The sequence below is a fragment of the Lonchura striata genome, chromosome 11 (assembly GCF_050655825.1).
Source record: "Lonchura striata isolate lonStrDom1 chromosome 11, ASM5065582v1, whole genome shotgun sequence".
Lineage (NCBI taxonomy): Eukaryota > Metazoa > Chordata > Aves > Passeriformes > Estrildidae > Lonchura > Lonchura striata.
Window position 1 is genome coordinate 18388852 of NC_140713.1, and position 274022 is coordinate 18662873.

General features: G+C 51.4%; 20 protein-coding genes, 1 long non-coding RNA gene and 1 other non-coding gene across 53 annotated transcripts in view; 10 read left to right on the plus strand and 12 right to left on the minus strand.

Moving 5' to 3' along the window:
- Positions 1–6151: 6151 nt before the first annotated feature.
- On the minus strand, positions 6152–37368 carry RIPOR1 (RHO family interacting cell polarization regulator 1). 12 transcript variants are annotated; one of them, XM_085589758.1, is made up of 24 exons: positions 28288–28675; positions 17448–17574; positions 15579–15728; positions 15178–15256; positions 14851–14874; positions 14335–14388; positions 14103–14255; positions 13951–14014; positions 13825–13868; positions 13490–13615; positions 13051–13199; positions 12722–12851; positions 12375–12515; positions 10833–11645; positions 10480–10619; positions 9997–10171; positions 9712–9847; positions 9396–9557; positions 9100–9258; positions 8567–8763; positions 8378–8461; positions 8095–8185; positions 7812–7875; positions 6152–7100 (listed from the first exon to the last, which is right to left on the minus strand). In XM_085589758.1, the coding sequence occupies exons 1-23, from the start codon at positions 28658–28660 to the stop codon at positions 7853–7855; spliced, it is 3594 nt and encodes a 1197-aa protein (XP_085445884.1). In that variant the 5' UTR covers positions 28661–28675; the 3' UTR covers positions 6152–7100; positions 7812–7852. The 12 variants fall into 12 exon arrangements, with proteins under 12 accessions (XP_085445884.1, XP_085445888.1, XP_085445887.1 ...); XM_085589762.1 differs by lacking the exons at positions 7812–7875; positions 12375–12515; positions 28288–28675 and adding exons at positions 36010–36436; positions 37179–37368; XM_085589761.1 differs by lacking the exons at positions 7812–7875; positions 28288–28675 and adding an exon at positions 36010–36151.
- Positions 37369–40502: 3134 nt separating this feature from the next.
- LOC110476296 (uncharacterized) lies at positions 40503–45620 on the minus strand. Its single transcript, XM_021541147.3, has 6 exons — positions 45460–45620; positions 43312–43363; positions 42364–42554; positions 41886–42044; positions 41502–41612; positions 40503–40801 (listed from the first exon to the last, which is right to left on the minus strand). Exons 1-6 carry the CDS (start codon positions 45598–45600, stop codon positions 40688–40690), a joined length of 768 nt encoding a protein of 255 aa, XP_021396822.2. The 5' UTR covers positions 45601–45620; the 3' UTR covers positions 40503–40687.
- Positions 45621–52579: 6959 nt separating this feature from the next.
- LOC110476222 (uncharacterized) lies at positions 52580–54834 on the plus strand. The gene is made up of 6 exons (XM_077786233.2): positions 52580–52868; positions 53240–53291; positions 53456–53643; positions 53959–54117; positions 54217–54336; positions 54629–54834. Exons 1-6 carry the CDS (start codon positions 52722–52724, stop codon positions 54740–54742), a joined length of 780 nt encoding a protein of 259 aa, XP_077642359.1. The 5' UTR covers positions 52580–52721; the 3' UTR covers positions 54743–54834.
- Positions 54835–56409: 1575 nt separating this feature from the next.
- On the plus strand, positions 56410–58874 carry LOC110476223 (uncharacterized). The gene is made up of 6 exons (XM_077786231.2): positions 56410–56699; positions 57057–57108; positions 57314–57501; positions 57817–57975; positions 58333–58452; positions 58671–58874. The coding sequence occupies exons 1-6, from the start codon at positions 56553–56555 to the stop codon at positions 58782–58784; spliced, it is 780 nt and encodes a 259-aa protein (XP_077642357.1). The 5' UTR covers positions 56410–56552; the 3' UTR covers positions 58785–58874.
- A 3326-nt stretch (positions 58875–62200) lies between these two features.
- On the minus strand, positions 62201–62273 carry TRNAK-UUU (transfer RNA lysine (anticodon UUU)). Its single transcript has one exon. It is a non-coding gene; the product is annotated as a tRNA-Lys (tRNA).
- A 1395-nt stretch (positions 62274–63668) lies between these two features.
- On the plus strand, positions 63669–69641 carry LCAT (lecithin-cholesterol acyltransferase). Its single transcript, XM_021541067.3, has 6 exons — positions 63669–63839; positions 66255–66411; positions 66879–66994; positions 67335–67430; positions 67518–67742; positions 68500–69641. Exons 1-6 carry the CDS (start codon positions 63692–63694, stop codon positions 69120–69122), a joined length of 1365 nt encoding a protein of 454 aa, XP_021396742.1. The 5' UTR covers positions 63669–63691; the 3' UTR covers positions 69123–69641.
- A 1152-nt stretch (positions 69642–70793) lies between these two features.
- MATCAP1 (microtubule associated tyrosine carboxypeptidase 1) lies at positions 70794–81852 on the plus strand. The gene is made up of 6 exons (XM_021541030.3): positions 70794–71274; positions 75159–75302; positions 79191–79323; positions 79392–79697; positions 80448–80545; positions 81050–81852. The coding sequence occupies exons 1-6, from the start codon at positions 70867–70869 to the stop codon at positions 81212–81214; spliced, it is 1254 nt and encodes a 417-aa protein (XP_021396705.3). The 5' UTR covers positions 70794–70866; the 3' UTR covers positions 81215–81852.
- On the plus strand, positions 77126–77719 carry LOC146766436 (uncharacterized). The gene is made up of 3 exons (XR_014957945.1): positions 77126–77249; positions 77350–77431; positions 77668–77719. It is a non-coding gene; the product is annotated as an uncharacterized LOC146766436 (long non-coding RNA).
- A 586-nt stretch (positions 81853–82438) lies between the features above and the next one.
- On the minus strand, positions 82439–87493 carry TMEM208 (transmembrane protein 208). Its single transcript, XM_021541148.3, has 6 exons — positions 87452–87493; positions 87286–87381; positions 87150–87209; positions 86900–87036; positions 83874–83958; positions 82439–82890 (listed from the first exon to the last, which is right to left on the minus strand). Exons 1-6 carry the CDS (start codon positions 87455–87457, stop codon positions 82753–82755), a joined length of 522 nt encoding a protein of 173 aa, XP_021396823.1. The 5' UTR covers positions 87458–87493; the 3' UTR covers positions 82439–82752.
- A 969-nt stretch (positions 87494–88462) lies between these two features.
- Positions 88463–96319, minus strand: ELMO3 (engulfment and cell motility 3). 3 transcript variants are annotated; one of them, XM_085589793.1, is made up of 20 exons: positions 96168–96318; positions 96058–96098; positions 95878–95950; positions 95755–95805; positions 95123–95292; positions 94230–94329; positions 93970–94121; positions 93810–93888; positions 93374–93424; positions 92889–93011; positions 92607–92738; positions 92240–92344; positions 91641–91749; positions 91291–91427; positions 91035–91198; positions 90805–90917; positions 90480–90584; positions 90053–90135; positions 89765–89845; positions 88463–89586 (listed from the first exon to the last, which is right to left on the minus strand). In XM_085589793.1, exons 1-20 carry the CDS (start codon positions 96243–96245, stop codon positions 89374–89376), a joined length of 2160 nt encoding a protein of 719 aa, XP_085445919.1. In that variant the 5' UTR covers positions 96246–96318; the 3' UTR covers positions 88463–89373. The 3 variants fall into 3 exon arrangements, with proteins under 3 accessions (XP_085445919.1, XP_085445922.1, XP_085445920.1); XM_085589794.1 differs by lacking the exon at positions 88463–89586 and having other exon boundaries at positions 89837–89898; positions 96168–96319; XM_085589796.1 differs by lacking the exons at positions 95755–95805; positions 95878–95950; positions 96058–96098; positions 96168–96318 and having other exon boundaries at positions 94230–94412; positions 95123–95263.
- A 115-nt stretch (positions 96320–96434) lies between these two features.
- On the minus strand, positions 96435–108769 carry E2F4 (E2F transcription factor 4). Of its 3 annotated transcripts, XM_077786366.2 has the most exons (10): positions 108578–108769; positions 106660–106769; positions 106030–106193; positions 105502–105543; positions 102798–102859; positions 102381–102660; positions 101797–101961; positions 100595–100642; positions 99022–99066; positions 96435–98710 (listed from the first exon to the last, which is right to left on the minus strand). In XM_077786366.2, the coding sequence occupies exons 1-10, from the start codon at positions 108758–108760 to the stop codon at positions 98595–98597; spliced, it is 1215 nt and encodes a 404-aa protein (XP_077642492.1). In that variant the 5' UTR covers positions 108761–108769; the 3' UTR covers positions 96435–98594. The 3 variants fall into 3 exon arrangements, with proteins under 3 accessions (XP_077642492.1, XP_077642493.1, XP_085445923.1); XM_077786367.2 differs by lacking the exon at positions 100595–100642; XM_085589797.1 differs by lacking the exons at positions 99022–99066; positions 100595–100642.
- Positions 108770–108809: 40 nt separating this feature from the next.
- Positions 108810–119432, plus strand: EXOC3L1 (exocyst complex component 3 like 1). 8 transcript variants are annotated; one of them, XM_085589789.1, is made up of 15 exons: positions 108810–109274; positions 109623–109851; positions 110819–110979; positions 111920–112139; positions 112424–113084; positions 113269–113386; positions 113560–113685; positions 113802–113902; positions 114209–114319; positions 114435–114564; positions 115528–115650; positions 115944–116099; positions 116423–116547; positions 116983–117202; positions 119329–119432. In XM_085589789.1, exons 2-14 carry the CDS (start codon positions 109809–109811, stop codon positions 117167–117169), a joined length of 2262 nt encoding a protein of 753 aa, XP_085445915.1. In that variant the 5' UTR covers positions 108810–109274; positions 109623–109808; the 3' UTR covers positions 117170–117202; positions 119329–119432. The 8 variants fall into 8 exon arrangements, with proteins under 8 accessions (XP_085445915.1, XP_085445914.1, XP_085445913.1 ...); XM_085589788.1 differs by lacking the exon at positions 119329–119432 and adding an exon at positions 118063–118236; XM_085589787.1 differs by lacking the exon at positions 119329–119432 and adding an exon at positions 117977–118114.
- On the plus strand, positions 119261–121333 carry CTRL (chymotrypsin like). Its single transcript, XM_021541155.4, is given in 7 exon segments — positions 119261–119304; positions 119306–119432; positions 119586–119665; positions 119890–119971; positions 120073–120253; positions 120669–120802; positions 121038–121333. Coding segments are annotated over 7 exon segments (792 nt in total). The 5' UTR covers positions 119261–119278; the 3' UTR covers positions 121200–121333.
- Positions 121334–128243: 6910 nt separating this feature from the next.
- On the minus strand, positions 128244–153174 carry PSKH1 (protein serine kinase H1). The gene is made up of 4 exons (XM_021541154.4): positions 153143–153174; positions 151657–151818; positions 149541–150566; positions 128244–128997 (listed from the first exon to the last, which is right to left on the minus strand). The coding sequence occupies exons 3-4, from the start codon at positions 150477–150479 to the stop codon at positions 128680–128682; spliced, it is 1257 nt and encodes a 418-aa protein (XP_021396829.3). The 5' UTR covers positions 150480–150566; positions 151657–151818; positions 153143–153174; the 3' UTR covers positions 128244–128679.
- A 7692-nt stretch (positions 153175–160866) lies between these two features.
- NRN1L (neuritin 1 like) lies at positions 160867–163905 on the minus strand. Its single transcript, XM_021541156.3, has 3 exons — positions 163757–163905; positions 161381–161546; positions 160867–161300 (listed from the first exon to the last, which is right to left on the minus strand). Exons 1-3 carry the CDS (start codon positions 163812–163814, stop codon positions 161027–161029), a joined length of 498 nt encoding a protein of 165 aa, XP_021396831.3. The 5' UTR covers positions 163815–163905; the 3' UTR covers positions 160867–161026.
- Positions 163906–164558: 653 nt separating this feature from the next.
- Positions 164559–197932, minus strand: EDC4 (enhancer of mRNA decapping 4). The gene is made up of 29 exons (XM_021541157.4): positions 197775–197932; positions 193688–193844; positions 192709–192820; positions 191963–192062; positions 190289–190478; positions 189172–189319; positions 188565–188669; positions 188017–188126; positions 187407–187490; positions 186795–186890; positions 185735–185837; positions 185114–185294; positions 183785–183857; positions 183265–183356; positions 182439–182635; positions 181632–181720; positions 180739–180892; positions 179128–179591; positions 177462–177563; positions 176344–176496; positions 175055–175091; positions 174112–174292; positions 172079–172234; positions 171269–171384; positions 170440–170605; positions 169073–169259; positions 167696–167915; positions 166867–167030; positions 164559–165605 (listed from the first exon to the last, which is right to left on the minus strand). The coding sequence occupies exons 1-29, from the start codon at positions 197851–197853 to the stop codon at positions 165413–165415; spliced, it is 4209 nt and encodes a 1402-aa protein (XP_021396832.1). The 5' UTR covers positions 197854–197932; the 3' UTR covers positions 164559–165412.
- A 532-nt stretch (positions 197933–198464) lies between these two features.
- NUTF2 (nuclear transport factor 2) lies at positions 198465–220038 on the minus strand. Of its 5 annotated transcripts, XM_085589809.1 has the most exons (7): positions 219672–220038; positions 217835–217954; positions 217501–217613; positions 211768–211892; positions 209765–209836; positions 206010–206108; positions 198465–199039 (listed from the first exon to the last, which is right to left on the minus strand). In XM_085589809.1, the coding sequence occupies exons 4-7, from the start codon at positions 211864–211866 to the stop codon at positions 198926–198928; spliced, it is 384 nt and encodes a 127-aa protein (XP_085445935.1). In that variant the 5' UTR covers positions 211867–211892; positions 217501–217613; positions 217835–217954; positions 219672–220038; the 3' UTR covers positions 198465–198925. The 5 variants fall into 5 exon arrangements, with proteins under 5 accessions (XP_085445935.1, XP_085445933.1, XP_085445936.1 ...); XM_085589807.1 differs by lacking the exon at positions 217835–217954 and having other exon boundaries at positions 219957–220038; XM_085589810.1 differs by lacking the exon at positions 217835–217954.
- Positions 220039–222290: 2252 nt separating this feature from the next.
- LOC146766437 (axonemal central pair apparatus protein HYDIN-like) lies at positions 222291–229285 on the minus strand. 2 transcript variants are annotated; one of them, XM_085589805.1, is made up of 5 exons: positions 228655–229285; positions 226157–226280; positions 225784–225902; positions 225521–225650; positions 222291–225321 (listed from the first exon to the last, which is right to left on the minus strand). In XM_085589805.1, exons 1-5 carry the CDS (start codon positions 228712–228714, stop codon positions 225290–225292), a joined length of 465 nt encoding a protein of 154 aa, XP_085445931.1. In that variant the 5' UTR covers positions 228715–229285; the 3' UTR covers positions 222291–225289. The 2 variants fall into 2 exon arrangements, with proteins under 2 accessions (XP_085445931.1, XP_085445930.1); XM_085589804.1 differs by having other exon boundaries at positions 222291–225650.
- Positions 228253–243829, plus strand: LOC110476305 (uncharacterized). 2 transcript variants are annotated; one of them, XM_085589803.1, is made up of 5 exons: positions 228253–228486; positions 234215–234337; positions 236529–236750; positions 239378–239498; positions 240124–243829. In XM_085589803.1, the coding sequence occupies exons 3-5, from the start codon at positions 236687–236689 to the stop codon at positions 241223–241225; spliced, it is 1287 nt and encodes a 428-aa protein (XP_085445929.1). In that variant the 5' UTR covers positions 228253–228486; positions 234215–234337; positions 236529–236686; the 3' UTR covers positions 241226–243829. The 2 variants fall into 2 exon arrangements, with proteins under 2 accessions (XP_085445929.1, XP_085445928.1); XM_085589802.1 differs by lacking the exon at positions 228253–228486 and adding an exon at positions 229821–234096 and having other exon boundaries at positions 234470–236750.
- Positions 243830–243968: 139 nt separating this feature from the next.
- On the plus strand, positions 243969–253317 carry LOC110476227 (C-C motif chemokine 3). Of its 2 annotated transcripts, none has more exons than XM_031505885.3 (3): positions 243969–249455; positions 249798–249909; positions 250272–253317. In XM_031505885.3, the coding sequence occupies exons 1-3, from the start codon at positions 249389–249391 to the stop codon at positions 250375–250377; spliced, it is 285 nt and encodes a 94-aa protein (XP_031361745.3). In that variant the 5' UTR covers positions 243969–249388; the 3' UTR covers positions 250378–253317. The 2 variants fall into 2 exon arrangements, with proteins under 2 accessions (XP_031361745.3, XP_085445938.1); XM_085589812.1 differs by having other exon boundaries at positions 243969–249155.
- Positions 253318–253593: 276 nt separating this feature from the next.
- Positions 253594–255352, plus strand: LOC110476262 (C-C motif chemokine 3). The gene is made up of 3 exons (XM_021541069.3): positions 253594–253945; positions 254564–254669; positions 255018–255352. The coding sequence occupies exons 1-3, from the start codon at positions 253879–253881 to the stop codon at positions 255124–255126; spliced, it is 282 nt and encodes a 93-aa protein (XP_021396744.1). The 5' UTR covers positions 253594–253878; the 3' UTR covers positions 255127–255352.
- An 855-nt stretch (positions 255353–256207) lies between these two features.
- The window catches only part of RANBP10 (RAN binding protein 10), a 66067-nt gene continuing 48252 nt past the window's right edge, over positions 256208–274022 (minus strand). For 2 of the 3 annotated variants that reach the window (XM_021541172.3, XM_085589800.1), the window contains exons 7-14: positions 273317–273429; positions 270958–271066; positions 269537–269685; positions 267419–267614; positions 265958–266082; positions 264961–265106; positions 264374–264485; positions 256208–263158 (exon numbers count right to left, since the gene is read on the minus strand). In XM_021541172.3, the coding sequence (XP_021396847.1) occupies positions 263028–263158; positions 264374–264485; positions 264961–265106; positions 265958–266082; positions 267419–267614; positions 269537–269685; positions 270958–271066; positions 273317–273429 (1081 nt within the window). In that variant the 3' untranslated portion in view covers positions 256208–263027. The remainder of the gene's footprint in view (positions 263159–264373; positions 264486–264960; positions 265107–265957; positions 266083–267418; positions 267615–269536; positions 269686–270957; positions 271067–273316; positions 273430–274022) is intronic. The other variant, XM_085589799.1, reaches the window with a different exon arrangement.

A 274022-nucleotide genomic window follows, 5' to 3' on the forward strand; every position in this document is an offset into this window, starting at 1 on the left:
ACCTCCAGTCAGCTTCAGCACAGCAGGAATGGGAGATGTGCTGCCAGGTGTTTAGTAGGGAGCTTCTGGGAAAGTCAGCAAGGTTGATTTCCATCAGAAGTTAGACACCATGGTGTTTTCTGTCCACAACTTATCCCCAAAAGGTGAAAAGAGCTATGGCACCCTTGGTGAGATGCGTGAATTTATGTGAGAATACACAAGGGCTTGACTGTCTTTCATTTTCTGCAGTTCCCTGAATTGCTAAATCTTCTGGGTTTAACATATTTTCTCATCTCCAGCAGTGTTGTAGCAGCCCCAGAGCTGATTGACAGGCAAGCTAAGGAGAGGAGAATTCTATGAGCTCATGCTGCATCCTCTTGGTATTTTCTTACCATAAATCCATGTGAAATGGAGCAAGAGTGATGGGTTAAAGTATTAACAGTTCAAAAATCAGACGCATTGGAAGGAAACTGCATTTTATTTTCTGTCTTACTCCATCAGTTGCTGGAGGACAATAAGGCCAGGACTTCAGAGAGAAATCTAAATGTAAAGAAACCCCAACACAAACCTGTGGTGGGAGTTTTAAGGCTGTTAGAGTTGAAATCCGTGTAAAAAAAAAAAAAAAAACAAAAACAAAAAAACCTTTCCTCCAATTTGTGCCTCTTGAGATATCACTGCATGTTGGGGTAAAAGCTGTTCAACAGCCCAGGCTTTACCACAACCTGCTTAACAAGTGACAAACCCATCAGAAAAACATTAACATACATTAGCATGTGTAAACTGTGCCCTTAAATCATGCTATGAATAATGGTGATGACTTGCTGAGCTGTGCTGTGGAGAGAAGGGTCCCTCTGCCAGGGGAGTTGGGCTGAGAGTGAGATCAGGCCCTGACCCGGCTTTACGGGTTTCTCCTGCCTCAGCCTAAGCTCTCCCAAGTCCTTGCAAAGCAGCAGAGCGCCGTGGGCTGTGTTCTGAGTACCAACCTTGGGGGTTGTTGACAACCCAGAACAAGTTTCCTTCTCAGGATCATGACAGCAAGAAAAGTCCATTAGTCTGTTTCAGTGGGGCATTGGCAGCTTACCGAGGGGCCAGAGGGGATGAGCTGTGTGGGTTCAGCCTTGGCTGAAGGAGAACTAAATTATCTACAAAGCAAAGGTAAAAAGTGGCCATTAATTATGAGAGGTGATGGTGTAGCCCATAACCATGAGCTCCTGGATCTTTATTGCACGAGAAATTTGAATCATCAAAACAATATCCTGAATTTGAAGTAACCTCAGAAGAATCTTTGAGTCCAATGTTGGACAATCAAAAGCTTTGCTAAAAGAAAAAAAATCCCCACATCCATGGCCTTCTGTTTAGCCACTGGATGAGTTGGTGTAGAAAGAAATTAAGCCAGCACAGCACAAAGAATCTGCTCGGAACATTTCTGTAGTGTGAGTTTTTAAAAAAATCACTTTCATTCTAAGCTGTCAAGCCATCAATTCTCACGCTGCAATTTTTGGGAGAATGGCATATCTTTCGTCTGTAGCCATGCATCCTGCTTTAAGCTCAAAATTTAGCTCAGGCACGAATCAAAATGGAGAGGAGCAGTGGCTGTGTGTAATACTGTCTCTTACTCTGCTTTAAATACTCACCCAGGGCAGGGTGTAAATGGTTGCTAATGATCCCTCTGCCTTTTGTTTGAGCCATTCCATGGCAGACGGTCGCATCTTTCTAGTAGGAATGTCGCTGCTGAGGAAGCTGAAGTTTTTTTTCCTAGCCAGCACCTATTTGTGGCCTTCTCCTGCCAGGAGTGTCCCAGGCCATCCACCAGCGAGTGCTGGGGGTCTGCCCTACTGATCCTGGGTTTCCTCACTTGGAGGCGCTTTTGAGCTGATTTGCAGGGAATTCAAATCCCCAGCTTCAGTCCTAGCTGTGGCTGCTCCCGAGTATCAGTCTCGGAGCCTGTCCAAATTAGACACCCAGAGGCAGATGCTCCTTCTAGAAAAGTTGCCTGAGACTTTTCCCAGAGACATCTTGCCCACGAGCAGACTGGAAAGAATTGAAGCCAAGGAGCTCCTGCCCACCTTGCTGAGGCCCGGGGTGGACTCACCCTCCTCATTCCAGCTCTGCGCTTCCATCAGCTTCACAATCCCTCAGGAGTCACCACTCTAAGTCAGCTCTAAGGAAGGCAGCAGTCGAGCTTGAGAACATTAAATTAAATTTTGAAGGCTGTCTAGAGCACCATTTGGTCTCTCTATGAAACAAGGCCCCAGCTGTTGCCCTAGGAGTGGTCCTTGGGGAACAAGCCCATACAGATGTGCCTGACAGCCCTGCAAGGAACACGCGTCAGTGCTCACGAGGAGGCTGTTGCTTTGCTGTGGTTCAGCTCAGGCTGCTTAGCTGTTCCAATCATCTCTAAGTGTCCCAGCGAGTGCCTTGGAAACATGATTTCCCACAAGCCTTGGAAAAGGTGGGAGGTCCAACTAAGATTGCTCAGACCAGAGATTCATAAACTGCAACCTCCAAAAATGACTTTGCATCAAGATTTAAGTGATTTCTAACAGAAGGGCTGATTGGAGCTTGTGGCGCCTCAAAGTGGCAGTGTCTCCTTGTGGTCATTCTGGCTGGTGGCTGCTCTTGATGTGAATCCCAGGCAGCTGCACCAGCCCAGATGCTGTGCAAGAGGAGGGCACATTGTGCTAATGATCTTCAGGGGTTCCTCAGGACATTTTCCCAAGACTAGCAGGTAAAAAGCTCCAGAATCCATATGAACCTTTCCAATTAAAAGAAAAAAAAAAAAAAAAGAAAAACCAGCAGTAAAGGAGGAAAAGGAACATCTTCCCCAAGCCAGAGCACATGGATAATGTAACTGTGACACAGACACCCTCCCACGGGCTGCAGCTCCTACAAGAAAAGCAAGTAGCTGCTGAGCACAAGCACGTCCATATGGGAGGGGGATGTTTTAAGTGCTGACACAGATTTGGCTGACAAACGTGGTGCTGGCACACTGTCTCCTTTGAAATAACAAATGCTGCCGCAAAACGTGCTCTGCACTGCTGTGTCTGTCCCTGTGCACTGTGAAAGTGGCTCCCAGGGAGTTCACCCATGAAGCTGAGAGTTCCAAAAATCAAGACCTTTTGTTTGAAGTTTGGTCCTTTGGAAACGGCAGTCCTGCCATTCCAGGTGACCTGGTGGTGTCCATAGGGCAATGCCAGCACAGACCCATTCACAGCAAGAGGACAATAGATTCTTAAATTAATCTGATTTTTTTCCCACATGTTCTTACAGACACATAAATAATGGGATTATTCCTTGCAATTCCAGGAGAAGAGTAATTTTGTCCTGTGCTGCAGCTCCCTGCCTACCTTGACAGAAGTCTGCTTTCCTGCTCTGATCTCTATGGTCAAGGTGTAGCTTATCTTGGAAAGTGGAATTGTGCTGCAGGGAGGGAACAAGGTTTTGGCAGGGCAAGGAGAACACCCAGGTAGGTGAGTGAATTATGGCTCAAATGGCTTTGGACACTGGGGCACTGGGCTGGGTTTTTTTCTGCAATTATTGAAAAGGGAAAAGTAACCAAACAAACGTGTGAGAGGGCTCGGCCGCTTTTCACCTCTCAGGTGCTCTTGTCTGCAGTTGCATGTGCCAGCTGGGACCTACATCCCTGATCTCCTGCTACTTAAGCTGATAGTGTGATGCAGTGCTCTGGGAAAAGCACTGTGCTTCCCTTCTGGAGCTTGTCCACCCCCCAGAGCAGGTGGAAGAAGGCAAAGGGATGAGTGATGCAGCAGTGTCCCCTGGTTAACTCTCCCTGCAATCCCATCTGCAGATAAAACTGCAGTGGTCACGCTGAGAGGGTGTCCCAGATGGGACCACATGCACCACGGCATGCTACATTCTGCCTGAGCCAGCCCCAAAAAGCTCTGCTACAGTGAGGAAGAATGAAGTAAAGGCTGTAACTTCTTGGGATCTACTTAGAAACCCTGTGAAGCCCTGATGGATGGGCCTTGCTTGGCTTGGGGACTATAAATCCCCAGCTCTGCTGGTGATGACAGTGCCTCTGCTCTGGCATGGGTGGCTGGCAGGACTGGGGGGATGTCCCTGCTGCCTTTGGGGGCATTTTTGCTGCTCTGAACTACTCCCCTCCCAGGACCATACGGGCCACTAAGATGATTAAGGGATTGGAGCAGCTGCCATGAGAGCTGCCATGAGGCTTGGGACAGGAGTTCTTGTCCATGCCTGGCAGGGGGTAAAGAATCACAGAATAGTAAGGTTGGAAGGAACTACTATGGCTCATCTGATCCAACCTCTCTGCTCAAGTGGGGTCATCCTAGAGGGCATTGGACAGGATTGTGTCCAGATGGTTCTTTAATACCTCCAGTGAGGGCGACTTCACACCCTCTCTGGGCAACCTGTTCCTTTGTGTGGTCACCCACACAGTAAAGTTGTTCTTCCTCATTTTTATATGGAACTTCCTGTGCATTAGTTTCTGCCCATTGCTGCTTGTCCTGTTGCTGGGCATCACTGAGCAGAGCCCTGATCCAACCTCTGGCACCCTCCCTGCAGATACTGGCAGACATTGATGAGGACCCCTCTCAGTCATAACTTCTCAAGGCTGAACAGCTCCAGCTCCCTCAGTCTTCCCTTGTGAGAGAGATGTTCCGATTCCTTTATCATCTTTGTATCCCTCTGTTGGATCTGCTCCAAGAACTCCATGTTTCTCTTGTACTGAGGAGCCCAGAACTGGACACAGCATTCCAGATATGGCCGCACTAGAGGTGGAGGGGCAGGATTTTGCCCTGCTGCCAATGCTCTTCCTAATGCATCTCAGGATACCAGTGGCCTTCTTGGTTCCCATGGCACACTGCTGGCTAAGGGACAGTGTCTTGTTCACCAAGACTCCCTGGTCCTTCTCTGCAGAGCTGCTTCCCAGCAGGTTGACCCCCAGCAGGTTGGCCCCCATCAGGTACTGGTGCATGGAGTTATTCTTCCCCAGGTGCACCATCATGGTAGATGTTCAGGGATTTAAACCACCAGACGGTGATGGGCAGGATTTGAGAAGAGAAAGGCAAATAACACAAGCTTTAAAAAATCACCAGTGAAACCACAGAGACATATCACAGAGAGGGGGGGAGCAGTTCTGGAGGCCCCCAGCCCCACAGTGACACCATGCAGAGTATAGGAGCAAGTGCCCCAGCAGCCCTACTTCATGCTGCAGACAGAAATATCCAGGATCCCCCCTTTCTGCCCAGCCCAATCAGGAGGTGGCACAAGACCCAACGCTCTGCCATGCACTTTGTAGTCTGATGCCACCTCCTCCTTGGTGGGGCAAAAGGCTCTGTGTCACCAGCCTCATGCTGCCAAGGCCACTGAACTCAGGAAATTTAATAAAAGCAGTGAGAACCAATTGTGTTGCGAGTGTCAGGGAGGTGGCCCCCACCATGCTGCTGCACCATGTTGTCACAGCCACCAAGAGGGCAGAGTTCCTAGGAGAGCCAGAGGACACAGTGCTTCCTTCCCAGCAAGCTTCCGAAAATCCAGCAGCTTGTTGGTGCTGAGGAGCTGCATAGGAGGGGCACGAAAACCTCCAAAAAACCACCAGCCTCAGGGAATGTGGTGAGGGATGAGCAGGAAGAGGGGATGCAGAGAGCAGCCTCCCTCCCAGCCCAGTGATGTGTCCCTCACACAGTGAGGTGGGGACAGCGGAAATCCTGGGACAAGGCACAGCCAGTTAGGCAGAGCAACTCACAGGGTGGTTTAGCATTCCCTGTCACACCCATCCGGTGTGGGAACATTTGGGAACATGGCCTGGTCACCACAGCTGCTGCAATCTGCTTCCAGTGCTGGACATGGGTCCTTACTGGTCCAAACTGGAAGTCAGGGCCTAGATAACCAACAGCAGCTAGAGATGGGAAATGTGTGGATTTACACACGCACACACACACACACAGGGTTGTTTCCATTCCCAGGGCAGCCCCGGTTTTGGTGGCCCGCATCATGTGTGGCCACCTCCTGCTACCTTGGGTGATGCATCCCATGCCCAGCAGCCAAATTTTGGCAACATTTGGCTGAGTTGCAGGGCCAGAAATCACAATTATTTCCCATTACATCCCCTGTCACCCTCCATGCAATTATGCTGACACCCAACACCCAGGGCACTGGGGCCCAATAAACACCCTTACAGCAACACAGATGCTCTTTAAAGATTTTTATTTCTGCTTTAAAATCAAAATTAGTCATTCTCTGTAATTACATTATATATAGATTTATAGAGACAATATAGAAAAGAATTTTTTGCTTTTGTTTTTCTGCAAAAATCTGTAAATAAAAAATAAAATAAAATAAAACAAACAAACAAACAAAAGGTGGCAGCTTCTGTCCATCCGTCTGTTCATCCCTCTATCGCTCCTCCTGCCCCTGCCCTCCACAGCACTTTCCAACAGGCCAGGAAAGGCTCTGGGCTGAGGCCACATCTCACTACACTCCCTAAAGCCACAAGCCAGGGAGGGACAGGAGCACGTGGAGCTGGAAAGAAGAAACGCCAGCAGAATATATTAATATCTTATATTTCATTTTATTTAAGTCCTGGGGAATCCAGGTGGCAGAGGGCAGCAGTCCCCATGGCCCTGGCAGCTCCCGGAAAGAAACAGCGAGGTTTCCAAAGTGCAGGTCCTTCTGGGACAGGGCGCATGCCCTCGAGCAAGAGGAAGGCAAGAGGAGGCAGAGAAATCGGTACCTCTCCCTGCCACCCCAGTCCTGGCAGCTGTAGTGGAGGGGGGCAGGAAGGGTGGACTCCCTGGGTACTTTAAATAGCGATCAGAGGGTGGGATGTGCAGCGAGCCCCCTGCCCAGTGGTGTGGAGGTGGCACCGTGGGGCCGGTGGCCGGGGACAGGGAAGCGGTGCTCCGTAAGGCAGTGTGCGGCCATGGCGAGCTGCTGGCGGGGGTAATACTGCGGTGTGCTGCCGGGTCCCCAGTCCGTGCAAGCCCGGGTGGCCCAGCAGTGCCTTTGCCCTCAGGGATGGCAGGTGGGTGTGCGTGGGTCTCAGAAAGCTGTACTGGCCATGCTGGCTGGTGCAAAGATCCGCGGGAGGTTATCCAGGGTCTCCTCCAGTCGCCGGTGAGCTGATTTACCGTCTTCCCCTGCAAGTACATGCCATGGTCAGTGATACAAACTGCAGAAGTTCTGTCCTCTGCCAATCCTGGCCACCTACCCTGGCCTTTCCAGGGAAACATGCCTGGTAGAGCTGAGCCTGTGTGCTATGGCTACAGCATGGAAACCTCTCTTGTTCTCTACAGAACACCCCTGGGCAGGTCCCAGCTGGGTTCTGGATCTAAAAGTCCCCATAGCTCCTGATTCAGAGGTTGTAAATCCCATTCTCAGCTGCCCATGCAGGACAGGGTTAACCCAAGTTTTGGCTGCAGAACTGTTTACTTGTGGAGAGCCTCACTTGGGGCCAAGATACCAAGGTATCAGGGCTGTGCCAGCTCCGGTGGCTACAACAGCTGTGCACATCTGCATGCACTGGCATGAGGGTTGCAAGGGCTCCCCCAGAACCCCCAGGCACACACAGAGATGCACACATCCATGCTACAGGCTCACTCTGAGTTCTGCCTGCAAATCTGCCCGCAGCGGCCATCCCCAGCAAGAGATGGTGACGTGGACAATCTGCTGGGATGTAGGACAAAAGGTATCTACATGTGTCAGGGTGGCAGTGGGATGTGCACTATCAACAACCAAGACACACAGACTCCAAAATGTGACACAGCTGACAGGCTCTAAGACAGAGACATTCGTGAGCAAAGCAGCTGGAGCAGGGACAAGGGGTACAAGGACAGCTCACGTGTCCCAACCTGTGCAGCAGCTGCCACGATCTGGAGGCCTAGAAACACACTCAGATGGTTCTCTCAGGGCCATCTAGCAAATAATAAATAACAACCAGGCTTAGTGCTGTGACTACAGGATGCCTGGCCCTCGCTGCCAGCTTGCTCTTGGCTGGCAGAGTTCAGGGCGGGATGAACCAGAGTGTGTGGGGTAGCCATGGAGCCCCATTTCCTGTGGGCACTGTTGGCACCAGGAGACGCCACTTGGGATGCTATGGGTGGGGAGCAAGCAGAGAAGCAGACAGACACTCACCGCACAGCATCAGACTCTGCTTGGCTGCCTCCCGCACAGGCTCTTTGTCGGTTTGGCACAGGTAAACCAGCTGCTCGATGCTCTCCTTGGCCTGCAGGAGAAAGAATAAGGAAATGAGTTTTGGCTGTCAGGCCTGGAGCAGGAACACAGCCATATGGGGAAGGTAGCAGAGGGCGCTGCAGTCCCATGGTGTAGAAAAGCCCCTCATCCTCTTTTCCTCCTCATTGTGTTTCCTCTTCCCCTGGAACATGCAGCCCTGCTGTCTCCTCCCCACATCTCTCACCTTCAAGCAGCCCAGCGCCGCACACCCTGCCACACGTGTCTGCACCTCCTCATCCTCCAACTGCTCCAGGAAACACACGAGGGCCTGGGGGAGATGGGGGAATCAATGCCACCATCTGTAGCAGAGTAGGGGCAGCACCCCAGGGCTGTGGCACCAGCCCACGTCACCCCTGGCTTGCCCAGCACGTACCCGTTGGCGGAAGCGGGGGTTTTCTGCCAGGCTGCGGAGCTGGGCTGACACAGCGCTCACCACCTTGCTGTTGCCCTCCACGAGGAGCAGGCTCAGTGCCTTCAGCCCCTCCTTCTTCAGGCGGCCCTCGGGCATGCGCTTCAGGGCACGCAGCACCACGTCCTGGTCGTCCGAGTTGAGGTTCTGTGCCAACAGTGCTGCAGGAAGCCATCCAAGGTGTGGGGAGTCGCACAGCACAGCTCCCACACCCCTGCTGTCCCTCCCTGGGCACCTTGTATCCATGCTGGGCCCCACACAAGGTGCCAATGCATAGAATTGCTCCCCAAGACACTGAGGGACCTACAGCAAGGATATAGAAAGGCAGCATGGGACTGGGCTGCACTCTGGATCAGACTGACTTGCCCAACCCAAGGATGGCTGAGCCTCTTGGTGATGCCCCAGAATGGTCATGGCACTGCTGCAGAATGATCAATCACTATGGTGATACTCTGGCACCCCATCCCAGGACTTAAGGAGGGTGGAAGGACACCTACCTTCCTCTGCCAGCTCCATCATGTAGGTGTCAAGCACCAGGGCACCGAGCGACTCAAAGTGGCTCCAGTACTGGAAGATGGTGACCTGCTCACTCTGGGTGCTGCCAGGCCGCCGGGGCAGCCGCCGATTCAGCACCTCCTCCACCAGTTTCACACACACTGTGGGAAAGAATCAGGAACACAGTGTGCAGCAGCCATGGTCATCCCTCTGTGGAGCTCCTGGCACACACATCCTCCCACTCATGGTCACAGAGTGAGTCTGGTAACTCCCCGAACACCCCTGGGCACCCACTCACCAGTATCAACCAAACCAGAGTGCTGCTCGCTGATGGGAGCTGCATACTGGGCACAGAGCACCTGCAGGAACCGCTCCACGGGGCAGGTGTAGACGTTGGGCACTTCCACACAGAGATCCCAAAGGGGCAGCACGCCCTCCTTCCGTGTTGAGAACTGCACCACTGTGGGGACAGGCACTGTCAGACCTCCCCGAGGCCATGGCAGCAGGCAGTTGACTCCTGCCCTCTGTCTGGCATGGTCCATTGCTGCCCAGCCATGCCCACGAGGGGACACAGCCTCCAGGATGGCACAGAGGGTCCCCTCGGCTTTCTTTACCATCAGCGGCCGAGCTGGCTGCTCCTGCGCGCTCCTCCGTCAGCTGGCACACGATCTCCAGCACCTGGGACTCCCGCAGCAGCCTGTCCAGGGCATACATCTCCTGGCACCGCAGGGGACCAAAGGTGCCCAGCTTCTGCAAGGCACAGCCAAACCAGGGACTTCAGGGACAGAGCTCACTGCCCACATCACAGCCTCCAGGCTGCAGCAAAGCCCCCTTCAAGGGGATACATACAGCCCACCCCAGGGTGTCCCCCTGCTGCCATATCCCACCCTGCTCCTCACCAGCAGCAGCCGGTTGCAGTTGTTGAGGTGAAGCACCAGAGCCTTATCCAGGAACTCATTGCCAGTGCTCATGGGGTCAGTGCTGGCCTCAGAACCACTGCACATTCCGGTGTCATCTGCCCCCATCTCGCCAGCGCTGGGGGCTCTGGTGCTGCGCAGGGGTCTGCCAGCCCTCCTGCAAGCCACGGAGAGATCAAGGCAGTGGATCAGCACTGGACACCTGGATCTGGCCTTTCCCCACCCACAGGGCAGAGGACAAATCCCAGGGACACAAGGACTGCCTCCAGCCCACACCTCATGGAGAGCTGCTGGCTGACATTATGCCACCAAAAGGACCAGGTACTGCTGGTTCTTGACCTAGACCTTCCCTAAGCTGTGATGAACAGGTCTAAATATGCTTGGGCACCCCTGAACATCCCCCATTCCAACTGCCCCAAAGCCATCTCCTGCCCTGTGCCCCATGCCATGAGCCCCACTGTGCACCTCTCATCTTGGAGAGGCTCCTCCTCAGAGCCCTCTGAGTCTTCCATGTCAGAGGTGTTGAGGAAGCTGAAGCTCTCCAGCGCGTGCTCCACTGTCAGGCTGATGCTGGAGGCCCGGCTGAGGAAGACGCCTTGCTTCTGCTGTGGAGGAAGGCATGGTGGATTTGGATCCTGGCTCACCAGCCAAGACAGCCCTGCCACCTGCACTACCAGGCTATGCCATCATGGATGGCCACATCCCCATCACCCATGGGAACTGCCAGCAGGGTTGACCCCATCCCCATCATCCCCAGGCACTGCCAGCCAGAATGACCCTGTCACCCTCACCCCATGCCACCCCTGGGAGTCCCTCACCAGCAGCATCTCCTCCAGACGTTTGAGCTCCCGTTCGAGGGGCTGCAGCTCCGGGAACTGTCCCCGATAGTCATCCAGAGCTGAGCCCAGGAGGCCAATTGCCTCCTCCAGACCTGAATCCACCATCTTCCCCCGTGGCACCTCAGGGATGCTGGTTGGCAGTGGTGGGGTTGGGATGGGCCTCTCTTCTGCAGAGGCTTGTGCCAGTGCTGTGGGAATCCCAGTGCCAAAGTCACTCTGTGCTGGCGCCTGGCTCTGCACTGGCTCTGCACTGCCAGCCCCCTCCTCGCAGGAGGTGGCCCATGCCACGGAGGCACGAGGCTTGGCCTCAGTGGCCCTGTCCTGCACTGCCACAGCAGCTGCCACTGCAGCACCAGGCAGAGGGTGTGCATCTTCCTTGCCCATCCCTGTGTCCTCTGTGCTGGGCGCAGGCTCCCAAGGGCTCTCCACAGTCTTGACCTCCATTGTGGCATCCACACTGGCCTCGCTGATGTGGCTCAGAGTCCGGGAGTAGGGCACATGCCCATTGGCCACTGTCTCCTTCTTACGGCTGCTTGGCTCCTCCGGCTGGCTCCCAGCAGAGGGGACACTGCTGCCACTGGCCCCAAGCACGGCGTCAGCCTCCTCTGGTTGCTGGGAGAAGGAGATCTCGATGGCAGGGGCGGAGGCCTGCACCTCAGGCTGCACGATGGGCTTGTGTGTGGCATGGCGGGCACTGCTGGACAGCTGGGGGCTGGAGGAGTCGTCTGAGGACTCAGAGGAGATGGACCAGGCTGTGCCATTCTCCAGCTCCTCTTGGCGCCGCAGCATGTTCTGGAGAGGGGGAGAATGGTACCAGCTGAGACCCTGCTCCTGCTGCCCCATCTCCTCCAGCTGTCTGTGTGTCAAGCAGGGGCAGGATCGATCTGAGCTGGAAGGCACTGAGGCTCCATGGCTCTGCTGACACAGCAGGATGGCCAGCAAACACGTGGCAGGTTCCTGCTCTGGATGCCAGCAGGCAATCCAGCTCCCCGTGAACAGCCCCATATATCCTGGAGCCTTGGGGTGACAGCAGTCCCTCGGCACAGTGGGATGCAACACATGGAGTCAAGGACACCAACCACCACGGCTGCAAGGACAGCAACAGCTCCAGCACCAGCTGGCAGGGACAGCACTGGCCACCACACCAATTTTGTGGCTCACCATCACTGAACCGATGCCACGCCAATTCCATGTTAGTTACACCAGCACCATGACACCATCACACCAGTGCCACACCAGCACCATTTCACCAGCACCATCACCAGTACCACACCGATGCCACCAGCACAGGGACACGGAGAAGCTGTCTACTCACTAGTGCCCAGCTCTTGCACAGGGGTGAACCCAGGCTCACCTAGCTTGGGGACTAGCTCTGCAGGACCAGCCAGACCCAGCCTGGCAGAATCAGGCCTTTGGGCATCAGCGAGGGATAGTGAGTAGGAGACAAGGAGTGGCTACAGCTACAGCAGGATGGCCACAGCGCTGGGCTAAGCTACTGGCCTGCTCCAGCCCCGCACTTACACGGCCCTGCTGCGGCCATCTCCCGAGCTCGGCCGAGGAGACATCGCCGCAGGAGCAGCTCTGAGACAGCTTCTCGAAGAGTGTCTCCCGAAAGATGTCCAGCAAGGACCAACAACGCTTGTCAGCCGCCCACTCCGGGCTCTTGGGCAGAGAGAAGAGGAGCTGTGAACGTGGGAGGGAGGAGCAGGCGCCGGTACTGGGGAGTCCTGGTGGGATGGCTGGAGAGGAAGGAGCTGCCTACCCACCCCTGAGCTGTGCCACCCTCTCAGATGTTGCCTAGGCACATCCCTGTGTGGACCCCTCCACTGGCCATGTCTCCTGAGCAGCCCTGCCTGGGGCACACTTACATAGAATGCCTGTTCCCGCAGGGACGGCGTGTCAGGCGGACTCTGGTTGTAGGTGGAGAACCTCTTGTTCACCGTGGAAGCCTTGTTGACAGTGCTGGCCGCCGAGGGCTGGTCATCCTTGTCGAAGGGACTGGGGAGGACAGCAGGGAGGTGAGAGGTATGCACCAGCCTGGAGGGTCTCAGGACACCAGGACCCCTCCAGACCAGCTCTAGTTTTCTGGTATAATTACAGCCTGGTTTTTACAGGAGACAGCCTGGGACAGGTCATCTCTTGCTGGGCATCCCCTGTACTGTCATCTGCCACCAGCAATGCCTGCTGAGGTACTCACTTCCAGGTCACCTCCAGGCTGAGTTTGAGGGTGCCCAGGTCGTTGATATCCACAGCCACTACCTGGGGCAGAGCTGCAAAGAGGTCCTTGGTCTCACAGGATACATTGCCCACCACAACGTGGTTGGCCAGGCTCTTTAGCTCTGTCACCTGGAGAAGGAGGAGAGGAAGGAGAGGAGGAAATTAAACCATGGGCCAGTGAGGGTGATGTTTAGGTGAGGTGCTGGAAGAAAGCCCTGGGAAGTGGCGGAATCACCATCCCTGAAAATGTTCAAAAAACATGTGGATGTGACACCTGGGGACACAGTTTAATGGTGGGATTGGCAGCTCAGGGTTAACAGTTAGACTTGATGATCACAGAAGTCTTTTCTGACCTAAATGACTCTATGATGCAGGGGGATAGCTGGCCCACCCCATTCCTGTCCTTTTATATACTATACCTTGATGGAGAGGAATTCAGTGACGAGGGGCAAGAAAACCATTTCCTCGCTGTCCCACACCTGCTTGCTGTTCACCTCGATGCGCCCTCGCAGCTTCCACCGCTGCCGTCCGTACTTCATGAAGATCTGGGGATGCAGAGGTATGGGTATGGGGGAGACACCACCCCAAGGTGATGGGTGCTCTCTGTGTGTCCCTAGGCATGGCCATGGACTCATGCCACCCACCACCACCCTGCAACATGCCCTCCACGCCAGCACCCACCTACACCCCTCAGACACCCCAAGGACAACAGGGCAGAGGAAGAGCAGAACCCAACCCATATGGCCCCACCAACCTCATACTGGTCACCAGCACAAAGCCGGGCAAAGCCTGCCAATCCTGCAAGAGAAGGCAGAGAGGCGTCAGCAGGCAGCAGGCAGGCAGGCAGGCAGCGGGACAGGGATGGAGCAGGGCATGGTACCTTTCATCCGGACGTGGAACTCGCCCAGCTGGCTCTCCAGCTCATTCTCCAACAGACACATGTTCTGGGAACAGACAGACGGATGGACAGGACCCATGAGCAGCCACCCATGGAGTCAGCACCCTGCCAGCCCAGCCAGCCAGCTGCCTCACCTCTGTGTACTCCTTGTAGCCCTTGCTGGCCTCGGCCAGGCTCTCGCGTGCCTCCCGGCTGCCTGGCGAGCCTGTGCTGTAAGCCTTGACCATGTTGTGGGCTCCATCACGGAGCCGCCGCTGGATGCAGTAAGCCTCATACAGCTCATCTATCTGCAAGGACAGGCCCGAGCTGCGGTGAGGTGCAGGGCTGGGGACAGCACGGCCACCCCAGCACTGCCCCAGCGCTCACCTTGCTGGCATGAAACTCCAGGCGACGCAGGAAGCGCTCGATTGACTTCACTTGCTGGAAAAGCAGAGGAGACGGTGTGAGCGGCAGCACAGCCCCTCCGTGCAGGAGCCACAGGTCAGGATGTGGCCTCTGCTGAGGCTGGGGTGGGTCCTGCCTGGGAGCTGCAGGCTGGCAGCCAGTGGGAAGCACCCATGTGCTGGAGCCTCCTCCAGACTCCCATGCACCAGAAAGTCCTCCAGGAGCCAAGCCAGGCTCCAAGGTGCTTTTTTTCCCAGTCTGTGAGCTAACCATACCCTGCATTCACTAATAATAGCTTCTGTTTGCCTGAAAGGGGTTTCAAGATCATCTCTGCTTCATCCCCTGCCCGCCTGGGCTACCCTGCCTATGGAGCCCCAGACCCTCTCCTTCCCAGGGGACAAGGTAGCAGGGCAGTGCTAGCGGAGCGGGACTGGCAGTAGCACATCCCAGGCACAAGGAAGGGGAATACAAGGGGGATGAGACATTGATCCCGCTTACCTTATCCAGATCGTAGAGAAAGCCCTGGAGGAAAGATGAGAGGGATAAGACGTAGCACAAAGCCAGCTCTGCCCACCCAAAGAAGACCCAGCATATGGCACCCACCACCCACAGCACGGCAGTGGGACAACTCCCAGCCAGGGCTGGAGAATGCATGACAGAGAGATGGGAGCCCCAACACCAGAGCCTGGGCTGGCCCCTACAACCACACAGAAACAGGCTCTGCCCCAGGCATAGATGGACCACGAGTTGTCCAGCTGTGCCCACAACCCCAGCTGTTTACCCAAAGCACCACTCCCCATAAGGCTCTTCCCAAGTGGCACTCACCAAGCGTGAATTCCTCTTGGACTCACGGATCTGTGTGCTGAGCTTCTCCAGTTCCAGCTGGTGCACCTCCAGGTAGGCTCTGGGGGCAACCACACCATGGGGGTCAGGTTGGGATGTTGTGTCCAGGGCTCCTGCTCCCCACAGCCCACACCAACCCAGCACATGTGGCAACACATTCCCACTCCCTGTTCCAGCACGCAGGTGTGGGAACCCAGACATGCCTCTACATGGGATGTGGTGGGATGTGGGACCCCACATAATCTGGGACATCAAGGCAACGTACCCAAGAGACCTGGCATGTCCCTGCCTGCTGGGAGCAGAGAGCTGCCAATCCCAAGCCATGTCACAAGCTGTCCCTAAGCCCCTCAGGAGCTCTCTGCCTCCACCCACCCAGCACTTACGTCAGGCCCTTCTTGAGAGCTTCGTACACCTCGTCCAGGCGGTTGGGCTGAGGCACCTTGGGTGGTGGGGACTTGTGGGACATTGAGAACATCCTACTGACCCTGGAGCCAGTCTTGCGGGAAACAGTGGGGGTGAAAGGTGAGAGATTCCTGGGGAGAGAGTCTGGGATCAGCACACAGCACCAGGGTCCTTCTGGGTGCCCCAGCCAGGCACCCATCTCTAGAAAAGGGTGATCTCTGCAAAGGAGGCCAGGTCCACTGGGCCAGGTCCACCATGTCCCTGCTGCCAGCTGAGGGAGAGACAAGGCAAAGCAAGATGGCACAAGTTGGGAGTCAAACTGAATTCCTGGAGGGTCCATGGGGACATCTCCAGCCCTGGTTGCCCTCTAAAGGGGGCATGTTCAGCTCCATCCCAGCACCCAGGTTGCCAGGGGCATAGAGGTGCTCTCTCTGGGAGGTGAAATATGCCACCCTGTGCTTGCAGGCAAGGATCCAAATCCAGCACAGGAGCATCCTGGGGACCAGCAATCCTGTCACCTCATCACCCAGCACAGCGACATGGAGCAGGGACACGCTCGCTGATGCTGTGCCTCTCCAGGTGTCACCAAACCTGCTGGATGGAGCTGCCTCCCCCAGCCGACCCGCGGGGTGCCGAGCCAGCACTGGGACCTGAACACCACCCTTCCTGCCTTGTGCAATGGAGTCACTCCCCAGCCAGCAACGCCTCACTCACACCGGCTCTTCCCTTCCTCCTTCCAAAGCATCGTCGCGCCACCAGTGCCCAGGAGACACCATGGGCATTTCCCAGCCTCAGGCTGTACCTCCCATCCTGTGCTGCTCTTCACAGAAGTGACCAAAAGACTTCCCCGAATCATTGGTGGGGAAATGAATGTCTTGGCCTCCTCCCAAGAGAGGGTAAGCACCTAATTTCCACCATTCCTTCTCCTTCCCATCCTCCAAGGTCCCTGGAGGCATCTCCCACAAACATCTTCCCAGCAACCACCTGGTTGCAGGCATCTAAAAGTCCTCCCTCTTCACTGTCTCTAAGGGGCCCCCTCTGGTATACCCACAAATCACCAGAGGTATGCTGGTGACCTGGAAAGTGTCACTTGGCCCAGAGGCTGGACAGGACTTGGGGACAGAGCTGAGCAGGGTGGGAGGTCAGAGCACAGGCAGGCTCTGCCTGCTACCCAAGAACTACCTGCAAGAGAATAGCCAGGAGCTAGGGATGGTGCAGAGAGGATTGGTGGGGAAGTGCAGCATGTGGGGATGCTCAGCAGAGAGGAGGAGGAAGGGCATGAAGGGACCATAACATCAGCAGTGGATGGAGCAGGGAACAGCTGCTCCTCACATGGCAAGCTGGTAAAACCTTTCAAACAATAGGTTTGAGGTGACCCTGAGGAAACCCTGATTCACACCAGCACTCAACCCCGAAACTGGCTGCCGCAAGGCCATCAAGACACTTCAAAGCCACCCCAGCTCTACCGCACCCATTAAACATTATGAGATGGTCACAGGGAAGGTCTTAAGAGCTGGCTGAAGAATGAGGTGAGCTGGTTGAAGAATGAGGTGAGCTACACCTGTCCCCTCTCCCATGCTCTCGTGGCAGTGGCCACAGGGCTGCAGGGTCCTCACCCCACATGGGACACGGCATGGCAGAAGGTTGGGATGATGGACTCTGTCTCCTACATGGCCTCAGTGTTCCCTGCAGCCCCCTGTGCAACAGTTTCTGGCTACCAAAAAGATCCCTGAGGGAGATGCTGGGACAGCTGGATGGAAAAGAGCCTCAGGATGCACAGCAGGTCCCACCACACAGCCCAGGCCTGTCCCCACTCCCCGTGGCAGGCAGCATGAGCAGCCATCTCCTACCTGAAGGGCCGGTCGGCCGATGAGTTCACTCCGGCGAAGGACTGGCTCCTATTGATCTTGGTGACGAGGACTCGGCGCTGCGGGCGCACAGACAGTGACATCGTTGAGTGTGACCTGGAGGGCCGCCCTGGGGACAATGACACATCAGGGTCACCAGCAGCAGGGTGAGGACACACATGCAGGCAGGACTGCCACCGGCACAAGAATAGCACCCACGGACCATGGGCTGGGAGACTTCCCACTCTCTCGGTCCAAGAACACTGCTGGTGGCACTGGGACACAGATCCCATGCTGCCCCCAGAGATACTGCCCTTGGTGAAGTGGGGCTCTGGACACTGTGAGCTCTCAGTGGGCACACCCAGACAGACATGTCCCAGGTTGGCCCTATGGGAGTTACAGAAAGGGGCTGATGCCCCGTGCCTACCATGGCCTTTCCCAGATGCATCCACAGCAAACTCTACATGGTGCCCAAGCCCAGACACCTCCTCCTGAACCCCACCTTCCCCTGTGTCCGTTGTCACCCGTGCCACCCTGCTGCAGGGGCAGGAAAGACACAGGGCTGGACCCGGCTGTCCAGCCCTTTGCTGTCTCCTCACTTGCTTCCGCTCACTCCAGCAACCAGGAGAGAAACCCAAGGACAACAAAACACTTTGGAAAGTTCCCAGCTTTTCCAGGAGCTCTGTGTGGAAGAAAAGGCCTAGCCATTCCCTGCCAGACCCTGGAAAGTCTGTGCAGGCCACACGTATCCAGCCCCATGGCTGCTGCACCCTGTCCTCTGCTCCTGCCAGTAGCAGTGTCAGGAACCTCTAAACCACTGCCATGAGCTGCCTGTCCCCACCACAGCCGGTGCAGTTGATGCCATAGAGCAGTTTTCTGAGTCTCAGGGCCTGCACCTGGCTGACACTCTGTGTCACAGGAACCATCCCTGTAGCCCTGGCCAGGGCTGGGGCTTGGGGAGGGCAGCCCAAAGGACAAGGCAAGAGCAGGGCTCCTGGCCCTGCCACCCCCAGCAATGCCAGCTGTGCACACGAAGGAGCCCAGCCCACAGGGCAGCCACAGAGGAGCAGGATGCAGGATGCTCCACCTCATTCTGGCCACCAGTGACTGCAGGTCAATCCCTCTGTCCCAGCCAGCCCCGAGCAGAGCTGTGGCAGCTGCTGGGGATGAGCCCACATGGTGCCCAGCAGTCACACACCCCACCAGGGATGCACAGCTTCCCTGGCTGACAGACTGAGCCAGATCACCTCCCTCCATCCTAAGGAGCTCACTTTGCCTTTCCTCCTGTCTCCAGCATGGCTGACAGTGAACAGCACAGGGACACAGGTACTGCTGGGCCTTCTGCTGCCATCCCCACTCCTTCCCCAAGCCCAGGACGCCCTGGTGTCACACCCACTCAGCCACTGGTGGGCATCCCCCTGGCACTGTGTCCCTCAGCACCCCACGTGCCAAGCTGGGGCCAGGGATTTGCAGTACTCAGGATGTGCCGGAGCCATTTGCAGTCAAAGCTAGCCACCACCACCACCACTCACCTCTATCCCAGTGGAGCCAGGAGGCAGCAGGTCCATCTGGTTCCCCCCTGGGACTCGTGTCCCAGCCCACACCACGGAGCCACTCGGCAGGTCCCACGGACACAGCGTTATCGGGGTGCCAGTCCCTCCATTTTCCAGGACAACACTGTCCCAATTAAGCTCATTACAAATAGCTGTAATCCCTGGCAGCCCATCTGACCTGAAGCCTGGGCAGATTACCCTCTGCAGGGCTCTTTAATCTGCTCCACACTGAGCGAGGAGAGCCTGTGGCACCCATGCTACAGTGGCTCAGCCATAGGGGAGCACCTACCACCCACAGGACAAGGCTCTCGTGTGGGGCAGGTCACAGTTCAGGGTGAGGATGGTCCTGCCAACCCATCCTTCTCCAGCCCATATTGCCATTTTGGAGTATAGAAGGACCTCTAAGGAGGGTTTCCCAGGCAGAAGCCCACACTGGGGAAGGATGCTGAGGCTGTCAGAGGAGAGATGCTGAGAGCATCAAGGGGAGAAGGATGCTGTAAGGGGAGAAGGATGCTGGGCATGCTGGAGGGGACTGATGCCCAGCACAACTTCCCAGCACTCAGAACAATCTGCAGCCAGCTGCCCAGGCACCTCAGAGGCTCCAGCAGACACTTGTGCCATGCTAGGTCCTGCTCCAAAGCACTGGAGGCTCCTTCACTGGCACAGGGAGCAGAGGCTGCTGACAGGACCACATCCCTGCGCTCCAGCCCTGGACCTGGCTCTCCCCCAAACATCCACCACGATGCACCATGGCACCCTGCATCCCCAGACCTGGCACCCCGCAACCAAGATCCTGTGCCAGGACCCCAGGCCCCCTCGGAGGAGGGGGACACCACAGCCCTGCTCTGCAGGAGTGATGCTCCAGGAGCCCCAAGGATGCTCCAGCCCAGCACCAGCAGCCAGCCAAGTGCAGAAGGGAAGCACTGCCTGCATGAGCATGATGTGGGGTCTCTGTTCCTGGCACTCTTGGGCTTGGCTCACAGAGGAGGAAAAATCCCCAGTATAGTGCATTCCTGACATTACCGAGATAAGAGGTACCTGGTACCAGCAGCACAGCCAGCCCCCGCAGGGAGCAGAGCCTGGGCCATGCTTGGAAGAGACCACTGGGCACCGTATCTCACCCAGGCTGGTGAGCCCCGTGCCAGGCTTACCATGAGGCTGGCACCAACAGAGCACCAGCACGCTCATGTCCCTGCCATGGGCTAAAGCCCCAAGCACATCCTTTCTCTCTCCTGAGCAGAAAAGGTCCTGCCCCAAAGGTTCAGCCCCAGCAAGCCCCAGCCCCCTGCCCTCAGTTAGGGCTCAGTGCTAACAAACCTGCCTCCCGACCAAGCTTTTCACCTTTCTCGTGCCACAGACTGCCTCCAGATCTGCCAGCGCAGGAAATGCAATCCTGGGAATGTGTCCCTCTGTCCGTCCTTGGCCAGCACTGCCCGTGGGCAGCGGCCAAAAGGGCAGCAAGCAGTTGAACAGGCAGCACAGCACGGGGTGCTGGAGCCCACCCCGGGGCTCTCCAGCCCGGCTGCCGGCTCCTCTCTCGACGCCCGGTGCTCTGGAGATGATTGGGATCCCAAGAATGCTGGTCTGAGCAGCGGAGGGGGCAGTCCGACCGGCTGGGTTGGTCCCAGCTGGTTTCTGTTTCCGACACTCAGACACCAGCCTCAGGTCGCTCCGGCGGGTTTATCAACACTGCCCTGGTCGGAGACGCCCCAAACTGGCTCCCCCTGAGTCCCCAGCCCTGCAGCCCTGGGAAATGGGGGTGTCTGACCAGCACTTCCAGGGATGTCACTCACTGAAGGCCACCAATGCCCAGGGCGGCCAAGCCAGCAGACTCCAGCACCTCGGGGAAGACACCCAGCACCAAGGAGCAGCACCTAGGGCACCCAAGGGGGGTGGGCTGTGGTCCCTGCACTGACGGCACTGCGGCCATCCCCGGGGCACAGCGGGGCACAGTGTGCTTCAGCGGGGGAGGCCACGATGGCCCCAGGACCATCCCTCCCGCCCGTGGTGTCTGGGACAAGTGGGGGGTCCTGCCATGCCCCAGCCCAGCACCTCTGGGAGAACCTGGGGCGCACGGCGGGGATGACCTCGGGAGCCTGTGAACTCGGCCCGCTGCCCGGGCTCCCCCGGGAGCAGCCGCCGCATCCGTGTTTGCACAGCTGCGGCCCCGCTGCCCCAACCCAGGCACGTACCCCGGCCCCCGCCGGCCCCTTCCGGCCCCGGGACGGCCTTGGCCGGCTCCCAGCGTGGCTTGGAGCAGTTCTTCCCTCCCATCACTCCTCATCCCCCTCGGCACAGAGGCTCGGAGCATCCGGGGACCGAAGCCATGCCGCCTTGCTCACAAGGAGCCTGGGAGCCGCCCCTTCCCTGACCTCTCCACGCTCTGCCTCTCCTCCGGGAAGGCAGGACACCCCCGGCTCCTCCTCGTGCTGGGCAAGGAGAGGGACTGGGGGCTTTTGGAAGTCAGATGAGTCAGTGAATGGCATCCCGGCTCCCGTGACTCACCCGGAGAAAGTCTCAGCCATAAAGTCACAGCCCCACAGCCCCCACCAGAACAGCGAATGGTGATTTGGTTGTTTGGGCGCTGGCTGCTCTCGGCAGTTTGGGTTGGATGGGTGCTGGGTGCTCTCAGCCCCATGGCAGTAGGGATATGGGGCTGATATCCGCCCCTGCGGCCAGGGGAGGCTGCTGACTCCTTAGGCCAAGTGGGAGGGCGGCAGGAAAGGGAAGGAGCTGCGAATGGGAAGAATTGGAGGAAGTGCTTATTTACCCCGCGGAGTATCCCTGCGGAAGGGCAGGGCACGGCACAGGCGGACACTCACAGCCAGTTCCTCGGGGGGGCTCAGAGCCCTCGACCCTGCCACTCATCCCATGGATTCCCTGTCTCCAGCCAGGAGATGCAAACCCAAACTGTAATGCAGGGCAGCGGCCACCACTGGGGCAGGGGGCTTCCCAGGGGCTAGCAAAGCTCAAGCCCAGTGTGTTTTCTAGGATGGCTCCTGGGAATCAGCCCAGGACTACTTCACTGGTGAAGTGAGTCCCCCCCCCACCAAAGGGACAAGCTGATCACCCACCCAGTCAGGATCCCCACAGACACCCCCATCCTCATCCCTGTACCCTGTGAGATGGGGCTGCATCCTGGCCATGGGCACCAGACTCTGCTCCTGAGTGGGCTGTGATCCCTCTCAGAAGTGCTGGGAACCTCTGGAAGGATCCTCCTGGGACTGGCATAACCTTGTGGAGGTCCCACATACGACCTTCTCCCTGACATCCTCATCTCCAGAGTGCTCTGCTGGGTACCAGTAGCTGCCCCCACAAATCCTGCCCAGACAACTTCGTTTAAGTGCACAAAAGCAACCCCAAGGCCCTCTGTTCTGCCCAGGTCCCCTGGGGCCACCATGCCAGGGATGCTTGACATGGAGATGGGCTCTGTTTGTCCTTATCAGATATGGGGACACGAGCAGGGAAGAAACGGTTTGCCGAGGAAAACTGCTGCCCTGGCATCAGGGGTGCATCACCCCGGAGCAGCTGGCATCTGTGGCCCCTCTCCTGCCTTGAGACACAGCGGATCTCAGTGGAGGCAACAGCAAGATCAGGCAGCCAGGGGGTCCTATCCTGCACGGACACCCTGTCCTGACACCCCGTCACCGCAACCCGCGGTGACAACTGCGTCCCTTGCAGGTGGCGGGTGCCTATGTCCTTGGCGTCCCTGTCAGGGAGAGCTTTCCCCTCAAGAAAACTCCTCACCCCAAAAACCCCGCCTGAGCCCAGCCACGTCACCCCGGGAGCCTCAAACAGCTGGGGGTCCCCAAACGATCGCCGCTCGCTGGGGAGCCCTGGTGCTGCCGGTGCTCGGTACCTTTCGCTTTGCCATTCATGGCGTGCTGCGGCAGCACATCCCCCTCGGGCTGGGCTCAGCGTCCCGGGTGGTTGTTGCTCTCTCATGCCGTCGGTCCGCCCGAGTGCGGGGGCCGTGGCCGGAGCCCCCCCGGGCAGCAGTCTCCTCCCCCGCTTCCCCTGCCCGCGGGCTGACATCACTGCCCAGCGCCGCAGCCCCGCCGTGACTCAAGGGGACGGAGGATGGGAGGACACGGGACGATGCTGACGCCCCTGCAGGAAAGGGGCTCCACCAGCACCGGCTACACCCGAGCACAGCACACTTCGGTCCTTACCCTTCCCTCCCCACCGCTCCCTCCTAGGGCAACTGAGGCACGGGTGGAAGGGAGGGGAACACACTGCAAATCCCCCCTCCAGCCCCTCTCGGATCGCTTCCCTTGGAGACCCCCGCTCCCGCCGGGACCCAGGGCCGAGCACACGGCAGGGAGCACACACGGCCGGGCCGAACCAGCACCGCTGGCCCCGAGCTGCAGCCGGGGCTGGGCGGGGGATGCACAGCCCCTCGTCCCCATCCCTGCCGGCTCCACTGCGGGCAGGCACAAAGCCGTGGGCAGCTGATGCTCACACCACTGCCGCTTGCTTCTGCATTGCTTGGGTTTAAATATAAGTATATACAAATATAATAAATATATATAGTTATATTTATGTATATATGAAACGACCGTGGCTTTGCTGTAGGCTTCCCACAGTATGCAATCCCGTGGCATGCCTGTGGGCATCCTCCAAGACCCAGGAGCCACTGGGAAAAGGGTTTCCTTGCTCAAAAGACCCTACTTTGTATCTGAGTACCCAAAGCCTTGGAGGAGCTCACTTCAGCCAGGGCTTCCTCACAGGGCTCTGCAAAGATGCTGGGGTGCATTTTCCATGTGGGAATGTCTGTCCTGCTTTCCATGGGGGTCCAGCTTCCACAGTGCAGTGTGGCAGGCCCACCTGCCCTCCATGCTAATCTCAGCAGCCAGCAGCACCTCTCTCAGGCCCACAACTCCCTGTTTAGTGCCCTAAACAACCAGGAGACTGTGTGGCACAGATGTCACCATGCTGCAGCCTGGTCCTGGGAATACCCAAGACTGGCACCCCCCTCCAGGTTGGACAAAGGCTGGAGCAGCCAGCTCTGTCCAGGCTGGAATCAGCTGCCTCTCACCACGTCAGTGGAGCAGGAAGAAACACCTCCCTCCCAGGCTCCTTTCCTGTTTGCTGCTGATTTTAGAGCAAGGTCAGGACAGGTTCAGAAGGAAAAGCACTGGGACAGAGTCTTGGGGGTCCTTGCAGATATGAGGTCCTCCCACAAAGTTAACCCCTTTCCCAGACAGTGAGCCTGTTGTGGGATTGCTTCCCCAGCCCAGAGCAGGTCCCCTCCCTGGAGGTCCTGCAGGGGACAAGAAGCATCAGGGGTTCCATATATGGTGGCACAGCTGCCCCACTGTGGGCACCCACATGTGGCTCTGGAGCCAGCCACAGTCAGGCCTGCAGAGCTGAGGTTGCAGCAGTGTCACCAGAGAGTGCTGTGACCCAGGGCACCCTAAGATCCCAGTGCCCAGGTGGGTGCCTGGGTGTGTGCACAGCATCAGCCACATTGGGAGAGCAGCTGGAGCAGGTGAGGCTGGGCTGGCTCTGAGAAGCACCCGGTGAAAAACCATCCACCAGCCTCCATGGCAGTACCACGGGCCGTGGGGAGCCAGCAGCCCAGCACGCAGCAAAGCCCATCTCCACCCCAGCCTTCCAGAACCTGCATGAAGATCACGTCTCCTACCTTGCCTGGACACGATGCATCCCCCCCAGCTCTCCCCGCCTACCAGCACAGTCCCATCCTGGCGGCTGCCGTGGGCAGTGGCCACCACCCGGCTTTTCACCCCCTGCTGCTTCTCCCCAGGGAATGGCATCACTGCGGGCACCGCCCCGGCTCTGGCCATCCCTGTGCAAAGCCTGGCAGCCGTGCGGAGCCAGTGCCCGGCACAGGGCCAGGCAGCGCGCCCGCAGCGCCGGCCATGCCAGCTTGTTTGTTCTCATTAAAGGTTAATGAGAAAGCCACGCTAAAGCTGCCCCAGCTTCGGGAGGGGCTTTCCCTGGTGTCACACAAGAGGGAGGCACTTCCAGGCTTCCCTTGCAGAGGGGTGACAGCCAGGCTGCGCTGCTTGCCTGCAGTCCCAGGGGGATCTGTGTGGCAGCTGACACATGGGTGAGGCGCCTGGCATGGCACCATCCCCAGGCATCACCCCTGGGGAGACCGCCAGGAGCAGGCAGGAGACGGGGTCAGGCATTCCAAAAGTGGCAGAGGGTACCAGAGAAGGACACATCCCATCAGCCATGCCCTCTGAGCACCTCACAGCACCCTGCACGACACTTGGCAGGGCTTGACAGCTCAGGATACCTTGCCAATGGAGGGCAGAGGAAGGGCACGAGCCACGCCAGCAGCACCAGGGTGGTAATTGAGTTAAATGAGTCCCTGTTCCTGGCTTGGCTGGGAATAGGGAGTGGGTGCAAGGAAGGGAACATCTCCATGTGACTCTTAAACTCAGGAGGTTTCCCTGCATATTCACCACTCTGGCTCAGCTCAACCTGCCAGGGTGGCTTCCTCAATCCCTCCTCTGCAGCAGGAATGTGGGTGTAATGCCCCAGGTGCTCCCTTTTTGGCAGTGTCCCTTTATGCCTTCCTTGTACCAGGCCTGGGGAGCCGCCCCAGGCATCCCCACCCCAACCACAACAGCTGAACATGCAAACACTCCCTGGGCAGCCCTGCTTGGACAACACATACAGCCACAGCCAGTGTGTGCACAGGCAGAAAAATCCAGCCGGTTATGCCCACCTCCCTGCCCTGCATGGGATAGAAGACTAGCTTCCCATAGATCCCACATCCTGCCAGCAGAGTCCTAGGGAAATTCTCCAGCTTCTCCCTGCTGGCCCGGGGACCACCAGCACTGAGCCCGCCTAGGCCTTGGAGAAGCCACCAGCCCCAATACGACGCTGCCTTGGTGGCACCAGCACCAAAGGCCAAGGTGATGAAGAAGATATTTCAGGCTGTTTTGGACAAGTACTCCCCAGTTACAGACATCCTTGAGTCGCTGGGAATGTCACCACAGCTGGAAACCTGACAGGAAAGGGCATAGGCCAGCTTCAGTCAGTGTCAGAAGTCATGGCTGCCCAAAAAGGTTTGTGGAGATGGAATCAGCCTGGTGAGGGGCCAGAAAGCCCTTGGCCATGGGGGAGTCCTGGGAGAAGGCAGGAGATGACAATTTTGTCAAAAAGACAGACAACCTTCAGCATCAGCCACATTGGGAGAGCAGCTGGAGCTGGTGAGGCTGGGCTGGCCATTTGAAGGAGAAGCACAGTAAGTGACCTGCCCTGGGCTGGGACAGCTGGTCCTAGAGCTGCAGGTGGTCACCCCCACCACAGTGCTACAGCTGACTTCTCAGACTTTACTTTCTGCTAAAATTGGCAAAGCCAACTCCCAAAAATCCTGGGAGCCCAACACAGAGTTTTTTCCAGAAGTGGATGCCCTGAGGGCTGGAGAAGGACCAGCCCTCGTGCCAAGGCAGGCTCTACCCCCAACCAGGCTGGCCCTAATTCTGTCGCAGCATCCCTTCCTGGAGGGGCTGAGCACGGGGCGGTGGCAGACTCGAGCCCTCCCCCCTTGCTTCCTCGCAGAGTCCCAACACGGCAGCAGAAATAGAAGCGATATAAATGGCAGCCCTATAAATAACCCCAAAGCACGCGGCGGGGAGCTCGTCCCAGCCCAGCACTGGCCTCAGCCCACGCAAAGCCAGGGCTTGGGCTGCCTTCACGGTGCCCTGGGGATCTCAAATGCCAGCTGCTCCCTGCCTGCCATGGGTTTCCCAGGGTCCTGTCCTTTAGGTCAGTGTCATGGCAGGAGCTCCAATGCATCCGCTGAGCCTCAGCCACGGGCATGCTCTGGATCCCAGCCTGATGGCATTCCTGGGGGATACCCTATGCTCATCCAGCTCCTCCCATCCAGCCAGCACTGGACAATGCCCATCGCAGGTAACCCTGCTGCAACCCAGCCAGCAGATCCCTGGGCAAAGCAGCAGCTCTGACCAGGAGCCTCAGCAAGGCTTGGGAAGAGATATCACTGTCCTCACCACTGTCCTCACTGCAGATCAACAGTTATCCCCTGGTTGCACCCCAACACCTCTCAGCTGCTCTCTTCAACATCCCCCATCCCTGCCATGTCCATTGCTGCCCCCATTTCCATGCTCAACCTCATCATGACATGTCCTCCATGGGGACTCAGCCACCAGCGCGCCAGGGATACCACCACACCACCAAAGCTCCTCTCCACCCAGGGGACAGTGGCAAGGGACTGGGGACCCCCACAAGCCAAGAGGAGGCAAGGCTGCTGCTGACAAGCTGGTGACAAGCCCTGCATTTGCGTGGCATCACAGCCTCATGTCCCAGCCCTGCCCGGGGGACGCAGTGAGGCCACCAGCCAGGAGACAAGAGACATGGGGTTTATAGGATACCCAGGACTTCCCAGTGCCCTCGGGAGTCTCCTCTGGGAATGTGGCAAAGGTAAAACCCTCTGAGGCTGTTTGCATGCCCTGGGATGGTCAGAGGTGAGGCAGGGGAAGGGTTAATGGTGCGAGGCCTTCCCGAGCACTTCTTGGCAGGCTGGGAAGGGCTGGGAGACAGGAGGATCGGGCCAGCAACAAAGCGAGATCTGTCTCATTAATTCCTGCGAGCATTCCTCCCCCTCGTCACCCTGGAGGGGAGGAGGAGGCAGCACCCAGCTGACATGGTGCGCCCAGGTCCCTCGGGAGCCCACCGGGTCCGCCCTGCCATGGGGGGAGATGGCCGCAGCCTCTCCCAAGGGATCCAGGCTCCGGCGTCCCGCAGGCGCTGGGGCACGGCCCTATATGGGCACGGGCGGCTTCTCTGCCCGCCGTACCCCTGCCCGTACCCTGCCTGGACTCCCAAGGGATTCGGGGCAGGGCACGGTTCATGCCACCAGCGTCATTCCAAACCCCGGGGCGAAAGCGTGGCCGGAGAAGCTGATATATCCCAGACAGGGTCTGGGGGCACCGGGTGACATTGGGGGTGCTCGCCCTGCTATCCCACTGTCAGGCGGCTCCTTCTCCGGGCGCCTCCGGCCACGGTCCCGGCCGGAGTGCGGAGGATCCCTCGGAGCCGCAGTGGGGCGGAGGAGCGGAGCCCCGTGTCCGTGTCCGTGTCCGTGTCCGTGTCCCCGTCCCCACCCTCCCGCCGTGCCCCGACACCCAGCGCGGCGTGGGGCGCCCGCCGGGGTGGCGGCAGAGGGGACGCGGGCGGGCGGTGGCTTGCGGCGACGTGGCCCCCCAAGGGTGTAGCCCTGCTAAGGCCACCGACCCCGCTCCCCCCGACCCCCCGTGACCGCGGGGTGCGGAGGTGCGGGTGGCACTCACATGTCCCAGGAGAGGCGGGGGACGAGGCGCGGGGCGAAAGCGGGCCTGGCTCGGTGCATCCCCTTTGTTCCACTCCCATGGACGGGAGCAAGCGGGGAGTTCGTGCAGGCTCTTGGCAGCGCCCACCCCGGCTCTCTCCATGGAAACGCGGGAGCCATGTGATTTCGGCAGGAAACCACGGCCCAGCCAGCGCCAATGGCAGCTGCATGGACGGGAGCACCTCCCTCCCCGAGGCGACCGCCACCGCTGCCGACACCGCCATCGCCACTGCCGCCACCGCCGCCACCGCCGCCACCGCCACAGCCACGGCCCTGCGGGGGTTCCAGCCCCGCCGGCCCACCAGCATTCCCCGGGGGTCCACAAGCCCCACCATGAGCCGGAGCAGGATCCCACCTCCCCCGAGGCGAAGGGAGTGGGGGCAGCCCGGCTTGCTCGGCCCCGGGCTGCTGGCCTTCCTGCCGCACACAGCACCCACAGCCTCTCCTTGCCAGGGAAGCAATGGCTGGAGCCATCCTCCATCGCCACCCCCGTCTCCCCCCACAAGGGCCACCACAGACCCCGGGCGTGTTTCACATTCCAGCAGTGAAGTGACATGACCAAGTCTGTGCAGTCAGTCAGTCGGTGGCAGAGGGAACACCCAAACATCCTTGCTCCCAGCTCTGTGACACCCAGCACCCCACTCTGCCTTCACCCACCAGCTCCTGCACCCAACTGACCCATGTTCAGACCTCTGCAAATCAAAAAGTGTACTCTGGGGGAGCAGAGCATTGACACTGATCCACATTTCCCGTCCCACCAGCTTCCAGCATCCTAGGGAAGCAGCAGAAGAGCACTCCCATCTTCCCTAACTAAGGCACAGGCAGCCGCAGTGTAAATGCAGGCTGTCACCCGAGGGACACCACAGTCATACAGCGCTGTTTCCACAACTGCTGGTCCACTTCCTAAACCCTGAAACCTCTGAGCATCTCTGAAGGTGGAGGGGTGAGGGAGCCACATCTCCTACCTGTCCTAGATCCTACTAAGTCGACCCAGTTTTAAATGGAACTGAAGCCTTTGCAGCCCTGGTGAGACATCCTCCATGCAAGGACAAGGCTGCACAGTGCTCCCACCAGCCCTGTGAGGCAGAAACACTAATTAGACCATCATCAGGTCATGGAACCCAGTGGAGCAGGGCAATATCAGTGACAAGGAAATCATTGCACCACTCTCACTCTCCTGGGGCCACACCAAGGAGCACAGCATTTGCTGCTGAGGTTGCTCAGTGAGAACCAGAGTGTCCCAGCTCCCAGCCCAGTTCTCCAGGCTGGCCTGGTTACACGGAAGGAGAAGTGATGCAAAGATGGGAGAGGAGAAAGGAGGTCCTGAGGCCACCAGGGAAAAGCCAAGCCCAAAGGTCAGCAGGGAGAGGCTGCCAGGGTGGATCCACCAAGCCATGTGCTTGATGAATCCCAGAATGGTTTGGGTTGAAAGAGACCTTAAAGACCACCTGGCTCCAGCCCCCTGCCATGAGCAGGGACTCCTTTCACTAGACCAAGTTACTCCAAACCTCATTCAACCTGGCCTTGAACACTTCCAGGAACAGGGCAGCCACAGCTTCTCCCCACCCTCACATGGAAGAATATCTTTCAATTATCCAGTCTAATCCTGCCCTCTTTTACTTAGAAGACATCCTCCCTTGTCCTGGCACTCTGTGCTCTTGTCTAAAGTCCCTCTTCAAGTCTTTTGGAGCCCTCTTAGTTATTGGAAGGGAGTTCAAGGTCTCCCTGGAGCCTTCTCATCTACAGGCTGAACAGCCCCTACTCCCTGAGCCTGTCTCCACAGCAGAGATGCTTCAGACCTCTGAGCACCTTTGTGGCCTCCTCTGGACTTGCTCAAATAGGTCCACATCCTTCTTATTTTGAGGCCCCAGACTGGATGCAGTGCTGCGGATAGAATCTCACCAGAGCAGAGCAGAGCAGAGCAGAGCAGAGCAGAGCAGAGGGGCAGGATCTCCTCTCTCAGCCAGTTGCCCACTCTGCTGAGGTTGGACCCCAGCGTACATTTGGCTTTCTGGGCTGCCAGCGCACATGGCCAGGTCATGTTGAGCTTCTTGCACGGCCAACACCCCTAAGCCCTTCTCCTCAGGGTTCCTCTCAATCCATTGTGATCCCAGGTCCCAGTGCCACACTGTCCCTGTGCCACCAGGGTGACCCACTTGTGCTTGGTGTGGTCAGCACCACTGTGCCACTCTGTCATCACTTGATCCAGCATCCCACTTAGATCAAGTGGGGGTCTGGATCCCACCCACACCCTGTACGTGGTGTCACCACCAAAAATTTTCAGTTGAAAGTGACATCCAAGGATTATTTGGGCCAACTGTCTGAGCACTTCAGGCCTGACACAAAGGTAAAGCATGTTGTTAAGGGCACTGTTCAAATGCCTCTTAAGCACTGACATGCTTGGGACATTGACCACCTGTCCAGGAAGTCTGTTCCAGGGTTTGACCACCTTCTCGGTAAAAACTTGGGGTGCCTAGAGGTAGACTGACCCACACCACCACATTCCACTTACCTATGCACCACCATCCCAAGCTAAAGCCCCATTCCTGGCTGCTGCTGGGGAGCAGCTGTATCTCTGCAGACAGCAGGAGAGGGGACTGCACCCTCCCCTCGGCCACAGGCCTGCCTGCCCTGCCAGGCTGGGTTGTGGAGCCAAGCACTCCTGTGCCAAGGCCAGGGCTGGAACACCGCACTGGCTGCTCTGGGAGCTTGCTCAGCACCGACCAGCTTGGCAAACGAAAACAAGGACATGATCCTTCCTGAGTTCTGGCAGAACCCCTAGCTTGCCTGCCCTCCAAAACTCCCTCCTGGATTTTTGGAGGTATGGTGCCTGCTGGCAGGAAGGAGTTAAACCTCCCAGCATGGATTTGGATACTCCTGGGTTAACCTTCCCAGCATGGATGCAGATAATCTTGGTTTAACCCTTTAATTATGGATATGGATACCCCTGGGCTAAGCTTGCCAGCATGGATATGGATGGGTACTCCTGGTTTAATCCTTTCATAATGGATACAGATACTCCTGGGCTAACCCTCCCAGCATGGATATGGATACTCCTGGACTCCTGTCAGTGAAGGAGCCTTCCCAGCAGCCCAGTTGGGAAGCTGGGCATTGGTGCAGGAAAGAGTCCCTGAGCCCAAGGGCACTTTGTCTGAGAACCTGCTGGCATTAATGAGCTCCTCCCAGCACAGGATTGAACCTTTCCAGAGCCTGGTGACCCGAGACCACTCCAAGCACATTCCCTTCCTCCTGGCAGCTTCAGCAACAGCCGTGCCAGCTGCCTGCAGCCTCCTGCCGCGGTGCAGAGAAAGGTCTGAGCCGTCGGCGGAGCCCCGCACCACAGGTCTCTGCCCAAATTGCTCTTCTCACTGCAGGCTGGGCCTACAGCCACGTCTTCCTCTCCCCGCTCTCTGGAGGGCTGGAGGCCAGCCCTTGGCTCCAGGCTGGAGCTGCTGCATGCTCAGCATTCCTGCTCAGCGCTGGAGCAAGGCACACGCAAGCCGGGGCTCCAAGCCTTGCACCAGGACAGCCACAGCACATTCAGAGCCCAGCCAACACCCCCGTGAGCAGCTGAGGTACCTCCACAGAGCCTGCCACCATCCCTGCCACCATCCCTTGGAGGTGAGCATCCAGCATCCCAGCACTGAGCTCCGCATCCCTCCAGCTGCGCATTTTTGGAAAACACACCCTGGTAAAAAGCTAAGGGGGTCAGGGCGGCGCTGATGCAGCATGAGCAATGTGAGCTGCTGCTCCAGCTGACTCACTGGAGCCCTGGCCATGCTCGGGAACTGGCCAGCAGCACAGAAAGGCTGTGCCAGCAGGTCCTCTGAGCTCTGCTGGAAAACCTTCCCCAACACACTCGGGGCCAGCTCACAGCAGCAGCAGGCTGGGACACAGCCCTGACCCAGACTGTCCTTTTCCATGGGGCAGAACTGCATGTCCTAGCACTTTGCTTGCCCATGGGGCCAGGAAAAGGGAATATAGGATATCCCTGAAGTGGCCACAAACCTACTCGGTGTTGGCCAGCACTGGGTGCTGGTCAGCTCTGGCCAGCAATCTGGAATCCCAGTCAGGGATTTGCAGCAAAGCCAGGACATCCAGACTGTGACTGCATCAGGTCCAGCTCCAGCACAGGCCAGGAGGGTAAGGAGCTGCAGAACAGCACGGGTCCAGACCCTCTGGCTACCAGCCAGCTGTCCACACTCCTGACTCCCTTCTCTATCCTGGGAAAGTTGCTGGCAGCATCTCCAACTGCTATCCCAGCTCAGCCTGGGATGCTGAACATCCCCTGGGACCATTCCATCTACTGCAAGCAGGCAGCCATGCCCACCTCAGCACAGCAGGAACCAGCTCACCAACACACCCACAGGATCACCCCAAAACTATCCATGATTCACAAGATTCCTACAGACCCTTGCTGTTGTCCAACACTGAGCAGGAAGACTGAGGCTGTGGGCAAGCCCAAAAACCAGCCCAGGCCATCAGACGTAGCCAGTGGCAGGGCAACTGGCACAGCTGGACAGTGGCACAGCTGGAGTACAGCTGAGGTGTCGCAGCCTTGAGGATTCAGCATCACACCAGGTGAAGCAAAGCTTAGCCAATCCAGCTGGCTGAGGTAGGAATACATTGCCCCAAAGCTGGTGCTGTAAAGATGTGAGAGCAAAAGGCCATTCGGAGCACGAGGTGTTTTGGCAGGGTTGAGTCTGCAAATTTAGCAGAGCTGTATGCAAATGCATGTAAATATAGTCCTCCCAAGCAGGGCAGGGGATCCCACACACACCCTGATCTGCTCCACTGCTGAGGTGGGACCCCTGTTCCCCCGTGAGCAGCACCTGCTACACCCAAGAGCAGAATGAGTCCACCTGGGAACAGGGCAGTCCACGCTGGTCTCCCAGAGCGTGAAAGTGCTTCCTTCACTGCAGGGAGCACCAGCCTCCAGCAAAGCTCCCTCCTCTCCAAAAAAAACAACAAAGAAAATGCTGGGATGGGGATTAAGGAAATTAAACCGGCCGTGCAGGATAAGCAAGGATAGGAAGTGGCTGCGATATCTCCTCTCCCCACTGGCCTACAGCTCTCCCAGGCTGGAGCCCACAGCATGGCACATCTAAACCCAAGGGAAATCACGTGTTGGAGAGAGTATTGAATAACTGGGAGGTTTCTGAGTGATCCCTGCTCCTGAGATGGAGCAGGCACTTGGGGAGCCTCTGTGCTCCCAGACTGGCATTTCCATGCTCTCTCCATCCCAGCACAACATGCAGGGAGACCACCTGACACCACAAGCTGCACTCTGCTTCTGAAGCTGGTACTGTGGGGGTGGCATCTCAGGAGTTTTGCTCTCATAGAAAAATTAACCCCACAAAGGAAAAAACCTTTAAGATCACCGAGTCCATTAACCCTGCACCATCAAGCCCACCATTAAACCACATCTCCCAGATGTCCCATCTGCACATTTTTTTTAATACTTCCAGAGGTGGTGAGGCCATCATTACCCTGGTCATCCTGCAGCTATTCTACCTCTCCTAAGCTGTTGGCCCAATGGATTTGTGCTGGGAAGGGTGTCCCTGGAGGAAAGCAGTGGCAGTCAGACAAAAAGACCAGGACTAAAACCACCTGCTAAAAGTTGCCAGTGGGGTAGGGATAGCAGAGGGGGGGACATGTTGATAGCAGGGATCCTGCCACATCCGACCCACCCAAGTGATGCTCCTGAGCAGGGCCCATTCCAGCTCTTGTTCATGCCTCCAGCACATGTGTGAATGCCACCAGCCCCAGGCTGTGGCTCCAGCAGGTCTCTCCTGTATCTGTCACATGTGCGAGGGCCAGCTCTGTTTACATGTGCAAGGCTCAGATTCTCCTGCTGGGGATGAGTCAAGCTTCCCTCAACACCCCGCTGAGGTGGCGGTGTCAGGGCCCCAGCTGGCGTTTGCCTCCTGAACGGCTCCGAGCCAGTGGATGCCAGGCTGGGAGAGGCTGCAAAGGGCTCGCACAGCCCCCTGCCTGCTCTCCATCCCACTCAGAGCCATCTGCAGCAGCACGGAAGGCACTGGAGACTGCAGCTCCCTGCCAGGAAGCTCTCCCTGGCTCAGCTTCCTTCCCCTCCACCCCACAGGCACGTCATGGCTCAGCATGGGGCAGTCAAACCCTCAGCAAGCCCCCAGACACCTCCAGAGGTGTGGGCAGGATGGCCAGGCTGCTGCTAAGAAAACCCCATGTCTTGCAAAGCCTTGGGGTGCTGGGGTGTCTCCTGGGGATCCAGCTCACAGGAGAGGAGTCCCCTGGATTTGGGACCCCCAGGGAAAAAGGCTGGAGCTCAAAGGAGAAGCCAGCCCTCTTCCCATCTGTACATTGCCTGAAGATGCCGAGCTGCCACTGGACTTGTGGGGTGATGAGATGGGTGCCAGCTGCACGCCACTGCCCAACATGCACACAGTGGCAACCAGCAGGCTGCCCTATCCAGAGGGTCCCCAGCTGAGCCAGAGTGAGCATCCCAGGAGATAGGAGAAACCCCAAAACAACCCAACAACATCCAGCTCCCCCTTCCCTTTCACTGCTCCCAGCCCTTGCTTTCTGCTCTTCTTTTCCACACATCCCAGAGTCAGAAAAGCTCTTCTCTCCAGATAGAGGCCTTTTCCCTATGCTCCCAAACTTCCCAGGGTGGGAAAACAGCCTGGAAGCTCCTTTTTGGATCCCCCCACCTGCGTCCCCCTTGCTGTGACCAGGGCTGGGCTGGCTCCATGCAAGCACAATAACCAGAAGTGTGTGGAGCCGCTGGAAGGAGCGATGTTCCCGGATGGTATGCAGCCCTGACAGCACTGGCTCTGCTTTAAAGGGTAATTTTATCCTGTAATAACAAACAAGAGGAGCCAAGTTCCTCCCCAGCGTCACTTCCCTGGCTCCAAGGAGAGGGACATGGGGGAGAGAACTCATTAGAATGAGCTCGGATCCTTGTTCTTGCTATCACAGGGTTATAACTCCACTCCCTTGAGACAGCACGCGGGGGAAGATGCTCCAGGGCAGCAGGTCTGGGTCGAAAGTTGGAACAGATACATTTGTGTGTTGACATTCTGGGGCCTGAGGAGATGACCCCACTAGCAACTCCTGTCCTGCAGACAGCAGCTGGAAGCCTGTCCCAGGCAATGGCATGCCTGGCTGGACCCCATCACCATTCCCACAGCCCCCCTGCAAGCTCACAGCAGTGGACAGGCACACTGGCATCTCAGCTCAGTGCCAGCTCCAAGTGCAGCCACCCGGGAACTTGTTCTACAAAAGCTGGAAATTCAGGCCCAGCTGGTGCTGTGGGATGGGCAGGGAGAGGCTGACCTGCTCCAAACCCCTGGCAGGACCCTGCAGAGCAGGACTGGGTGCTCTGGCCAAGGATCATCCCTTTTGTGGGCATCCCTGGGGGCAAATGCATGGGCAGAGCCCAGCTGTGGGAGGAAGGGTGAGCACCTCTCCGTGACCCATGGGTGCACCCTCCTGTGCCCCCAAACGGGTTTTTTGTTTTGAAGATCCATGGGTGTGGCAGTGTCAGGGCCCCAGGGCACAGAGCAGGCAGACCTCTGGTTTATTACTGGGGTACACAGGGGGCACTAGGGCATGTGATGGGCTCATCAACATCTGTGGTATGTTCACAGGGGACAGGGAGCATCTCTGCTCACCCCATCAGGCTCAGCAGTGGCTGACCTACCTCTGCTCCTGCAGGGACACTGATGCTCAGGAAAGGAGTCCCTCGGTGGTCATCACCAAAGAGGGCACAGCCCAGCCTGTGCTGATGGGACACTGATCCCCTCCTTGCCGGCTGAGAAGTGGGGGGCAATTTGGCAGAGCTCAGTTGTGTGAGAAGATGACAATCTGGAGAAGGCTGCTGAGATGTTCTGTCTGATTTCCACTTCCCCAAGGAGAACTTCTGGACATCCCAGGGTTTGATTAAATCCCAGCCTGTCAAACGAAGCTGGTGAAGTGCTGCAGTTTTCTTCCCCAAGATGGATTTCCTCCAAAGCCCTTATTAGGGGTTTGGGTTAAGTCTGTGTGAAGCTGGTAAAGCTGCTGTCTCCATGGTGCTCCCCAGAAGACATGGGGGCTTCCAGAGGAAGCACAAGACAGGATCCAACCAGCTAAAAAGCGGAAGAGAGAGGAAGGAGGGAATCATAGGCATCTTAATCTTTCAGGGCTTAGAGGTGGCAATGCCAGTGTCTGCCCTCTGCAAAAGGGGTTGTGAGAAACCTGTGGGAGACAACATGGCTTGGGGGAGATGAGACAAGGGGTGCTTCTGGTTGCCAGGGATGTAAAGCCTGAAGCAAGCTCCCAGTACCAAACCATCCTCCCAGGGCAGATGTGGAGCCTACCCAGCTCTGGCTGATGGGAGTGGGGAGTATCAGGGCAGGCATCAGTGGGTTAAAAGCTAGAGCTGGGACTTGGGTGAGCTGCTTCCTCCCAGCAAACAATAATAAGGGAGGGAGAAGGGATGCATGGGTTCTGCAGGGGCTGATAGCAATGGAGCAACCCCAGCCCTGCAGCTGCAGCTGTGCAGGAGGAAGCCTCAGCACATTATCTGCTGGTCCCACTTGGCTTCCTCAGCAGCCATGGTGCTGCAGGGACCAGGCTGTTCCTCCTCCAGAGCCTCGTTTCTCATGGACACAAGTTGGGTCCCTGTGCTGTGATGGCAGCCCTGGACCCCAACACCCCCCAAGCCCTGCACTCCCAGACAGTCCAGCCTTCCCAGCATTGGTGTTCCCCACTGCTGGGGGCTCTGGTCACCCAGACCTCAGAACCCCAGGACCACGGTGCCACCCAGCACATGGTCCCCACAGCGACCATCCTGCTGCCCCATCCCCCCATCCCAGACTGTGCCCACACCTTGGCAGAAGGAAGTTTTGGCTGGAAGACGACTCCTGCAAATGGGATCTCCAGATCCTGGCTGAGGTCCCTGCAGTCCTGGTTGCCTCTGCTCCTAGTCCTTCTCAACAAAGATCTGCTGCACCTGGAGCTGCTGCAGCCCGGCCACGCTGGCTGGTGTCCCAGCACTTCCTCGTACGCGGCTGATTGTGACCTGCCCGCTGCTCCACCTCCGCAGCTGCATCGCTCTCACAGGAGCAGCCCTTTTCCGTTTCGTTTCCGTTTTTTGACCTTTTCCTCCTGTAGCAGCCTTTGCCTTTCATGGACGCTCTGCCTGCTGCTATTTGCCCCACTCAGGTCTGGGAGGGTGTCTCTCAAAATGGGTCTTACCCTGATCCTGGCAAGTCAGGTCCGGACTCCCGATGTCCTCACGGCTCCCACCCCAACCCACAGACCTGCTTGACTCCAGCTCCTGGTGCAACAAGTCTTTGCCAGTGGATACTGGTCTGGGGTTGGAAGACCCTGGGAAATGTGGGCCTTTCCCACCACTGAGGTTAATCCCTGGAGCCTGGAGAGCTGCAGGGCTCCCTGAAGCAGAGAGATGTTTGCCCCTAGATGTTACTATGGCTCCAGAGAGGGTGGGAGAGGCTGTCTGAGCTGCCTGAGCTCTCATGGGTGACAGCTTCCTCACCCGTGGTCTCTGGAAGTCCCCAGACATGTTTCCATGACCCTGTGCAGCCTCAGGATGAGTAGTGTCCTCAAGGAGTTGTCCAGCTTTCCCCAGTGCTGGAACCAATGCTGGCACCTGTGCCCCAGCTTCAGAACAGAGACGGATTAGCTGGTAAAAGCAGATGGATCCTAAATCACACTTACTCTGTCCAAACCTGCCTGTGCTCCCAGGGAGCAGCTTGCTGGTCAGGGGGATTTCAAGGGTCTCCCCCAAGGAGAGTGCACCCAGTGAAAGGACACAGGGCTATGTGCTCCCATCCCAGTGGGCAGGGGGACACTGAGGTCTGATACTTCCCAGAGCCAGGAAATAAGCTTGACACAAAGGGCAAAACCAGCAAAAGGGAGGGAGGGAGGCAGGAAACATCAGGCAGGAGAGGAAACAGGGAGATAATCAGCTCCATGAGCACAAACACCCGGAACTTGTGCAAAGGAAAAGCCGACACCACTTGGCAAGCATTTGAGCAGGGAGACCTGCCCATCTGGCCTTTTACTGAGACTTCCTGAAGAACACGTGCCCTGCAGCACCTTAAGGTTCTCAGGGGTGCCTGGCCTCCAAGTTACCATGGAGGGCAGTCCCCGGTGGCTTACCTCCAGCATGTGCTCCCTGGGATGAGCCTTGTCTCAGAGGGTGGAAGAATGGAGAACACCTGGCTGCACTTGTAAAGGCAAAGCACTCACCAGGGGTGAATCCCAGTTGCAGAGAGCTCCAAGCTGGGTCATCCTGCCTCAGTCTTGTGTTGGCTTGAAAAATGGGATCAGCTGACCTGTTTCCACTTGGCTCTGCACAGCAATTGGTCTGCTCTCCCAGCATCCAAAGGAAGACCACTGCACTGGGATTCCTACAGGCTGATGGTCCAGGTGCTTCAATGCCCAGCAGTGTCCCTGGGGTTAGTTCTTCTCCCCAGGAGCTGTGTCCAGCACTGCCAGACTGGACTGGCAGAGCTTTCCACTCCTCCTCCTATCCCCTTCAGAACACAGGGCTGCCCATGCCCCGGGTGACCTGACCCCATCCCAGGTGATGCCCCAGGCTGATGGAGCTTGTCCCAGCTGCCAGCAGTCCTGTCTCCTGCTGTGTTCCCAAGGGAGCAGTGACACACATCTCATGGGGTTGGCAATGACCACAACAGGGACGATAACTGTAAATTGTCAGCAATCCATGGTGGGATTCCTGGCACTGCTCATCTCCCAGGATGTAGCACGTGGCGTGGGACAGAAGGGAGAAACATGGAGAGAGATGGGCATGGAGCCAGCCTGTGGTGACTGGCCAGGCTCCAGCTGGCTTCTGTGGATTAACTGGGGAAGGAGAACCTCTGCCAAGGGGCAGGGAGGGCACTCGAGAGAGGCTTGGCCGTGTCTCTGAGCCAGCACTGGGCTGAGCATGGCAATGCACTGGCAGGATCAGGCTCCTCACCCACACTCCTGTCCCTCAGCAATTCCTTCCCAGGGATTCCCCTCCTCCTGCTGCCATTGCAGCACTGATAGGGAGTAGCCCAAGTGGGCACTGACCTCTCTAGCCAGAGATATGAGCTGGGAAAGAAAAGAGCAAGCATTTACATGGGCAATCAGGTGGCTGGATCATGTGGAAGAGCCCAGATGATTTGGAGCTCCTGAGGCTGAGGTCAGTGTCTCCCTGGCAGGGTACACCCATGCAGCAGTGGGTGCTCTGCTGGCAGTGCTGGCTTCTGAGGGCCTTGAAAGCACAGCACAGGCTTGGAAAAAAGCATGTCAGCCTGGGCATGGGGACACAGCTCCTCTGGCACAGCCATGGCCTCAAGATTCCCAGGAAAGCTCCTGGTGCAGGCAAGCTCCCACTCCAGGAAGAGGTACAACCCCAGAAAAGTCCAGACCTAGAGGGACCTGGATGCTTCAACTGGTGCTCCAGAGAAAGAGAAGGTGGTAGCCTCTAAGGGAAGGAGCAGGGGGTTGCCTGTCCTGCAGTCCAGGTTGCTCTGTCCACCAGAGACCAGGCTTGGTTTTGCAGGAGTCCTGGCTCCTTTTGGCCATGTCGCTTTAAGAGAAGCTCTTTCCAGAAGGGGTAAAACCCTCCTGAGTAACCCCAATACCACCCCAAAATACCACATCATTTCTTTGGAGCTGTTACCACTTCTTGGTCAAATTCATGCAGTTGAGGGCTGCCCAGTCCACCTTATTAAGGTTCTCAGCTTCTCCATGCCATAGAAGTGCTGTTCCCATGCTGTGATTCCCAATGGGACCAGATTTCCCCCACCCAGGGGTACCGGCTGGGGCACCACTGTGGCAAGAGCTGTCTGCCTGGGATTGCAGAACTGGACTGCAGTACCCAGTCTTCCCATTCCAACCATGAGGCTGCTCCCAAAGACACCATGTCAGCACAAAGTCATCCCAAGAAATCTACGGCAAATACACCATGCTTTGGTGGAAGCATGGCAGAGACCTGGCAGACCAGGCAGGACAGCAGGAGCTTTGGGTGAGTTACACATCCCCTTCAGCTCAGAGCAGCTGAAGACAAGGCAGGCAGACTGCTCGGATCACAGGATCATTTAGGTTTGAAAAACATCTCCAAGATCATCAAGTTCAGCCATCAATGCCAGGCTATTTTTTGCAGGGGCAAGTCAGTCTGAGTGGAGACTCTGCAGCTGGGAGAAGGCACAAGTACTAACTGACTTTATTTATTAGGAAGGTGACTGCAGGGATCACACCCTGCCTACCCACTGGACTCCCAAGTAGGTCCCTTGCAGACCACAGAGGGCTGAGCACCCTGGTGGACCTGTGCAACCAGGAAGTCCTGTGGCACCGTGGAGTCCCTCACAGGGACAGAGCAGTCACCAGGGGATAGCTTTCCCTTCCCAGTTGAGCAGAGTCCCACTGTGTTTCTCAGAAAGGATTGGCAGCACAGACAACAACCCCCGTACACTTGTTTCCACTGTCAGGTCAGCCTGCAAAGGGAGAAATGAGACACCACCATCACTCCACGCTATCCAGCAGCACCCATTTGGCTAGTGTGCAGTGACAGCAAGGCTCCTTCCACCCAAAGCAAGCAGAGAGCCACAGGAGCTGGGAAAAATCCACAATGTGGGAGTATGGTTGGGTATCTGTACTGCTGGTTTAGATGGAGGTGGCTTGGGCTGGGAAGCCAGCCACAGGTTTAACCCAAACAGGAAGAGATCCCTGCTGCAAATGAGATGCTTTGTGCAGCCTTCTCAAAACTCCAGTGCTGCAGGGACCACCCCCACTGCAAAACATGGATCCTACAGGATGAATGGAAACCTCATGGATCTGCAGTTCTTCAGGAATGGGGCACAGGATGGGATGGTGTTGCTCCTCTTCTCCCTGTTCTGTTGGATTCAGGTTCTCTGCATATCTTCCAGGCTGCCCAAAGTCCCTTTTTTTTGCCCTGAACAAGCAGCCTGATATGTGCTAATGCTATTTCCCAGATATCCCAGTATCCACATGTTCTGCAGGGGCCCAACACCAGCACATACACAGGCAACTTGGAGCCTGAGAGGTAGCTCATTTCCACGACGTGGATCCTCCCTCCCAAGAGCCATCTTGTCCACCTGGGCCACCTCCTGTGCGGGTTTGTAGCCTTGGGTGGCACCCATGGACTCCCTGTTGACCTGCTTGGCCAGAACTCACCTCCTGGCTGCCCATGTCTGTTTTCACCCAGCCAGGGTGCAGTGCCACGCACAGGATCCCAGCTTCCTTGTAGGTCAGAGCCTGGCACATGGTCAGCATGTTGAGGGCAGCCTGGATGAGGAAGGAAGCATCATCCATGGGCAGCAAAAAGCTCCATGAACCAGGTTCCCTACCCATTGCTGCCTCTTGCTGAGGGAGAAAAAGCAATGCCAGGTCTTCAAGAGAGAGTGTGTGTGTTTCCCCTGGGTGGGCATGGAGATGCCCTGGGAGCTTGGGAACTCCCTCCATCTGTTGATCCCAGGTGTTTCCCTGAGACCCAGCCTGGCAAAGGCAGTTCTGAGCCCATGGAGCTCAGGAGCTGGGGCAGGTCACCACTCTCCATACCTTGCTGCAGCGGTAGGAGATGACAGGGCGGAAGAAGGAATCAGCCGTTTTCTTGATGGACCCTAAGATGGTGGACATGTTGATGATGGCTGCCTTGCTGCAACTCAGGCCCTTTTCTTTGCTGTCCTGTGCAGCCTTCTTCAGCAGAGGCAGGAAAGCCTGGGGAGAAACAACCTAGTGGGACATCTATACCCTCAAGTCAGTCTCACTTATGGAAACTGCAACCCAGGGAGGGTGAGGAAGAACAGCAGGATGTCAGGAGAGCACAGATGTTGCTGCAGTGGCCCTGCCCACTCCCAATTAGACTTGCACAATTCAGAGAGGCTGCAGAAGGCTTAGGCTTGAAGAGCAGCCTTAGCACTACCTTGCACAGCCCCAAGAAATTTGGTAAAGCCCTCCAAGATTTCTATCATGACCATGGACAGCCTGGGTCACCCTCAAATTGGGCCAAATTTCATTCCCAGAGCTTCACCCGTACCTGGGCCATCAGCATTGGCCCCACTGCATTGGTCTTGTACGTCCTGACCATGTCCTCAGTGTCGACCGTCTCCAGCGAGGCCGTGGGGGTGTAGATGCCGGCGTTGTTTATCAGCAGGTTCAGCCCCATTCCGTTCAGCTTCCCTTCCACCACCTTCGCCGCATCGGTGATAGCCGAGGGGTTTTCCACATCTGCAGAAGGAGAGAACGGTCTGAGAGCCACGGGGGTGCTGGGGAGAAGAGGGAGGGAAGGAGGCTGAGGAAATCTGCGCGTTCTGACCCGCGCAGTCCTTCCATCCACGGGCACCAGATGGTGCTGCGAAACCAGCTCCAACCCATCCCCATCATCCCAACGCGCCTCCTCCGCCGGCAGCCGACAGCTCTCGCCAGGAAAAGCCCACCGTGGGGACAAACCGCTGCTCTGACTCCCGTGCTGCGTGCCTCAGCAGCCACGGCCTCCAAAGTCTACATCTGAACAATTTCTGGAGAACCCAGGGCAGCCTCCGAGGGGACAAGTCCCCAGGGGAAATGTGCTGGGACCTGCTGTGGGATGGCTCTGCAAGGTCCTTCAACTGCTCAAGCTCTGAGCTAATCTTACAGCATTTCTACAGGAGCTGCCTTCCTCCCAGGGCCCTCCTGGTCTTGCCTAGGACTTGGGATCAAGGCACAGCAAGGATATGGTCACTCAGCTGGGGGAGCCAGAGGCCTGCCCAGGATGGGTCTCAAGAACATTCTGGTCCTGTGGCCATGGAGCAAGGAGTTTCCAAGGAATAGGGTACTTGAGGTCTGGAGAAGCTGGGGTATTAGCAGAAGGCCTTGAAGAAGCTCTGAAGAAGTGGATCCCCATGTATAGCCTGAAGGGAGGGAGGGAGGGAGGGAGGGAAGGAGAAATGGGGCACACATGACTGGCAGTCACAAATTTACCAGCTCAGAGGCAGAGCACACGTACCCAGCTTTACAAGAACCAGGTTTGGGTGTTTGGATGCCAGATCTCTCAGCTCCTACAAAAAGAGATATGGAAATCAGCATGAGGCAAAGGCAATGCCAAGCATCACGCTGGGGTGCCAGCAGTGGCCCACCCTGAGGGAAGCATCTTCCAGATGTTACTCACTGCTTGTGAACAGCTGGGCTGGGGACCAGCTTTGGCTCTCGGGCTTCTCCCAGGCTCCACAAGGCAATGTGCACATGCTCAGTGCATGACATGGCCATGACTGCAAGATGCTGTGGTCACTTTCCCAAAGGGTCATCCACAGCCCAGCCAGAGCCACAGCAAATGATGGGAGCAAACTGAAGGACCAGTTTACCAGGGAAATTATGTGAACTGGCCGGGGATACAGCCAGAAGTGTCTCCCAGAGGCTGCCAGAAATGAGGTGGAAGAGGAACACCCGTGAGTGCCAATATCAGATTTGACCTGTGAGGAAACCACATCTGGATAGGCCAGTCCCAGAGCCACTCGCTCTGGGCTTTATTAATGATTAGTGAATTTAACCACTTTGCACATTTTTATTGGTTGTTTTCACCTCGTGTGGATATTGGGCGGAGTGGGTTAAAAGCTGAACTCCCGGGAGAAGGACTGTAAATCATTCAAATGACCTTACAGCTGGGAATAACACTTGATAAACAATGTAAACAGCAGCCAGTGATCCACTAGCATGGATCTTAATAGTACATGTGTCTCCTTTATCTCTTTACCTCCCTGTACCTTTGTCTGGTGTTGCTTCAGGGATCCCCTGGTTATCAAGATAACAGAAATAAATTCTTGTGTTTTAGCCATTGATTGCCCTGCCTGCCTGTGCCAACTCACACAGTGGAGGATTCAGCTCTTTTCAGCAAGGAAACTTTCTTCTTCACAGTTCCTAGCAGCTCTGTGCTCTGAGTGCTCTGTGTCTGAAACCATGGCAGATTTCAGATACCAGAAACGGAATCACCTTATTTAATGTGCCCAGAAGGAGTGCTTCTAGAATTAAAAACCTCTTCCAAACAGGAGAAATACAAATTGATGGTTTCTTTTGAGAAGAACATGGAGCAGGAGATCTGCTGGCACTGGCCGTGGTTCACTGTCAGTTATCTCTGGGCTCCTTCATCTTCCCACATCAGCCCTGGGCACAGGAAATCATGTAAAACCCATTAATTTGTTTGTGGTCACCAACAGCTATTTCTCCTCTCCTGTTTTTCCCAATTGCCTGCCTCAACAGCCTCATACCATCCCAGCAGGAGCTTCCCTCAGTCCAACAGCTGGTCCAGGCACAAAAGGGCAGGAGAAGTGATGTGGTTCTGCTCTTTGTGTCCTGTGGTCACGGAGTTCAGCAGCACCCTGCCGACACTGCCCTCACCCTACACAGCTGGACAAGGCTAAGGGAAGTACCCCTTGGCTGGGAGAGTTGCATGAGGACCACCTTGTAGGAACATTGGCTCCAGTCCTGCCCTGAAAAAAGTCCCTCATCTCATCGCTGCCCTGCAAGAGTCCGGCAAGTTGTGGGGTGGAAGAATGGGGCAAAAATAAAAGACCTATCTTTGACCCAGACAGCTCGGGCACCAGCCACAGCAGGAGCTGGGCACCCCTGGGCTGGCAGTAGGGTGGGTTCTATCAGAGACGGGATCTATCAGAGAGCAAGTTTCTCCCTATTAGTATTTCAGTGGGACACAGCAAGCAGAGGAACACAAGCTGGATGTAAAGACAGCTGGAAGAACAGGAAGCTCTGCGATTGCCTGCACAAGCAATATGTGTGAGTCTCTCCCATTTAGGCAAAGTGGAAAGCAGGGACAGGGCGATCCCACAGCTCCAATGGCCATCACTTTTGGAAACCGCATGTTCTGAACCTCCAGATTTTGCAGAGAGCGGAGTGACGCAGCGGAACCAGCCCGGGCAGCACCGCGGCCGCTCGCACCGCCTCAGGCGCTGAGGCCGGCCCGGCTCGGCCCGTGCCGCGGCAGAGCGGGTTCGGGCACATCCAGCACGGCCCCGAACTGCCCCGGGGTGACACTGCAGGCGACTTCCACACGGGGCAGGGCGCGGTGCGGGCACCGCGCCGGCACCGACCGCTCGGGCCCGTGGCGGGGCCGAGCGTGTGCCCGCCGCCCCCCGGCCGCACTGACCTGTGCCCGCGGCCCCTCGGGGTCCCGGCAGGTGGCGAAGATCCAGGCCGGGGGTCGCGGCGAGCCCAGCAGCTGCTTCACCAGCTCCAGGCCGATGCCGCGGTTGGAGCCGGTCAGCAGCACCGTGCGCGCCGCCGCCATGGCCGCCGCGGCCCGGCCCTGGCGCCGCCCCCGGCCCGAGCCGCGGGGAGTGCCTGCGGGGCGGATCGCGCTTGTGTCCGTGTGTCCGTGTGTCCGTGTGTCTGTCTGTGTCTGTCCGTGTGTGTCCGTGCGCCTGCCCACCTAATGGTCCGTGCAAACACCACAGCTGCGTCCCAGCCCTGGCGTCCCCCAGAGGGGATCGAGGGGTGTCGGAGCGAGCGGCGGGGGCTGAGGGGACTCTTGCCCAGGGCGGTGGGTGAGGGAGAAAGCTTGCAGCAGGTCTGGGGCGGTGTCTGCAGCACCCTTAGCACACTAATCTTCACCGTAGATAAGAGTTAAAAAAAAAAAAAAAAAAAAAAAAAAAAAAAAAAAAGCCCAACCCAAACGAAGCCCGTTTAGCGTGAGAAAGCACCAGCCCCTTTACAAGCTGTTTTTATTGCCTGCCCAGAAATGCACGTGATTTGCCTCTTTCCCAGGCCATCAGATGCAATTAATCTGATAAACAAATAGATCCACGAAGACACTCCGAGGCTGTAGCACCCCTCCTACGGAGATGGAGCTGTAGTTGTTCAGCCTGGAGGTGAGAAGGTCCCGTGGAGCCTTTAGAGCCCCTTCAGCGCCTCAAGGGACTCAAAGAGCTGGAGAGGGACTTTGGACAACGGCCTGCAGTGACAGGAAAAGGGGGAATAGCTTCCAAATCACAGAGGGCAGGGTTAGATTAGGTATTTGGAAGAAATTCTTCCCTGGAAGAGTGGTGAGGCCCTTCCACAGGTTGCCCAGAGAAGCTGTGGCTGCCCCATCCTTGGAAGTGCTCAAGGCCAGGTTGGACAGGGTTTGGGGCAACCTGAAGGCGTCCCTGCTCATGGCAGAGGGGTTGAACGAGATGGTCTTTATGGTTCCTTACGACCCAAATGATTCTGTGATTTAAGCAGTTTGGGCTTGCAGGTGTTTTGAGGGATGTTTTCTCCTCATTTTTGTTGCTGAGCATCAGGTACCTGGTTAAACAGCTGCACCAAAGGGGTGGTATAGAGTAAAGCAAGGAAAAGGTTTCCTGGCATCTAGGGATGGGAAAACAGGGCTGGAGTGAAAAGGGAGAACAGAAAAGGGATAATCAGCATCAGCTGGAGGATGGTGTCTGGAGGGGATCTGCATTTACCAGCCCTGCTGCCAGCCTGGAGGTGGATGTTATTTTTTTATTTTTAGCTGTTCCATGGTCAGCCAGATACTCACTAAAATCCCATTACAGTGAGTACACAACTGGGATCTCAACAGTGAAGTAATGACTGAGCAACTCTGATGTATGGAAGGGTTTCTATTTATGTTGCTTATTTTCATCCTTGTTTGACAAACACCACACAAAACATCTCTGATACTGATAAATACATCAGAAACTAAATATTTATATAGATCGGTGATAGCATCAAGTAATTTGACCTAACTCTATTCTGCTCCATGGTGGTTCAAGTACATGGAAGCCTCTGCTCCCCAGTGTACTTCAAGATATTGAAATGCTTTTAGACTTTTCTTTTACAGAAGTTGAAATGTAATAAAAATAAATGTTTGATTATACTTCTAAATGCTAAGAAAATGAACCCCTTCTTTGTAGCAGATATTTGGATTGAAGGTCCCCTTCTCCTTTTCCTACCTCTTTCTGTGCTCAGGCCATTAATTCAGTGACTTCTCAGCAGAAGTGCTGCTCCATCTATGGCAAAGTTTAGCAAATAATGACCGAGGGGTACCAACACTCAGGGTGAGCCACAGCCAGGGTTTGGCCACCTGTTCCACACAGATCCTGCATGCTGCAGGCAAATGACATTGATGAGCCCTTCCTGAAAAGTGCTTGTTTGAAAAACGCTTGGAGACAAGGATCCCCGGCAATCTCCTGTGCAGAAACAGTTAAAGTGCAGCCACACTGAGGGCAGGAGGAGCCTGTTCTGAATGGGAATGTGAACCGTGACAGAAAGGCAGCTCCAATATCAGTAAATTAGTACTTTCCGGGCGGGTGCGGGCATTGCACAACCTGCTTTTTTTCCTCTGTTCCCCATGAATGAAATAGAGGATTATCCATGCTTTGAAAATCTTGTTAGTTAAGTGTTGGGAAGCTTCCAGCAGATAATAATGGGAAATGCAACCAAAAAGAATACCAAGAAATGATAATAGAATAAAAAAGCCCCAAGGCTTATCCAGGTGCCCTAGTTTCACTACAACAGGCATTGGGAAAACTCGTGCTGCTTGGTAAAGCACGAGTCTGACATTGGTGAATTTTGGAGCATTTAAGGGTATAAGTCATAGAATCTTAGAATGTTTTGGGTTGAATGGAACCTTAAAGATCACCTAGTTCCATCCCCTCTGCCATGGACAGGGACATTTTCCACTAGATCTCCCTAAGAATACAAGGAAGTATTTGAGTTCACTTAGCTAAAAATCAAATCTGGTAATTCCTGTTATCAGCTCATTGATGCTGTAATTTGGTTGAAGTTTCTGCACTGTAAACAACAAAATGCATGTGGGCACATGTCCTTTGTACTGAGCTGATGGGTTCATTGTAAGTGCTGCTTTAAGTTACTGGATTTAAAAAACAATGCAGCTAGAGAAGAGGAGGAAACATCTTAATTAAATAAAAAATGGTAAGTGGGTTGTTTTCCCCCTTATTTTTACAAATATGGTTTGAAACCATAATGAACAACTATGTTAAGTTTTAATTTCTACTGATAAAATACCAATGCAGCCCATTTTACTCTAACAGTGTCCACAGAATAATACTATGTTTTGCTGTTCACAGACTGCATTTTTTCTGCTCACCTGTGTGGGCAATGGGTCACATCATTTAGGCTGGCATGGCATTTTTGGAGTAACATGGTGCTTAGCTTTTAACTTCTTTACAAGGAGTAAATTTTCCATAGTCCTTTAAACACTTTTTAATTTAAAGATTATACTAACTCTTTCCTGCTTAAATGTCTTTCCTTAATAAGACTTAATGATTCTTTTCAACTGGATTCCTAAATTAACATCTACATTATCATTATCTATTCCTAAACTTTAATGTGCCTCCTTTTCTCGCTTCAATATTTGGGTGTCAAACCAAGGCAGTCACAAGCTGATCATTTAGCCTGTGCCTCAGTGTTCCTGAGATGGAGCATATCTGCCATGTGTGGCAGCCCATTCTCAGCTGTCCCTGTTAGCAAATCTAATAGTGGGAAAGAAATTTTGTCTTGCTTGGTGGTTCTGAGGTCCCTCTTCATGGCACTATGCTGGAGCATGAAGGATAACCCAGCCACCTGCCCTTTGAGGATTGGAGAAAAGAAGGTCAGTGAGAATCTGTGCTGTCCCCATGGGTCCTGGCAAAGCAGTTCTGCCCCTGTGCTGCCAGCCCTGCTGCACCAGGTAGCTGAGACATCTTGGCTGCTATCACAAGGGGAATATCCCCAGAAAGTTTCTGAACCTGGTGTGAGGCCCCAGGCTGGCACAAGGTCAAAACACGGTGGCCCAAGGGAGGTTGTATGGACAGTGTGAGCATTTTAAATCCTCAGTCACAGAATCACAGAATGGTTTGGGTTGCATGGAACCTTAAAGATCATCTTGTTCCAACCCCTGCCATGGGCAGGGACACTTTCCACTAGATCAGGTTGCTCAGAGTGTCCCCCAACCTGGCCTTGAACACTTCCAGGGATGGGGCAGCCACAGTTTCTCTGTGTAATCTCTGCTAGGGCCTTCCTACCCTCACAGGGAAGAATTTCTTCCCAATCTAGAATACCCAATCTAACCATGCCTTCTTGTCAGTGTGAAGCCATTCCCCTTGTTCTGTCACTCTATGCCCTTGTCCAAAATCCCTCTCCAGCTCTGATACAATGCAGGTGTCACCTGGATTAGCCTGCTTGGAAAACAGCAGAGCTAAGACAAAAGTGTCATGGGAACTTCACTTGGGAGCTGCAGGTAAGCTCAGGCTCCCGCCCCCAGTCCCTGCATCCTTTCACAAAGGGGTGTCACTACTCATAGAATCATATCATGGAATCACAGAATGGTTTCTGTTGGAAGAGACTTTACACATTACATTGTTCCAATGGTCCTGCCATGGGTTTCCAACCCCCACCAGATCAGCCCAAAAGAAAATTAATCAGGAAGGGTGAGTACTGCCCAGATTCAGTTACAGTGCTAGGTTGGTCTCACTCCACCTCTCCATGGGTGGCTCACTTTCCACTATCTATTGATTCTGTAGAAAATGACTAATAGGTGATGACAGACCTGAATGCATTGTGGAGCAAATAAAAAAGGACAAAATCAGCCTGATAAATAGCAGCGAGCTTATTTCTTATTTATAGTAGATTAAATGTACTAAAACTAGTTGTACCACACCCCTGTTCCCCTGGCAGGCAGAGAAAAGCATGTTCCTCCATGTTTCTGTCTGCAGCACTGTCATTGTGCAATCACCTCGGTGACTGAGAGCACACTTGAGCCTCCAGCAACTGAGGGTGGAAAAGGTGTGACTGCATCTTGGAAAACTGGCTGAGTCTTCCCAGTGTGGTGATGTGAAAACAATCCATGGTAAAATGCATCAGCCTGGGGGGTCGTGGGAGAAGAGCTACAGTGCCCCTGAGCTTGGTGTTTGTGAGGCTGCACCTTGAATCCTGTGTTCAGTTTTGGGCCACTCACAGCAAGAAAGACATTGAGATGCTGGAGTGTGTCCAGGAAAGAGCAATGGAGCTGGGGAAGGTCTGAAGCACAAGTTTAACGAGGAGCTGATGATGAGGAGCTGATGGGGAGCTGGGAGGGCTCAACCTGGAAAAAAGGAGACTCCAGACCCTTATCACTGTACAGCTCCTCGACAATGAGGGTGGAGCCAGCTGAGGTCGGGCTCTGTTCCCAAGTAACGATTTACAGGATGAGAGGAAACAACCTCAGGTTGTGTCAAGGGAGGTTTCAATTGGATATTAGGAAAAATTTCTTCACAGATAGGACTTTCAAGCACTGGTACACAGACTGCCCAGGAAAGTGGTGAAGTCACCATGCCAGAAGTGTTTCAAAAATTCATGGTTGTGGCATCTGGGGATGTGTTTAGTGGTGGAAATGGCATTGTTAGTCTAATTGTTGAAATCAATTATCTTAGAGGCCTTTTCCAACATAAATGATTCCATAAGTCCAAGGACTTTAATGCTCAGCTTAAGATTTAGACCATGCAAGAACATTTCAGAGCAAAGGAAGTGTCTGAATCCCCTCTTAGGAGCTGGACCAAGATCCTTTCCAGAGGCTTGGGGACAGCAGGAGCCCTTGTGATGAGGCTAGGCTGCAAGGCAGTGAGACTGGTTTCTTTCCCTTCATGCCAGGCTGGACTTAGACTCCTGGTGAAGCAGTGCTTGTTTAAAGTCTAATAATCAATAATGCAGTGTGTGGCCCCAGAGCAAAGTCAACATTATAAAGTTACAGCTCCAAAACAGTGGAAGGCTACACGAATGAGGTGACACAGCAAAAATAGGAGATTGAAAATATTAATTATTTGTTTTCTGATGCTATCTGCTTCTAAGTCACTGTGGAGGTTTCAAACTGGCTGTGGGTGATGGCCTCATTGTTCACCTAGAGGAAGAAAACCATGGAAGTCTGTTTGGAGGATTTGAGCTCTCGTGTGTCTGTTGGCAAGTATAATTGAGATCTGTGGTAATTGAAAAGGAAATACTGAAATTGTCTGTGAAGCCTGAATGCCAGTCCAGCCATGCGGGAGATCCTCAGTGAGAGATCAGTCTGAGACAGAAGCTGAAAGGCCCAAAGCTTTGTACTGCTGGTTAGTGGTAGGAATTCACAAGGGCAAAGAAGTTTCTCAACCCAATATGGAAATTCAAAAAGTAGACAGAGATCCAATTGACCAAGGAAACAGAGTGGGAAAAAAAGTTAATTACGTGAAACTTAAGGGAGAGGCTCAGACTTGAGAGAGAAGATATGGGATCGTCTCAGCATGGAAGCTGCCAGTGTGCACCTTCCCAAACGGGTTTGCACCCTGTGCAGGTGGTCCCAGGTCAGAGCAGGAAAGGACCTGCTTATCTCACAGTGTCTGCCAGCTGAGCCCTAGAAAACAGCTGGAGTGGGCAGGAGGAAATCAGCTGCTGCCGGAGCATGGAGACACACTTGGCATTGCCACTGGGAGGAAGCTGTTCTGGTTAATGCTGCTGCCAACATATCCTGGGACAGAAGGTGGCATGTGGGGGCAGTGTCACCTCTATTGCTGCCCGGCAGCCTGTGAAATGGCTCTGGGACTCAATGGAGGAGGACAAGGGTTTGCAAGAGGTTTCTGGGGTTGGGTCTTCACTTACAGTGGGGCAGGAGCACATGATGTACACATGCACCTGATCCAGCCTTGCAAACCTGTCATGCATCACTTGAGGTGCCAAACAGCACTGGGTTCCACTGGCAGTAGCACAGAACAGTCAGTGCCTTGTGGCAACAGGTGAGGTGGAAAATAGGCTTTGAGCAGGGAATTTCCTTTGCAGGTAAATGTCCCAGGTGCCTGAATCCTCTGTGGCTCTGAACAAAGGGACAGCTCAGCTTAGGACTGCATCCCAAGGGATGGGGCGCATGACCTGCAGCATGGTGCTGTGCCAGCCATGCACGTTCCCCACCCTTCTGCCAGGAGACCACGCTGCGTTTGCTCTCCCACTCCACAGGTCTTTTGCTCCACAATGAGGGAGAGGTTATTGTCTTGGAAGAGGCAGGCACAAGGCAGAGAACGTTTGCTCAGGGCCACCTGAGGCACAGCCTGGTACAACGTGCAAAGAAGATCAAGCCCACAGGATGCTCGTGAACGTGTCAAACCCACCTGAGCCATGGAACTTTCCACATCAACCCACATGTTGCTCCCTCCCTTTTCACCCTCAACAGCCCAACCTGTCTTATGGCAGGTTGCCCGAAGAATGCATAATTTACCTGGAAAAGCCAAGTGAATTTTGGTGTTAGGTAACTAGGATTGGTTCCCAGCCAGGACATATGTCCTGGAGCAAAAAGAGCTAGAGCAGTTGCTCCTCCCAGAGAAAAGCCAGCTCCAGTGCAAGCTGTCAGTAAGTGGGTTTGGGACATGCTATAAGGAAATATTAGAGAGCTGGGTAAACAGTGCCAGCTGGAGTGAAGAGGCAAGCAGCATGGCAGAGCTTTGTGTCTGCTCCGTTCTGGTGACTGGGGCCAACCGGGGCCTTGGCCTGGGGCTCGTCCAGCATTTCCTGAGGTTGCCAAACCCACCTCAGTGGATTTTTGCGACCTGTCGGGACCCCAATGGACAGAGAGCACAGGTGAGGTCAGACTGGGAGGCAGGGACTGTGCTGGGGGATGGGAGAACTCGGTGTCAGGTGGAGATTGGAATAGGGATGGTGTTTGCAAGGGCAGGAGCTTCAGCTGGGCACCTGTGGCCCAGGGCAGCTGGGCTGGTACAGCTACGTGAGCAGTTGTGCATGGGATGTGTGGAGGGGACAGGGATACGTGGTGAGTGCAGGAGCTGTGGAATGTTCCCCCTGTATCAGGATCAGGGCAGCAGGAGCAGGGTGCTGGCACTCGGTGGTGCAGGGATAGAGCTGGAGGGACATGGGCATTGGCTGACTTTGCTGGGTGAGCCTTGGCAAAGCTGTTCCAGTCTGTTGGTACCAATATTGTGAACTCTCTGCAGGAGCTGCAGACTTTGGCCTCCAAACATCCCAACCTGGTCATCATCGGTCTTGGTAGGTTTCCTCCTGCCCCTGTTCCTCTGGGGAATGCCTGGGCACTCATCACAGCCCTGGGAGTTCCAAAGAGAAGGCAGCCTTGGCGGGGCACCTCCTCTGGGGGACACAGGGGACCCCAGACCACCACAGGGTCACTGAGCTCCCCTGTGTTGGCCCTGCAGAAGTTGCCAATCCTGCCAGCATCAAGGCAGCTGCAGCCAAGGTTGGGGAGCACTTGGGGGGCTCTGGGCTGAACCTCCTCATCAACAATGCTGGAATTGTGAAGCCAAACTCCCTTGATAATGAGACACCAGAGGATATGATCCAGGTTTACACCACCAACACGGTTGGACCCCTGCTGATGGGCCAGGTGAGTCCCCAGCACTCCAGCACAGCTGCAGAATAATCCCTTCCCATGTCATCAAACTGGACATTACAGAGGGATGGAAGGACCAGTAGAGGGGCTCCTGTCAGTGCTCTGGTGCCCCGATGTGCTCTCAGTTGATGAGAAGCTCAGGGAGCCATGGGCTGGAGCTCAGGAACTGGAGCCAGCCAGGCTGGGGCACTGGGAAAGAGGAGGGAGGATGCCTCTATGCTGGTGTCAGTGCTGCCCAGTGTGGAAGGAGCTTCTCCCCTGCCCTGTGCCATGTCCATGTGTGCTCCTGTCCCCCCTGTCTCCTCGCAGGTGTTTCTGCCCTTGCTGAAGAAGGCTGCCCAGGGGAGCCCAGGCTCAGAGCTGAGCTGCAGCAAGGCTGCCATCATCAACATGTCCAGCATTGGCGGCTCCATCGCTTCTTCCTATGGTTGGGAGTTGATGCAGATCACCTCGTACCGCTGCAGCAAGGTACTGCCACACCTTTGCTTCCCCTGCCCTGGCCAGCTGCAGGTCCCCTTGCAGCCCCCCTTCCCCTCCCACCACCGTCCCCACACTGTCTCCCCACAGGCTGCTCTGAACATGCTGAGCAGGTGCCAGTCCCTGGCGTACAAGGAGCACGGCATCCTCTGCGTGGCTCTCCACCCTGGCTGGGTGCAAACTGACATGGGCAGCTGTGCCGGACACACGGTAGGGATTGCACCGGAGCGGGTCCATCAGAGCTCTGCTGCTGACTTCACGTGGGTGGGAGCTGCTGTCCTGAGCCCCTGCCCATGACTTCCCTGCCTGCCCAATCCCTGCTGGGGCATTTCCCCCTGTCCTAGTGCTGGGTGTCCCCATTCCCTCAGTTCTTGTCTCAGTCCCTCCCTCTGGGGTTGTCAGCTTTCCCTTTGCCCTGAAGCAGCTTTCCCCTGACTCCAGCTGCTCCAGGGCCCCCAGCCAGGCCTTGGGCATGGGCTGCATCTCCTCTTCTGCCCCACAGCCCCCTGTGACAGTGGATGACAGCGTGCAAGGGATGCTGAAGGTCCTCTCCTCCCTCTCTGAGAAGGACACTGGCGCCTTCCTGGACTGGGAAGGGAACGTCTTACCCTGGTGAGACACCACTTCAGGATCCTGGCAGCCAAGAGCTACCTTTGGCACTGCTCCCACCTCCCCCACATCCTCAATAAACTCCTGCTGAGACCCCCAGCTCTGTTGTGCAGTGCCAGCTCATGGGGTGGCCGTTTCCAGATATCCCACTCCTCCACTGGGGATTGGTGGTGCCCACAGCTGCCCCCAGCCCACGGCTGTCCCTGGCATCCCCATGAGTTAGAGCCAGCAGGTCCCATGGCACTGTGACTGCCCTCTGGAGACCTCCCCTGCAGGAGGCACTGGAGAAGCTGGAGCAGCCCCTCTCCTGAGAGGAGAGAGATCTTCTGAGCCCCTGCAGGACTGGCTTTCCCCTGCCCAGGCTGAGCTGCCTGAGGGGCTGGGGGTCACAGGGAGCAGCTGCCCTCTCCCCTCAGCTGTGGGGGTGCCTGGTCACAGGTGGGACAGAAGGACACACAGAGCTTGGGCAGAGCACAGGGATCCTGCCTCGGCTCTGCCAGGGCTCGGACAGGGGGTTTGAGACTGGGTGGAGACAGAGCAGAAGGGCATCACATCAGCTGCCAGAGTTTACAGAGATGAGGGGTACAGGGGGACCACAGGAAGGTAGGGGAAGGAGAGAGAAGTTGCTTCCCAAGTCCTTCTCTTCTTGAAGCTGTAAAGCCAAGTACCTCATCCCCATGTTCTGGGCAGCCTGGAAGAGGCACAGCCCTGCCAGCACAACTCAGGGAGTGGGCAGGCAGGAGAGGAGACATTTCATAACCACAAAATGTCTGTGCAGGTGGGAAATGGGACTTGGTCCTGTGACAAAGCATCCACATGACCTGCTGGGAAGGCTCAGTCCTGCCTGCTGCTGTCCCAGTCTTTGTGCTTCTGCCTGGGAGAACCAGGCAGGGGGTGGGTGGCTGGGGCTGGGGGTGAACCATGGGCTCCCTCCCCTCCATGGGCACCGTGCCTGGGACAGCATCTCCAGCTCCTCCCCTGGCACCTCACCTTGCTGGCCCAGTACGGGTACATGGGAGCCTCTGGGACGTGGAGGCACAGCCCGATGGAGCCCAGTTTGGAGGAGATGTTGATGACAGCAGCCCTGCTGCAGCTCAGACCCTCCTTTCCTGCCTTTGCTGCCTGCTCCAGGAGTGGCAGAAATTCCTGATGCAAGGACACAGATGCTGCATGAAGATGTGCCAAGCCTGCAGTTTGTGTCTTGCTGGAGTGCAAGGCCAGCAGCTGGTGTTGTGCTGGCCATGCAGGTGCCCATCCTTCTGCCAGGAGTCTGAATCCTCTGGGTTTGCTTCCCTCCATGGGAGCCTTGTTTCACTTGGCAATCAGGGAATGGGCATTGGCTTGGAGGAGGTCAGACCAAGGCAGAGTGTCTGCTTGTGGCCATGTGAGGAATGTCCTGGCCAAGGGGACCAGGGCAGGGGGATGAGATCAGTCTGTTCCCAGTCTTGTGTAGGTCTGATGCAGAAAGTCCTTGTGAAGGTGTCAAGCCCAAGTGAGCCCTGGAGCTTCCCACATCCTTTCCATATGCTGCTCCTTCCCTCCTCACCCACAACATCCTCTCCTGGCTTATGACACTAGGTTTTCCAAGGACAGCAGAATTTGTCTGAAACCACCAAGGGGTTTTGCCCTTTGGAAGCAAAGACTGGCTCCCAGCCAGGATCAATGTCCAGGAGTTTGAAAGGCAGGTACAGTTGCTCCTCCTGGATCCAAGGGTTGGTGTAAACCCTAAGTGGGTGGGGTGCCAGTGGAAAATGCTAAAAGGAAATATTAGGGAGCAGAGCAAACAGTGAGAGCTGGAGCAGGGGAGGACAAGCAGCATGGCAGGGCTCCACGTCCGCTCACTTCTGGTGACTGGGGCCAACCGGGGACTCGGCCTGGGGCTCGTCCAGCATTTCCTGAGGATGCCAAACCCACCTCAGTGGATCTTTGCGACCTGTCGGGACCCCAATGGACAGAGAGCACAGGTGAGGTCAGACTGGGAGGCAGTGACTGTGCTGGGGGATGGGAGCACTCGGTGTCAGGGGGAGATTGGAATAGGGATGGTGTTTGCAAGGGCAGGAGCTTCAGCTGGGCACCTGGGGCACAGGGCACCTGGGCTGAGACAACGTGGGAGCAGTTGTGCATGGGACGTGTGGAGGGGACAGTGGTACTTGGTCATGGAGTCCTCCCAATCCGTCGGGTTCAGGGCAGCTGGAGCAAAGCATGGGGTCCATGGTAGTGCAGGGATAGAGCCAGATCAATGTGGGCTTTGCCTGGGGAAGGCTGAGCCTCTGCACAGCCCCTCCAGCCTCTCCATGCCTACACAGTGCCCTCTCTTTCAGGAGCTACAGAATTTGGCTTCCAAGCACCCCAACATCATCATCATCCCGCTCGGTAGGTGCCCCGAGGTGAGGATCCTTTGCCCCAGTTCCTCTGGCAAGTGCCCAGGCTGGGCACACCCCGGGAGCCCCGTGCTGGGCGGGAGCTGTGCCAACGGGCCGGTGCCGGCGGCGCCATCGGGCACTGCCACCTCCGGAGGAACAGAGGGGACTCCACCATGGGAACGCAGGCTCTGACCTCCCCTGTGTTGGCTCTGCAGAGGTCAGCGACCCCACCAGCATCAAGGCAGCTGCAGCCAAGGTTGGGGAGCACTTGGGGGGCTCTGGGCTGAACCTCCTCATCAACAATGCTGGAATTGCAAAGCCAAACTCCCTTGATAATGAGACACCAGAGGATATGATCCAGGTTTACACCACCAACACGGTTGGACCCCTGCTGATGGGCCAGGTGAGTCCCCAGCACTCCAGCACAGCTCCAGAATAATCCCTTCCCATGTCATCAAACTGGACATTACAGAGGGATGGAAGGACCAGTAGAGGGGCTCCTGTCAGTGCTCTGGTGCCCCGATGTGCTCTCAGTCGATGAGAAGCTCAGGGAGCCATGGGCTGGAGCTCAGGAACTGGAGCCAGCCAGGCTGGGGCACTGGGAAAGAGGAGGGAGGATGCCTCAGTGCTGGTGTCAGTGCTGCCCAGTGTGGAAGGAGCTTCTCCCCTGCCCTGTGCCATGTCCATGTGTGCTTCTGTCCCCTCTGTCTCCTCGCAGGCGTTTCTGCCCTTGCTGAAGAAGGCTGCCCAGGGGAGCCCAGGCTCAGAGCTGAGCTGCAGCAAGGCTGCCATCATCAACATGTCCAGCTATGCAGGCTCCATTGAGGACATGTATGTGTGGGATTTTGGACAAATTGTCTCGTACCGCTGCAGCAAGGTACTGCCAGATTTTACTGGGGGTGAGCCCAGACATTTTTCCTTGCAAATGATCACGCTGCCTTCCAGCCTCCCACTCAGGCTGTGCCCCTCTCTATGCTGTGGCTGATCTCCTGTCAGTCCCTGAGTGCCCATCACAGTTCAGTTTTGTGCCTGGCCCTGGGTCCTACCTCAGAGGGACACGATACAATGGGACTTCATCTAGGCTGGGCATCCACACAGGGATGGTGAGGGGGCATCGTGTACCCCAGGACGTGGCCCCCTCTGCCCAATTCCTGCCCCAGCTGTGGGGTCTGCACATGTTCCCTGGCAGCCCCCTTTCCCCTTCCACTGCTGTCTCCTCCCTGTCTCCCTACAGGCTGCTCTGAACATGCTGAGCAGGTGCCAGTCTCTGGCGTACAAGGAGCACGGCATCCTCTGCGTGGCTCTCCACCCCGGCTGGGTGCAAACTGACATGGGGGCCGGAGGCTCATATAAGGTGAGACATCTCCTGTCCATGGTCTGGGAGAACCTCATCCTTTAGGAATGGAGAATTTGCTGGGGTCTCATGCTGGGCTGTGTGAGAGCTCCTGGGCAGATACCCTGGAGGCACAGGAGGGAGGGAGATGACTGACTGGGAATGCTTCTTGCCCAGAGCAATGATGTGTTTCAGGGTAGGCCCCTGAGCACAGAATTGTTTCTCTCTCTGCCCCACAGCCTCCCCTGACAGTGGAAGACAGCGTGCAAGGGATGCTGAAGGTGCTGTCCTCCATCTCTGAGAAGGAGACTGGGGCTTTTCTGGACTGGGAAGGGAAGGTCATGCCCTGGTGAGGCGCTGATCCAGGATTCTGACTGTGAGGACTTTTGCTGCTGCACCATGTTCTACCTGTCCCTTAGTAAATGACTGTCCACAAACAATAAGTAGCACTGTGTGAGCCTCCTTCCCTTGATCTTCTACTGACTATCACTGAGAGAGTCCTCACTGGTGCTTTGAGAGTTCTCAGTTATTTCTGCATATCATTGAGCTAGGTTGGTCTGAACATTTGTTCTTGTTTAACTGGGGACCTGGACACCATCCTGATAGGAATTTGTCCCTGGGCTCACCCCAGAGGTGTCTCTCAGAATGGCAGCACCACCCTACAATGCCTCAGGCACTCCTCCCAGCGAATCCTTTCTCGTTTGTCAGTTCAAAGTCCAAGCAGAGCACTGCTCATCATTAGCTCCTCTACCACACAGGTAAGGAAGCAAAACCTGACATGATCTTTCTGGCTTGCTTATGCCCTGCTGTGTTCCTCCAGCACAGATCAAGATAGCCAAAAACACCCATGAAGACAAGGTCCTCAAATGGGAAATCTGTAAGTGTATGCTTGAGCCCTCTCAGGGATGGGAACCTATTCTGTGTTCCTGTTAAATCCTGTCTGTACCTCTCTTCTTGGCAGCTCTGCTCCCTGTTCCAAGCTGGTCTGTGGAGGCAGGACAGGCTCTTGGTGTTGTATAAATTCCATGGGGCACACGTGGCACTGGAGGCTCTGTGATGAGCAGAGGTGCCCACAGGTCCTCTGGGACTCACCATGGGGCTGATGGGGTCCAAGGGGACACCAGGGATCCCCCACTGTATGTCCTGTGGTGCATGGAGGGATGGGGAGGAGGCAGCAGTGGGATGGTCCCCAGGGGACTCTGGGCTGCCTTGGATGTGGAGCAGGGAGCTCTCACCCCCACTGAGCCCAACCTGCACCAGGGCCAGGAGCAGCAAATGCACCTCTGGAGTTACCAAAGTGCAGTTCTGAAGGCATGAAGCTGGGGAGGAAACACGAAGGATCATCATCAGGCAGGGGAGTGGCAGTGGAACCCTGGGGATGCTGGATAACAGGCCAGGGACATTCTGGATTACACAGACCTCCCTTCTGTTATCCTTCCCACAGCACCACTCAGCTCCCCATGGAGATCTTTGTGCCATTTGTTGCATTTTTAGCTGAATTCCCTCAAATTTGTTGTATCGCACAGGACGCTAAAATTAATTAATTAATTCCTCACCTCTTGTACCACTTAGATTTAGCTGAAATTATTCTAACCCCGACTTTGCTGTACTGTAGGATGATGGCCCCACTGCACGAGGCTGTCCTTTGCAGCAGTCTCATTTCCTGGGTGCCATGCCAGCACTGCCAGTGATTTGCACAATTTAGGGCCCCACTCCAGATTGCCAAGGCTCTGAGCAGCAGCACCCGAGTCCATCTGTAGCCTCCTTAATTAAACTGATTTGTCGGCCAGGCTGTGCTGGGTGTCCCTGCCGTGGGAGGGGACAGCGTGGGGACTTTGCTGGCAGCAGGAGCTGCTCTGCTGTGATCATACAGGGCTCAGTACTCTGCGCTGTGGCCGCAGCAACCTCGGTTTGAATCCGAGTCACAGCAGCTTTTGTCCAGAGCCGGTGGTCCGAGAGGGACCAGACTCACACCGACAATGATTTCCTGACCTGCAGTCACTGTGCAGGGTCTTCCCAGTGAGGCTGCAATGACATTTCTGGGAAAGCGCTCCAGCTTCTCCATTTTCTAGGCAAACTTGAGAATTTAGAGGAATTTGCTCAGCCTTGCACGTTCTGCTTCATCACAGTTTTGCAGAAAGAGGACCAGAAGTAGCTGTGGGGGCCCTGCAGAGTGAGAGGAGGGGGAGGCAGCAGCTTGCTCAGCTCCCGGCTCCCAGGTATGAAGGGTCTGCCACAGCAGAAGAAGGAAGATTACCAGATGAAAGTCCTACTGCTAGCACTCCCTGCTCCAGGAGAGCAGGATTTTGGTTGCAGGACCTCCAGGGATGGAGCAGAAGCAAAACCCACCCAGAAGTGAGGGATGACCCTGACAAAATGTAGGTCTGGGAACCCGAGGTCTCACGGGCACCAAGAAGCAGATGGAGATCTCTGGGTGCACCAAGAGATGCTTCAGCCTGGGGAAGCCTCTTAAACTGCTGCCTTTACCCTTCTGGAGCCTTAATGGAGTTCCCCCGTTTGCTTGGACTTGGTGCCCTCTCCTGACAGCCGCCAGAACTCACTCTGGTGGCAGCTTTCCAAGGAGGATTTACACGAGGTGCGGCGCAGGCTGCTGGCGGCGGAGGCACCGCCCAAGCAGAGGGTCTCAGCCCACCGCCCCGGGGCTCCTGCGAGCAGCAGGACGCTGCAGAACTCAGGCAGATGGGTTCATGCGTCTGCAGGGCTGCTGCTTGGGAAAAGGAGAGGGTGGGTTTCTTTTTTTCCTAGCACAAAATAGATTTATTTTCTTTCGTATCTTATCGAGAGTAAGAAATTTAAGGAAAAAAAAAAATCATTACACATTTACTTTTAGGATTTGCAGTTTATAGGTCACTTACTTGTGTGACTTCACACTCCTCCAACATCCATTTACTGAAAATATATATCTCTTTACTTAGGGAAAGCTCAAAAAGCATGTCCCTTCTAAAGATAAAATAGGAGGAAGAGAAGGCAAACATCTGGAGAAGTCGCTCATTAGCAGCAGCAGTGCCTGCCCCACTTTTACCCAAGGAAATACATAACTTCTCATTCCTCTTTTATTTTTTTTTTTCCACAGAAAGTCAGTGTGATGTGTAAGGCCACTAAACTTACCTGAAAAATAATTTACTGTGCTTGAACAACTGATGTATGCTCAAGTTGAAAAACATTTTAAAAATTTGCTAAGGACAGGGAGTATTTTTCATCCAAAATTGCTTGAATTTCTGTTAAAAGAGTTTCTATTTTGCAAAAATTTCCTGAAGTGTCTATACACCTACAGCACTGTCCAGGGTTTGACTGAGACAGTGTGGTTGCCCCACAGGTCACTGCAGCCTCTTCTCTCACAGGAGCTGTATTCCCTTAAAGTGGCGCAGGGCTCTGCTGGGAAATTTCTGCTCATCATGCTCCCAGTGAAAAAAGGGTGTCCTGATGTTCAGCTGGAGCCTCCTGTGCTCCAGTGTGTGCCCATGGCCCCGGCCCTGAGCACCATGAACAGAGCCTGGCTTCCCTCCCACGAGAGATGCTCCAGTGCCTTCAGTATCTTCATGGAGATTGTCAAGCAGAAAAAAAAACAGCTGCCAGCAGGAACCCAAACGTTAACAACACTGCCTGACGTCGCTTGGGGAAGGAACCCGAGCACTGAGGGAGGGAGCAGCGGAAAGCAAAATTCCCTGCACCAGTTGCCCCGGGAAGGACCGACCTGGGCAGGACGCGATGCCGCCCCTGCCCATGGGCTCCTAAAGGATAAAGCCACCGCCTGAACAGGGGCTTGAACCCTGGACCCTCAGATTAAAAGTCTGATGCTCTCCCAGCTGAGCTATCCAGGCTCACATTTGGGCAGGGGGTGCAGGTCTGTCATAGGTGGGGCACCCCGCTCTCCTCAGCTTGCAGGGACAATGCGGGCACCCTCTCTGCTATTCCCCGCTCCCCCAACGAGGCTCCCAGCGCAGGCCAGACTGAACCCGGGCTCTGGGAATGTCCCTGGGCGCTGAGCGGGCACAGGGATGCGCCCTGGGAAGATGCCGCTGCCGCAGGGATGCGGGGCAGGGAGAGGAGCAGGAGCTGCGGGAGCGGCTGTGAAACCTCCCCGCTCCCCGAGGGAGGCAGGAGGGCCCCGCGGGGACGGGAGAGCGGCGGCTGCGGCCGGTCGGGCTCCGAGCTCTGCTCTGGGGCTGCGGCAGCCTCGGCTCCATCGAGCCCCAGCGGCGCTTTGCAGGAGCCGCGTTAGAGCGGAGCGAGGGAGGCTGCGGGAGCCGGGCCACCGGGACACGGAGCCGTGGGGCACCTACAGCTGCCACCCACATACTCCACTGCCCTTCCTCCCCATTCCTCAGGAAGGGCCCTTTTGCTCTATAGGGAGCCCACCCTGTCAGCCAGCCCACCCACCAGTGCCCTATAGCATCCCTGTCCCACGTCACACTTCCTGGGAGAAGAAGACAATCTTCCCTTCAGCAGGACAATATGATTTTGCCCCATCCTTTCAAGTGTTCAAGGCCACACTGGATAGGGCTTGGAGCATCCTGGTCTAGTGGGAGGTGTTCAAATCCCATGGCAGGGGTTTGAAATGAGATGATCTTTAAGGTCCCTTCCAGCCAGAGCATGAACCCAGTGCAGGCTGGAGCTGCAGGGACTTCCCCCAGCTGGGACTGTCACTGGGGCCTTCCAGTGGATACTGGGAGGATGCTGCACGGGGTAGGGGCAGTGCCCAGGATGGCACTGGGGAACGTGGCACTGCCATGTGTCACAAAGAGCTGCCCAGATGTGTTCTTTTCCTATCCCAACCCCTCCATCTTCTCCCAGATACCTGGGGCCACCTGGCCATGCTGGCAGCACCATCATCCTCGGCCAGGGGCAGGAGGAGTGGAGAGAGGCTGTGTTCACCAAGGCAGGGAGTGAGCATTACCCCTAGAGAACCATAGAGGGGCAAGAACGTGGCAGCCACCTCCCCAGAACATGGCAAAGGGACACTGAGGCACTGGGAAGCTGCTCAAGCTGAGTGCAGCACCCCTGAGCAGGGTTCTCGGGGCCCTAAGAACCCCCTGGCGCTGCTGCACTGGTTTTGACAGGCCATGGTTTGTCCATAAGGCCAGTCCTTCGTCCCTCCCCGTCCCTCCTCCTCCTCGTGGCCAGCCCCTTGCAGCTCTCCCCTCCCCTGCAGCCCGGGTGCCTCTTGGCCGGACCTGTGTAGAAATTATAAAAGGCTGCTTGGCTCGGAGCCGTGCGGAGGAGCCCGGCCGAGCCTGCCATGGGGAGCAGCGGCGCCGGGGCTGCGCTGCTGACGCTGTCGCTGCTCCTGCAGCCCACGTCCCAGTTCTGGCTCTTCAATGTCCTCTTCCCACCCACCACCACGCCAGAAGCTCCCCCGACGAACAGCACGCCGCCCGTGGTGCTGGGTAAGGTCGCGCAGCGCGGGCACCGTGCGGGCCGTGGGTGGCAGCTCTGGCTGCCATGCAGCCCCCAGGACACACAGGGAGCCGGGGCTCCCGTGCCACTGGTGGCTCAGTGGGGTCTGGCTGAGATGGGTTTTACCTGTCTGGGTTGGAGCCACCAAGTGAGGGTGTCACACAGCTCCTCATCCCACACCATCCACTGGGATAGGGACACAGGGCTGGCCATGCCCAGGTAGAGCTTTTTGGAGCTGAGGGGATAGACTGGGCGCCCCAGAAAGCAAATGGGTCTCTGGTATCTCACAGCTGGCCCATGGAATGTTTTAGGGCTTGTTTGTGTCTGGGGAACTCAGAGGGACAGGGGCTGCAGCACAACCTCTTCTGCCGCTTCCCAAACAAGCTGCCATTGGTGCTGGGGATGGACCCACCATCTCTCACTTTCCTGAAGCCCACCCCGTCCTGTGTCTTTTTCCACTCCTGGGAGACAGCAGTCGTCCTCTGCTGCTGCAGAAAAGGAGCCATCTCACATCCCATCCAATACGAACTCTGACCTGGGGCAAGCCAGCAGGAGAGGGGCACAGGGAGATTAATGGAGATGTGGGGGCATCATCTCAAGAAGGAAGCAGCCACCATCAGCAGGTGCCTCCGTGCTGCATGGTTCTGCCTTCCTTTGCCCCTGTGCCATCACCAGGCACTTGAGCTCAGGTTTTGCCAAGAAAACTGCTGAGCAGTTGGGGTTTTCCTCCCTTTTCTTGAATCATGATGAGTTTCCCCTTAAAAAAAGAGAAGAGAAAAAGCAGAAGATCCCTCCCTGCTGCAATGCCAAGGGCTGACCCTGTAAACTCCCTTCCCAGAGGCATCAGGGGGCACGGGCCTCCATGTCCTGGGGTGGTCAGAAGACCCGGCTCACTGTCACCACGTGCCTCTATTCAGGATTACCTGTGACAGTCTGGGCATCTCCTTTTGTCCCTGGTGCCAGCCTCAGGCCGTGTCCCACGCCCGGGTGCCCCTTGTGCCACTTGGCTGTGCTTCATTCCACTCAGCATCCACAGTCAACCCATCCCCCTGGGCCGGGCGTCCCGGAAACCCCCAGTGCCCTTGGGACCACTGATAACCCCTCTGCCCTCACAGAACTCCCTTAATAATTACCTAATGTCCTCTGGGAGGGGAGGCAGAGCTCAGAGTTGTGTGCCAGGGGCTGGGGGGTGCTGGCTGTGCACCTTCAGGAGCCTCCAGAGCAGCTCTTGATCCTGTTCCTCTTGCTGACCATCCCTTTGCCTACTCCCTATCAGGGCTCCCCTACATCTGTCTGATCCCCACCCAGGTGCTTTGAAGACAGGATTAGACCCTCCCTGCACCCCTAGGGATGTGCCACAGCATGAAGGAGCTGTGAGGCAGGTTGAGGAAGGTAACTGCTACATCTTCCCCTCTTGCATGGCACAGGGCATTGAAGGTCCACACCAGCCCCAGCCATGTATTGCAGGCAAGTCCTTGGACCTGCTGGGGCCTTGGGATTTGTCACCTGGTGCTCCCATTCCACCAGGTTCAGTGTCCTCTGCAGTCATTCACCTCTTGTCCTCACCGTCACAGTCAGTGCTGGCACCAGCAGCTGGCTCTTGGCTCGGGCACTCGGCTGGGGAAGCTCTCCTTAGTGTCTGAGCCCAGCACAGGCACATCCCTCAGGGCAGCAGCAGGACGGGTGTCCCATCCCTGCTGGGGCCACACTGATGCTCCCACAGGCAGATCAAACGCCCTGGTGTCTGTCACCTTCCACTGAGGCTGGCCAGGGCACAAAAATGAACTTGCTTAAAGCTGTGCTGTGTTTCCTGCACACACCATTTCCAGTGAATTTCTGCTGAGTTGAGTTCCACTCAGCACTGAACCACTTCAGAGACCTTGTTCAGGCTGTATGGAGGGTTTAAAGTTCAGGAAACTCTCCCTGGGAGCTCTGAATCCCTGAACTGACCACTACCCCCAGACAAGCTGTCAGGACTGCATTAGGAATGGGCAGCCCCAAGCAGCACCAATTTCTTCCCCCAGGTTGCAGCAAGGAGAGGAAGGTGAGAACCCATCCAGGGAGGGGGAGCAGTCTAGGATGCTTTGTGCTGCTGGGGACTCACATGTTTGAGCCAAAGGTGACAGCTCTGGGGGTCATCCCATGGAAATGCAGCTCTAGGGGTTCCCAAGGATGCATTTTAGCACTTTTCATGCTCACCCAGCATCTCAGCTCCAAGCATCCTCTCTCCTGTGAGGAGCAGGTGGTTCTCCAGGGATGCTGCTCCAGCAGGTGCCCTGCCATCCCCAGGCAACCCCAGGGGAGCACTGCCTGGGGGGTGGGGTAAGCACCAGGTTGGGCAGCTCCACAGGGTCAGTGGGAGAGGGTTTGTAACTGGCTCTGCTCTCCCTCTGTGGTGCCTCCAGTGCCGGGGTGTCTGGGGAACCAGCTGGAAGCAAAGCTGGACAAGCCAGATGTGGTGAACTGGATGTGCTACCGAAAAACAGAGGATTATTTCACCATCTGGCTCAACCTCAACACCTTCCTGCCAGTGGGAGTTGACTGCTGGATCGATAACACCAGGTACCATCCAACTCTACCCTGGGAGCTCCCTGGGGAAACGACCTACCAAGGATCTCCCTCCCCTCTCCTCCCCCTGGCTATTATCTAGCACACAGGGAAAAAAAATGGGAGGACCATGGGATTGTTTGGGAACACAAGTGACTGGCTACTGCTCTGAGCATCTGTCCCTTTCCCAAATCCTTGCCATGTGCTCAAGCCCAGCCAGAGCACCCTGAGCACTCACTGGAGATGCTGCCACCCTGCCTGGGGCTGTAGGGTGAGGGGGCTGTGGCAGCTGGTTCCATCAGAGCGTCCTGTCCCAGGATGTCAGGAGAGCAGAAGGGACTCTGGCTGGGCTCCAGTGCACCTCACATCCACACAAGGCTTGGGAACAGCCAGGTCCAAGCCACTGCCAGTGATCTCCATCCCAGCCCTGTGTTCTCCATGGGGACATGGCTCTTCTGCCACTTCCTGTCCTGTCCCCACAGGGTGGTGTACAACCGAACCTCTCGGAAGATGTCCAATGCCCCAGGGGTGCACATCCGTGTTCCTGGCTTTGGCAAGACCTATTCTGTGGAATACCTGGATCAGAGCAAGCTGGCAGGTGAGAGGAGGAGAGGCCAGGGTGTCTGGGGATCCCATGTGCTCCCTGCAAATGGGGAGGTGTCCCCATGTCTCCAGCAGGGACGGGTTCTGCAGAGAGCTCAGGGCACTGGGGATTAAGGACATTAGCCTGGGGGACACACTCCAGCTGAGTGCTGGCAGGGAGCACCCCATCCTTGACCCAGGACTCCGTGCGATGCGCAGAGTCACGACATCTGGCTGGAGCCACTGAGCCACAGGGCTTACCAGGGAACATTTTGACCCTGACCAGGACCAGAATGGAAAAAGCTTCATGAGAGAAGACCACAGACCTAATTCCCACTTGTTCCCTCTGCCCACAGGCTACCTGCACACCATGGTGCAGAACCTGGTGAACAACGGCTACGTGAGGGACAAGACGGTCCGGGCAGCCCCCTACGACTGGAGGGTTGGACCCCGTAAGTCTGGGGGTTGTGGCCAGGCTCCCCATGCACAGAGGGAAGCAGGATGACCCTCATGCCATCATGCTCCCCTCTTGTCCGCAGAGGAGCAGCCCGAATACTTCCAGAACCTGAAGGCGCTGATCGAGGAGATGCACGATGAGTACCAGAGACCCGTCTTCCTCATTGCACACAGCATGGGCAACCTGCACATCCTCTACTTCCTGCTGCAGCAGACACAGGCCTGGAAGGATCAGTACATTGGGGGGTTCATTTCCCTGGCTGCCCCCTGGGGAGGCTCTGTCAAGCCCCTGCGTATCCTGGCATCCGGTGGGTGACTCCTCGTGTGCAGCCACCTCTTTGTTTTCTTTCCCTCCTGTAGAAATGGGAGGGTGGTAGTGGGCAGGGAAAGGGCACAGTGGTGAAAGAGGTGGGGGACCCAGTTCCTGTTTAGGCTCTTTGCAGCCCAGAAAGCCACAATCACTTGCCTAATGCTGACAGCCCAGAATATCTACAAGTCACAAGTCCAAAAACACATGAGATTAAAAATCATGTGCTTGAATGTTTTAACATCTGGCCCCTTGCATCACCCTTAAGTCACCTGCTAATATTTTTCTCTGTTGCCACAAGAGCCAGAGATATATTTAAGGTCATCTGTGGTCATTCCATGGTCTTAGGACTCCAGACATACCAAAAACTATCAAGGCTTGAAGGAAACGTGCAAGTTGGCCACTTATTACTGCTTACTCCTGTCCCTGCAGGCAGGTGAGGCAGTGCCAGGGTTGCAGGGAATGTTCAGGGCTGGGTTGGTCTGTGCCATCACACATCCGGGCTTGTCTCCACTCAGGCCCTTTGAGCAGATAGAGATGTGGAGAGAAGTGTTTGGAAGGCTGTTCTTGATACCTGCAGACAGCGGGGTAAGGAGAGGACGTAAGGTTATGGGCAGGGGAAGAGCTGAGCTGGAGCAGGCCAGGGCACAGTGGTGAGTCACTGTGGGGAGCGCTGATCCCAGCCCAGCTGCCCAAAGGCTCTGTCTGTGTGGGGACATGGCGGTGCCATTTGTGATGAGCCCTTGCGTGTCCCGCAGGTGACGAGCAGGGCATCCCTCTCATGTCCAACATCAAGCTCCGTGAAGAGCAGCGCATGACCACCACCAGCCCCTGGATGTTCCCCACCACCCTGGCCTGGCCCGAGAGCCACGTTTTCATCTCCACACCCTCCTACAACTACACCTACCGCGACTACCAGCGTTTCTTCACTGACGTCAACCTGGAGGATGGCTGGTACATGTGGGAGGACATGAAGGATTTGTTGAAGGATTTGCCCCCGCCTGGGGTGGACATGTATTGCCTCTATGGCACAGGCTTTCCCACCGCAGAGACTTACATTTATGATGAGCGTTTCCCTTATGAGGACCCCGTGAAAATAATTTATGGCGATGGGGACAACAGTGTCAACACGCGCAGCTTGGAGCTGTGCAAGCGATGGCGTGACCAGCAAAAGCAGAAGGTGTTTGTCCAGGAGCTGCGAGGTGCCCACCACTTCAACATGGTCTTCAGCAACCTGACACTCAGTTATATCAACGAAATCCTGCTGGGGAGCAAAGAGGAGCAGGGGGAGCCAGGGCAGGCGAGATCCAGCCTAGAGGCTGGGAAGTTGGGGAAGATCCTACGTGAACACAGGGTCCATAAGGAGCCGAAAAAGAACTGAAAGGAGGGAGGGCCAGCTTCCCTCCATGATGGTAGGCACCACAAAGTGCCATGCAGGGGAGCAAAGGACTTGGAGCTGAGTTTGGAAGGAAAGTGAGCAAGACCAACAGCTCGGGTGGATGGGCTGGCACCCACTTCCACACTGATTGGTTCTTCTTTTGGGAATGGTGATTAATTTTACTTGAGAGGCTTGTCACTTCCCACCAGCGGGTGGATAATTAACCATGCTGCCAGCTCATTAACATTACACTTGTGAATTCCAGTGTACACACAAGCCCTTGTCGTTAGCAAGCCATTTTTAGGTACTGTAGAGGCTGTGGACCTGTGGTGCTGTAGCTTCTGCTCACCTGGGACAGAGCAACTCACATAAGAAGAGCAGGCTCTGACTTACCAGGTGGTCACAGAGGTAGCATGGGGGTAGCACAGTAGATATGGCTTACAGAGCAACGAGCTAGGCTCCTTGGGCAGGACCAACTCAAAATCAGCAGATTTACAAAATAATAAACACATTTTGCTTCTATATTCTGAGCCTGCCTTGTCCTTCAGAGCCGGATGGTGAAGCCAGCCATGACCAGAAAGTGAGGTGCTTGCTGCCTGCAGGCACTCCAGAAGACAGGGCTTTGGGGAAAACACAAGGCAGCTGGGGTTGGTGATGCAACCAGGACTGGCAACATGATGCAGGTGACAATGTGGTTGGGGTTGGTGACATAACCAGGGTTGGTGGTGCTGCTGGAGCATGATGCAACTGCTGCTGCCAGAGCAACTGGGATGGAAATATAACTGGCCTTGGAAATGCAACTGGGATAGGGGACACAAGCAGGGGTGGCGATGCAGCCAAGGCTGGAGATGCAAACAGGGTGGGGATGCAGCTGGAGACTGGCGATGAAGCCGGGGTGGCAATACAAATGTGGTGACACAGCTGGGGTTGGCCAAGCACCCGAGGCAGCGATGCAACTGGGACATGCAATGCAACCGGGACCGGCTGTGCCTCGGGCCTGGCGGTACTGCCGGGGCTGCTCCTGGGGCTGGCGGGGCTGCCGTGCCCAGAGATCCGTGCCCCGTGCTCCGAGCCCCGTGCCCCGAGCCCCGTTCCCCGTGCCCCGAGCCCCGAGCCCCGAGCACCGAGCCCCGTGCCCCGAGCCCCGAGCACCGAGCCCCGTGCCCCGAGCCCCGAGCCCCGTGCCCCGAGCCCCGAGCCCCGTGCCCCGAGCCCCGTTCCCCGTGCCCCGAGCCCCGAGCCCCGAGCACCGAGCCCCGTGCCCCGAGCCCCGAGCACCGAGCCCCGTGCCCCGAGCCCCGAGCCCCGAGCCCCGTGCCCCGAGCACCGAGCACCGAGCCCCGAGCCCCGAGCCCCGTGCCCCGAGCCCCGAGCCCCGAGCCCCGAGCACCGAGCCCCGAGCCCGCCTTGCGGAGCGCAGCGCTCGGGGCCGGGCCCGGCTCCGCGGCCGCGGGGCGGGGCGGGGCGGGGCTCTCCCTCTGCGCTCCTCTCCCATTGGCTGCGGCGCGCCGGGCGCGGCGCCGATTGGCGGGCGGCGGCGCGTGCTCGGGGCGGGGCGGGGCGCGGAGCCGGCGCAGCCCCGGAGCCGGCGCAGCCCCGGAGCCGGCGCAGCCCCGGAGCCGGCGCAGCCCCGGAGCCGGCGCAGCCCCGGAGCCGGCGCAGCCCCGGAGCCGGCGCAGCCCCGGAGCCGGCGCAGCCCCGGAGCCGGCGCGGTGCCGCCGTGCTGGAGGCCGCGGGCTCGGGGCCGATGGGCTCGGGGGCCATGGGCTCGGGGGCGGCCGGCGGGCCGGGCCATGGAGCGCCGCTCTGCCCCTGCCCGTCGCCGCCGCCGCCCCCCGCGCCGCGCTGCCCGCGGGGAGCCCGCCGCCTCTCCGAAACGGGGGCCGGGCCGCGGCGGAGCGAGGGCGCGGCGGGGCGCGGGGGGCTGCGGGCCGCCGCCTCGCTGCCGCACATCGCGCGGGGCCGCGCGGAGGAGGGCGGCGGGCGGCGCAGCCCCTGCCTGCTCGTGGCGCTGCGGCCGCGCAACGTGGAGGCGGAGCGGGAGCGCTTCTTCCGCGCCAGCTTCGCCTACGACCCGCAGTTCGAGTACGCGGAGCCGGTGCCCGCCGCCGTCCTGGACAAGTACGGGGCCGCCTCCGACCGCTTCGTGGCTCAGGTGAGGCGGGGCCGGGGAAGGATGCTCGGCCTGGGAGGAGAAGGAGGAGGAGAAAGGAGGGAGCCGGCTCGCCCGTGGGCCGGGGCGAGGGTGTGGGATGTGTCCTGGTGGGGCTGGCCAGGAGATGGCCCATGGTTATAGAATTCAGGAATGGTTTGGGTTAGAAGGGTTTTAAAGACCATCCATTATCCCACACACCTGCCATGACAGTGATATCTTTCACCAGATCGGTTGCTCCAAGTCCCATCCAACCTGGCCTTGAACATCTCCTGGCATGGGGCAGCCACAGCTTCTCTGGGCAACCTGTGCTAGTGCCTCATCACCTTCACAGGGAAGAATTTATTCCTAATGTTCAGCTTAAAACCACCCTCAGTCAACACCATTCTCCCTGGTCCGTGTTACACTGTCACCTTGCCTTCTTTCCTTCCCAGCTGGCACCTGATTACTCTTTCCTTAACACCTTTTGTGTCCTGCCTTCATTACACTCACCCTGTGCTTTCTTAAACCTCAGGTTTTAGTAGCCTCACCTACTGCAGGAATGGTACGTGCTCCACGGTGACATGGGTCATGCTGGTGCTCGGTGGTGCCAGGTTGGATGGGGCTTTGGGCAACCTGGTCTAGTGGAAGGTGTTGCATCCCGTGGAGGAGGATTGGAACTAAATGATCTTAAATGTCCCTTTCCACCCAAGCCAGTCTGTCTTTCTGTGATCAAACTGGCGACTGCCTATGCTGGGAGCTGTGCTTTATCAGGGGCACCTTGCTGGTATGATTTTGCACTTGTTGCTGTAGAACTAAAGCAGAGGAGCTGGAGCCCATGGGTGACAGCATGGGAAATGGTCCTTAGCCTGAATTATCTGGTGGTTAAGTCTGGCTTATTTTCTGGCCTAAAGGTTGTCCAGTGCAGCAGCATCCTTAAGGCATCAGCAAACATGGTCAGTAATGATATTAGTTGGTGAAGATTCCACTTAAGGAGTCTGTATTATTTTGCTCAACGGTTTTTCCATGGCTTAGACACTACTAAAACATTTCTGAGTCGCTCTCTGCCATGGGGATGGCAGTGAGAAAACAGCTCCTGGTCATTCAACAGGTGAGAAGAGGCAGGAGTGTGCTTCCAGGGTGCTGTGCCCACAAATAAGCCTTTGGTGGATGCAGGAGTAGAATTGCTCTGTCCTTCACCCTGTGCTTGGAGCTGAGAGCCTGGCTGTGTCCCAAAACCAGTTTGCACCTGGGAGTGAGCATCCTGCCTCTAAGAAGAGCATCCTTTCTGCCACGTGAACAAGTGAGCAGATAAAAACGCCCTCTTATCCCAGATTCAGGCTGCCACACCAGAGGTGTGCACCTGTCAGTCAGGAGTTACTTATTCTAATAACAACATCTTCACTGATTATTTATTGTTTTTGGAATATTTAGCTTTTCCCGCATCTCTGCCTGGATTATTGTCCAGATGATTCAGGCCCTTTCTGTCAGCAGCTTTCTAAGCAGTTTGTCATTCCCAGTGTGTGCCATACCTCTGTCCCAGATAAACTGGTGCCAGGAGGCTCTTGCAGGGGAGACACTCTGACGCCTGCGAGGACCTCACCAGTGTTGGCATTTCCCTCCTGTATTTTATCCCCTGAGTCGTGCAGTAAAATGAGTTGCTCAGAGCTCTTTCACCCCGTGCTTTTTCCTTTGGTTGCTGCAGTTGGCTTGCAGCAGAGTAAAAGATGAATAATTGAGATTATTTTTCTCCAGGCAGTGCTTGGAATGAATGGAATTAAAGTTTGTAACCACTGTGGATCCTGGAAGCTCTTGCAAGAGATACTAAGTGTTGAGTGTTTCTGCCAATGTTTCTCCAGGTTTTCTGGTGGAGCTGGGATGGGACAGCATTCATGGCACTGTTCCTCTGCTCTTACCCTGCAGTAACCTCCTTCCAGTCTCTTTTATTTTGAGAAGCATTTTTCATTGGCAGCTAACTCTTAGTTATAAACTGCTTTTATTTTCAAAGACTTTCATTAATCATGGAGATTAAATAAATAAGACATTTTGCAAAGTCAGGATCCTTGGACATGAGCAGACAAACCAACACCAGCTCCCTGCTTCCAGCTGCTCTGAATGTGTTTGGGGGTTTATTTTATTTTCTTAATAGAAAACTTAAATAAGCCAAGAGGATTCTTCCAGCCCTGTGGAGGCTGATCACCCTGGAGATCACATCCCTGGTTTTCCACGTGAATTTGAGTGGCAAACCAGCACAGAGCTGGAGGATTTGTTGTCCTACTGTATATCTTGGGTACATGATCTGGGGATGCTCAGAGCATTGGAATCTCAGGAATTTTGCTCACCAGGATGTGCTCTGAAGGTCAGGAAAGAGCTCTCTGATTGTCTTACTCCTGGGCACCAGCTGTGCTGGGTTTTTCTTGGCTCAGTGATTTGGGTCCCCTGGGAGGAGAAAGAGCAAGCGGCTGAGCAGAGGTGGGAGGATGAAAGGTTGTTTTTCTGCAGTGGTCAGCTGAAGGTACCTTGCAGGGCTGTAAAAATTAGTCTGATTGTTCAGCAAACAAAGCAAAAAACCCAAATATTTCCACCCCAACACCCCAGAAAACAAAACTGACAGCAGAAAAACTGTGCACAGCTTCTCCTGGGAAGACACAGTAAGTGACTCGAGAATAAAAACCAGCTGTGAAAACTGCCCAGGGAAAGAAAATCAGGAACTTCTGCAGGGATAGAGGAGGTTGCTCACCAGATGGAGACCTAAAGCCCCTCTTAGGAACACAGAATTGTTTAGGTGGGATAAGACTTTTAAGATCAAGTCTAGCAGTTACTTAAGCACTGCCAATCCCACCACTAAACCACGTCCCCAAGTGCCACATCTACATCTTTTAAATACTTCCATGGATGGTGATTCCACCTCTGCCCTGGGCAGCCTGGTTCAATGCTTGACAACCCTTTCCATGAAGAAATTTTTTCTACTATCCAACCTAAACCTCCAGTGGCACAACTTGAGCCATTTCCTCTTGTCTTATGTGGTGTTGGATGATTTGAGCACCAGTACTGGTGGTGAGCACCCATCTCCTGATCCTGGGTAACCTCAGGGACTAGGGAGGGACAACAAGTGGTCTGGGACTGGGAAGCTTGGCAGCAGCCCAGCCAGGTTTGCAGATGCAATAAAACTGCTGGAAAAACTCCAGAAATGGTTGAAAGTCATCTGCTTTGGAATATGTACTAATACAATATTAATATATATTCCAATGACTGGAGAAAAAAAATTGCTTGAAAATGTCTGCAATGGAAGCACATTTTTTGGGGAGGAAATTTGCTAATAAATGTTCATATTTTATAGATGCTCTATAAATGTTAATGTGAATAATGGAGCACGTGATGCTTTTATTAGAAGGCTGCTGGGTGTACAGCAGGCTGGTGGTGCTGAGACACTGTTTGAAGCAGCATCACTGCAGAGGGTGATGCACAGCCTCACTGCTGAGCTTGGAATTCAGCCCTGTTGTAAGAAACTCTGGGAGTAAAAAGCAAGTTCAGAAGGTGGAGATCTTTGTGCAAGCACCGGAGTTTGCAAGGAGAACTGAAAACTGAAAAGATTGTAAATAATCATAGATTTAACCATGCAACGACGATGTAGTTTCACTTCTGCTTTGCCCCATTTCTGCAAGAGATGCCTGCAAGGGTGACAAAAAGCAGAAAGAATATGCTGTGGGTCATGCTGATTGTGTGAAGTGTCTGTCTGCCCTGGTAGCCACCTCCAGCCAGCTCAGTCTCCTTGGTTTTTTAGATCACGCAAAACCACATCGTATTTTATCGGCATTAATCGGGGGTTTGTTGCACGTGGGATTTTAGGCTGTATTTGTAAGCAGGGAGGTGTTTGTGCTTATGTTTGTGCTCTCTGTGTGCCACAGGCCATCAGGATCATCCGTGCTGTCCTGGAGAAGTATGGCACCTACGAGAGCTTCGAGGTGGCCACGGGCGGGAGGCTGCTGAGCAAGTGCCAGATCTGGTCCGTGATCCGAAAGTACATGCAGAAGGAAGGCTGTGTGGGAGAGGTAACCCGTGTCCCTGCTTTATCACTTGTAAAAGACAGCAAAAGAGTTATTTTCTGATTGGTTACAAAGAAAAAACTTTTCTGCTCTGAGCAGTGGTGTCCTTTCACCTCCAGCTTCATCCATACCCTGGCTTTAGGACTTGGGTGATGGTTCCCCACAAACTTCCTGTGATGTTTTCCATGTGTATCTCCCTTCTGTGCTTGAGAGAGAGGGAGCAGCTGCTGCTTGTCTGCATGGCCATGCCAGAAGCCATTTGCTGCGTGCATGAGGCATCAGTTACTGTTGGGAAGCTGTCTCTTGCTGTTGGCAGTGGGAGGGCAGACTTCTCTGACAGCTGCCTTAAACCCACATGTCCAAAAGCAAAGCCAGGGGAAGAGATTTCCTGCTGTCCTGCAGGACATGCAGGTTATGGTGCTTTGAAACCCCAGGCTTGGTTTTTAAGGCTGGGAAATACGTGGTTAAGATACAACAGTAGCCATGTGGGATGAAGCCAGGGGAGAAGTTCAGCATCTCCTAACCTGGTTTCTCTGCACTCCCTGCAGCACCAGCATGGAGCATCCCACAGCTGCCATTAAGGAGCTTTTTTTATCCCTTCTGCCAGCAAGGTGTGGGCAGAACAATTCCACCATCCTGGGTTCAAGGTGTGAGAAGGATTTCTGGACCTGGCTTTGTGTGGGTTGGCTTGCAGGGCTCCCAGGGGCTGTTGGCTGCAGGGCAGAGACTGTGTAGTGCTGGCTGGTGTGGGGCTTCTTCACTACTGCTTCTTGGCCAGACTCTATTTCCGACCTCTGATTTTTCACCTCTGTCTCCAAAGAGGATTGGTGACCATTTCTCTAAAGTATCACCTGGCCCAGTGGTATCCAGTGCATTCCATGCAGGCAGAGCAGGAATGAGTGGTCCCCTGAGGTACCTCCTGCCCAAGGACATTTCATTTCCTCCTCAAACGCCCTTGGTTTGCCCTGATGCCTCCTGAGGGTGTTCCTGGGATGTAGATTTGGCACCTTGGTCCTCCTAAGCCTGTTCTTCGGACAGAACAGATTTCTGCAGATGTTTCTCTGTAATTCATCTGCCTTTGAGTGCCCAGAGCCAGTCCCAATACCAGCCAAGCAGCTGCCAGTCTTACAGACCTGCACTTACAACTTGCTAGTTAAGCTCTATCTCTCAGGTTTATTAATTGATTAAATTCAGCTACTCTCTTCTCCATTAATTGAGCCCTGTCTGGGCAGAAAGCCATTGATTTTCTTACCTGTTGGCATACAGCTGGCTTCCTTCCAACCCTGTGTAATTGTCCCTGTGCTCAGAGCTATTGGGTGCTGGGCTCAATGAACCCTGTGTGTCCCTTCCAGCTCAGGACATTCTGTGATTCACGGCAATGCAGAGTTCAGTCACTGTTTGCATATCAGTGTGGCTGTGTTATCCAGGACTTTTGATAAGTGCTTTGGAAACAATGAAAGCATTGGTTTGTTCCTTTCTGTCCAATGGAAATTTTGCTGGATGTGTCTGGGGTAGGGAAGAGAAAAAAAAGGGTTTCACCTGCTCTCAATGCAGCAATGTTGGCAGAACTTGCTCTCTGTACAAGACCAAAACTTGTTGAAACTTCTGCATCACTGATAATCTCACACCCTGTCGGGGAACTGGGCAGTTTCAGGTGTGTGTCTCCCTCCCTGCACCTGTATCTCTGACTTTCACCATCTGTGCCCTGTCTGTTCTGCCGTGCCCTTTGCTTCCCTGATACGTACTAATCGTGATGGCTTGCTTGAAAGAGAAGAAACTCGTGTTGGGGTAGCATTAGCCCAGAGCAGGAGCAGCTGGTGTGCCCCTGGCCACGGGCAGGCCTGGCAGGCAGCATGGCCAGGCTGGTGGCAGCTCTGCAGCTGCCCTTTGTCCCAGCACCGACCAGCACAGGCAGGATCCTGCTTTCCAGCACCGCAGGCAGCGCGCTCCTGGGTAAGTGTTCATGCTGTGATTAAATTTGTGCCCTCAAAAGCTGCTTTGTTGGGGTCCAAGCTGCAGATCCTGAAGCTCTTCTGCTTTTCTTCTGACTTAGGACAGACGTGATGCTGCCAGAGGTTTCCATATGGATTTCAGTGGGCTCACAGCGTGCAGCAGAGAAACACTTGGCCCCACTGGTAAGTGCTCCATGGCAATCCTTAGGGTTGTGGAGTGTTGTCAGCCTAAACAGTGCTGGCTGGTGTCTCTTGGGATCCCATCAATGGCCTCCCTCTACCTCTGAGCTGCTTGCTCAGTGTCAGAGGTCCTGAGCAGTGCCAGGTTGCTGGGGAGAGACAGGAACCCAAACCCCGGTGCCATGGGGACCACCAGAAGCCTTCCCTTGATTCCTTGAGATGAGCTCTTTCTCCATCAGTGCATTCACAAAAGCTGAATAAAACCATGGACCACAAGGATGCACTGGGGATGCTGCTCAGAATGAGAGAGGTCACAGACGTGGAGAGCTGGTCCTGCTGCTCTTTGGCTGGAGTTGCAGCCCTGGTTGTATCTGCCAAGCTGGAGGGTCCCAAAACAAGGCAAGTGGTGCTGCTCAGCAGGATGAGGTTTTGCAGCAGGAGAAGACCTGCAGTGGGCAGCATAAGAAGCTGTAGTCTCTGGCACTGCCCAAAGTTCCTTTCCATTGCTCCTGGATGCCTGGTTCTGCAAGAGGAGTCAGAAGTGAACTGACAAGGCTCAGCATTGGAAGGATTCCTTTTCACACTGTATGTTTTAACCCAGGTAAGCAGTTGCACTGTAAGTATTTTATGCTGTTTGTTTGCCCAGTGGTGGACTCTGTTAGGCTGCACTTTTCGCTTTCATAATAATAAATCTGACTTAAAGCAACCAATTCAGTCTCCTCTCTTTTTTTTTTAATATGAGAATTGTCATGTAGTAAAATAGGCATGTTTTCATCCTGAAAAGTGTCAGTTAGGAAATAACAGTGGTTTATAGTTAATAGGTATGTAGGATTGCTATCCTGAGGTTTGCCACTGTCAAACCTTGGATGCAAGTGCTCCCAGGGACCATCCTCCTTTGGTGGTGCTGCAGCTTTGAGTTGCTGCAGATCTGAAATCAGGTGGTCAGAAAATGCTGTTGGCTGGCAAGTTAACTTCTGGTGAGCAGCTCTCTTGGCTCCAGCACCTGTGATAGACAGCTTTCTCAAAATACCATTTTTTCTGTATAAAGATACTGAATAGTCCTACACCTGCAATGCCCATCCCTGCTGTGAATTGTGGCCAACACACGTGGTTCCTCCTGTGAGGGTACGCTGGCATGGAGCCATCCTTCCTGCTCATGTCTTGAAGCCTCAAATGGGAGAATCCATGGAGGGGTCCATGAAAAGTGAACCAGAGCCTTGGATCCCTCAGGAGATGTTTCTTGCAGGGGTGCAGAGCCATTACAAAGCTGGTGCTGTTGGGTGCTCAGGGTGGGGTTGTTTTGATGGCCAAGGTTACTGCCCTGTCCCATTGCCAGTGGGGATGCAGAAGGGGGACCAGGCAGGTCTCCAGAGGATGTCCATCCTGTGTGGCCACAAAAGCGTGGGGAGCCCACGGGAGCAAGCTGGGGAGGTGATGCTGGAGCCAGAGGGATGCTGCAGGAGGCTGCCCAGGAGCTGCCTGCTCCTCCACAGTGCCTGCTCAGCTTTGTTGGCTGTAAAGAGATTAAAGGTGCTACTTCATCCCTGCATGAGGTCATCTCCTCTCATTATTCCCCCCACCCCAGTGGCTCTTGCTGTCTGTCATTCTTTCGGGGAGCTGCAGCACAACCCAGCGATGGTGCAGCAGTGCCAAACGGTGCCGCCATGGCGTCAGTGGATTTTTCTGACCATCTGCCACCATCTCATCCTCTGCCGAGAGCCAAGCCCCTGCTCATGGCCATTGCCTCCTCCTCCTCCTGCAGGTGGTGGTGCAGCTCACGGATGACCTCCTGTCCCAGGCAGTGATGATGGTGGAGGACAGCCGGCCCACGCTGGCCATCAACCTGGCGGGAGCACGGCAGCACTGGCTGGAGGGGATGCTGCGCCACGAGATAGGTCAGCGGGGGGCTGGGGGGGCAGAGCCGGGGGGTACTCTGGGCATTCATCCTGTCCCCTCTCCCCAGGCACCCACTACATCCGGGGCGTCAACAACACGCGCCAGCCCTGGCACAGCTCCGAGGGCCGCAAGCAGTACAGCCTGAAGCCCGCCAACCCCACGGAGGAAGGCCTGGCCAGCCTGCACAGCGTCCTGTTCCGCAAGCAGCCCTTCCTGTGGCGGGCAGCCCTGCTCTACTACACCATCGAGCGGGCCAGCCGCCTCTCCTTCTCTGCCCTCTTCCAGGACCTGGAGCAGTACGTCCAGGATGCTGGGGTCCGGTGGGAGTACTGTGTGCGGGCAAAGCGGGGCCAGACAGACACCTCGCAGCCAGGTACCATTGGGGGGTGTCAACTGAGTTTTGAGAAGAATTCTGTTTATTTGTTTTATATATTTCTTCTTCGTTTTTTTAAGGAAAAACAGTGTGTGGTGTGTTCTGCTGGTATGTATGTTGAGCATCACCAGTCCTGTAGAGTGCGAGTTGGCACAGGCAGCCAGAACAGGCACAAACTTAGGCTAGAACACAAAAAGTAAATTTATTCGCATTACCTCACTAACCGGGGGATCCCCAGAGCAACACCCAACACCTGGGAAGAGGAACACAAGATCAGAGGGTCACCAGCTTGCTGTTCACAAGCTTATCAAGGGTTACACCCAGGTGCAAGGTCACTTGAGCAATTTACAATCCTTCAGATCAGTGTTTTGCTTTTAACCCTTTCCTCCCAACATAGCCACAGCACCCAGTCCCTGCATCCCTCCCCATCCTGAGCACCACTCTCCCTGTTCTTAGGGAAGCAGCAGGCAAAGGAGAGAAAACATTTGGATACATTTGGATGCTTGCAGTGCTTTACTCTTTAAAAAATTACTTGGGGATTACTTGCAAGGGAAGTATCCCAGTGGGGTTGTGGCTCTGGCTGCACCCAGCTGCCTCCCCAGTGCCCGGCCCTTGGCACCCAGCGGTCCTGAGCCCTGGCACGCTTGTGGGCAGTGCCCTCATTCTGGTTACTGTGGTCAGCAAACGTTCAGGCAAGTGGAGGGTGGTGGGAAGCCAGGAGCCCTCTCTGAGGTTTTTCTGCTGTTCCAGGCTGTTTCAGTAAGGACCAGGTGTACCTGGACGGGATTCTCCGCATCCTGCGCCATCGGCAGACCATCGACTTCCCACTGCTGGCTGCGCTTGGAAAGGTAACAGCCAGGGGGAGGGTGGGGCAGGGAGTGGCTGATCCCACAAACCCGTCCCATCCCGAAGCTCACACAGGCTCCCCTCAACCTCATGGCTTCCCAAAAACCAGCCCTTGCCTGGCAGCCCTTTAGCTCTTTGTCTTTCCCTGTGCTCATGGATCTCTGTGCCAGGGAAAGGCTGTTCTGAGTAGGATGCAAGGAAGGACAGGACAATCCATAATCCTCTGTGGGAGACCTCTGGGAAGAGGCTTAACCCAGCAGGTTAAGCCTTTCTGGCCCTTGGCCACAGCAGTCCTGCTGTCATCTGTCCTTGCAGTGACCGAAAATTACCAAACCCACAAACCCTTGCAAATCCCACAGCCCCAGCAGCTCTCCTGCTGCCTCCCCACGAGCAGCAGGGATGTTTTGACTGATCCAAGGGGGCTGCAAGGGCACTGGGAGCCCCTCATGGCACCTGCCAGGGTTTGGGATGGAGGGGCTGACCCTCATCTCCGTGCTTCCTGCCAGGTGTCCTATGAAGATGTGAACCGGCTGAAGAAATTTGGGGTGCTGGAGAAGGCCCGCATCCCCCACTTCATGCAGGATCTGGAGCGGTACATGAAGCAGCTGGATCACATTGTCACCACCAATGGCCTGAACGAGGAAGAGCTGGAGCAGCTGCTGCCTGACTGAGGGGCACCCCCTGAACCAGCACCCCAGGGTGTAACTGGTGCTGTTTTTGGGTATTTATTGGGGCTGGAGCAGGGGCAGAGCCTGAGGCAGGCGCTGTGCATGTAGCTCTGTGTAGGGTAGCGCGGCCAAGGGCCCGTGTGGTTGTGTTGATGTGTCCCCTGCATCGTCCCTGTGTATTTTGGGGATGCCTGTGCTGCTCCACGTGGCTTTAGGGAGCCAGAGAAGAGGGTTCAGGGGGAGTGAGGGTGGAGCTGGGACAATGTGCTGGTCCCCGAGTGCAGAAGACTCTGCTGGGGGAGTTGCAGTGGGGGGATTGCTGTAGGGTACCAGGAGTGCTCCCAGCACTGTGGTGGCATCTACTTGGGGCTAGAGACAGGGCTGATGGCTCTGGGCTGAGCCTGGCAGGGAATAAGGGCTGGACTGCACCCACAGATCACTCCATGGATGCCTTTTCCACTCCCTACCCCTCCCCTGATGTCCCCCCACCAGCAGCAGGAAGGAGTTCATTCCCCAGTACCAATCTTTGCCCAGCTCTGCACCCCAATTACAGCCACCCTGCCTGGCTTTGAGGACTCAGGGTGGGGACTGGGCTTGATGTTAGGAAAAAAAGCGTGTAATAAAGGTGATGTAATGGAAAAGATGTGTGGGCAAAAGGTTGTGGATAGCATCAAAACCCAGGCTGGCACCACTGTTAACACCCACTGTGCCCCTTGCTGGCACAGGCAAAGCTGCATGGTCTGAGCTGCTGCGTCAGGGGCTGGAAGGGGTCATGGACTGTGACATACAACACACTGGACAGGACATCAGTAAATCAAAGCAGGCAAAAGTAAATACTGCCAATCATGGCACCCCTGGGAGTACCCTCTTAGGAGAAAACAAAACCCAAACCAAACAAACCCCACAGCTTCTTGTCTTACATCCCACTGAGCTCCTGCAAAGGTAGCACAGGCCAATCTGTGGCTCCAGAGAGCTCAGGCTCAATCCCAAAAGCTCCAAGTTTGGCTGCAAGCCCTGTTCGCAACATCCCCAGCTGCCCCTCACTCCTCATCCTGCAGGGCAGCTGCAAATTCTTCACAGGGTGCCTGGAGCAGGCAGGGCAGCACAAACCAAGCTTGGGAAAGGAAAGCACTTATCTCTGGGGATTCTGCTCCCTTCTAGTCCAGCTCTCCAAGGACATGCTGGCACTTTTCACAGCTGCCCTGCACAAACCCACTGGCAGCATGGTCAATTAAGACTCCACTCTTTAATGTACTATTTCCTCCAACATTGCACTCCCCAACGCTGAATGCGATACAGCGCTGCTTTAAAAAGGTATTTACACACATCCCAGCATCACCCCCTTGTCAGCCCAAGGAGCAGGGCCTCAGCCCATGCTAAGACCCAACCAGGGGAAGTCTCTTGCAGCCTTTCTGTCAGAATGGCAGCAGTGACAAAGGGCAACAGAGCTACTGCGGCGGTTTTGGATTGGTTTTGGTCGCATTCCTGATGAAATAACAGCATGGAGATGGGAGAGGGTGTTGATCTATCCCCAGCCAGGGCTAGAAGCGCTTCATCTGTCGGCGTTCCTGCCGCCGCTGCTTCTTCTCGTTCGGCTCCTGAGCGGCGGGCGAGGACTCGGCTGTAAACCAGGGCCCCAGGATGTTCACCCACAGCAGGTACAGAGCACGCCCCGGAGCCTGCAAAACACACGTGGCACAAGCTCAGTCACTGGGGGACAGCGCTGGCTGCTACGGGCGGGAGGGCTGGTCCTTCTGAGGGAGACAAAGCAGCTGGATCAGAGGCATCAGAGGCACGGAAATCAACGGTGGTGGCAGGCGCCCAAAATAAACAGCCTGATTTCATTCCATGGCTGAGGAACGCATACAGCGATCAGACTTCATGCACGGAAATCCCAGCATCAGGTCTGAATTACCCAGAGGGATCCAACTGTCCAGACATTCTGCCTCTCCCTCCTTTGGAAAACACACCCACATTTCTTTGAATTTGTGAAAAAAGCAATCCAGATGGTCTCCAGGGAACAGCCGAGCCTAGGCTGCCCTCTGCCAGGCCAGCTAGAGAGGAATTTGTGAGTGAGGACTGGTATGAGATCAAGGACTGAACTGGGATAACTTTCCATGCTCCCACAATTGCCTTCTGTAACTTTGTGGGATATCCTCAAAGCAAATGTGGGATTTTATCTGGAGACACGTGACAAATATTTCACGAGCAGAAAGAGCTTGGTATTAAGGGGAATGAAAGCTTGTAGCATGTTATCTACCCCAAAGCACAGTGTCCAGCAGATCCCAGCCTTGATCCATGCTGAATGGCTCAAAAAGCCAAACATGATGAAACACCATTTGTTACAGACACAGACTCTGTGCACCAAGACAACTTTGATCTGCCTCATGTTGCTTGTTGCCCATTCATGGGACCAGAGGGAAAGACAAAGGCCAGCCTAGTTTTTGCATGGTTGACCCAGAGAGATCAGGCCTTCTTTGCCTTGTGCAGCCTGAATTTTAAACAAGATGTGACAAGGAGATTAAAAAACACATCAGGAAATAGTTCGGGCCTGAAACATGACACTGAAACGAAATGGATAAATAATGTCCTGCATCCTGAAGACAGGGAAAGAAAGCAACAATGCAGAGCAAGATGGAAAACAGCAGGAGCTGGGGCTTACCAAGAGCCAGAAGTACCAGACGTAGAGCGAGAAGCAGCTCAGCACTTGGACTATAGCTGTCAGCAGGATCACATCCTTGAGGTGCCTGAGGGAACAAAAGCAAAGCATTAAGCTTTCATTCCAACCCCTGCCAAACACAGCAGCTCCTCTGCCAGCACAGTCTGCTCTGCCTCAGGGGAGAGACCCTGCCCAACCCGGGCTCTGTCCCTGCAGCCCTGCTTTGCCACACAGTTACTGAGAGAATCAAAGCAGTAAACAAACAGCAAAATACTCTGATGAATTAAAGAGGTGATCTCCCTCTGAAAAAACAACACTGAGAAAGCTGAGGAGCTGCTAGGGTTTGGAAATCAGCAACAAAATCACCCCCCACCCCCACAGCTGAAGCAGCAGCTGCCGATTTGACACCTAAATGACATAAAGTGTAACTCCTGATGACTGGCTGTGCTGAAGGGAGCCATGAATCTTCCCCATGCCATTTCACAGGCTGACAGACACTTGGGGTCACTGAAGGACAAGCACACCACAAGCTGAGCTACAGCAACAGACAGCTCCTCCTCCCCTCCTGCTTATCTGACTCCAGCTCTTCCATGCCAGCCTGCGGCAGAGCTGAGAGCAGCTAAGGAGAGGAATAAGCTGCCCACACATCAACCACCACCCTCGGGGGATCTGACACCCAGGGGAGGTAAACAGGTATTCTGTTTCTCAACACAAGCCGCAGGGAGTGCCATGACGGTTTAGAAAAGAGGCCAGCTTTCACTCTGGTTAAATCATCATCTGCTGGAGTAAAAAACCCGTGTCACATACAAGAATGGAGACAAGAAAACAAAGGCATAAACAACATTGACTCAAGATACTGCAGAATCCACCATCAACAGCTCTAGCACAAGACACTAAGGGTTCAGTGACCTCTGACATTACCAAAGGCCACAGAGGGGTGAAAGCAGAGCTCCCACCAAACTCAGCTCTCCTAAACCACGAAGATGGGCCTTCCCCAACCCCAGAGCAACACAAAGCATCCATTTCAGTGACAGCATGAGAGAAATACCATAAAATCCACAGTGTTCCAGAAGCAGCTCCAAAGGAGCAGTATTAATCAGCTGCAGCACATTTAGCTAAGGGGCTGGAAATATCCACTGCTTTCTGAAATACCTGATAGCCTAGGGTGGTTCCCTGATCCCCAGAGAGGTAATTTAGAGGTACAGAGTAAAGATGGGAACTTCAGCTTTGAAGGTTTTGTTTATAGAGCTCTGCCTCCCCTGTGTTTTGCATAGCCCATGACTCAGATAAGCATTAATTAATTTTAATGTGTGATAAAACCCACCCCAAATGCTCAGGCAGAAAAAACCTCTGTGCCTCAGTAGCAAGGGAAGTACATCTGCATGCAGGACTGCAGCAGTGCTATGGTTGTGCCTGTCCCCTTTCCACAGCAGGTACTGGGATCCCTGTGCTGCCTCCTGTCAGTCATTTTGCCTGACAGCACCATCACACACAGAGGGCAGTTATCAGGCACTCTGCCTCAGTGCCTTGCACAACTCCAAGAGACACCTCCCACAATCAGGAGCACACCCCAAACATCAAAGTTTTGTATTTTCCCTCTTTGACTATCCCACATTGTTTCACTAAAAAGGTATTAAAAATATTTTGCAAGTCCACTCTAGAGAGCCAAACCAGTGTAAAATGGGAGCAAAACACTTGGCTGACCAGCAGGGAAATGAAGTCACTATAGGATGAAGAGGGAGTAAAGCACCCAGCTCATAGGTCACATCCCCTCTCCTCCTGGCCACTTTGTCCCTTGTCCGAGTCTCTTATACCAGACATCTGAGTCCCACCTGCTGAGGCAGAAAAGGTACCATTCCACCAACCCAAACACAAGATGAAGCTCATTCTGTGCAGAGACAGCAGGTTCTCTTCCCTGCTGCCTGCTGATAACATCCCCAGGCAAAAACCAAAACTTTCATTAATAAAACTATATACATCTCTATATGATCCTGACAGCCTGAGAACACAGAGGGCTCAGATGGAAGCAAGGCCCCACTGTGCTTCTTCCAAAACCTGGCAGCAAGGGAAGGACAGAGGTAAACATGGAACTGTAGCCCAAAGACATGGGAGGAAGGAGCCAAGGACCCCAGCACCTTGCTGAGCACACGCTGAAGATTCCCAGCAGAGGCTCGACCAACAGGCAGGGGCTGAGTGCAGGGAAGACAAAGAGCAAAGCCTGACGTGTCCACAACTACCTGGCAATTTTCTGAAACTAATTTGAGGCTCACTGTTAGAAAACATGTAAATCTAGAAGATATTTCTGCTGTACCAGCACTGCTGCCTTCTTATTTTATTTAGCAGTGCTTTGCAAGAATTACTGCTGTGTTTCCTGTAATCCTGTGGCATTCCTTCACCAAGGAAAAGAGTTACAGCAGTGCCAAGAACAGTGGACAGGCAGAGACTCAGTGCTGCCTGCAGAGGAACATGAAGAATGCACAAATATGGGGGACAGAAATGGCTGCAGAGGTGACAGGAACTGGCTGAGGCAGAGGCAGGAATTTTTAGTGTGTGGAGGATTTCAAGACATGGCCAGTTTGCAACCAGGAAGGCGTAACTGGCAGCATGTGCCCTTCTGCTCTGCCAAGCATTACCTGCAGTGCTGGTTTGAAAGGAAAATACCAATCACTGTGTGCTGCAGCAGTGTTTGTTAACTGAAAGATCATTGTAAACTACCCCTGCTGCACTCTTTGTGATCTCTTACCTCTACAGCTCAGCCCTATGGACAGTGACCGTGCCAGGCTGACACACCCATGTCGTGGCTCCTGACTGGGGCACACCACGCCAAGTGTTCAGGTAATAAGGACAGTTAAGGTACACTCTGAGGAAAAATGGCTCCAAACTTCCAGCTGCCCTCATGCCCATGCCAGTGGGCAAGCTGAGGAGGGAGCTGAGGCCCAGCCTTCTCCTCGGGAGCCTCTCCTGGCTCCGTGTGCACGCTCAGGCAGCAGGTCCTGCTCACCTGGACTCGTGCGGGTGTGGACACTCACTCTGCCATCCCCTGCTCCATATTCAGGTCAATTCCCCCGTCGGCAAGGCTGCCATCGTCTGTGAAAGACGGCTTTGCCATGGAGTTCATGGAGCGGTAGCTGGTGCCATAGACCACCAAGCTGAAGATGAAGGCGACCTGCAGCAGGGGAGCCGCTGTCAGCTGCGATGGCCACGACCCCGGGGCCGGGGGCCGCGGCCGAGCCCAGCCCAGGTGCCCCCGCCGGGGCAGAAGCGGTGCCTGGCGCTTACCCACGTCCAGGCGGAGGCGGCGGAGTAGAAGATGCCCAGGTTCACTACGGCGTACACGGCCTGCGGAAAGAGCACGGCACAGCTTTCCTCGTCCGCCCGCTCCCGCCCGGCCCGCGCCCCGCCCGGCCGCACTCACGGACGCGCCCAGGATGATGCGGAGGTAGAAGCGCAGCGTCTCCCGGTTCTCCTCGAAGATCTGCTTCTTGCCCTTGGTGCCCGCCTTGCCCTTGGGCTGCGGAGCCAAGAGAGGCGGTCAGCGTCTCCCCGGAGTCCCGGACCCGCAACCCCGGCCCCGCACTCACCGCCATGGCCGCGCCGGCTCCGGCTTCGCTTCCCGCGGACGTGACGAGACGGAAGCGGCGGGACAGGAACCGGGATGGGCGGGACAGGGGCCGGGATGGGCGGGACAGGGACCGGGCGGGGCGGGACAGAGACCGGGATGGGCGGGACAGGGACCGGGATGGGCGGGACAGGGGCCTGGATGGGCGGGACAGGGGCCGGGATGGGCGGGACAGGGACCGGGATGGGCGGGACAGGGGCCGGGATGGGCGGGACAGAGCCCGGGATGGGCGGGACAGGGACCGGGATGGGCGGGACAGCGCCCGGGATGCGCGGGACAGGGGCCAGGATGGGCGGGACAGGGACCGGGACAGGGACCGGGATGGGCGGGACAGAGACCGGGACAGGGACCGGGATGGGCGGGACAGAGCCCGGGATGGACGGGACAGAGCCCGGGATGGACGGGACAGAGACCGGGATGGGCGGGACAGGGGCCGGGATGGACGGGACAGGGACCGGGATGGGCGGGACAGGGGCCGGGATGGACGGGACAGGGACCGGGGCGGGAGGGAACGGCCCTGCCCGGAGTCCTCCCACGGAATCGCAGAATAGCGAGGCTGCAAAGGGTCAGTTGGTTCAACGTCCCTGCTCAAGTTGGGTCTTTTGAGAAGTGGCTTTTTAATATCCCCAGCGAGGGAGACTCCACACCCTTTCTGGACAAGCGAACTGGGGAGAACTTCACTGTGCGAGTAACAATGCAAAGGAATAGAAAGATTGCCCCAGCATGGGACTGGGACTATCCACAGTGCTCCCAGCCATCTCGGGCTGGCAATGGCCTTAGCTGTAGTCTTAGCTATAGGGAGCTTGACTCTGAGCCTGCACCTCAACACCAGGAACAAGATCTTGCCAGCCATCCTCCCAGCTCCTTCAAGCACAGCTCCCACAGTGCTGCCATCCCAGCCTTACCCACTCTGGCCCCTTTTGGCCCTCATCCATCTCAGCCCTTTCCCAAACCTTTGGAAAGGACACGTCTCCGAGTTCTCCACAAGTGTTTATTGTCCCAATACACAGGAGACAGAGGCACGGCTGGATCCCCACCGACCTGTGGCTGTTAGCACAACAGCCCTGGGAGAAGCTGAGGCACGAGGAGTGCAGGGCACTGAGCAGGGGCTGTGGGGCCGGGGAGGAGGTAGCTTGTCGTGGTGCAGTAGTGCAGCAGCATGGCTGAAGTGTGCAAGTATCTGCCCCAGGTGGGGAAGGCACTGGAATTGGCACAACAGGCATACCAGGGTGTCCTCCTCACACCAGACTCAGCTGAACGGTGCTGGGAAAAAAGGGACTTGTACCTAATCACCCCCATTCCAGGACAGTGCAGAGGGCTCAGCAAAAACACCTTTCAGTGCAGGAGGGACCTGGCAGGGCAGGCACATCATGCCCTGGAGATGCCATCTGCTTGACAAACTTAATGGAAAGGTGTGTTCCATCCTTTTTCTAACCACTTTGTTGTCCAGAAAGGATTCCCTACATTAATGGCGAAAGTGAGGCAGTGCAGATTCGTACCTTTGTAGTGTTACTCCCCCTTCAGCTATCCCAGGGCTGGCTGTACCTTTATTCCAGTACACATCCTTGCCCACTGTGCCCAAAGCCTGGCTGCAGTGTGAGGGAATCAGGGCCACCACAGAGGGGTTTGACTGTATTTTATCTCACCTTCCCATGGCAGGGGGGCAGAGCAGCCAGGTCACCCCCCTTGAACAGGAGGCTAATGCTTGGTGGCTCATTCCCATGTTTTTGCAGGAGGCAGGACACAGGCAGGGAAGGGTAGGACACCCAAGTCCCCAGCCAGCACCTGGCCTGTCCCTTTGGGCCAGAGATGAGGGACAGAGCCTGGAGGGAGTGTTTTGATTTTGAGGGGCATAGAGAGTGGGGACAGAGCACAGGGAGGAACTCACTGCTCTGCATGGCTAAAGTCATAGCAGAAGTTTAAGTTGCTGGGAGGCTTTGGTATGGGAGGGGGTTCGTCGGGAATGCTGATGTTCTCCAGGTCCAGGAGCCGCAGCTTGAGCTCCATGGACAGCAGGACATCGAGGTCTGTCTGTGTTCGCTCACTTGTCATCTCCTTGCCCAGAAGCACATTCAGCCCATCTGTCCAGAGGCAGAACTGGGGAAGCAGAGCATGGGCATCTCTTGCACCAGCCCTGGGCAGATGGAGAGCCCATCTCTCCCCTGCTGTGGCTTCCACCCCCCAGGGACACACACAGCTCACTCCCCTGACTCCTGTGCCATGGCAGAGACATCTTGGGCACTGTGTGCCTCCCCAGCAGGCCCCTGGAGCTCACCTCGTAGCGGGTGGGGGCAATGAAGTTGAGGCAGTATTCCTCCACATCATGCACAATAGAGAAGGCCAGCTCCAGAACATCCTGCAGGGACAGCACAGGGGCTAGCTGGCTTCTCAGCTGGACTCCTCCCAGCCCTGGCAATGTTCAGAGCAGGAGCTGCACCCAGCCTCCTCCTCTGCACTCCAGGAGACCCAAGAGGTCTCTCTATCCATGAAACCACACATCCTGCCACCCGCTCACTTCCAAAACCCATCCCCAGCTGGACAGGATAGGGTGTGAGGTGCTGACCTTGTTCTGCTTCCCAGAGCTCTTCTCTTTTGTGTGTGGACACTCCTTCCCCACCAGAAGCATCTTCATGTCTGCCACAGGAACTGTAGCAAGTGGAGGAGCTATGAATTCCTTCTCCCTCTTCCCATCCCTCTCCCCCTCCTTCAGGTCCCACACGTGCAGAGCCCAGTACAACCCAAATGTGGGGACTCACAGCCATCCACAGCTTGGGGTCGGGGGCTCAAGACACTTTGTAGCACCCTTTGGGAAGCCAGTCTGCCCCAGTCTGAACTTCCACAGGTCCCAGTCCCACAATACCAGCAGACACTGGGCAGCCATCCAGCAGCCAAGCAGAGGGACAATTCCCACCTTAAGGCAGTCTTAACCTGGAGGTTATCAGAGGGCTGCCCTCCCTCCTTCCCAGCCTCTCTTTCTCTCCATCACCTACTTTTCTCTGTCAGGCTCTCGATGGGGGGAGACTGCACCCCCTCCTCCACGTCCCCATAGTGCAGCACCTTGTGGTTGGGGGACAGCCGGCAGTACCACAGCTTGTCTGCAGCAGAAGAACCATGAGAAACTCTCAGCCACTCCCAAGGGGCATGGAGCTGCCCCTTATCAGCACCCCTCATTTCTCCCAGCCCATAGGTTTAGCCCATACCAGCTGTCTAGGGAGTTGGGCATTCTACTCCCACAGATAACTGGGACTTCCCCAGTGGCAGGGGACATGTCCCCCTGCCAGGCCCCCCACCCTGGAGCAGGGTTCTGGCACCCACCCTGCCTGCGGCGGCTGCTGATCTTGCGGAAGAGGGTTCCCTCGCAGAGGTGCAGCAGGCGCTGCTGTCGGATCAGCTCCAGGAGCTCCGGCTTCAGCTTCTCCCGCAGCTCCCTGGGATGAGAGCCAGCAGAAGAGGAGCACAGCTTCAACAGGCACTCGCTGACCCAATAGTGTTGTCCCTGCCTCAGGCCCCATCACAGCCCCACTCCCTGCCCACAGCCCACTCACAGCACAGGCACAGCCAGCGTCTCCTCCTGGTGCAGCCGCTCCGTCTGCCGCAGCTTCAGGATCTCGCTGTAGTTCAGTGCGTTCACTCTGGTCTTGAATAGCTCCAGGGACGTGGGCTTGAGGGACAGGGTCCTGGTGATCTGCTCCCGCACCACCTGCATCACCTGCCAGGCCCGAGATGTCAACTCCAGTTTGGCAACACTCCCCAAATCCATGAATTTGTATTCCCATCCAGAGAAAAAGCATCCCCCTATACCTTGTCAAAGTCCTCCTGGGTTGCTCTCATCTCCTTCCAGGTCTTGTTCACCAGCTGGATGCAGATGCAGAATAGCTCTTCAAAGAAATGATCCTGCCCGAAGAACATAGGGTAAAAGGCCTGAGCCGTCTCCGAGCCTGTGGTGAGAAGGACAGATGAAGCCAGACTCCCCAGTTTTTCCAGGGGATTTCAGTGTCCAGGGAAATGTGGGTATTTCCCAGCCCTACATCCCCCTTCCCATGCTGCCAGCCATGCCAGAGCCTGGTAGCCACATGGATGCAGTCCCCTGCCCTGGCAGCTTGTTCCCCACGCAGCAGGGCAGGGAGAAGGATGAGCTTGGGCACACGTACACGGCTCTCCAATGTGCAGGATCTCACAGAGGATCAGCGTGAGCTGGATGCTGCTTCGAGCAAAGGGACATTCGTGTTTGTCTTCCCGGCTGCTGTTCTCGAGGATAAACTGGAGAAGAGAGCCATGACCTCATGTTACATGGACTTGGAGGGCTGCTCCAACAGTGGATGTCAGACATACCATGCTTCTCTTGCACTCCTAGTCATGCTGTCCCCTCAACAGGTGAAGCCATCTCTAACTCAAGTGACCCACTCTTCAAAAAATCCAACCCCAGCCTCCTTTTCCCTTGTGGCAGTGTGGGAGCTAGTCACAGGCACTGCAGGTTGGAGCATAACTCATGCCCTGCTGGTTTTGCCCAAACTGCCCCAGTTTGCTCAAGGCTTGGAAACCAAGCTGTGAGCAAACCCTTAAAAATTATGGGGACCCTTCAGAGGCACTAGCCTCAAATGGCTTCCCCTACCCAGAGGAAGGACTAATTTCCATCTGAAACAGAGCAACAGTAGGACAACTGCCTGGGTGTGGCCAAGGACAGATCACAAGGAAAGGAAAAGAAGGTGCAGCTCTACCAGGGAGTTCCCCGGGACAGCACAGCACCTACCCTGCCATAGGCATTAGGGGTGTTCCTGGAGAAATACACCATGTTGTCCAGGGCAAGGAGTCCTGGTGGGGCACGGCGGAGATCCTCTGCTGGGTTGCTGTTGTTCTAGGAGGACACAAAGGATGTGATTTAGCAGCTGCTGCTTTGTTCTTCAAGCAGCAGTGTCTTCCCAACACAGCCATGGGGTTTGCCAGCGGCTCCACAGCACTTGCTGTTCACAGTGCTGAGGGAGCAGAAGGGAGGTATTGCATGGTGGTCCCTCAGCATCAACAGGGACACCTGGCTTAAGGGAGCCATCAGAAGGTGCCACCAAGGCCCTGTGGTGGAGCCAGCACAGGGCTCAGAAGGGGAGGCAGGGGGAACGCACCATGAAGCCCAGCTTGCGGAATTCCTTGGCACACAGGGATCGCCGGCGCTCCGTGCTGAAGGCGCCAGCCGGCACCTCGCCCTCCGACTCAAAAGCAGTTTGGCGCAGGGACTGGAGGAGATCCCGCTGTTCCTGGAGGGCAGCAGAGAGGAGGGGATGCCAGTGAACCACACAGAATCAGGTTCTCCCTGGGCAAACCCAAATGTGTTTGGTTCATCCAAACGTGAGTTTCCACAGGTGGAAGAGACCAAGTCCAGATTTGCAAGGAGAGTACTCCCAGACCTGTGAGTAGGGATCCATGGACATTTTCATGCGATGCTCGCACAAGTTGAGGCTGACAGACTGCAGCACGTAAAGATAATGGGCCATCTCATCCCCCAGTGGCTCGGAGCTGTGGATAATGTTCTACAGGAGATCATGAAACAGAAAGTTCCCCCATGCTGCTGCTTCCAGTCCAAGCACAGGAGACCCAACAGCCAAATCCCAGCAGGTGCTGCTGCTCAAAGGGGTGTTGGGAAGTGGGACACTCCCCTTGGGGTTGGGCAAGACCTGTATGCACTGAACTGCAGGCAGATGGGGCTGCAACCCTGGGCACGTGGGTGCCAGCAGAGCAGCACCCATAGGTGTTCTCTGGGAAGGGGTGTGGGGCATACAAGCAACCCAGCCAAGAATGGACACCAAAGGTTGGAGCTCAGGGGACAGGGCCTGGGGAGAAAGGACAGAGAATGAAGCACAGAGCAGACCCTTGCACAACCCCAGCTCCTCACCTTGTGGATAAACTGCCTGATGTTCTTCTGCCTCAGGTAGTCCATCATGTCCTAGGAAAAAAAAATAGGCTGTGAGACATTCCTCAGTTCAGCACACCACCATTTCCCCCCCTAAAAAGGAGGAGGCAGCGTGAGGACATAGACTTTAACCATTTCTGGGCACTTCTTGCAGCCCTGCCATCCCAAAGAGCACAAACCCCACAGCAGAGAACCCAGCTGCCCAAGGCCCCATCACAGGGGGGGCCCACTCTGAGAGCTCAGATGTGCCAGGGATTGGGTCATCACAATCACTGTGCCGCCACCACCAACTGTGATACTTCTGTCATTTGAGACAAAAAGTCCTGACAACCGAGGGCTCTCAGCAGGCCACCCCGCTGACAGAGGCACTGCGGTGCCTGACTCTGCAATGCCACCACCCTGCCACGGTGCCCCTCACCCGCCGCTCAGCGTCGGTCGTGCTCAGCAGCAGCGCAATGAGCAGAGCCATCGCTTTCAGCTGCAGCTGGGCATTTGTCCTGTGGGAGGAAGAGCAGGAGGATGTGAGAATCCCCAGCTCGGAGGGTGGGGGTGAACGGTGCTCTGGCCTCTCCACTTACGCCTGCAGGTGGGTGAGAAGGCGGTCCAATGTCACTTCTTTTTTGACCACCTCAAAGAGGAGGCGACTGGTAGGCACCATATTCTCCAAGATAGACAAGGAGAGCTGCTGGATAGATGCATCCACTGCATTCATGTTCACATAACTCACTATCTATGAGACACAAAACCATCTGTCTGTCAATGGTAGGCTGAGCCTGGAGCACAAGGATAACAAGGGATCCCACAGGCACAAACTGTGGGCATTGTAGAAAACTCTTACCTTTTTGATGAAGACTGTACTAAGATTTTCCCAGGAAACAAAATCATGCTCCATCAGCTCTGTGAAGGCTTTGAGGGTATGAGCCAGCATCTCCCCTGTACTGGAGGGACGGATGAACAAATACAGTGAGGATGGCTCCAGATCCCATCCGCAGCTGAATATTGGTGGGCATGTTAGAAACAGCTAGAGAAGAGAGCAGTGAGCAGGAGAAAGGAAAGAGACTGTTAGGCAAGAAAACAGACTCTCACTTAGTCATCCCAGGAAGTCAACTTGCCCAGGAAGTCAAGGCAGGAGAAGTTCAGTAATTGGAAAGCTACATCACCATGGTACAAAGATCGCTGCAGACAAGCCCTCGAGAAAGCTGAACCACCCCATATCCCTCCCTCTACTTCCAAGAAACATGTGGTGCATTGCTTGGTTCCACATTTTCTGTGTGACAGGAGCTCAGAGGAGCTGCACCATCATCACATCCTGAAAGAGTCATACAGGCAGTAGTATTTGGCAACCAGGGTTTTCTCAAGCTCCCTGCAGAACTCTTGAAGCTAAAACCTCAGGGCAGAGGGATCATTCAGGGTGGCAGGAATGAGGAGCAGCACTGGAGGCCAAGATGATCACAGTAGGTTTCCTGGTAGCAAGCCCCATGAGGCTACAGATAACTCAGCCAGAGAAGGGATGGAAGGTTCAAGTCTGGACACATTCACAAGGAGTCAGGACTGCATATCTGTGGGGACCTTCCCCTGGCTGCCAGCGTGCAGGGACACAGCCACAGTACAGGCATCAACAAGTCAGGAACGCAAAGAGTCCACTCCAACACCCAGCTTGGAGCTCATGCAGCATTAGCAAGGGAGAAGAAAAGCCAAGGACTGCAAGGAAAGTCCTGTCCTGATACTAACTCATTCCCTTCTTCCACAATAGAGTAGATTTGCTTCAAGCCATTCCTGCTGATGAACTCTTGAGCAAAGGTAACATCCTGGGAGAGGCTTGCAAGCTTTTTCAGTGAGTCAGTCTTCACATCCGCATTCTTGCTCTGGATCCCGATATACAACTGCTCTGCTTCTTGGTCCTAGCAGGAAGGAAAGAATCAACCCAAAGGGGCTCATCGAAAGACAGCGAGAAGCTTGAAGGTGGCTGTAAGAGCTGAAGTGCAAGTTTTGGAAGGAGCCTCAGGCTAGAGGAGCCCCACTAAGGAGCTGGACAAAGAAACAAAGCCACCAGAGCAGAGACCAGGTGGAGCTGAGGATAGAGGTCAAACTGGCATGCCACCAAGAACCCTTGATGAGTTGGCCTCCACGTCCAAAGCGTTTCAAGATGATTTAATTTCTCTTCAAACTCCCCCAGGCTCTGCCGAGGGAAAATGAAGGCTGAGACATGTCTCCTGCCTGTGTTTTCTGTTGGGTCTGAGGCACAGAGAAGGGCCATCATGAGCTCAAGTCACGGAGGCAGGCAGAGGGCTCGGAGCACCCCACTGCAGGGGCACGGAGCACCAGAGCACGCAGCGGAGGAGATGGGGGCCAGAGGGATGTACCGGGGAGGTGGTCAGCCGCAAAATGCTCCCGTTCTTAATGTCCCTGCGGTTCTGTAAGGAGAAAGGCAGCCGGTGAGGCGGCGCGCGCGGCAGCGGCGGGGCCGGGGCCGGGCGGTGTCTCACCGACTCGGTGATGTAGGTCTGCCGCCCGTCCGCGTACTGCAGCGCGTACCGCTCGGCGTTGGGCAGGCTCCACCTGCGGCCACGGGCGGCCGGTCACAGCCCCGTTCGGCCGTGCCGGCAGCCCCCGGGGCACCGCCGCCCGGGCACGGGCTGCCCCGGCTGGCGGCAGCGGGTACTCACGCGTCGCAGACGTCCTTGAGCACTGAGGCGAGCGGCTTGGTCTGCGGGAGGGAGGCCGGCGTGAGCCGCGGCGGGGGCGCGGGGAGGGGCGCGGGGGTGCCGGGCGGTACCTGCTGGAGCTCGATCAGCTGCGGAATGGCTCCCACCATCTGGATGGCGATCTTCACCACGTCCTTGGGCGGCGGCATGGCTCCCGCGGCGGCCCCGCACCGGCGGCAGTTCCGGGCTGTGCCGCCGCCTCCCCTCACCCAGGGCCCGGCCCCCTCACCTGAGCTGACGCGGGTGTGGCAGCACCCACCTCCGGCAGGACACGGCCTCCTGCCGGGAAAGCAACCCCATCCCCCGGGCTAGGGCACAGAGGAGGCACAGGCTGCGGCAAGGTGAGAAACTCTGGAAAGATTTTTGTTTATTCACGTCGGAGAACACTCTGTACAAATATGACAGGCAATTTTCTTTTCCTTGCAAAAAAAAAAAAAAAGTATAAAAATAATCTTTATATATGAATCAAAAGTTCATTTTGCAACTGTAAATTTTTCTCTAGGTATCCTTTTCGGAAGGTCTAACTGGTGGTGGACGTGAACACTGGGAAGGAGGGCAAGAGCCAGGCAGTGGATGAAGAGCTCGAGCTGCACCAAAGCCACGGAGCTTTAACAGGCAGGACCAAGGGATTCCAGTCAGCTTCCATGTGGAAGGGGGAAAGGCTCAGGGACTGGCAGCACGCAGGCTGGAAGTTCACCCCTCGGAGAGGTCTCACACCTCAGCTGTCCTGCCAGCAGCAGCTGCCTGCTGCCAAACCAGCGTCCCATTGCTCCTCCCGAGTTCTTCATGCTTTCCCCAAAGAGGCTGCCAGTGCTTTGTTACTGCAGAAATGAACAGTCCTTGTGGAGGAGTCCCATGCAGAATGAGGGTCTGAGGAGCCACTCCAGGGACACAGGTCCCAAGCACATGCTCTTCTCACCTCTGCAGGCTCTTCACACTTTACATCCCTTAGTGCTGGTGCTGTAGCTGGTTGTGTGGGTCACAGGCAGTGAGCAGCTACACAAAGTAATTAAACATCAGCTGTTTAAGTGGATGGCAGCAGTCAGCCATGGCCTGGCCTGGCTCTCTGTTCAGCAATTTGCGGAGCAAGAAAAGCAGGACAGATGCTTCCACTGTGGTGGCAGGAAGATGTGCAAAAAACTAAAGACACTCACAGGATCTGACCAAAATCCAAAGCTGGGGCTTGCAAAATACAATACAAATTCAATCAGGACATTTTTATGCCAAATAAACTGCACAAGGTCCCAGCCTGGTACCAGCTGATGATCCTAAAGAAGCTAACAGCAGACCTTTAGTTACAAAGCAATGAACAAAATCTTGCAGAAAAATGATGCAGAGAAAGCATTGCAGTAGGTAAAGACCTGCCACAGGATCAGGAACTGGAAGTGTGGGTATGGGCACTAAGGGAACAAATTCAAATATACAGAAAACCTGATCCTGAGAGAAAAAGGGGTAACGAAAAGCTAACTATTTTGACAACACCTACATAACCTGTCACAGCAAAATACTATTGAATTGTAACTGCTTGGTCACCTTTCAGACAGTTGCAAGTTCAAGTGCAATGGTTGGAAAAACCCAGCTATCTGCAAGCATGAGTAGGCTCTGATGTCACTGGAGTACCTTACAGGCACCAGCTGGAGCACTCTTATCCTTTGAAACATCTCTTCAGTCAGGCAAAACCAAAAATTAAAAATAAAACCATACTGGCACCTCTGCTTTAGCCCTGTAGAAACAGCACAGCTGCTGGACAAGGAGCTGGAGCCCCTTGGGTTGTGCATCAGAAGGCTGGTGAAAGCAGACCCAACATTCCTGCTGATGCACCAACAGGGAAAGGCTCAATGCTCCTGGGTCCTATAAGGAGCACTCAGCTCCTGAATCCCACTAGGAGGCACAGCTGGCTAAAAAAAGTGCTTTTTGTAAAACATACTAGCTTGGTCTGAAGTTGCTGAAAGAAATAGACACTTTGGTGCCTTTTTTTTTTTTTTTTTTTTCCTCTTGATGCCTTTTAGAAATAAAACTACCCCAATCTGAAGCACTAACACAAAGAAATCTAACTAGCTACCTCCGGGCTTGCAAACTGACCATGGTATTGGGGCTCCTTGTAGCAGCTGGTACCTAGGAGGTGCAAAGTGCCTCTGGGAGTGCAGGAAAAACCAAGGCATGCAGATTGGAGGAAGCTCAGAGAGGCACATGGGCAAATTCTGCAGGTGAACTGGGAACACTCAAAACACAGACCCTTTGAAGTGAGGCCCAGGATCCAGTGGAGAGATGCAGGGGGAAAGCTCCACGTGCGTCTTGCACGTGCACCAGAGGAAGAAGCAAACTATGGGGAGGGCTCCCAGCCTGCAAGTCCACATCTCTTGGTTCTGAGTCCATTTGAGAGCATCTCTGAATTACTCGGCCATCGAGCTCTAGCACAAAAGGAATCCAAAAATAGACACTTTCCAAAGAGTTACAAAACAGTCCGTGTTTGCAGGGCTCACAGCCGCACTGAGAAGTCAGAGGTTGAGGACAGGCACATCAAAGAGGTCGCAAACACCTTCACTCTCATCCAGGTTATAGATGTAGTCGTGATCTCCAGGTGGAGGGGAGAGGCGGAGCAAGGGAGCAAACACTGGGGAAAGAGAAGCCCAGGGTTGGTTACAAAACTCAGCACTCCCACCCCAGCTGTGAGCTGCCAATGGCACTGAGCAGCGCAGCCACCTCACGGGAACAGTCTTTGAGGTTGCTTCAGTCAGCCTCCCAGAAATGAAGAGACTCTTGGCTCCCACACCTCTCTCAGGAACTGGCAGGACAGCAAGAACTGAGTCTGTGTCCAGAGCCCAGAAAAGATGAGGGTGAGTCTGCAGTTACAAGGCTGCCAGCTGGGTAAAGTCACACAGCATAGTCTTCCTCCCGGGAAGGCCACACCATGACAAGACTCACCTTCAGATGACATCAGCTCTTCCAGCAGCTCAGAGTTCACACATTCTGGGGAAGAGACAAGCATGGTAGCTAAACAGTCTGCTCTCCTGGTCTGCTCCTGAGTAGTTCCCCACTTCCCCACCCTTGTTATCCCTTCTCTGGCTAAGGCACAGCATGTGCAACAGGCAGTGAAAGGAAGCTTGTGCGTAAAAGAGATAAAACCATGTAGTAAAAGTAATTCCAGCACAAAACACTATGAGAGCATGCCAGCTTCTGTGGCTTAAATTGCACAGCCTTGAAGCAGCTGCCCGTGCCAGGGCAACATTAGTGGGATCACACAGAGGATGAGAGGCTGCATGGAGTGTGCTGCAAGGACTGTTCCTCTGAGCTCTGCAGTGCTGCTCTCTTCCAGTCCTGAGTGTTGCCTCTGTAACTGTTGACTCTGTTTTGTCCTTTGCTCCTGGATTTTTTATCTTCCCTCTCCAAACTGGGAAGAATACTCCATAAAACCACATACTTTACCACAGACAGTAAACATCTCCTTTACAACAGCACCCACACAGTGACACAGTAGAGTTACTTTGGGTAAGTTAGATCTCCTACACGGCTGGGGCTTTGCAGCAGGTTATATCTCACATTGTGAACTTAAACTTACTCTTCAGATGTACTTAGACATCATCAAGACTTCATCCACTACCTGCAGCAGAGGTGCTGGGCAAGGAGGAAGGATGTTCTCCAGAATGACTGTGGAGCCCAGGGCTAAGAGCATACGGATTGGAGACTCACATGTCTCTGTGTTTGGGTCTGTGGGGATTTTTACCCAAAGGCAGCACCTTCACAAAGCATCTGTGGGAACTAGGGACAGCTGTTGTACATCTCCTGTGGCCACCACTGAAGTGCTTGGGTGTACTTGGCCCTGCCTGGCTGTGGAGCTACAAAGTATTTGGCTGTGAAGAGAAATAAATGTACTGATAAGGTCTCCCAGTTTAGGTTTATGTCAGACCAAATTCCTCCACCTTTTCTGCTCTTAAGCCAGGGTCTGTCCCACCATTAGGCAGAAACCCACAGATATTCCTTGGGCAGAGTTAGAATTCCAAACACAAGTAACAGCATCTCCCTCCCCTACTGCTCCAAAATTACCAGCTCCTCCACCACCACCACTGAGAAGTATTTTGAAGAGAGAACACTATCTCCTCAGATTATTTGCTTGGATTAGCCTTAGGCAGCTAAAGCTGAAACAAGACTTAGCAGGGATTTTTCTTTCCCATACTGCTGACAAGCTGAAGGAGGAGCATGGAAAGGCTGAACATGGATTAGTGTCGGCATGGGGACAGGAAAGCCCTTGCTGCTGCACTGCAGGCAAGATCTAACAGATGTTGCTGGAAACATGGAGACAGAAAAATACATACAGAAACCAGTAATTTTAAGAATGTCTAACTACTCTTTAGTAGAAGGCCAGCAGCCACCAATGACCACAAGCACCTTACAAAACCACATCCACAAAATAATCCAAAAGGGAGAAAGTCAAACAAATTGTCCCTTTTCTGTGGATAAATGGGCACAGAAAAAAGCTGTGGTCAGGGAATGAACGTACCTCTCATTGGATCAAACATCTCTGACAGCTCTTTGGGAAGTTCCAGTACTGCAAATACAACAAACCAGATGGTTTGGATCATTACATGCATTTTGTATGTATCAATACATACAAAAATGGTTTGGATCATTACATGAAGAGTCTGAAATGCTTTACAGCAGAATCAACCACAAACCTACTGTGCTCCTTACACACCCAAATCATCCAGAAATTCTGTTCACACGCTCCATGTCAAATATTTCTGCTGCAATGACAAGCAACAAAACACTTGAGCGCCACTACTTTAAAATAAATTTGTAGGAGCCCTGGGACATGAACACGTTATCACAGTCAGCAGCTGTGTCTGTAAACCTCACCCAGTACACTGCCTTGATTACCTTGTGTAGGATGAGGACCTGCCTTTGGAGAGGCAGAGTGATAAGATATATGCACATCCAAGGCCTAATTCCATAACCAAGATGACTCCACAGCTCATGCTTCTCTGAGATATGCCAGCAGCAGAGGTGAAAAAAGCACTGGGTGAGCTGCATTTGAATAAGATTTCTTCTTCTAACCATAACCCAACGTCAAGTGTTTCTGCAGGGAAGTTGGGCTTCAAAACATTCCAGCAGTGTGGCTTACCTAGAGGATGCTTTTCTCTCCTTGGGCCAGGCTGCCATTTCCTGGCATAAAGCGCCAGGGTTCCTTTTTTAAAGCACATCAAGGAGCTCCCCAAATATATACTGCAGGGTCACTAAGAACACAAGATCACTAAAGACAGATGAAGTATTCCTGAGCAAAGGAGGAAAAGGGAGACAAGAGCTCTCCTAAGACAGAAAACTCCCTGAGTTACAAAGGTGCTCTCAGTGGTGGCTGAAAATTCTGTAGCTTCATGCAGTCTCAAAAATAGGACCTTACTCTACAGAAAGGGTTGAAAAGGAATAACCCTACATGCAACAGCAGAGACATGTGTCATGAGGGTGTCCCTTGCAGATTTTCTAGTACTGATGTCACAGAAAGCAGCAGGACACTAGACAAGACACAGTCACCTTGTCACCATGTTTCTGGCAGCCTCACAGGGCAATGCCCACTCATCCTTTGCAAACTCTGTCTGACAGCAAAGGCAGAATGGAGTTCAGCTCCTTCCTCCTGGCCCAGCAGCCTTTCCCTCTCTCCCAGCAGCAGGATTTTGGAGAAACACATGAAACAAGCAGCACACTCACCTCCTGTGGGGTCGGGCTTGATGGGCTCAAAGGAGGTAGAGGTGCTGGGCAGGACAGAGCTGCTGTCCAGCGAGGCTGAGGACTGCAGCAGCTGCGTGTCCAACGCTGCCGGCTGGGCCTCGAAGTCACCACTGCCCTTGGACTCTGCTGCCGGGGCATCGCACTCTGGGAACAGCCACAGACACACCCAGGAATGTCATCTCCCACCAGCCCAAAGGCAGCTGCAGCACGGACTCAGCCCTCGCTGGCAGTGCTGGCCAGGCAACTGCACAGGGAGAAGCTTTCCTGCTTTCCTCCAGGTCCATATTTGGACATTCCTGCTGATCAATGAACCTGCATGACCAGCTTCTCCCCTACGTGTGCTCCTACAGGTTGGCACTACCCACTGAAGCCAAGTGCCCGATCTCCCTGAGCACAGCCAGTCCCACTGACCAAGGCCAAAGGAAGGGCAGCAAAGGCAGTGATGCCCCTTTGCTAGGAGCTCTCAACACTGCACATCCAGGGCCCAGCCCCAACAGGGCCAAGAAATGGACCCTGCTCTACCAGCCACCAGCCCGTTTCTGCCTTCTGTAGCTCCCTCTCACCTGCATTTTTCTGTGTGGGAGGCCCCTGGTCCTGAGTGCTGGTGGGTGTTGGTGTGGAGGGCTGGGTGCTGCTGGGAACGGAGGCCTCCTGGAACTGGGTGAGTGGTGGGATTTGCAGCTTTGAGGGTGCAGCTGCCTGGCACTGAATGAGGTCTTCAGGGGGAGGGACAGGGAGTACGACAGGAGGAGAGCTCCAAGTATCTTTGTTTACTAGGAGAACATCAATAGGACCACTTGTGCTCTTCAGGTGGATCTGGTATTTCTTCTGCCCATTTAAGCCCTGAAAGAAATCAAAAGCAAAACACAGACTTACATTAAAAACCATTTTCAAATAGCATATCAATTTTCCACAGGCAAAACATACATGTACATGCACACACACACAGCCCCTGCACTCTGCCCATAAATTTCTCTCACCTCAGGGACAGGAACCTCCAAACGTGTGCCAGATGGTGCTCGAATCACAAGGAGGGTGTCTCCTGTGAAAACAGAAGCAGTCAGGGCTCCTGGGCACAAGCTGTTGTAATGTTAATTAAGCATGGATGAAGAGCCCCTCCTCAACACCCCCTCTCCTGGCAATCCTCCATGGAAGGAAGACATCTACACCCCAAGCACATCATACAGTTCCTAATGTGCCAACGGCCCAGGGCACAAAGAACTTGCAAAGCTTCTCCCTGTGCAACCCTGAAGTCTTTCAGCAGTGTCCTTATCAAGACTAATTTCTCTTTTCCTCGGAAGAACTGTCTTAAATTCACTCTTAAGAACACCTGATTCCTAAGGGAAGTATCCTTCATTCTGCTGTCACAAGCTTTTAGATATGAATTAGAAACAAAAGAGCTGCACTGCCAGCAGAGAGATGGGGTTGAACCAGGCTCAGAGCCAGGCTGCCAACCTCAGGCTGATGTCCCAACACCTGAAACCAACACTCCCCAGTCTCTACTGGCCAGAGCTGCTTTAGTTGGACTGGATCCTCCACACAGCCCAGCACATGTGGGGCTGGAAGCCAGGCTGACAGCATCCTTCCTTTCCAAATTCTGCAGCTCCTTAAGACCTGCACCCTAATAACTCAACAATCACAGGTAAGCAGTTCCCAGCCCATATCTGGGTTTAGAGAAACATGAACAGAGAAATACGAGAGCTATGAATATCTGACATATTTAGATCAAGCAGCTTGCAGCTTTCACTTTGAATGTTTAAGCTTTAGTGGGGTTAATATTCACAATTCCCCAGTATTCTGATTAAGCTTCACGTGGTAATTAACACAGAAGATCCCCAGAGCAATGAGAATGGACAGCAGAAAAGCACATCCCTTAACTTCAGGTTGGCAATCAAAAGTCAGATCAGCAAAAGGTAAGGGGATTAAAAACAACATGGGATTTGTCAACTGGATGGGACTTTGTTAAACAAACCTACACTTAAGAAAAATGTGAAAAACATGTAAAATGCATAATAAAGCTCAAAGACACCAGCCACCAGCTCAAGCTGTAAGACCTGTCTGTTTCAAAGACAGGTGCTAGGTTTGTATCTCCTTTGATAAGTATGTCCCAAATACTTGTACAAAACAGCACCCAGTAAGTTTCCACTTCCTTTTTGAATCTGCAAGTGCAAAATGTATCACAGCAACAGATGCAGAAATTAGGTTTCCCAGTCACTAAAAACTGACATATTCTTACTTCTTTCTTTTTTAAATTGATCTCTATTTGACGAGAGTCCAAGAGTGTGGAGCAAGCAAATTCAATAGCAGTCAATTAAAAAACCAACAGCTGAAATTCAGCCTGCACCACAGTTTGAGAACACAAGAGATCCACCAAACAACCTCTGTAAGGCTCAGGTGTTCAGGAGAAGAAAAAGAGCTATATAAGGCATATTCATACAGAAAAACTGGACAGGCAATGGAAAATCATGGATGAAAGCCTCTATTCTAGAGGAAACTGACACCTACCCTCAGTAAGATCTAATCTCTGCATGCTTTGGTGAGGTCTGACCTCAAACACCAAGTGGCTTACAAAAACCAGGTGCAATGAAATGCAAAACACTCAACCAGCCAAGCAATGAGCTGTCTGCTGGTCTCCAGTAAACTCTTCCAGACTGTTACAAGTGATCTGGCCACAGCACTGTCAAACAGAAAACACAATCCCTGCCCCCAAAAGTGCAGCTTCAACCAAAAGAGACAGTAAAGCCAAGGGGGTGGTGATGCAGCCGTTACACCAGCAGGAACTTGGTGAACAAGGAAAGCACAAAGGCAGCGACAGCAAACAGAGGAGCTGATGAAGTGCAGGCTGAGAGAAGTGCTTGGAGGAGATGAGGAGAGCCAGACACAGGTGAGATTATGCACGGCTGGGGGCAGCCAGGATAAACAGCTCCAATCTCTGCAGCAACCAAGCAGAAGCAGGAGAGGTCAGGCACCCACTGAAGCAGAAAGGAGCTGCGACTCAACACCACTACAGATGGGAAGAGCAGTTTATGTACTGAGGCTGCCTCACTGCCTGCTGGCCACCAGCCATTAATCTGGTCTTACATCTGTCATTAGAACTGGCAGCAGAAGAAACAAAAACTCCTGTGGGTTTTCTTCACTTTTGCCCAGAGACAGAACACAGGACTTTTGATACAGGCCCCTCCAACTTCAGGAATAAAGGGAGTGAGGGCAGAGCAAGTGGTGCATTCCCTTCTGTTCTCTTCTGTCTCCTTCCTGCATTCTTGTTGGCAGGGGAGATGATGTAGCTGAGGGACCACCTTTAATACTATTTCCCTGCTTACACCATGGTTTCTACTGTGAAATAAAATTTGTTTCCTGTCATTAGAACATTGTCCACCCAAGCCCTTAAAATTAAGGGCTTCTAACATAACTCACATACACACACACAGTGAAAACCAGCAAGAAGACTTCCTTAGGAGCAGCACCTCTATTCCTTCAAGCACAATTAAAATATATGGCCTGTCCCCTCTAATGGAGACAATGAAGCTACAACTCAGTGGTACACAAACCCAGGACAGCATCACAGCTGACATTACATTTCACTTGATGCTGTTGGAGAAAGCAAAGCAGCTGGGACAGACTGACAGGCCTGCAGCATCACATCTTTACAGTGGAGCACCTCATTGAAAATGAGCATTTCCTCACCTGTGAAGCACTTGCAGATATCTTCATGTGTCACATATGCTAATGTTCTCAAGGTTAAGGAGAAAGGCTGCAGCTTCCTGCACAGAGAGCTCAAAGGGTACCTGGTGTTTCCTTCCTGAGCACAAGGAGCCTTCCCAGAAAGCTCTCCATGCCACACTCTGAAGTGGTCTGCAGGTGAGGTCTGCAAGCTCTGTGCCCATCAGATCTGACATCCTGAGATAGTTAAGCCACAAGAGCAGCTCTGCACTAAATAAAGTGGCACCTGTGACTCAGAAAAAACCACTTTTCTCACTGTGGTAAACATTACTATGTTTTTACTTCCAAAAGCCAGAGGAGAAGCTGGATGCAGAGAAAAGCAGGTCTCCAGGCTGGACAGTTACCCTAATTTCAAACCAAGGTGCTGCCTTTTGATCCTTTCAGTGCAGCTTCTCCAGCAGCAACAGGCCAGCACCCACCAAGCTGTCATGTCTCTGCTTCCCAGCCCAGCAAGTGAACATGGAGACAGAGCCATCAGTTCACACAAAGGATATCGACTGTTCTGCATGTCTTCTGTAACATTTTTGATGCTCTGCTGAACCCACATCTTCTGCTGCTCCAGCTCCTGCTCCCGCTGCTCCAAGTCCTCAATGTCTGCCTTCAGCTCAATCAGTTTGTGAGCTATTTCACGTGTGTTGCAGCCAGGACCCACCCCCCTGGGTAAAACAAAAATGGGTGAGATATATCAGCCTCTGGAGGCACCCAGACCAACATCAATCTCTCTGCCAGCCTCTTATTCCCACCCGTGTCAAACATCAATGCCAGATTGCCTGGAAAGCTGTGTCTGTACCCACTCTAGACCCCCACTTCCCACCATAGCAATGTTTGGTACACCTTTCTACTTCCCACAGTCTCCCCCACCTCCAGTGCCATGACAGGTATCTTTCCTAGACCAAGGCAGTGCAAATATTTAGTTTGTATCAAAATAACACCTTTGCTGTAAGAGAGACACCATACGTACTTCAGCTTTCCTCACTGTGCCATCAGCACAGCACAGCTGGGGGAGGCAAGAGCATGGACCACTCAGGAACCTCCCTCTGCACACAGCATTTTAATCCCCCTGTCACTTAAATCTGCATTAGAAGGGACCTGTGAATGATTTAGACCATCTCTACCACTCACTTCCACTGGATACTGTTCTTGGACTTCTTCTCAATCAACCCGATGCCTTCCAGGACATTCGTGATATCGTAGATCCGTCGCTTCTGTCGCACAGCCAAGGTATCTGCAGCCTGAAAAAGGTTAAGACACTTAATTCCAAACTCTCAGTCATGTTTAGCTCCTTCCTGCCTGGCAGATTAACTCCTGGCCAAATACTTTGCTCCCTGTTTCATACCTCTCCCATTCCAGCGTTTCAAGTTACACAGCCATCTTCTTGATCTCACATGACCATGAGAAGAAGTCACTCATTTTTCTTTTTTTCTTACCCCACAGCCTCCCCACTAAACACAAATCAAATTCCAGCACTCCTACTCACAGTGGATCCAAAAATCACCATTCTCCAGTAGCAAAGCAGTGCTAGAACATAGTAGTTCAGCAGCCTAAAAATTTAGTGCTCCCTTGGGGTAGAGATGGAGATGGGAAGGGGAATGCTGAGAGCTGTCTGTGCAACACTTCAGTGAAATCAACATTCACAAGGTCTTTTCTAAAGCTGATCTGACACTACTTGATAAAGAATCAATACCTTTTCAAGAGATTCCTCTGTTTGAATGACATGACTCCAGGTGGAGAGTAACCATGAGCATGCCTGGGGCTTCCCTGCCTTGCTCAAATAACCCTTTTCCCTCAGGTTTCAGGACTCAAGGAATGGCACTGTTTCCACTACCACACGGCAACCTGGCACCAGCAAGAGTTAATGTGTGCACAGAAGGACCAACAATGTCAGTGGCAGTGCAGACACAGCAGGTCAGCACAGGAGCTATGTCTCTGTCACCTACCAGTGACAGGCCAGGACCTCAGAGATCCTACACCACACAACTACATAAATCACACTGACTAACACAAATTGCCTTAATGGACATTTGAAGAAGAAAAATATTGTCAAATCAAATGAGAAAACAATTTGGCACAGGCATGGAGCCAGGAAACTCCTCCAGTCCATTACTGGGGCTTTCTGGCACTTGTCTGTCTCACACACGTGCCCACATAAGAGATGCTTATATAAACCACAGCAAAAGAACTTCCCCTACAGGAAAGGCCAGAGATTAAATACTATACATTGACAGTGTTACTTCCTCTAGGTGAAGATCTTAAAATGCAGAAGCAAGATGATTTCACACAGCACTTCTCCACTGCCTAAAGGCATGGGGACAACCTCTGGCAGGTGACTCTGACCACCCTCCCCATCCTGGTGTGTGCCAGGAGGGTTAAGTGCTGTATGGATAGTTTCTATAGGTATGTGTTTCTGAGGCTTTGGTGCCAGTGATCAAGTACGGGGCAAGAACGCATAAGAGAAGAAGGTGGTCAAACGTTTCTGCAACTGAAGCACACATACACCTCCAATGCATGGCCAAGTCCTGGCGAAAAGAAGAGTCGCCGGGACAACCCGACGGGGTGGGGACAAGGGCTGGGAAGGAGGAGCAGGCGGGGGTGTAAGGTCGGCCAATGCAGAGCCCTCTGTGTACGGCCGGCAGCCCGGCCGCAGCCCCAGAACCCCGCTTTCCGCTCGCCTAGAAACAGCATCAGTACGGCTGGAAAAGCTCTCACGGCTCATCGATCCCAGTCCCTAAACCCCACCACTGAACCATGTTCCTAAGCACCGCACCCACAAACCTTTTGAGCGGGGACAGTGCCTCCACCGCTGCCCTGGGCAGCCCATCCCACCAGTGCCTCAGCACTCTTGCCGTGAAGAAATTTTTCCTGGAATCCAAACTAAACCACCTGCTGCACCGGGCGCTGCCATGCCCCCTTTCTCCCCCTGCAGACCTGCTCCAGCCGCCGGAGGACCGGTCCCGCCGGAGCATCGCTCTCCCGGCGGCCGCTCCCTCCGAGCCCTCCCCCGGGGCGGCGGAGCCCTCCACCCCCCCGGCTGCCCCCGCACCAGCTTGAGGTCGAGCACGCCGTCCTTGGCCTCCTGCAGCAGCGACACGAACTTGGTGGTCAGCAGCCCCAGGCTCTTCTCGTGCCGGCTGGGCGCGCCCGCAGCCCCGCTGCCACCGCCGGCGGGCTGCGCCCCGCACTCCGCCATCTGCCCGCCGCCGCCGCCGGCTCCGGGGCCGCGCATCCGCTTCCGGGCCGCGGGGCTCCCCGGGAACCTCCGGGGCGGGGACGGCGGCGGGGCGGGGACCGGGGACTCCCCGCCGCCGCCTCCCGGGGGCCCGGAGCCGTTCCGCTCTGCTCCCGGTGTTCCGTCAGCCCCGTCGGTTTGGGGGTCCCCCGGGCAAAGCCAGGGGTGCGTCCATCCCCTCGCCGTTCTGCGGTGCCAAAGTCAAGCCCCACCCTGTGGTAGCGAAGCCAAACCTCAGCCGTGTACTCGGCTCTCACCGCCCGGGTGTCAGGGGCGGTTTGCTGCTCCAGCACACCCAGCGCCGGGGGAATCCTCCAGCCTGTGCCCGGGGAAGGCGGCCTGTGGCAGGGACACATCTGCAGGTCCATCTGCAGCCATGGAGGGTGCATCCCCGCGTTCTCGCCTCCGGGTCACGCTGGCACAGCACACCCTTCATGGTGATCCACACTCGAGTGGGCTCGCACTGTGGATGGGCTGGGGTCTGGGACCCCGCTGGCCTCTCCGAGCCAGGGTGGGTGCGAGAGAACAGCGCTGCGGGCACGGACAGGGCTGAGTGTCCGGAGAACGGGGTGCCGGTGTGGGTGGACAGGACGAGAGGAAATGGCCTCAAGTTGAGTCAGGAGAGGGCTAGATTGGATATTAGGGGAAATTTCTTCATTAAAGGATGGTCAGGCACTGTAAAATGTTGCCTGGGGCAGTGGTGAAGTTACCATCCCCGGACACGTTAAAAAGCCGTGTGGATGTATCACTTAGGATATGGTTTAGTGGTGGGCTCGGCAGTTACCGGTTGGTACTCGATGATTTTAGAGGGCTTTTCCGATCTAAACGATCCTTTGATTCCGTGACTTGTATTCCCCAGACCTCCGGCTGTCGCCGTGCCTTCCCGTGTCCCCCCTCCCCTCCGCCCCCCGTTCCTGACGTCCTGAGCGCGGCTGCGGGAACACAATGAGGCCCTGAGGAGCGCGGCTGCTCCGGCTGAGGAAACGGCAGCCGGCTTCCTCCGCAGCCCTGCCCTGGCCCCGCAGCTCCGCGCAGCCTGGACACCATGGGCATGTCTGCGGAGGACGAGCGCGCCGCCAGCCCCAGAGGTAACGCGCATGATGCTCCCCTGGAGCCGGCGAGCTGGGCAGGGAAGGGATGCTGCTGCTTTGCAGCACGTTTTGGGGATTCCCCTGCTCTTTGCCTCACCACCCCCTCCACCCTCCTGGATCTTTTCCCTGTGCCGTGGCTGGTGCTTTGTTGTCCTTGCGGGGTGGCAGCCTGGCTGTGCTTCCTGATGGCGATACCTGCGCGGGGGCAGTTCTGCTCACCGCTCATCTTATCCTCAAAGCTGCTGTCCTCCTCCCTAATCCCCTGGTCCCAAGGCTGCCAGCGGCTCCCCAGCAGAGCAGGAGCCTGGCTTGGCACTGGGTGATAGCCCCGCGGGGCTGCAGGGAGTGGCTGGGGATGGGGTGGCGTGGGGGAATGATGAAACCAGGCATGAGGGGACTGGGAATGGTGTGTGATAACTGTGCTGGTTCTCAGACCTCCACTGTGGCCAGGAGCTCTTTGGCATGGCTTTGGACCCTGTGTCAAGGGGGACACAGCTGCATGGGTGCTTTGGGGAGACCAGGAGTCTCCAATCCTCACTTTAGCCTGTCTCTCCTTCCTGCGAGAACTGCTGTGTCCCCATCCCTCCTGCTGACTCACTGCTGGAGTCTCAACCCTGCTGACAGCTGCCCAAGTGGCATCAAACCCCCTCAGACAACCCAGCATTTTGTTTTGGGGAGTAGCCGGGATGTACACTCAGCCTGGGGACAATCTGAACTGGCAGGCTGAGTCACAGCACCCCAGGACAGCTTTATTTCTTGCTGCCACAGCTGCTATGACAACCCCGGGCCGTGGTGGTGGCATCTTAGGGGGCCCTTTGGAAGGACCCTCTTGGGGCCACGCTGCCCAGCTTCCCACGTCGGTGTGTGCTTGGAAGTCCACTAGCGGCGAGCTTCCTGCCTCTGGCCTCAGGGGCCCTTCCTGCCCCACTTGGTTGTGCTCACTGACCCCTGGCTTCGTCCCCAGACGAGGAGTGGCCGGAAGCGGAGAAGGCTGAGAAGCTGGCGAGAGGAGCTGCTCTGAAATGGGCTTCAGGGGTGTTTTACCGCCCCGAGAAACTGGAGGGGCTCGGGCATTACCGGAGGCGAGAGACGCAGAGGAACAACTCCATCCAGTCCCGGCTGAAGGTGTGTGTTTGCCCATCCCGCGGACACTTGCAGCCACACCCCCTCCTCAGGCAGGGACCCCAGCCAGGTCCCCTCTTGCGCCATCAATTCTCTGTATGTCCTCTTTTGACAAAATCTTTTCCTTTGGCTGGCGTTTGGTGGGTGAAGTGTAATTGTTGGGGAGAGAAGACCCCCTTCACGTTCTGCCTTACCCCCAGGCAGTGTCTGAAGTGTTAAAAGGAGTCTTCTGTGTCTCTGACAATGCGGCAAAATAAAACACCAAGGGGGCTCAGCACATTCCATGTGCAGGACTCAGTGCACCCCATCACTGCCCCGTCCCAGCCCCAAAGGCTGCCCTGCCCCACAGCTGGGAGGAAGCACAGAGCTCCAACCTGTCCCTGCCTGTGCATCTCCACAGGGAAAACTCCATCTCTCCACATTTGTAAGGGTTGTCCCAGTCCCCCTGCACACTTGCCTCCTCACCCACATCCTCTTTTGCATGACCCAAGGAATCAGTCTGAGCACCACAACTTTCTCCTAATAATTTTAGAAATGGTTTCTCCTATCCTGACTCTGGATGAATTGTCTGGGAGGCCTCCGTGAAAGCAACTTTTCCTGGTGATTCTTGGCATCAGGAGCAGGGAGTTAAATGAGTGGATAGGGCACGGAGATGTGCCAGTGCAGGGCTGGAAACAATGGCACTCCATTTGGGAGGAGGGTTTATATGGCCACTGAGGTCCTTCATACCTTGGGGGCACATAGGGACCCTATGACCCACTGCTCTTTTGCAGAAGCAAAGTAATCTTTTAAAACTGAGAGAGGCATCTGCTTGCTGTTTACCATGGGCCTTGTGGGGCTGGGAGAGTGCCTGCAACACATATTGTGCAGGGCTGGGGCAAGTGGTGTGGAGTCCTCCTGCCTTCTGGAGCTGCTCCACTGCCCATCCTTTTCTGCTCCCCAGTCAACTGTCCAGTCCTACCTGGAGGGGGTAAGTGCAGGGCTGGAGCAGCTGCGGTCGGCGGCCCAGGAGGTGCAGGGCGTGTGCCAGGACCTGGGGGCTGCACGGTGGGCCCTGCTCGACAGCGCAGACAACTTCCAGGGCCTCCAGCAGATGAGGAAGCTGATGGAGGAACATGTGCAGCTGGCCTCGGTGGTCCAGGTGCTGCCCCAGATCTTCTCGGGTAAGGCACTGGCCCAATCCTGGTCAATTTGGGCTGAAAAGCACTGGGGGAAACCTCAGTGCAACCACAGGCTCTGTGTAGGGTTGGTGGTAAAGCAGGTCACTCAGGCTTTGCCAGCTGGGTGAATGGAGATATCCCTACTTCCTCAGGGCCTGATCCAATGGTGTTCCCAGAGCCCCAGACCTTTCCCCTCACCATCTCCTTGATAACCTGCATCTATGTCCCTGGTGCAAACCCCTTCATCTCCACACTCAGTGCTGGCATCTCTCCTCCCTCTCCCACAGTCCACGAGGTTTTTTCCCATATCCTGCAGCTGCTCCATGGGCAGCATCTCTTGGAGGCCCACGTGGAACTCATGATGGTAGAGCAACTCCGGGATGACATCCTCTCCCAGCTGCACCTCCGCGGGCTCTCCGATGCCCAGGCAACTGTGCTGTCCTACTTCAGTGGCCTGCAGGACCTCAACGAGAGCCTGGCCAAACAGCTGTGGGACATTGTGGGCAGCAGCCTGCAGCTGGTGCGCGAGGACCCCGTTCTCTTTGTCACTGCTGTGAGGATCATCGAGCGGGAGGAGAAAATAGATGATACTCTGCTCTTGGAGGCCACCTTCCTTCCCCCTGGCCGCCCAAAGGGCTGGAGGCAGAAGTTCTACCAGGTCCTCCAGGACACCATCACAGGAGCCCGTTTCCATGCTCCCCGCATGGATGCTGAGGGGCCAGGGCTGGCCAAGCACCTGGCGGCGCTGCAGAAGGACATCGTGTCGGAGCTGCGTGTGGTGAAGGACCTGATGGTCCAGTGTGTCCCAGCCCACTACAACATCCTCAGCCTCTGCACTGCCACCTACCACCAGGCCCTCACCAGCCACCTCCAGGAGATCCTGCGGGAGGACCTGGACAAACAGGGACTCTTCCTTCTCCTTGAGTGGGCGCTCCGTGTATACCACAGGTCAGCAGCAACCCCGGCACAACCAAGTGGGGGATGTTGTGGAGAGCAGGGTTGTTCACCAGCTCATGGATGGGTTAGGAGAGTGTCTCTAGCTGCCAGGGGATGATGACCAGGAGGGCAGAGGGACAGGTAGGAACTCCTGGAAAACAGGCCTTCCCAGCCCTGCCCCACCTCTGCCCTCCAGCCCAGAGATGATGGGTCACCCTGACCTCCTCCCAGAAGTGGATGTTTCTGCTCTGGATCCCTTGATGTCTTCTGAGCTTGTGGATCAGACAGAGAGGAGATACGTGATGAAAGTCAAGGTGAGTGAGCGGGACAGGGACCCAGTGACTCCCACTGAGCCAAGCATCTGCTCTGACAGCAGCTGCAGACCATGAGCCTGGCATGAGGCCCAGGACTTGCTGTGCTATGTTTGGTCTCAAGGAAGTCCGTATGTGGCTTCTTGGGCTGCCTATGGTGAGTGTCCGTTCTGCAGGCTAGCATGTTCGAGTGGATGCAGAGGACCCTGGAGGTGGAGTTCAAGGAGTGGTTCAAGGAAGAGGAACCTGAGACAGACCATCAGGGCTTCTTCCAGTCAGCCTTGCCTGCCATTGTCATGCAGGTGGGACCCCAATACATGGGTACAGATGGGGCTTGGCCATGCTGAGACCTCCCAGAAAGGAGGCCATGGCCTGCAGGCTCTCCTTGAATCGCCCCCACTTTCCTCTTCTGCTGCAGATGCTGAATGAGAACATCCAGGTGGCTTCCTTGATCACCAACTCTCTGCAGCAGAAGATCTACAACATGGCCTTGGAGGAGCTTGAGGCATTCCTGGGCCGGTCAGTGGAGCCACTCACACCCCTGTCCACCCTCACAGACCCTGGGGCCATGGCTGAGCATCACAGGCTGGTGGTGGAAATCTGCTGCCCCAAATGCTTGTCAGGGGATTCAGAATGGGTCCCACTGTCCCGCCCTGCCCAACAACCTGTCACTCTCCAACCTGGTGGCAGGATCTGAAAGGAGCCAAGTGAGCTGGGAGGGTTGTGGGAGGTCCATGTGTCCCCAGGAGCATCCCAGAGCCCTGTCCCCGTGGTGGGATGCCTGGGGCTCTGGCTGCCTGTCACGGCTGCCTCGCTGTGTTGCAGCCTGCGGGAAGCCCTGGCGCAGTGTGGGAAGGAGCACCAGCAGGACCGGGCCGTCCCCAAGTACTACATCTCCCACCTGCTGGCCGTGCTCAACAACAACCTGGCTCTCAGGTAACCTGCACCAGCACCTTGGAGCTCCTGTAGCAACACCCACCCCCATCCTCCCTGGAGCCAGTGTTCCCACGATGCTTCCCAGGCTACCTGTACCCTCTCTTCTCTCTCCTAGCAATTTTGTCTCATCCTTGCACCCTGACACTGCCTGCAGAGAAGTTCCTGGATCCCTGCAGGCTGCTCTAGACAGGATGCAGAAGAAAGCCACCCAGCTGCTGCTGGAGGAACTGCTCCTGGACCTGCAGGTACGTTGGTCCAGCACCTGAGGCCAACAGGGCTGCAACGAAGCTGAACCCAGCAATAACAGCCCTACTGCAACATGAGTTTATTCCTGCCCAGGGTCCCTGCTCTGTACTCTGTACCCTGCTATCACCCTGCAGACATCTCTGCCAGCCTGTCCCCCAGACCTTGATAAACCACCCGATGTCTGTCGCCAGCAGCACCACCCCGTATCGCTGGGGCAGATGGCTCATGGCCCCCAAATCACTAACGGACAGAGACCAGGAGCCTTAGGGCCCCAGCTGCCTCATGCTCTTTCTGGCTCTTCCATGGCAGAAAACCAGCTGGAGAGCAGTAAAGTCTGTGTGGAGGATACAAATCTATGTGCAACTGCCCGAGTAGTTTCCTGCTAGTGTAGTCAAATTTAGCTTTCCTGGAGTCTGGACCAAAAACCTGGAATAATTAACGACATTACTATTTAGGGCTTGAATGCCATGAAAACAAAGGAAGAGCCAAAGGGTGAGGAGATTGCAGGCAGCAGTGGTCCCAGCAGAGACAGAAGGAGTGTGTGCCTGCAAGCAGGAAGACAGGCAAGGACAGCAGGGCGGGAGTAGGAAATCAAAAAAACATGTTATGTTTACACAAGGGAAGTGGAGAGAAGTGGAAATTAAAAATAGGCAGGACAGGCCAAAAGCAGGTGTGTGAGAAGCAGCTCGCTGCCCACACCTCAGGTGTGCATCATGATCCAAATAAAGCCCCAAAATGAGGCTCTCAGGGTGTCAGGGAGGGACAGCCCCAGCGTTTCCATAATTTCCTAACCTTAACCACTCTGCTGTTTTCACACTGAGTTTTGGCTGGCAGCAGGTGCTGGGGGCTTTGCAAGGCAAAGTGGCCGTGGTGCCAGGCAGCAGCTGTGGGTGTTGTGCTGCCCTGAGCTGGCAGCTCTGCGATGATGCAGGGCACAGACGCTGCTCCTCTGCTCCCTTCAGCCCCTCTGCCTGCAGCTGCTTTCCCGCAAGTGGCTCTCCGGGTCCCAGCTCGTCGGCAGCATGTGTGAAGTGATTGACAAGTATGCAAAGGACTTCTCCCGCGTCAGGAAACCCGTGTTCACGGTACCTCCTTCGAGCGGCTGCCTGTGGGACAGGGCGCTGGGCAGCGGGCACCGTGCTGGGCTGCAGGGAATGCTGGAGAGTCTGTGTCCTCCGAGAGCACCGCCACACGGAGATGTTCAGGGCTTCCCCCAAATCCAGCTGTTTTCTCTGTCCCTTTGGTCAGGGGGCTTCTCAGGAGATTGTTCCCATGGCTTGGTGTTGTATCAATCCTTTTTGCCTTCGCCTTTTCCCTGGGGAACTGGGTCTGGACACCCAGGCAATGCCAGCAGCGCTAACAGCTGTCCCCTGCCCAGCTCCTGCTGGCGGAGAGTGAGCTCCTGGTGGTGAACCAGTACCTGCGGGCACTCCTGCAGAGGAAGATGGTGTGCAAGAGCCGGGAGGAGCGGGGCCAGCTGTGCCACCGCCTGCTGCAGGACGCCACGCAGCTCCGGGAGCTCTTCTGTGGCCTGGTGAGAGGAGCCCGGGTGTGGTGGGGAGCCAGGGCTGTGCCACGGAAAGGGAGCATCACCTCACCCTCCTGCACCCCTCCAGCCCACAGCCCACGAGCAATGGGGCTGTTCCACCGGGGTGGTTGTGAGGCCAATATGGGAGGAACTGGCTGGAACTGGGGACTGTCACCTGCCCAGCAGCCCCTGATGGGTGGGACATGATGAGTGGGAAGGCAGCAGCTGCAGGGGCTTAGGTGCCCACGTGGGCACTGAGGATGCAGCTGTCTCCTCAGCCACTGCAGTGACATCCTCTGGGTCTCACACCTGGCTGCTTTCCCTCCCAGGGCCTGGACCGGGGCCAGCAGAGCCTGGAGGCTGTTTTTGCCCTGCGGGAGCTGATCTACCTCAAAGACCCAGCACTACTCAGCCTGGAGGTGCTGGGCTTCATCACCAAGTACCCCGATGTCAGGTAAGCTGCTCCCTGCAGGATAGGTGTGAGCCTGCCCAGGAGAGCCAGTCTTGGGCTGCACCCTCTGAGGTGACAGAGCAGAACAGGCAGAAACCTGAGCCTTTACCCTCTTCTCCCTGAGGTTTCTTTTTCCCATGCTCCAGATTTGACGGGTTCTTGAAAGTCCCAAGGGCAAAGGTGTACAGAAAACAGCAGTTCTGCTGTGGCATTTGCATATCTGTATTTGGTGGCCAAACAAACTGTGAAAATAACAAAACACCAAATTGGAAATGTCAAAACCAAATTCAGAAGGTTTGGGGGGATTGTTTTCAAGAAAATTCTACTTGGCCTGGTGCAAAGCACCAGTTTTCCCCTGGCCCTGGCTTGGCTTCTCTGGATGGGGGAGGTTTGCAGGACACGAGCAGTGCTCGGGCTCACCCCTGGCTCTCTGCCCAGCGATGAGCACATCTCCACCTTGCTGGATATCCGCGGGGACGTCTCCAAGGAAGTGCGGCACGTGGTGCTGGAAATGATGGCTCAGCACCCCCAGGCTCTGCCCGAGGGCTACCGGCCCATCTTCAGCACCATCTTGGTCCCTGTGCAGGAGCAGCCCTTCTGCCTTCGTAAGGGCAAGTGTGCCTGAGCCCGCCTGGCACTGGTGCCCCGCTGGTCCCAGGTAGGGGTCATGCAGGGCAGTTCTGTGGTTGTGCGTGGTGAGAATGGAGGTGAATGTGGCATCCCCTACACACAGCACCTTGTCCTGTGTTGGGGACAGTCTGGATAAAGGCTCTTCTCCTCTGGTCTTGCCCCATGAGAAGACTGTCCCCTGCAAGCACCAGTCCTGGGATACCTGGACTGGGGGAAATCCAACCTGTAGCTATTTTGGTGGCCTGCTGGGACAGTGACTGAGGGCTGCTTAGGCTCAGACCCATTGCCTGCAGGAGGAAGAACACTTGCAGAATGGACAGGAATCTGCAGCTGGGAAAAAATCACATCTCCATGGGGCAGAGATGCTTGAGTTTCCCCAAGTCTTCAGACAACCCCCCGAGCCAGTGTGTCCCAGCCATGGAGGCTGTTACCATTCCAACTCTGGGGCAGACTGAAGCCTTGCTGGGACCAGGCTGGCAGGAAGGTTTCAGCCATGGGAGCTCCTCTGGGCTCAGCCCTGGGGTTGGGTGCTGCTGCTCCACCAGGCTGGGCCCCGCATGGCCAGTGGGGAGCAGCTGAGCCAGCTCATCATGGCTCATGCATCCTGAGGAGATGAGCACAAGGTGGTCACCTCACCCTCAACAGTGCCACCAGCCCTATCCCTGCTGGCACAAAGGGACAGCTCTGAGTTCCTGCTGACCTGCCAGACTTCTGGCTCATTTGCCAGGAGGAACACTGGAGTTGGAGGCTCTCAAGCTGCATGGAGAGTGTGGTTGTGCCTGGTGTGTTGTCCTGCTCCAAGGTTCCTCCGTGATGGGCAGCACCACCCTGAGCACTGGCCCTCCCTCCATCCTCTGCTGCTGCCCAGGCCTTGGCATCTCCTCCCAGGTGCCATATGAAGATCAGGAGCAGTCTGTTTCTACCTACACCGTTGTGCCTAGCCCCTGCAGCACTCCAGGAGACCTCCATGCTCTGCCATGCTTCCCACCCTGGGATGGGCCACATCCCACTGTCCTTGCATGGTACCACTGCTGGAAATAAAGGCCTAAGCTCTGAACTCGTTCCCCAGTGTCCAGGCTCTGTCCCCTGGAGGGTTGGGGCAGGGATCAGGGTATGTGGGTGGCACAGAGAGGGAGGGATCCATCCCCATGTCCAGCATCACCCCAGACCTGGCTCCCTGCACCCTGTGCCAGCCCAGAAGATCACCCAGGACACGGGGGATGATGCAGACAGTACATACCCCATTGTCCAGGACAGAGGGGGCCGAGTGCTCCCCCGCCTTGGGTCAAGTGGTGGCAATGCTTGGGGGATGCTCAGTGAAGGGCTCAACCTCAGCTTGGGGAGGTGCCCACTGTTCTCCCTGGGGGCTCATGGTGTGCTTGCACAGCTGGCTACAGCTCCCAGCTGCCTGGGAAGGTATCTGCTCTCCCCACCTGCCCCTGCTGGCTAGGGGACTGCACCATGGACATGGTTCAAAAGGTTCAACCCTGAGCCCTGGGAACATCCAGGTGGGTCCAGACCACGACTTTATGGCCATGTGGAAAAACAGCTCTAGTCCCAATAGATCTGAAAGAAGTCTAAGTATGGGATGACCTCTCACCCCAGGAACTGGTGCCCATCCCAGCATGTCCAGCCTCACTGCTACCCTAGCTGTGTGCCCACAACCAGCCTCTTGTGCCCTCCATCACAGCCCTGTGGTTCTCTCCAGCTCCACAGGCTGCAGTCAGAACTAACACAACCCATGACAGCAAAAGCCCAAGCCCCCCAGGTGTCTTTTGACAGTACCTTCCCACGTCCCTGTTTGTGTGTGTGCTAGGCTTGGCCTGTCACTGCTGCCCATGTATTTGTCACAAGGCCACAGGGGGACCTTAACCTGGCCAGCTATGAGCCACGTGGCTCCCTGGCTGCTATAAAGCTCATGGTCCCCAGGGGTTCAACTTATCTCCTTTCAACATGGCATTCCTGTGGGTAGTTGCCTGCCTGGCCCTTGCCAGCGCCGTCTCAGGTAAATGCTGCCCATGGGTGTGGGGGAGTCCTTGGGGTGCAGCAGATGCAGCAGGGAGGGTGACACACAGACACCCACCAGCACAGGCAGCCCCCAGATATGAGTCCTGAGCTTTTGGGTCACCCTAGTCCCCTGTGCCTCTCCTGCAGGCTGCGGGGTGCCCGCCATCAGTCCCTCGATTGCCTACAGCGAAAGGATTGTCAATGGGCAGAACGCTGTGCCTGGCTCCTGGCCCTGGCAGGTGTCCCTGCAGGTACAGCACCGTCCCGCTCCCTGGGCACTGCCCTAGGCCCTGGCATGGCCAGCTGGCTGCCATGGTTGTGCACCAAGGGCACATCTGCCTGTCCCCAGCTTGGGGGTATTCAGCCCCCCCAGCCCCAGCTCCTGTTCCTTCTTCCCTCCCCAGACCACCACAGGATCCCACTTCTGCGGCGGCTCCTTGATCAACGAGAACTGGGTCGTCACAGCTGCCCACTGCAATTTCAAGTAAGGAGTGATGCCCGGCCAGCCCACGCCGGTGCTGCTGGCATGGGGGCATCTCTGAGTGGCACTTGGGTCAGCCCCAAAGGCCCGAGCAGCCCGGGGCTTCCTCCCCAATGGTCCCCATGGTGGCTTCCCTTGGGTTCCTTGTGCCGGTGGCTGCCCCAGTGCTGCTCCCACCCGGGGTGCTGGCTGGACTCGTGGCCCTGACTCCCTCTTACCTCTCGCAGCCCGCGCAGCCACGTTGTCGTCCTGGGGGAATACAACCTTGCTTCCAGCGCCGAGGCCGTTCAAGTGAAGACCGTGTCCAGGGTGAGCCAGGCGGACGCGGTCCTGGCACAGGGCTGCAGCTCCGCGCTGCTGCTGCTCCCACAGGGCAGGCGTGAAGGTCTGTGGTGTTCCTCTCTCTGCAGGCCATCACCAACCCCAGCTGGAACCCCAACACCATGAACAATGACATCACCCTGCTGAGGCTGTCCACACCCGCCAAGCTGGGATCCCATGTGTCCACCATCTGCCTGGCCCCTGCCAACCTGGTTCTGCCCTCCAATGCCCGGGCTGTCACCACTGGCTGGGGACGCACCAACCCCAACTGTACGTGAGCTGCAGCTTCAGGGAGGGCTGTGTGTAGCTGTTCTTCTTCCTCAGGGTTCTGAAGGTCCAGGAGTGCTTGTGGGGGTGACATCTCCTGTACATGTGGGAAGGGGGGAGCTGGGCAGTGGAGTAACCCTGTCTGAGCATGTACCAGTGTGCACATAGGCGTAGGTGTGTGCTATGGGGCTGGCTGTGTGTGTAACCCAGGGATGGCTGTGCACAGGCACAAGCCTGCCCTTTCTCAGGGCTGCCTACACGAGGTGATCCTGGAGAAGAAAGGGTTTGTTGGCATGGAGGAGGAAGGTGCTTTGTATGGTAACACCCATGCACCAGTGGAAGCTTGCCCAGGGCACCTGTGTGCACTCCAGGAGACCCACAGACACTGAGGTGATCTAATGGTGCTTCTTTCCCCTAGCCCAAGCCTTGGCAGCAACTCTGCAGCAGGTGACCTTGCCCCTGATCCCCCAGAACAAGTGCATGCAGTACTGGGGCAATCGCATCACCAACGCCATGATCTGTGCCGGTGGGGCTGGTGCCACCTCCTGCCAGGTAAGGAGCCAAGCTCCTGCTGCACAGGGTGGGTGGAGGAGGATATGCAGGGTCCTGCTGAGCTCCCATTGCATCACAGGGAGGGTGGAGGAGCAGGGTACGTGGGCTCTTGCATTTCTGGAGCCAGATATTTAAGCTACACCACCTGGCTGTGCAGAGGGGTTCAGGTGGCTGGGGTGGCAGGGACCAGTTTGGAGCATGTGCCAGGAGAACTAAACTTGAATCTTCTCCACAGGGTGACTCTGGTGGACCTCTGGTGTACCAGACTGGGAATGGCTGGACCTTGATTGGCATTGTCTCCTGGGGAACGTCCAACTGCAACATCAACACGCCGGCCATCTACACTCGTGTCAGCCAGTTCCGTAACTGGATCGACACCATCGTTGCTCGGGGGTAAAGCTGCTGCCAGCGTGGTCCCTGCACTGGGACTAATAAAGTATCAGTTTTTCTTGTGCCAAGCACTGTCTCTGGCTCCTTTCTTCTCATGATGCAGAGTGGGGTGGAAAATACATGGAGGAGCCTGGGGCACCCCATGCTCCTCTCCTTCCCAGAGCTGGAGCTTGATGCCCAGCTGGGATCCAGAGGGAATTGATAAACGAGGACAGGATGCTCAGGAATAGGGGGAGCAGGGCTGGCTGTGGCTCAAGGGCTGCTCAGGGGGTCTTCAAGCCTGGCACCAAGCCAGGCAATGCTGAAGGTTGGGACAATGGTCCTCCCACTGACCCAGGTGCGAGGTGCCACCAGAGAAGGGACTGTGGAGCTGCAGCTCAGCACCGGAAAGGACTGCTCAGCTTGCAGTGGAAGGTGGGTGTTGGTGGGTGCACAGGATCCTAAAGAATCCTTGCCTGCAGTCTAAAGCCATGGCTTGTGTAGCAGCTGAGAACACAGCTGAAAGGGACAAGTGCCATGGGCAGCTCCTGAGGAAGGGGACAGCTGGAGAACAGCACACTGCTACACCCCTGCAGATCTGCCAGGTAACAGCAGGAAACTGAAGGCCATTGCAAAGGAAAATCTGAAGCTAAAACAAATTTCAAGGCCAGGTGACAGGCTTTCACTCAAAGGGGTTCTTGAGACAATGGCTGGTGGATAAAAAAAAGAGTCTCAAGACACATGCTCAATGAACTACAATCCAATTCCCAGCAGCTCCAAAGAGAGCTGGTGATAAGGCACTATGGAGAAAAGCAGGATCAGACTGTCCCAACATGAGGTGTGAGGTGTTTTCTTTACCCATGACGTGAAGGTGATACAACACCTTTGCTGTGTGAATCACAGCTCCCAAAATGTAATCACTCTATTAAGCAGAGAGTGTGACACTACACAGGGTCACACTGATGGGAAAGGGTATGGAACATCAATGGAGTGCAAACACAAACAGTCTGGCCCATACGATTGAGTTAAAACAAATACAAATCTATTCAAGTAAAGCCTAGGGCTAACAAATTTTAGTTTTCTTTAGTGGTCTGCTCTGCAGGGAGCATCTAACTGACCTTAAAGGTAAGTGAACAGATGGACCACGCAGGCAGAGAGAACTGGTGGCTACAGGGAACTTCAAACAGAAATAACCAACTGAAGCACTATGGGTCATCTGGTTTGTGTGCTGAGCTCTCTGTCAGCTCTGCCACCACTGGGATAGGGTCTCCTGCCCCCAGAAAATCCTGGAGAGGAGGTGTCTCAAGAGGGGTGTGCATTGTTCACTTGACATTACAAGTTTTCCTGTTGGTCCATAGAAGCTACTCAGACTAAAACTGGAGAGGTGATTGAGTGGCTGTGGACAAACCAGAGCATTCCTCTGGTCCACCTACCATCTTGCAGCCAATGATGTTCCAAAGTGGCTGTTCAGCCTCCCAGCTGCACTTCCAGCAACAGACAGAGTGCCTGCCACATCCAGGTCATCCCACAGACATCCCAGTCCCACACGAGATCTCCCTTGGGCAGCTCCTGGCCTGGCAGCTGCATTAGAGAAACCAGCAAATCCTCTGATGGGCACTTTGGTACCTCTTGCTGTGATCTATGAATGTAAGAGAAGGGTGAGCACCTCCTGGCTCTCCGTGTATTTACTGACCATCGTTCCCAGCCTGGAAATCATCGCCTTCCAGCAGCCAGCCCACGGGTGATCCACCAGGCAGAAGTAAGGACAGCAGAGCCGTGGGGTACACAGAATACATGGACATGTTTTAGCAGAACGAGTACAACAAATAAATAATTCTGTACACTCTAACTTGAACATTACAGACTAATTACAATGGATCCCAGCTCCTCTGACAGGATGGGCCTTAGAGTAAAGCCAGGACTCGAAAGGCAAGGCACAGCATGGGACACTGGATGGGACACAGACCGACTGGATGAGACCGGAGTCGCTTCCAAACCGTTCCAGCCCAGCACCGGAAACCGGACCGAAAATAACACCAAGTGCCGGAAGATCTGCGATCCCGAGGGCTTCCCGGGAGGTTCCTTCCGTAGGGAAAGGCAACAGGAAAGCTCACGGCACCTGGGCTCTGTACCACACCCCGCGGGGCCACGGATCTGCCCCAGGAATCGCTTCCACATCCAGCAAACAGCGCCACGGCCTCTGCAACAGCAGCCAGAGCTCGCCCGTCGCCCACGAGGCATCTGCAGTGTCACCAGGCAAGGGGGACAGTAGGAGAGGGACAATTGTCACCAGGCACAGCTCCTGCTGGCACACTGAGGGTGGGAGGCACTGAGCTCCATGATGCCGCTTGCCACTGCACATCCCTGGAGTTCACATTTATTTCTTTGGGAAGTTTCCTGCACAGTAAGGCACAGTTGACATGCAGGCACCTGCCTTGGAGTGCTGCACTCTTAATCCAGGGTGAAAGAGGAGACTGAGTGGTCAAAAAAAGCACCAAAACCCTCCCAAGAGTAGTGAAGGCAACTTGGGACTGGTTCCATGCACTGAGTGGTACAGGCACTTTGTGACACTTTCCATGGGAAAGCTGAGTGGGTGAGAGGCACAACCACCCTTCCTGCAAATTCTAGGGCTCACACTGGTGCCAAAGAAGCCAATGTCTGTGTTGCTTTGCATCATTTAGAAAACTAAATTAAGTCAAACAATTGAGATTTTAATTTATCCCACCTCAACCCCCCCCAAATCTTCAGTATCATTACTTAAAACAATATGGCCCCACACAGCCTAATTAGAAACCTGTAAAAGCCAGTAGTTGCCCTTTGTGGTACAAGACTGAGCTGAGCCTGCACTGCAGGTTCTCAAAGGCACCGTATGGAAGCTTTTACCTTGCTCCTGGACTTGCCACAGCTCCTGCAGAGCCAAACCCAGAGCTGCTGCCCAGCAGCCAAGTGAACTATCATTCCTATTCCAGTTTGTGCATCAGATAAAAGCTGACTCTCTTAGTACTGCAGCCAAACACCCGGGTAGAAAACAGGACTGAGAAATGGAGCATGGCCTCAGAAATAGTGAATATTACCAGAACAGAAAATATCTCACCTAGAAGAGGAAAATACCCAGATTCCAAAGAAGAGCGTGAGGGTTTATCATATCCAGAACAAACACATGAAGCAGCCCCTACACTGCAGCTGGTTTCCACATCACCACCAAAGCCAGCAAGTCTGAGCCCTCTTGTCTGGGCTTAAGCTCCTCACAAGGCTCTCAAGCTTTCTTCCATGTACAGCTGTGTGCTTCCAACAACAACACAGAGCAGGAGCATCTGGATGCTATCACAACTGCAGGGTTAAAGAGCACAGACTTCTTCAGGATCGAAGGAAGGGTGATTTCTACTCCCACTGGTTCGATGTGTTAGGATTTCCAGAAGCCTGAGTGAGAAGTAAATTAACCATGGACTGGTAACTACTGTTTTAGGAAAATACCCTATGCACTCAAAAACCTGGGTGCGAATCTTTAGACCCCTTAATGCAATTTCTGGAAGACTTTTTCACATTATTTTCCAATAACCCTCAACAAAAATAATAAAAATCAAGGAACCAACAGGCCACATTCTTTGAAGCTGTAATTCTCTCCCCCGAGAGAGCAGCCAAACTCCCAGGACAAAAGGATGGGATTGTTTTACACAGTACTGCTAAGTTCCAAAAGACAAACCACCTCAATTCCCTTTACTCCTCAAAGAGCATCTCAGCCAGAAACAGAGGGGACTCAGCGAGGAGAGGGCTGTGCACAGTTTGCCACTAGGTGTCATTCCAACTCCACTTTCCTGCGTGAGCCAGAGCCGACAAAAGAGAAGCACTCAGATTTGTGGTGGTCTGGAACAGGCAGGTGTTACTTCTGTCCTCCCTGCACATCCAGGAGGGAAGTTTCTCAAAAACATCCTGCCAGCCACATTAAGAACCACCACTAAGAGTCAAAGAAGGACATTAAAAAAAATTAAATGAAAGAGTAGAAAAAAAACATTTGAGAGAGATTTTAGTTCCTAAAATCCCCAAAAAAGGCACTCCTGAAAAGTGTAAACTCCTGAGACTTAAGACCAACTGAGCACTGAGCTGCTCCTGTGGAATGAAGACAGATGATCAAGGTAATTCACAGTGAAGAGCTTCTTAGAGGACAGATTGAAGACACCTGGACTATGGCTCAGAATTACAGCACTTTGCCTGTCCCCCTTCACATCAGACCCAACTGAAAACGTGTCCCACTTGCAAGAATAAAAGCACCTGAGGAATTGTTCTTAAGCCAGACCTTCCATTTTGGCATTTGGATCACCACAGTTTTCTAGACTGAGTGAAAGATCACTGAGGATTCCAGGGTCACTTGGACAGAGCTCTGCTCATCTCCCCTCTGGCCACACATTATTGTCTAACTGCAAAGTTCCTACGAATACTGGATTTAGAAAAAGAAGAGGGAGTGAGCTAAGAGTGCAAAAACTGAATGATGAAAGGAAAGCCTGTAAAGATTTCCCTAAGTTTACACTGATTTTTTCCATGCTCACAAGAAAACATTCCATTTGTGAAAATAATTAGAATTCTTTTTTTAGAAAAGCCAAAGCTCTGGATGGCCTTGGTCCTCTTCCCACAGTTCCCAAGCAGTGGAGTGCCCAAGGACTGCACACACCTCGATAACATGGAGAGGCAGCTGCAGTTATCCAGTATTGTCATGTATGTGATGGATCCTCCCTTCTGCCAATTCACTCCTAGTTACAGGGCATCACCACCAAAACCTGACACTGTCAGGAACCTGCACAGCGACCTCCTGCTTCCCAAAACATATTCCAGCCCACAGTAACCACAAATGCTCAGTCCGAATTTTCCCTGGTGAAAAAACAGTTATGGAAAAGATCAATGAAACAAAAATTGTCACAGATGAGAAGATTCGTGTTCTGCTCTGTGAAGGTGGAGAAACAAGCCTGGTTAGCCCAGAGCTCTATGTATTCCTCATCCCATAAGAGAAGGATAAAGGAACAGCATGGGCAGGTATCTGCATGATGCCTGTGCATTTTGATGGTCTAGTGGTTAAGGGGAAAGGTCTCAGTTCTGGAGGTCTTGGCTCAGTTCATCAGTTTGACCCCCTCACACAGGCAAAATTCTTGTTATATGGATAAAAATGCAGGATAATCTGGGGAGGGCCATGGGAGCAGCCAAGAGGTAAAAGCAATCACAGTGCCTGGAGTGATGCTCCAAACACACCAAAGCCTCTTCAAGTAATGGCTCAGAACCAGAAGTGCTCTGAGGGAGCTCCAGCCACCACCTGCCCTGCAGGGCCCCCATGGTCCAGCTGACACTGGCCAAGAGGGGCTCCTGCTCTTGGAGAGCTGTTTGCAGTACCATGAGGGACACTCAACTGTTTATGAAGCACAATGTGGCAAGCTGCCTGCATTGTCAGAAATCACATCTAGTTTATAGTTCATGGTAATAAACTAGGGAAAAAACAATGTGAGGAGGTAAAAGATGCTGAAAATATTTTTGTTTGTAGTCCACAGAGTTGAAAAAAATAAACCAAATTTGGGGAATTCTACAGTATCTGTTAATGCTGATGGAAGAAAGACTGCGTGTGACATGGTAGGATGAGTTGCTAAGAGCAAGGGCAGCCTGCAAAGGATGTAAGGTTTTCAAAACAGCATGCAAAACCACACAAAGGATTTTGAATTCACTACTGCTACACACAGTGGCTGTCCTCAAGTTTCTGATGTATGCCCCACCACATGCTTGGGCACACCAGGCTGGTTTTTACAACCCATCCCACCTTTGGGGTGGGAAGCCAGAAATCCCCCAGAAAATCACCCCGACAAAAACCTTTTTTTTCTTTTTTCTTTTGCCTTAGCACAGAAAACTCAAATCTTCTCCCACTAAAGCTGCTTTGCTGTTTGCTGAGTGACTCTGAGTGCTCCCTGGAGATGTGACTGACCAATTCAGCCCTGCTGACACTGGAGCACAGGCACAGGCATCAATCCTAGTAAAAAGCCAAGCTCACCAGACTCTTGGGCTTGGACTGCCTGAACATCCAGCCCAGAGCCAAGCAAGCTCTTCCCAAGTGCACAGCACAAAGCAAATTGTGTGGCTTCGTAAGAAAAGTTTCAAACCCCAACATTTTCCTTCACTGCTGATCTTGTCTCTGCTACCATGAGAAGCCAAATCCATCCTGTGCCTGTGCCATCAGCCCCACTTTGCTGCTGTAACTAGTTGGGGAGATAATCTTGCAGGGAGCTCAGCTCTGCAGCCCCTAGTTCCCCTGAGAGTCCTTCATAAGAGATCACCTCATCACCTACACAGCACAAGGACTCCTCAAAGGCAGCTTTTTCCCAGTGAACTTAAGTCACCCCTCACAGTTCTAGGGCATTTGTACAATGTCTCCAGGGTACTGTCAGTGCTGACACTCCCAGATTGGGCTTCCACTACTCAAGTCTCTACCCTGATGCTATGGAGCCATTTGTGGCCCCCCAGCAGCTCCCACCACTGCTGTCCCAAAGCAGGGATGGCAGTGCTGAGGCAGGACAGGCACACAAAGCAGGGGAGCAGCTTGGAACCACCAAAGTTTTGGTGCAATGATAACATTAGTTGGTAACATTGTGCTTACAGTGGTTATAGCCCATCCCACCTCTGGGGTGGGAAGAACATCCCTAAAACTTCCCCTGCTTTTTTCCCCTTAGCACAACAAAACTCAGCTTTCTCTATCTTCTTCTGAAGGGTGCAAGGTGTGTAACACGTCGGAGACACCACAGAGCCACAAGAACAACAAACCCTGCATGACAGGCACTGGTCCTGCTGCAAACAGGGAAAGGACAATTCCAGGGGTAAACCATCAGGCAAGTGAGCCCTTGACGTCATCAGGAGGATGGCAGCCCTTGGGGGAAGCCTCGCAGCTTCCCAGCCCTGGTGGAAAACTGCTGTCTGGCATCTCTTTGGTGAGGAGCTGGTGGGCAGCACACCAGTGAGTCAGACCTATCCCACTTCTAACTGCACATGACTCATTCCAGCTTGGCTGCAAAGGCACCGCGGAGTCTGACTAAACCAGCTCAAAATCTGTGTATACATCATTTTTAAATACATATACACCCCCACACGTGTATGTGCACGCATGGACGCGCATGCACAGACGCACCAAGTGATTTCTTCTTTTTTCCATACACAAGTGAGAGGAACGAAACGCTCTGGAATTAATAAATAACTATGAACAACCAAGCTCCTGGGCTACAGAAAGAGCTCTTCTCCCCACGTGGCTCCTTAATTCCTTGAGGCTCCGAGCTCACAAGGACTCCCCCGTTTCTGGCGCGAGACCCCGCGGCACAGCTCGCAGGCCGGGACGGCCACCACAAGGTTCCCTTTCCTCCGCACGGGGTGAGGGGGACACCTCCTCGTGGGAGGGGGAACGCCTGGAGGGAGGGAGGGAGGGAGGAACGTGGCCGTTCCTCACTGGGTGTGTGCACACCTGCAGCGCAGAGGAGACCGGCGGCGGGCGCTCAGCCCGTGTACTGCTGCTGGTAGCGCAGGTTGAGCTCGCGCAGCTCCCGCTCCCGCACGCGCCGCGACTTGTTGGATTTGGTGGAGCGGCTGGAGCGGGTGGACTGCGCTGACTTGGTGCTCTGGCAGCGGGAGGACGCTCTCTTGAGAAGGTTTTGTGAGATGGAACGGTGCAAGTTCTTCATGGAGGAGGAGGCTGCCATGCTGACCACCCACGGGTGCTTCAGGGCCTGCAAGGCCGTCATCCTGTCGCTGGGGTCCACCGTGAGCAGGCGGTCGATGAAATCCTTGGCCAGGTTGGACACGCTGGGCCAGGGCTGGAACACAAAAGAGGGGGTTGGAATGAAACATCCCAGCACAGCTTTGCTGATTAATTAATTCCAACCATGTCTGCCGCTTCCCCTCTCTCTTTTATCCTCAAATCTTCCAAGCTGTCACTGGCACTATCCGCCCAAGGAGAATGAGACACAACTACTCCACGTTAGGGGAAGAGGCTGGATTAGTGGAAAATATCTGCAGGTGCACAGGTGCAGAGCAGATCCCTCCAGCAGCTGGGCTCAGGCACTCAGTAGCTGACCCTCCAGCCTGAAGACACTGACACACCCATGTGCACACACTCAAGGGTCTCAGTCAACTCCCAGACCCAACCATCTCTCCAGCAGTGGTTGGGACTTTCCTGGTCCATCTGGACCCCAGATCTTCCGGGAGTTTTGTCCTTGTCCTTAGAGACACACACACATGGACACCCCCAGCTTCCAGGCCCTTTCCCCATGTCCAGCTCCATGTTCATCAGCAGTCACACACTCAGTCACACACCCCCACATGCCTGTGCTTGCCCCGGCTGCTGCAGAGCTATGTCCTGCTCCAGAGATGCTGGTCCTACCTACCTCACCTTCTCACATCACCTTCCAAAATCCTACAACCATCACCAGAAGCACAGTAACCATATCTCAATGAATTAGTGACCCTCCCCTGTCCAAGTGCTTTCTATCCCACAAAGCCATTACTGCAGGAACAGGGGCTCACAGAGGATGGATTCTGACACCAGATCCTCAGGGCTCTTCTGACTCTTCATCTTAAGGCACACATCTAGGGAGGAAGCACTGACCTCTGCACTGATCCTGGAACTAAAACTAGGCAGAATTTTCTGCTGTGGAACTTGGTGTCACTCCCATACAGAAATTTAGATGTTGCTACTGGTTAACCCTGGCACAGCAGCTCAGCCCAGCTGGAAACAACCCCATAAAATGTTCTAAATATATAGAAATGTTAGATATAAGAAATTTTCAGTAATGTTTACCACAGAAAGAGGAAGGAATTTGTTTAACAATATGCTAGTTTTAAAGAAATAAGCCCAAAATAATTAATTAGTCCCATAACAAATATCCTCCCAGCACACCCAAGAATGGCCATAACAACTTATGAGTCAAACACCTACAGCTACAGATGTTGAATTGTTTCATTTCTGACAAAATACTGTATTTGCACTAAGGTGGGAAGTGAGAACATTTCCTTCAGCATGAGGTGAAGACTAGGCTGTGGATGTGGACAAAGCTGGGAAGAAAAATGTGACAAAACCCACTGTAAGGGCAGAGAGGAGGAGAAGGCAGCGTGGCCAGCAGAAAACCCCGGTGGTGAATGGAGCCAGCAAGAACATGATTGCAGGGTTCTGGAACCACTGGGTATTTTGGGGGTCTCACCTGTCCTGAAACCACCAATAATGAATTTTTCAAGTCTGTGGAGATCACATCCCAAGCTGCATTAAGAAAAATCCTGAGCAGATTTCTGCTATAAGGATTTTCATATAATAATAGTGACATACATGTAACTGAGTGGACCCATGCCATGTCTAGTTAAAAAAGCAAAACTCTGCTATTGTGTGTCTCTCATTCTTCTCTTCATTGGGTGAGGAAGAAAAGCACCCAGCTATTTTAAAATTCAGGGTTCACTGACTGTACAACCAGAAATAATGCCCTTTTCTTGCACAGAAGGTCTAAAAAAGGTATGTCCTGATTTTTTGGAGCTTTGTCATTCATTGCTATAGAAAGCAATTTTCTTTTCAAAAGACTCAAGGCACCAGCAAGAGAACAGATCCCTGGGAGGATTTTTAATGAAAAGGAGGATGGTGTTAGCTGCTCCCAGCCCACAGCCTGTCAGTGCATGGCCAGGAAAGGTGAACTTGAGCTTTAGGTGAGGAACTGTCTGTGAAGGAAATCAGGGTACCACAGTCTTATTTTACAAAGACTAAAACAGTCTGGCTTAATCAGCTGAAATGGGATACATGGTCACTGCCAGTAACCATGCAAGAGAAGAGACTGAAAATTATATTGACTACCTGATATAAAGAACATACTGCTACGTGAATAAAAACCTATAAATGTTCCTGAACCTATTCAGAATATAAATGGAAATACTCAGGGAGGAAGCAGAGCCTTCTTCTGCAGATCAGATACTACTTCAATGCTTGAAACAAAGTCAAAATCTGCTCCACTCTACATTTCAAGAATTAAATCCATTAACAAAAAAAACCCCAGAATTCTCAACATTCAAGTTTTTCTGACATAGAATCATTAAGGTTGGAAAACACCTTGAAGATCATCAAGTCCCACATTAACCCAGCACTGCCATGTTCACCACTAAACCATGTCCCCAGGTATCACGTCCACCTTTTGAACCCCTCTAGGGATGGTAATTCCACCACTGCCCTGGACTGCCTGTTCCAGTGCCTGACCACTCCTCCAGTGAAGAACTTCTTCCTAATACCCCATCCAAACCTCCCCTGGCACAACTTGGTGCCATTTCCTCTTCCCCCATCTACTGCTCTACATGGAATATAATTATAATATAATATATAATTAGTTTGTCACAATCTGCCTTAAATGACTTTTTCTTAGCTGATGAAATGTACCTTGGCAATGAATGGTAAGAAAAGCACAGGTGCTTGTTAGAACAGAACAGGGACAAATTCTGATCAGAGACTCATGAAAGTGTTTGTTCATAAAGAAGGTAAATAAAATAGCAAAAATCCTTTTCAAATTAATCAGGCAAACCACAATAAAGGTTCAATTTTAGCTGGACATGCTGGTCTGCTTTGCAGAATGATGGACCATTGAGGAGCCCAGCCTTCGTGGTATTCACAACAATAGAACCAAACAAACAGAATCTGAATCTGCCCTACCATGGGGGAATATAAATCACATTGCAAGCCTATAGATTCCCAACGGACTTTGGATAAGGTACTTCATTTGTTAAATAACAGCAAGGGGAATCAACTTGCAGGATTTAACCTTCATTGGCATAATCTCAGCTAATCCCAGGTGGTACCATATGTGGTGGCAGCACATCCCTTCACACTCGAGATCTCCAGCTGCAGACCCCTGGGCTCTCTCTTCCACTGATGGACATATCCAAATGGAACCAAACAAGAGGTTTTGCCTCCACTCTTCCAAGCTTGCCTTGAAAAGCTTTTAAAAACCCATTTTCTGTAGGTTTTTTTATTACTCCCTTTCAGCTACTCATTCAGCTAAAATCACAAACTCATCATTACCTGGCTACACTCCATCAACCCCAACTCCTTCTTTCCTTCTCCTTCTTCTAGGAGACACAGCTCACCCCATTCTGTTTCCTTCACAGAGGACTCATTCTCTACTTCCCAACAATCCTAATGGGACATCCAAGCTAATGATACATCTATTAAATGTACCAACTTTACCTCAAAGTGAAGGTAAATGCAGGTGACAATTTGCTCTCTGTGCAGTAACTTTTTAAGAGCTCTTCACAACCATCTTCATTTCTGTTACTGGCAATTGAAATGACTTAAGATATCCACCCTGAAAGAGCTTTTGTTCCCCTCAGATGGAGAAAACACATCCACACAACTCCAATTTCATGTTTTTTCCTGGGTATTTCTTCCTCTCTTACCCTAAATCCCTTTACCTTTCTGAATATTTCTGTCCCTCACAGAAATACAATCATGTCAGCACCTCCATCCTCTCCCTTTTTTACCTAAATTCAAATAAATACAAACTATGCTCAAATTAAAAGTATTTGAGAACTGGCACAACAGTACTTAGAAATACATCTTCAGGACATGCAGGAGAGCATTATTTTCTTTTCCAGGTGTAAGTAATGGCAGAAACCTGGAATTTGAGGCAACCCAGGAGCTGTGTTGCTGTCCAAACACATTCACACTTCAGTCAAATGAGATTCTGGTGAGTGAAATTAACCTCTAAACACCAGGAATAATATTACTTCAATATTTTCAAGTCTTATTAAAAGATGGAAAATGTGGTGATTTGGAATTTGAAGAAATCTGTGAAATCTGAGGGCCTAGGAACTATGATACATAACCAGCCTAAACCTTGAGAGGCCCATCCAGTTTAATGAATCCTAAAGAAGAATAAACTCCAAACAGAAGCACATTGGATTTCTCATTATCCCAATTACTCTAGTTTCACCACAAATGGTGAATATGGAGTACCCGCAACTAGATTTTTCTTCTGGTCAGCAAACACAAATCAGTTTATTGATCTGTTTACACAGCTGAAGGTTTGATTTGCTGCACCACACACATCTTTCCTATTTCACTGAAGCTTTTTCTTTAGTAATACATAGGGCTACATTCTACCCATGCAATTTGCAACCTCAGACCCTGGAGAAATGCATCCACTCTCCTGAAGACTTGCACCAGTTGACAAAACAGCAGTTTTAACTTAGCAAAATCCCACTACCCCTCCAAATTAATACTCAAGGCAGCAGCAGAGGGTTGTGTAGGAGCTGAGAAAGGTTGACACTGGTGTGTTTGAGGAGGACATGAGTGCAGGACATGTGCTCACGTAACAGGACTGAATCAATCCAGAGGAGATGCTGCCCATCTGTTTGCCTGAGGAGAGACAGAGAATAGCCTGGAAAGAAAATATTCCCATCCAGTGGCCATGAAATGTTGGATCAGCTAAACTCTTATCAGATAGCCTTGCCTTTAAATCTCAGTGCTGCAATGACAAATCCTGCTTTTTCTGTGGCACAAAAATGCCACAACAATGCCACAAAAAATGAAGAGAAGTCACCAACACTTGCACTTCTGTTTCTCTAGAAAGCATTTTCAAATGTGATGCAGTTTGAGTACAACTTCTGCTCCCTCTGTTAGACTGTGTAGCTTCAGAAAGATAAAGTTCTGGTGTCTTTCTGCAGAGAAGCAGAGAATGGTTTGGGTTGACAGGGACCTTAAAGTTCACCTAGTCCAAATTCCCTGCCATGGACAGGGACACCTTTCACTAGCCCAAGCTGCTGCAAGCCCCATCCAACCTGGCCTGAACACTTGCAGAGATGAGGCAGCCACAGCTTCTCTGGGCAACCTGTGCCAAGGCCTCAGTACCCTCAAAAAAAGGTGAAATAGCCATATTCTGAGCTGAAGCTCAGCAGTACCACCTGAATGCCAACAGAGACCTCCTACATGTGACCAGTTTTTCTAAAAACAGCAATCGTGTTCTCTGGGATACCTCATGCAGTGCCTCCTTCAAAAACCTGGTTTCTCATGAGACAATCCCTGGATATAGACTCATTTAACACTGGAGACTATTGGCCTCATGCTGGAGGGAGGACTACACATCCTCTGGAAAGTAAAGTCTGTAACTCTAGAGTTTAGCACAGTGACTAAAAACATGGTTCAGCACAATTCAAAAGGAAAAAAGAAGTGGGGGGAGCAGAAGGGCTGCACAAAGCTGCAGAGGGATCTTCTGGTTAGTTGTGTGCAGATAGAACAAAGAACATCTGAGTTTAAACTCTGCTTGTAGTCTCAACAGTACCCACTGACGGAAGGATACATTCTATTTTCCTACCTAAGTTACATGTTTTCTGGAGAAGAAAGACAATGTTTATGAGGAAGGTGAGGGAAAGGCCTGGTTCTCCCTTGCCAGTCAGTCTTTACAAAAACATGAAGCACAAATCATGTTATCACAGCTGCAAAAGATTGCTCTTAGGCCAAAAATACTGTATCCCAGTCCCACTGATTCCCAAGAAAAATATCCCAGTCCCAGTGATTCCTAGGATGAGTCTGAGCACTGCAGAAGCCTCAAAGTTCCAAAGAGACTGAGGAGCCCTGCAGTAGCACACAGGCTCCTGCAAGGTTCTCCTACAGAAAATCTTCAGATATCTACTCTGAAATTTCACAAGATAAGATAGATTTATTGGGAATAAGCCTGCCCCAACAAACAGACTGGGTTTAATGCATCCACTTGGTCAGAGGGAACTGCCTTCACATCGTGCCTTTATCACCACTAGCAGCAACTCTCCACATCACAGGAGATGAACACATTTCTGTTGTCATTCCTGTTTGATGCTGCACTCCCCATTGTGCCAGCACACATGGTTTGGTTTGTGCAAACAAACAAAGCCAAACTGGGGAGTTTCTGTAAATTTTTCAGCTAGGGTTTTCAGCTCAGCCATTCCTTGGCATGAGTCACCAGATAGCTGCAGAAGGAGCTATCTGGAACAGACTGGAACAGAGTCCAGAATTAGCAGCTCTTCAACCAAGTATGGAACCCATCCCACAGCCTGTCTTACAGCCTCAATGACAATGGGAGAGACTCCTATGGTGGAGACACTTTGCCCTGGTCCCTCAGGAATGCCAGCTGCTGCTTTTGAGGTGCACTAGCATTCCCTACAAAACCATCTCCTAGATTTCTAAGCTGCATAAAACACAGGGCACTTCACCCATCTGCAACTCCAGCCCTGCTAGATAACAAACTCAGGGGAAAGCAGCCTCCTTTGCAATGCCTTAAAGAGCTCTCAAGTGTGTTATGTTTTATTCAGACTTAGGCTCCGAGGCTGGAGGAGGAGGAGAAGAAGAAAGAGATCTCCTCTGAGTGTCACTTAGGCTGGGCGACTGCGTGCAGCGCTCTGCTCTGTGTCACCGAATCCCTTCACCAGCCCTGCTTGTTATTCACATCAGCTACAATCTATTGAGGCACCGGCCACGCTGGCGTGTGGGGAACAAACAACTGCTGCTCTCTGCTTTGAACAACCAACCCACCTCTCTCCCCTGCAGCTGATGTGAGCACGGACCCGGCGAGCACCGCAAAGACCTCCCAACACGTGCTGGAAACAAACCCTGACCTGTGTGACCACTGTGCATCTCCTCACCCAACTGCATGGACCTAGGCAGGGCTGGGAGCCAGAGGCAGAGCAGCTTTCTTTAGATCTGTTGATCAAAATGAGCAGATTTTGGATACCAGAACCAAGTCCCTGAATTTTATTCTGCCTGCAATGGGAGCTGCTGTAAAGCGGTCACCAAAGCCAGCACTGCAAATAAGTTAGTGACTTAAATTTATCTTCTTTTCACAAAAATAAGTCAAGCCAAAATATGTGTGGTGCTGAAGGCAGGGCCTTCATCATCATCTCTTCAGCTTCTGTTATTTTTTAGAACAGCTACACCTTTAAATTCTGATGTTTCTGGTGGCAGACAAGTGACATGCTGTTAGTTTTGAGAAGGAAATTAACTGGGCTTGATGCTCTAAGAGGTCTTCTCCAGCTTCAATGATTCTAAGAATGTCCCCAAAAACTCTCTTCATTGCATGACCTATTTATAAATGACGCAGCAGTTTTGTCTCATTTAGGAGATTCCCACATGACATCAGAAAGCAAGAAGTGTCAACTCCAAAGGAGCAGGTTGGGGACTGCAACTGTGACACATGTCATGGCAAACCAGCCTAGGGCTGTGCTGGGGCTCCAATAACACCAGGTTTGCACTGACCTGGGCATCGTTCAGCCCCCAGATAATTGCAACAAGGTGATCAAAGCCAACTGGTTCCAAAGAGCTGGAACAAAAAGTTTCCAGTGAAAAGATGAAATGTGCTAAAGTCTGCGTAGGGCAGATTCCCAAGCATTCAGCATTAATTTGTTGATGTGGGGAGGAGGAATAGAGGAAGGATGAAAGAGGAAAATACAACAGCCCTTTAATAATCCAGAGCATTATAAGTATGCGCAGCCATCTGGTGCGGTGAACTTCTATAACCCAGCTTTTCGAATGGAAATAGCCAGCCCATTTTCCCTGGACAGGCACTGAGTATTCAGCTGGAATCGTGCACTAAAATTACAGCAGCTATAAAAACAATAAACACAAAGCTTTGCTCTCCAGCCAGGGGCAGTTCTTCTAAGTGCAATGCTTAGGGAATAGCTGTTAAAATGGGGTAATACCACATTTCAGCTTGGATCGCTTTACGTCTCTTAAAAATGTGTCAGCAAGTTACAGCTGCACACAGGGGACTTTAACCACTACCCTGACTGAAAAATTGTCTATTAAGAAAGTTCAGGGTTAAGAGATCTGGGCTTGGAAGGATGCAGGTGAAAAAATGAGATCACAAAGTATACAAAGCTGGAGATTGCCATGAAAACTGAATGAGTCAAAAATTTCCAAAGGTATTGCTATAGCACCAGCTCACACCAGTATCTGCAGTAACTGAACTGAAAAATACCTTCCCCAGACTGCTTCTAACATCTGGGTATCCTGACATCTTCAGTGCTTTGTCAAAAAACTCAAATTTGAGCTGAATGATGTTCTCCCACTCTGAACTGTTACCTTAAGAGAGTATTGGATGTGAGCTGTAACCGAAGTCAGTATGTGTTTCCATGTACAAATTCAGAGTAAGAGTTTAATTAAGAAATGGTAGTTCCTGACAGGGAGGAAAGATCTTCCCCAGGGAGGAAGAATATCTTTCATCATGCTGATTAGAGCAGTGGTGGGGGGATGAACGATAAGCTTATAAACCTCCCACATACACACAACCCCCTTCTGCAAGCTCCAAGCTGTCAGTGCACGAGCCCTGGGCGCTTAGGAGGGAATGAACAAGGGGGAGTAAATCCTAAGACAGTCTTAGCTGCCACTCCAACCCTGCCCTGCTCCCCAGCTGGCACCAGCTCTCCTCTGCTGCTCTGGACAACTCCTTTAACCTCCCAGAGCACACTGATGTGTCACAGAATCATAAAATATCCTGAGCTGGAAGGGACCCACAAGGATCAAGATGAGGAGCTGTGCTGCAAACACCAGCAATGTGCAAGCCCCAGCTGCCCCACTGTCTGGCTTGACTCTCCTTTCTTCCTTATAGTCACTCTCAGTTTTAACCAGAATCCAACCCTATCATAGTTTCAGAGGAGGTGAAATGATGCCTTTTTCATCTGAGCATTTGCTGGAAACCCAGGTTTGGTGCTTCCCAAGTTAGGGCAGTGTGGCCCAATGCCATTCCTGTTTTTCTCTTAGAAATCACTGTTTTGGGTAGGCAAGGTGGATGTAACCCATTTTAAAGTACACAAAACATCAGGAGACACTCTAAGTAGGCTTGCTAGATTCTCCACAATTCAGTCCTGGGTCACTGGTTTATAACTGCCTTTCCTGGCACTATTTGAGACATTTTAGTTAGAATTCAGAGCATGATAACTGTTCTAGATCCCATTCCAACACATTTATCTGTATTTTCTTCTCAAATTTCTTTCAGCATCCCAGCTATTCAGTGGTGGAGACAGAGATCCTGATGAAAAACAAAGTATGTCACTGACACTGCACCAAACTGCACATACACAACAAAGAAAAAGGACAAACCGAAAATCCTTAATACAAAATATTCCTAATTCTGCATCCTTAATCTTATACCAACATGATCTTTTTCCTTGTTAAAATCCTACCCTCTTCTTACCTACATTGCTGGGGTATTTCTGGGGTATTTCTCTTTCCAAAAAAAGATTAAAACATTTAAGTTTTCTATGTGGAATCATACTACCTACTGTGGAGCCTGGCCATCTCCCAGGTTCAAAAAGACTGTGGTGAAGATCCAGCTAGGAGCTTCCAAGATAGCCAGGGGTCCTTGACACATGGCCTTCAAGAAGGGGTGAAAGGAGCTGGGCTTGTTCAGTCTGGCAAAGAGAAGTCTAAGGGCAATCTAACAGCATACATTTATTTGAAAGTAGTTACAAGGATTACAGACCCACACAAGAGGTCCAAAGAAGGGGCAACAGGGAGAAGCTGTGCCTTGGAAGGTCTGTGTCAGGAAATATCAGGGGAAGGGTGGTGCAGCCCTGGAAAAGGTCATCAGGGAGGTGGAGGATCTTCATCCCTGAAGCCCTTCAAAACTCAGGAAGACAAAGTCACAGCCAGCATGACCTAGTGCTGGCAACACTGCTGCCTCAAGCTGAATGGGATTAGAGTTCTCCAAAGGTCTCTTGTAACCAAGGTTTTTATTACTCAAGTGCTTCTCCCCTCCCTGCTCCCAGCCAGCAGTGTCATATCCCCTCCAGAGCAGCAGTACATTCCTCCTTCCAACACAGATCCCTGCCCAGGCTCCATCCCACATGCTTAACAGGGTCAAGTGTGCCATCAATGCTTCAGAAATAAACATGTGCTGATCAGCTTCAGGTCAATTTGGACTGATATTCAATTACCTTTCCTGCAGGAAGGATGTGCTTTAGTTCTCTCTCCTGCTTTTATAAAATTCACAGCAACTTTGAATTCTTCACATTGCTCAAACTGAGTTGACGTTGACCTTGGAATTTAAATAGTTAATTCTGGAAGACTGAAAGACAGACAGCACAGTTGCAGAAACTTTGCTTCTTTGGGAAATCAGGGTGAAGGCAGGGCTGCAACAGACACCCAAAGATCATCCAATCCATCCCATGGTCCCCCAAGGATCCACTACAGATGCATCACTCCTGACAGATGACTGCCTCACTTGTTCCACAAGACAGCCCCAGAAATCCTCTGGGTAAGCACTTTTTGCCGTGGGAGACACCAGTTTTGTAAAAAGTTCAGTGTGAATCTGTCTAAGTGCCATTTAAGACTCTTGTTTGACATAATCTGGAAAAGAGATAATTCCTCTTCTTCTTTGAAGCAGCCTTTTACATACTTGCAAACTGCTATGACAACATGTTCCCTAGGCCAAACAGCCAAAAATGTTTTAATCTTCCGGAGACTGTGGTTTTTTGACTCACAATTGTTTTTGTTGATCTTCTGTCAAGTCTCTCTGCCTGGCTCATGGTGTTTTTGAAGGCTGCTGCCCAGAAGTGTCAGAGCTTCAGCTTGGCATCTGCAGCAGCCACTAAACACAGCAGGATCACAGCTCATGCTGACTTTCTGTTCATTCACCTCAGTACATTCACCTTTTCCCAAAAGTATGATACTGCTCTCACACAATAGTTTGTGATTCATAGACACATCCTTTTCTGAAAAGCCAACACCTCCTAATTTTCCTCACCTATTTTTGTGCACTTACTCTTAATAAAAAAAAAACAACAAACTACACCTGCTACTGAATTGCTTAAATTTGACAGGGCTATCTGGAACTCAATGCCCTTTGCAGCTCTTCCAATTCAATGTCATCTACAAATATAATGAACATACCCACATTTCCCTCACCTGTGTTGGTCATTAACCCCCAAACACCTCTGGAACTTCAGCCACTTCTAGAGAACCACCATCACTACTGTGTTCCACTTTGTTGATGAACCACCAGTAAGTAAATGTCACTTTTAACACATTTGGGGAAATGCAAGATTTTGTCCCCAAACAGATTTGGGGAAATACAAGATTTGGTCCCCAGGCTCTCCCTACTTCACAGTTCATTTCCAAAAAGGAAGTTTTCAGAGACCATGGAATAGCTGAAGATCTCATGAAATAGCTGAAGGTCTCTTCCATGTCAGATCCATCCTTGCCAAACTCCAGTACCAAATACTGGAGATATGGGAACTCCTATAACTTTGGAAGAGGACTTTGCCAAGAAATTATTTTACATTCTCAGCCAAGTGTCAAGTTTTCCTTAGTTTTGCAATATCAGCCTCTCAAGCAAAACATTAGCTGAAGAATGCCACCAAGAATTCCTGAAGCTGGACTAAAGCTAAAAGCAAATAAAAAAATATGAAGGACTAAGTGTAGAGAGGTAAGAAACTGTAACCCAGGCACTCCTATCAGCACTGATAAAACAGTATATAGAGTCTTCTGAGTCTTCTCAGCTGTAATGAGAAACCTTTCTCACACGTGAGCCACATAATCATTCTCAAAATTATCTGATTATTAAAAAGCTTCTTAGAAATTACTCTTCAGACACACACAAATAGTTTTATAAGAAAGCACAGTTCTACGTTTTGTGAGACATAAAACCAGACTCTCTGGTAAATCACTCAAAGTGCCTGAAGCACTGGTGCACTGGATGTGTAGGGAGTACCATGATTATGGAAGTTCATGAGCTGTAGACACACAGCCAGGCACAGGTCCACCCCAGCACTTTGGGGAACCCTGCAGGAACAGCAGGCATCTCTTAACAGCCCCCTCCAGAGCGTTCTGCCTCTCCCTGATTTGTGTGAATGGCTCTCATGTCACCAGTCAACTCTAATCTGGTGCATTAGTGAAAGCTCAGTTTTCAGGAAAATCTATAAAAACATCCATTTGAAATAACAAAGGTATTGGAAAACATGCCTGGTTTTTCTACCTCATCACTCACTTGGGGCAGCAGGGGGCAAAGCAGGGGGGTGGGCGAGACTGCAGAGAGGAGGAGCAGCTCATGCTCCAAACAGGGAACACCACTGGCAGTTTGAACCACCCCTTCCAGTTCCAAACAGCTAATCCAGCTCCCTCTGTCTACAGCCTCAACTCTGCAATTGCAATCTTGTCAGATTTAGGGATTTCAAGGATTAGGTAAAGAGACTGACAAGAAAACCTTTTAGGAAGCACCTTTTCAGCCCCTTGGCTCAACATGAACAGAAATTCCCCAGAACAGTTTCTGCACTTGAAAAGAGACTTCAACTATGTGATATTAAAACCTTGACTTCCTATCTACACCAAGCATGCTGCCTAACTCCTCATTCATCACATCCCAGGGCAGGAGCACACTGCAAATGCTAGGGAAGTCCCAAATCCGGGTTAGAGGGAATCTGAAACACCTTTCAATGCCAGATTATTCCAAATGTATCAGGTTCAATTGCCTCTCTCCACGGCAGGGTCAATTACAGGCCACAAAGTGATTTGCAGTAAGATACATGTTCACAGCCCTTCCCCACAGAGCTCAGTTTTGATTAAACAAAAGTGCTTTTAATCTGCAGCAGGGGCAGCAGCTGGAACTTCAGCCAGGTGACAGCTCTGCAAAACCTCAAAGCCTCAGCCTGGGGCTCAGAACAGTTAGGAAGATGCTGTAATTTTCTCCAGAGTGCCCCACTTTTACAACTGCACCCTGAAAGCTCACTTTAAAAATGTTTTATAGGTGCCAGCCAGACCTCCCTGTGCCTCTAGATGCTGACCTGGTATTGTACTTCCATACAATCATCTGGGCCCTCAGGTCCTCAGCAGAGCAGGTCCAGGAAACCCAGCTGAAGCAGTGCAAGATGTTACCCCAATCCACTCACCCCACAACCTGTGATAAACTCCCATGTGTGCCACAGCAAGGAGGGAACCAGGTGAGTCCTCACACCCTGCTCAAGGGCTGCACCTGGCTCACGCCCATGACCATGAGCAGATGGACCTCCAACACAGACTCCAACCCCATGGTAACCATTTCCAAGGGAGGGGAGGGGTGACAGCTGCTGTATTTAGGGACAGGTTTCCTGCAGGTCTCAGCTCTTCCCACTGTAAAACTAACACATATTCTCACTCCCTGAACCTCATTTCTAAGTCAGTGAACATGCAATAGCATGTCTTGTCTCAAAATACACCTCTACTAAGGTATCAGAAAAAACAACACATCTGAGCCACAGCTGGAAAACCAAGGATTCAGCCAGCCAAAAATAAAAGAGAAAATGACCTAGGCTGTTCTTAGGAAAATGTAAAGGAGTCAAAGACACCAATGGTAGCTGATAGTTCAAATCCCTCCTGTTAATAATGTGTATTCTGTACAGAGGCAGCTTAATATTCTTTTCCTACCCTACCAATGTCCCTTTATCCCTACATCCCTAATTCTGCAGAAATACTATTCCACCATTAACAGGATTTTATAGGGTCTCCAGATGAAGGAATGAAAATAAATGTCAAACCACAGCACTCTTGTAAATCCCTTCCCCCCAGATGTGACTCTTGCCCTCCTCTATCCTTATATTACATGCCATACATTGTGCACCACTTCCCCAAACTCAGTCTTTCACCCCAAAAATCTTAACCAAAATGCTCAGCTGCTGTCCCTCACTCTGCCTTGAACCTGCAGATACTACTGGTATAGACAGCAGTCCTAAGGAAAAAGGGCTGTGAATTAAATCATTGGGAAAAAACCCACATTGCTCTTCCCCATGGAGATTCCTTCCCTGCTTTCTTTGTCTCTAGAGGCTTTGAGGCTTAGACAGAATTTCCACCCTATCCTGATGACATGCACAATTCTCTGAAATATAAACTGTTAACACTGAGTGTTGTAGACTGCAGCACTATGGAAATGGCAGATGTAGGCAGAGGAAGATGACCCCTCTCCTTGCTTACCCTGCCCTAGCACTGGGGCTTCTCTCCACTGTTCTGCTGCAACATAACCTGAAGTACCTAGTAAAGAGGCAAAAGGAGTGATTTTGAAAAAGGTCCTTGTGACACCAGTTCTGTTGGAGGAAAAAACCTTCAAAAGAACCTTAAGATGCAGCCAGAGCAAGGGGGACTTGATTTTCAAATGCATGCATTGGTTTCAAAGCCCTTTCACTGGAAAAGGTGTTTCTTTACCTGTAAGTTAAATGCTTACCAATGCAGCATGCTGAGTTTTTACAGGAGCATGGTCTCTGATACATGCAGGAAGAGGCAGGATTTCCCAGGTTTTAATTGAGGTTATCACATTTCCAAAGATGTCCCTTCCTGCAGAGGGAGAGATCTGGACAAACACTTCAGCTCTTGGAGATGGAATGACACAAACATATCTTTCCTCACAGTCACTGAGCTGGTGCATTAAAAGAAAAGAAGGAGCAAGAGAAGCCCATGTATTGGGCTGGCCTCAGTGTTCTGTGCCTGGCTTGGAGAGGAGCTTTCATCCTGTTCAAGTGCTCCAGCTCTTCAAAGGAGAGCAGAGTGCCCTTTTCAGCAGAGCCCCGTGACTGCAGCTCGCCAACACTCTTGTTGTTCTACTTCAAAATCACCGCTTTCACACAGCCATGTGAAATGCAAAAGCACATTCCTCTGTAAATTGATGGGGTTTTACTTCTTCCAGGCAAAAGGCTCAACAATTTATATAAAAAATAATTCTTCTCTACATGGAAAAAAAGCCAGCTCTAGATTTTAGGGGAAAAAAAGCCTGCATTACTTTAAGAACAGGACTATTGTAAAACACTTCTACCATCTAATGTGGCTCACAGGAAAAAACAGCAACTGCTCTAAGTAAAAAGCTCCTTCTTCCCCCAAGAAGGCTAAAACGTGGTTGCAGAGACTTGTATGCCAGTAAGTACTGCAAATGTGTTTTAAAATCTTGTCTTCAGCTGCCCCATCCTTGTTTTCTTTGTCGCACTATATTCAACAGCCTGGGCCACTCAAAGTCCAGGGAAAAGAATGGAAAATTGGCCACCCTGCTGCTTTGAAATCTCTCCTCTCTTCTGGCACAGACATCAGAAGCCAAGGTGATGACTGCCTAGCAAAAGCATCTAATGGGTCTAAAGACATCTTGGCACAGCCATGGAGGGCAACACCACGTGTTGGTGTGGCCTTCTGGGGACCCCACAAGGGAGGGGTCCTGCTGCACCCAGACCCTGCCAGGCACTGAGCCAAGGCAGAACTTGCAGAAAAATCAGGTGGCTTTGCACTGAGCTCCTCTTAGAGCAAAGAACAGCACTACACTTTGCCAAGGTATATCTTCAATAAAGGGGGGCACCTACCAGCTTTTCTGACCCCTTGTACTTATGGGACTTTATCTCCTGCATTAAAAAAATATACAGGACCAAGGGAGAATTAGAGGGCAGTGGTGCTTCTCTGTTCCTGGCCATATTTTAAATCAGCTTTGAATGTTTTCCCAAAGACACAATCCAGGCCAAATTCAGGGAAGCCAGTCTGCCTTACTGACCATCTTAGGAGATATCCTACAAGATCACCAGTTTTCCCTCTTTCGGGGCAGTTGCTACCCTTTAACCAATTTAATTAGCACATAATATATTACACAAAAGTTAATGATACATATTAGTAAAAATATGAACTGCAGGAAAAAATCTGGACAGATTTCTGGGGCAAACTAAGTATCAAATAAAAAATAAAGCTAAATCAGTATGAAATAACTGAATTTTTTTCTAAACTGGTATATTTTGATAAAGTGGTTGTACTTTTATCATCAAAACAACAAAAGACTGATTTTTTTTTTTATTATTTACATAGGCATATGTAATTCATTTTAAGTGACCAAAGGTACAAACATGCAGGACTGGCAGCCAGCCAGTGGCTGACCTACCACAGCATCAATGCAAAACTTACTGCATTGCAAAACTTATGTACGAAACTTCATCCAAAGTTTCAGAATGCTTGTCCTACACTGACTGAATTCTCCTGAAAGTGATAAGGATTATGGAGAGATTTTCTCTAATATGCAAGTATAATTTTTTTTCCCTTATAGGAGACCAATTTCTACAGTAAAATACAAGTATGCAGAATAGAAAGTTGAGTTGCCACTATACATTTCCATCTGCAACTTTTAGGGGAAGGAGGTTGCCAAGAATATTTACAGTTTCTTTTTTGTATTAAGTTTGTTGTTTCATAGGAAATCCAACCACAGTCATCATAATTCATAATACAATGACCCATCAGTCCCTCTGGGGCAGGATGGACGATTCAGCAACCAGCTCCCAGCTGAGTCAGAAGCAGTCTGGGTTCAAGCTCTACCACATTCTCTCTCAAAACGTTGAATAAATGCAGGAAATGAATACTAAAATTTGACAAGCCTGTCACCTGTCTCCTCCACTATGTGTCACAAGGGATTTGAAGGATTACAAGTTCTCCACAGTCTTTTAAGGAGCCCCCACAATGAGGACAATTACAAGGATACTTTGGAAATGCTCTGCAGACGTGCTGGGGGAAGGACTCATCCTGTAAGCACGCATCAGTTGCCTTGGAATGGCTTTATTTTTATCTTGTTTTCTGCCACGTAGAACAGGTAGTTTGTTTGCTAATGCACTGCCTGCACTCTCTGTGCTTTGTGCTTCTACTATCAGCTGCAGGCAGGAAAAACTGCTTGTGGAGAAAGTGGTTTATCTTTTTACTCACACAGACTGAATTAGTTGTTATGGGAACACCATTCATGCTACTCATCCAGAGTAATTTGGTTTTCCTGTAACTAAGGGCATTCTTCCAGCATGAATCTATCAATACAGGATCTGCAGAGTTTACTCAACACCTGCATTTAACTTGGTGCTTTAAACTCCAAGTGAGGGGAGAAGACCACTAAGATTCTGAATATTCAAGGAGAGAAAAGTAGAAATGCAATGCACACACAGTTTGCAAGTCAGGCTTCTCCTCTGACCTTTGGTCATTCTCTCCATCAATGTGTCTTCTATTAATTTGTCCAATTGCTCTTCCAACTCAGGTAAACTTCAAAGGTCCACAGCCCTTGTTTCCACCCTCTGAATAGCCTTTATCATCAGAGGTTTGTTAGGAAACTTTCTCCTGCTGGCTTTTAGGCAGAAGGCAACAGACCCTTCAGCCCTCACTGGTTTTATCCTTCCCTGTGGAACTGGCCATGTATTTCACATCTGTGCTTATCGGCAAACTCCTGATCCATGTCAAGGCCACTGTCACAATATGGCTTCAAAGTTCCTTCAAGAGATTTTAGTGAGGATTTTTATCAAAAACCATTGGAAAATCTAAGTCACACAAAACCAGTTCATCTCTCCACAGGCTGCTAAATCTCTTGCAGAGCTCCTACAGACTTGCACTGCCCTGACCTTCATATATCAAGCTTCCTTGATATACCAAGGGACTTCCTTCATATATCAAGCATGTTTCTCCTATCAATGCACCCATTAGCCTTATTATTTAGAACAAGCTTTTTTAGTTATTTAAGACATGTTCCCACAGCAGCACACACCAACCTCACCCACTGTGAGCATACCTCAAAAGGCTGATTCTGTTCCACGAATAGGAGAACAGCCCATGAGAGAAATTATATGTCCAGATCAGATATCAAAATCAGAACAATTCATAGACCTTAGCTAAGTTTCCAAATTTAACCATAGCATACATTATCTTTCACTTATTCCATCGATTTTCCCAGGTGTGTAAAGCAACATAAAAGTACTGGTATTCAACAGAAGGAGAAGCTTTGAAAAAGAATCAGAGCAAGCCTGTCCTTAGCAGGATAATGATGGTCCAATCTTCAATTCTGCACTCGCAAATTCAAAGGAAACTAAGAATGGAATTCCAGCTTTATTCCTCAGTCAACTTTTTAAGCTACAAAGAGCTCCCAAAAATCAGTTTTAACTCCAAGATTTCAATTAAAAATTAAATGAAATAATTATGTCCAAACATTCTTTTTAGTAAGTTCTAACAAAACAAGTGTAAAAGAATAATTTTGCAGCAGGCTACGTTCAAAGCAGTGTCAATAGCTCACCTAACCCTTACTCAGGATGCTCAGGGAAAAAAAGCACACCAGTTACAAAGCCAGCTGTCCTTCCTTCCTCATCCTAGCTATTACCCAAAGCAGTTCAAAAAGTGGAGAAGGAGATACAAGAGATAATCAGAGCAGTGATGTCAGCAGTACCTGAATAACCTATTGTGGGAGACCTCTCCTATTGATCTGCTAATGGCCTCTTCAAACAGACCTCACACTCCGGGAACAGGAGCCGGCTAACAGGATCCCAGTCAGAAAGCAATTACATTAGCTGGACTAGAGATCACTTGTTTTTCCAAGAAAATGGAGCTGCTTCTCAGGTCAGCATGCATCTTGCCTTTTGTTCCTCTTTCAATACAGCTTTGTCCTCTGTGCCCAGGTGTTGGGGTCAGACTTTTCAAAAAGCAGGACATTGCACCAAGACTCAGGGCGCTGCTGCTGCCTGCCATGGTACAGCTTGAAGACAGCTCCCTCCTTCCCCACTGGAACTTGTCTGAGCCACACACAGCTCAACCTGTCAGCTCTGTAGTTCACAGGCTTCTTTCAGCACTTCCTCTTCTGTTTCAGATCCTCAGCTTTCAGATCACAGAGAAGAAAAGCAGTTGCTCCCATGAAACCTCTGCTCCTGCATCCATCCAAGACAGATGCTGTCAGCAATGCACTCCAGTATTCTGCCCACTCCTACTCCAAAGAAAGCAGGACTTAGCTCCTGTCATTCCCATTAGTCTGACAAACTTATTAATAGCCTCATTTCTGACATCTGCCCACTTCCTCCAGTGTAACACAAAGAAAGAATAGCCATTGTCTGTGAACACCAAAAACCTGGAAGCATTTAAAAATCCCAAAGATGGCTTTAATAGTGCTGCCAAGATTGTGGGAAACACAGCAGACACCTTTAAACCTCTGGCTCACTTTGTCTTCTCCTAGAAATTATTCACAAAATGAGCAGCCTCTTTACGGCATCTCCTGCCAATACCCACCTACAGTCAAGCACCCTGCAATTTAGGGGCATAGGCTTAATTACATTGGTAAATTAAAGCATCCATTTTCCCTGGCTCTAGAGGAACAGAAAGCATCCAGGCAACAGATACAGGCTGCTGGCTGACACATATTTGCTTTCCAAGCAGTAAAGTATCGACAGCTTTCCAAAATAACCACTCATGTCACACACAGTATCCATAACAGCCTCCTAAAGTGTGTAAGTTGTGGTGGCATAACAAGCAAAATGCCTCAGGCTTGTGCATTGACTTTCAAAATAGAGAGTTTAATGCTTTCTCTGTGGCACATGTGCTACCTCTGCATGTACAACCAACAAGTCTCCAGTGGCCTAGTTGCAATTCACAATATTTCTCAAAACCAGTCTGTTCTGGTACAAGGACGAGTGGACATCAAAGTAAATTACCCCAGGGAATCTTCAAAACACTCAATTCACGCTCTCCAGATTGCCTATGGCTGCACTAAGCTTGATCAGACTCCCTTCAAATGATAATTTTTTTTGGAGGAAAAGCCCTAGTCTGTTCATTCATTCTTCAAACAGAAGCCAGGCCATGCCTTTGGTTATTCACACTGCCTTTCTACACATCCTTTTCAACTCTGTATCTTTATCCAGAGAACACAGACCTGCACTCAATAGTAAAGGGCATGGGAAGGAAGAACATAACAATAGCAACACTCATTCCTAATATCAACAGGGTTTTGATCAGAAGTGTGAAGATGTTATTTACAAGTGCTTAACTTCAAATTATTTCTTCTGAAGAGCAAGAAGCACCTTCAGACCACGCTATCATTTACAGAATGCCTAAAAATTATCCCCCAAGACTCTTCTCTCCATACTTACCTATGAAAACTATCCTTCGATCCTGCATTTTTTCACATACCAAGCTCAGGAAGCAATGCAAACCAATTTCTGAAATAATCCCATCTCCAGATGGAAGAAGTGCCTGCCATAACCTTGTCTTTCAGCAAAGCTATTTTCCATACTACACTTGAGTTTGTGACAGAAATCAGACTAATGATATATGTGTCACATTTCAAACACCCTGGCACAAGTTTCAACTGCAAAGCCTCTAACAACAGCTTACCACAGCCAAGGTCCCCCCAGCTAGAAGTCCACAAACATCCCAGCTCTGTTCTACAGCAAGTTTCCTCCTTTTGTGCACATGTTTTGTTAAAGGAGCTCACTATGCTGTACTGGGAGCAGACAGAAATTGGGAAAGAATTTTAAAAGCCAGAATGGCAGATTTTTTTACCCCTGGTAATGTTACCACCCACAAGACAACCAGCTTTTGGTCATCACAGAGCCACACCTAGGGAGAGCTTCTTGCTTGAGTGCCCCTCACCGCACTCACCTCGCCTGAGTAGCTGTACTTTCCCTTCAGGATCTGCCGGTACAGGCGGGTGCGGTTGTCGTCCTCAAAGGGCATCGTGCCGCTGAGGAGAATGTACGAGATCACCCCCAGCGCCCACATGTCCACGGAGTTCGTGTAGGGCTTCCTGACCAGGATCTCGGGAGCGATGTACTCCGGGGTCCCACACGTGGTTTTCATCAGGCAGTCGTCCCCTTTCTTCCGCGCGCTCGCCAGCCCGAAGTCCGTGATCATGATCTTGGAATCCGTTCCCGGGTGATAGTACAGGAGGTTCTCCGGCTTCAGGTCCCGGTGGGTGATCCCCAGCGTGTGCAGGTACCTCACCCCGTCCAGCACCATCTGCAGCACGCGCGTGGCGTCCCTCTCGGTGAAGGAGCCCTTGGCGATGATGCGGTCGAAGAGCTCCCCGCCGGTGGCCAGCTCCATGACCATGTACACGCGGTCCTGGGTCTCGAACACCTCGATCAGCTGGATGATGTTGGTGTGGCGGACGCGCCGCAGGACGCTCAGCTCCGACTCGCACACCTCCCGGCCCTCCCGGTACTTGGTCTCGATCATCTTGATGGCGTAGGGCTGCTTGGTGGCCTTGTGCTCCACCCGCACCACGCGGCTGAAGCTGCCCCTCCCGATCAGCGCTTTGATATCGTACTTGGCCGTCACTCGGGGGTCGAACTTGGTGCGGTACTTGGCCACTTTGTTCTTGCGGGGCTCGGGCTGGTGGGCAGGCAGGGCGTTCCCGGGATAGGGGTTGGTGTGATGCGGAGGGGAGGGAGAGCCAGCTTTGATGACAGCCCCGCAGTCATCTTTGATGAAATGCTTGTATATGTCACTGTGGCCGGTGTAAGGCTCGACTTTTTTAACCAGGTCTAGCTGCACATCTTTGGGGGGCTCGGGAAGCACTTTGCTTGTCCCACAGCCCATCACTGACTGGTGTTAATTCCCTATCAAGGCATGTTCCCAAGGGAGCACCAGCAGCAACCACATCCGGGGCGATTCCCACGTCTGAATCTTAGAAAAAGAATGAGAAGGAAATAAAAAGGAATAAAGATAGTAAAGATTCAAACAGAGGGAAAAATCAAAACAATAGGGCCAGGCTATCACAAACTGAGAATATGGGATTTTCACTTCTCTCTGCTACAGAACATGCACAGTGCTCTGCTGCTTTCATCACAAGTGAGTGAAGGCACTGCCTACAAACACCCAATCGTGGTCAGAACAAATGTGCCCATGGAAATCACACAGTATCTTTTCTTTATGAGGGATTGTTTGTTTTCTGCTCCCTTCTGAGCCCTGAATCAGTCACAGAACAGTTGAGGCTGCATAAGACTTCTGGAGGTCTTTTAGTCCAGACACAATTGCTTAATTAAAAATTAATAAAGGAAAAAGTCAAGCATTTTCTTTAGTTTTGTTAGATCTGCTCAACTTTCTCGGTCAGCAGCCAATCCAAACCCTTTAGTTCTGAGTTTGCTCACCAGAAGGTCGACAGAGTATCTCAGCAACTTGTATATTGAACCCATCTTCCCAAGATTTTCTTTATATTGAATTTGTACACTGTCTTAAACCTCTCTCTACTTTGCTGCTGGGGATCAATGGAACAGCAGAAGTGCAGGGAATATGGAGACACAGGCACATTGGTTTTAAGGTCCTGCTAAAATGGAGATGTTCACTTGCCCAGAGCAGCTTTTAGTCAGCAAGTCCCTCATCCTCCAAACCCTGAGAAATCAAGGTGGGCTTTCACATCTTTTAACAATATCAATTTTGCTTTATTTTACAACTTTAGGCACCAAGTGGCATTCCTGGCTTTCCACACAGAGCTGCCTGTAAGAAGTGGAATTCCTATCAGCTGTTCCAGACTAGGACCACTTCTTCATCACACTGTATTCCAATAAAACCAAACCAGCTGCACTTGGGCAAGTCTTTATGTGCTGATTAAAACAATAAGACTGGCCAGAAGATGGGGAAGCCACCTGTGGCTCTGGCAGTCACTGGGCAGTTCCACATTTGCCCTTTTTGACTCAGAGCCCATCAGCATGTGCCTGAGAGTTTACAGTAGGCTACAGAAAACCATTAGCCGTGAAAATGTGACTTTAGGTCTTACCATCACCAGGTGTATCTCCACTCATGCACCACCTCTCCAAGAAACTGCTCAGCATGAACAGCAGAAAAGGAAACCCAGTTGGTATTCCATTGGGAGAACAAGTAGAGAAATAAGAAATGTTTCAAAGGGACACCTGGAAGAAGTTCAGACTCTTCATCCAACCTGGAAAGAAAACCAGGCTTTAGTTAAGATTCAGTTTTATAATCAAACATCATCAAAGTAACTTCTCAAGGGACAAGTTCCCTCCTGGCAGCACCCTGAAGTCAGACATCCCAGCCATGCCCAGACATGCCTGTAGTAGGGTGCAGCAATAGAAATAAAAAACAACTTCACAGAAAGCTTGGTTGACTTTCACCAAGCACTGCCCTGGACATGGGGCTTCATTCAGATTAAAGAAGCATGATAAAAAAATTAAGAGCTCTGGCTAGTCCTGAACAATGCCTCCCATGGACAGTTTTACAGATTTTTCAGCATTACTGAACCTTAAAGCATTTTAAGCTAACAAAGAAATGAAATGAGAGCATCCATAAATGAGATTATTACAGAGTAATTCAACATGTAGAGAAGGACTGGTGTAAACCATCCCTCCCATAAATAAAACCAAACAGAAGAATTAAACACTTGAAAATACCATCTATAAATCCACTAATGGCATTAACTGAGATCTAGCAGCAACTTCAGCATGTCAGCGGCTCCTCTTTGTAGACTTAAGTGTTCCAGTGAAGGCTACAGAGCCAGAGTCAGCAACAAAAATGCTTAACTCCACATTAGTGCAGGACATGCTCCTGTGCAGTAATCACCAAGGACGTGGGGAAAGAAACTAAGATAAATTACAAGCTCTCCGAGTGGGAAATCGCGTACTCTCTGAGCCACAGCTGGAGGTGCTGGGAAGTACCATGGGATGGGATTGATGCTGCTTCCCTGGCAGATCGGGCTCCTCGCCTGCCGTGTTACTAACGCATCTGAACGTGCCTCTCGCTGCCTGGCATAAACCTGGCTTAACTTGGCATGCCCACTGCCAGCTCCTGGTGCAATTTCGGAGGGGAGACCCGGGGCTGGGACAACTGTGCCGGAGCCATGGGCTGACCAGAATCAGCCAAACCCACCGGGATTCCCAAACCCGTTTGTTTTCAGAACTCCTCCCAGCCCAGGCCGTTTGTCCCTACACTGCAAAGAGGACCCAGGGCCGGGCCGGTGCCGGGAGCTCATCCCACAGCATGTTCGGCTCCAGGCCTGGGAACCACCGGGCCTGTCCCACTGAGGGGACGCTCCGGGAGCGGGCAGGGCTCCCTCCCGGCCCGCCCGTCCCCGCGGCCCAGCGCCCCGGGCAGCGGCAGGGCTCAGACGCCGGGGCCCGCCGCGCCCGCGCTTGCCGGGCCGCACCACCGCCGGCTCCGGAGTGAGGGAGGGAGGGAAGGAAAGGGAGGGGAACCGGGGCCGGGCCGGGCCGGGCCGGGCGGTCCCGGGGCGCCGATCCCGGACTCACCTCGGCCGCGCCGCGGCTCCGCCTCCGACGTCATCACCGCGCGCCGGGGACGCCCGAGGGGCGGGGACACCGCGCGCGGCGATTGGCGGAGAGGGCGGGGGGCGGGGCCGAGGCGCGGGGAGGGCGGGGCGCTCTAGCGCCCCCTGGCGGGGCCACGGGCAGCGCCCGCCCGGGAGGGAGGGGCTTGGGGAGTGTGAGGGGCTCAGAGGGTCTGAGGGGCTCGGGAAGTGTGAGGGGCTCAGAGGGTGTGAGGGGCTCAGAGGGTCTGAGGGGCTCAGAGGGTGTGAGGGGCTCGGGAAGTGTGAGGGGCTCCGGGGTGTGAGGGGCTCAGAGGGTCTGAGGGGCTTCGGGGTGTGAGGGGCTCGGGAAGTGTGAGGGGCTCAGAGGGTCTGAGGGGCTCGGGAAGTGTGAGGGGCTCAGAGGGTGTGAGGGGCTCAGAGGGTCTGAGGGGCTTCGGGAGTGTGAGGGGCTCAGAGGGTGTGAGGGGCTCAGAGGGTCTGAGGGGCTTCGGGAGTGTGAGGGGCTCAGAGGGTGTGAGGGGCTCAGAGGGTCTGAGGGGCTTCGGGAGTGTGAGGGGCTCAGAGGGTGTGAGGGGCTCCGGGAGCGTGAGGGGCTCTGGGGATGTGAGGGGCTCTGGGGATGTGAGGGGCTCCGGGGTCTGAAGGGCTCTGGGCCTCACATCAGCCCCTGGGGCCCCTGAGCCCCGCCTGGCACCCTCAGGGCTCTGGGACCCCTCATCCCCATCCCGGACTCCTCAGCCCCACGGGCCCCTGGAACTCCTCACCCCCATGCACCCCCCATGCCCTGGCCCTGCTGTTACCCACAAAATCGAGCTCGTTATTGGTGTGCACCGAGCCAATAATGACACACTCAGAGGGACATTGACTGTTTATTTCAGAGCTGCCCCAGCCTGGGTGCTCAGTTCTATTCCACAAATCCAGCACACCTCACCAGACTTTCTGTGCCATTATTTACACAGGGAAACTCAGGGTTAGTAAATTCCCAAGGGCAGCCCCTCTATTAAGATTGGCTAGCAATTTCCATAAAAATGACAAACTCCAAACTTGTACTCATGCTCAGGGGAAGGACCTTCACCTGGGCTTTTTGACCCACAGCATGAATTTTAACATTACCATGAAGACAGCTCAGCTCTAAGATACACGGACAAGGAGTACTTTGCCAAGTTGGCAATGTTTACCTAGGCAAACATCAACATCTTAGTTTGTTACATCCCTAAATCTTGATAGTTCCAGGATATTCTTCAGTGAGAGGTATTGGCTGCTGCCTGTTTCGCTGATTAGATTTGAAAGTGCACAAAAGTCTTACATCAAAGAACATCCTGCCTTAAGGCAATATTGACATAATCTGCATTTTGACCCTCTTCAGCCCCGTGGGCTCAGCCGGTGGCCCCTGGCGGGGGCGATGTTCCCGTTCCCCATGCTCCTGCCTCGGAAGAGCGGCCACAGTGCCTCCTCTTTGGAGCCAAATCCAGCTCCGACAGCTCCCCAGCAGCGCCATGGAGCAGCTCCGAGGGCTCCCCGCTGGGCTGCGGGACTCTGGAAAAACATTCCCTTTGCAAGAGAATTGTCCGGAAGCATTGGTCCTTTTCCCTGGCAGGGAAAACCCGGGCCCTGTGGGACAGCTCTTGTGCACAGCAAAATAACGAGGCACATTCCTTTCTCCTTTCTTTGCCCCAGCTAAGTGCCACAAAACCCGCAAAGTTTGCTTGGTAACTGCCTGTGGACTTGCTTCCTCATATCCTTTCCTCATCCTCAAACAGAACACTCCACGTCCCGGCCCTGGATGACCTGAGAGCAGGGAGAGGAAGGATAACACCTTGCAGGGATGCTGACGGCACTCCTTTCCCCCGGGGACATACAAAAGCGATGCTGTCGGGCTTGTTTTCCAGCCTGGCTGTCACGTCATTCCCGAGGCGGTTCAGGTGGAGCGGGGCTATTTTCACACTCCTACCATGCTTTTAAAAATAGCCGGGTTTATTTTAATGCTCCTGGGATCTTCAGCTGTTTTAAAATGATTAGTAAGTCATAATGTAATAAAAGTTGTACCTGCTGATGCACGTTATTGTCATCAGCTGCTTCTCGGTGTAATTCCCAACAAGGTTTGAAATGTGTGAGGGTGGAGAGGTGGCTGCCTGGGCTGGAATTGACAGATCTGGCGAGTTGTGCAGTTCTCTGCGAGAGAAAGTCCCCAGTTCTTGTTGTCCCACACAGTAATGGTGCTGCTGGTAGGTTTTCAGCCCTCTAATCCCCTCACTTTCTTTATGGAGATGTTTCCCCAGCCACTCATCCCCAGCACTGTCCCTGACAGGTGGCTTAACCTGTGTCTGACATGTGAAACCTTGCACGTGTCCCTGTTTAAGGTGATCCTGTTACTTTAGGCTGTTTCTCAAGGTCAGCCTGGTTCCACCAGAGTGTTCCTCTCTGTCATCCTGGCTGACGGGTGTAGAGCAGTGGGCTGCCTCACCTTGGCCAGGGATACTCACACAGAGAAAAGTGCTCAGCAAATATGTTTCCCTCAGGGGATGCCTCTTCCATTAGTCACTTCCTCACTGCTTTGTTTCCTGACCAGCCTCATGGGAACACTGAATGAGGCTGCTCCATCACTGCTGAAAAATATCAAAGAGCCAACAGGCATCGAACCCTTGGGCCAGAACCATGGACTTCTGAGAACCTCAACCACAGCAGCTCTTCTATTATTTATGCTGTGGTGGTTCTCTGAGACCCACTGGAGCCAAGAGAGCTTCACACCAGACATTTGCACAAAGCCAACATCCTCCTGGCAAAACACCCAGGGATGAGGCAGGGAACTGTCTGCTCATCCGTGTGATACACTGCCTGCCAGGTCAGGCACCCACTTTGACCTTGGGGTCATTGCCTGTTGATTCCTGATGCCTGTTATTCCATCTAGAGCCTTTTCTGCAGCCACAGTAGGAAGATTTCTGACTGGGATAAGCACCTTGCTGCTGGGGCCACCAGCTGTGAAGTTCTGAGCACTGAGAGGCTCCGCAGCCGCTCATCCTGCCAGGCTCTGTGTGCCTGGGTTCCCACCAGCACTGCTCCAGCCAAAAACCATTGGGTTTTTTCTCCCTCCTCCAAGAGGGGACTGTAACAGGTTTCTGACTCACTCACAAAGCAGTGCTGTGCTTGGGCAGGGTCTAACAGTGGGTTTTCCTGCCAAACAGGCTGTTGTCTACTTGTCTTTTTTTTATATATATATTTTTTTTTAATATTTTCCCTTCCAAGATGCTGGAGAGAAGCCTCGCCTTACTCTTCAGTGTTGACCCCTTCAGAAATCTCCTGCCAGCTCTGAAAACCTACAGCCTGCCCCCAGCCCCATGGGAAAGATTCAGCCCTTGAGGCAGGAATGTCCGTGAAGAGTCACAGAATCCTGGGATGGTTTGTGTTGGAAGGGACCTTTAAAGGTTATCCACTTCCAAACTCCCTGCCATGGGCAGGGACAACTTCCAGCAGACCAGGTTGCTCAGAGCTCTATCCTTGAACACTTCCAAGGAGTGGAACCCTAGGCCACTGCTCCCCTGGTCCTGCAGCATGGCTGGTCCCTCCTGAGAGCCCTCAACCCTCTGCAAGGATGGGCTCCCTTAGAGTTTTGTATCTCCTGTTAGTGGCTTCTTCAGGGCTCCTCCTTTGGAAGCTGCTAAAGGCAGGCTGGGACCAGCAGGGCAATGCTGGGTGCCCACACGTGGAGGATCCTCTCTCCCTGGAGGTGCAGAGATGCTCCAGAGCTGGCTCCAGCACCAGCATTAACCCTGCTTGGAGCGAGAACTTCAGTGCCCCCTTTGCATCCCACACCCGCCTGTGGTGCTGCCAGCTGACTCCAGAGTCTCCCCAGGGGTGCCACAAGCTGTAATTCCCTGTGGAGTGGTGGGAATGGCTGGAAGCACCTCCAGCATCCCCCTCCCCCAGCACTACAGAACTGCCTGGGACACTGCTGCACATCCCGGGCATGGGACAATTTGGGGATCCTGAGGCTTCCTGCTGTGCCAGGCCATAGGAAGCCAGGAGAATGGGACCAAATGGATGGTGTGAAGTGAGAAACCTGGATTTCCTCCGAGCTGCTCTGCCCTGTGTGGCAGCGAGCCCAAGCCTCAGTGGCCATGCCAGGCCAGAGGTCAAGGTTGTCCCAGCAGGCTGAACAGAGGTTGTAGTGGGAGGATGTTCAATTAAAGCTGCTTAAAAAAGAAATCCAACTTTCCATATGCCTCTCTGGAGAATAAAACAGCCCCAAAGCAGAGCGCAGATGGGGTGCCAGGCACGGGGCTGAACACAGCCCCCACGGCAGAGGTGACTCCAGCTCAGCTGTTCCCACTGCCTCCGATCCACGAGGATTGAGGTTATCTTTTGGTGTTTCCTTACGGGAAGTTGGACATTTGGCTCTGCAGAAATCCCCATGCAAACTCGGACACTGGCCAGCACTGTGACATAGTGTCCTCCAGGCTGTGCTTGTTTTGCAATGCTCCTGCTCCCCTGGGGTGCCAGTGAAGCTGGAGGTGGTGAAACCGGTGCCTGGTTGGAGATGCCAGACTGGGACAGTGGCACTGGCCATGGAAGGGCAAGGAGCCATCCCCCTTCTGCTGGTGGCCTCCACACCAGTCTATCCAGTTAGAGAAACCCAAGTGCATCCCCACAGATGAGGAGTAGTTCCCCAGATGGCACCTTCATCAGGAGGAATTTCCCTGGGTGAAGGAATGGAGGGTTCAGCCATCATGTAGCAGAGGCGTTGGGCGGCATGGTGAGAGGTCGACCCTCATGTCACTGTGCCACGTGTGCTGTCTCACTCACACAGCCACCTAGAATAGTGTCACCATCTGGTTCCAGCTGCCCAGGGACACGAGGGCCTCCCTGGCCCCTTCTGCGATTACAAAAAGTGAATTCAAACACCAACTCAGCTGGACTCAGCTGGCCTTTATCCCTTCTTTTTTTCTTTTTTTATTAATTCAGGTTTGTCTCTTAGAGAAGAGAGAGGGAGATAATGTCTGCAGAGCATTTAATCTTCTGCCCAAAGAATAGCAGAGAGCAAATTAGGATCTACTCCAATTAATTTGCCTTGATGGGCAAAATCTGGAGAGCGGCCATATCTGGGAATTAAGAACAAAAGCAGGGAGTGTAAAGTAGGTCACCGGAGTTTCGTAACCAGAACGAGGGGTTTTCACAGCACGGCGGGTGCTCCAAAGGCTCCCGCTGCCGGGGTCCACCGGTCTCATTCCCCACCACCCGCTCCTTTCAGCCTGGACAGTTGCTTTAAGATGCTGTCAGTGTGTAGTGAGCCAGCTGATTGTTCTGGGGACAGGAACGTGGATGTTGTCCCCTCCCACAGCAGGACACGGCTGCAGGACTGTCCCAAACCCTTAGACCCAAAGGAAAGACAGACACTGGCTCGATGTCCCGGTTTTGGAGCACCAGAGAGCTTTCCTGGGGTCAGCATGCCCACCCTTGCTGTCACACTGCTGCCCTTGGGCCTGCAGGCACCTCCCTGAAGGAGGACTGGGGGGACAGGTGGCACTGGGGTTCGGGCAGTGCTTTGCTGTGGACTCTTGCACGTGCAGTGTCACCAAGCAGTGGTGACCCACAGGCCCACCGTTTTTCCAGCACACCCAAATCCCAGCCCTGGCTTCCCAGAGCCATCCGTGCCAGCACAGTGACGCCTTTCAGCTGCAAGACACACGTGGTAGCACAGCCAAAGGTGTGAGCCATGTGTGGTGACAAGTGCTGGTGCTCAGGACACGTGGTGACATAGCCAAGGGTCTGTGACATGTACGGTGACATTTTCCAGGCCATGGGACCTTCTGTGGTGTGTCTCTGCACACAGGGTGAAACACCCGGGGTGTTCGGTGGGTGTGCACGGATCTTCCCAGGCTTTGATTCCGGCTGGATTGAAGCAGCACAGTTTGTTGTCTGCAAGTGTCACCATCGTGGTGGCAGCCTGTCACAGCACCACACTGGTGACTGTCCCGCTGCGATCCCACCGCTCCCACCCCCTCGGAGGTGCCGGTGGGCGCTGCGCGGTGCGCGCCCGGCGCCCGGCTGGCGTTTATCCTCTTAGCCACCCTGCCGGGATCCGGCACTAATTCACCCTTAAACACAGGATTGTCAGGAACTGGGAAGGAAAGAATCGGCGGATTATCCCCCCGGCGCTGGCGTTAAACACGGGGAGCGGCAGCTGCTGCATCAGGAGAGCTGGGGCGGTGTCTTGCCCCTTGTCCCACGGGGCACCGGCCCCGGGATCAGCATCTTCCCCCAGCAAGGGCTGCCGGGAGCCCAGATGTTTTGTGTCCCCCCAGCCAGCTCCAGGCTGGTTAGTGAGATAAACAACGGGATATAAACGCAGAACCCCCACAGAGCTGAGGGATCGGCAGGAACCACTCAGCCCCATGGGATGAACCAGCAATCCTGTTAGTGTTTCCCAGACCCAGGACTGGCAGAGGGCTGGGACAACCAGGGTGACATCCCAGAGGTGACCAATCACATGTTTAAGTTACCAGACCTCGCAGGAAGGGGTTTTATGATGAAACAAGCAATATTTTTCCCTGGCTCAATGAGGACAGTGATTACTGAGCTTTCAGCCACAGGACAGTGTGGCAAAAGCTTCCCCAGGCCAAAACCATGTGCCCAGCTGCCCAGCTGCTGGAGTGTTTTTGGGACAGCCTTGAAGTCACAGAAATCACAGAAACAGCAGCAACTCGCTACCAACAGCACACAGGAGCTCATGGCTCCTGCCCTCTGTTGAACCTGGAGCAATCCTCAGGGTGGGGGCACTCGTGGTGTTGGCCAGAGGATTTGGTTGCCTTTCCCAAGTGGGATGGTTTCCCACATGCCAACCAGATTTACTCACCACTGCTGCTGGGGGCCACACCAGCAAGGAGCCCGTGATCTGTGCCACAGCTGGGGTGGCCCATTTGCAATTCCAGTGGCCCTTCATGTGATGGGTGGGGAGCGAAGGCTGTGCCCAGGAGAGCAGGGAGGACGCCTGGCCAGCCCAGGCCTAGGGGAGCTGGTTTGCACTCTGGGCTTTAGTAGCTCGGAAAATATCCTAACTTTTCAGCATAACAGCGACAGGGATGGGAATTAGAGCATCTTCCACTGATAGATACAAGTTTAGCCAAGTTAAACACCCACAAATCATCTTGGTTTAACTTTGACAAGTTCCCTGTGAACCTGGATGAGATTTCCAGTTCCCTAGCTTTTTTGCCTCCATCATCTTGGTTAAAAAAAAACCCAAAAAAACCTCTCTTCCCTGCAAACCATACTTTTCTTCATGACCATGAATACAGCAAGACCAAAATAAAAGGGGTGGAAAACAGAAAATGTCACTGAAGTTGCCCATCAGAGGACAAGTTATTGGCTGCCAAAAAGACAAAGAAATCTGCACCCTGTGTTTTCCTAAGGTGCCCTTTAAAATGAATAAAACATTTGACCCACCTCTAAAGGGAATATCTGCTATGCCCAGCCCTAAAAAGCAGCAGTCAGGGAGCACCAGGGCGGTGGGAATTGCCCCTCCCCGGGGCTGTCCATGGTCCCATGGACTACCTGGCATGACCATGGGCAGTACACTGGAGGAAAGGAGTCACAGACCCTCCCGCTGGCCCTTCTTGGGGACTGGTGCAGGGAGCATCTCCTCTCCAGTACCCAGAGCAAACACGGGGCCTGGGAGGGGCTCAAGGAGCATCCCATGGCAGAGAGACAGGAGAAATGTAAAAGTGTCTTTTAATATAAATATAAATCCATCTGAAGTGCTGCAGGAGAGGACCGTGCCCCGCGAGGGATGCCCGGGTGGGAGGCGGGCGTGGCGGGACCGGCCAGCAGCCGTGGCAGCCGGCATCGCCTGGGCCCCCGCGGCCGAGCAGGGCTAGAGCCGGGCCAGCAGCAGCGGCAGGGCCAGCAGGGCCAGCAGCCGGGGCTGCGGGGCGGCGGCCGAGCCCCGCAGCGTGGCCTGGTTGGTCTCAGAGGCCGGCGAGCTCCGGGCGCTGGCCAGGCGGCCCCGGGCGCTGCACAGCTCCTGCAGGTTCCCCTGGAACTGGATCTTGCGGGACTCCTGGCGCAGCGACTCCCAGACGGTGGCCGCCTCCACGGGGCACCGCGACAGCGCCTCGCTGGCGCAGGTGTGGAACTCATCCCAGGACCTGGGGAGGAGGGCGGGAGTCGGGGGCGATGCTGGCGGCGGTGACCGCACCGTCCCAGCGGCTCCCACAGGGACACTCACTTGCAGATGGCGTCCAGCTCCTGCGCCTCGTCGCCGCCCTCCTCCTGCTGCTGCTGCTGCCGGACGCTCCGGGCCATGCTCTCCCCCAGGCTGAGGAGGCATTCGGCGAAGCCCTTGTAGATGGTGTCGCACTGTCCCGCCATGCTGACGGGCTCCTGGCTCGCGGCTGCGGGGCACAGAGAGGAGACACCGAGCTGAGCCCCCGCCCGCCCGGCTCAGGGCAGCGTGGCGCGGGCGTGTCACCGGGTGGGGGTGACACTGGGCTCTGAAATGTGGCGAGAGGCTTCCACATGCCCCCGGACCGCCGGCATCCCCTCCCTGGGCACTCGGAGTGACCCTTCGCTCCCGGCCCCGGAGCCCGACGCGATGTGACGACCCCGCAGCGATGCTGCCATTCGCCGCAGGGCTCCTGCGGCCGCGCCACCTCGGGCCTCCCCGGCGCTCCCCAGAGCCATCTGTCCCGGCCTTTATCCCCTGACACAAAGATTAATTTGTGACTACAACAGAAAAAAAAACAAAGCAAAGGCTCAGAAAGCTGGAGTCCCTACTCTGACTGCAGTGGGGAGGAGGGGGAAAGGGGAAAACAAAGGGGAAGGGGGAAAGAGAAGGGGAAAGTGGGAAAGAGAAAGAGAAAGAGAAAGGGGAAGGGGAAGGAGGAAGGAGAAGGGGAAAGGAAAAAGGAAAGTGGAAAAGGAGGGGAAGAGGAAAGGGGGAAGAGAAAGATGGAAGGGGAAAGGTGAACGGGAAAGGGGAAAGGATAAAGAGAAAAGGGAAAGGGAAAACATGAAGGGGAAGCGGGGGAGGAAAAGAGGAGGAAAAAGTACAAAAGGAAAAGGTGCAAGTGCAAGCCTGGCTGCTTCATTCTGAGAAGTCCTGATTCCCTGCTCAGTTCTACAAACAATTCACCCCTGGCACTGGCCAAACCCTGGTGCCAGACACGGGACAATGGGTGACAGGGTGTCTTCATGAGGACTGCCAGTGCATCCACGACCAGTGGGAAGCTCAAAAGGAGTTTGTGTGTGACTGGGTCACAGAGAAAACCTGCATGGTCCTCAGCTCTGCCCCAGAGGTCCTGCAGGCCAGAAGATGTGGGGTCCCTGTGCCACTTCACAGGAGTTACAAGAGTTTTGGAAGTGACATGGGTGTGCACCAGGGAGGTTTCTAATTGAGGAGAGCCCTGTGGGGGATGCAGCCAGGATGTCTGCAGGAAGCCGTGTGCCTTGCTGCTGGCATCCCATGCCTGCACCACTGGAACAGGGTCCTGAGCAAAGTGCCTGTGGTCGAGACTAACACCAGGGAGAGCCTGACATGATCACAGGGCACTTCAGGAGTTTGCAATGAGAACCCCCTGAGCACAGCACTGAGGAAAGTCTCAGACAAATGCCAGACACGTGGGTCACAAACATGGCAGGTATCAACAGAGAAAGTGGAATCCATTGCTCCTCTTTTCACCCAGCCAGGCAACAAGCCTGCCTCCCACCAGCCCAAGGACCCAGCGGCTTGGGCAGATGATGCTTCCCTTCAGCCGGCTGGTCCCTGCTGCAGGCTGAGGTTTTCACCTCCTGGGCTCCTCTGGGGTCCGGCACCAGCCCTCCCCTCTGCTCAGCTCCCTCGACAGAGGCTGGGCAGGGCGAGCAAAGAAGAAGAAAGCACGAGGGCAAATAATCTCTGCTGCTCCCCTGCAAAACCGTGGGGAAAAACCTGCCCCCGGCTCCGTCAGGGAGAAAGCCCAAAGGAAAAGACGGAGGAAGTTTCCCTGGGCGCTGCAGAGCATCCCGAGCTCCACAGCGAGTGAAGCCGCGCTGCTCCTGGGGAAGGGTCGGAGTCACCCACCCTCTGAGCCTAAAATCCACCAGGGTGGTCCATGTCCTTCATCGTCCGTGCAGCCGAACCAGGTTAATCCCAGAGATTTGTCACTGGGTACCGCTGTGCTCCACATCCTCCCTCGGCTCTCGGAGGAGCGGGAGTGTGGAGGGGACACGCTGGTGCCGGAGAGGCGCAGGACCTGCCGGGTAACAGTCCCCCAGCGACCAGGATGCCCTCCGGCCCCGCGGTGAACGAAGGCAGCAGGGAAAGCCAGCGGCTGCGTGGGGTGGCACACAGGGCTGGAGATCCAGAGCTCGGGAACTGTCCCCGTCTGAGCAGAGACACCCCGGACAGCGCCGTGAAGCCGCGCTCCTCCCTGCCCGGCTCTCAGGGCACGGGACAAGAGCGGATGGATCGCTGAGCCGAGGGGCAACCGGGCACCCCGCAGCTACAGAGGGTGCGGGACGCGGCCGGGGGTCCCGCTCCCACCCGCCAGCCCCCGAGCCCCGGCGGGGAGAGCCGGGGGTGCCGGCCCCGCAGCCCGGCCCGGAGCGGTCCCGCGGCACTCACCGAGGTGCAGGAGCAGCGGGCACACGACGCCCAGCAGCCGCCAGCAGCCGCCGCCCATGGTGCGGACCCCGCGCCGCCGCCGCCGAGTGCTCCGCGCCCGCCGCCGGCAGCCCCGGCCCCGCCGCCCGGCCCCGCCCCGGCCCGCCCCGCCGAGGGGCGGAGGAGCCCCGGGCTGCACCCCGGCCCTCGCAGCTCACGGAGTCACAGAACGCTTCGGGATGGACGGGACCGTAAAAAACATCTCGTTCCAGCCCTGTGCAATCTGGTCTTGTGAACACTTCCAGGAATGGGGCAGCCACAGCTTCTCTGGGCAACCTGCCACCCACTGTCCTCACAGGGAATAAAATTTTCCTAATATCCAATCTAATCCTGTCCTCTGTCAGTGTGAAGCCATTCATCCTTGCCCTGTCACTCTACACCCTTGTCCAAAGCCCTTTTCCAGCTCTATTGGAGCTCCTTTTATGTATTGGGAAGATGCTGTAAGGTCTTTCCAGAGCCTCTTCTTCTCCAGGAAGGAAGAAAAGACAGCCAGAGACATTTTTGCTGTGAAAAGGGGAATTAATGTCCCCTTCCCACAGCCAGTATCCCACCATTGCCTCCTGCCTCTCCCAGGAAGCAGAGATCACTATGCCCTGCTGGAGTCAAGCAGGAAAGCTTGAGCAGAAACTCAGGAAAAAATCTGGGAAGAGAGAGGTGATGGTGGCCCATCACCTCCAGCTCCAGCCTGGAGATAGCTTGATATGCTAAAAGACGCCTCAGACTTCCCTCCATCACACAACAGAAGGTCTCCATGTTTTTTTTTTCTCCAAAAGTTTTTTATTGAACTGTTCTTAATGTTATTTCAAACCCCCCCCAAAAAAAAAACAAAACAAAAAAAAAACCAGAACAACAAAACCGCCCAAAATTTCAAAATTCAGATAAAAAGAAAAACCTGGGTGTAAAATCAAAACTAATGTCTGAAACATGGACATGCTCCAATGCACAACAGAACTGGTGGCCCCCTAGAGCTCTTGCAGTCTGCTGCTGCCTCAGCACCCTGACCCAGAGCCCCTCCCCGGGGCACTCCAGAGGTGTCACCCCCTGCCCAAACCTGCCTCACTGGGCCAGGTGGGCCGGGTACTCCACTGTGGATCTGGAATTAACGAACCTCAGAGTAATTAGCTAATTAATGAATTCTATCTAACCCCTCTTGCTCGGCTGACCTCCTCCCTGTGCCTACAGCCTGCCAGGGAGGAGGAGCTGGAGCCCTTCACTGAGGTGTGGGCACGGGTTTCTGTCGGCGAGGAGCGCGGGCAGCCCTTGTGCTCAGCGCACACCTCGCTGCTCCCTCGCTGACAGCAGCAGATCCAAACTTTTACAGGGGTCAAGAATCCATTGGCTTCTGCTGCGTGAGACATGGACAGCCAGCAAGCCTTGAGGACGGATGGGCAGGCGAAGAAGAGATTTAACTCTCAAAAAAGAGGCTATTTAGGAAAAATAAGCCAAGTGAGTGTTCAGTGACTATTTGGAACTATACACAGATGGTGTTCGTCTTTGAAACATCACAGACGTGCTGATAGATTTTCTGGCAAGAGTAACACCAGCCAGGCATCGTTAGTAATTACAGATCTGCGGGGTGGGCTTCGGGGGAGCAGCCCACCAGGCAGCCAGGTCCTCCTAGGTCATGCCAGGGGTGACCAGGCCCTGGAGCATGATCATGAGGCGACGCGCAGCCTTGCTCAGAGGGTTGTGGGGTTCCACCTGCAGGAACTGGAAGAGCTTTTGCCGCACCTGGTTCATGACTGACCCCATGTGGTCTCGGGTGATGGGGTCGCTTTGGTCAAGGTGCATCACTGCATCCTCCAAGTAGCTGAAGGAGAGAGAGCAAGGTTAGGACCAGTCCCAGAATATGATCCCAATCCAATTTGGTTCATGTTGGCGCTGAAGATGCGGTTTTGTTCCACTCTCCAAACTCTGCAGCATGTCCACTTGTCACAAAAGAAATGTTCCTGACTCACAGCAGAGTCCACCTATCCCTTCCTAAACATGTGAGGTCAGCCTACAGCTCCCAGCCTGCCCCCCTGCCCCACAACCTGGCTGCTTGAACCAAGGCAGAGGCCACAGCCAGTGAGAACTCCCAACAGTGTTGGAGGTGACTCTCAGTAGATACTACCTTAAATACCGTTAAATAGAATTAGTCACTCATTAGACAGTAAAACCCCTCAGCAGCGAGGCTCAGTTTGTGTAGGGTTACAATAAATTCCATCCAGGAAAGGGTGGGATAAGATCAAGACTTTTACCAAGAAGACACTCTAAAGTTCAGATGAGCCATCACCTTTTATATCACAGCCTGAGTCAGGCAATGTGGTCACTGCAGGTTTTCAAAAACAATCCAGTTTAAACTTTACAGCAGCAGCTTTAACTCCAATTACCAGCCTGTAACTTGAAGCTATTTTCAGTTTTTCTAGCTTGCTTATCCTTATTGAGTTAAAAACTCAATTTAAGTAATTTTTCCACACAAGCCATAGTCAAAACCTGTAGGTACCTTAACAATTTAGCTTTTAAGGGCAGATAGCAGGGTTTTGACTCAGACACTAAAAATGTTCATGGCAAGTATCAGTACAGTCACTATTCTGTCACACACGCTTTGCTTGGAACATCTACCAGAAATTATACCAGTAGCTCCTGCTGCAGCCTCCCACTGAGCCTTTCTGACAGTCACGACAACAAACTGCTGACACAAAGTCCAGTGATGGGTTAAGAGCTGAGGACAGAGCAAACTTGCCCTGGATATTGTATTATCCAGGGAACATGGCACTATCCCTTCTTTTGTGTCCACAAGGAAATTGTTCCTTGAGGAATGGGGATTGCTGCACAGGCTGCAAATATTTACAGGCTACAATTCCAGAGGTACCAGCACCTACTGCTGGGTACTCCTTCCATTACTACCCCAGGGCAGCAAAGCTTTCTGTGGCAATGCTGACATATTTTTCTAAGTTACCACTGTCTTTAAACATGCCAGTAACTGGGTACAGAAACTCTAACTTTTGTCAAAGTTCTACCTTCCACTTTGAGGCACTGAATTTAAATCCAGGGCTAAGAACAGGACCCAGTTCTCTGGTCATACTCACTTCAACTTCAGTTCTGTACGAGTGCCCAGATCTGAGGAGAGCTGCTGAATGAGGGAGAGCAGCACAGGCTGGGACAGCGGGCATGGATGCTGTCCAAATACTTGCTGAGTATCCACAGTCTCACAGACATATAGAACCAGGTTGAGATCAGCTGCTGTTAGAGCCTGCAAGGAAGACACAGCTAGAAATGCACAGGAACCAACACGCAGGTGAGGGACACAGGACAGAGTGACAGCTCTGGGATGCTCAGTGGCTCAACAGCCTCCTCTGGGAGCAAAAATCTCTGCACCTCTGCTGTACAGGCCAGCAGGGCCATCTTTAGGCTCTTGCTCCATGCTCTGAGGAGAACCTGTGTCTGTTCCAAGCTGAACAGACACAACCAGACAGAGGGGAGCAGGTTACTGTCAGCAGCATGGAGCAGGGCCAGCAGTGCTATCATTCCCAGAAGAGTTTGTCTGCAGCAGCTCCAAGGGATCTGCCTGCACGTTCAAAGTCAAAGGCAAGGTCAGGCCCCAGCTGGTAGATCTGCCTGGATAGGCTTATGAAGCTGTTGGTGTGCCACGTGCCAGCGCTGATGGCAGAACATGCTGGTTTCCTGACAGGACACGGGCATGGATGAAGGAACTTAACTGCTACCAAATCGTGGAACCTGCATGGCTCTGGCTCCACCTGCATGAGAGCAACTGCACCCCTCGAGCACCCCACTGCCACAGGTATTTTCAGGCAACTCCTGTGTAAGCTGTTGTGAGATTACGTGCCCAAAAAAGGAGCCCTTTTTTCCTTCTCAATCCCCAACGAGCAGTGGATGACTACCAGGAAAACTAGGTACCTGCTGGAAAGCTTGGTTGAGGTGTCCCTGCTGCAGCAGCTGAAGGATGTGAGTCTGCTGGGACTGGAAATCCATGTGAGTAGAGGGGATGGGCGTCCCGGCTGCCGAGCGCATTGCCTGGACGATGCTCGAGGTGACGGCTGCCTGCTGCTCCTTCATGGCCAGGCTCACTTCTCCTTTAATGACTCTCTGCACCTGGGCCAAAATAGACTCCTGCATGCTGAAAAAAACAAAACAGAACCCATGGGCACCTCTGAGAATGAAGAGCCCAGGGATAATACTGCACAAAGCTTATACCAGTGAGAAAACACAGGCTGGTTTGCTTTTTGTAGTGGGGCTCCCTAAGGGCTCATACAAATAGATCTGAGGCACAGGCAACTCTGTGGCCAACATCACAATGTCCCAGGGTGCACTTGGAAGATGCTGGGATTCTGTGCAGGAAAGTGATATTTCAGGGAACTAAGTCTCTCATCAAACAGTGTTTTAAATCTTTAATGTCTCTGGCGTACAAAGCAAGGTGACTAAGCTGTGGGGTTATCCCCAAATGGGGCCAGCTTCCTACAGGAGACCTGTCAGATGCAGCTCCTCGTGTGCAGATGACACCTTTAGAATGAGAACACACTTACACTGTGCCTGTGACTTCTCCACAGAACAGGATTTCACAGTGCAGACTCTGCTGCTCTGTGTGACACTGTTTCCCTCAAGGGCTGGATTCTCCCCTCTCACAAAGGGTACAAAGCATCAAATCTCCTCTACCACAGGTAGAAAAGCAGGGCTTGTTTGGGAACAAGCACAGCCCATGCAACAAAACTAGGATTTATTGTGATGTCCTTCCTGGCAACTCTGACCTGCACTGAAGACCCAAACAGGTTTTGACATTTCTTTAAGTGGGTTAAAATAGACAGGGTTGCTCTGCCCCCCAGCCAGTCCCAATGCTTGGCAATCTGCCACTGTCTCATGGTGTAAATGTGCTGAAGGCACTGCTGGGATCCCACCCAAGAGGGCAAAGCACAAACTGCAGTAGAGCATTTGTGGGGAGAGAGAGTAGCCTGTAGAAACTGTATGCCCGAGGACACCGAGTAAAGAAAAGACTCCTCTGAAATCATCTTCAGGTAGTACTCAGATTTGAGTCTGCTTAGTGGTGCCTTGGATCCTTCTGTTTTCCACTGTGCACATGGGACCTGGAGAAAAGCAGGCCCTGAGCTTCCCAACTGGGAAACCTTCTGTGGGCCACAGCCACCAGCCCACTTGCCTTGCCACGGTGCAGGGCCAGCACGCAGCCCTACAGCACTCCCTGCCAAGCAGGGAGAGGTGCCTGTGATAGGTGCAGGTACATCTCAGGGACATCCCCTTCCACAAGCCCAGCTGCCAACTCACTTGCCCACGATGACGTGCAGCTGGTGCTGCACCTCGGCGTGGACGCTGGCCGCGATGGTGGACGCCATCTGCTCCGTGGTGCTCTGGAAGGTGCTGAGGAGCTGCCGCAGCTGGTTCAGCAGCGGCTCCCGCACCTCCTGCTCTCGTGCCTTCTTGTTCTTCAAGTGAGCCTCCAGCTGCTGGATATCTGCAACAGGCAGAGAGGGAGATGTTTGTGCCATCTGCACCTGTGGAGATGATCAGGGCAGAAATCCAGCTGCCAGGCTCTGCATGTTCTCCAGCAGAAGCGATTGTGAGCCCGTGGATGAGCACAGGACAGAGAAGCACAAGCCTTGTTTTGGGCTGTATTACATTAAACTAGAACCCATCTTCCAGCCTCCCCATCACACAAGATCACACAACACAGCAACAAACCCACCAGTTCTACAACAGGCTTCTACAGGCACTTCCTTGTTCAAGGGACATAAAGGCAGGAGTGAGGGTGTTTTATTTCATACGTTGTGTGAATTGTGATCTGCATTAGTTCAATGCTCATGAAGAAAGAGATGAAATTTTTCTGACAAGAAAGAAATCATGTCTCCAAAGATTTAAAACCTCTATTTTAAAATATCTTAGGAACTGGCCTGATCAAAGGGAGAAGAATGTAAGCTCTCATATTTGTGGGAGACTTGTGTGAAAGAGGAAGGGTGCAAAACTAACAGCAGCTGGAGACACCCTGCAGATCTGTGGCCAACAGAAGTCACTGTGCTAGCACTGGTCACATTCAGGCCCTCTCAGAAACCAGCTCTGCAGAGTAATACCAGTCCAGCCTCCCCAAAGGCCAAGGATCTGCATCCCAAGCCTGAGAACAGGAATGATCTTTTGCAGTGCATCAGTGTACAGTTTTCCTTACTTAAGGGTATGCTCTATTTCAGCCTGACTATGGTCACACTGTTCAGCCACTATTTAACCTCTGGTCATCCCAGTACCCTTCTCTAAACCTTCTCCAATCCATTACCCCTCTGAGAGCAGGGCCTAGCTGCAGGACTGCAGACTCTCCATTCATCATGCTCCTGACACCAGGATGGGACAATCCTGCAGCTGGGCTTTTCCTACTCAATAGATGAAGTCACAGATTCCCAGAACACAGCTGAGTGTTTTACTATGTGGGCTACAAAGACCAGAAGTGAATCCATACTCTTATAGCACCACCCACAAAAACCTCCCCACTTCTGCTTCCCAAGTATGAAACAGAACACATGCATGGGCTAAGAGGTTAAACACTCACTACTGAAACTCTGAAAGGTAAAAACGTAAGGCAAACGTTTTGCCAGCCACTAATGCATGTAAATAGTGCAGAGAAGACTTGAAGGAGGAAACCTACTCACATTCCTGTGTGCCCTGCTTGAAGGTGTCATTGATTTGCTGGAACATGGACTGGCAGCTCTTCTCAAAGGCTGGCAGCACGACGCTCTGGAAGGCCTCCCTGTAGGCTGACTGGATGGGTCCCTGCAGAGTGTCAGCTGTGGCCCTCACAACACTGTCTGTAAGGTTCTTACAAGCACACAGAGAAGATTCCAGAAAATTAACTACAGTCTGCTCCAGGACTAAGGGTGTGAGCAAACACCAGGTCCCTACAACACACCCACACCAGGTAAGGACAGCCCAGTGTCCAAGAGTATTCCCTTGGCTCTTCCCACGGGCCAGGCTGCACTGTGACTCCAGCAGGCAGAACCTCTGCTTGCTCAGGGGCTGCCCAAAACCAGCACCACTTCTCTGTACTTCTGCTACAGAGCAAGAGAAGATGGCACAGTCAGGCACAGCTCCTTTGCCCTTCTCTTTCCTTCCCAAATAATCCATAATTCCCTGCCAAGGTAAGTAAGCAGCTTGTGCCCCCTAAATAATGCAAATATGGAGATCAGAATGCAGCCAGTCAAACATTTGCCACTTGACTGAGCTGGCCCTAAAAGTCACTGCTGTGGTGAGAATTTCTACTCTAGCAGAAAATGAACAACTTGGTAAATGAAAAAAGTGTTAATGAGGCAAAGTGGCAGGGGAACATACAAAGAGCTTGTCATCCTAGTGAGACCATGAAAAAGCTTTGACTACTGGCAGCTAAACTGACATTACCTAGAGACAGAGGTGAGGGGAAAAGGCATAAGATCTGGCAGTTGACAACCTAGTGTGCCCTGGAAAAGCTACTTTGGTACTCCTTACCTTTGATTTCACCAGCTTGGTAATATTCTCTTTCAGTGTCCCCTCAACAGCAGTGAGCTTGGTAGCAATAGTATTACTGAGCTGGCTGACAGTAGGGTCCATGCTCTTGGAAATGCCTAGGCATAACACAAACAGGACAAAATTGCAGCTTTAAGCCTAAAGTCACACTCCAAAGCCCAGAAAAGAAAATGGAATCAAATGGTTCTTGCATATGACACAGCAAGGGACAATGATCACAAACTGTGTTTAAGGAAAAAAGGTTGGATATTTGAAGGAAGTCTTTGCTAGGAAGATGGTACAGCTCTGGAAGTCACCAGAAGTTGTGGAACCTCCAGCCTTGAAGGTTTTTAAGAGTTGGTGTGACAAAGTCACAGCTGACCTGATCCAGAATAGAAGGTAGTCCTGCCTTAGGCAGCTACTGACTGCAGGCTTTTGGAACATTTCCTTACATGCATGGTGCCAGTGCATCAAGAAAGGGCAAAGACAACTTCAAGCTTGCTCCAGCCAAGTCTCAGCATTTCCAAATTCATCAGCCTCTTTCACCTTCCTCCACAGAACAGACTCCAAAGGCTTTAGAGATTATGGAAGGTCAGACCACACTCTCTGGAAGGGCATTCCCTCTGGGAGCCTCATACTGCTTCTAAACCACAGCCCCTCTTCTCAGATTACAGCGGGGCCCACAGCAGCCTGTTGTGCAGAACACAACCTAACTCCTGCTCCATACAGTGCCAGCACTTTCCCAGTGTGCTTTTGATCCTGATGGAGCTACCAGTAGGGATCCACCTCCCAGCCTCAGGCAGCCACACTCACACTGGGGCACTGTCTTCTTCATCTCCTCCCGAATGGTCCTCTCCAGACGGTTGCACACAGCTGCGGACAGGGACTGGGAGAGCTGCTGGGACAGGTGCTCCTGGAGCTGCCCATTGCGCTGCTGCCCTTCCATCAGCACCCGGTCCAGTCTTCTCTCTAAGGGGAATTTGGGTTAAGGAGCACAGCAACAGATTTCCTGTCTACCCACAACACTCCTGTCCACAGAGATGGACAGCAGCCTCACCTCCAGAGGCTCAGTGAGAGCAAATGTGCAGCTCTGGTGAAAGAGTGGTCTCATAAGATTACTGCTGTGTTCCTGAAACACAGCTCTTAAACAACTGATCAGGGTGAGGAAAGAGCTTTGGAAGGCAAGACAGGAAAGTCAAACAGCTAAAGTAAGTTGGACAGTACTGTTTCCTGCTATGGTTAACTTGGCTGCCCCATTAGCAGCTCAGCCCCAGCCAGCCACTCACTCATTCCTCTGCAGCAGGATGGGGGATAGAACTGGCAGGGTAAAAGTGAGCAAGCTCATAGGTTGAGGTAAAGACAGTTAAAGAGGTAAAGCAAACACTGCACATGCCAACCAAACAAAATAAGGAATTAATTTACTACTTCCCATCAGTGAGCAGGTGTTCAGCCACTCCCAGGAAAGCAGGGCTCCCTTCATGCCTAATGGTGTCTGGGGAGGACAAACACCATCAATCCAAGTGTCCCCTCTTCCTCCTCCTTTCCCCCAGCCTTCACTGCTGAGCACAGCATCACACAGCGTGGGGCACCCCTTTGGTCACTGGGGGTCAGCTCTCCTGGCTCTGTCTCCTCCCAACTTTTGGCCACTCCCAGCCTTTGCAGTGTGAGAAACAGAGAAGGCCTTGACAGGGTTTAGAAGAAGCAAAACCAGCAAAAACATCAGTGTGTTATCAGCATTGTTTTGGTCACAAATCCAAAACATAACACACATGAGATGCTGTGAAGAAAATTAACTCCCATCTGAGCCAAACCCAGGACACCAGAAACCAAATCCAAAATCCATAAACAGCAAGTTGGTAAAAATGTTTCTATAGGATGGAATTAGTGGATGTAAGTGATACAGTGATGGGAGCAAATCCAGGCTTCAGGCTACTTATACCTCATGAAGCAAGCAACCTCTCTGAAGGGGTCAACACACAAACACATCTTAAACAAACTAACACCTCAAACTCCAACAAAACAAACAATGAAATGATAATTCATCTGCTGACAAAATTCAATCCATGCATAAAGTTGTGGAGAAAGGAAAAATTTTTATAGTATAACAATATAGCTCTAGACAGTGAAATTCAGTAGAAAAGTATCTAAATTATCTGTGAATACCAGACTGATGGTCAAAAAATGAAAATCTGAGACTAATTAATAGAGAAAGCTATTGTCATAGAAGTTAAGAGTGGCTTCACACATGAGATAGGCTGGAGCTACTCTGTTTGGGGAACATAACCAAATTCAGTACAGCAAATGTACACAGGAACCAGTGACTCATAACACAATATAAAAAATTGGATATCAGGTTTGAAAGCAGCAAAAGAAAATACTTCTCAGACAACACATAAGGGACCTGTAGACCATTATATTAATAAATGTAGACAAACAAGATAATTTTATATCCAGCTATGCAGTATGGCATCCAGATGCTGTTTCTGGTATAAGTACTGACTTGCCTTGAGGAGGAAAGGAAGGAAAGGATCAGCCCATAATTACTCTTTGTGCAACTGGCCACTGCCTGAGGTGGGACAATGTACCCAGTGCACCTCTGGTCTACACTGCAGCACTTATGGCTTAATGGGTAACTCAGATTTAGTGGCACAGAGAAAGTGTCAGTTCTTCTCTGGTCTATTTCTCAATTTCTTGAGAAAGGGCCTGAGAGGAACTGAAATAGTTATACTGCAGCCAGGCAATTGTACTGCACCTACAGCCCCACGCTTGCCCTTGCCCTTCTGAGCCTTCCTCACACCTCTAGTCTGCCTTGCAGCCTTCCACTCAACACTTGCACACAAGGATACGCTCCTGCTCCTGCTGGGAGTCGATCACCCTCTCCATGTGGCCCATGAGGGAGCTCTGGATGGCATCGAGGTGATCCGTGAGTCTCTGCAGCAGCTCCATCTGGTTCTGCCGCAGCTCGGAGAGCTCCCGCTGCTGGCCCCTCAGGATGCACATCACCTCATCCTGGAACTCTGCTGTCACCTACATGTGGACAGGACAAGCATTCATTTCTAACAGGACTGGAGGTCAGCTGAGTTTCTGCTCAGTATGGAGCCAACCCCTGTGCCTGGAAGTGAAGTGTAACACACAACGCAGCAAACAGGACCAGTTTAATGCCTGCTCCCAAGAACTGCTGTGCCAAGGAATAAACTGATAAAACAAGGTTCCTGCATGGAATTAATAAAAGGCTGCTTATCAACTGTTTAGACACAACACACCCTTCAAAACAGATTTTACTCACTTTTGGCCAGGTACTGAGAGTATTGGTGCCTACAAATGTAAACAATGGCCTCAAACACTCACAAAAGAGTTGTGCAATCAGTACATAAGGAGGCTTCTTTAGAGCACTTTTTCAGATCTTTCATTTATTTGAGAACACCAAACAACTGGACAAGTATACATTTACATATGTTGTCTCTTCACCTGCTCAAAATAGTTCAAGGGTGAGGACCCACCCTTAAGCAGAAGGAACAAGAAGACACACACATCAAGGTCATTCCCCATGTAACCATTTCCTTGATGGAACAGCTTATCTTGCTGCAGACAGAGGCAAGTATGAGAAAGAAATCATCAGTGTGGAGAGCACAGAGCTCCTCTGCTGCATGTCAGCACTGAGCAATTCTAAGCCCAAGTGCAGCCCCATCTCAACCTGCTAGGGCATGACCCATGATACTTCAAGGAACTGGGATGAACTTTCTCTTAGGTCTTCCCTAGTAAGCATCATGAGAAGCAGCTCTGACTCACCTGGTTGTTAGATGATCTTGGTGACTGGTTTATATCCCTGGAAATAAACAGAGAAAGAGTAGTAACCCAGTTATGTCATTTAACTCCTCTTATTATCCAAGTCTTCTGCCAAAACAAATAATATGTTTTATGGTTGCTTTAGATTTTACACTCCAACTCATAACTCCAGCTTGCCTTGTGTAACATGGAGAATGATGGAAAGGTGACGAAATCCCAGTCCTTACAGCACTACTGCACTATCATTTACACTGAAATTCCTTACAGACTGGTCCATTTGCAGGCTAGAGACCTGAGCCAAGTGTTAATGAGGACTATTACAAAGTGCACTCCACACTGGTTTTTCAGTTTTGTCCAAATTCGAAGCCAGGGGAGACCCAAACAAAAACCAAGTATTAATTTGTTAAAATTTAGAATGAATGAGCACAAATCATCTAGTGTGATTCCAGCTCTCAAGGTGAAGAAACTAGTGATACACTCCAGCTCGTACAGAAGAATAAAGAAAAACCCTGAACTGATCCATTAATATTGCATGTCTCCATCAAAGTCACAGATCAGTGAAGAAAAGTAAACACTTTTACTTCCCAGACAGTATCTACTCAGCAACTTCAAAAGGACTGAAACAGAAAAAGTGAAAGTCATTTCAGAAGCCAAGAACTTCCAGGTGTCTCTGTGCAGGATCACAGACAGAATTAAATGCTATAGCTCATCTTTGTTGTGATCTGCACAGCCAGAGATCCAAAACATGGAGCTATAGGAACACAAGAAGAGGAGGGAGCCCCATGCAGAAGCTCTGCTGTTCTACCCACACAGATTGGTCTAATGTGCCATGGGCAGACCTTTCCAGTCACGAATTTTCACTTATAGGATATTGATACAGGACACACAGAAGCAGCAAGCAGGTAACAAAGGACAGATATTGCTGAACAAGGGCACTGTGCTGCTGTTCAGGAGCCAATTAAACATGGAGGCCATTGTGACACTCACAGTTCCAATGAAACCAGTGAAAGGGCTCAGTGTCCCCTCATGATGTGTAATTTGCCTCCCATACATTGCTCCCAAGCTCAGGCTGTAGTTTGGATTTTGAGTCCTAGCTGGAGATAGTGCAGAACTATTCCCATGCCCGAGTGCCAGTCAGTATCTGAACAACCAGCAATGCCTTCTGTGGGGCTCCTGCCCTTTGCAAAGGGCTGGGAGCACCTGGCTGCTGCCTCAGAGCCCAGTGGCTGCAGGAGGCTGTGGCCCTGGCCAGCTGGTCCCGCAGCCTCGGCGCCCTGGCAAGCCCAGCGTACCCGTCATCCTTCTTGGCCTTGCGCTTCAGCTTTGGGGAAGCCCGGGGGGATGCCTTGACCTTCCAGTCCTTCACAGGCAGCCTCTGCGCAGATGCTTTGGCACCAAATCCACCTGACGTAGAAGCCAAGCTTGCAACTTCATCATCATGGTCACTGTGAAGGAACGGCAGGGGAGAGGACATCACTCACAACACTGGCTGTGTCAGCCTTCACTGCGGGGCTGGATTCACACAGCTCTTCATCCACACATGGCCACAGTCAGCTACAGACACCCCCATGTAACCTTGCACAGCCACCTCTACAGAGCTCACAACAGGCTGCTCTGCTTTGGTCCAGGTCTGCTGAGGCTGAGCCCAAGTGCAGTGCAGCAAGGCTTGCAGGGTCCCTGCACTAGGGCCAGCAGGGCCCAGGCAGTGAGGCTGAACAATGCCTGTTTAGCTGCAAATACTGGCACACGAGCCCCAGCATGGCCAAGCAGGGAACCCAAGCACAGCACATCCCTACAGCTTTACAGACAGCAATCATGAACACAGAACTCATTGCAAGAACAGAGGAGGATCAGGTGAGCCTGAGACATTGTGATCCTCAGTAACTTGAAGACTTTCCCCTGCTGACCAGCTTCCAAAACAGGCTGCACATTTCCGTCTGAATTTACGTGTGGACCGTGGACAGCCCTCAGCTGTCAAACAGGGCTGAGCTTGTCAGGCACACAGAATGCGCCCACAGAACTTCAGGGGCACTTATAAGGGAGCAAAGATGTCAGAAGCAAGAAACTTACTCCTGAGATACCCTTGCTACCTTATATAAGGCACAATATTTGGAAACTGATCCCTTAATAGGTTTTTACTGGTAATTAAACCAAGCTTGGTCCATGCTTTTAGAGGCAGCACAATCAAATCTTTCCCTACAGAGAATAAACTGGAGAGGGCCCAGAGGCCAATCTTGAGATGAGCTGAAGTCATCAGAACATGAGGGAAGCTGGGCTGCAAACCCATATTAAGTCAGAAGACAAAGCAGAGACATTCACCCCACACGTGAAGGCTGGCTGGGGACAGAGGCACAGATGCAGCCTGAGCTGAGTCCATGCAGGGTGAGAGAGGGGCTGAGCACTCTGGTACCTTTGTTCTGCACTGGCATCCTGGCTGTCATGCTGCAGAAGGTGGTAGCTGTGTCGATGGTAGGAAGAGCTCTTGTGCTTTTCTTCAACCTCATCCCTTGGACTAGAGGGGGGAAAAAAGAAAATACCATCACAAAAGTCTCCTTCAGTTTGGATAGTCACTATCTCCATGTCCCATGAGAGATCCTGATGGAAAGCCTGTAATAAAAATCAACCCCACACTGATCCCACAGATCCAGGAAGAGGCAGGTGTTGTGCAGAGGCACTAAGCACTTGAACTTGTCCATGTGCTTTTCTGGGGCCTCAAAAGGGGAGAAGCAGCTCAGCTGTGCTTGAAGTGTTAACCAAGAACTATCTCCCAACAGACATTCATACAAGAGAGGTAAGCCACTACTCAAACCTGGCAGCACACCATACATCCATGGATAACATCACCTTGGGTTTGTTTCTCCTCACTTAATACTGATCACTGAAGCAAAACTCATCTGTGCTTCTTAGTTCCTTAAAGTATCTGAGGAAGTGTGTGGATTTGATGGGTCAGCATTAACAGACAGAATTGCAACAGTGGATCCAGTCTGAGTATCACAATGATTTTGAGAGCAAACTGCATGTGCTTCTAGGCTGTCAGCTAGGTGTGCCTGAATGCAGCCTGCAGGAAGGACTTTACACAGAAGTGAGCACTTGTGAAATCTCTCACAGTCAGAGACAGCTGATCTGGTATTCTGATGTAAGATGTCTGGAAGGATTCAAAGACAGAGTGGGATTGAGGGGAGTTGCAAACTCCTACACAAGTATTTTATCAAGTTCATATTATGAGTAAAAGAAAAAACCAGAGTCTTAATGCCCTCCTAGAGCCATCAGATGGGATTGTTTCCTGAAACATCCCCAGCTGTGGAGGTACAAGGTGAGGCCTTTCCTTGCAATTCTGATGAATGAATAGTCCAGGATTATCTGAGGGACAACACTGGCCCTCTCAGCCTTCTAGTCCTGCTGAAAAGGAAGGTGTTTGCAGGTTCACATGGTGCATGTAGCCCTGGCCAAAGTGGTCTCTGGATATGCTGGATGCATCTCGCTGTTCTCATCCTACTACAGGACAGGGACACTAATTCTGTGATGAAACCCAGCACTGCTCCAGCATAACAGATTGCTCCTTCTAAGCAGCCTAAGTGATGCTGCACCATCCTTCATTCCTGCTCCACTGCCATTGATTTTCTCACTGCTGAAGTACTGTATGTATTTATAACACTACCTGCATAGAGCCAGTCCTAGAAGAGACATACAAGCAAACCTGTCTGTTACTTTGCCAATTGATTCAATAAAAGCCTGCATCACCTAGGGCAGAACGTAGCTTGTACTGGTTTGATTTCCAGAGCACACAAAAAGAAATCTCAAATCTCCATGTGAATGTGAAGGCCAACAAAGTAGACTTTTCACCTTCTTAACAGAGATAATTTATGCTGCAAAGGTTATTAAAGAGCAAAATTGGTTAGAGGTGGCCTAGGAAGTTCAGGACACAGCACACAGGAAGGCTGACTCATCGGATCCTTCAAGGGAAAGAGGGATGAAGAACTTCTCTGGATTAATCACAACATAAGAGCTTTTCACCAAGCTGCCAATTTGGCAAGTGCTAACAAATTGCCCTGGGCCAGACAAACCCAAGGGATTACCTGTCTGCCATGCTGTTCCTGGTTTCCCGGGTTATGTCAGGAGCCGCTGGCCATGGCTGACTCACAACACTGTCAGAAGATGCATTTTCCTGAGTTAAAGCAGTCTCCAGTAACGATGGAGCGTTCAGTCTGTCCACCTCCACTGGAGGCATGTCCAAAGAGTGGTGGCTGTGCTCAGAGTTGTGGCGGTTCCTGGGAGACAGCAGGTGCAAGGCAGAGGCAGCTGAGGCCATACTGTCTGCGTGGTGCCCGGGCTCCAGCACCTCCCCCGGGAGCCCGGCCGGGGCCGCCGCAAAGCTGCGCTGCAGCGTCTCCGAAGCAATCTCTGGGATATCCTGGGACATGGCAGTGGAAGCAGAGGAAATGACATCTGGAGAGCGCTCACGGGTGGGAGAAGCCTGGGGCACCACCAAGGGCTCCACTTCCTGCAGTTCCAGTGCTAGAGAGGAGTTTCCTGGGGCGACCTAAAAACAAAAATCAAACAAGAGCCTTTAGGATAATGTGGAGACACTCCAAGAACTCCTGGTGCCTTACACTAACTGCCTCTGGAAACAGCCTGCTGTATCCTTTCCTCATGTGATTCCCTGGCTCCCACTCCATCAGATGGAAAATAGTCCCACAGCACTTGTAGTGGACTCTCAGCTGGGCTAACAATACACTTAAGCCAATGCTAGTTTGAACTCCCGTTCAAAAGGAAATGTAACACTAATTCTATCTCCCTGCTCTGCTCCAGACTCCCTCCTCTTTGAAGGAGAACATTAGTTTTAATATTGAACATCTCCTGGACTGAAAACTTGTTTCAATTTCAAGCTTTGGTCATGATCTGTTTTACACTGGAAATTAAAATGTAGGGATAGGAAATCGTGATTTCACACTCATCAGACCAACAAGCAGGTACGAGTCTTTCCAGGTAGCACTGTGTTTGTGTCTCTTAACACAAAGGCTGGCCACAGCCACCCACTGGGACAGTGACAGCACAAGCTACAGCTGTCTCTCTATTGCTGTATCTATAGCTGCACTGCAGCTATCTACAGCTGTATCTCTCTTTCAGAGACACACTGTTCTACATATGGACAAACTCCAACAACGTGGCTGAGTAAACTGGACTGCACATCTGTGGCAGCAGCTGTGTTCTCCGAAGGGCACACACTATCCCTGCTAACATCCAAATAAGTGTAATTTCATAGAATCCAAGAAAGGTTTGGGTTAGAAAGGACCTTAAAGCTCATCTCATTCCAACCTCCCTGCCATGGGCAGGGACACCTTCCACTAGACCAGTTTGCACAAAGCCCCATCCAATCTGGCCTTGAACACTTCCAGGGATGGGGCATCCACAATTTAAGGCCAATGTCTTACTACCCCCTGAAAAAAGAATTTTCCTCCTAACATCTAACCTAAACCTCCCCTCTTTTTTTTTTTTTTTTAGTTTAAAATCATTCTCCCACACCCTATCCCTGTCTCCTCATGTAAAAAGTCACTCTTGAAGCACTAAAAGGCCACTCTGCCCCTCAGAGCCTTTTGTTCTCCAGGCTGAGCAATTTCAGCTTGTAGAGGCTCATACAGAGGTTCCTTGGCCCATCAGAAGGAAGGGAGAAGCATTTGGAACCTTACTGGAACAGGTGCCTTTGGTGTTAGCTTGTCAGGGAGGCCTGGGATAAGAACAGAGTGACTCCTAGGACTGGTCTGGAGACTGCTGCTGCTGCTGCTCAGCGTGAGGCTGGTGTCCAGCTGCATCTTGGGGCTCACAGTCAAGTCTTCTGAAGCTCTGCAGAAACAGACACCAGCAAATCAAGCAGCCCAAATAAAATATTGATCTGTATCAAACACTCAAGATGAGGAGGTGGGGTACAAAGGTCAGTGGAGGAGCCTTTGCTCTTTTCACCATGGTAACTACTCCCTGTCAATGAGCACCTGCATGTCCTACTGCCCATACAGCCCAAAGAGATAATAGGTGGAAACAACAACAACAAAAAAGGCATTGCAATCTTTTAGAATTCAAGGGGCCAGTGAGAGAAGGGACCAACTGTATCTCCAGTAGACACTGTATAGAGCACAGGGAGAAATAAGACACTGTTATATAGGTCTCCCTCCTTTTCCCAACCCCCAGAAGTGAAGTTCTCTCCTGTTATGCAGCCAAACTCACTGTAAGATTTTCCTACCAGTCCTAATTCTCTCCCTGTCCTTGGTGGCTGCAGAGTTCTCTTACCTGTAAACAACAAGGGCCCTTTGGGAAAAGCATGGAGAGCAACAAAACTGAGCTTCAATAACAGAATCCCTATGAGGCACACATAAAACACTCTTGTTGGCCCCTAGATGACAACAGACATATTCCAAGCTGCAATAGGGATGCAAACAGCTGTCTATACAGGGATGTTGGGATTCAGGCCAGTTCCTAACTCAGGTTACAATCTCCTCTCCTGCAAGACATGCTACAGCTCTGTGCTATCCCAAAGGCCTGTGCCAGCTCAGCTGCAGATGCATTATTTAACTCATGTGCTATTTACCTGGGCAGAGAGGTATCTGTGACAGAAGTGCTGCTCATGGCTGTGACTGCAGTCAGGGAACTGACACTGCTGCCCGGAGAGACAGCGATCTGTAAGGAAACACACAGCAGTCAGGCTGGCACAGAGGGCAACAACACAACTCAACCTCACAAAGAAGGACTCCTACAGAGTTTTTGGTGAAGAGGGAATAGAAAACACTCCCACAGATTGGGTTTTTCTGCTAAGGTGCTCAGGTGCTGGTCAAAGGCAAGTCCCAAAACATCTTCATTATATATCTGCTTTTATTGGGGAACTGCTGAGGTTTCAGAGTGACCTGACCAGTGAGGAAGCAGAGGGCTTATGGCAGAGAGTGGGGTACTCCACTGAGGTCTCACATGTCTGAACAGTCCCATCTGCCTACCTGATCATTTCAGATCTGCATTCCCACACAACCCCATCAAACAGGATGTACAAAGGTGGCATATTTTCTTCTGTTACAGTCAGATCACATCCCCAAACATGTGTAAACCAGTAAGAGCAGTCTCCCAGCTCAGATAGTTATTTAGCAAATCCGTATTTCTACAAAACACACCTACATCAGTGGTTTGGCAGTTAAACACAGCACTTACAACACAAGCTTAGACCAGTTTAGCATTTTTGATGTGCCAACAGGTCTCTGCTCAGTCTGGTTACATGCAGAGTTTCCTGTGTGCTCTGCATTCAGCTAGCAGAGCTTATCACAGTCATTACAGCTGGAAAGCATGTCCAAAAGTACCAAAATCCACCCCCATCCCTTGCATCACCATAACAGTGCTGATCTCTGATTACCTGTTGAAGAGAAGTACTTGGTGTCATGAATGCATCTGGAGTCATCAGCTTGGGTTTGGCATCACTGGAGAGAGAAAGGAAGTCTGCTGGCACAGGCAGATCAGCGATGCGCCGCAGGTCTGGCTGGGAGCCGTGCACAGACTCCTTTTCAGATCCCAGCCCTTCCGTGCCCAGATCACCCATGTGGTCTGGAAAAGCTTCAAGGGAGAGATACAAATCAGTCTGGAACTTCCCTCCAAAACTAAAGTTCTCATTCCATGAAGTATAAACTTAAGCCATGCTTGATTACAAAAAGAACAAGCAAAAACCCTACAACATCCCAGTCAAAGCTTAGAGCAAAGCAAATCCTGTGTTATGCTTTCTCTTTGTAAGCCAGACTGGATTTTATCAGGCTTTGATAATAAAATGTCCAAGCTTCTTTTCTTCCTTAAAAGCAAGGCCAGCTGAACTGTCACATCCCAGAATGGTGAATGAGGTGAAAGAGCTCATCACAGACAGCCCAGCCCCCTCTACTCCCACAGCTCTGCTGTCACTGATCTCTTCCACCTGACAAGAGACAAACTTCAAGTTTCTTTCACAAGTGCCAAATCACCCAGGAAGATGAACTCAAGCATGCACAAAGCATTAGCACTCCTGGTCTAACACATCCCAAACTCCATACTCACAACCAGGGTCTAACCAGCTTCCTGCTTCACTGCATATTCAGAACCCTTTATGCAATGACACCACTGCAGTACAAAGAGACAACCAAAACCCTCCTGCTCTCCCCATCAATAACCTTTAAAGGCCCAGCAACACTGAAGACCAATTTAAGACACATGCTCACCAAATTCTTCATGAGAGCTATGGGCAGGCATGGAAGCACTTGTGTCAGGGCTATGAAGAGGTTGGAACCTGATCTGCACATCCTGTAGGGCCCTAGAAAGAAACAAGCATCTCTGATCAGCTTAAGAACCACCAAGAGAAGATTTAAGGCATCATTAAGGCTCAGAAGATTTCTCTTCACTGAACTAATTCCCTTGGAAAATGCTTCAGTGTTTTCTGCCTGTCACAGAAGCAACAGAAGATGATCCTCAGTCAGCTGTGTCACCCAGTTCTGCCACTCAGGATATTAGAGGCATTTCCCAGCACTTGTGTGTGAGCACAACTCTTAAATCACTCATGGCCATGGAAATCCAAGCTTGTCACACCATTCAGGGCTACCTCCTGGTAAGGCCATACACACCACAGCCAGAAATTTCTATGGGGCCAAGTAGCTTCTGTTATAAGCAAAAGAATTTAACTTAAATTTCTACAGGTCAGTGCAGGGTTAAGACAAACACAGAAAACTGTACACACATACTCACTTGGTGTGAACACAGAAGAGTTTTATCAGCACACCTGCTGCTGATTCAACAGCCCCAGAGCCCTGAGCACCTTCTGGAAGGGAAACAAAGGTAAAATATGAAGTTGCATGGAAGCTACACACAAAGTACTACAAACACATCACAGCAGGATGAACTGACAGCAAAGAACCAGCACGATAGAGATTCTCTTTATCAATGATCTGGATGAGGGGATTAAGAGCACTCTCAGTAAGTTTGCAGACAACTCCACAGAATCCAAAAATATCCTCAGCTGGAAAGGATCCATGAGGATCAAGTCCAACCCCTGGCCCTGCACAGAACAACGCAAGAATCCCTGCATGTGCCTGGAAGAATTGTCCAAATGCTTATTGAACTCAGACAGGCCCAGTGCTAGAACCACTGCCCCAGGGCACAGGTTCCTGTGCACAACCACCCTCTGGATGAAAAACATTTTCCTGATATCCACCAAAAATCTCCACTGACTCAGCTTCATGCCATTTCCTTGAGGACTGTCACTGGTCATGAAAATCAGTGCCTACCCCTTGTGAGGATGCTGGAAGACTGCAATGAGGTTTTCCCTCAGTCTCCTCCAAGCTGAAAAGACCAAGTGACCTCAGCCACTCTCCATACAGCTTCCTCTTCACCATCCTCATGGCCCTCTTTTGGACACTCTCTAACAGCTTAGTGTCTTTTATATTGTGGTGACCTAAACTACACATGGGACTCAAGGCCACACCACTGAAGAGCAGAGCAAGACAATCCCTTCCCTTGACTGGCTGAGGATGCTGTGCACATTAGGCCGGAGTGTTCATGTGTTGGAAGGGAGGAAGGACCCACAGAGGATCTGGACAGGCTGGATTGATGGGCTGAGGCCAACTGTGTGAGGTTCAACATGGCCAAGTGCCAGGTCCTGTGTCTGGGCCACAACAATCCCCTGCAGTACCATGGGCTGAGCAGAATGGCTGCAAAGCTGCTCAGTGGGAAAGGGCCTGTGGGTGCTGGTTGAGAGCAGCTAAAAATGAGCAGTGTGTGTGCCAAGGTGGTCAAGAAGGCCATTGGTATCCTGGCCTGCTTCAGCAACAATGTGACCAGCAGGACCAGGGCAGTGACCAGGCCACACCTTGAATCCTGTGTTCCAATCCTTGATAGCCCAGCTTAAGCCTGGTGAAGAAATTTTTCCTAACGTGCAATCTCAACCTCATTGGGCGCAACCCGAGGCTGTTTCCTATTGTGCTGCTATTTGGGAGAAGTGACCAGCCTTTCACAAGAAAGTCAGAACCAGCCAGGAAAGCAATCCTGATCACACAGCAGTCAAATTTTGTCACCTACCTACACTCAAGCTGTCATTCTCCTCTTCTGCTGGGAGCACCTCGGTGTGCCTTAGCCGGCAGCGGCTCACGGCCTGGATGCCAAAGCTCAGCACCGGGTGGGTAAGGAGGAACTCTGAGATGGAGCTGAAGTAAGCCTTGCCCTCCTCTTGGTTCTGCATCAACTCCATCACATACAAGACCTGGAAATGGTAAATCAGAGCTTTCAGAGCAGACCATGCACATGTTTGGGGACTACAGCACTGAGCATCCAAACCAGATTTGGAACAAGGGAAACAACGTGAGGAATAAAGCATGGATCTTGAAATTTGACATGGAACATTCAAGGGAACCACAAGCACCACACTCTTATGTTGATCAAGAACTAAATCCTACCATGCCAGACACAAGTATCTCCAAATGAGAGTCTTACAAAGGTTGAGAAGTAATCCTTAAGGCTCCTCAGGATTACTCAGCAGAACTGCTACCCTTTTTCATCTAACAGCAAAATTGCTGAGTCAACTTCTGCATTTTTATCTGCTACCATGCAAATCCCAGACCCAGGCAGCAGAACCAGTCACACATAAAGCAATATTGCTTCAGCCACCATTTCCCACAGGGAGCAACAAAATGAACTACTTACTTTTCTCTGCACATCACTCAGTATCAGATATTCAGCAGAGAGGTCCAGGCAGACTTTCAGACTGGGAAGAATAGTCATGGAGCTGAAGATGTCAGGAGAAAAGCTACATATCCAAAAAGGGGGGTGTTGGGGGGCAGGGTGCAGACAGAAAGGTAGATTAGCCCAACCAGCATGATTGCTATGAAACTGCACTAATTACCAAAACTCCCACAGAACCCTAAGGAGTTTACAGCCCTATTACAGTGCAACCACCCACTAGAACACAAACTCCTTTGCTGAAACCAATGCTGACATCAGCTAAGAAAGCAGCTGGGAGATGGCACAATAGGATCAAGTTATGGATTCTGAACACGGAAATGGAAGCTGACAGTCATTACTCAACATATTCCACATTCATAGGAGTACAAGAGTCAATGCTACAGATTTAAAACCAAAAAGTCACCAAATCAAAATAACCCTTCCAGAAGTTTTGGACCCTCTGAGTTGTGAGGTGGAAAAAGCAGCACTCAGCTCTATGTCATTTCTTCTCATTTAAAGAGGGAAAATCCAAAGTGGCCTTAAGCATGTTTGTGGTGAGAGAGGCCATGATCCACCATCAGAAAAAAATAAAATTAGGGAACCTAAGCTGAGTCAAGGGATGGAAAGCACAATTTCAATTTTTGGACCTAGATGTCTCAACATTTAAGCCTTGGATATTTTCTTAAGCTCTATCAACACAGCAGCTCCTCATAATTTAAACAGAAAAAGCACTAATAGGAAAATATCCTATATTGGTTATTGAATATCTAAAATTTCTAGAGAAGAAAACACTCAAGGTGTGTAGTTTGTTGTGCAATCTCCGCTCATGCTACAGCTATGTCTATGCTTTACAGAAAAAAGCAAAGAGAATAGATCTTGGTACACAAATAATAAAAGCTTGACCTGACAGTCTGCCACAGCTGAGAGCTTCCAATGAGAGGTCAGAATGGCAAAGGAATAGAATCCATTCGACATCAGGGATCACCTTTGCAAATTCAGTACCTGTAAATCCCACCCTTCAGGGGCATCCACCAACACGTACCGAACCGTCTGCAAACAGGTCCAAGACACTGTGCACCACATCTTCAGCTCTCTGTTCTGATCAGCTCCTGTGATGAGGAACCTCCAGAAGGGAACTCTGTAGGCAAAACAGATCCAAATTCTCTTAAAGAAGATCGGTCCTTCCCAGAAAAGCTCCTCACAAGCTGCCTATGGCTGATTTTGCCCAACCATGGCTTAAAGTTCCCAGAAAATTTCTGCTCTGAGGCAGACTAGAAACCACTACACCTCTCAGAAACCTTAAGGCCACAACTGAAAAAACAATAACAATAAAAGCTGTATTTTCAGCAAAGGGAGGTTGAAATTTGGAGGACTAACAGGCCATTTAAGACTGACCATACCACACACCTGAGAGGACTCCTCAATTTAGAATTCTCATTACTTTATTGTAATTGGCACTATGATTAAGGTCACTTCAGGCTGTGCTTCAGAGTCTTATTTATTTCTCCATCACTAGAAAACTGACCAATGACTTGTTCCTGCTACAAAGCCAAAATTTAGAAGTATTATTCAGTTACAAGGAACTTTCAAGGCAAGGCAGAGCTAGAAAACAATGCTGAACTTTAATACTTCAAGGACAGGACTGGGGACTTACTCTGGGTCTTGTTTTTTATGGTTGTCACAAAAGAGCAGGCAGGAAAGAGGTCTACCATCATGGGGTTTCCACTCATGAAGACATCTAGGAATAAATCAGAGAAAACATCCAAGTGTGAAGGGAGTGGTAAATGAGGAGGGTGCTGACACTGAACACACAATTCCTTGTCCAGAAGCCACAAAGCATTACTGACTTGTAGCTCTCCTTATACAGAATAAGGAGATCACACAAGCAAATATTGTTACCCATAAAAAAATAAAATCCCATGTTGCCATTTGGTCAGGTAACAAAAATACAATGCAAAAAGAAGTCAACATTGAGAAGAACAGCTCAGAGCAGCTTCCTGCATTTACATGGACAATGCAACAGAGATTGACTACAGATTGTGCAAAGCACAGAACTCCTGTTTCCATACACAGCTCTCTGCTTTTTCCATAAACCTATGATTTTCAGTGGTGCAATTCTTCAGCAACAAATAACAAACACTTATGCTGTATACTTATAATGTCCTGAGAATGACCATCACAGGTAATTCTGTATCAAGGAAATTGTCCCAGAGAAAATGCTGCTCTCTGTTCCAAGATTCTTCATTTTACAATTCTCCAATTACCTTGGCTCATCCTGTCCTTCAATATAGATCTGCCAGAATTTTACAAAACCATCATGGCTTGCTGTGGCCAACACAGTTCCATCTGGAGAAAGTGCTCCCTCGCTCAGGCACTACACAGAGGGGGGAAAAGAGACACAGAAGAACAATTTTATAGCTTTTCTTACTTTACAGGAAGAAAAAGCTCTATCTTCAAGTAAGAATTTGACCAACAATCTGATAGAAGAGAAGGCCAGAGTGATTTCTAACAGAACCTGGTAGCTTCTAACATTTAGCCTTTTAACCCTTCACAGAACAATTGACTGGCACACTCACTCTCGGTAATAACAAACCACCACCTTTTCCAGACAGCAAATTCAAGTACAATGGATTCTGTTGCCACTGCTCTTACTGTTATTCATGTTATGAATAGAACTCATTTTGGTTTGGGCTCTTCTTGATTTTCACACTCATAATTGCCTCAACTGGTTTTTTTTACAGCAAACTGTCCTAAGAACTGCAGCTCCTAAGACACTATAACCCAAAGAAGCCCAAAGAACCTAGATTTGTACCGTGCTGTGGCCTTTCACCACAATGAAACCTTCTTTGATATCAGGCACTTCCACTGGCCAGGAGCTGTTGTTGGTTCGGATGATGTCCAAATCCCACACCTCTGCCTGGAAAACAAACATGTAGGCACACAGGTTTATTTTTATAACCATTGGTTTGATCCACAGAACTTCCTAGATCCTTATCTTATGGCCTGACACACCAGCCCAATGGCAAGTGTGTGACATACACCTTCCCATTTCCACACAATTTGGCCATTCAATGCTTTCCTGGCACTGTACATAACAGAGGGAATTGCTCTTGGCATTGGTAGCTGCTGCCCACCAAGCCCCTCCCTTGGGTACTGGCTCAGCCTGAACAGACAAGTGATGTCTGTTTCAAGTGATCCTTGGTATTTGACAGTGAGCAGAAGTTCCCTTTCCATCCTCCTGAGGCCCAGAGAATGATCTCTCCTGGGAAGAGAGGAATCCAACATCTTACAGGAGGATCCCCAACATGGACTAGACAGGAGCCTTTACAACTTCACTGCAAACTCAGCTCTTTACTCCATTAAATTCTCTCCATCTAATGACAAATTCAGGCAACGTTTCCAAAGCAGAGTTTCCTTACCCTGTCCTCATGCAACAATGCCAAGGTCTGACTTCCCTCCTCGCCGCTCTCCTCGTTGTCGTCGGGGATGAAGGGGCACCAGATGATTCTCCGGAAGGTGTTCAAGGGGGTATTGTCAGGTCGCTTGATGTTAACCAAGATCTCCTCTCTGATCACCAGGGTTAAGAAATGTAACGTTCTGGCTCTGCTACTAATGCCCAGCAATAACCCGTTCAGGCTTGGTCTGCTGTTTTAATACTGTTAAACCTCAAGGGGTTTTGGGCCATTGATTCAAAAAGAAAGCAGGTAAAGGGATTCTGCTGAGAAGGCAGCCAAGCTAGAATTTCATCACTGACAGAAGAGCTTCAGCTTACAAAAGTTTATAGCACAACAGGGGCACACAGCCACATCTGAATGTGCAATCCATCAGACAGCTAATGATTAGATGATTTCTTAGCATTGCAACACTACCAGAGAAAGACAGAAGAGCTACCACACTGCCCCCAGCAGAGTGCTTGAGTGCACCACTACAAATCAGGGCTTCAACAACTACCACCACCTTTGTTCCAGCTGCTTTTGAAATGATGGTGCACAATTAAAATTAAAAAGCTACACTCTGAGGTGACATACCACACACGTTTCCCAGAAGCACTAAGCAATCACTCCTAGCAATTAAAAGGAAAATATTTAGGGTAATGAACACTGAAAATAAATTTCAGGGCCACTAAAAGGATGACAAGATTGGAAGGAAGATACTGAGTGGATGAGACATATTACATCCTCTTCCCCAGAGAAGTAACTGAGGAAAAGAGGTAGAACCAGACAAGACAAACCTCTGTCACACACTTGAGGTGACACTGTCCAGCTGGTGCAGACTGACACTTCTCACTGTCTATTTTACCTGGCCAGGAGCACCAAGGTGCTCCTAGAATTTCAAGCAATGCAATATCAAGTAATGATGGTGCTGAATGCAGGTAAAAGTTGACAGATCTGATACTCTGGAAGGAGCATAACTATTGATCTTCCCCCTGCAAGCTGCTATTCTGCAAAGGCCACAAAATTAAAGAGCAATGTTGGAGTTGCATTTACATCTAATCACTACACAGAGATGGGTAGGAGGTGTATTTGGACAAGATACTGGATTTTATCTTTATCCATGGCCAGGCGCCAGACAAAAAGGTTGCCAGCCTCGTCCAGGCAGGCCAGCTGGTTGGAGTTGAGGTGAGCAAAGGCCAGGTCTGCCACGCCTCCTGTGAATCCCTTCAGCAAGGTCCTCTCAGCAGTGCTGACACTCAACACCCGCACCATGGCAGAGCCATTGCTGGCAGCTGTGAGACAGACAGAGGGAGAAGTCACCATTTATGTCTGTGGTTTCCCTGCATAATTCTCATAAACTTCCCATAACTCTCATAAACTTCTCCTAATTCCCACGATTATCTTCATTAAATGCTGCAATTAAGTGACAGGTCTAAACCTTCATCCTGAGCTTGTCACATTTCCAAGGCTGACCTCCAGTGATAGTGAATTAATTTTATTAGCAATTTAATTTTCAGTTACTGAAGAAAAGGAGTCAGTGAGAGGCAGATAGCTCAGATACACATTTTGTAAGGGGAAGCAAAAGGCATGACCATTCACCCTGCAAAAAACACTGCTTTTTGGCTTGCATGACTGAAAAGATGATGCTTCAGGACATGTGCACACTGAGCAAAGTTTCCAGCTTCCCCTTTTCAGACAGACACCAACCACTACAAAGCAGGCAGTCTTACAGAGGTCATGGTGCTTCCACTTCCTGATGCCCATGCCAGCCCTAGCAAACCACTCAGCTTCCCAGTGTTACTACACCCAAGCTTTAAAAATATTTTTAAAAGGGTGAGACATCCTTAAGCTACTCTAAAATAACCTCAGCTAGGAAAAAACACAAGAGCAGAGGTGCAGATTTGATAAAAGACCAGATAAACTGGTGTGAGAACTAAGAACAAAGAGACACAGACACTCTGTGCTTCTATGAGAGCAGAAAGAGACACTGTAGATAACTAAGTATTCATTTCACAGAACTCTTAAGGTTGGAAAACACCTTTAAGATCATTGGGTCCAACCAGCACAACCCTCATGTTCACCACTAAACCATGTCAAGTGCCATATCTACATGTTTTTCAAACACTTCCAGGAATGGTGACTTCACCACTTCCCTGGGCAGGGCAATTCCAGTATTTTAGAATCCATTCAATGAAAAAATTTTTTCCTAATATCTAATTTAAACCTTCCCTAGCACAACTTGAGACTGTTTCCTCTGACCCTGCCACTTTCTTTCCATATGCTGTGAAACAATCTTTCCCTGTGTTGTTCTGCTTTCTTCTCTCTATTGCACAAGACACTGCATCCGTGTTGCTCTTTGGATCCTCAAAATTTAGCCTTAAACTCAAGTCTAAATTTATGCAAGCAAATCCATCACCAACACTTATCTCCTCAAATTACCATGGGGCTGTTTCTGTGCTTAGCTAAAGAGCAGTTTGTTTGCTCCAGAAATATTTAATTAGAGGAGGAATCTGAACATCAGCTCTCCAGTAAAATCAGTGTAGTCCTTCAACTTTTCCTACATCCCCACTGAGTCCTTCTCTTTTGTTTCTAACTCTTCCACATAACAAACTCTTCTCTCCACTATTGCTCCCTCTACAACAGCACTCTGATCTGAGTATTGCAAGGTATGTTTCAATTACTGCCACTTATGTTGTTCTGATGCAAACTCTGCCTTTCTTAATGATACACAGAGCAAAAGAATACAAATCACATCCAAGACAAGAAGGTAACTCACCTCTAATGGCATAAGCCAGGTAAGAGTTTGAAACAGCTATCAGATTGCCATAATAGTATTTCTGCTCCCAGTCATATCTAGCAACAGGCTGTATTTTCACCTGTTCAGCAGAAAGAAAACAAAACATGAGAAATGTCTGGAATTATGCTTTCCATCTTTGTGGTCCCTTAGTTCACTGCATACTAAGGAACAAACTGAAACAGAAAATGGAAAAACACAAAATGGGAAATTAAGGAACAAAGTGGGAAAGGGCTGAGTGGATCAAGACCAGATGTCTCTCTTCTAATCATCAGCATTTGTTCTGAACATGGCTTAGTTCACTGCTCAGCACCAGCTCTAATTTCAGCATATTGGTTCTTGCAACTCTGACCTGCTGGCCAGAGCTCTCAGCAGGATTGACGCCAGCAAAACAGCGAGGGAAACCCTCCCTACAGGGTCCAGGGAGGAAACAACCAGCAGAAAAATCATGTTTGTGGAGAAAGAACACTTTCCCAGGAACCTACAGCTTAGATAATGAACTTCTGAAAATGAGACGATAACTCGGCCAGACTCTGGAATAACAGAAAAAATCAGTTATGAGATACTGCTCCAACTTCTTTCTCCTTGTTAAAGTCTTTGCCAAACTTCTACCTAATTGCAAACTCCTATGACACAAGAAAGAAGATATTTATTTCTGTTTAGAAATATTCAAGCATGAGCTGATGTGACTAAAAAAGAGACAGACCATGCTTTCTTTTGCTCCTTACCTTATTACTCCCTCTGGCCTTACTGGTGATGCTGGAATCACTGCTGGCCACTACCTCCACGTCTTTTGCTGATATCACTAAGCATGTGGAGCTGTCATCACCAGAAAGGCAGCTTTAAAAAAAAGAAAAGGGGGAGAAATTCAGTCAGGACTCACAGCAACAGAATATTCAACACTTTATGTTAAATTCATAATTTTAATAGCAACATAGCAGGATTTGTGCATATAAGAGCTTGAGTTGAACAAGTGAAGATAGAAACTCCTCTCAGCTGAGTCTCCTTCCCTATGTGCCATGGGTTTGAGAGAGTCAAACACCTGCTTTGTTCAGCCTAAAAACCTTCAGTTCATTTCACTTGAGCACAGACCTACATTTGATTCAAATCCCCAGCAGTGGAAGGTGCAAAGAAATCAAAACCAACCAGCTGAACGACATCAACAAAACAGTGCACACTGCTCGTGGTTCTCATACCATCCCCTTCCAAAACCATGACCAGAGAACCCAAGCAGAAGCTACTTCCATGAGCTCTGCAATACTTCAGGTGACTTGGGTCCCTGAAGGAGTCCTGGACATCTACAGGGGAACCACAAGTTTCAACCAGAGCCCTCATGATTTACATTCACTCTGACCTGCAATTTTCACCATGTACAGTCCTCCTCCCCTTCTCTGAACAATTCTGCAGATATTCTTCAGTTCCTGAGATGCAAGGATGGCAGACTCCATGCATCAGCCTCACAAAAGCAACAAAAGCTCTAACCAAGAGCACTGGCTCACAACTGCCACCTGAACTGAAAATTAAACCCATTGTCAGACTCCCAGCATGTATCTTCACGCTCAAGAGAACCGAATTTGAACTGTTTTCTATTCACTCCCAGCATTTCTTTAACCCATTGTCAGACTCCCAGCATGCATGTCCACGCTCAAGAGAAGCCAATTTGAGCTGTTTTCTATTCACTTTCAGCATTTCTTTGACAGAACTTACATGACTTGTTTCTCCTGCAGGGCTCCTAGAGAGATGCTGCGATGCACTGGCTTGGCCAAAGCAGGTCCATCTCCGCTCCCAAGGGGATCAGGCACCAGCAGCCCATTCAGGTCCCCGTTATAGGAATTTGATGGTCTCTGGTTCTCATTCACTGAACCTGAGGAAAAGCACGACCAGCTGTGTCCAACATGCATTTAAAAGAAATACACCACCTCCAGGTGCTTTTGGTCAGCCTCTATTGGTCTGTCAGGTAGAATATGCTGAACTGGTTAGGAGAAGTGCTCTACAAAAAGGATGTGTAAGATACCTGCTGCATGATGACAAACTCACCTCCACACATCTGAGTTAAATAGTTATTTTTCCTTCTCAAGCAAATCAGAGAAACTCCAAAGAATATGTTTCAAGGAACTTAACCTGGCTCAAGGAGCAAACAGCCTTAGATCAGAAAGACTAAGCTGGTAATTCAGGTTTACTGAATCAAGTGCCAGACCAAAAGGTTCTTGACAAGTCACTTCTAACCCTCAGGCCTGCAGAGAGACCTCTGAAGTCTAGCAATGCAGGGATCAGCTGCAACATTTGGGGCTGGCTGGAAACAATACATTTGTTACTTTCCAAAACCTGCTTCTGACTGTAAGACCTTGAAGTCCAGGTGTTTAAGTAATTTTGCTAGGAAATTCTGCAGCTGTGCATTTGGGATTCCCATATTTTTCCCTCGGTTGAACAAGCACAGAGAAGTTTATAGCACTCAAATTCTGTGTAAAGCAGCCATTTGTTCAGAGCCCCAGCTGTGCTTTGAAGAGCGTGCATGCCCTGACTTTGCACATCTGGCCTAGCACAAGCTGCTTGGTGGCTTCCATGCCTTCCAAAAGCTTTAGGAGGTGACAGATGTAACAGGGGGTGAAGGAGACTCTTCTTCACTAGCAAGGCAAATATTTGAAAACCCCCACTGGAGAGCAAGCCCCCCCGCCTCATCAGCACACCAAGGAAAAGCTGCCTGTCTCAGTGAATCCACACTGGAAATTTTCACTGGTTTTGAAACCCGAAATTTCGTATACTGTTGCCAGGTAACAACTGCTGCTGAGCTCTTGCAAAATGGCTGCTCCCAGGACCAGAAGCTCCCCATCACTGGCACACGTAACAAACCTAAACGTAACTGTGGGCAAGAGGCAGAGCCTTCCAAAGTAAGACAACCTTTCTGCCACTGAATAGGCTTCAACAGATCAGGGTGAGTGCTGCTGCCTAAAACACAACTGCAGTTATTCATTTGCCAGAAGGGTATTTTAAGCTTGCCTGTTTATGAAGAGTCATTATGGACACAGGAATGTGCAGTGACAGGGTACACTGATGCAGGGACAATTCGGGCACTTGCCTCAGTGTACCTGCACTGCATGAAGAAAAAGCAGCAGCACTCACACAGCACAAGGAAACTCAAGCAAGGAATGTGATCCAGCACCTCACACTGGTACTGTGCTTGCTGTCAGCATTAAGATCTGCCCCTTATTCCTAGAGCATATGGTGGGTGCTTGTCCAGTTGCAGCTACTTCCACTGACAGCACTTGATCCTTTGTGACCAAAGGCAGGGAAATATTCCCTACAGAAAAAGCATCCCGTCTCTCAGAGAAAGATGATATGTGCTTTGCCCTTTTGCAGCCACAGGACTCTCATGTAAGTACTGCTGCTCTTTTACAGACAGCAGGATAGTGATGTTTGCTCCATGGGAAAAAGGAACGATGAAACACTCCCCAGAGGCTGATGGGCCCAACAACAGCACACCCAAGTTCAGGAATGGGCACAGCTCAGTCTGTGTTAGTGGAAGCCAGACAAGCATAGGTGCTGCCTGTGCACAATCCTGAAGGCATAAAAGAAGGGAAGAGGCTCTGTTTAGTAAGAACATGAACTAAACCAAAAGGTTAAGCCAAACTGGTAGATAAAGGTCTCAAAGAGAAAGAAAGGTGTATGAATTCATTACCTTTTCAAAGAGCAGGAGCAGTCAGAGCTGAGACACTGAACTCTTCCTGCTCCCACCATCAGCACCAGGAGATGCCAGCATGCACTGAACAGAACACTGCCCTGATGCACCATGAGCAGGGTGAGCCCACATAACACCTGGTTATCAGCAGAGATCTCTTATGGATTGAAGGATCCTGCCCACACCAGCAGGGATGCTCCTCCTCAGCACAATGGCACTGACAGCCTGTCCCCACATCCCAGCAAGCAGGTCCATGCTTTGGCAACAGCTACTGAAGCATTGCAAGAAGTTCGCCAAAACTGGGAGAAACTGTGTCAAGAGAGACAGACTGGGCAGTGGATTACATTTTCACCAAGCCCAGCAGAATTTAAAGAGTATTGTGACAGTTGTGAACTCTTTGGAGCAGGGAGTGTTTCTTGTCACCTGCCTGGACAGGATCTAGAGAAACACAACACTGCTCAGGGCTACCTGCACTTGGTACTGCAAAACTTGAAGGCTCCCCTATTCCTCTCCCCTGGCAGCCTAACAGGAGTTTCAGAGACTTTCAGCTAACACGTGCACTCTTCTTCTTCCCCTTATTATGTCAGTCTTTTCAAGTTTATTTGCTGTTATGCAGGCAGTGATTTCTGCTGAGAATAGCCACAGGTTCCTCCTGTGAACTTCCTGCCCACTTGTTCCTTCTCCTCTCAGATGCCTTCTTGTGCACTGGAGTTGACAGAGAAGGCAAAAAGAGAATGAAGAGGAAAGAAGAATGAAAAAAATAAGCCATATTCTGTCAGTAACTCCTTGACTTCAACCAGCAGGAGAAGCTGCTTCAGAAGAAAGTCAAGTCATCTTGAGCAACAACTCCAACCATTTCTCAACCACAATATATCCTTTCAGTTCAGAAACTGCTTGTGAAATGAGTCTTCCCCATCCCTGCACTGAGTTCTCCTTTCAGTTTTCCAAGTACTGTGCTGCACTACAAATAAAATATGAATTTTTCTTGTAAGAATTAGAATTCAGGACATGTGCTAGCACTCCAGAAACCACAAAAACTACTCCAATTAATGAGAAGTTTCTCTAAGGGTAGTAGAGCTAATGAAGCTGCCTTCCTGTAGGTTTAGCCCATCACTTCAAGGGCCTCTACAGCCCTCCACAACAATCCCACACCCACCCTCTCTTCCTTTTGCCCAAGCAAAAGGCAGCACACATGGCAGATGCTTTGGAGGTAGCACGTTCCCGCTGAGTCTCAGGACATTTTGAAGTTATATTATTCCTGTCCTGCCTTTCTCTTGAAAGGAGCATAAGAGGGGCATAATTCTGTCCTCTACCCAGAGGTTAAGATATTTTTGCACAGCATTCATGTCTCAGCCTCCTTCAGAGTGTTACCTCACCAAATTTGACTGAAACACCACAGCAGGTTCAACAAAGGAGATGAGATCGAGAGCAAAAGCTCCAGGGGAGTGGGAACACTAACCAGCTGACTCCTGCGCCTGCTGCTGATACTCTTACAGGCAGAAGGGAGCCCGCTGAACTCTGAGCAGGGAAGTATGATAGTTCCGAGCACAGAAGACTCGCAAACACTTCAGAAGAGATATCCGTGATCCCATTTCACGTACAAATAAGGAGAGCGAAAAGTTCCTGTAAAGGAGGAACCTGGCACTGATCTCAGAGCAGCCTACAAGCCTCTTCCACTCGATCCACTCCCAGTGCTCCCGGGAAGGGGGGACACTCGTGTCACGGAGCTCGGTGTGGTTCAGCTCCCAGCAGCAACACCTCCAGCTGAATGGAGCCCCGAGAGCGCCGCAGCAGCGAGCTCTGGGGCCGGGCTGCTCTCGGTCTGCCCAGCGCCAGCAGCCCCTCCCTCAAGCGAGGGTCCCCAGGCCGGGGCTCCCTCCCCTCTCCTCTCCTCACCGCGGGCTCAGCGAGGCAGTGCCGAGCGGGACCCCTGGCCCTGGGCGGGTCGGAGGGCGCTGCCAGGCGCCCCGAGGCGAAGCGGTCCCGGCCGGGCCCCGAGCGCGGCCGCTGACAACCGGCGGGGCGGCGGCGCAACGGCCGAGGGGCTCCCGCGGCCCGGCCGAGACCAGGCCCCGCCCGGCCCGGCCCGGCGGCCTCCCGCGCCCCGCCGCTCCTCACCTCCCGGCCGGTCCAGCTTGAGGATGTCCCGCAGGTGCTGCGTGGCGTCCTCGATGTCGATGCTGGAGCAGGAGGCCATGGGGCCCGGCGCGCCGCCCGCCCGCGCCGCCGCCACCGCGCTGCCCGGCCCGGCCCCGCCGCCCGCGCTTCCGCCTCCGGCCCGGCCCTGCGAGCGCCGGGCGGAAACCGCCGCCCGAACGGAGCGTTCCCGGCGCGGCCGGGCGGGGCCGCGGCGGCCCGGGGCTCCCCCGCCGCCGCCCCGCACACGGCGGCTGCCGCCGGACGGGGAGGCTGCACACAGCGCAGCGCGGAACCGAGCGGAGCTCCAGGCACAGACTGCCCGTGTGCGTTCGCCTGTGGAGGGAACAAAGGTGTCCCGTGGCTTGGAGCGGGCACGGAGACCGACTGCAGGCTACCGCCACTGTACTAGTGGGGAATTTGCATCCGTAAAATACAACAGGTGAGAACGAAGCTGTCGGTGTTAAAAACTGAGCCAGAAGGCTCGGTTACAAAAGCTGCTGAGGAGATGGTGTATGGAGGAGGGCAGACGTGCCCTGCACTCGCTGCTGAAACTGTGAGGCATTGTTCAGCTGGAGCTCCAGCTCTGCAAGCATTCCCCCACCAGACAGACACAATCTACCCCCAGCAAGCACTTATCACACACACTCCACAGCCAACTCATAAAAACAATTTAAACTTTTAAGAAAATCTCTGTTTTATTGTGTAATGTAGCATTGAAACATCTGAACAAATCAATAACTGGGCTGTACAGGCTGCTGTTCTTTCATTTCTTTGGGTTATAGAGCATCTTGTCAGTACATAAACAACAACCTTTTGCATTATAAATTCTTTCCGAGGCATGCTGGTACAACACAAATTTCTCTTATCAAATGCAGCTAAGTCTAACTTCCAAACATCATGCACAAGAAACTCATCTAGTGACAATGTAAACTCAGCAGAAGGGCAGGTCACAAGTCTTGCTTGCTCACGCTCTGCAGTGCTGCAGGTTTGTGTATGATATTTGGAATGTTCCGTGAGTGTGAATAATACCAGTTAAGAGGAGAGGAGGAAAACGGGAAAAAAAAAAAAAAAAGAAAAAATAAAAGAAAAAAGAAAAAAAAAAAAAGCCCGGGTGCCTCGGGATGGGCTGCTCAGCCAAAGTTGTGCAGTGCTAGCCTGAACATGTCATTGGTGCAAACCCAGGCATCGTTGATGTTCTTTAATAGAAATATCTGGTGGAATCCCATGATAGGATCTTCATCAGCCTGTAGAAAGAGAGAGGGGGAAAAAAGGTTCAAAACACTAATTTTTTTGATAAGCTTATTCCAAAACTCATGATAAGACAACTTCAAGCTAACATTAATAGTGACATTACATGCTGTAAAATGTGTAGCACCCCAGGAGACACCAATACCACCAGAGGATCTGTTCTGAAGGGCTTTGCAGACAAACACCCAGGGCCCAGAGACATGGAAATGCTGCAACGGCATCTGAAGTTGGGGTTTGGTGGAAGACTTACTGACATGTCACTCACCACACTGATGGAACATGCCTGCCTCAGTGTTGAATCACAAAGCCCTTGCCCAGGAATTAATCTAAAAGAAAGTGGTGTGATTTTTAACTGCTGAACATTGGGTTGATGGCAGAAGGGAGTTTCTGTAGAGGTTGGTATCAACATGTTGCCTGGATGATCCAGGTGATCTGGGCTTTGCAAGCCTTGCCAGAGCAGGTGCAGCTGGCCAGAAACACAGCACTTCCCACTTGCAGCAACAGCTGGAAGGGAGCAGAGCATTCACTACAGCTGTGACAATGTGTCCTAAGCACAGGGAATGGCTGCAGCTGTGCCTCCACTCCTGCCTGACAACACATCTGGGTATTTACAACATTACTACAAAACTAGAAAGTAGTATTAGAGGGAGACTAGTAAGTACTTCCACCCAATTTTATTTATCCATAGTTTCAGAGACATCGTGCAGGAATTAAATCCTCAAAATAACATAAATGATTCCCAAATCAATCAGCTGGAAACCACACAACAGGATTTAATCTGAACAGCACACAGGGCCAACTACAAAATAATCTTCTGATGGTGGCTGTAGTGTGTTCAATTCAGCATTTCTGGAGGATTTTAAGCTTTATTTTTTCAACACATCACTATTCAGCTTCAGAAAAGGGAGGAAATTTATTTTAAAAAAGGCTTGAAAAGCAGCAGCCAGAGCAGCTCATGAAAGAGGCACTCAAAGCACTGAATGTTCATTGGCAATGCTCTGCTGCTGTTCACTGAGAACAAGTGAAAAGTGAAGAGCAAAGCAGACTACAGAAAGATCAGAAAAGAAACTTTACTTTAAAAAAAGTATTCATGGACAGTGAAACAAGTCAGTTTTGAGGACCAACTTGCAAAGGACATCACTTCTATCACAGAACAGCAAGTGTGCCAGAACATCGGTGGCATCAGGTGCATGGAAAGGAAGCATTCAGATCCATAACCACTGCAAGGATTTCACAGTGACAACCAGCTGGGAAGTTAAGTGGTGTACATGAAGTGCAGTTTCAGTAAGTGTGTGTTAATTCACAGAGTAAACCAAAGTGGGCCCTAGACTGGCCCCTCATGAAAGTGATACTGAAATAATAATAGATATTTATTTATTAAACCAGCTGAGAGCTGTAAAGCTATCAAGGCAAGTACAGGGTTAGCAGTTGTTAGGGAAGAACAAAGAACCAAATCCCAGAAGTAAGCAAATGCATAAATAGGCAAAGAGCACCCACATATCAAAACCTGCATGCATTTCTTATAAGTTAAAAAATAAAATACTACAGTAAAGTCATAAAAGGACAAGAAAAATGATCCAGCTAGAGGATGGTTTCCTACTGAAGAAAGTAAATTGAGTAAAACTTTTTAGCTTGCAAAAACATAATGAGAACGGGGAGAATAGACAAGGTAAATTACTAAAAAATCATGAAGAAGAAAGTGAATGAGGAAACTATTACAGCCAGAAATTAGGAAGGCAACAAGTAAGGCCAGGATTATGTGCAAGCCAGTGTTCAATATATGACTGAGACTGAGAGAATTCTCTGAGAATGAGCGAAAAAAATCCTCAAAGCAAGACAGGTGCCAGCAGTCACTGTCCAGCCAACAAACAGGGCAGCTTGTCCCTCAGTACACACCTGCTTTGCACGGGGCAGAAGCTCCCTAGGAACGAGCCCAGTGTGAGCACCAGCAATTCTGCTGGGCTAGACCAGCCATCCATGGCGTGCATCAGCACATCTGCCAGCAGCCATGGCAAGTGTTTCAAAGGAAATATTATCTCTACTGCACGTGCCCAGAACAGAGGCTCACATATCCGTGCTGTAGAGGTGGCCTGTGCACCGAAGCCCATGGGTTTGTGCCTTTTCCAGCTTTTCCTGGGTATCCAATGTAACCCATCCCAGGAGAGCCTCATCACTGCTTGGGAGTTAGCAGGTTCTCAACTCCCAGTTGTCCTCCTTGTTGCAGATCACCGAGGCATCTATTACAAGTTGCATAAGTACTTTTCACACCAAATTTGAGCTTGTCATTACTGACGTAAATATGCTTTAATAGATACCTCTGGAAAAAAAAATACCATCACCAGACAAGCTTTACTGTAGGTCTCCTTGATTTCTGATAAGCCTAGGTAGCCTCTGATAAGAGCACTGCAGCTCTTGATGCTTTGGCTTAAGGAGAATTTCCTCCTTTCTTAAGAAATTCAGCGCTGGACACATGAATAAAGACTAAAAGGGAATTCTCCCCAAAACATCTGGTGTGGTACAGACAACAAATTCCAACAATGAAGTCACACATTATTATTTTCTTTATTCCTTTCATGTTATCCCTTCATAGCATAGATGAGCAGTGTACTTTAAAAACAAGGAAAATCCTAGACTACATTCAAGGTGAAGTATATACTTTATAGTCCATTCCCCAATTTTGACTATGTAATATTAGCACATAGCAAAGGCTCACAGTTTAGTGACTCAAGATACCACAGAAAATACAGACTAATCCTATTCTGTATTATTTTAGATCTTCATCACAGCTCAGATAACACCACCTAAACTCCCTCTCCTTACTTTTCACTCCAAATTCAGGCATGTCCAACTCAGGATTTGCATTCCACCCCTGTGAGCCCAGGCTCAAAACACAAGGGGCTTTAGTCTTCCTATAAAACTTTCCTTTGTGCAGTTCAAGTTCTTCCATGACATCACTGAATTAAAACAAAAATTAAACAAGTCCCAGAATTAGACTGGAAGAATCTTCTGATTTCCAGGCCAGCCTTTTGCTCAGCATGAGCACAAACTGCAGCAGTTCTGCATCACAGAACCACAGAACAGGCTGGTTTGGAACAGAGATGGTAAAAGTCCACAGAAGGACCTTTAGAGATCATCTAATCCAATCATCCTGTCCTGGGCAGGGACATCTTTCAAAGGCCACAGCCTTGTCTAGCAGAGTCTTCAAATTCTCACAGAACAGATGTTTCACAAGATGCTCAGGCACCACTTCCCAGGATTTCAGTCTTCTCACAAAATCTTCCCTTCCCCATCAGTACCTTCCAAGTTATGGTTTCTAACCACTGTCTCTTGTTACACTGTCTGGCTCCACTGAGAAGAGTTTGCTTTCAGCTTGTTGGAAGTACTCAATTACTTTTTACTGACATTTCAAGCAGATTGCCCTTGGCCACCTCCTCTCCTAGTCCCACGAGCCCTTCATCGCCCACAATCTCGTCAGCTTTTTGACCTTTCAGTTTTTCTACATTCTTTCTGACCTGAAGAAAGGAAGTCCTCAGCTCACAGAGCAGTGAGTCGTGTCAGAGTTTGAGATGCAACAGTGCTTTGCATTTCAGGTTTAGCTACACACTTTGCTCCTCTTGCCTGGTCAGAGAGAGTTTTACTTCTTCACCAGCGCCCCAGCAATTATTGATTGAACTGCAGGGTTGCCACAACCCTTACCTCAAAGGAAAAGCTAATTACTTGAGACTGCAGGTTCTTTCAGATGTTAAGCCTTATTTAACAGGCTTTAAGCAATGCTTTAAGTGTTCAGCATGCATTACAAAAATACCCAGTGATTTTAATTGCAAATTTCCTTTTCCTTTTAAGACTAGGAAACACTGCACAACAATTAGTTATTCACAATTAATTCTGCATCGATCACTTCAAAAATCACACTCTGGGGAGAGCCACAGATCTGCCACACGGCTCTGAGAACACACAAGCCACAGCCATGCTTCTCAGCGAGCTCAAGGGACAGAAGGGCAAGAAGAGAGCACTCCTTACTCAACCAGGACAGCGAGGACTGGAAGACAGGAAAGGCAGAGGGTTAAACGTTGTGGAGGGCTAGTCTGAAGACTTCGTTGGTGCACACCCAGGCACCTTGAAAATTTTTCAACAAAAAGGTTTGGTGGAAGCCTAGAACTTGGTCATCATCTGCCTGAGCATGACAGGAGAAATACATTACTAGGTGAAGCGCACTGAAGATACTGGGTGACCTTCTAGATGAACGCTGGCAAAGCAGGGTCACACCAAAAGGAATTCACTCCTAAATGCTTAAACTGATGCTTACTCTTCCTAGTTAAAGCAAGCAAGCAGCACGCAGACAATGAACAGCAATAAAAACCAGTATGATTAGAATAAGTAGATGTATATTTATTATACTTCTATAAAAGGATAACCCCACCTAAACATTCATACCTATCAGCATCCATTAAAGAGGATCTTGGAAAGCAATTGCTGCACTGCTTTAGCCAGCCAGTTAGATCCCTGCTAGTGCAGTCACCTAACTTAGATGCTCTGTTACTCTGCAGCATCTTCTCAAAGAAGCTGCTGTGCTCCAGCCTCTCAGTGCAGATGATTATTCTGCTTGCTGCAAAAAGTTGTTTTTTTTAAATTATTTATAGGTCGTACTGGTATATTAGCATGCTACTGGTGGTCTTGGAAGTGTCCTTCCTTGTGCAAAATTCTCTTATAGTTCTCTTTGAGAGCAATATATGCAGGCTGAGCAGCCGCATCACTAAGAAGGCAGCTTTGAATAACGCTGAGTATGCAGCTCCATGTTTGCCTGTTATAGTGCTCCCTGCTCAACTGGAGCTACATGTGAGCCACTTGTTAAAATGCACCACCTGCACCCAGTTGTTCTCAGTTACTGTATTGTACACAGAGCAGCACTGAGATGCAGTAAAATGACTATCAACATGTGTGAATTGGCACAAGAGAAAAGCATTCACTACATATGACAGCCAGGCTCATTCATACCACAGACTGTTCTGGTATTTAATTTGTCCACCTCTATAAATATCACGCAGGGCAGAAGCACGAAGTTAAGGTTTTAAGTTGACTTTGACTTTCTGGACACTTGTTCCATGAGAAGCAGCAATTCCAGGATTAAAAGGTGGTTTTTAAAGCTAAAGTTTGAGACACATAAATGTGAAGAGAGGAAAAACATTTGGTGACCTAGTAAAAATTCACAAGCAAGTTGGATTTGATCATGACAGTAGGCAGACTTTAACCCAGTATGTTTTCTCCAAATACCTGGATGCTTTAACACATGATCCCCAAATTATACTGAGTAATTTCAGCAATCTGAAATTACTCAGAGGTTAAAAAAAAAACACATCAGAAAATACTACTCCAAGTCATGGTAATTATGGAAAACTCCTAGACTGCATTTACAGTCTCTCCATATTAATAGATTATGGTTTGAGAAAACCCAATAACTTTACAGAATTTTTTTAGAACTTGGTATCTTGCCACAGGATCCAACACAATCACTGTTGCAAGCTGCAATATGCTTGATAATTATTCAATAACCTTAAAACATGACTGTGTAAAACTAGGTGTAGATGTGACTGGCCCAAGGCATTGAGTCAAAAGGTCTTGATCACATCACAGAATTTTTGCACACCCAAAGCATGGCTGGGGAGATCAGCACATCTGTCCTGTAATTCAGTGCTTTCCATGGTCACGTGTGGCTGATTTTCCACGGAGTGTGTGCAGGTGGGACTGAGCAACAAAAAAGCTGGAATCCAACTTGCAGCTAGGAAGCAGGAGCAACTTTAATGAGAAACAAAGCTGCCTATGTTAGGTGTAGCAGTGAATGCATTACACTGGGCCCTGCTATTCTCAGCTGCCCAGCCCAAAACAAAGAGAACAGCTTAGCAAGCAGATTCAAACATTCAGTCCTATGTCTGCTTAGTAAACAGTACAGTGTCAGTGGAATTTTGAATGCTTTGATTCTAGAAGTGCCATAAGTTAGCAGGAAAAGGAAATCTAAACAGCTATTATAAAACAAACTGGGTGCAGGTAACTCTAAAGACTGGATGGCATTAGAGGCCTGACTTCACAGCATGGCTGGCCCAAACAAATTGATAATTTTAACTACTGCTGTATAATTTCACATTTTTTAAACTAACTCCATCCACTGTGAGCAAGTTGTGCCTGCAGCCGATTTTACATATAGAGTATTTTTTGCAAATTCCAGGACAATGTCTTTCATTCATAAGCAGCTTCATTAATTTACAAGTATGTGGCCCTGGCATATTGGCAGACTGGGTAAGTTTACACAGTTCAGTAGTATCACTCACACAGCAATATGGTCATACTAAGCCTGAAAAATAATCTGATTCCTCACAAGAAGCAGCTGTTTCAACAATAAGTGTTTGATCTCAGAGGCAACGTTCCCATTGCTGAATCAGTTTTGATTACAGAGGTACAGGACTGTACTAATACCAGGACTGTATTCTTGTATCCTGTGACAGTAAAGAAAAAGTATGGACTCACTGAAGGGTGGTCAGTTAACAAAATGAAGTCTGCTAAATCAGAGCTCAATGCAAACATTACATCAAGGAGGATGTTAAACTAGATGTGCTTGAATTGTCCAAGAACACTGTAACAATGCTTTTAAATGCAACAGAGGACACCAAAACCTTACTGCATCAGGGTAAGGGAAATACTGATGCCTCTAGAACCTACATGATATTTGTCTGCACAGTAAAATCCACAATATTTTGCTTGGCAGAACGTGACTGTCAAATTACAGGTGGTTTACCTAGAACTAGGTATCTGAAGAAAGGAGCATTGCTTGACAGTCTTGAATAGCAGAGGAGCTTATCCCTGTTCCTTCCCCACCCATGAAAGTATTTAAATATATTCAGAAATCAGATTATTTAGAATCCTGCAAAAATCTAAGACATAGGCACTCATTAATCTGTAATGGAAAGCGTTTACCTTAAGCTGTCCCACTACCATACTGAGTATACAGCTATCAGGTGTAGGTTGGTGGTCTTGTGCTGTGATGCTGTGTTGTATTTTTTGGAAAGGGAGGCTCTGCAATGAAAAGAAATCAAAATAAGGAAATGTACAGTAATGGAATTATTTAACTTACAAAACAAAGACTGAGTAAATCCAACATTATGAACCGTTAGACTATAGCAGCAGTACTGCACAGAGAACTGTTATTAATGAGGGGTAAATTTTAACAAGTGTGTCTTTCAAGCACCAAAAGAGGAAATAATGTCACCATATACAATTCACATTCCAAAATTGACAATTCCAAGCAGTGAACATGAAACACCTGGGAGGTCTAGAGTCTTGTGACACAATGCGATTTTGGGACTGTTCTCCCACAAGCTGCATCATTGCTGGGTGATTTAGTAGTAGTTCAGCATGGATGGAGCTCTGGGTGACCATATGGCAGATACCCAAAGTCCAGGAACTGCACAGGATGGCAGCACATGGCCATTCAAACCTCAGGTGGCACTTGGATGCCTTTGCTGCATTTGGAAACAGGTTGAAACAGATCCAAATGCATACTTCAACAAGTTCTGCATTTCCCTCAAAGACTTCCTAGAAGGCCTAGACAGAGACACAAGTCCTGCTGTAGCAGATAGGAAGTACAGTCTTGGTTCTACAAGGCTAAGGCTCTGGAAGAATTCCAGGAAGCTAAATCCATCGATAATAGAGAACACAAACTGTGGAAGGATCAGGACCTGAGGAAGCAAATGAAGTGTAGGGAGCAGCCCTCTAATCAGAGGGACACTATTCAATAATACCCTTTAATAAAGCCTGCAGTGTTTGCTCTTGGCTGAGAGTGCAATCCCAACCAACTCAAAGTGCAAAGCGAACTGACTGCTTTGTAGTATGGAACAGACATTTAGTAACACACAAATCCAGAGCCTTCTTTTCTCAATGATCAGCAGACTGTTTTCCAGGGTCCCCACCCTGAACTTGAATGTGCAAAATGCCTACACAGCCTGCACAAGCATAGGCTGGGAAGTTTCTTTGACAAAAGGGTACTCCAAAGCCTAGTCACACCTCAGCATAAGAGGTTCTTGTTGAACAAGCCCTGCAAAAAGATTCTCTTGAAAAGGCAGAGGGATGAAGGGGAATGAATGCAATTCATTCCAAGGAGGAAGGAAAGGCTTTGGAATCAAGAGCTCTTCAAAACAGTGACAAGGAACCAAAGACAAGGTTGGGTAAGACAGCGGCTGTTTCAAGTACCTGATTCCACAGGACGAGAGGAAATTGGCCTCAAGCCTCAGAGGAAATTCAGGTTGAACATCAGGAAGAATTTCTTGACTGAAAAGATTAAGCATTGTAATGGGCGGCCCAGGAAACTGGTGGAGTCAGCATCCCCGGAAGTTTTCAGGGAAGAACTGGATATGGCACTTTGTGCTACAGTTTAGTTAACAAGGTGGTGTTCAGCCAAAGCTTGGACATCTTTTCCAACCTTAAAGATTCTATGATTGTTCTCTTCAGAGGAAAGGACCCCAGACAGCTGGCCAGCCTAGGGAGCTACTCATGTGAGAAATCCCACTGGGAAAAGTAGGAGTAACAGAAAAGATCACTGATTTTTAGGATAGGCAGAGACTACCTCAAAAAGATAGCTACTTATAGACATGCATCTGTACTGGAGCAAAGGATTTTGTGGTATGACAGGTATCATAAAAGTGTCTAAAAAGCATGGAGCCACACAACAAGCAAGGTTTTCACCATCCTCTGACATTAGAAATTGACTGGTCTTTCACTCTGAAAACTGTGGAATCTCACTGAAGTCAGGTAAGAGAAATTAGGCAAGAATAAAGTTGCGTAGCATAAACTCCTACTGCTGGGAGCAAGAATACCTGTCTCAGCTTCCTCCTTGGTCCAGTATGTTCATAGAACTATGTAATTATTATCTCAAATGCTCAATGTAAATCAGGCTGCCCCTAATTAGCACAGGCATTCTATGTTAACCAACTCCAGCACCAATTAGGACAGAAGGAATGAGTCTCAACTCCCACGCTGTAACAAGGTACAGATGTGCTGGGCCTGCAGAGCAGTGCCTATACAACCTTGCCCTACTATATTAGCAGATTGAAAAGGTGCCATACCATTGCTGTCACACAGCAAAAAACTTGATCTAAAAGAAAATGCCACCTCTTTGTGCTTACATCCGTTCACCAGCCAGGCACTGAAGGACACAAGACCGCAGAAGTGCGAAAGAACTTCAGTGTCAAACTTTCAGGGCTGTGCTGAACTGAGTAAGCAGCTCTAGAAGCAGAGTAGGTGAGCAGATAAAGCTGACACAGCAACAGGAGCCCAGGCAGCTCAGTGCTGACAGAGGAATGCTGAACGACACTAGAGTCACTGTAAACTGATACAGCCCATAACGAGCCACGGTGGTGGAAGGGCACAGAGTAGCTCCAGTGCATTTCCTCCTTTCTTTAAGCAGATGCATACAAACCAGAAAAAAATTCCCTAAAGCAGAGTAGTGTGTCTTCACACATCAATTACAACTGCAGCAGGCACAAAAATCCAAAAAGTCTAGTTTGCACCAGCGACAGGCAAGGGAAAGATGAGCTATGTCACAGTGGGAAAGGGGCTGGATCTGCACTGGGTTGAATCCAAGCCAGCAATCAGACACTGTGGCCAAGCAAATGCTTGGCTTGTAGGGTATCTAAGTGGCTGCAAGCCCAAAAGTCTGAAGAACACTGAGTACACAAATAAGCAACCCTGGAGCTTGGGTAGCTCCTCACCTACAGGCAAGCAATTGCTGCTGTTTCTGAGATGAGCAGCCTTCTCAAAGGCAACACAAGTATCAAGTATCTAAAGCAAGTATCTAAAGCACAGACCTGAGGGCAAATCTCAGTCTTTACAGTTAAAGATGCCTTAGGCAAAAGAAGCAATTCAAAAACTGTGCAATAAGCCAAGTGTCAAGTTACAATTATTTTTCTTCTCAATGTGTAATAAAAATGCCTGAAATACCATACTCAGGGCAAACTGTCTGGTGACCTAAAAAGCATGTTCTCTGCATATCTTGAAAGAGAAACACACTTTCTAGTCTCATGACAGCTTGCAAGTAACCCCAGTTTTATAACAGAAGCATGGATTTACTCTAAAAGATAAATTTTTTTTTAGTTTAACTAAATGAACATAGAATTCCAGTGTCCTCTCACTTGCTGAAGAGAAATACATTTCAAAGTCCTGAACCATACCTGCTCATATCTGAACTGCTGACAAATCTGCACTGAGGATAAGTCAGCTTCTCCACTATAGAACTTATTTGCAGTTTACGTATCAGAAAACAAGTTGTTCCTTGCTGTAATGTGTCTAGCCTTTATCACAGACAGATCCAAGTAACAGGTTTGCTATTGCTTCTTCCTTGGCATGCCTTTAAAGAGCAAAGGCACCTTTCACTCCTCTAGATCAGAGGCAGCTTATGCATTAGACCTTTTAAAAAAAATAAATCAATAATGTCAAATACAATTGCAGTCACAAAATAACCCTGCAAACTGTGGAGTCAATTAACATTCCACCATTAGTACCATCAGTGGAATAACCCACTATACAGCAGTAATTCATAACATTTCTTTAAGACCTATGCTGGAAGCACAAGTTCAAGATTTTTGAACTGCTTAAGTCTAACTCAAATTTTCAGAAGCAATTATCTTGTAGTCTTCCCAACTGTTTCCCAAAACATTCAGTAAGGATTACAGACTTACAGTAAGTTTTTCAACAATGGCTGCTTTGCCCTGGAACTGCTGTCCTTCCCACGTAAGGCATGATGCATCAATCTGGTGGAAAAAGAAAAATGTCATCAACTTAGGTAGATAAGAGACTTTATGTATTTAGCAGAAATCCTCAGAATCCAGCTATTTGAAAACTACCTCAGAGGGATGTAGAAAGAAACCAGCAAAATCAATTGAAGAAGTTTAGAACATTCAACTAAAAATTAAGTACACTACATTTCATTATCATAAGTCTACCAGCATAAAGATTTCCTGCCTTTGGATAAGAATCAGCTTTCAGAAGGAAATCTAAAGGATAAAAAGAAAAAAAATTATGGACACAAAGTCAAGCATGTGGAAAGAAAAAAATATAAGAAGAAAACTGACAACATCAGGGTAGTGCTTCAACTCACCTAACTCAAGCAATTCAAAAGTGACTGGCCAGATCCCTACCTGGAATAGGTGACAGAAGTCTTAACTGACTTGGATCACACCACTGAAGATTAACTGAATCTTGTGGTTGAAGTAGTGATACAGGAATACAAACCAAATCTAAGAGCTTCCTGCTGCATTCCTGCATGCTATAATATTTGTTTGCCCCCCCAGGGTCTCTGAAGGGAAAAAGCTCATCATTAAAAGCCCATTTCTGCAGAATCACCCCAAATTTATACAAATTGTGACCTTGGTGCATTTCAGCCACACAAAACAGGGTGTGTTTTCTCCACACTTCAGGAACTCCACAAAACAACACACATCAGTGACCTGCATAATAGCTCTCCCAGTTACATGTGCACAGGACTCTTCATTGAATAATGGAAGGCAGAAAAACCCTAAGGGTGAAAAAAAAGCCAGGAGTTCACTGTGTGGAAAGCCCTATCTCCAGGAATTTAAATTAGTTTGTACTTACCACCATTCTGAGGACTGAATGCATTTTGGTAATAAAATACAAACTAAGAGCCTCCACATTTAGAGCTGTGGTTGGAACACAAACTGCTTGGTTTTCTTTCTCTCTAGGCTCTGTACACCTTCTTGGGCAAAGTAAACCAACAATATGGCATGTAGCAAGTACACAACAATCCCAAGAGCAAATGGTATCAGTGCTGCTGGATATTGCTGAGGTATAAGGAGGGGCATCAGAGGGTGTTGAACCATTTCAATCCTTAAGAGCTTGCTGAAACTTCACACAGCTCATCCAGCAGATGAAAAACCAGCCAGAAAAACAGGATATGCTGCTAGAAGACTTGTCAGCCTTGAACATCTTGCTGCAACTCCTCAGCCAGCCAGAAGCATTCCTCACCATCAGCAATCAACTCCACACACAGAGCACTTGGCATGCCCCAGAGGAATCTTCTCCCAAAACTAAAAGCTGATGTTCCTTGGGTTCCTTGGGTTCCTAGTTACAGTTTTTAATTCTGGTATCCAAGTCTACTTCACCCCAAATAAGAAGCAAAAATAAAAACCTAACGTTTGAGGAAATTAAAACTAAATTTACATTCATTTAACATGTTATTCTACATGTTTAAACTGGATTTAAAACTGTGTATCTATTTTAATGTTCAGAGGATTGATATAGCATGAGGTCCAAGAAACACCTGCAAGAACTGCTAAACACAGGGTAGGACTTAAAATTACATCCCACTTCAAGAGGGATCCAAGCAAATCCATGCCTGGAAATTAATGGCAAACTAAGACTAGAATGTTTGCTTTTACAAAGAATTTCATCACAGGATTATCATAAAACTCCTCCAAAACAAGTCACTGCCTACAGCTAAATAGGGCTTTTGTGAGTCTGACTGCCTATAAGGCAAAGAAAGCTCAAACCAGAAGTGAGACATAAAAGAAAAGCAATAAATAAAAGTGAGTGTGATTGCACTGACTGGCATTCTGGAGTCACGATAAAGCCCAATATCCCACCCTGTGTATTCTCACACATCAAAACAAGGGATCCCAGACAGATAATAGGACAGAATCCCAGCTCCCTTTCTGTGGATACTTACATATATTGCTCCTAACTGAGTCCTGTCTGCATCAAAAAGCTGGTAGTAATGTTGTACAAAGCTGGATCCAATCTGCTCCCAGATAGGCTTGTCTCCCATTCTGAATCCTCAACCAGAGCCAGTGACTATAAAACAAGCAAACAAAACCATCAGAAAGACCACAGGAATAAGTATAACACTTGGCTTGAGCATTAGCATCAAGAAACACAGATACTCAACTGGCCTGAATTTTTCTTTGGGATAAGTAGGACAAACTCACCTCTGTATCCTAGACTTGTAAATAAAAGTTTTGGATACTGAATGGTTTAATTTCTAATTATAGATTTGGTTTGTAGTGCTATTTCAGTGTGAGGTCACATCTCATGTACACAAGTGGAGAAGAACAAAACCAAGCGTTACCACCTTGACTTCACATATTTCAGAAGTTATACCATCTGAACAAGCTGGCAAGTGCTCACTGTTTCCACTTGATCTCATTTACTGTAAACAACTGACCTGTTAACATGGATTGTCTGCAAGTGGCTTACACCAACTGATTCATGTGTTTAGCTCCTCAGGTATTTCACCATCCACAGGCCATTCTAAGAGTGTCCTGTCAATGGCACATATCAAGAATTAATTCACTAGCTTGTTGTTCAACACAAGCTTACTGCCCATCCTCTTCTGTCAGTGAGGCTGAAGTAGACTCAATGTTTATCTTTGAACCTGTGATAACTTCAAGATACAAACCATGATTTTTCAGTGGTGAGAATCTGCAGTTCCTAGTGAAGGTGCTGAAGGCATCCCACACTTCTAAACACAAATCCCTCTATTCCAAAGGGATTAAGCATAGAGCATATACAGCAGTCTAGACAGGCACAAGCTGATGGCTTTATCACAATATTCAATTTTTCAAGAAAGTAAATTCATTTTTATTTATCCTGATCTCTCGCTGAAAGTCTGAAGAACTGTGCTAAAATTCAGAACACAAAAAAGCTGCACTCAAACTCCACTATGTTATATTTTAAGACCTGAGTTCACTTCAAGCAGATTATACTTGTTTTAACATCTAGATCTGTCAGCCACTAGTCCCTCTTCTCAATTCCTGTCCAGGAACCTTGGAGTTACAGGTTTAAATTGCTCTGCAAACCTAGAAATTCTGTTTCAGGACATAATAGTTATTTTGGCTACTTTAGCTGTTAATTACTCACACACCTGTATGAGATTTAACAAATTCCTAAGAGAAGCAAAACACACATTCCCAAGATCTCCACAGAGGGTATGCCAAGGCCCAGGTTTCTCTGCACAGTTGGACAAGAAAGCTCTTTTCATATTTTAGGCCTTTAGCTATCTGAGCTTTACTCACACAAATGGGAACTGAAATGGGTTCAGACTCTAGGTTGGAAGTATTAAGGTCATGCAGATTTGGCCAGGCTTACAGAAGAGCAAATCTCTTTTGTCAGATCAATGGCCTAACAGCAGGTAGCATCTGTGTTTCCAGGGTGGTAAATTCAACTACCACGAACAACTGCTCTCAGTTTTAAACATCCTTATTTCACCATCAGACATCTAGGCAGTTAGTCAACATCGAAGTCATCAAGCCTCAACACTAACATAAAAATTCAGAGTCCTGTTGTCACACCACTTTTGTTTCAACTGCTCCAAAGAGATCTACAATCTGGTGTTAGTCACCATCATGAGTGCTCCACTGATACTTGCAGTACATTCCTCAGTCTGAAGGAGTTTACCCAGTGTGGCCACTCCTCTGGGAAAACACATTACAAATTAAAAAATCACCTGAGTACTACAGATAACAACAAAAAACCACAAAACAACAACAACAACAAAACACCCAAAAAACAAAAGCAAAAACAAAAAAAAACCCAAAATCAACCCCCACTCGCCTCCCAAACAACTTAAATCTAGTTCTTTACAAGTGAAATAGTCCTAAACATTTAAGGGCAAATCTAGTTGACAGTACTGATGCTCAATTGTCACACATCTAACACTAAACTGAAGCTGAGCACAAAAAATAACCACCAGCTTATTCTTCTGAAGCTAAAGCAAGGGAGCTATTGCCATATTAAACTTCCCCACACAGAGCATGTGCATTCACCCTTAACAGCTCCCTGTACCATCATACAAACCCAAGATCGAGCTGTACCCCAGCACTGCACCTCATCTAGTCCATCAAGGCACAACAGCCTCACTCAAGCACCAGATGCCTTCTGTTCAATCCTGAAACTGTGAGAAAGCCTTAGAGACTGCAAGGGATGAAGGAATTCTTATTATAAATATGGAAAGTAGAATTATCGTTTCTCGATCTAAAAATTAGTATGTTAGCTTGCTATGTCCTCCTAAAAAAAGTGTATTTTGAACAGTAAAATACTATTAAATAAATAAAATAAAAACCAGAATAATTTTGACCAATTATAATGTTGATTTTCTCAGAAATAAGAACAAGCTAAAAAATAAATGTGGTTGAAATTAATGATCCTTGACTAATTTTTTTTTGTTTGCTACAACCTTACTCTCTTTCCTGTGCCATTCATATATGGTTTTGCTGAACACTCATTCTTCCTGGAAAGATTAATTTTCATTTTCTGATTTGTCACCTTTTCCTCCATGCCGTCTGGTGTTTTCTGCCTGTCATTACAGATGTAAGAAGCTTAGAGATGTACCTAAAGAAAGAACAAGATGGGAATGATCTGTGTCATCAAGCCCTTTCAGTGAGACACAACCCATGTGAGTCTGTATTGATACATTTATCAGTATAGTATTCGAATGAGATAAATATAATATGAAAGGCTTTAGGATCTATTGCAAAACTATGAGGAAAGCAGGGGTTCTGATGCTGTCAAATACTAGGGCAACACAAGGGTGGTTTGAGCCATCCAGTCAAGTCCACCTGCGGTTCACTCAAATCTGTCCACAGTTACAGAAACAACAATATCCACTTAATATAATGCCAAATAAAAGAAGTTTCAATAAACTAGAAAGCTCCTAATATGTTGCTTGAAAAGGACACGTGTCCTTTTAAAGGCACCTGCTGAAAGTTACTATTGTGAAAGTGCATTGGCTATTCCACATTAATTCCCCATGGAAAAGGAGGTAATTTCCTTAAACTAATTAATTTCCTTGCCTTTGTCACTTCAAACCAAGCCTACCTCCTCACATCCACTTAAGAACATCATGGTCTATTTGATTAACAGCTTCTTCACAAGGCACAGCTGTAAAGCTGAGTTACCAGCACATAGTGTAATAGTTAATTCACATTATTCACTCTATTTTTTGGACTCTGCTTGTACTAGAGAATTTACCCCCACCCCAAATACCACGCAGCAGTTAGTGCTGAAGCAGAAACCCAATACAGGGCACAAAAGCTGCAGCTCCCAGCAACTCTTGTCTTCAACAGGTTTATGCTGACACTGCTGAACTGAAGTGCTTCTCCGCGGGGACCTTTTGCAGTGACGTCAAAATAAAATTCTCCAATACCTTTGCCAGGCTGCACACTGACATGTCAAGAGTAAATCCCATCCCTCTACACATCTCTCACCACAATCCCTATACATCTCATCCTAAAGGTAACAGGGCATCCCTGGTGATTGCTTTGCATCCATCTGCTTTGGCACAGGGCAGACTGCACAAGAGCAGGACAAGCTGCAGGACCCAGCGAGCAGCAGCACCCATAAGACAGAGAAGCCCTAGAAGAGAGCAGAGCCTCCACATGGGTTGTGAGTGACCTTGAGTAAAACTAGGGTTACACAGCCTCAGGCAGACTTTTTAATTCACAAAACCCAAAAACACAGAACCTTTCCATTGCTTGTCCCAGCTTTGGTATCTCTGTCTGCACTCATCCCTCTTCCATTCCTCCTGCCTTAGCTCTGGGTGTGAGATTAGCAGGAGCAGACCAACACTGCCCATAATTCCTAAGGAGAGCTCAGTCCTTAAGAGATTCATTTTCTGCCACCTGTCTCGATGAAACCTCCTCCTACTGCTTCCTTCACAAGCTACAAAACACATGATTCTGTCAGTTTGCTGCAGCACAAAGTCCATCTTTCTGCTCATGCAGTACCACCAGAGCTACTCACAGGGGCAGCTTGAGGAAAAGTCACTTTTTTATTTGGAAAAACAAGACTAGTGGAAAGATGGCCTTCTCTGATATACATAAGTGCCAGTGACATTTGAAGCAGGTGAGCTACTGTCACAGCTCTGCAGTATGAAGAAAGAACAAAAAGTTGCTTCAGCCAGCAGTTATGCTTTACCACATTATCCAACTTGGACACATGTAAGCTTGCTGCTATCAATTAAAAAAATTAAGTCATTCTGAACTGGAGCAAGGTAGGCCTGTGATTCTAAAAGAATAAAACATTTTCTGAAAAAGTCAACAAAAACTAGGATGAGCAATAGTAAAATATAAGTTGCTAAAGAAAAATAGAGGTGGTCTGCCAGGGATTGCCACGTTTAAAAAGCGAGCTGTAGTCAAAGAATCATCAATGAACAACCACCACAGACAAAGAAGGTCTGTAAAGTCTTTCTGGTCTGCAAAACACTAAGGAAAAATCCACTGAATTTAAAGAGGAAAAACCTCAAACCAATACATTCTAATGCTAGTAGAGAAAATTGCCTTCTATTATCCAGTTATGACTATATTTATTCCACAAGTAATCTCAGCACAAATAAACCAAACTCCCAGGATAGTAAAGCCAGCCCAACAACACCAAAGTTAAACTCTCTTAAGACTGAACTCAAGCTTGTTTTCTGGAAGATTTGAGAATCAGTGCAACAAATTAGCACCAGCACTATACTTAAATCTGTGCTGCTGGTCCAGTGACACATGTGAATCCACAGCAAACATGGTTCTGACCATCAGTTGCTGCACCCTTCACTACTGATTAACAGGAGCAGATAAGGACAATGAAAGCGCTCTCAGCTTTTTCAGTTCCTGATACTCTTGCAATTTCTACCACACAGGTATTTTAGATGACTTAGATTAGAGAGACAGCAGTCTTTAGATTGGTAAGTAAAGTAAAACAGCCAACAGTTTTAAGCTATTTTTCTTTCAATTGCTTTTCTTTTGCCACTAAAACTTGCAAAGACAGGAGTGTCTCCAGTGTGCACTTTCTAGGAACACAATGCAACCAGTATCACAGGACCTGTTAATCTTCCTTCTATTCAACTCCACCAACAACCACTTGATAACAGATCATCCTCCTTTAGCAAAGGTACACTCCCAACAGAGAAACTATGCAAATTATCCCAGAATAATGCAGGTTTGCAAGGGACCTCCTCCAGCTCAAAGCAGGAGGACAAACCTGTTCCACGGCCTGATGCTCTCATACAGAGGGCAGCTGTCCCGTGTCCTACCCGAATCCCATCTATTCCAGTCATGCCCCTGGTGTCCTGCCTTGCCATGAGGCACCCTGAGAAAAGCCACCTCCATTCTCCTCAAAACGGCCTGACAGAGACTGGAGGCTGTGATTAAGCCCGGCTCAAGCCTTTCCTAGACTAAACAAGCCCAGGCCAGGCAGAATGCCCAGTAACACAGGGATGCAGAAATACTGGAACTTACTGAGGGGCATCACGCCTCATCAGTCATTTATCTTCAACACACTGCATCTCTGTCTGGTAAATGCCAATTCAGCGGCCAACCTTTCTCATTTGAAAACCTGTACAATTTCCAGTTGAGGAACAAATTTATGCATTCAGAGATTGAAGGAAAGAAGTGTTTCTCTGACGTATTTTCACAATTACCTCCACAGCAGTTGACTGATCCACAGAGGAGAACCCTCTGTGAACTCCAGCTCAAGGCCAATCAGAAACCATTGACTTCAGAGACCTCCACCAAGTAATTGCCATGGACGGCTCTGTGCAAGAAATTACATGATCCTAAGTATGCTTTTAGAGCTAACAATAATTAAGTCTAGATATGTGAACAGTGAGAGGATGGAAAGGGAGAACAGAATGGGGAAGATGACAAGGTCCAGACTATTTCCTTTTGGGAAATATATTTACTTTCCCCTTCTTCGTCTTTTTATTCCTCTACTCCAGCTTTGTTAAACCAAATGAATGAGGGAATTATGCCAACCTGAAGTACATCTTTTTCTTTGTTAAAAATGTCAGCAAGTGTAAGGCCACTAGAACACAAAGGAAGACTCTGGGAAAGCTTTCACTGTGCCTGCAGCTCAGTGCTCATCCCAACTGCAACCTGAGAACCCAAGAGAGCCACACAGTCAGTCAGGATGATTTTCAAATATATAGACATATATTACACATAACTACAGAGGATATAATGTTTTGTTGTTAAGCAAAAGCCACAATCCTACACAACTGCATTTTCCAGAATATTCTTCATGCAAGCCAAAAACTGAACTCAAGTTTGCAAGGCTGAAGCCAAATCTCCTTTCCCCAAAATGAATACAGGACCACTCAGTTTAAAAAAAACCAAACAAACAAGAGGCAGTGGGTAAGTGGAAGGGAGACCTGCTACACCCAGTTTTTCTTTACCTTATAGACACAGTAACAAAACACTGAATCGCCAAACTTTCCACAATATCTTTAAGTTTCAAAACAACTTAAAAGAACTATACTTGCAATGCTACCAGCAATCAGTATATATTCCAAGTCCTAAACCTACCATATTCTGCACTTTCACTAACTAAATGATCTCTTTATTAACAGGGACAAAAGAAATCCCAGCAGAGATTGTTACTGCAGAAAGTTGTTACCATTTGCATTTTTCTAAAGACCTGAACAAACATATATGTTAAGCAAATATATTTCAAATCATCTAATAAGTAACTTGCAACCTTTTAGACAAAAAATAATTAGGGACCCAGTGGGAAAATAGTTAAATAGTCTAAAAGTGAGCCAAAATATCACCTCACTTTAAATGAGATCAAGCATTTCACTATATACAGTAATTTTGCTACTTCTAGGTGAAGGTCTGTTAAATGCCTTTTGTTTTGTTGCTGCTAAAAGAAAACATAAAGTCACTGCACACAAATACAGCAATCACTGCCTGAACACAAGTTTTCAAGAAGGCAAGAGTATTAATTGAGATGGCAGCTGGTTAAGGAATCAGAATTCACTTTCAAACAACATTTCTGCAACCAATTCCTACTCAAGCGTTTACCTGGGCTTTTCCCCAGTTCAATACAGGATATCCAGCTGTATTGATATATCAGTACAGATATATTTACACTGGAAATTGTGGAGTTCAAATGAGATGAATTATTATTTCAGCCTGTCTCAGGCAGGAAGTTCAATGTGACTTCCAAGAACAGACTTTTGGGGATTTAAATGTCTTCAGAAAGCTATCTCACATTAACTGAATGTAACACACAACCCTTGCTATTGCACACCTTTACAGGTTTTGACTGTTTTCCAAGCTGAAAAGCTGACAACAGCCAAAGAAGGCAAAAAAATTTCTCTCCTGCACATCATACTTAAAAATGGAAACTCAGTGTAAAAACTACATGGTTGCAGGAGATCACTGAGCACATGCACTTTGCTAGTTCCACTCCAAAGAAGCATGAACCTTGCACGTTCAATGTGACAAAGTAATTCAACCATGTCAGGTAGCTTCAGTCCTCTCACAACCTTCTGGCAAGACAGAAAACAGCGAGAACATTAAAACCGAGTAATCCTTCTGCCCTGCACAAACCATCTCCTCGCAGCTCCCGGTTCGCCCCCTTTAACTCTCCTCCCCGCGATACCGAGCCATGGCAAAGGAACAGAAGCAGCGACGGGCACCAGGCCGAGAAGCCGCGGTGCCTCTGAGGGCAGCGCCGGGGGCTGCCGGCGGGGCGAGGCGAGGCACAGCCCGCCCCTCCCCATTCTCCCCGCCGGAGCGATCGGCCCCCGAGCCTGCGGGCCGAGCTCGCCCCTGCCGAGGCCCCCCGCTCCCCCCTCAGCCCACCCACACGCGGGGCCCGCCGGTCCCGGGCGCAGCCGGCGATGGCTCGGCTCCCGCGGCCACCGCCCCTCCGGGACCGCGCCGCCGGCGCCTCAAAGACGGGGAAGGTCAGGGCGGCTCCGCTCGGCGGCTCCCGCCCAGCCCGGCCCGCGGCAGCGCCCCGCGGCGGGGATGGGGCTGGGCCGCGGGGGGCGAGCGCGGGGTGTGGCGGTGCGGCGGTGCCGTGTGCCGGCCCGCGGGCGGTGCCGGTCCCGGTCCCGGTGCCACTCCCGGTCGCGCCCCCCGCACTCACCCGCGGCTCCCACTATGGCGGCGGCAGCGGCCCCGTGCGCGGCGCGAGCCCCCTCAGCCTCCCTCGCCCGCGCTCCCGCCCCGCCCCGCTCCGCCCGGCCCCGCGGCATGCCGGGACAGCGAGTCACACCGGCCGCCGGACGCGCACTGGGGAGGGGCGAGTGGAACTACAACTCCCGACAGTCCCGCGCCGCACCCCGCGGTGGCTGATTCGAATGAGGGAAGGGGCCCGCGCGCCGCTGGCCCCGCGGCGGCGCCCCGGAGCATTGTGGGATCGTGGGGGAGCGGAGAGGCGAGGGGCGGGGCGGCTGGGGAGTGACGGGACGGGGTTGTCCCCCTCAGGGACGGGGTTGTACCGCTTTGGGACAGGTTCACCCCTCAGGGACGGGGTTCTACCCTTTTGGGACAGGTTTACCCCTCAGGGGTGGGGTTCTACCCTTTAGGGTCAGATTCACCCCTCAGGGATGGGGTTCTACCCTTTTGGGACAGGTTCACCCCTCAGGGATGGGGTTGCCCCCCTTCTGGGTCAGGTTCACCACTCTGGGACAGGGTTCTACCTTTTTGGGACAGGGTTGTCCTTATTTGAGACAGGGTTGTCCCCCTCTGGGACAGAGCAGGACCCCAGGCCCTGAGTGGGGACGCGGGCAGTCCAAGTCACAGCACTGCAGGTCCTGAGGTTAATTTTAGTTCCCCCCATAAGAGCTATACAGTGACAAAAAAAAAAAAAAAAAAAAGTTCTACTTGGTTGCAGTGAAGTTAGCAAAGAAGGTGTGGGGTGGTAGGAAAACGCATTCAAATAAATACTTGTGAACATGTAAGCGGTCTAAAAAGCATGGTTTGGGTCTCACTGGAGCCCTCCATACTCCCTGAAGCAGCAGCAGCAGAGAGGACTCCTAAGGGTACAAGGAGTTGTCAGGATTTAGGATTACGTGCCTAAATGGGCTGTGGACAGAGTTAAATTCCTAGATTCCTTGTGTAACTGGAAAGCTGAACTGCTAGGTGGTCTTGCAGTGAAATGGTGTATATGAGCTAATTAGGGAATACATAATTTGTTTAGTGCTTGAGCTCTGCAACTTGGGGATGCTGGGCAAAAATACATCATCTTAAATAAAATTATTAACCCTCTGGGCCAAAAGCTATCATATTATTGCATAAAAACTTTCAGAAAAAGGAGCTCAAAATAGGTACAGAACCCAAAAAGGGAGTCACAATTAATCTTTAGAGGAATTGTTATGAACTTAAGGTTTTCCCTTAGAATCATAAAAGCCATTTAGAATAAAGTCTTCAAGTCCCCTTCTAGGGCTGACATTTGGTAATACACAGAAATATGACAACCATAAATAGTCAGAACTGGCAGAAGAAAAATTGCAAGGGTACAGGCTAGATTAGAATACAGAAAGGTGAGGGGTTGAAAGAGAAGATGCTTGCGTTGAGCAGTAGCAAAGGTTTATTTGCTAGCATAGTAAGATGCCTTCCTACAGAATTAACCTCTTGATTCCCTGAGGTATGGTTGCTCACTTCCTTAATTTAGCAGGAAATGGGAGAAAATGTGCATGAGAAAAAGTGTCTGCCTTTATCAGAGTTTATCCTGCACTGGAAGGGACCCACAAGGATCACTGAGTGCAGCTCCTGGCCCTGCACAGGACAGCCCCAACAATCACACCGTGTGCCTGAGAGCCCTGTCCAAACACTTCGGAGCTCTGGCAGCCTTGGTGCTGTGACCTCTGCCCTGGCACCTTTGCTGGTTCTTTAACTGACCTAAACCACTCACACATCTGCTGGTCGATCGCCCAAAATCATTCCAGGAGCCCCAAACCCGCTCCATTCCTTGTCACTTCCCACAATCCCAAGCACAGAGACTCTCCACAATGCTCAGTTTTTGTTTCCCCTGGGCTGCACAAAAGTTTAGGTTGTAATGCACCAAATTCCAGTCTCATCATGGGGTTGGGCATACAGAGGTAGAGGGAACATCGGCCACGTGGATCTACAGACCTTTTTAAAATAAGAGGCCATGTGATTCTTTCCTCTAACTCCCCTAATCCTTCAGAAATATGTTCATCAGAATCACCCCAGATATGCCCATACGAGTCCCCTGCATCCACATCAGCTATCACCATCCAGAAGTGGATAATCCTATTGTTTGGGGGTTTTTGTTGGTTTTTTTTGGCTTTTGGGGGTTTTTTCGGTTGTTGATTTGTTGTTGTTTTGACAGCTTCGTTTCAATCCTTTGTTCCAATAAACATATTTGCTCTCCTTCCCGGTTAGCTCTTTTAAGACATCTGTCTCTAGCTGTTTCTCTATTCCAATCTTCTGGAATAACCACAGCGTGCCTGCGCTGTACCAGGCACGCTCCCAAGGTGGCACACACGCTCTTCACCAGTCCTCGTCTGCCGCGGTGGCACTGCTGTGCCTCTCCCACCTCCTCCTGGTCCAGCCCCTCCTCCTCCACCCATTCCATCCCTAAAGGGGCACACCCCTGACTCCCCAGAAACCTCTCCATTGACATCCTGCTGACTATGCCAAGTAAAATGTTGTGTCATCTTATAAAATCAAGGTAAGTAATATATTCAAATGAAATTTATTTACAAAGCAGCTGGCAAAAGAGCTTTTATTTGCTCAGCGTGGCTCTTGCTGGCAGAGGGCCAGTCCTGTTAGCAGCAGAGCTGTGCTCACATCGGGCTGTACTGGGGCTGCCTGATGAGTCCTTGGGAGGACACCCTGCACCCCAGGGTTGGAGGCTCGAGCTCTTGGGCACAAGGAGGTGATGTGGTCTGATGTTTTCTTCTAGATGAGAACCTGTCTTCTCAGCCTGTCTGTCCCCTGAGCCATCCCCATCAAACCTTGTTTGTTGCATTTTCTCCCTCTTCTCCCGTGCCCTGCAGGGTTCCCTTGCACCTAGCAAGTAGCAAGTGCTGAAAGGCTTGTGCCACCCTCCCCTTCTGTCACTTGAGCTCCTTGCATGTCCCAGCAGCCTCCTAGTGCCTCTGACTGCAGATCTGACTAAAATCCAATTATGTCTGAAGGTAAAATCCTGAAATAGCTCCAGAGGTGCTTTGTTGTTTTGTCCCTGTGAGTTCTGCAGTGCCAAAGACTGTAAACCTGTGGGTTTCTAGCTATATTTGCTCATATGATAGCTCTTTAGACCTGCATATATTTTATACTGACAATATTAAGATACTGTATTAGCAATAAGTTTAGTGATATTGATCCACATAATCAGTGTCATACAGTTTGCACCTGACCAAGAGTCTTCTCTCTATGAGTCTGCCACAACCCCCAGTGTTATCTGGGCCAAAGTACCACCAAGGTAATGTGTTTGCTATCAGACGGTCATCCATGATCATCATAAGGATGTCATTGGCTTCATGATAAGGGTTTAGAGTATTAGCCACCCAATTCCAGTGGCAAGGACATGGTGGGACTTCAAGAAGTGGTTAAGGCTGGCTATAAAAGCTCCAGGTGCTTCACAGAGGTGGACAGAATTCAGTTCTCCATCTTGAAGAGCTTCTTCTGGGAGAAGAGAAAAACTGCACAGGATCTCATGAAATTTGCACCATGCTTGGGTACAGAGCTCAGCATTCACACATTTCTTTACATGCAACATTATTTTCTCTTTATTGGTAAATGAGGTTTGCTGATGTCAGTCCTCCAGGTTCTTACCACTCAGTTGTCCTTCTTTCACTGAGTCCTTCAGGTAAGTGAAATTCCATGTGATCACATGTAGAAGCATTCACTGGCTTAGCACAGAGCTGACAAGTGAGCAAAGCTAGCAATTCTGTGACCAAGGCTCTCAAAGTACCATGGACCTGCACTTTTGGTAAATTCCATGTGCAAGGAGGCTGCAATTGACTTCAAGTCCCATGGTATCATTATCTTCTACAGACAAATTTTCTTTTGTCCACTCGTGCCTGAACTGCCATTGTTAAATCCTTAGATTTTGGAAAAATTGATCTCATTAGAAGCTACGTCTCACCCCAAGGAAGACAGAAAAGATATTGCTAATCAAACTGCCTCATCAGTCAGTTAAAGCCTAAGAAACCCAAATATGATTTAATCTTAATGTGTATTACTTTTTAGTGATGGTGTAATAGCTGATGTCAAACATCATTTACTATGCCAATAAACCCAGTCTGTTAGGTTAAAGCAGCTCCATCTCTGTGCTGAAAAACCCTGTACAGAATCAGCAGCTCCCAAGCTCCATCTTTCCCCCTGTCACTGCACCCAGGCTCTATTTAATCTATTTCAATATTTAATTCCTGAAGTTCATAAACTCTTTAAATCCCTATCAAGCAGGATCCAACATGCTCTGTATCCCTCCATAGAACAGCTTGCAAGCACATTGTAAAGAGATGCCAGAATTTATTGGGTATTTATTTTGGCAATGACAAAACAAGATCTGGAAATCCCAGAGAAAAACTGTGCAGGGATTTACAAGCTCTTGCCTACATATTTGCACAGTCATATTTGCATGTTTGAACAGCATCTGAGGAACCTGCTTAAATAGCTTTGGTGGAAGCTCCTCTCTGACCTTCATGTTTCACAGCAGAAAAGTCAATTTGCCTTTCGACCTCTGTTTTCCCAGTGAAAAAAATCAAAGCCATTCAGCTGCCCCAGGTTAGGCAGCAGGTCTGTGCTGCATTCCTGACCTCAGCTCCTACAGCAAGACCTCCGGGATCACAGAACCCTCAACTCAACACCAGCCAACTGAACTGGTTTCCTTGCAGATATGGTGTCAAAAATGCATTACCCTCTCCAGTTCAGCCAGGAGAAACAGTGATTGTCTTCTGAGACTGACAGGAGCAGCACAGGCTGTCCACAGCACAGCTCACATGGGGCATCTGATGAGAGGACCATGGAAAGCCACGTGCCTGTGCCCTCCCAGAGAACAGGTCTCTTTGGCTGACCATGGAAACCATTTCAGAAGGTGCTTGTGCTCAGGAGGGTGCAAGCCAGCTACTAACATGTTCCAGCACCCTCCAGGAAATCTGGGACAGAGAAAGCTCAAAGGCTGCATCCTGCTGAAAACATGAGAAGCAAGAGCAAACCCCACACATCCTGCCCATTTCCAGCCAGGGCTGCAGGGCAGCAGCTCCCATGCTCTGGCTCCTTTTGTTGCTCTTTACCAAATCTGTTATCACCCAAAGGTGTTTTGCACAACAAAAGCTGAGCTGCCTCACCTCTGGGTGCTCAGCTGGTAACAGCTGCCCTGGTTTCCAACCAGCAGAGTCCTCTGGGTGCTGCACTTGACCCGACAGACTGAAGTCCAGCAGGCCAGGGAAGTCCAGGATGGCTCGGGCACCAATGGCCCAAACTGGCACAATGAACTCTTCCCTTTCAGTGGTGCAGAGGAGCTGGTGGAAATAATCCTGCAGGAAAAGAAACTGTCTCAGCACAAGACATTTATCCCCATGTTCAGCATGGACAAAGAGTATCTCTCAGTTCTAGATCTCTTGCAACTCCACTGAAACCAGCACAGGTCCTCAAAATCCAGGGCAGATGCCTGAATCCAGCCTTGCAGGTTCATTTCCACTGAAGACACCAATCTCTTGGGACCTCCAGACTCACCTTGTTCTGGGGTGAAGAGGACATTAAAGATCGTAGAGAGGCCCAGTGGCACCTTGCAGCACACGTCATTGGGGCCCACCAGCTGGAAATAAGGTGAGCTCTCCAAGGCGATCTTTACCAGCAGAGGAAACTGGGGGAAAGACATGGAATAATGGTTTTGCCATTTGTGGAAACAGGTGGACATGCCCTGGTGCCACCCTTAACCACCCTTCTCTGCTCTCCTCTTCCAGCACAGCATTAAACCTCCATGTCCCAGCACTTACCTTGTCCCTGTTCCTCAGAGCCAGTGGTACTTCACAGGCCTCACCAGGGGTGTAGTTGTGAAACATCATCTCTGGAGGGTAAGGCTGAGGTGAGCTGTGATCCAGGGCAACTGCTGGAACTGGAGAGGCCAGAGAGAGCAGGGAGAGGTTCAGATGCTGGGAGGAAGATTCTGCACTGATCCCCAGGGAAGTACAGACTCTGGGTGAGTACATCTGCCCAGCCCACACTGGGGAAACAGTGGCTCTTCCACCTCTGCCCTGGGCTGATCAAAAGCTGCTGGACCACACTGAGCAGGCTCAAGCCAAGCAGCTCTTTTGGCACCCTCCTCAAATATCACATCAAACAGCAAGGAAAAGGTCAGGGAAAGGTCACCTTGTGATGGGTTATCCATGCTTGCATTAAGGCTGGACAATCTGGGCAGATTCAGCTTCTTAGTGCTGGCCAGCCTCTGCTTGATGGTGAGAGACATCTCCTTCTGGAAGGCAGAGGGAGTCAGCTGTAAGGTAAAAAACACCAAGAGCCTCAGAAATGCACTTGTTCATAGAGGCTTTTCTTGTTCACTTGCTACTGATGAATAATTTGTGATCACAGCCACTAGGACAGTTCTGGAAGCCCTGGAAGTTACCTGCTGAAATATTTAACATCAGTAAATTAATGATATAGAGCAGAATGCACATGCTGTAGCCACGTGGCTCTGTCCCATTAGCTTCTCTGTGATTTGATGTGACATGTATGGGGATTTCTGCTCTTTGGGCATTTGTTTCCTCTTTAGTTTCACTGGATTGAGCTGGTGACCTTTGCAGAGACTGGGGAGGATTTATCAGAACCCCCCCTAACTCCGTCTTTGCACATCACTCACAACCCCCCATGTGGAGATGTCACTGCTGGGTGAGTCCGAGGGAGGCAAGAACGCAGCGCTGTGCCAAGACTGAAGTGCACAGGAAGGGCTCCAAGCTTCAGTGCTCTCTTCTTAATTAGCACTTGTTTTCTCTGTCTGGCCTCACAGACCCCTCCCCAGAAGAACACAAAAATCTCCTTGACAGAGTCCCAGCACCAGAACATCTCCAGTCAAATGAGCTCCAGTCAGCAAAGGGACATTTGTGGCTGGGGAGGAGGAATTGCCCTGACTCCACTGCTGGGCTGGATCTGTGCTCCACACAGGAGATGAGACAGAGCAGCTGGTTTGGAGCCTGTTCTAGCTGGGACCAGCCGAGTCTCTCAAAGCTCCAGGCAGAGTTTGAGCTGCCCTCCACATGCCAGGTGCCCAAGGGCAGGTTGGTGAGAGCAGCACAGGTGAGTGTCCAACCTGACAGAAGGAATTACTGCCACACAAAGGGGATGGAAATCAGCACACCCTCATGGCTTCAGATGCACATTGGTTTAACTTGGCTCTGGTGGCACAGCCAGGCAAGATGCTGGACTGTCCCTGAAACATCACACAGGGTTCCCTACTGCAGCAGGACAGCCCCCACCAACAGCAGCAGGGCACAAAGAGGTGGGGAGGGGGTCTGCAGCTTCACAGCTCTGCTGGACAACAGATGGGGCAGGGAGAGGGACACGAGGGGAGTTTCCAGCCTTAACACAGCTCGGGCCCAGTCACAGTGGCTACTCACAGAGGTTTCTCTGCCTCTCTGACAAACTTTCAATTACGATGTTCCACCACTCTGCCCTGGGATCCAGAAGCCATTGTAGAGAATGTCTGGATCATTTGTGCCACTGGCCATGTCTTGGCTCACCTGGAAGGAGCAACAATGGAACTCTGAAAATCCAGAATCCCATTCATGAAGACCCAAAGGATATTCTGGTGTCTCCAATCTATGGTATCCTTCAGAACTGAAGAACATGAGGCCATCCCGCCCTGATTCATCAGTAGATCCTATTTTAGTGGCTGAGTTAAGATTCATAGAAGTAAACCCCCAGAACAAACAGACCCTGAGACAAAACAGCCTTTTGCTGTGGGTGCAGCCTCACAAGCCAAAAGACTTCTCAAAGCCTGGTGGCACTTATCATCTCCCACCTTTTCCATGACATTTGTAACCCCATTTTCTGAAATTATGAACCAAATCTCTGTCAATATCCAAACTGTCCTTTATCAAGCTTTATAAGTTTTCTTGGTGGGAGCAGAAGGAAAGTGAATGTCACCCGGCTGGCCCGGATGTGTCAGCCGAGGCAGCAGGACCTGCCGCACGATGGCATCGTCGGCTGCCAGAGCGGCTCCTCCAGCTCGGGAAACTCCGCAGGAGCCTTGCCCGGGGGCAGAGCGTGCTGTGAGCTCCTCGGGGCCCGCGGGACCCTTTCGAGAGCAGAAAAGGACAAAGGACGCGTGTCGCTTCCTCACAGCCTGTCACATTAGGGCTGGGGGGCAGTGCAGGACTCTGCGGAGGGGCAGGCGTGGGTGGGTTTGTTCCTTATCAGCCATCCGGTGGGTGCCCAGGGGAAGAGGCGCGTCCTTTGCTGATGTTTTCCTCCCGGCGGATGGCGGCCAGCGATGGCCGGGGGCTCGGGGGGCAGCTTCTCCCAGAGACAGCCTTTGCTTCTGTCCCAGCTCGGGGAGCCCTCAGGAGGTGCTGCTCCTTGCAGTTGGCTTGGTCCCTAAATTTCACCCCACTGGCCTAGAGTGGGTGAGCCTGCATTTCTCGGGAGTCCTGGGCTGCGGTTGGACAGGGAGGATGCCCGGACGGAGGGAGGACTCTGGGCTCCAGGTCAGTGAGAAGGGACACAGACACGTCTGCTCTTTGTGCAGACACTTCATTTTGTTTTGGAACACAGTTATGAACAGGACTGCTTTTGCTCATAGCCATGGTTTGACATCTGCGCTGTCCTAGGGGGGGAAATTGTTCCCCAACTAACACTTTGAATCCCAGACATACCTCATCTCTGCTTTCTTCAGTTCTTCCCTGCTGCCTCCTTGGGTTGATATGAGGAATCATAGCCTGGGGCAGGAATCTCTTTTACCCTTATCCACAGCACCCTCTTTTTTTAACTATTCCCAGCCAACACCAAAATGCTAATGTCTGGCACTTGTCGCTCTTTTAGGTGACAGTACAGCTGCATTGACCCTAAAAACACACCCACAGTCACGACAGCAGGTCAGGAGCCCGAGAATCTCATGCATCAGGCACTGAGACAGGCATGATGCTGTCACAGTTCCAGAAAGAAAGCTTGGCTAAGGCAAAAGCATGCTGCCCTGGAAACAGGCTGGCTCTGCTCATCTACATGCACTGCTGAGGGAGCAGCTCCCCAGCTGAAACCCACAGGAGTGTGGAGCCCCTGGACAGAGGCAGAGGGGGAGGATACACCCTGTCCTTACAACGTGGGGTGCAGAAAAGCTGGGGTGGGAGGGGGAATGGGTCCAGTGATTCCCTGGTCTCTCAGTGGAACCAGCAAGGCTAGAAAAGGGTTAAGAACCTGGGCAGGGAAATGTTTGCCTGGGCTTGTTTTTCTGCCCAGCCCGTTTATTGTGCTGGGCCATGGAAAGGCTTCCTGGCTGCAGGAGCCGTGCAGGCTCCTGGGGCTGTTGGCTGCTGCCTGTGTAACCCGGGCACCGGCGCATGCCTGTGGCTGAGAGCCACGGAACGAGTGGGGCCACAGCTCCAGTCTGGAAGGCTGTGATTTCCCATTCTGTAGGAAACATGCTGGGATGGAAGGGCTCAGCTCAGCCCAGGGCTGCCAGTGCCCCAGCACACTGACATCTGTCAGGTCATAGCACTGCCTGTGGCAGCCTCCCTTGTTTTTGGGGCTGGCACACAGGTACCACCAGCCCCTTTGGAGACACTGCTGGGGATCAACCCCATGGCTCCACTGGAGAAAAGTTTGGGAATCTCCCCTTCTCCCACCATCATGGCTTAATGATAGCCTCATGTCTAGCAGTTCCTGCAGCCTTTTTTGGAATGCTCTCAGACATCTCTTGCCCAGAGGAGGTGGGAAGAGGTGAGCCTTTCCGAGAACAGAGCTGCTTCTGGTAAGCTCCTTTCTTTGAGACTGCCAGCGTGTGCAGACACGCTGGATGGAGAAGTGGGAAGAGGGGATGTGGAGAGGTGCAGATTGTGCTGGCACAGGGCCCGGGGGCTGCCTCTGTGGCAGACGGGCACTCACAGCACCCCAGGCAAAGGGCTGGGGCCAGGACCTGGCTGTTCCTTCCTGGACATGAGAATGCCTTGCACAGACACTGGCTGCTCCTGCTGACATGGGAGGAAGGAGGAGTAAACAGGGCTGCTGCAAACAGGCACATGCTTCATCCTCTCCCACAGCCAAGGCAGCAGGCTCTGGCAGAGGTGAAATAGCAGAGCCATGGCACTTTACTGCTGCCCATCTTCTGTGCAATCCACAGGGGCTTCAGAAGAATCCTTTTCCAGGAAGCAAAGTAGGGAAGAGCCCCCTTTATCACTCTGGGATGAAGCAGAGCACAGCCACCCCTGTGCCAAGGCAGAGCCTGGCAGCAGCTCCAACAGCAGCCGTGGTCTCCTGTGGCACGTGGATATTTCTGACCTCCTGACCACTGTTGCTGCCATTCTCACCTCTCCTCCCTGCAGGGCAGTGGCAAGAGACTGCCCTTCCATGGAGCATGGAATCACAGAAACAGCTTGGGTTGGAAGGGATCTTTAAATGCCATCTAGTCCAACACTCCCTGGCATGCGCAGGGACACCTTCCACTGTCCCAGGTTGCTCAGAGCCACATCCACCCTGGCCTTGAACAATTCCAGGGATGGGCCAGCCACAGCTTCTCTGGATAATCTGTGCCAGGGCCTCGCCTCTCTCTTCTAGGGAAGAATTTATTCCAGATATCTAATCTAACCCTGCTTTCTGCTAGTTTGAAGCTATCTTGCCTTGTCCTGTCATTCCATGTCCTTGTCCAAAGTCCTTCTCCAAGTCTCTTGTGGTCCCATTAGTACTGGAAAGGCTCTAAAGTCTCCCTGGAACCTTCTCCTCTCCAGCTGAACAACCTAGCTCTCTCAGCCTGTCTCCACAGCAGAGGTGCTCCAGCCCTCGGGGCATCTTGGTGGTGTCTGGACATGCTCCAGCAGCTCCACATTCCTCCTGGGGCCCCAGAGCTGGGGCGACAGATCCTCTGCCTCTCCTCCATCATGCCAGCTTTGTGGAACTGTTCCCTTCAGGATCTGCAGCTACACAGAAGGGCTGGGACATCAGGATGTCTCCCCAGCTCCTCAGGGACTTTGGCAGGCACCAAGGGCTTGATGTGTTCAGGGAAGCCTGCTCCAGCACAGTCCCTTCATGCTCCTTCTCCTCAGCTGAGAAGCTGCCCAGGTTTCACCTCTGCCATGCAGGCACCTTTCCCAAGAGTTCCCCATCCCCTTTCCTAGGAAAGAGATTGCTCCCATGGCTGCCTTGCTCTGTGGGAGGGAGGGAAGCGACTCTTCCCTGTTTAGAAAGAGCATAACCATGGTGAGCACTGAAGAACTCCGTGTTTGTTTCTTTAGACACAATATTTTCAAACAACTTGAACCTTGTTTGTTGCAGCAGAGAGTGCAGCCCTTGGCAGCCTCCACGGGACAGACACAGGATGAGTTTTCCTCAGTCCAGGCTGCTCCAGCTGCCAAGGAGAGACACCAATTCCCACTGCAGGTGTGCACCTTTCCCTGCAATGTCCCACTGGGATCAGCCTACAGTTTGCAGCTCAGGTGTGATGCTGCCAGGGGAAGAGCTGCATTCCACAGCCTGGCTACCTTGGGATGCTGACTTTGCACTGTGTGCTGGACTTCAAATTGGTTCTCATTTACAGAGAAGGAGGAAGCCATTGTGTTCAGAGAAGTGAAAGCCAGTGGGATGTTCTCTATTACTTTTGAAAACATTTTCTACATAAAGCAGTTCCCTTAAAACACAACCCCCAGAGTGGTGAGTACTTCCAAAATTTGAGTTTTCTGTCCCCTGTGGAGACACTGGCTGCAGACAGGTCCAGACATCTGCTTTTCATTTCCTGCTTTATTCTTAAATGTGAGAAAATACAAAATTGTGTGGTGCCTTTCTTGATCCCCTGCAATTTAATTCTCTCCCTTATTACAGTAATGGCTCAAGAGCTCTACATGAAGCACAGAGGCTTCTCCAAAGGGCATCTCCAAAGTAAGAGGCCATATTTGGCTCTAAGGAACCTTCTCCTGAGTTTGGCAAGGGTGTCCTTGGCCAGAAGAGAGGGGTTGGTGGGTTGGTTTGTGTCAGAGCAGCATCTGAGCTCCAACACCACTGAGGAGAGGTGGTTAGTGTGAGGGTGAGCTGCCACGAGGCAGCTGGGAGATTTGTCAGGGGAAAGAGAATCCCATCCTATGTCCAGAGCTGGAGTCATTGTCAGTGTGTCTCCCTTGCAGCACCAACACTGGCTGGGTTGTCCCAAAAATGAAATGTTCCTGCTGCCTCTTTCCAGCAAGCCTCTGGGATGAAGGGCAATACTGTGGGCAGACAAGGATGCAGTCAGTACCTGTTCTCTGATCCACTCTGGCATCTTTTAGATCAGATACAGGCTCCTAGCTCTCACTTACTTTCCCTTTTAATTCTCAGTCTTGACCTTATTTCAAAGAATACAAATATATTTCTTTCACAAAGAACCAAACAGCAAAGATTTCCCGCACGGAAACTCCCTGAAGGAGATGGGAGGTGTTCTGGGGCCATTTCCTGTTTGTTTAGGACACATCCCACATTCTTTTTATATGTTGTTTTGCATAGAAAGCTTTGCAGGCTCAAGGTGCTGTTTGCCTTCACGAGCAATTCCTCAGGCACAAGTCATATATTCCCTCCACCGTGAGGACCTTGACCCTGTGCACAGCTCAAGCTGGTTGTGAACAGCCCTGGTGTTGCAGTGTGATTTCATGGTTTATCCCCAAACCCCGGGTTTCTCCCCTGAAGATTTCCTCCCAGGTGTGTCAATCACTCCTCCTTTCCTCACCCTGACCCCTGCCAGCACCGTCTGTCACTCCTGGAATTCCTGGGCAGATTCAAAATATGCCCTACATCCGCAGGGGGCATTAGGCCATCCCGGTGTCCTCTCCCATACCTGGTTGGTGGCTCCCTATGCCTTCTCTCCTCCCCTTCCCCAAGTAAAGGGAGAGCAACAAGGGAGAGTTCTGTTGGAGCAGTTGCTGCATTCAGTTGCTGCAGGCCAGAATAAAAGCTCTGGATTAAAACCCTCCATCAGAACCGACTCCTTTCCTTCACTACTGCCTTAAAGCTCCTCTGGCAGAGGGAAACCTGAGGAGCAGACCCTCTGTGAGAGGAAACTCCATCCCACTGCCACCGGAGCTCTGGTATGTCTGGACTTGTCTCCACAAGCCCAGCTGCAACATCCAGCTAGCTGTTATAGGAAGAATTAATCCAGCCAAATTAAAATTAAAACCAGTTTTTATTTAGTGATCAAATTCTATCTGAGCCAGCCACAAAGAAAAGGACAGTGCCAAGCCCGGGATTGAGACACAGGTCTGACCACCACACCATAGGGTCCCCTGTGTTTCACACCGACCCAGCAGTTTTTATACAGTTTATTTTGCTCGAGGCAGGGATTTCGGGGAAGTGATGTACATCCCTGACTGAGTTATGGGAACTTGGCATTGAATCTCAGTCGAGCTATGTGTATTAGCTTGTAAATGAAGTTTTATCAGTGGAAGTTTCAACATATGCGAGGCAACCCCCTAGCTCAGACTTGTGTGCTTTATGCCAGTATTTATTAGTAATATAAAACATTACATCCATATCACCCCGTAGGTGTGAATTACCCATTTTACACACAGCATAGCCAAAAGTATCTCTGGGGTGAAACACCACAGTGGCCACATTTGGTTCAGCCACAGGGGCCAGACAAGCCAAGGTACGTCCTGTCCTCAATACTGGTAATACCAATACCCTGCCAAAGCTGTGGTGGGTGGGAAATGCTGGAGCTGCTTTTATGTATCTCCTGGGTAAGATGGGATCTGGCACTTTGACCTGTGGTTTGGAGCAATAAACTGAATTCCTGCCTAAGGATTGCAGCAATCAAAGGTTAGGGGATGACATCATATCAGGCTTCTGAGCGTGCCTGGTGCCTGTCACCAATGTCCCCAGCAGACCTTGTTCTCCTTTTGTGTGCATCAAAACTGGTGTTTAGGTAGCAGAACATCTGTCCTGCTGCAAAAATGTCTTTAGAGCAGAGCAGGAGCTGGAGGCAGAGAGCGCAGACTCCAGCATGGACACTGAACTGTCTGGTGTGACATCCTTTTGTGGGTGCTGAGGATCACACCTGGGGCAGTGCTGGAGAGCCCAGAGCTTGCAGAACTCCCTGGTGGTGCCCAGTGTCCAGTGTATGATGTCCACACTCCATGGCAGGAGCACAGGTGAATGTTTGTGGGTGTTTTTTCCTTGTCCATGTTTCCAAGTCTTCCTCAGCCATACTGTAGTTACTGGTGGTCATCTGCCTGCTTGCCCTCATTCATATCACAATTTCATCTACAGGTCCAGATCTACACTGAAAACCAACCTGCTATTCCTGGAAACTACAGTGAAGCTAAATCAAATTGAGAAAACAAGTGCCCAGACAATTCCTACTGTAACTAAAGAAGCTAAAATCTGTGGAAGGTAAGAGAAGTCCTGAGATCCTTCACTGTCATGTGGGAATCCTTAAAATCAGAGAGTTTTGGGAAAGCTGCAGAAGGCAGGCCTCAGAGACAGCAGAACTGTGATTAGAGCTAAGCAGCCTGCCTTTTGCAGCTTTCCCAAAACTCCCTGATTTTAAGGATTCCCACATGTCAGAATGACAAAATGCATGTGGTTTACCATGAGTTATATCAGGAATATCTCCTGGAATACATCAGATCCTCTGACTTTACGTTCTTCAATGCTGCAAGACCTCAAAGAAGTGTGGTAAGGGTCTGGTGTGGAGGAGCAGATGTGGGATGATGATGGGATGGGATGGGATGGGATGGGATGGGATGGGATGGGATGGGATGGGATGGGATGGGATGGGATGGGATGGGATGGGATGGGATGGGATGGGATGGTGCTATAGGAAGTGGGTTGGCAGTGATGGTGCCAGTTTTCTGCCAGCTGCAGCCTGGGTTTGGCTCTACTCACTGGAGCTGCCTGCTCCCATTGGAGGCAGTTGCTGTGCCTCTGTGTCCTGCTTTTGGTGGGAAATACAGGGCTTGATGGTGGCTTAGGCCCTCACTGCTACCCACTTGATGGCTGTGGTGTCCCACAAAGCCACGCTGCCCTCCCCCACACTCCTGCTGCAGAATTTCCTTGTGCAGATGTCACCTCCAAATCCAGCTGAGATCACCTGGAGCAAATGGAGATGTCCAAAAGTGACCTAGAGGAGTCCTCTGCCAGGTAAAACACCTCCAGCCCAACCTGCAGAGGAACAGCAGCTGAATTATCTGCCACAGAGCAGTTTGTGCCTTAAAACAGCAATGCCTATGGAAAGTCTTGCCTTTGGCAAACAAAGCACTCCCACTTAGCTGAATGTCAGAGCTCTTCTTCAGTTTTACCTATCTCTGCCAGCAAACCCTTTGCAGAAAATGCAGAACCTGTCTCTTCAGGGGAGATGTGAGAATATGTAGGCTGTGCCATCACTTCCAGCAGCCAAGGTGCCCAATGGCTTCAGGCAATGCCATTTCCTAGGACAAAAGTTTCCTGTTGACCTTGAGAAAACACCATTTGAGGAAGGGACAGAAAACATCCCAACAAACTCAGCATGTTCTGTTCTTGCTAGATCAAACAGACTATTTCAAGCCTTAATTATTATTTCATTTCCTTGAAATGGGCTTTTTCTTCTAATACAGTATAAGCAAAAACTGAAGTCGCAGGCTGGGATTTTCACCAAATGCATTATATGGAAACCTGGGGGTTTTCTCTTTTGAAAACTAAAATCCTGAATGGAACCATTGGAATTTCCCACAGCACAGAGATGCCAGATTTCCTCCAGCCCTAAGAAAACTTCAACAAAAAAGATTCCTGAGGCAGTCACAGACTCACTCTTGAGCTTATCTTCATCCTTCAGCTGAGGGAGTTGTCAGGGGAAAATTGTTCTGTCTCCTGGGAGCAGAGATGAAAAGAGAAAGTAAAGGTGCAGGATGTGCCTGCAGTGCTGTTGTGTCCGCTCTGAGCTGCCCGGGGCTGGCACCGGAAAGCCCAGAGACAGCCTGGCTCTTGCAGAGCTGGGGTCTCCTCTCCTGCTCCAGCAGCAGCAGGACCCCGGTGTCTGAGCCCCTGTGCTCATGGATCTCAGGCTGTCCTAGCGAGCACACGCTGCAGACAGCACGGCCAGGGCACAGGAGCTGCCTGCAGAGCCACTGGCTCCTGCTCATCCCTCTCTTGGGTGATGCTCCTTAGAGGCAACCTGGCCCGGGATCAGAGTGTAGCTGATGAACTCATAACCCTGCCCAGCAAATTCTGTCTCTTTTGGCCTGATGGCTGCTGTTGTAAGATGGCTGCCAAAAAGGAAAGGAATAACTGCTTTGGCATTTCGGGTAATTAATGAGCTTACTGAGCAGCGGGGTGCTGGAGCTGGAGGTGGGGAGAGCTTTACAAGCCTAAGGACAGTGACGCCTTGGCAAGAGCCACATTGGTGGGACAGGAGGAGGGAGCAGCCGACCACTGAAAGTCCCTGCATAAATAATTTGCCAAATAGTCTGGGCTGCTCTGCGTGTGCTGGGAAAAGCGGTAAGTACATGCGGGGAATTCCAGGGACCATCCCGCGCCAAAGGAATCGTATTCCCTCCCTCTCCCTCTCTTCCCTCCGCCTCCTGTCGTCATCCTGGACACGTGTGAGGACCTGAATAACAGCTAAAGCTCTGTCTCGGCGCTTCATCATCCTGGAATGAGCGGCAGCATCCGTGTCGCTCCGGAGGATGCAATAAGCAGCCGGGAGTGGGAAATACTGCCGGTAATCCCTCCCTGCCTGCCTTTCCTTCTGCCGACCACGGGAACATGAAGGCTGCCTGTCTGCAGATGCTGCTGCTGCGGGCCCTGTGCCTGCTGAGCCTGGCTGGAGGTGAGGCACACTCCGCTTGTCCCCAGGCTGCCGGGGACAGCCAGGATCGGGAGGGGAAGGGGCCGGTGGCGCTGCATCGGGCTGCAGGGACCGCTGCGGGATGCGGGAGAGCTCCGAGCAGGATCGGGCTGGGCTCGGGAAGCGGTGCGGGGGGAAGCCAATACATGGCCGCAGTCGTGGCCGCAGGGACACCCGAGCAGCCCAGAGATGGCTTCTGCCGGAGGGCAGACGGGGAGAGTGCCGGAGACACTTCCTGATAGCCTGTATTAGGAAAAAAAAAAGCATTAAGTACTTCTTGTCCCCCTTTTTTCACCTCCCTGGGGACGTGGCAGGAAGACTGCAGCCTGGCCAAGGGTGAGTGTGTGAGGAGACTACACGCTGTCCTGAGGGTGCCGGAGCGGCCATGCCTGTGAGGCGGGGGCTTCGTCACTGCAGTGTGTAAGTGCGTGTGTACCAGGGCAGCCGCTCTCCTGGACAGAGATCTGTTCTCTGGATAAAGATGTGTTCTCTGGATAAAGGTCTCTGCGAGCTCCGGGCCGTGCTGGGCTCCTCGGCCCGGGCTGGGCTGGCTGTCAGTCTGCGGCTCACTCGCCGCTGCCCAGGGCAGCCCTTCAGCAGGGCGGCGGTGCTGGGCTGGCACGCAGGCTCTCAGCACCGCAGGCAAGGCTGGACTTTGCCCACAACCGAGGCCCGATCTATTCCCACGATGCAAAGAGACCCTGAGATCCGTCCTGCTGCCGCCAGAGCCGTGGGCAGGTGGGGATGGAGCTCCTCCCTGCTCACGCCTCTGGGCAGGTTCTGCCGGGCTGGCCCGAGAAAAGGGGACAGCAGGGACACCAGGCAGCTTACCCTGCCCTGGGAACCCGCTGTGCTTGGCACTGCCTGACTCCGCTCACCCATGGCCAAGCATCCATTTCCCCCGCGAAGAGGATACAGGGCTGCCTCTGCTAAAGGCCTGGTGGAGCTCCCTGGGTCTTTTGAGGAACTGTGCTGAAAAGCAGGTGCCAATGGCTCCTAAGAGCAGTGGTTCTGAGCGGAGAAATTCCCAGATCCCTTTGGCAAAGACTCAGATGCAGCTCAGAAAAGCGAGGTTGTGTACCCCAGGAGGAGGGCTCCATGCTCCCTGTGGCATCCCTCTGTCCTTGGAAGGTGCTTTCCAAGCTCCTCCACTCTGGGAGAAACCTTCCAGGAGTTCAGCCAAATGGAAACCATTTGTATTGGTGCCAATAATTGCAAAATCAGTTCAGGGTTCTCAAAGGAACAGATTAACAGGGCCTTTGGGAGCAGTCAGGGACTGCTTCCCACCATGCACGTCCCTGGCCACCCAGAGGGATGGTGTGGCCCTCTTGTCACTGTGCCTGTTTTGTTGAACTGTGCTCTTGAAAGTGGAAGGCACCAGCAGAATATCCTCTGGCTAATGAGAATTGATTGGGAAGACAGCTGCCCTGAATTCCCAGCAGAGAATTCTTGACCCTAAAATGCCACAGAATACATTATTGTGTGAAAAAAGAATTTTGCTTTAGCTTGACTTGACCAAGAGTTGGAAGTGGGCTTCTGTAGAGGTGCCACAGGAGTGTTTGCTTGGGATTTCTTTGCAACCAGAGTTTTCTCCAGTAAATTATTCAGAGTGCTCTTGCATTGATGCTCATTCTTGTACCTGGCACCTGGATCATTCCTAACTGAACTGCATAAAATTCGCCCCATTCATTTGGGAATCAGAGGCAACATTTTGTAAGAGACAGTCTGATTGAAACCAGACTCCAATTTCTTTCTTTACAGAGGCCCCAGATAAATCAGGGCTTGTTTTTGTAAATCTTGTCCCCAGGGCTGTCAGGAACAAGTTGGCAGGATGTGTTGTGCAAGTGCCTTTTGTGGGAGGCTGGAGGTAGATGCAGGCATGAATGGGCCCCAGTGGTGTGACTGGCCTTGCCCCTTGAAGGGGTCAAGAGGGGTTTTATTTTTACACTTTGCAAACTGAAAACCGTATTTTCTGGTGGAGGTTGAAAAGATGTGTTTGGGAAGCTGGGCTGCTGAGATACCTGTGGGAGTGAAGCATCATTCCCCAAAAGGTTCTTGCTGTGCACTTTTTCCCCTTTTCTCTGACCTCAGGGGGCGTTCAGAGACCGTGCAAGCAGAGAGGCAGGATGCTCACCTGGAGGGGAAGTCCCACAGGAGGAAGAGATAAGACTGATAGGGAGAGAGCAGAGCACCCTTGCCAACTTGTGAGGGTTGCAGCAGGTCTTTGGGGGATGAAGAAATGCATTTTCTGGGCATTGTGCTGAGACCAGTCCTCCTGGTAGCCAAAGGGGAAAGGACCTGCAGGTCCAGGGGCTTGGACATCCTACAGGACAAGCTGAAACGCTGTCCTAAAAGTCCACAGTTTTCACAGTGCTTCCCCCCACCCCCAGTTTTCTGGGTATCCCATTACATGTGTGGGTGCTGTTGTCTTCATCAGGATCTGTCTTCATCTCAGTTCAGCAGGATTAGAAACTTTTGTGGCAAGAGCATTGGAAACCTTTGCGGCAAGCTTTGGACTCTTCCCTGGAGAAGGGAGAAATGAAACAGTGCTGGTTTTGAGAGGCCCTGATAAAAAGCCAACACTTAATGAGGTGAAATTTTTATTTCAGGGCAACCCAAAGCACCTGTGAAGTGTTCAAACGAGTGCAGAAATTTTACAAGGAGGTTACCAGAGAAGCTGATCAGTAGCTACCGCGAGACCGAGCCCAGCTGCAGACGAAGTGCCACCATGTAAGTGCTGCCCAAATTCCAAGTGGGATCAGGGCTAAATGGATGGGCAAAGGGACTGAGTGATTTACTTGGTAGGACAGGGCAGAGGAACAATGCAAGAATAGAGCTCATGTGTTCCTCTGAAAGCAGATCTTTTGTCTGTAGGCAGATCCAGACTTGTGAGCTTGTCTGGAAGTGAGAAACGCTCCATTTCTTTTCTTTGGGATAATTGTTGTTTTGTGCTTGTGCTGAAGTTCATGCACCATTGATACCATTTTATTGCAGCCCAGGGGGTGGCTCCAAAGTGAAGGTGAAAGTGGGCTGACCTTGGAAAGTCTCACATCACCCAGTAAATCAGAGGGTTTTGCCTTCCATGCATGTGTGCCCTGGGGCAGCTGGTGCTTTCTGTGTCCAAGCAGGACAATGCTTTTGAAAGTGAAAAACTTCTTAGGGGAAAACCCTTCACCTGTGAGTCATGTTGAGCTGCTGCTCATTCAGTCAGATATCAGAGGCACCTGCCTGCCCTTCCTGAAATGAATCATCCAGACAATACTTGGTGTTTGTTTATCTACACACCTTCCCCATAGGTCTGATCACCTGAACCAGTGTTTTCTTTATTCAGTGAGTGATCCCTTTTTATTTTCAGACTTATTACTGTGAAGTTCAAGGAGATTTGTGCAAATTCATCTGAAGACTGGGTGAAGAAGATCAGAGACAAACTGGACAGGAAAAAGGCCACAGTGATGCCACCCCATGATGTCACCTCAGCAGAAGAGCCTGGTAGCATTGAGAGACATGTTGGTCTTCCAGAACTGGCTCCATCCCAAGCCACTGCTCCAACTAGTTTCTTCCAAGGGACTGGAACAACAATTAGGGAGAGAATACGTGCCTCTGCTGCCACGACAGAGGTGTCCAGCCAGCCCCCACTGGGCAAGCAGGACCCCACCCAGCTCCCTGCAGGATCCACCCCCGTGACACAGGAAGAGGCTGCACACCCTGAGGTCACTCCAGAAGCAAAGGGAGAGTCCTCAAATTCTCCTGCGTCTTCAGCAACCATTGCAGCAGGCGTGGGCTCCAGCCAGCCCACCCCAGGCCCCACTGCTCAAGATACAGCTTCTCCTGACTCAAACTCACACCTGAGGGCTGCTGCTGGAAGATCAAACCAACCTGAACTTTCTACCAGTGGATCCCTGGACCCTACAAGAGCCAGAGCCAACACACCAGACACTGCTTCCGGCAGGTCTAGGTCAGGTCTCCCCTCCATCTGGGACCGTATGAAGACCACAACAGTCACAGAGACAACACCACAGACTACTTCAGTTTCTACTCTGAGCTCCACCACTGCCATAGACAAAGCTGCTTCTTCTGTCCATACCAACAGGGTGGTTAGACCCTCTGCAAATGTGTTTGGCACTACAACATTTGATCATTCATTGCCTGTAGGGAAGCAGGAGCCTTCAGACAGAGTAGTTTTTACTCACCAGGCATTGTCAGGCCAAGCCAGAGTGCAGGTGATCACAGTCAGGCCCAACAATCTGCCTCTGCCCAGCTTCTTGTCAAAATCTCAAATGCACTTTGTCATCCCAGTTTCTGTGGTATGTGGACTGATGGCTGGCAGTGTTGCTCTTGTGTGGGTGTATCTGAAATTTGGGGTCAAACCAGAAGAAACGTCAAGAGAAATGGTGCAGGGCTTGCTCTACCAGCAGGCAGGACATCAAGACAATGTCTATCCAATGGAAGTAATATGAATGCTTCATGGCATGGACATTTCTGGCCTCAACTGTATGTGTGTGGATCCAGGAAAGCTGTTCATGCTGAACTGGTGACCAGTAGGAAGCAAGCATGGGAATAAAAATCACAGAGAAAACTGATTTTTTGGTAGAGCAGAATGCCCAATAATATATCTACTTTATCATTGACCAATCACAGTGTTTTGGAAATAAGATAGACACTTCTTTTCTACTGCCACTGTTCTGTACAAAGGCTGTGGCTGTTCTATTGCTGTTGCTCTTTGCCAGGTGATGTGGTTTTTTTCCAAGTCTCTGTTGGGAATTTTTCTGTGGTTCATCATGGCCTAGGCAAGAGGCCACTCACCCACCCACACTGCTGGACTTGGGCTCAGCCACCTTGAGAAATAGCACCAAACCCACACAATTTGCACTTAAACTCTCTGCTGCTTCTTTCTTTGCACTTCAGGTCTCTGCTCTGTCAGACCAAGACTGAAGCTGGTGCCCAGCTGGGTGCTGGCTCTCCTTGGGCTGGTGGAATTCACTCATCATTTTCTCTTGCTGGAGACACGAGGGATAGCCCAGCTTTTCAGAAATAGCTGACCAACACTGCATCTGATGAGGGGACTGAAGGTCAGTGCTACAGATCTTCTATTCAGAGAAGTTGGCAACCTCTATCTATATCCTCTGTCTATCTCCTCCTTGAAATCAGGCCCTTCCTTTTAGCAGCTATGGGTATTTCTTCTTGCAGATGAATTCTGAGAGCTGGTTCTTGGTAAATCAATGCAATAAATCCCTTCTGCCAGCTGATGCACCTTGTGTCCAGCTGCATCCATCACCATGGCAGGATAGTGCTGATGAATCTTCACAAAAGGGAGAAATCAAGAAGTCACCCAATAATTTTGCATAATTCCTATGTTATCATTGGAACAGTTTTGCTGTTCTCTGCAAGCACAAAATCCAAGAAATGTGGAGCTAAAGGCAATCCTGGATATAGTAATGAAGGAATTACTCTACTGCAGCAGATATAACATCCTTTTGATTTCATTTTCTCTCTAGAAATAAGCACATTTTCTGATCCACAAAAAAAAAAAAAAAAAAAAAAAAAAAAGGCAAAAAAGTAGCACAAAATGCCTATTAATGGTCCTATACTTCAGCCATATTTTACTTTTTCCATTTTGGATAGCACTGATCACCAGCCTATGAAAGCACTGTAACAGAACCAGGCTTTTTTAAACCCCAAATTGATTTTGATTTTTATACATCCTGACATTGCTGTACATAAGTGTTATGTTTTATCTGTGGTCAAGCCCTTATTAAACTTCGTCTCCAGGATGAATTCTACTGGGGCGTGCAAAGGTCTTCGTGATATAATACTTTGTAAGTAGAAGCACATCAAGGGTCAGATCCTAACCAACCTCAGTGGATCCGATCCCTAAGTACAAATATGCATGCAGAAAATAAAAGAAAGATCAGCAAGAAAAAAGGAAGAAAATAATAAGCAAGATCATAAAAAATGATGGGCCAGCTGTAAAGCAGAGCTTGAGGAATGTGGCCTGTTAGATCTGTCAGGTTGCACCCTCAGGACATCCATGCAGCCCTGCAGGGGGAGAGGACAAACTACAACTGTGCTTGCTTTCCATCACACATCCCTTACTTCTGCATTTTGTTGACTTGAGGGATTCCTCTCGGCCTTTGCAAGTATGGGATGCAATCAGATGAATTTCAATGATTAATTTGGAGTGAGATCCTTCCTTGTGCAGCAGCTCAGCTGTGGAACTCTGTCTGGGGTTGATTTTCCTAGAGGGTAAATCTGGCTCTGCCAGTGCCACCTCCCCATGAACCCCACCTGTGCGCAGCTGGAACTCGTGAGGTGATGTACTGAGGCATTATTTTTATATGAAACACTAGAAATGTTATTTTTGTAAAAAGGTTTTATAGCTTTTTGAATGTATGTAATGTCCTGTTTGAGCAGCTTGGAGTCGAGACCTTTTTGGCAGCACTGGGAAACACTGTGCCTTGTCTATTTTGTTGTGGGTCTTAGATGGCTTGTGCATGTCCATGGGAGCTGGATCTCTGCCCAGGCCCCTCAGCAGATGGAGTGGACACTTGTCTGCTGCAGGTGAAGTGCTTGTCTTGCAGCAATGCTGGGGAGATGGATGTGCACCAGCCAGATCACATGGAGTCCCACCAGTCTTGGGAAGGACACTGCTTCCAGCTCCAGCACCAGCTCCCACCATCTCCCAGCTGCCTGATCCCACTGGAACTCATCAGGAGCAGCTGCTCCTCCAGGCTGGCCCTGTCCTTGTGCTTTCCCTGCTCCCCTCTCCTATCCCTTGGCTGTTTGCAGGCAGGGTGCTGGCACCCTCACAGGGGACAGGTGAAACCCAGGACAGGGGGACACTGCTGTTCCTCTCTGCAATGGGCAGTCTGGGAGGGAGGGAGGATGGAGCCCGTGGGTGTCACCCATTCCTGGGGGTTAAAACACCACTTGCTGTAGAGCACAGTGACTGTTACAAGCTCCAGTTCATTTGTGTATTGAGTGTGTGCATGAGATATGAGCTGTACATTTTTATAGAACTAAAAGTAATAAAGTCTTTATGTTAAAAACTTTCACACCAAAAACTTTCAACTTTCAAGTCCTTATGTTAAAAACTCAGGGGATTGAGCCTTCAGCTGGGTTACCAAGCCTGGTCCCTGCAGAGGTGAACCCCTGTGATTGAGCACTGTGGAAAGCATCCCAGCATCACCAAGAGATGGCAAAGCTGGAACAGCTGGATGTGGCCAGGTTATTGCTCCCTCTCCTTTAAGGGTTTTGATCTTGCAGATGTTTGTAGGAAATTCCTCACAGGGGTTTGTGTCTTCCATCTTACTCAGGCAATAGAGAAAACTGGACTTTTGCTTTGCTTAAGCAAAGCTGAGGTCAAACAGCAGCTCAGAGACAGCGAATGTTCTAAGCCTGTTCTGTAAGGGGGCAAGAGCTGAGATGGGACCTCTCCCACCCCAGGCAGGGCTTGGGCTGCCCTTGTGTGCTACTCTGGTGCTGGAGAGGTGGGAAGAGCAACTCAATGAAAGAATCAGTTCTCAGGGGTTTGCCTGGAGTGGGGAGCTGGCAGGAGCAAGAGGGATGAGTGTGTTCCCTACATTTCAGGAGCTCTCATCCCAACCTTCTCTCAGCCCTGTGCCCCTGTAGGTAGGTGCAGAAGTCAGTGAAAATTTCCTGCAGCTGAGTCACCAGGCCAGAAAGGTCATTTGGGGGATAACGTAACTTAAGAAAATGAAAGCACTTTTTATTTTGTGATTTTCATTTCTTCTCTCTGTTGTGAGAGACGAGGAAGGAGGGGGCGGTACAAACCAGCCAGGCCTGACAGGATGAATCATTTCCGACCATTTTCCACCAGGGAATTTTTAGGCAGAGCTGGCACCAGCAGGGCTGTCTGGGGGCTGCTCCTCTGGAGTTTTTGGGTGCCCCTGGGCTGTGGGTGGCACACGCTCCCTGGCTTTGCTGGTGTTGGTGTCTGGTGCAGGGAAGGACCTTGTGCCAAGGGTGTCCCTCCACACACCTTCCCCTGGAGCTCCACGGCCTGCCTCAGGGGTAGTGTTTGGTCCAGGGGATAACAAATGCCACATCTGTTCTGCTCAGGGGGATGAGAGTTGCAATCTGCACCTGGTGTGAAAGGTGCATGTCCTGCCTTGATGCTTCCCCACAGCCCACAGGAGATGGGGGATCCATGGTCATGAAGGGCTCTCTCAGCCCTTACTAGCCCACATCTTTCATTTCCAGCTCCACAACATCTCCACCATGTCATTAGCAGCTGCTTTGATTGACCTTGTAAGAAGGAGAAGTCCCTGGGTCTCCTCACAGACTCACCTTCATGTCCTCCCCACATCAAATGTCAGGCCTTGAGGGCACTAACTGGCCATAATCATCCTGGCCAGCCTCATCTGTGGCTGCACAACACCTCTCAGTCCTCTGCCCAAGCCTCAGGAGCCCCATCTAAGCTCAGGTCTGTCTCTGGTCGCTGCTGTGTTGTGAGTGCTGCTCTGCTGTCCTGGCTCTGCTCCAGTCTCTTGGACAGACCTGGGTACCTTGTCTCCTGGCTGCATGGAGCCTTGTTGCTGTCCCCATTCCCTGTTACTGCTGAGGAGATTCCCCCAGCCTTCCCAAATGGATTCTGGGTTTGGTTCCTGTCCTTGGTGTGCCTGGGGCCACTGCTGGAGGCTCTGAGCCCTGTGCTGTCACCTCGCTGCTGAGGACCCTGATGTGCTGGGGCCACCCTTGGCTCCTGCCATGTCCTCTCCCACTGCTCCCTGCAGTCTGGACCTGGGAGACACCTCCGCCATCATCTCCTCCAAGCTCTGACTTCTCCCCAGGGTGGTGTGTGAGGGGAAAAGAGAAGATGCCACGTCCATCCTCTCTGGTTTGGGCTGTGATTTATGGCAGGCCTCAGCACGATTGCTTTCCTGTGAAATGTTGCACAAGAGCTCTCATGCTTGGGGCAGCCTCTGGTGATGCCACCATCACTTTCACCCTGCTGGCTCAGCACAAGGCAGGACAAGCAGGGTAAACAGCCTCAGTTCTGCTGCGTGGCTGTGGTTCTGCTGGCCTTTGTGTGCTTGATCTCCCCTTCTGTGAGAATTGTGTCCCTCTGGATGTCACTGCAGGGGCTGCTCTTGTTGCTGAAGTCCCCTGGGTAACACGGAGGTTGTTGGGACCTCTTTGGTGACTGTCACAGGTGATGGAGGAAGGCTCATTTCTTAAAACTTCAGAATTAACCCTGGAATTCTGCCACAAACCAAATCATTTAATAAAGAAGAAGATATAAGTGAGAGTCACCCTCCAAGGAGGGATGTGATGTCAGCTTGCTGACTCTGGCCATAACCCCATCATAAACACATTTCCATTACAACATCTAGGTACCTTAACGTGTCTTGCTCATCACATTCATTAACTGCATTTATTTTCCTGATTCCTGGGGTTTTATTCTAATCAAACACTAAGGAGTAGATAAATTCATAATTTGTTCTAGTGCCATCTTGAAATTATCAGGATTAATTCTGTTCAGAATTTAATCACTAAAAATTAGACTAGAATTGCTTCTATGTCCTTTTTTTTTTTTTTTTTTGTTAGCTTTGCTTTAAAAGCTGAGCTGAGTCATCTGTCTGCTGCTTGCTTAAACTCAAGGAGCTCTAAAAGGCTCAGGGTTGAAAAAAGGAGCCTGAAGTCCCCATTAAGCATCATTTCCCCTGATTGCTACCCCACACGGAAGCCTCTCCAGCACAGAGTCTCCCTCACACCCCAGGTCCATCACTGACTTCACCCTGAGGTAGCTGATTGACTTCATTGGATAAAAATGGAAAAACATTTCATATTTAGTGTGTTTGAGGAAGCTGACATCAGATCTATTATTTCATCTTCCCTAGCAAGATAAGGTCACTTCCAGTTTCAGGGGTAGGTGCCTCTTCTTGGCTGTATCTGTGAGGTCCCTTGCATGCCCACGGTGAGTTCCTGCTCTCCCTGTGGACCATCAGTGTGGTGATGCTCAACTGGTGGGAAGAATGATGATGATGAGCAGAACTGTATGATATCAGAAGGTTAATTAATTACTTTATAATACTATATTACACTTACAAGAACTATATCATTACTGACAAAAACTTGTGACTCTCTGCTGAGAGTCCCGACACAGCTGTGTCTTAATTGGTCAATCGATTTAAAACACCATCACTAGAATCTAATCAAGCAATTACCTCGGGTAAGCAATCTCTGTGACACATTCCACAGTGCTCAACGAGTAGCCAGCAGCAAGATAAGAATTGTTTTGATCATTCTTTTCTCTGCTTCTCTCTCAGGAAAAATCCTGAGAAAGCTAAATCTGTCTCTGTTCAGAGGATGTGTGAATACCACATGTGAGTGCCCAGTGAGTGCAGACAGAACCTGGGGAAGGGCTCCTGGAGCCTTCCTGCAGCCTCCTGCCCCTTGACTCCGGGCAGAGCTTCCCGCACAGGAACTCAGATCACCAACTTACAGCACTTGGTGGTCCCCAGTGTCCATCTGTAGGAAGCAGACTTTGGAAGGGATTCTCATTTTTCTAATTTTAGAATGCCTTTCCAGGCTGTAGGACATGCCAGGGCTGTTCCTGGAATCACAGGGATTTTGGGAAGGAAGAAGAGAATCACCTTTGGTTGGTGATTGTGTCCTGAGTCGATCACGGATTTGTGGAGAGCCTGGAGGGAGCACCCCAAAGAAATGTGAAGGAGCTTTACAGCAGAAAGGGCAAAGAGGATTTAAAGAAGCCAAAAAAGGATGTCTCATCTTGGAAATGGAAAGTGACTCAGTAGAACAGAAGAAAGCAGGGAAAACTTATTCCAAACCCTCCTGCTGCCACCTTGGGGACAAGTTTCAGGCACTGAGTGATGCCCTTTTCTTCTGCCTTGCAGCCCAGCTGCTCTTGCCATGCCTTCCCAAGTGCAGGATGTCTGTGGTTGTTTTCCAGCACAGCTGGGAGTGCTCAGTCACCCACTGAGACCCCAAACCCAGCTCAGGGCTGTTCTTCCCTACTCCTTTGTCCCCTCGCAGGCACCATTGCTGGCAAAGCTGCATCTGATGGGTTCCCTCAGCCTCCTTTCTCCTCTTCCTGCAGAAAAACAAGATTCTGTTCATTTTTTATGTAAACAAGCACGTTCTCCAGAGTCCATTCAAATGAAAGAAAAACTTGGGCTGGCAGAGGGGCTTTCCAGCATTTAACAATTCATGCCTGCACATCAGCCTTTCCCTTTCCAAAGTGTAAAAAAATAAACATTAAAAGTTCTTCAGGGAGTTGTGAATCATCTGGCTTCCACAGACTTTTTTTCAAATCCTGAGAAAAGGGAAGCAGAGCATCCTAGGCCGGATCTTTGGCCAGAAAAAGAAACACAGATCTGCAGGATCTTCTTAAGGTGCATCCAGAGCAGTGGATCTTGAGCCTCCATCAGCAGGAAATGTGTCTGACAAAGCTGGACTTGGGGAGAACTGAGCAAGACCAGAGCAGTTCTCAGCATTGTGTGGTTTTTATCCCAAATATTTTAGAAGGCATCCAGAGATGACAGTCCCAGGCACAACATCCTGCTCCAGAGAGTGACTGGGGGTGCCAGTGTGAGGAAGGGCTTGAGGTGGCCCCTTGGGTAGTTCACAGGGAGTGAGGGAGGACTGTGGTGCCAGGGGATCTGCATGGGGCCCCACTGCTCCATGCATCCACTTAGAGTCTGGCTAAAAAGAGGGAAAGGTGAAAAAAGTGTCCGAGCTGAGCAAGGAGATCTGAAGAAAGGGGAGCCCAGCACGAGGGGGGAGAACTGTCCCCCAGGTTAACACAGAGGGGCTGACCCCTTTCAGCAGGTCCCTGCAGGGTCTGGGATGCCTCAAGGCTGTGGAGGGAAGAAGGTGATGGAAAGACACCCAAAATCTTTGAACAGTAACTTTTCCATCCATTCTCCTCAGCCTGGTGCTGACTCCTGCCCTGCCCTGAAGCCAGGGCTAAACCAGCCCTGTCCACAAGGAAAGGCTCAGCCACACCCCACCTCACTGCCCAGTTACAAACAGGGATTTTTGGTGGAAAACTTGGGTTTCTCTCCATAGTACCAACATGGAATGTGATGCAATTTCTGCTGGTATTTGCCAACTTGCCACTTCCAAGCCACAGGGGGCTGGTGGCAGCAGCAGTCACTGTGCTCCTGTTTAATTCTTTCCAGGATTCACAAGCCACCCAGGCATCTCCAGCACATTTGTATTGGCTCTGGGCTGAGTGACCTTGCATAGAACACCAAGCTTTGCCTTTCCTATGGCTATGAATCCCTCTCTGAAGGCCCAGGAGCTCTTCAATTTACATCTGCAGAGAGGAGGATTTCACTTCCTGTGTGACTTTCCCCATGTGGCTGAACACAGAAGTTGACACAATTAACTTAGTCTTTCCAGGTATTGTCTGTCTGTAACCCTAACGGTCCCATGTGATTTGGAAATTCCCCAGGGGCAAAGAAGCAGTAGCTTATCCTTGAATCATGAACCTGATTAGGAAACTCTTAGGACAGGGGATGACTGGGGAGGGGTAGAGAGGATAAATAGCAGCAGCTCCTCGCCTGAGCACAGAGTTGAGCTCTCCCAAAGAGGCAGAGCAGCATCCTGCAAGGAGGAGCCCTCCCAAAGCCACCATGCTCACTGCCAGGACAGCCACGCTGCTCGTTGGGCTCCTCACCCTCTCGCCATGCTCCCATGCAGGTAAAGCACCTCGTGGGCTGGGACCTGGGGCTCAGGAAGGGAACTCCAGTGTGGAGAAGGGATGCTGCTTCTGGCAGGAGGAGCAGAGCAGCACATCCTGGGCTGCAGGGAAGGCTGGAGACTGCTCCTGGGGCTGGGTGGCTTTGGCAGAGCTGCTGCAGGGCTGGGTGATAACCTGGAGCATCCTCCTGCCCTGGGAAGGAAGGAGGAGGGCACCTGGGGCTCCTCATGGCAGCATTTGCAGAGCCTGGGGGATGTGGTGTTCATCAGCCTGTCCTGGGGGAAGGTCCTGAAGAGAGGCTGCCTCCAGGGCCAGCCTCACCGTGCCTCTGTTTCCTGCAGCCCCTTACTCTCCAACCGAGTGCTGCTTCGACTACGTCAAGGGCGTTCTCCGGCTGGAAATCCTCGTGGGCTTCTACTCAACTTCCAAGGAATGCTTTCTCCCAGCAATTGTGTAAGTCCTGGCAACTTCCCTACTGCTCTGCTCTCTCCTGGGCTGCCATGGGTTCAGTTCATCTGTTCCATCTGGGGACAGGACAGGGACAGGTCTGTGTCATCTCCATGATCTTCCAGCACAAAGAGGGGAGGACGTGACTGCCTGGGCACTTCCACAAGACCCTTGCAGCTCCTGAAGCCTCTGCTCGGGCTCTGGAGGTGCTGGGCTGCAGGATGAGCTGCCTGTAGGACACCAAGAACCCAGGGGCAGGCACAGGGATGAAGGGAAAGGAGAAAGGGTGCAGGGGAGGGAGGATGGTGTGGGTGTAAGTGGAATCACAGCTGTCTTTCCTCACCAAGCTCCACCTTTAACCTTGGCAGGTTTGACACCAAGAAAAAAGCCAAGGTCTGTGCAAACCCAGAGGAGAAATGGGTGAAGAGAGCAATTAGAGTGCTTCTAAAGAAGAAAGGACTTCATACCCCGTGATGTGGAGTGGGTGCCCTGGTTCAGGATACCCAACATCCTGGTGGGACTGAAGGTTTGTGGTCGCCTTCTCAGAAGGAGTTCAGGATGTTCAGCTCCTGGGGGAGCACATTGAGTCCCCAGAGCCCTGAGCTGCATCCACAGCTGGGCACCAGCTCCTGGAGTGCTGCTGGTCCAGCCTGCACCTGCCTGCTGATCACAGCCACAAAATAAAGGTTACTTTGTATGATATGGGAGAGAGGTGTCCTTTCTTCTCCCAGCCCCACAGCCGTGCTGCTGCCAGCAGCTGGGGCTGGGATGGTGGCTCTTTGACTGGGTCTCAGGGCAGGAAGGGGTGGATGGGACTTCCAGGGGACTCTAAAGGGGCTGGAGACTCCTCTGAGGGTTTTTAGGTGTAAAACTGCCATCAGTTTCAGGCTCAGAGGTTTCAGCCTGTCCCATTTGCTGTCCTGTGGAGGAGCACAGCCTGTCTACCCCGTGTGCCCAGGTCTGTGCTGTCTCAGCTGGGCTGCAGAGGAAGGACAGAAGGAGAGGCTGGGTCAGACAAGGGATTCCTGCACATACAGCCCTGGAAATTTTGCCCCTGCCAGGGGCCATGGAAATCTCAGCAGTGATCCCTGCCAGGACTTTGGGAGGGGGAGCAGAGCTGGAAAGTCATGAGTTAAAGACAGTTTAATAAATAAAGCAAAACTGACACACAAGTAAAGCAAAGCAAGGGATGAATTCTCTCCTTCCCATGGGTGGGCAGGTGTTCAGCCATGGGGAGCAGAGCAGGACTCGCTCATGAGTAGCACTGACCTGAGAAGACAAATGCTGCAACTCTGAATGTCCCTCTGCTTCCTCCTTCTTTTCCCGTGACAGCGCAATAAGGGGGAAAAGAAAGGAGAACCAAGTGAAAAAAAGAAACCTACCCAAAAAGCTCCACCAAGTGATAAAGAAACCATCACTTGACACTAGCCCAGATGATGCTCCTGGGGAAGGGGATTTTGGCAGCAGCAGCTCCAGGGGTGTTTTCTCACCAGAGGCAAAACCCATCCAGAGCTGAGGGGTGATGCTGGCACACTGCAGGTCTGGAACCTGAGGTGTTACAGGCACCAAGGAGGTGGAGAACTCTGGGTGCACCAGGAGAGGCTTCAGCAGAAGCCTCTTCCACTGCTGCCTTTCCACTTCAGGAGTCCTGAGGCCAGGGAGTCACTGCTTGGACTCGGTGCCCTCTCCTGCTGGGATGCAGCCCAGACCTCGGGGCTCTGGGGGGGCAGGTCCAGCCAATGCTCTTTATCCAGCATTTTTCATGGACAAACAGTTCATGTTCCCCGTTAAAGTATTAGATTTTGTGATTATCCACTCAAAACCCAAAGCATTTTATGAGAAGTCAGAGAATATTTCCCACCTCTATGGTGCTGGTTTTTTGGGTTTTTTTTGGTCCATGCCTATCCATTTTAATTTCGAAAGCAGGGGTTTTCCTCGGTTAGAAAATGTGTATTCAATTACAAATTTTAGTGAGGTTGCAGATGGTTTAGACACCCATAAAATCGTCTGAAGAGTTGTTCCCCCCTCTTCTCTCCACTTGCCTTTGCATTTGCCCAAGCAGGAGCTCCACACCTGGGGCACAGGCTGTGTCACTGCTGGGGATGGCTCAGGAGGGTGCTGGGAATGCCCCAGGAGCTGCAGAGGAGGCTGGAGAAGACTAAAGCCAAACTCAAGGTCCACTGCTGGGGCAGGGAGGGAAGTCCAATCCTCCAGAGCCTTGTGGGGCCTTTCCAGGCCTTCAAACACCCAACATGCACTGATAAGGTCTATGAAGAGCAGATAGCAGAGCATCTACTAATGCTTCTGGAGAGAGGAATAAATAGCTACGGGAAAGGAGGAGCAACTGTGTGCCTCAGACAAGCCTGAAAAGGGAGCTCAGGGTTGGCACATAAGGTTTTGTGCACCAGGAGATGCTGGCTGGAAAAGGTCATTAGCTCAGTTCTCCCTTAATTACACTCGTGTGCCTTTAACCAGTGCACAGGGGCTGGTGTGAGCCTGGTGGCTGCTGGCCCTGGGGACGTGGACAGGGAGGGCAGGAGAACCTGGGGTGATGCAAAGCCCACAGAAGACTCTGGCTGCTGTGTGTCAGGCATTTTCTCCCTGCAGAGCCCTGCCTGGGGACAGTGGCACTAGAACCCAGTGGGGCTGTGCCCAGCTGTCTGTGTGGCCATCTGCCCTGTGCAAGGCCAGCAGACCCCATGTCCTGCAGACCATTTCTTCTAAACCAGCACTTTCAGCACATTAAATCTGTTTCCTTCTCCTTTCTCCTTTCAGAGAAGTCGTGCAGACATGAGTTAATCTTCAAAGAAACCTATTTCCACCTTTCTTCCCCTCTGAGAAGCCCTGGATTGCTTCATCCCCCAAGCCACAGCCAGATCCCTTCCTGTGCTCCTATTCAGCATCATCCTATGTTGGCTCCCAGCAGGACCTCACCTCTTCCTCACACACAGCTGCTTCTGCCTTCCCAGGGAGCAGATCCCTGCATGGAAGGGGCTGATGTCCAGCCGTGCTGATCCCTGGGCTGATGTCCAGCAGTGCCCCATGGTGCTGCCACCGGGATCTGTGCCACCGCCCCTCCTCCCTGGCATCCTCCCTGACGCTCTTGGGGCTGTGCTGGGATCTGCCCCATCTCCCTGCAGGAGATGTCTGGGCACTGATGGCCACAAGCCTCCATCCCCCAGCTCTCATTTCAATCCCAGTGCTGGTGTGGGAGACAGAGGCAAACAGGGGCTCAGGCGTGTTCAGACCCAGACTCTCCTCACACACCCCACTGCCCCTGCCTCCTTTCTTCCCCTTCCATGAAGTCTGCTGAACCCACCAAAAGCACCTCTGACACCTCCTGCTCTGGAGTCCCTTCTGCATCGGTCCAGTGTGACTTCTTCTGCCTGACTCCCATGCCATGCCATGCCATGCCATGCCATGCCATGCCATGCCATGCCATGCCATGCCATGCCATGCCATGCCATGCCATCCCATCCCATCCCATCGTGCTTTCCTGCCTAACCCAGTGCTGTGTGTGGCCGAGGTGGCTGGGGAGGTCAGTTTGGCTGGGACTCCATCACTGGCCTTTGACACTGGGCAGGCCAATTAAACCCCCTGAGATGTGTCCCTGCCCAGGGACTGTGGCTTGACTCTCCTGTTAGAAACAGATGAGCACTGGACTCGGTGTCCTGCCTGCATAGGAAGATGGTTTTAATCTGCTTTCAGTTCCTAGAAGCTCCCTTGCCACGTCATGGCTCTTCCATAGAATGCAGAACTGCTCCCCAAACCTTTCTACCCACTGCTGGATGTGTCCCAAAAATAAATGAGAGAAAGTCCCTTGACCCTTCTTAGTACACGCCTGAATTTTTGGAAATGCAGCCTGAGTGGGGGGCAGGCAGAGGATAAAAGACGGCTGGAGCCAGAGCCAGAGCCACGGGGCAGGGCGGCACAGGGCACGAGGAAGAGCCACCACAGAGCCACCACAGAGACACCATGCTCCCTGCAAGGACTGTCCTGCTGCTCACCCTGCTCCTCACCCTCTCCCTGCACCACGCCACAGGTAAGGAACCCCAGGGGCTGCTGCTGCAGGCCAGGGCTCCGAGCCCCCGGGGACAAACCAGTGGGAGGTGAGGCAGGAAACGGCCAGGGAGAGGGAATGGTGCTGCTGGCAGGAGCAGCACCCCCCTGGTCAGGGCAGGGCGGCACATCCCGGGATGCAGGGATGGATGGAGAAGGTGCTGGGTGGTCTCAGCAAAGCCAGGCCTGGGGGGAGGCTGCAGGAGCTCGGAGGAAGCTCTGGCAGTTGTTCCCCAGGTCTCAGCTGGATGAGCAAGGGGTTGGATGGAGGGAGCACATGCAGCTGTTTGGAGCCTTCCGAAACATCCTGCAAGTTGTGCTCCTGCCTTGGAGAGCCCCAAAGCCTCATCCCCAGACTGAGCACCCCAGCCTTACCGTGTGCTCTGGGGGCTGCAGCAATTCGGGCTGTGAGGGGCCAGGTCCCAGGCTATCCCCTCCCCACCTCTGTCCACGTCCCAGTCCTGGGCTTGCTGTGTGAAGGGTGGCAAACCCCTGTTGTAGGATGCTATGGGAGCTGCTGAGATGCCCCACAGCCTCTGTGCTGTGTTCCAGACCCATGCTCTGGTGATGCAATTCACAACATCCCCCCTTCCCTCCACAGCCCACTTTGCACCGGTGGAATGCTGCTTTAAGTATGCACAGAAACGCATCCGGCACCCTCAAAGCTTCTACGAGACATCCAAAGACTGCCCCAAACGTGCAGTTGTGTGAGTATCCCAGGGTTTGTTTCCCTCCCCAGATCTGAGATTCCAGACCTTTGGCTCCCCCATCCCATCCTGCCCCACAGACAGCTCAGTCCCAGCCAGGGGGGGCTGTGGTAGGAAAGCAGCTCTAGGGGGTGGGAAGAGGGGGGAAATGGGTTTTAGCACTTTCTGCTAATGGTCTGGGAAGGCTCAGACACTCACCATCAGCCCAAGCAGGGCACAGGCTGCTGCAGATGGCTCCAAGCCTTGATCCTGGATGGGGCTGCAAAAAGGGAGGGGAGAAATAGTGCACAGGAAGGGAATGGCTCATGGTTCCTGTTCTCACTCTTTTCCCTCACTTTCTCATTGCAGAATTGTGGCTGCTAATGGTGATCAGATCTGTGCTGACCCCGAGAAGGACTGGGTGAATAAAACAATAAAACGGCTTCAAAAGCAAAAATTAAACCCATCCACCATCTGACTTGCCCATCCAGTCTTCCTGTCTCTCAAGGGAGCCAAAGTGCTGGCAGCTCCTCTCCAGCAGCTGCTGTGGCCGTGGGCACTGTCCCTGCAGGCAGAGCCCCCCTGGACCCCGGCAGGACCAGGTGTCACCGTGCCATGGACCTGCCAGAGCCCGAGCTGCTCCTGCTGCCCCGCCAAGATGTGCTTGTGAAACAAATATTTATAATAAAGACCCATTGCCACAAGTTGCTGTTTGAATTTCTCCTGATTCTGCAGACCATGCAGCAGATCCTAACAAACCCAGGGCTTGCTGCAAGCAAAAAAATGCCTCTGCCACAGGCTCACAGTTCTCCAGGAGCAAACTGTGCCTGGTCACAGTGTGCTTCACTGGGAATGTGACAGTGGAGTCAGGCCTTGACCCACGGGTCCAGGACCCCTAGGTGAGGTTACCCTCACCCCAGGCAAAGCTGTACATCCTCAGGGCATGCTTGCAGCCCCATGGGCTTTGCAGGTGCTCCAGAATTAAGGGAAGGGTTCTGGGAAAAGATACTGGTCTACCAAACCCTTAATACCATGACAGCTTCCAAATGTGCTGGTGGTCACTGCAAAGTGTCTGAGGGAGATAAGGAACAATGTCCCCAGTGCCAGGAGGGTGAGGACACAACCCCTTCAGCTGGACAGAGGTGTCCTGGCTGCCTGTCCCTCCACAGGGCCAGGGAAGGGTGGGAGCAGTGTGGGATCCCAGATACTAAAACCAGGCTGCTGCCCATGGCAGAGGTGCAAACATACAAGGGAAACCTGATAAAGGCAAAAGCAAGGAATGGGGCAAATGATCCTCAGCCTAAAGCTCCATCAAGTGCTTTATGCTCATGACTAGAAAACACTTCAGGGCTGTATTTTCTAGGATACTGAATGGCACAGGATAAACATCCCTAATGACATTTTTGCCCATGAACTGTAAGCACGTGAGAGGAAGGGGAAGCTGAAACAGAATCAGATGCTGGGGGACAAACACCTCGAGGACTGTGCATCCCCTGTCAGAGGGGACACAGCCTTTCCTGATGAGCAGAGACTGACAAAGCACACAGCTCCACACTGGCTCTTGCACATGGATGTGTATTTTAATAAAAATAATTCTGTCAATATACAGCAGAATGTCGATTTCTTTACCATATTTCCAGTATATTTTCATAGGCTTTTTCTCAGTTAAAATCCACCCCCCCAGCCCCTTTTTTTAAGTTTTCATGCGAAGCGTCAGATAACTTAATTCACAAATACTAAGCGTAGACTGAACCAATGTGCACAGTTTGTGTAATGTCCACGTAGCCAATGTTGTACCAAAGAGGTGAAACTCCCTTCCAAAGGCCAGGAGAAGCCTGGAGTTGCACAGGGAGCTGTGCCCAGCGGTGGCCACTCCTCCAGGGCTGCCAGGAAAGCTGCGGAGACCTTGCACCCCATGCTCCAGCTGAGCTTTTCATACCTGAGTTTTGAGCAACCAGCAGGAGAGGAGAGTTCACTGCATGCTGGGCAGGTCCTGGGCTTGCACTGCTGTGTGTGGGAGCTTCAGGGGCTGCAGCCTCCTCCTGCCTCCCTGGCTGCACAGGCAGGACCGAGACACGATCCCAATCCAATGCCAGTGCAGTCCTTGGTCTGAAAGTCACCATAATCGTGGTTTTCAAATTTTCTTTAAAATCTGGATTATCCCCAGAGCTGCTGCTGCTTCTCCTTTCTCCAAGTCTAAGCCTGTGAGAAGCCCAGCATACAAAAATCCCTCTGTGCTCCCTTCTGGAGGAAGGATGTGGCTGAAGTCCTCCCGAGCAAAAACGTCCAGGCACATGCCTGGACCCAAGTGGAGTGACCAGAGAAAAGTTGTCTGCCTGGCCATGGGACTTCCAGCAAGGAGCAGAGGTTTGCATGGCCTCCAGGAATGTTTCTGTCATGATGTGAGTGTAAATTCCACACAGGACATGTGGGTTTGAGAGAGTTAAGTTTCCCTCCTGGAAATAAAAGAGCTGGCAGGACGTGTGTGTGCTCCTCAAGCCTGGATGATGCCCTGGCTTGCTGGGCACTGCTCCAGCTCGAGCTACAGGCTCTGAGCTCTGGTTTGGGATATGGGGAGAGGGACAGACGTACCAGATTCACTCATCCATCACCTGCCACCTCTTGTTGCAGGAAGGGTGGTGGAGAGCAGCTCGTGCTGTCTGTAGAAGAGGTCTCCAGGCTCAGCTTGTCCCTTTTCTTCCCAAATCTGCCATAGCTCCCCTCACACAGCCCCAGCAACACTTCCTCCAGCTCTTTGCCCCTACACAGCAGATGGGACAAGGCTCACAGCCAACTCTGAATCTGACCAAGAACTGCTGGATTGCAGGTCCCTCCATCACTCATCCCTCTGGGGCAGAAGGGTCCCAGCAGCACCCAGCATGTCCCCTGGCACGTCCCCACGCAGAAACAGCTGTCCCCTGGCAAGTCCTTCTGCAGAAACACCTTGGTACAGCTGGACACCCAACCCTTGCTCTCTGCCCCACCACTGAGGCTGCTCTCACACTGGCAGGGCTGGAAGGAAGTTGGTCCTTCTGCAAAGGGGACTCTCGGGTGGACCAGGACCCCTTGTTCCTTCTCCCAGGCTGTGCCCAGCTCCATGGGGCCTCACTGCACCCAGGACCTCTCTGCCCACCTGCTGCCACAGGACAGTCCAAGTCTGCACTGCTTCTTAAGGGGAGAATTCCCTGATTCCATGTGGTGCACCACACAGCTTCATGGCAATTACACACTGCTCTACAGCCTGGCTGCCACAGGTCACCTTCTCCATCAAGCCCAGCAGAACTCTGAAGTGTGTGCCTAAGCAACACGTGCTGCACGTGAACACAGACAGGCACCAAAGCACAGCTGCAATCCAGCCTGGCTTGCTTTGCTGGAGGAGGAGATGGTTCATCATCCCTGATACCCAAGATGGAAAATGACACATTCAATCCCTAGAACTAGCTCCAGCAGCTCTGGGTGCTCCAATTTTTCAAGGCAGCCTCAAGAACAAAGCTATTTAAAGAATGGTAAAGATGTCTTAATAAAACGTGAAAAACAAGAACATAGCTTGAGGACAGGCTGAGATGTCACTGTGAAAAAAGAGAAGGAAGGACATAGGAAGATCCTAGGTGTAGGTAACCATGAGGAATGATACTCCCAGAGGGGCCCATTCTCCATGCCAGCCACAGCTGCATCTCCTGCTGTCCACATCCAGTGGGCAGCAGCACAGTGAGGACCACCAGGATGCTGGAGGTAGAAACAGGCTCTACCCATCCTTCACCACACACCCCAAGGCAGCAAGCTCCAGCTTTGGTTCACAGGGGCTGGGGAGAACCTCCACTGGATGACCTCCCCTGAAGGGCTGGATGCTCTGCATTGTCCAGGGCCTCACTGGGAGCACCTCCCTGTCCTGCTGGCCACACACAAGGACTCAGCTCCTGACAGGCTCCAGAAGAATGGCACAGGTGCTGCAGCCAGCCCAGCTGCAGGCTGACAGGTGGCAAAATGGGACTGTCACACGTGGAAGTCCTTTAGGCCAGCAGGGAAGAACAAGCCAGGAAGGGCAGTTGCAGTTGTCACATCTATGCCTGGCACAGCCATGAACCACAGAGCTGCCCTGGACTTGGAGCAACTCCACAGCACCCAGCACTGCAGAGACCACTGTGCTCATGCACTTGGGGGAATACTGGGATTGTGGGAGGGAGAGAAGCAAGAAAGGGCTGCTGGTAGCAGTAAGAAGTTTTCCCAAAAGCAGCTGGCTCTGGGAGCACACTGCAGGATGCACAGAAAATAGACTGCTGCCCTCCTTGTTCACAGCAGAGCTCGACTGAGAGCTCTCCCAACCCTCCAAGTCTTGAAATAGCTTTGGTTAAATACTTGCTAGAGTAGGCTCATGGAGTAACAAGAGGAATAACTGGAACAAGATGGTTCCAAGAGGAACAGGAGGAACAAGAAGAACAAGATTTGGCTCCCCTGGTACAGGACAGATATCCACAAACTGGAATGCATCCAGCAGAGCCACAAAGATGGTCACAGGCTGGAGTACCAGTGTATGAGGTGGATACTCCTCCAAGAAACACTTATCCCAGCTACTCCAGTGCATCTCACTCCAAAGTTCCCCCCATGTATTCTTGATGCTCTCACTCTCAGCTTGTGGGGGCAGCACAAACCCTCATCCATGGGGAGAGAAGCCTGGTGATGTAATTCAGCTCCATGAAGCTCTCTCCACAGAACCCCTGAAGGACTCTTTAGCCAAGGCTCCAGTCTGGAGTTCCCAAAATACTCCTCTCAAAAGGCCACTTAAGAGGCAGAGCACTGGACTCAAACCCAAAGCCCAGGATGTGCAGAAATCAGGTTCCACCAGGTCTGTGAAATGTTTTCCTTCTGCAAGGCCTTTGCTGCAGTGCTACGTGCCAGGAAGGTGGGTGGGGTGTCCAGAGCACAGAGCTGGAGTGTGTTTGCTGCTCTCTAGATCACAGCTCTTTGATGGTGCCTTTGGACTGATCAGGGGGCAGCTGGGATTCTCTGAGTGTGCAGCCACAGCAGAGCTGGAAAAGGTTCAGCTGTCCCAGTGGTGGCATTTCCCAGGTCCTGGGAAGGGCAAGCAGCTGGAGAGCCTCTCTGGGGCAGAGGAATGCTGCTTGTGCAGGGTCCAGCTGAGCTCTGGAAAACCTCCCCAGCATCTGAAGCCAGCCCAGAGCAACCTGTGAGCCAGCCACACACGATGGAGTCCTGTACAGTGCCAGCAGCACTGCAGCACAGGGCTGTGGCTGAGTCCTTGTCCCCTCAGCAGAAGTGGGAAGCCAGCAGTTTCTCCTACAGGCTCCACAGCAAAACATGGCTGTACTGAAGGACTCTTGGGAGCAGTGACCAGGTTGTTTGAGGCACTTGGAAGAAAAGAACCCAAATCATTTTTATAAAAGTAACTTTTGAATTGCCATGTAGCCTCTGGTTAGGTGTACAGCCACATTCAGTGTTACAGACCCCATTTCACTTTAGCTCTGTTTTTAAAAAACTACTGCAATAATCCAACCATCAAAGAGCAGCCAGGGAGATTCAAAGGCAAGAGGCTTTGAAATACAACCTGAGAAAACCACATCAGAAATTCCATCTAGGAATCAGGGATAGGTTGGGACCTACATCCCATCACAAACACACTTATCTTTCCCATACTGAGTCACAGCCACATTAGTCAGAACCTGAGCAGAAGAAGCACAAACCACTGGTGAAACCACCAGAACACTTGAAGTAAATTTAAAAAACCCAAATAAAACCCATCATACATTTCTTGGCACCAAAATAACCAGATATATAGGAACATCTCTTGGTTGTTTTTTTTTTGTGGTAGTGAAACCAAAATAAAAAAGGGGCTCTAGGACAGGCAGCAAAGCTTTGCTGAGAGACCAAATGGGGCATTGATATGACACATGATGAAGAGACTTGGCTTAAAGAAACCACAAAGAGAAGGAACCAAAAAAACCTCAGAAAGATAAAAATGGTAAAGATGAGAGAGAAGTCTGAGTGCAGCCAGACTGCTGCGAGTGGTGACCAACAGCAGAGGAAGCTGCCAAACAGGGAAGGCAAAGCAAGGTCCTGGAATACTTCAGCCTCAGTACCCAGAATCAGCCCAGCAGTGTGCTGTCAGCCTGAGTCTAAGGAATGGAAAGCCTGCAGGAGAATCCCACCAGGCAGAGCTCACATGCTGCCTTGGCTGTCAGGGACCCGAGGCTTTGGGAAGGGAACCTGTCCATGAGTTATCTCTGCACTTGCAGCAAGGCAAGGATGGCAGGCTGGGCTAAGATCCTTCAGCAGAGTTGGCAACCAAGGGATGAGCTTCCAGGCACATGAGCTGCTCCCCAGAGCTGCAAGAGAAGCCCCAGACTGGCAAAGTAAATTCTGCTTGGTGCAGCTCTCTGCCTCCCTGGAAGAAAGGCTGTGGGAGAGCTCCCTCTGCTTGTTGCAGCTGTACCAGTGATCTGACAAAAATATCTCCTGCAGCTCTAAACCTCTCGTTTTCTTAGGCCACTGCCACTACACACTGCACACCTGTACCAAAAGACAGGGATAATGTTCCCAACCACCTCCAACAGCATCTGCACATTGATACCACAGCCTGTCCTGGCACCTTCCTCCCTGCTCTGCCTTTGATTTCAGACCTCATGTGCCAGCTGCAAATTCATCCTGCAAACCCAGAAAATCCTTAAAGCTCTGGGCTTTTTGCTGCTTTTCCTCTCAGTGGCACACAAACTCTCTTGATGCTTGAAGCCCAGCACAGGCTAACCTCCATTTTAAGGACAAACCTCAACAAAACCTGTTCATCTTTCATTGACCTTCAAAAAAAAAAAAAAAATTGTCAACAGCAGTAAAATTAATATTTGGTTTGAACTCCCTTGGGTCCTCCCCAGAGCTACTGACCTAAAATGAATTTGGTGCAGAAGCTGCCAGGCTGAACCTGCCATCTCCTAATGGCACAGCAGAGGATGCAAAGCACACGGTGCTGCCAGGCAGCCTGGCCAGCTGACAGAACATGCTCAGAAACACTCACAGCTGGGCTGAATGCTTAGCAGCACTCAAGTCCCAGGGCCTGGCACACAGCATGGACACATCAGTCCATTTTACTCAGAGGTTACTCACCCACAGATCCTTGCTGGTCTCTTTTGGGACTGGAACTTGGATAATTATCTTAATAATCCCTAAAGAAACACTGCTGCTCCTTTCTGAATGGCTCAGGCCCCACAGAGCTAGTACTGACCCCAACCTGAAACCTGACCTCAGCTTGTCCCACCTGCAAGGACAAGCACAGCTCAGCCCAGGTCACTCCAGACACTTCCAAAATTTGGAAGTACTAATCTAGATCAGTTTTACAGGGATGAAAGAGGGCAGGAAATACTGTTATAACTGAGTTAGTGGCAGAGCCCTCCTCCATGGAGAAATATGGGGGATTTGTTATTTAATTAAAAATTGTCAGCCCACCAGGGCATCATCCATGGATGTTTCTGGCCAACTCACAGGACCTGGTTCTACCATACAGTGCCAGATGACTTCAAATTCATCAGTCCTGTCCCTCCAGGTGTTCAGAGAGCTGGATTTAACTCTTTCTCAGGGCTGTGAGATGCTTCTACAGCACAACCACCAATGCAGGCAATATCAATCTTCTCCTCTTCCCACTCACAAAGCCAAGACTGAGAGCCTTGGGCTCAAAAGAGAGGCACCATGAAGGACCAGGCTCCTCCAATTTCCATCATCAGTGTGTGACAGGACCTACCTCACCCGGCCTCCTGAGGGGCTGTATGGCATGTGTGTGGCTGGGACCGAGTCTGTGGGCAATAAATACATCAATGACTTTGTGGAGGTGGAAGAGACCTTTTTAATAAACATGAGTCAAATAAAATTAAAAAAAAAAAAATCCCTCTGAACTGCCACTGTGAGACGAGTTCGGATTACTAGCACGGATGATGCTGTATGTGCACGATGGAGGGAGAAGGTAAGAAAAGAACAAGCTGTCACCAACTTGATGAACTTCCTCAGTAAATCAGCATAAACCAGCTCAGCAAAACTCCCCAGATAAAATATTGGTGGAACCATGAGAAACAACTCAAATCAAAACAAAAGAGAAAAATCCCTACATCAGAAGGTGCTACATTAGAATAACCAGCGAAATACTGAGTGCCGCTGGAGCCGCAGCGATGGCAGGGAGATGGGCCAGATCTGCCAGACTTCCCGGGGTCAGGAACAGCCACACAGTGAGGGACTCACTCAATCCTTGCACAGGCAGTGTGTGTGTGCTACGGGGGACTTGTGGCAGGGAGGTCGGGCTATCGGACGAGGTGGTGGTGCAGAGTGGCAGCAGCAGAGGGTGAAGGGCAGCACTCCACGCCGGCAGCTCCGTCCCGCTCGCTGTCAGTGCAAATAATCGTCTACTCTGGCGAAGGAGCAGGAGCCCAGGCCCACGCGAGCCATCAGCCGCAAGCACTCCGAGGCCTGGCCCAGGGCCAGCATCAGCGGGGGCTGCTTTGGCAGGTTCTGAGATTCTGCGGGGGCAAAGAAAGAGAGCTGCTCAGGTGTGTGGCTGGTGCTGGCTCACCTGCACTCAGGCCTCTCTCTCTGTCCCAGATCCCTGGCAGAAGGTGCTGGCTCGGGAAGGAAGCTGCTCGGAAATACTGCCAGCTCCGTGCTGCTGCTGGTGCTGCACACACCCCACCACCCATGAGACATCCCACAGCTCAGCAGGGCCTTTGAGAGAGTGCTGCTGTGGTGGCCAGAGCAACAAAAAGGCAATGAAGCTACTGTTGATGCTGTTTGCCAGAAAACCCTTAAAACATGAGATACCAAAGCATGAAGGAATAAGGAAAGGAAGGAGAATCTAGTCCCAGCTGGGAGGCAACCTCTCAATTTCTCCCACTTGTGCAAGGCTGCACAGCAGCCCAGGCCCTAGACAAACTCACCCCCTCATCACCATGCCTTTACAGTGGCCAGTTTTCTGAGGAAGCCCTGAGCTGAGCTAAACAAGGTGTCTGGTAACCTGTGTGATGAAGCATGTCCAGACACCACTTCTCCCTGGTGACAGCCCTCAGCAACTTGTCCATGCTCCTCAAGCAATGGACTGTCAGGGCAAGGGACTCTCCTTCCCAAAACAAGCAATTTCTATTCCTCTGCTCAGTCAGAACATGAGCCCTCATGGGCATGTCCATCAGGTTGTTCCCTTCTCTAGAAGATAATCTCTAAATCTCCTTCTGGAACATTCAGGGTGAGAGGCACAGACCCCATAGGAAACCTGCCTGGGCACAGGGAGCCAGACTGTGCAGAGGATGCAACTGCATTCCCTCCTAGAAAAGAGGATGATACCAGGGCTGAACTGTGCTAATCCAGACAGCTGGAAAAGAGCCCTGGTAAAGTCCACAGAATGGTTCAAATGGGTTCAGAGCATGAAGGGAGAGGGGCAGGAAATGCATCAAAGAGATCTCTGTTTCTTCAGTAAGCAGGAGAGGAAAATCCTGAGCTGCATCCTTGGGAGCAGCATTGAGGAACATGCAAGGAAGGGAATCAAAATGAGAGTGTATCAGGGGATCTGTTCTCTGCAGGCTTCCCTCCTACTCCCCTTCCTGCATTTCTGCCCTGACAGTCCCCAGCAACAGAAAGAAAGGCCAAAGCTAAACACAAGTATTTCTGACAGGCTTGCCTGACACAGGACAGCCCTTGAGAGCAGGCATGTCTGGGGAAATACTCCCACAGGAACCAGATCTTACCCAAAATAGCACTATTGAGAGCAGCACACACAGGTTCCCTCTGGATGGGGTCCAGCTGTTGGCCGACAGGGCAGTTCCAAGGGTCTGAGTAAGCTAACAAGCTAAAGGCGTCCTGTGAGGGAACAGAAAGGCACAGTGAGATCAGGCAGGGCTGCAAACACACAGAAAACCACCAAGACCAGCTGGGGCACCTCCTGCAATCACCACGGTGACACGTGCCTACCTCCTGAAAAGAAATGGCCTTTTCCTTCTTGGCAGCAAGGGGCCACAGTGGGCCATCAAGACAGGAGGTTAGAGGGTGCCCCCTCCATCTGGCAGGGGAGCCAGCATGGGAGGGCAGGTGGAGTGTCTCCTGCCTCCTGAGAGAAGAGCATGCAGTTGCTCCAGGAAGCCAGGCAGGAGCTGTATTTCTTCTCTCTTGTGCTGAGAATTGGGTGTAGATGCTCTACATCCATATTTTGATCTCTGATCCTCACATAGGTCCCTTCTTGCTCAGCAGATGCATAAGTGGGAGCTACTCAGGTGTCTGCAAGGGAACCCACAACCCCAGAGAACTTGCTGCAATGCAGCACAAGGTCCAGGCTTACCTGAAGCATTTTTTTGTGCACGGTGTTCTTCCCATACTCTCTGCAGAGCTGCTCGCTCAGGATCTGCAGCTCCCGTCCAAACTGGATCATTCTCTCTGTGGCAGCGTGGTTCCCTCCACAGAGCTGCCTCTGGGGGCAGCTGTCTTCTAAGGAGAAGCAGTGGAGAAGGAACAATCATCTTGCATTCCCCACCAATGCCCACTGTGTGTCAGGATACCCACAAACTCCCTTCTGGAGCTGCTTCCTGCTCTAAGTTTATTCCAGTGGAAGCTTTCTGTGATCCCTGCCCTACAACAGCCAGCAGTGGGTTTGTTATAGTGCCTGGCACACAGGAAGATTTGAGCTCTGTTTAATACCTGAGAACTACCTAGAAATCAAGTCTCCTGATAAAATCCTGGGAGCTTGCAACTCCAATCTGTTACCGTTTCACGCGTGCAACAGAGGATATATAAGCCAGAAATTCCTGGTCTAACAAATCCTGGACTCAAAGAAAACTTTCAGTCAGAGAGGCCAACACCACCAGATTCCCAGTATTAGTGGCCACAAGAGCCATTGTAACTGGATCAATCAGTTTCAGGGGCAGTGTAGCTGCCTCCTGGCTAAAGCACCCACAAACAAGACAGTCATGGCTGACAGCTGTGCTGAGGCCACTCTGCAGCTGGACATCACCAGCCTGGCACAGCCTAGCTCAGCTCCCCAGCTGGCACTTCTGCCAGGACTGCTCTGAGCTCAACTTCATGACCAGCACAAAACAAACCTTTGACACCTATTGCTTTCCCTGCTACAAAATATCACCAGCACTGCTGTGAGTCTATGAAAAGCCAGACCTCGTTTTAGCTCCAGGACAGATTAATTTTCCCCATGAAGCAGGCACTTCATTCACTGAGTGGGGAAAGCAGCCCAAAGTACAATGCTTTGTCCCCACAGCCCAATCACAGCTTTAACTTTTGACACCAGCTCCTATTTCCCTTTACCCCTCCTGCCTCTGAGGACCTACCCATGCTGGACTCATCAGTCTGCAGGATCTCCTCGTGTTTGTAGGTGCCATTCATTATCCTGGTGGATGAATTCTCCAGGACTCCGTTGGGGTAATGCTCAGCCTCCATTTCCATCTCACTATCACTGAGGTGAAAGGAGGGAAGAAAGGTCAGATGTCTAAAGGAAAAAGGGAAGAAATGAAGAGCTCATGTGCCAAACAGTGCCCAGCAATGGCCACCACACCAGAAAAGGTGCCAGCTGGACTACAGGGAGCCAGATGGTCCAAGTCAGTGCAGCAAAAATTGTTGCAGGCTTCTGAAGACAATTTATGAAACAGATTTCTGCTCCCTAAGTGCCTGTCATAATTCCAGGTGCAGAATGTTATGCATTGGTGAGCTTTGGGATAGTAAACAGCAGCCAGGTAACACATAACACACTCAGACATTGCACAGGAGGGAAATATTGGCTATGATACATCCCCAGCCCTTGCAAACAGTGCACCACTGAACACTTAAATACACATGACAGCAGGCTGACTGAGATTGCTGATTAACCACTGATTAACTGAAATTACGGTATCATCTTACTGGAACATGGGCTCTGCGTTAAAAAAAAAAAAAAGAATGACAAATCCAGCATCATTAAATGATTCTGGTAAATTGAGTCTGAACAAGTGTTTCTCACTCAGTTACATGCTAGGTGGCTCTCCAGAGGTCATAACTGAGCTTACAAACTGCTCTGCAAGTCATGCTCAGCACAGCAATTGATGAATGAGTGCCAGCTGCAATTAGCAAGAGATTCTTTTAATCACAATGACACCCTCTGCTCTGCTGAGGCCTCAGACAGCAGTGTGGAGAGTGAGCCCAAAGGAAGCTCAGTTTTCACCACAGCTCACTCTGCTCCACACTCCAGAAAAGGCCGCAGTGACTGCACTGAGCTGCTGCATCACCTGTGGCTTCTTGGAGAAGGGAGGCTCAGTCTGACCTGCTGTCACAGCATGAAACCAATTACTGCTGGCTCAGAGGCTCCCCTGCAAGGAACAGGACAAGAGGCAGCCCAAGGAAATCACACAAGAGGGCAATGCACCGAGCCATTGTGGCCTGAGCTGCTGCCTCACAGTGCAGGGCAGGAAAGCTGCTCAGCAGGAACAAGTGCCTGAGGCAGCACAAACAACACCAGGCTGACTGGGAAAGCTTCTGGGCAAACTGTCACACTGGGATCCAAAGGCATCAGTGTAAGGGGACAGCTTGGTGCCTGAAACAAGAGCATCATAACATTCCTTATGAGATGAACCTCCGAACATGAGCCACAGCAGGGGAGCTAGAACAGGTTTGTGTCTGCTGGGCATAGCAGTGACCTTGTAGATAACAATATTGTTCAAAAGGGCAGGACAGATGCTCTTCTGGCTTCTTAGAAAGTAGACTGAGACTTTTCTCACCATCCCACCCCCTCTCAGGTGTCTCCAGAGGAAAAACAATACCTGGTTTCTTGATTACTCGTACTACTGTGCTGCTGAGATTTGGTAGAATCTGTAGAATTGGACTCAGAGTAGTTCACAGATGAAGGGGAAGAGGAGGAGGAAGATGAAGATGATGAACTCAGTGTTGGATATTTACTGTGACTCTGTTTGCTTTTTGTGGACATGACTCCATTGCTACAGGTTGGACTATCTGCTCCTGAAAGCCAAGAAGAAAGAAATATGAGACCAGACTGACAATGCCACTCTGTTGTGAAGCCAACAGTTTAGCAGGACAGCAGGCCCCAAAGGAAGAAAGCAAAATAAAGACTGCAGATCTTAAATTATGGTTTATCATTCTTTAATTCAATGAGGTTTAGACATGACACAAATGAATATGAAAGGAACCCCACTGCTCACCAGCAACATCTCAGCTTCATGAAGTTCTAAAAATGGGCTGTAAATTAGAGAATGGCAGAAACAGTTCACAGAAAGTACAGAAATTATTGTTGAAAGCAGAACTGCCCAGCCTTTCCACAACCTATCTAAAGTTAGGGATGTATGTGATTCACACAACACTCAGCAAATAATAGCAACCCTCTTAAAGAGCACAAGCTAACGTTCCTTGTTCAGGAGAACAGAACCACTGAACTCTCACTGAGAGTCAGGCTTGAAATTTCACCTGCGCCTCAACAAAAGTGCTTATTGAGCTGCAGAACACACTGACACAAGACACAAATTCATTACCACACGTTTTATGTGGATTCAGAATTGGCAGGGGTTAAAATATTTTAGGAAAACCTCACTATGGGCTTGTCTTCTTCATATATTCTTCCCTAGGCAATGAATATTGATCACAGGACCTTGGCTAAATGATGGGACCTGGAATGGCTATTCTCCAGAAGTGATGGTGATATGTCCAAATTGATCAGCTGATCCCACAATTATGTTTATAGCAGGGAATGTATTTCTTTTTTCTATCACAGCCAACACAAAGATTCAAATGGGCTGTTTTGTGTGTTTTTAAGACAGAGTAGGTAGCTCACAACAGTTCTGCTTCATCTCTAAAATGTGCTCTGATGAAATTATCACTCTTTTGAAAGAACAAGGTCTGACAGAGAACTGTGGAAGGTGATGTCCATGTATATATATATATATATATATATAAATGCTGCCTTGCACTGCAGTTGCAGATCTAGACATGGGTATTACCAGGAGCTTTTATGGACTGATAGAATCATTCTGACTATCTAGTCAAAGAAACACACCCAGGGCTTCTCACAACACAGCAGAGGAAAACAAAGATATTGGTTTGGAAAGATGAGTGACAGCTTGGAACTATTCAAGTAATTGTCTATTTTTTCCTTAAATATTTGCCTGTCCACAGTTTGTCACATGCAGCAGTGGGAATAGCAACCCAAAATGGACTCAGATGGCTGTGAGCAGCTCACAGCTCAGTGAAGCAGCTCAGCCTGTTTCCAAGGGCTCTGCAGGTCATTTCTGCTGGCTCACTCCATCTCCAAAGCTACAGTCAGCTAATTACCTAGGGAAGATATCTCAGGTGTCCTCATTTATCTTGTTCTTTCCACTTCAAAACCTAAAGTTTAATTTCCCAAACTCCACAGAGTTGATGCTCCAGAGCAGGTTTTTACTGGAACAGAACTGCTACCTTCTCATGTGTTTAGAGCTTACAAGGTAAAGTCCATGGGGTAGGAAGAAGCTTTTGTGCAGTGCATCCCCCTGACCTTTTGCTTCATTGGCAAAGCAGTTTCTGCTCAGTTCTTTCTGGAAAGCAATTATTTTGCAGACCCCAAGGTACAGAAAACAGGCTTTGCTTTCCAGACCTCCTCTCAGCACTCCATCAGTGAAACACTGAGTCACAGGTGGCTGCAGTAGAAGACTGCCTTCAAAAGCTTCTTTATTCTGAAATAAAGCTACTCTGCAGACAATTGTGGAAAACAACTAATGCAAAACCAATTCTGTGACAGTGGAGAGACACCCATGGTAAAAGAACATCCCCTCAGCTGGAAAGGAAAGGATCATTTCCGAGAATAACACATGGAAACAGCAGGTAATGTTAGACACCACCACATCCACTTCTGACATCTGCTCTCCTCATCTGGAGACACGGGACACACTTACCAGTACTGTGAACGTGTGAGTTGCTGGATCCATGTCTAGGACTTAAGCTGGGGGAGCCGGGGTAGCTGTCCTGGGAGCGGGGGCTGCGGGCGCTGAAACACCGCACTTCGCTGTCCGTGCCGTTCACCATCTCCACAAACTGCCGGCACCTGCGCTCATGGAGGCAAGAGGGACAGAGGCTGCGTGACAGCCGGGCTGCTCTGCACTCTGCCTGCCTCAGGGCCCGCCTGGGGAACTCCCAGAAACTTTCCAAAAGACATTTCAGGCTCCTGGGCCTGTGTATTGTGCGTGCTCTGATGATGCTACAGAGGAAGGTGTCGCCGCAACCCCCAGCTGGGTAATAATTAGCATTGACTCCATGATTGCAGAAGGCTGATCAATTGCTTTATTGTATCATCCTATACTATATTATACTATACCTATTAATAAACTCAGTAACCCTTACAGCCAGTCTGATACTAATGGGTCAATCCATCCAAACACCATCCAGTGTCCAATTAAGAAATCACCCTTTGGTAAATAAATCTCCATGACACATTCCACATGTGCACAACAGCAGGTGCAGCAAGTGGAGATAAGAATTGTTTCTAATTCTTTTCTCTGATCTTCTCACAGCTGTCCCTGGGAAAGTCCGTGCCTGCTCTGTGGCCAGAGAGCTGCTGCCACAGAAGGAGTTTGGAAAGTTCATTTTTGATGCTAATGGATGTTGAGATATTCCCAAAAAAGTTTAATTCCACTGTGCTACGAAAAAACTGTTTCTTTGCAGCTTTCACCTCCAGTGTTCTAGAGGTAATCCAAAATTCAATCATGGAGGGTTTTTCTCAGGGTGAAGGTACTAAATCTGTCAAATATCATAATTCCTTCACTACTCCATTAACCCAAAAATACTGGTGGTTAATGGAAAATAGAAGGGAAGAGTAAAAAATGCAATATTCACAGTGACAGTGAGGACATTTAGCTTTACTGGGGATTGTCCTCATATGTCTCAGAAGCCTGTGGAGAACCACTCTGTACAGCTGGGAGAACTGGGACGCTTCTTTCTTTAATCTCCACCCCAGACAGCCTTTTCCATACATCTGCCTTTCTAGGAACCTTCACAGTGACAGACACTGCTCCAGCACTGCAAGATCTCCACAAGACCAGTAAAGAAACTCTGCTGAAGGAATTCCTGGCAGTCAGCAGAACTAAAATTCACCCACCTATGCCTGACCTCATGAGGCAAAGCTACATTGGGTCTAAGTAGCAACAAAAGGGCTACATCTACGGTGCTACAAGCACTGTGCAAAGGACTCCCAAAGGGAGCTCAAACAGTTTGAATTCAGAGCAAGGTGTGCAGCCAGACTGGATATTTGGACAGGATCTTCTTCCCTCCTTCATTTACACATTTCAGCATTAAGGAGCATAAAGCTTTTCATACTTACTTTAACATGAAGAGCAGGTTGGGGTTATGTTCTAGGAGGCCAGGATAGAGCTGCTGGGTGGCTTCTATAGCCTCTCCCACTCTGCCTGCTAATACTAGCTTCTGTATTCCTGAAAGCAAAAGGAGACCTAGTGACACACAGGACCAGCCCACAGGAACAGCCAAAAGAGCTCTCTCATCCATTCCATCCAGGTCCCCACTACCACCTTGCACAAGGGCTTGGGAGAACTGGAGACCATATTTGGTTTATTATGGATTATGGGGAGGAAAACCCTGTGAAACCGTGAAAGGATCTTTTAGTAGCAAAAAAACATCAAGAGTAGAAGGATCTGAAGGATGAAGTAGGTGGGTTGGGGTGCTCTGAGACTTTAGTCCTTTAGTCACAGAGCTCTGCAGCCATGGAAACAAAAGCAGGACATGCCAACTGGATGGAAACAAGGAGGCAGCTGGGGAAGCGACAATTTCAGAGGCCAAGTTCCTAGGTCACCTTCATATTACATTATCTGTCTGGTTCAAGCTTGGAAGCAAACATATGGCTAAATAGATTACTCTTACAGGATCTGTGGTCTTAAATCACAGCACAGTACTGCTTCCACCAATATTCCTACCACTATGCAGAAGTAATTATATCAACAAAACTACGTTCCCCCAAGTCCACCTCAATGTATTCCCACAGAAGTACAAGCTATTGACTACACTAGAAACAGCTCAGTGACTTGTACACATCTACGAGGTGCAAAGACACAAGGCAGAAGACACTTATCATGCAGGGTGTTTATGTCCCATGTATGTTCCTTCAGCAGGTCAGAAGACACAAATGCAAGACTCAACTTGAGATCCCTGAAAGCTCAGAGAAGCTGCTGATCTACAGCAACTCACATTTCTTTTTTTTAAGTGTACTTAGAGATAAAAATTAAATGTACTTTAAACTGAAACTGCATTGTTTTTTCAGCACTCTTTATAAACAGCAGAGGGAAGTTTTGGAGTGGCCCATGAGGTGCTTTGTGAGCAGGGCCTCTGATAACAACAGGCTGTGGCTTTTGCAGAGTGTTGGAGCAGTTGGAAGCCCAGTCTGGTAAATCTTCATTAACAATCCCAGTAACAAACTGCAATGACTTGTCTTGTCTCCCACTTCTCAGTGTCTATCTGGTTGTTATTGTAGTTGAAATCTGGAACCAAAGCCGTGGCTCTCACACCAACACAAGAGCTCTTCTCATTTCACTCTCTTGCACGTCCATTTTCTCGTCTCGCCGCTTCTGACAGCTCTGCTTTGCCTTGTTTGGCAACTCTCACAGATGTCATTCCTTTTTATATTTCCCCCTCTTTTTGTTTCCCCATCTGTGTTTTCCTCACACCTTTTATTCAGGCCCCAACTTCAGGGCTCTGCATTCCCTCCCTCCATCTGCCTTGTCACCTGTGCTCAGGCAAACGAGCCCGCAGCATCTCGCGTGCCTCCGCCAGACCCTGCCAGCTAAACCCACACCACTGGGAGCTGGGCTCAGGGTTGCATAATGCATGACCTGGAAAGCACAAAGCCCATCAGCACTAACAGGCAGCAACTGCAAGTTATTTAAAAGCAGAGTCCCCAGATGAACCTGAATGCTGGCTAAGCACACGCGATGTATGGAGAGCAAGCCACAAAGGGGCACAATGCTCTGATACGTAACAGTGACACGAGAAACAGTTCACAAAGGGAAGGGAAATGTACAGCCATGTGGCCTGTATTCAGCAGCCAGGAGAATGCAGAAAATACACCAATGTTCTGCCACTCTGCAGGCTGAGCCTGTGAATAGAAAAGTTTTTAAAAAAGGTACAGCAGGAAAAAGCTGTAAGCCTTATTCTGCAGGACCAGAAGCGCTGACAGCCTCACCAGGTGAGAGATGAGCCACTGGGGAGCAAAGAGCAGCAACCAAAACAGACACAGAACACAAATTCTTCACCCAGTGTGAGCTTAACACATTGTCTGTGAATCTGAAAACCCCACAGCAGGTAAAAGTTACCTGAAATCACAATGTGCAGAGGGACTGGAAGTGTCCTTAACTCAGAGCTCCAGCGAAACTAATGGATGTGTCTGAGTCCCTGTGCCCAGGCTAATGGAACTGCCCCTGCTGCAAGAGCCTGCAGTGAGAGCTCAAATCCAAAGGGATCTCTGGTGCACAGTGATCTCAGCTCAGGTAAAGCACAGGAAGGAACAGGGCAGTTCTCCAGGCAAAGACGACAGAAGGTGGAGAACACGCAGTGATGATGGGGAAAGTGCTCCTAGCAGAGATTCCCAAGCTCTACCCCACAGCCAGCAGCTTCCACTCCTCTGCAGAGTCCCAAAGGGAACACACTTGAGGAGTGACATCTGAGAGACTTACTTTGTCTGTTCTTTATTGAGGTCTGTTCTTCCTGGATTGTGGTGTCTGTGACTCTGGCAAAGGCAGTTGCTGTTGAACAGTACCCATGATGAACCAAATATGATGAAACCATACTAGAAAAAAAGAAAATACAAAGAGATTATGAAGTACCAGTGAAACAGAGCCATCACACTGGAGCAAAAAGAAACCAACACAACAGAAGTTGCAATCTCACTGAGAAACTCAGCTTGCTTAGGACATAACCAAGGTTCTACTTCTGTGTGTATTTACAAGATAGGCACCTGGTCCTCTGCAAACAGGAGGGAGACTCTAAATTCACTTAACAGAGTGGGAAAAAAAGATATTTAGAATTTCAGTGCATATACAGTATTTATTTATGACTGCTGCCCAAGGGTCACTTGTAAGGGCTCAATACTCTGTTACTGACATCCTATACAGACATAAATCTGAGCCTCAGAGAGGTTAATGGCTTTCAAGTAGATCTAAAAAAGAAGAAAATATTCTGGTCCTGAATTTCTTCCATCACTTATTACACCTTTAGTACTTTAATCTCCTTATGAATTCTGCACATTCACAAATACTTTAATCTGGTATCAGCATTGATTTTAAAAACATTAACACTCTTCGAAGCTGTATTTTTCAAATATCTCTGGGGAGGGAGTACTATCACTGTCAGAAAACAAACAAAACAAAACCATCTTCCTGA

Coding starts and splice junctions, on each gene's coding strand:
- RIPOR1 (XM_085589757.1), bottom strand. CDS start 28,660: ATGGTGGGGCTTGTGGACCCCCGGGGAATGCTGGTGGGCCGGCGGGGC. Junction 13,616..13,824: donor GTGCTGGTGACCAGTATGAG/GTTGGTGGGGCC, acceptor CTGCATCCCCAG/ATCTTCATGAAGTACGGACG. Junction 7,101..8,094: donor GCAGAGTCTGATGCTGTGCG/GTGAGTGTCTGT, acceptor ATGTACTTGCAG/GGGAAGACGGTAAATCAGCT.
- LOC110476296 (XM_021541147.3), bottom strand. CDS start 45,600: ATGGCGGCGGCGCGCACGGTGCTGCTGACCGGCTCCAACCGCGGCATC. Junction 43,364..45,459: donor CCGAGGGGCCGCGGGCACAG/GTCAGTGCGGCC, acceptor CTCTTTTTGTAG/GAGCTGAGAGATCTGGCATC. Junction 41,613..41,885: donor TCTCCTACCGCTGCAGCAAG/GTATGGAGAGTG, acceptor TTCCTCATCCAG/GCTGCCCTCAACATGCTGAC.
- LOC110476222 (XM_077786233.2), top strand. CDS start 52,722: ATGGCAGAGCTTTGTGTCTGCTCCGTTCTGGTGACTGGGGCCAACCGG. Junction 52,869..53,239: donor CCAATGGACAGAGAGCACAG/GTGAGGTCAGAC, acceptor AACTCTCTGCAG/GAGCTGCAGACTTTGGCCTC. Junction 54,337..54,628: donor GCAGCTGTGCCGGACACACG/GTAGGGATTGCA, acceptor TCTGCCCCACAG/CCCCCTGTGACAGTGGATGA.
- LOC110476223 (XM_077786231.2), top strand. CDS start 56,553: ATGGCAGGGCTCCACGTCCGCTCACTTCTGGTGACTGGGGCCAACCGG. Junction 57,109..57,313: donor CATCATCATCATCCCGCTCG/GTAGGTGCCCCG, acceptor TTGGCTCTGCAG/AGGTCAGCGACCCCACCAGC. Junction 58,453..58,670: donor GGGCCGGAGGCTCATATAAG/GTGAGACATCTC, acceptor TCTGCCCCACAG/CCTCCCCTGACAGTGGAAGA.
- LCAT (XM_021541067.3), top strand. CDS start 63,692: ATGGGGAGCAGCGGCGCCGGGGCTGCGCTGCTGACGCTGTCGCTGCTC. Junction 66,412..66,878: donor TGCTGGATCGATAACACCAG/GTACCATCCAAC, acceptor CTGTCCCCACAG/GGTGGTGTACAACCGAACCT. Junction 66,995..67,334: donor GGATCAGAGCAAGCTGGCAG/GTGAGAGGAGGA, acceptor CTCTGCCCACAG/GCTACCTGCACACCATGGTG.
- MATCAP1 (XM_021541030.3), top strand. CDS start 70,867: ATGGGCTCGGGGGCCATGGGCTCGGGGGCGGCCGGCGGGCCGGGCCAT. Junction 75,303..79,190: donor AGGAAGGCTGTGTGGGAGAG/GTAACCCGTGTC, acceptor CTCCTCCTGCAG/GTGGTGGTGCAGCTCACGGA. Junction 79,698..80,447: donor GACAGACACCTCGCAGCCAG/GTACCATTGGGG, acceptor CTGCTGTTCCAG/GCTGTTTCAGTAAGGACCAG.
- TMEM208 (XM_021541148.3), bottom strand. Junction 87,037..87,149: donor CCGCCTCCGCCTGGACGTGG/GTAAGCGCCAGG, acceptor CCCCTGCTGCAG/GTCGCCTTCATCTTCAGCTT. Junction 83,959..86,899: donor ATGGAGCAGGGGATGGCAGA/GTGAGTGTCCAC, acceptor TTGTTCCCTCAG/GCACCTCAAGGATGTGATCC.
- ELMO3 (XM_085589793.1), bottom strand. CDS start 96,245: ATGCCGCCGCCCAAGGACGTGGTGAAGATCGCCATCCAGATGGTGGGA. Junction 93,889..93,969: donor CTTCTCACCCACCTGCAGGC/GTAAGTGGAGAG, acceptor TTCCTCCCACAG/GACAAATGCCCAGCTGCAGC. Junction 93,425..93,809: donor CGACCGACGCTGAGCGGCGG/GTGAGGGGCACC, acceptor TTTTTTTCCTAG/GACATGATGGACTACCTGAG.
- E2F4 (XM_077786366.2), bottom strand. CDS start 108,760: ATGCGCGGCCCCGGAGCCGGCGGCGGCGGCGGGCAGATGGCGGAGTGC. Junction 101,962..102,380: donor TCCCACACAGAAAAATGCAG/GTGAGAGGGAGC, acceptor GGCTGTTCCCAG/AGTGCGATGCCCCGGCAGCA. Junction 100,643..101,796: donor CAAGCCCGACCCCACAGGAG/GTGAGTGTGCTG, acceptor TTGTATTTGCAG/TACTGGAACTTCCCAAAGAG.
- EXOC3L1 (XM_085589789.1), top strand. CDS start 109,809: ATGGGCATGTCTGCGGAGGACGAGCGCGCCGCCAGCCCCAGAG. Junction 110,980..111,919: donor CCATCCAGTCCCGGCTGAAG/GTGTGTGTTTGC, acceptor TCTGCTCCCCAG/TCAACTGTCCAGTCCTACCT. Junction 113,085..113,268: donor GCGCTCCGTGTATACCACAG/GTCAGCAGCAAC, acceptor TCTGCCCTCCAG/CCCAGAGATGATGGGTCACC.
- PSKH1 (XM_021541154.4), bottom strand. CDS start 150,479: ATGGGCTGTGGGACAAGCAAAGTGCTTCCCGAGCCCCCCAAAGATGTG. Junction 128,998..149,540: donor AGTACAGCTACTCAGGCGAG/GTGAGTGCGGTG, acceptor TTTGTGTTCCAG/CCCTGGCCCAGCGTGTCCAA.
- NRN1L (XM_021541156.3), bottom strand. CDS start 163,814: ATGGGCGGCGGCTGCTGGCGGCTGCTGGGCGTCGTGTGCCCGCTGCTC. Junction 161,547..163,756: donor CCCGCTGCTCCTGCACCTCG/GTGAGTGCCGCG, acceptor TGTGCCCCGCAG/CCGCGAGCCAGGAGCCCGTC. Junction 161,301..161,380: donor GAGCTGGACGCCATCTGCAA/GTGAGTGTCCCT, acceptor CCTCCTCCCCAG/GTCCTGGGATGAGTTCCACA.
- EDC4 (XM_021541157.4), bottom strand. CDS start 197,853: ATGGCCTCCTGCTCCAGCATCGACATCGAGGACGCCACGCAGCACCTG. Junction 182,636..183,264: donor TAGCTCTCATGAAGAATTTG/GTGAGCATGTGT, acceptor TCTCCCTTGAAG/CTTTTCCAGACCACATGGGT. Junction 171,385..172,078: donor GAAGAAGACAGTGCCCCAGT/GTGAGTGTGGCT, acceptor TGTTATGCCTAG/GCATTTCCAAGAGCATGGAC.
- NUTF2 (XM_021541158.4), bottom strand. CDS start 211,866: ATGGGAGACAAGCCTATCTGGGAGCAGATTGGATCCAGCTTTGTACAA. Junction 209,837..211,767: donor CTCAGTTAGGAGCAATATAT/GTAAGTATCCAC, acceptor TTTTTCCACCAG/ATTGATGCATCATGCCTTAC. Junction 199,040..206,009: donor TGGTAGTGGGACAGCTTAAG/GTAAACGCTTTC, acceptor CTCTTTCTACAG/GCTGATGAAGATCCTATCAT.
- LOC146766437 (XM_085589804.1), bottom strand. CDS start 228,714: ATGATTCCTCATATCAACCCAAGGAGGCAGCAGGGAAGAACTGAAGAA. Junction 225,903..226,156: donor CATGGATAACCCATCACAAG/GTGACCTTTCCC, acceptor TGGCCTCTCCAG/TTCCAGCAGTTGCCCTGGAT. Junction 225,651..225,783: donor CTCTGAGGAACAGGGACAAG/GTAAGTGCTGGG, acceptor TCTTTCCCCCAG/TTTCCTCTGCTGGTAAAGAT.
- LOC110476305 (XM_085589803.1), top strand. CDS start 236,687: ATGAAGGCTGCCTGTCTGCAGATGCTGCTGCTGCGGGCCCTGTGCCTG. Junction 236,751..239,377: donor CCTGCTGAGCCTGGCTGGAG/GTGAGGCACACT, acceptor TTTTTATTTCAG/GGCAACCCAAAGCACCTGTG. Junction 239,499..240,123: donor TGCAGACGAAGTGCCACCAT/GTAAGTGCTGCC, acceptor TTTTATTTTCAG/ACTTATTACTGTGAAGTTCA.
- LOC110476227 (XM_031505885.3), top strand. CDS start 249,389: ATGCTCACTGCCAGGACAGCCACGCTGCTCGTTGGGCTCCTCACCCTC. Junction 249,456..249,797: donor CTCGCCATGCTCCCATGCAG/GTAAAGCACCTC, acceptor TGTTTCCTGCAG/CCCCTTACTCTCCAACCGAG. Junction 249,910..250,271: donor TGCTTTCTCCCAGCAATTGT/GTAAGTCCTGGC, acceptor TAACCTTGGCAG/GTTTGACACCAAGAAAAAAG.
- LOC110476262 (XM_021541069.3), top strand. CDS start 253,879: ATGCTCCCTGCAAGGACTGTCCTGCTGCTCACCCTGCTCCTCACCCTC. Junction 253,946..254,563: donor CTCCCTGCACCACGCCACAG/GTAAGGAACCCC, acceptor TTCCCTCCACAG/CCCACTTTGCACCGGTGGAA. Junction 254,670..255,017: donor TGCCCCAAACGTGCAGTTGT/GTGAGTATCCCA, acceptor TTCTCATTGCAG/AATTGTGGCTGCTAATGGTG.